At 48.5% G+C, this 257516-nt stretch overlaps 10 protein-coding genes across 20 annotated transcripts; 4 read left to right on the top strand and 6 right to left on the bottom strand.

Annotated features, from left to right (window-relative positions):
- Window positions 1–18096: 18096 nt before the first annotated feature.
- ISCA2 (iron-sulfur cluster assembly 2) lies at window positions 18097–19912 on the bottom strand. The gene is made up of 4 exons (XM_038138123.1): window positions 19812–19912; window positions 19478–19646; window positions 19223–19338; window positions 18097–19018 (listed from the first exon to the last, which is right to left on the bottom strand). Exons 1-4 carry the CDS (start codon window positions 19895–19897, stop codon window positions 18844–18846), a joined length of 546 nt encoding a protein of 181 aa, XP_037994051.1. The 5' UTR covers window positions 19898–19912; the 3' UTR covers window positions 18097–18843.
- A 4211-nt stretch (window positions 19913–24123) lies between these two features.
- On the top strand, window positions 24124–26265 carry NPC2 (NPC intracellular cholesterol transporter 2). Its single transcript, XM_038138124.1, has 4 exons — window positions 24124–24284; window positions 24371–24478; window positions 24667–24839; window positions 25460–26265. Exons 1-4 carry the CDS (start codon window positions 24206–24208, stop codon window positions 25544–25546), a joined length of 447 nt encoding a protein of 148 aa, XP_037994052.1. The 5' UTR covers window positions 24124–24205; the 3' UTR covers window positions 25547–26265.
- Window positions 26266–26880: 615 nt separating this feature from the next.
- Window positions 26881–99382, bottom strand: LTBP2 (latent transforming growth factor beta binding protein 2). Of its 3 annotated transcripts, XM_038138120.1 has the most exons (35): window positions 98616–99382; window positions 90565–90635; window positions 84686–84929; window positions 65980–66161; window positions 64376–64546; window positions 62615–62815; window positions 62009–62277; window positions 60394–60496; window positions 51798–51872; window positions 47888–48010; window positions 47261–47425; window positions 46262–46492; window positions 45697–45719; window positions 43959–43998; window positions 43467–43550; window positions 42349–42474; window positions 42030–42158; window positions 41510–41629; window positions 40428–40547; window positions 40097–40219; window positions 39773–39898; window positions 37274–37396; window positions 36845–36970; window positions 36625–36747; window positions 36263–36394; window positions 35189–35314; window positions 34296–34439; window positions 33830–34021; window positions 33627–33707; window positions 32911–33039; window positions 32534–32674; window positions 32112–32279; window positions 31346–31609; window positions 30961–31110; window positions 26881–27766 (listed from the first exon to the last, which is right to left on the bottom strand). In XM_038138120.1, the coding sequence occupies exons 1-35, from the start codon at window positions 99068–99070 to the stop codon at window positions 27600–27602; spliced, it is 5247 nt and encodes a 1748-aa protein (XP_037994048.1). In that variant the 5' UTR covers window positions 99071–99382; the 3' UTR covers window positions 26881–27599. The 3 variants fall into 3 exon arrangements, with proteins under 3 accessions (XP_037994048.1, XP_037994050.1, XP_037994049.1); XM_038138122.1 differs by lacking the exon at window positions 84686–84929 and having other exon boundaries at window positions 98616–98747; XM_038138121.1 differs by lacking the exons at window positions 84686–84929; window positions 90565–90635.
- A 21138-nt stretch (window positions 99383–120520) lies between these two features.
- Window positions 120521–143487, bottom strand: AREL1 (apoptosis resistant E3 ubiquitin protein ligase 1). Of its 3 annotated transcripts, none has more exons than XM_038138617.1 (20): window positions 143387–143487; window positions 138281–138542; window positions 137068–137127; window positions 136219–136415; window positions 134330–134567; window positions 133195–133364; window positions 132936–133116; window positions 131987–132234; window positions 130191–130268; window positions 129542–129683; window positions 129014–129135; window positions 127205–127280; window positions 126670–126779; window positions 125985–126164; window positions 125712–125837; window positions 125388–125517; window positions 125253–125311; window positions 124973–125062; window positions 123832–124007; window positions 120521–123650 (listed from the first exon to the last, which is right to left on the bottom strand). In XM_038138617.1, exons 2-20 carry the CDS (start codon window positions 138369–138371, stop codon window positions 123548–123550), a joined length of 2577 nt encoding a protein of 858 aa, XP_037994545.1. In that variant the 5' UTR covers window positions 138372–138542; window positions 143387–143487; the 3' UTR covers window positions 120521–123547. The 3 variants fall into 3 exon arrangements, with proteins under 3 accessions (XP_037994545.1, XP_037994544.1, XP_037994546.1); XM_038138616.1 differs by having other exon boundaries at window positions 136189–136415; XM_038138618.1 differs by lacking the exon at window positions 137068–137127 and having other exon boundaries at window positions 136189–136415.
- Window positions 143481–148493, top strand: FCF1 (FCF1 rRNA-processing protein). The gene is made up of 8 exons (XM_038138621.1): window positions 143481–143538; window positions 143625–143692; window positions 143852–143923; window positions 144185–144333; window positions 144717–144789; window positions 145116–145203; window positions 145656–145750; window positions 147868–148493. Exons 1-8 carry the CDS (start codon window positions 143536–143538, stop codon window positions 147914–147916), a joined length of 597 nt encoding a protein of 198 aa, XP_037994549.1. The 5' UTR covers window positions 143481–143535; the 3' UTR covers window positions 147917–148493.
- A 2488-nt stretch (window positions 148494–150981) lies between these two features.
- On the top strand, window positions 150982–187420 carry YLPM1 (YLP motif containing 1). 4 transcript variants are annotated; one of them, XM_038137907.1, is made up of 21 exons: window positions 150982–152044; window positions 157144–157380; window positions 158282–158476; window positions 159644–160386; window positions 162536–164851; window positions 167221–167326; window positions 169658–170138; window positions 171289–171381; window positions 171751–171925; window positions 172084–172229; window positions 172578–172765; window positions 173400–173462; window positions 173763–173882; window positions 174175–174351; window positions 174565–174648; window positions 174877–174960; window positions 176438–176524; window positions 179496–179547; window positions 184347–184477; window positions 185897–186076; window positions 186447–187420. In XM_038137907.1, exons 1-20 carry the CDS (start codon window positions 151016–151018, stop codon window positions 186041–186043), a joined length of 6654 nt encoding a protein of 2217 aa, XP_037993835.1. In that variant the 5' UTR covers window positions 150982–151015; the 3' UTR covers window positions 186044–186076; window positions 186447–187420. The 4 variants fall into 4 exon arrangements, 3 of the variants coding, with proteins under 3 accessions (XP_037993835.1, XP_037993836.1, XP_037993837.1); XM_038137908.1 differs by having other exon boundaries at window positions 150984–152044; window positions 169895–170138; XM_038137909.1 differs by having other exon boundaries at window positions 150984–152044; window positions 169895–170138; window positions 172611–172765.
- A 12876-nt stretch (window positions 187421–200296) lies between these two features.
- Window positions 200297–209364, bottom strand: PROX2 (prospero homeobox 2). Its single transcript, XM_038139276.1, has 5 exons — window positions 208684–209364; window positions 205116–206699; window positions 204490–204597; window positions 203852–204046; window positions 200297–203752 (listed from the first exon to the last, which is right to left on the bottom strand). The coding sequence occupies exons 1-5, from the start codon at window positions 209362–209364 to the stop codon at window positions 203567–203569; spliced, it is 2754 nt and encodes a 917-aa protein (XP_037995204.1). The 3' UTR covers window positions 200297–203566.
- Window positions 209365–210954: 1590 nt separating this feature from the next.
- Window positions 210955–227269, top strand: DLST (dihydrolipoamide S-succinyltransferase). The gene is made up of 15 exons (XM_038138305.1): window positions 210955–211066; window positions 215498–215531; window positions 216711–216759; window positions 217819–217874; window positions 218223–218297; window positions 218685–218740; window positions 219432–219543; window positions 220067–220222; window positions 220503–220588; window positions 221234–221331; window positions 223194–223324; window positions 223881–223954; window positions 224812–224895; window positions 225428–225595; window positions 226057–227269. Exons 1-15 carry the CDS (start codon window positions 210998–211000, stop codon window positions 226189–226191), a joined length of 1383 nt encoding a protein of 460 aa, XP_037994233.1. The 5' UTR covers window positions 210955–210997; the 3' UTR covers window positions 226192–227269.
- A 2098-nt stretch (window positions 227270–229367) lies between these two features.
- Window positions 229368–238418, bottom strand: RPS6KL1 (ribosomal protein S6 kinase like 1). 2 transcript variants are annotated; one of them, XM_038138303.1, is made up of 10 exons: window positions 237013–238418; window positions 236594–236718; window positions 235666–235758; window positions 234819–234866; window positions 233958–234165; window positions 231712–232620; window positions 230794–230883; window positions 230557–230639; window positions 230177–230272; window positions 229368–230050 (listed from the first exon to the last, which is right to left on the bottom strand). In XM_038138303.1, exons 1-10 carry the CDS (start codon window positions 237647–237649, stop codon window positions 229940–229942), a joined length of 2400 nt encoding a protein of 799 aa, XP_037994231.1. In that variant the 5' UTR covers window positions 237650–238418; the 3' UTR covers window positions 229368–229939. The 2 variants fall into 2 exon arrangements, with proteins under 2 accessions (XP_037994231.1, XP_037994232.1); XM_038138304.1 differs by having other exon boundaries at window positions 233958–234090; window positions 237013–238413.
- PGF (placental growth factor) lies at window positions 236593–248611 on the bottom strand. 3 transcript variants are annotated; one of them, XM_038138308.1, is made up of 7 exons: window positions 248316–248527; window positions 248128–248167; window positions 247293–247489; window positions 245797–245873; window positions 244096–244125; window positions 243943–244005; window positions 236593–236718 (listed from the first exon to the last, which is right to left on the bottom strand). In XM_038138308.1, exons 1-7 carry the CDS (start codon window positions 248379–248381, stop codon window positions 236715–236717), a joined length of 477 nt encoding a protein of 158 aa, XP_037994236.1. In that variant the 5' UTR covers window positions 248382–248527; the 3' UTR covers window positions 236593–236714. The 3 variants fall into 3 exon arrangements, with proteins under 3 accessions (XP_037994236.1, XP_037994234.1, XP_037994235.1); XM_038138306.1 differs by lacking the exon at window positions 236593–236718 and adding an exon at window positions 238538–243051 and having other exon boundaries at window positions 248316–248611; XM_038138307.1 differs by lacking the exon at window positions 236593–236718 and adding an exon at window positions 238538–243230 and having other exon boundaries at window positions 248316–248515.
- Between the last annotated feature and the right edge of the window lie 8905 nt (window positions 248612–257516).

Consider the following 257516-nt stretch of genomic DNA (forward strand, 5'->3'; position numbering starts at 1 on the left):
AGTTCTTGACATGCCATTTTCCCTGATGATGAAGACACTCTTACGCTGTGTCCTCAATTCTTTCAGAGGAGGATGCCCTGCCAGAAGCATCAAGGGGCCATCACACACACAGCACTGCCAGGCTGGCAAAGAGGAGGTCACCTGCACATGCATTATTTAAAGCAGAGCTCAGACCGACTTCTCCCTAGAGTGCTCTTGAGCTGGGCTGCTCTAAAATGCAATTGTTTGAAATGTCACGTCAGAAGGACCTTTACCAGCAACTGCTGAAAAAGAGATGTTTTGGAAGGATGCATGTGTTTTAGATCTTTTTAGGGGTTGGTGTCGCAGGGGAATGGGCTGTTTCCATCACTTTGTGTCTGTTTTCTCTGGTCAAGGCAGTTCATAGCTGTTTGATTACTTTTCATAACGAATATGGGGTTTCTGTCTGAAACTAAGTCAGTGCACAGGATGTAAAGTGCTCTTCCACGAGGGAAACTAGCCTAAGGTTTCAAGGTAGTGAATTGCTCTCTTGTGTACATGGGTGGTTTTGCTTTAAAAATGTGTCACAAAGTAATGGGGACAACAAAAAAAAAAAAAAAGAAAAAAAAAGAAAGAGAGGAAAAAAGTGATGAAGTCTATTTGTGATTCAAACAGCCACATCCAAATATTAAAGACAGATTTTAGCACTTGTATCCTCCTTTTAGAAAATCCTTCATCCCTGTGAGGTGCTTTAGAGAAGTGCCCAGAGGTATTAAAAGATTGGGGATGATGCACGACCCTGGCTCTGAATGAGCACCTTTCGCTGAAGTTTCATCACAGAAAATCAGGAGCTACCTATTCCCTAAAATTAGATTTTCTGCAGCCTGTTTTTTTCATCCAGGCAGTGTCTGCAGCATTGGGTGGGACACAGTAAAAGCTCAGCTCTGCTGTTGGGGGGCAGGGGATGAGCTGGAGCTGTCCTCTTTAATGGGAAAGGAAACCAAATGAATCCTGTTCAGATTCAAAGCCTACCATCAGAGGAAGGCTGAGAGGTCAGTGGAGAACTGCTCTACATAGCCACATTTGTTGTATTAATCCCCCTGTTGCTCAGTCAGAAGATTCAAGAGCAAATCCACTTTGCAACTAACATGTAAATAGAGAAAACATTTTAGAAAATGGTGAGAATCAGTACCATCATGGCGGAAGTCTGCATCACCCAGCTTCGTTTTTCTCAGAAGCAAGGCTACCTTTCCAGGGTGATCTCCTGGTACTTGTTCTCATGGTCCTTGAAAGCAACAGATACTAAATAGGGGTTTCACTGATGGGGCTGACTCAAACTCAATGTTGAGCATGACACTGGACATACTCGTCTGGGGCAGAGTTCCTACCCCCTTATTTCAGAGAGCAAAGATGGCAGGTTTTTTTCCCAAAACCTTTCCTACAATCTCAGTTGGAAAGGAAAGACTCCTTGTTTCACTCAAAGTCAGAAATTCAGAAGATTAGAGAAAAAAATGGTCAATTGCTATTTTTATCAGTTAGATAGAGATCAACTTTCTCTGCCTTGAATGAGCTTCTCTTTCTTCTCTTGCTAATGCAGAAGCTTGCAGAACAGTTTCCCAATTAACTGGGTATGGTATGCATGTTAACTGCTGAACTGCATTAAATTATTATTACTTTGTGTTGTCATTATTGGAAGGTTGGGGTAAAATTTAGCTGTCATCTCATGAAGCTGAGGCTTGATTTCTACTTCCCCAGTGCTTTGGCTGCTCATCTTTGCAGGCAACTGCATGGACTGGGTGAAGCAGCACAGTCTGATGGCTTGGGAAGAGCAGCATGACTACGGGGAACTGTTTCCCTTATTCCATTTGAACATCCTTTTTCTGCTGCTGATGTGGAGGTCTGTCTGTAAAGGTGCTTGCCATAGGAACTACTGTTGCAGGGGATTTCCAGCGTTTCCAGCCCCCTGCAACCTCCATTTTCACTCTGTTAGGAAGTACAGAGCTCACCAGCAAAAGCTGAGGCTGGTGCCTTCTCCCCCCTCCCCAAGAGAGGGACTTTGGTTACTGTTTGAATTATTTGGGTCCAGCAAGGTTCTGTGAGGGATCCATAAGACTGCACAGAAGACTAGCACCCTGATCCCATAAGGGCCAGAGGAGCTGGGGACCAGAGCCCCGGACTGGCCACTGGGATAGGGGAGCACTGGCTGGGGAAGTGGGTGCAGTAATGCAGAGGACTTGGGGGAACAGGGAGGTGCCAGACAAATGTAATAGTGAGGTGCAAGATGAAGGGAAGCAAAACCTGACCAGAGCTGCTCTGAGCACCTAAGGACCATCAAGGAGCACCCAAGTCCAGGCAGTGGCTGACAGTGCTGTCCCTGACCCTGTCTTTAGCCTCACTGCTGCAGAGCCCAGCTTCTGGGTACCCCTCCTGTGGAGCTTGCTCAGCCTGCACAGGAGTGCCAAAGAAAGGAGGCCTTACTCCCACCCAGATAGTGCCTTGAAATGCAGGGACAGCTACAGGGGAAATGGCAGGAGTCTGCAGTCATTGCCACATTGAGTAAAGTGATGTTAGGCCTGCCCCTCAGTGTGACTGCATGCAGGATGATGCAGGGAGGACTCTTCTGTGATAATTCCATCTGTCTTGTTTTTATCTCTCTTTTGCTACTTTGCCCAGTCTTCTCCTACAAGACCTCTTTCTCTGACTCATCTCCCTTTTCTTCTTACTGCAGAACTCCTGCGTCCCTTCTCCTGCCTTCTGCTTGGTCCCTTTTGTTTCCCTCCTTTTCTGGCACTTCCCTTTTCTCTGTGCCCCCACCCCTGTCTGGAGTTTCCAGATGCCCACACATCAATGCTACATGTGACAAGGCCAGCTTTTCCAATCCTCCTTCACACCTAACCACACTATTGCTGACTTCCAAGAGGCAAGAAAGAAAAGGTAGATTGTTGCCCTCCTGGGAATGGAGAAATGCTTGAGTTGGGTGACCCAGGCAGTGGATACTGTTGGAAAGGGTTCAGCACTGATCCAGGATGGGAAAGCTGCCTCATTACCATAGACTTTTGCTGTCTCCGTTGGTCTGGCCTCCATGGTCTCAGCTGAGTGCTCATGAGAGGTGATCCTCAGGCTCTGGGGCTGAGCACAGGCATCCTCTTGGAGATGGATGGGTCTCCTCTGGGCAGATCTTTAATGACAGTTTTGCTGGCCTTGAAGATAGACTGATGTTTGACAGAGAACCTGTTATCTCTCCTTTACAAGTGCCAAGCAGAGTGCCCACAGCCTGCAGTGCCCATTCTCCAGGCCAAAGGGAGAGACACCATGCTGTGGCCACATGCTGGGGGGATTCCTGGAAATCACCTGAGTGAGCAACAAGCTTCAAAGGAGCTGCCTGCCAGCCTGCCCCCACAACACCCCACCCCAGGCCCCTTTCTGGGTCACACGACCCAGGAGAACATGTGTTTTGGGATGTTTATAGCTGATCCTGTGCAGGCTGCTCTGGTTGAAGTGCCTGCCAAGGCAGGGCCCCTTCACTGCCAGCACACTGCTGACAGTACAAGTTCCCACAGCTGGCCCTGCCAGCCCCCTCACTCACACTTATTGGAAAAAAATAATTGGATGGATTGAAGTGCAGCACCGTTTTACTTCACAGATAAGAAATTTCATATCTGCCCTGATTAAGGGCTAGGAGATATGAGCTTGCTCCAGAGCCAGCAGCAGAGGCAATTTCATTCCACTTCTGCTGACAGAGAAAGAAGTTTGAGGGGCTAAGCACTGCTGCAATTTGCTGCATTAATGTCACCACAGGAGGGACCTGCCTGCTCCCAGTGGGCCTGAGGATGCTGAGGAGCTCAGGGATGCTGAGGAGCTCAGCCAGGAAGGCATCATGCCAGCTGTCTGTCATCTGGCAGTGAATACAGCATGAGGGCTTGGGGCAGTGTGAGATGCTCATCCTGCTGCTCAGCACCTGGAGGGCAGAGGGTTCCCAGGCCCTTGCTGCCTATGCTGGTGGTACCTGGTACCTCATTGCCTCTGCTCTTTCATCATAAGTGCAAAACACCTAGACTGGTAAAGAAAATCAAAGTCAGGCTGAAGCCATCATAACACATGGGTGTGTTTAAGCTTGGTGTCAGCCTGTGTCAGATGTGTAGCACTTTTGTGATGTCTTTCACACCTCAGCATGACAGAATGTCTTTACTGGATGTATTCTCTCGGAACTGCAGTCCCTGCTGCTTTCTGGCTGTCTTGCTGCCACAGAGCATGTGAAATGGGCTGTGTCACAGCACAGTGAGCTCTGCACATGGGCCAGAACACAAATCATGTTACGGCAGGGGCACACGTGCTTGAGCATCTCTGTCCTCAGCAGTGGTCCGAGGTACGCAGCAAGTCCATGTACTCACCAAGGTAGGCTGGATGTCCTTCATGACCCAGAGAGGCCAGCTGGCCAGGACCAAATTGGTCTCAGTAGTCCCGGCATCCAACAGGGCAAAGCTCAAGCTGAGAAAATTTGGGCAGCTCTCCAACTCTGCAACCAAAGCTGGAGTAGGTGAGTGTGTAGGTATGAACAGCAGGCATGAAGAGAAGGACCTTTGCCTGTACTTAGAGTGAAACCAGTGAAGTTATTAATTGCCATCAGCATGATGAGCCAGAGCAGGAGCTACACTGAGCTGGGCAAAGTGGCATCTGAGATTGAGGCAGCAAAGACAGGAGGAGATATAGATGACAGCAGGTGTGAAGTTGCTCCTCGAACACAGGGTCCTCTGAGTGGGGACAGAGGAGGAGGAGACATGTGGAGTACTGAGGACCAGGCCACTTGTTTCCTGATAGCACAAACACTTGTCATGCAGACAGTGCTGTCAGTCTTCACAACATCATTCCTAAGGTCATGCAGTTTGACACCCCTCCTTTGAGGCCAGTGTCTACAGGCATATTTCTGTGAGCTGTAAATAAAATTTTTCACAGATTTTAATATTGTTTATATATTAAAAAAAAAATCTAGCCTGTCACAGTGTAAACTGGACTATGCAACTAGGAAACATTGGCACTGTTGCATCCTGCATTTGGGGCAGTCCTTATAAAGGAAATAGGAGTGGTTTGGCTAAGGTGGCATGTCCTTGGGATCCAGGAACATCCAAAATGCTCCCAACACCAGGCAGCAAAGAGCAGCAGGTTCACATGGTGCTGTTTTAGACCTCAAAATATGCCAGTCCCTAGCTGATCCACAAAATGGAAGAGATCAAGCACCCTTCATATACTGAGAGGCTTTTGGGGAGTGGAGTGCTCTGTCACAAAACCCTGCACAACGCATAGGGCAGAGACAAAACAGGGACAGAGAGTGGTGTGATAAATGTACTCCTGCTGTCAGCCAGGGCCAGGCACTGGTATTCACAGGTGGAAACCAGGAAGGTTTCAACTCTCTTACAAAACTGATGTTGAATTTTTAAATCAATAACTTCACCTTCTAAAATGTTCCAGAAGAACCTGTAACGATTTTTAATCTATTCTAAATGTCAGAACAACTGAATTCTCTTCTGAAAAGCCTGCAGAGAGTGGTGCTGGGAGCCAGGTGGGCAGGGAGTGCAGCTCCATCTGTCTGCTCTGGACCACACAGCTGCCACAGGGGCCGCCTCGTACCTATCCATGGTCCTTGGCTGCTGCAAGGAGCCTTGGCCCCGGCTGCAGGCAGGAAACAGCTTTATTTCTTGAGCTATTTTGTATTAAAGCAGGAATATATACAGAAAAGACCTGTGCCCCGAGACAAAACTTTATCACCATCTGTTGCTGCTATGTATGGCCTAATTTGAAGGAATCAGGCTCCAGGGAATGTTTTCAGCCCCCCAGAGGGGAAGGATGTTAACCCTAAAACCTACTTTGTCTTAAGGTAAATGTCTCTGGCAGCTGTCAGGGCTGAGAGGTCCTCAGGGCTCTGGTCTGGGAGTGCTAGTGTCAAGCCTGTTGCAGTGACACAAGGCATTCTCAGGAGTGAGCTGCTTCAGTGGAGATGCTTTCAGCAGTCATCTGGTTTCTCTAGGGATTTGCAGGCAGCTCAAGTCACAACTGCTGCTTGCTTTTTTCTCTCTTACCTTTGCAGATGTATTTTCCTCACACTTCCTCCAGCAAACCTCTCTTTCCCTCCTCCAGGCTGCAGGAGAGGAAGTAGTGAAGACAGGAAAATGCTGAATTCATGGAAATAGGTCAGAGACTCTCAGGTCTCACGGTGTGCCAGAACAGGTTATAATGACAGGCAAGCTTTAAGCTATGCAAGCCATGAAATGAGGCAGAGGGTTCTGCCTGCCACCAGCTTTTGTCACCCTCCCAACTCAAGGACATATGTTGTAAATGTCTGTTTTATTGAGCTCAAAACAAGCCCCAGACAGCCCAGCCCTGTCTGGCATGGGCAATTGTGAAATCCCCTCCCAGACCTGTGCCCTTAGCCTCTCTAACCTGCTGAGGCCTGGGGTGGGAATTGGTGAGAGGTGTGTAGGCGGTCAAAGCTGTACCGCAGCCGGTGCCCGGCCCAGAGGTGCTGTGTGAGAGCAGAGGTCTCAGAGTGAAGTGGTACACTGTGTTGTAAATGGTAATCTCCTCTTGACATCTAATCTTGCTGCTGAAAAGCACATAAATCTCTCAATAGGCTGCACAGGACACAGCATTCAGTGTCTGTGCCTGCTCCCCTCTCTCCAATCTATAAATCTTGCATTCAAGCTCTCCAAGAGTCCCCTTGATTATGAACATGATTATGCCAGAAACCTCTGTGTTTCCTTCCCCATGCTGCATGAACAATTGAAGGATCATCCTAGCTTATTTATAGTTCCTTTCCCCACTATCATATGCTAAAAATAATCAGGACCCCAGATTTCACCCCGGCAGCAGAGCTGCAGCTTGAGCCAGAGGCAGGAGCAGGCACATCACCCTGTGAGTACCTGTGCCATGCCTCCTACTGCTGGCAGAGGAGTGCTGGTGGGAGTTGGGTCAGGGGGAAACCGTTAGGCAGCCTCATGGAGCTGCCCTGGGCACAAACGGGACCTGCCCAAATTGTGTCGAGCAGCTCTGCTCCTTGTGCAGCTCTCTGGCATTTGCCCAGCACTGCTGTGCCTCAGATGCCTGGGCTGTGCCCAGGAACATGTGAATTGTGCTTGGCACATACAAAGCTTGCCTCAAAATGCAGTTTTCGGGATGCCCAAATTTTCAGACACATTTGTGGCAAGATTTATCTGAAAATGTATGGAATATTTTTTTTCCTGAAAATGTCAAAACATTATGTTTGGACATTTAACAAATGAAGTAGCTTGGCTTTCTTTCAACATGACAGTTCTATTTCAAAACTAACCTACCTTTTAATCTTTTTTTAAGCTAAATAATATGAAATATTTGGGGTTCAAATTGACATTTTAATTTTATTTTTTGCAAGTACCCCCTCAAGTTTTCCATTTGGTTTGAATGGACAGGTGTCCCACTTCCTCCTATCTGTGTATGGAGGAACAGGGATGGGTTAGCAGAGTATGAAATTTAGTCTCCTCATGGAGTCAAGAGTGCAGGGAGCTTACCCAGGATGCTCCTTCTCTTTGTGCTGGAGCACTGTCTTGAATACCTGTATTCCCCACCCCCTTCTCCCTCCCCGAGGTTTTGCTCTACTGCCCTGTTGCCCATCCTGGAAATAAAAATGCTGCTGTCAAGGCTGCCTGTGCCTCTCCACTCTCCACCCTCCCTGTCTCCCTCCAAAGTGTTTTCCATTAAAGCTAAAGATTAATTTCTGACCTCACTGATTGACAGTGTGCCAAGGGGGAAAAATGGTGCAGGCTGAGGAGTGAAAGACATGGAGGCTATGGAAGAAGACAAAAAAATCAGGGGTGGCATCAGTTCCGTATCAGTAGCTTTCTAGCAGGGCAGGGTGTGTGTGGGGATGGCTCTGGGGTGCATGCAGTCCCCCAAAACCTGCCCTGCAGAGCCCTGGGACCTGCACATTCCCATCAGATTCTTGTCCCTGGCCTGGCTGGGGGTGAACTAGGGCAGCCTGGGTGTTGCTACCTTCATCAGAAGCATCAGGATGGTCCTGTTCTCCCAGCCTTCAGCTGGCCCAGGACAGGAAGAAACCCTCATTTCCTTCCATTGACTTCCCCGCACAGCTGCCACCACCGATGCTATGGAAACCCGTGAGGATGCAAGCAGGGGAAAGCTGCCTGGCTGGGAGGCTCCCGCAGTGGGAAGGGGTCCTGCAGGAGGCTTGATGTGGCGAGGCTGGGTGCTTCTGCTGGGGTGAGCCCAGGGCCAAGCCCCTGCAAGAAGGCAGAGAATGAGCACTGGCTCAGCCTCCCCATCCCACTGACACCCTGGAGGGGTTGAGGTGCTAGTTATTGCCTACAGAGGATTCTGTGCTTTTCCTCTCTGTGTTTCTGCATCAGTCATGACAGAAGCTTGCAGCAGAAAAGCAGCTCCCTCACCAGCTGGGAACTGTTGCCAGATTTCAGCTTCACCAGCCTTTCTTCCTCTGTCAATATACAGAGGTTTTCTTATGTGTAGCTCAAAGGCTCTTCTGTTTGACTTTCTTGTGAGGACTATCAAAATGCTCACAGAATTTTTTTCTTTCTCATTTTTTAATGTTAAGCAGCTTTTAAGAGGGGTCTCAGCGCAGGCGAGAGGCTCTCATCAGGCACAGGTTCTGCCTTCCCCTTTGAGCAGCAGAAAGACAGCAGAGAGAGAATGCCTCTTAATTAGTGAGCCAGCGCCTCCCTCTCTTTCTCTCCCTGTCCAAGCCCCAGCAAAAGGCCATGAACATCCATCTGGGGCACCAAAATCAGCTTCTGATGACAGTGCCCTTGGTTAGACACATATGCGTCCTGGCGGCCCTGTGAAACTCTGAGGAAAACATGTAACAACTTTCTGTGTCAAAGACCCAAAACCAGCTTTATCTAGCCTAGGCATGTTCTCAGTTCTTTCCTTTTAGTATCTCTTAGCTGTTAATGCAGACTCCTGCTGATACTCTTATCTCAGCATTACAGATCATGAGGTGACAGGAGCAAAGGTCATGTTGGCAAAGTTAAGACAAGCTATCTGTGTAGGCAGTCTCTGAATAGCGTGGCCTGTACTGGGATCATCAGCCAAAACCATATCAGAGAGGCACACGCATAGGAATTATTAGGTTTTTAAGGATGTCCAGGTTATTTCTCCTCCTTCCCTTCCCCTAGTGTAAATTCAAGCAGAGAAAATCCTTTGCAGTGCTGCTGGCTCTGCCAGCAATGCACACGTGAAGATGTCTGGGACTCAGCTACCCAGCTCTACAGTGACCCCACTAATAAAATGTACTCTTGTGAAGCCTGCTGTCCCAAGGAGCAGGCCTGCCTGCACAGAATTGAGCTGGAGAGAGAAAGCAGGTGTTTAGATCAGACCTGAGAGACTTTAGTAAGGTAGCAGCTGAATCACCATGCTGCCTGAGGCAGTGAAGAAGTGTGAGCAAACCCAAGGGACAGACAAATGCTGTCTGCAGCCCTTGTTGAGGAATGGTGCAGTGCCCCTCACACCAGTTTGTGAGAAGAGGGAGGCAGAAAGAGAGCTGTTCCCTGGCACCCAGCATCCCTTTTTTATGTAAAAAGGTGGGTGTTGTTTTCAGTCGTTCCCGAATCCTGACTTTGATGTGACAACTTGTGCAGGAAGGTACAAAAGAAAGCAGGGAGATCTGGAAAATGCTTCTTGCCTGAGCTGAGGTTTAGTTCGACTCCTATAATTAACGACTGCGGCTCTCCTAAGAAAGATCCCAGCTGCTTTCCTCTGCAGCTTGCTCTATAAATTTTTCTCTCACGCAACTGACACGCACCAAAACTCATTCCTGTGAGGAAGGGAACAAGCACGTATAAATCAAATGTATCTGAAAAACATGAACGAGAGGGGACAAAAGGAGCACAGACTCCAAAAGAAGTTACATTAATCAGCTTCCCTGGGAGGATGCGATCAGGTCCCTCTGGGCAAGAGGTAGCTTGCAGGCTCGTGTGTAACAAGCCCTTCACATCTGATCAGTAAGTGAGCAGCTCAGGCAGTAAGTGAGACCTCTCTGTGCCCAGGATTGAACATGCTGTGCAAAGTGTGCCCTCCTTTCATCTTGGGATAAACAACAGCTTTCAATAAGCTGTTCTGCTGAACTACTTGGTGTTCGGAGCACCTCCAGGGGAGCTAGGACCTCCTTGTCCATCTCCAAGGCACAGTCTTCATGAAGTCTCCCAAACTGAGTAGTCTCATCTGCCCTGTAAAATTATCTCATCCAGCACAGATCAAAAGGACATCAACCCGCAAAGCCCAGGATACTGCAGAACTAGGCATTCTCAAGCAGCAGAAGTCTGTTCCTCAAATCCTTACAACAGGAGCCTTTACTGCTTTTGAGAACTAGCCCTTGCTCCTAAGCATATAAAACAATCACCGAGGCTCTGTGCACCCTTGCTTTTCAGATCTGCTGCCTTTTCTCCAGGCCAGTGGGGCCCAGTTCTTGAACAGCAGGCAGCATTCCAGTCCTTTGGCAGGTTTTCACCTCTGAGACTTTGGCAGTTTCAGTTTGCTGATGGTCCTTCTGCACAGACTGTTGCCATTCAAAGTTCAGCCAACACGGAGAAGAGCAGGTAAGTGACTTCATGGATCTGGCACCTCCAAAAGTTGTATCTTGGGGTGACAGGTGCCCAGCAGGCACAGGCACACGCTCTCCTCAGGCCTTTCATTCCCTTGGTCCACCTGGCTACTCTTTGTTCCTCCATCCCCTTCATTTTTGTCTACTTGAACTATACACCAACCCTTCACCAGTTCTTGCCTTCTCAGAGTCTCACGGGTCTTACCAGGTTCTTTTGCCTCTTACAACACCTGGACAGCTCTAAGTGCCCTCCCACTTTCTGAGAGGTTCATCCACCCACCAAACTGTGTTTCCATAGCAGAGCTGGGGGAGGCTCAGCATATACCTCCTGTTGCCTTCGACCCCTAAGCAACTCTCTGGGCTATTCCCCCTTCTCCCAAACCATCCTGTTTTGCCTTTGCTCTCTCACAATCCTTTGAGCTCTGATTTGCAGACACAATTTTCTTTCATGCAATGCAGCTCTGCCCTGTGAATCGGCTCTTCACTGATACATTTTTGCTTAGCTTGAAGAGGATTAAGTAAATTCTTTCACCATGGCAGTCCTATTTCTGCCTGTGCCTGTTATCAGGGAACATAGGACAGTGGCAGCAGGGGGAAGCATTTTATTAAGAGGCCGAGGTATCTGCCACACAGTCCTACTGCTTTCCTGCTCCCCACTAAGCTTTTGCAGACATTGGTAGATAAAGTTCTGCTAACAATAGCATTGCCCCATTACTTCTGCCTTTGTCACCAAAGGCAGCTACTGACTTTTTTTCCCCAAATGCTTTAGCTCTTCCCTCTAAAGTAATATTTAATGTGAATCTTCCATGATTGAAGTTTGCGGCAATCATGCATGGACAGGCAGGGAGGTGAAGGGAAACCTGCCACGCAGCCTCCCCAACCTGCTCACCTGGACACAGCACAGGATGCCAAGGAGAAGCTGAACAGGGGGCCCTGCCACTCCCTCAGTCAGTGCCTGCTTGAGAGGAGGGGAAGCACCTAAAGCCACTCTGGCTGTGTGGCTCTGAGCCACAGCTGCAGGGCTAGGACTGAGCCAGCATGGAAACCTCCTGCAGGTCCTAGCCCACAGCACAAATTCACCAGCCCTCAGCAGCGCTCAGCAGGAAGAGGAGGCTGTATCCACTCTCAGGCTGTTGCACAGCAGGTTAGCTCCCCACGGCAGACAGAGGGCAGCCACTGCTTTGCAGAGAGAGCATGTACAGCAAAACTTTCTCTGTACCCTCTACCTTGGCACCTCATGGGGCCAAGCCAGCCTGGTCCAGCACCAGCAGCACATCCTCCAGCAAGCTTCTGTCCATGCAAACCACACAGAGTTTATTCCAGTGCTCAGCACCTAAGGAGGTCCCCACAGCTTAGAGAACATTCTCAGTGCTTTCAAGCAATAAGTCCCAGCCAAACACTGGCAATGTGTCCAGGCAGTAATCTTTCCAGGGTGAAATCCTGCAAGGTCAGCAATGTAGAAGACTCACTGGTCTTTGTTCTTCCCTTGATCAAACAACACAAACCCAGGCTGACTGTGACAGTTCTTTGTCATGTATGATCTGCTACAGCAAGGAAAACCGTGCCTGAGCAGCACCTGCCTTACTTGGCTGACCTGTTGTGAAGATCACCTCTGTCTCCATGCTGACTTCTGAATGGACAGAACTTTATTATCCTCTGCTTCAGCATGTAGTAAAGACTAGTGGGGCAGATGTAGAAGGAGAGCTCTGCCACATCCTCTCCCCAGATAACTATTGCATCAGGCTAGAACTGTGCAAGACACAAGCTTTTTCCCTCAGTAACCAAGATTAGACCATGAATAAAAGGAATTAGCTAAAGGTCAAGCCAGCTAGAACAAGAATAATGAAAGCGGGTTTAAGGAACAGCTGTGTGCAATTGCTCAAAGTACAGCAGATTTTGTCCTTTTCCTGACTCAGTGTCTGGGGGAGGCAGAAATTTTAGCAGTGGCCAAAAGCACTTCTGGGTGGTGGACTGTTAAATGCATCATAAGCATATACCTGTTTCCTCTGCCCTGTATCCCCTGAGTCACACACAAAACAGATAAGCATTGCCTTTCATCCCTAATTCTCTTGACGGGTGCTGCCTCCTGCACAGTCAAAGCTGTGCCCCTTGCAAGAACATCCCTCACTCCCGAGGTTAATGTGATGTGCCCTGGTGCCTCCAGTCACCGCAGACAAAAGCTTCTTCTCCTTGGAGTCTTAGACCCTGTAATTAACCCTTGGCCCTTTGGACCGAAAGAAGCTGGGACACTTTGACCTTTGGAACTTGTTGGAAAGTTCAATTAACTTCAAGGGCCTTTGCTAGGAACATTAGTTGAGGAAACAAAGAATTCAGAGAAGTGCTGGAACATTGTCATCAAATTGTTCTGAATGTATCTATTTTTAGAGGGTGAAGAAGAGAAGGAACTGAAGAGAATACCTTGGAGCCTCGGTGCATGGCATGGTGGCAGTAGTTATAGGCCTCTCTCAGCCCCAAGCCTGAGTCAGAGGAGGAAAGGGGGTGGTGATAATGGTGTTGGTAGCATCTTTCTTTATTTTTAATTTATTTTTTAAGAGATGAAGCTCCATTTTCACCACCCCACCCCCATGGTCAGAAAATGAGACCCACAGATAGAGCTGAAGATAATGGCAGGTTGCCATGGAAATGTGCATTTAGTCTCACTGTTTCCATGGCAACTGAAAGACATACCATTCTGTTCCTCTGAAGGATGCCAAAGGTAAATGAGCACTGATTAAAACAGGGGCACAAACTTGGGTTCTAATCAACAACAAAGACTAGGACCATAAACTCTTATTGCTCAAGCAGGAGATATTAAAAGCCATACAAATTCTGGGAAGGCCAGTGGCAGGAAGCACTGCACATAAACTGCTCCCCACGGGCTGCGGAATCACAGCCTTGGTGTAATGGACCATCTCACTGTCATGAACAGCTTCAGCTGACTCACACAGTATTTCTGTCCACAGCTGGATACTAAACCAACCCAAAGTTCATGATCTACTGAGCTGCTTCCTGGGCAGGTATCTGCACAGATCAAAGCCAGTTGCAGCCTAATCCTGGAAACCATGCAGAGCAAATACATTCCTTAGAACCCAGCAGGATCTGAACTGCACCATCAATCCTCTACCTAGCCCCTAATGGCATTTGGTTCAAGGATTCATCCTCTTAAAAAAAAAAAAAAAAAAAAAAAAGAAAAAGAAAAAAAGAAAAAAAAAGTTAAAAATAAAAAGAAGAAAAAGAAGATAAAGAAAAGGGAAAAAAAAGGGAAAAAAAAGAAGGAAAAAAGCCAATAAAAAGCTTCCCAAATAGAAGTTTGATACAATACAGGTGGCTACAGTTTATTCTTGCCAATGATCTGTGCCCTTGAACTGTGGTTCTTTATCCAGGCTGCTGACAGCTTTATCAAACACACCATTACACAAGGCAATCCCTTCCTCTACTGCCAGTCTCTCTGGCAGCTATGGCCCATTGCAGAGAAGCATGGTCAGAGTTTTGGCTGGTGTGCATGAAAACAGGCAAAGAAAAGGGAGTATCAAAACACTGCACATGCTGTCATGCTCTCTGCTAATGAACTTGATGGTGGTGTTTGCTTGTGGAGACAATGTTTGGTTCAGCCCTTAAGCATGTGTTGTAGCAGCTCACCAGGAAATACAGCACACTTGCTCTGGATTTTTGTTTGAACTCCCAAGAGCAGCCCCATGAAAAGGGACCAGGGGTTCTGGTTGATGGCAAGCTGAACATGAACCAGCAGTGCCCTGGCAGCCAGGAGAGCCAGCATTGTCTTGAGGTGCATCAGGCACAGCATCACCAGCCAGGCAAGGGAGGGGATTGTCCTGCTCTGCTCTGCACTGGGGCAGCCTCACCTCGAGTGCTGGGGGCAGTTTTGGGTGCCACAATATAAGAAGGATACAAAGCTATTAGACAGAGTCCAAAGGAGGGCAGTGAAGACGGTGAGGGCCTTGAGAGGAAGCTGTATGAAGAGTGGCTGAGGTCACTTGGTCACTGTTCAGCCTGGAGGAGACTTCAGGGAGACATCACTGCAGTTACAACTTCCTTGTGAGGAGAAGTGGTAGACACTGATCTCCTTTGTGGTGATCAGTGATAGGACCCTAGGAAATGGCATGAAGTTGTGTTAGGGGAGGTTTAGGTTAGATATTAGGAAGAGATTCTTCATTCAGAGGGTGACTGAGACTGGATTAGGCTCCGTGGGAAAATGATTACAGGACCAAGCCTGTCAGAGTTCAAGAAGCATTTGGACAATGCTCCCCGGTACATGTGACTCTTGAGGCTATCCTGTGTGAGGCCAGGAGTAGGACTCAGTGATCCTTGTGGGTCCCTTCCAACTCAGGACATCCTAAAATACAATAAACTCCACTGACCAGTCCCAGCTTACGGTGTGAACAGTGGAACTGTTCACAGTGTAAAAACTCAATTTTAAAAACTCTGATTTTTACTTGCAGCTGCCACCAGATGTTTGAAATGTTTGTAAGGTTGAAGGCAGTCTTAGTACAAAGCATGTGCCTTCCCAGCGTGGGAAACAGACAAGAGAAGCCTTCTTCCATGCATTTCTGCCTTCCCATTACTGCCTCCTCCACTGTTCAACGATTCCTCCCCCAGGTGCTGGATTCAGACATGCCCTTAGAGTGGCAAGAAATGACACTACTGTGTGGGAGAAGAAGTCCCAGTGGGTGTCACCCAGAGGGTACTGGTTCCACAACCTTAGCTGTCTTCCTGACTCACCCAACAGCTCTATACAGATGTATAATGACACAAGAGAAAGGTCTGACATTAGTGCAATTTTACATGTGGGTGAGATGGACTGCTATTCCCCTAATATTCACCTTAGGTTGGCCACTGGTCCTATTGTAGCTACTCACCTCAGAATGCTCTTTGTAGTAAATGATACCACACAGGGGCCCACCAACACAAGCATAACACTCATGCATACCTCTAAACCACAAAAAAAGGGGAAAACAAAGATCTCCTATTTCGCTACCACTGCCTGGCTAAAGGCCTTGAAGTGGGACCTTCAGTTAAGACAGATAGCTAGATACTGAATATGAAGAATGGAGCCAGTGACAGGCTGAGGATGTGCTGGTCATCTACCAACAAGTCTAGACAGAGCTCCCAGAAGTTCTCACCAAAGGGAGAATTTCTAGTCCTTCTTCTACCTTCTTGTCAGTGACACTGATGATTGTGCCCTTTTCCCTTAAAGTTTCATCTTAAGGTTTCCATAAATATCTTTCTTGATCGCTCACTCCTTGTCAGGTGGGTGAACTGAGAGAATCCTCCTTCTTTATGTGGGAGCAGAGATTTTCCACTGCGGTTTCTCATTTGGCATGAAGTGAAGGCAGCACCTCCAGCTCCTTCAGCTTCTTCTCAGTGGCTCAGTACAAGGGCTCCCAACTATTCCCACACTGCAGACCTCCTGCAGACATGCCTTGGCAGCCCCTCATTGTCCAGGCTACGTCAAATTCCCTGTCTAATCTTCTGTGTCCTCCTGGCACCACAAGTCTTGCCCCACAGGCTACAGTGTGGTGCCATCTTTGTCACCTATTCAGCGCACAAAACTTGACAGGTTAGGCTTTTTCAGTAGGAACCAAGACCTAGCATTTCTGCCTACACAGCCAAAATGCACCGAGATCACCTTTGTACCCCTCTGTCAACAAGAGCCCCTTTGCTGACATCCTAATATTGACAGAAGTTCTGATGTACTGACAGACTTCTAAAGAGCCAGGACAACTCTGGAGGTGACAGACAGCCCTTTGCACCCATTCCCTAATGGGAACTGGAAAACCAGTAGCTTTCGCCAATAGGTCACACCTTCTCCCAAGAAGCAGGTCTAGGAAGCCAAGAGCAACATGGAGTATGGGCTGGAATCTCTCCAGCTCCTAGCAGTTGCTCTGATCTAAAAACCACACTGCAGCAATACCAGCCTGCCTCCAAAACAGGCAGCTGCAAAGAAACTTTAGCTCTTGCTTAAGTCCTGCATGGAGCAAATCCAACCTCACCGCAGAACGCCTGTGTATGTCCAGCGCAGTGAGTCCCAAGGAGAAAGGGGTCCACCTAGTGCAGTCAGAGCAGTACTGCCAGAACCGCGGGCACAGCACACATGCGAGCTGCACGGCAACGCTGCAAGTGACACGGGTGGGCACCAAAGCCTTGTCTCTGCACAGTCCCTTGGAGCGAGAGGCACACCCTCTGCAAGGGGCAGCACCCCACGTGGACACACTTGCTCCATCCACTGCAACGGCACAGAGCAAGGGTAGGCAAGTGGAACCTGCCTAGGCTGAACAGACACGGCACATTTACATTCAGCAAGAACAGCAATCCAAGATGAAGCCTGCATGTTTACAGAGGCTGAAGGCTGGCTTCAGTCCAGGGAAGAAAAGCCTTGGTAGCTGCTGGCTTGCTACCTCTCCAGCACTACTGCTACAATTTTATTTCCCATAAAAGATCTCAAAAGAGACTTGACCTAGGTCAGTCTGTGTGAAATGGATCAAGAATGGATCTTCCTGGTTCAGAAAGCAACTCCTCTGGCCTACTTATAGCTATCCCCGCAGAAAGAAATTGAGTTTATCTAATGCATTCTACCTACACAAGCTTTAAGGTCTTACACTTTTCAAAGGCAGTTCTGGCTGACACCACCTTCAAGATCTGGGAGCATAAAGATAGGGTTAAAACACCCTGAAGGGGTTTAGACAAATCTTTCAACCACATTCTTTTAATCCCTTTTACAAAATGTGACAGCTCTCTGATACCAACTAGGATAACTAGGCAGATGTTGCTGGCTACAGGAAATGGAAAGGGCTAAACTGAAAGAGCCACTGCTCCACATCCTGCATCCCCATGTGACAAAGTCAGAGCAGGTCATATATGATCTCCTGTAACATCTGCTGATGAAACTGAAACTAGCTGGCTATCAGCTCTGAGCACTAGAAATAAATAGGCAAAACAGTGCTGAACACAGGCACTACTAAGTAGTTTTAAAAGGCTTTTGGGAAGCCTAACAAAAAATGCCTGTGGCATGGTCTAGAAAAGCTCATCGTTTGCCATAGGCAGTTCCCTTGAGACCAAAGTCATGCAGTGCTCCCACACTCACGTGAAAGACTCAAGTCTTAAACAATTTGGTTATGATCAGATAAAACACAAAAGAGGGAATAAAAATAGCTCCCCATCTCTCCTTTCATCCAGAAGCAGGTGAATCACTGACTTAAAAGACATCTAGTGGCAGATAAAAAACTATAGAAAATTACTAATTGAAATTATGTTATTCTGGAAACTTCTAGACTTCGCATTCCAAGGAGTCTTAGAAAGGAGTGGAGTTCCAGTCTTTCATCAAACCATGAATGTTAGACAGAGACTAAATGATAAACCAAGGTATGGAAAAGCTTCCCAGACAACTGTAAGCCAAAAGGACTTGTGTAGCCTTAGGCAGTACTCCTGCTCTCCTCTATCACCTCAACCTCCATTCCTGCTGGCAAGAGCAGGCAGCAACCATACTGTGAAACCTGAGAGTCTGTATGACCTAAAATTCCAAGTCAGGCTTAAACAGCTGTGTACTTTATTTATATAAGAGTTTTCTTCTTTTTATATATGAAAGACATGAGATATTAATTCTTCTGACCTCAATTTTTTTTGTTTCATTTACTCTGAACAAGTAAAAACCATCATCCCAGGAACTTACAGCAAAGCTACCATAGTTTCCTGGGACCAAGAGAATTCTGTTCAGCAAGAAAAAAGAAAAGTATCTGGAAAAGCCCACTGTAAGCTGGGCAGTGGAGAGTCAGCAGTACATCTGAGAAAGACTCCAAGTCCCATTTGCTTGGAATAGGCAACAGTAAGGAATAAGCAACACTAGCCTGAAAGAACTCAGATTCTACCCACATGTAAATGCACAAGCAATACCAATCAACCTCACAGACTTTTTTTAGTAAGACCTTTCAATAAACATACACACATATAAATACAGCCTTCTCTTGCAGAGACAGTTAAGTAGTTCCACAATCAGGACAGGGCAGTCCAGTCAGCACCACCTGGCGAGTGGCTCACAAGGCACTGAAGATGCTCCTGTGTGCATGCTCATGGTTACTTCATCATTTCTGAAGGGAAGGCCAGTAAGTCTTGGAGACAGGTTCAGTGCAAACACACACACAGCTGCAGTATTGTGTAACAGCTGTGTCACAGGGTAAGGGAGATGAGAGGGAGCAGCAGGGAACGAACAAACATAAACTCTTTGGAGACTGCCAGAAGTGTCTGCAAACAGTGTCCATCCATGGCAAGTCCAGTCAGAATTTGACAGAGAAGGAAGTCCCACATGAGCAGCCCTTCTCTGCCTGGGGGTTGCTCACCACCTGGAAGGAGCTACGGATCAGCTCTTGGCTGAAATCCACCATGGATCCTTTCACAAAGGCCAGGCTGTCCACATCCACAACCACACGGGCACCACCTTGTTCAAACACCCTGCAAAAAAAAAAAAAAAAAAAAGCAGCATATTTAACCACTAACTGTGCCAAAACCCCTACAGAGAGGCACAACCTCAGCATGCTCCTTATCTCACAGGCTTCTTCCCTTCAATGCAAGATACTATCATCTCACACATACCCCTCCTGCCATTTTTGCCAAGAACAGTAACACCTGACCACCAAAATGTCCCTTCGTCCTTGCCTGTCATCAGGATTGATAACTGTGTCCAAGGAAAACTTGTACTGGAAGCCAGAGCAGCCACCTCCTTCAACCTGCAGCCTGAGAAACTCTGATCCTTCTGCAATCTCCAGCAGCCTCTGCAAATAAGTAAAAGGAAGAGGATTAAAAGGCCTGCTGAACAAACTAGTGAACACTCAAACGTCTCCTCTGCGGGACGGCAGGGCAGGCAGGGTGGAAACCCTCCCAGAGACACCAGACTCCTCCCGGAGTCCCCACCTTCACGCAGCTCTCGCTGAGGAAGATCTGTCCCTCGCTGGGGCCGCTCTCCGTCGGGCCCGGCTCGGAGAAGGACGAGGCCCAGCGCAGCAGGGAGCCAGCTGGGCGGGCAGGGCCGGCCGGAGGCCTCGGCAGCGCTCGGCCTGGGCACGGTGAAGCGGAGCAGCGGCTGCCTCGGGAAGAAGGGAGAGAAAGGGGGCGCCTCAGAGGGGTCCGCGCCGCCGGAGCGGGCGGCGGGCCCGGCCCCTACAGCCACCACCCCCTGCCGCGCAGCGGGGACCTTCCGAGCCCCCGAGGGAGGGTCCAAGGGGCCGAACGCCCCAGGGAACGGTACCTCGTCCGGCCGCCCAGCGCCGACATCCACCGCCACCGCAGCGCCGCCGGCGCCGCCATGCCCGCCCAGCCCCGCCCCGCCGCCATGGCGGAAGTGCGGCCGCGGCGGGCGGGAGCGGCCGCGCCCTCGGGGGGCGGCACCGGGGCGGCCGTGGCCGTGGCGCTGGCCTGTGGCGGGCAGTGCTCGGCCTCAGCTTCGAGGAACGCGCTACAGGCGCTCAAAGGCACGAAGCTGCTGTTCGCTCCTGGGGGTGTTTGCAGCCATGGAGCAGTGAAGAGTAATAAAATAAGCAGCCAGCGCTGTCCGTCCGCGCATGCTTGTCCCGGGATTAGCCGTAAGGTTATCCTGAGCAGAACCCAGAGAAAGATCCAGGTGCAGCCGCAGGGGAGTTGGATACGCTGAAGAGCAAACACGGGGGGTTTTAGGGTTTCTCCCTGATTCCGGCTTTTCTGCTTTGTTCTCCTTTATCAGGTGGAGGCCAGTCTTCCCTAGCTCGCTTGGCCCGGCGCTGCCGGCTGTGCTCAGCCTCACGCCCGCACTGTCCCTCGCTTCCCACCGCAGCCCCCGCCCCGGAGCGCCCACCCGACTGCAGCCCGGCCCCTGCGGCCCCGGGGCACGCTGCCCTCCCACGCTGGCTTAAGCTCCTCCTGATCGTTTGCCGTGTGATAGTGGCCTGGCCGGTCGATCACGGAGCGCTTGCGGTTAAAGAGTCTTTATCTCTTTGTTCCTCATGTGCTTCTGGGGGAGGAATCCTGTTCCTCAGCCCTAGCCAGGCCTGTGGAGAGTCATACAGTGACTGTGTGAAACACTGGTGGAAGAAAACCTGTCATTCCAGCAGGAGAGGTGATTTACCATCAGGGGACTTCAGGACCTTGTCACAGTTTGCTTTCTCACCATCCTGCTCCAAGTAGGATTCTTCTGTAACCACGGGCTTTTGCTTTTTGTTCCACCCTGAGCATGTAAATAAAGACTGGTTTGAGCTGTTTAATTTTGCCTACTCTTGGGTTAGCTCTAATAATGCTAGGATAAAGCCAGGAAAGTACCACAGGCAAGGTCCCAGCAGGAGTGGTACTAATGCAGGCACTTGCAACAGTTGAAGAATCCTCATCAGGAATACTGGAACACTGAATGTTTAAATAAAAACATATTGGGATGTTTCTCGGTTATTATCAGTGTGGCATCCCAAATGCTGACAACTTTGGAGGAGGGAATGAAAACCTCCTGGGAAAAAAGACATGGAGTGATCATGCCTGATTTCTTTCCATATTGCATTTGCTTTCTTTCTCACTCCTGTAGGGTGTATTAGATTGATCTTGCTGCATTTCTCCATGTTGTGGCTGTATTCACTGTGAACACCTTTTGGTGAATGGATGTAGCTCCAAAAACCAGACACTTACTTTTAGAGTTGCCTTCATTTTTTCTGTGTTAAAGTGACAGAAGGGTGTTAAGTGACAGAAGGGGGGCAAGCAGCTTCAAGGGTCTTTGGGACATTGCTGAAATGATTACTGCAGACTGAAAGAATGAGGAAAAGGCCAACTAGCATCACTCACAGTTAATATAATTAATAATCTGCTGTGCTGAGGAGAGACTCATTCTGGGGACAACTTTTTGGTGTGACAAGGGGAGGTGGGGGTAACTAAGGAGAACAGCTATTCCTTTGCATCTCTTATCACTGGCCATTTTTTCCTTCAGTCAGCTGTGTGGTACCAGGATAGTCGCTTGCTTTTTTTCATGGAGTTACCATCTAGTTTTTCTTCCTTCTTGAGTTCTGATTTTGTTGGTCATCTTGTTTCTGATAAGTAGACATAATCTGGTTTTAAGTTTGTGTTTTGATTTTCTGTTCTTATTCTGGTTTGTGGTGTCTTAGTTTGGGGAGTTCCTTTAGCTCTCTTTAAGCACACTGTATTGAAGATATTTATTTGAGAGTTGAATTTTCTAGCTATTTTGCTCATTTCTCTCTGCAATATGATGTGAAAATCATCTTGTATCTATTTTGAAGGGAAATGAAACTTGTTTCAGTGCTTCAGAAACTGGTGATAATAAAACCTCTGGCGTGGTGCTGAATGCAAGAGTGGATGTGATGAATTTAAATGTGAATTCTGACGATCTCTAGCAAAAGGAGCATGTTCTGGCTGAAAGAACAGTTAAATTGATTAGTCTCTGTATGTGGATTTTCTTGAGAACCTGCCTGCTGTATTCACTGACACTGTAGAGCCTGCAAACACATCTGTTTACTGAGCTGCAAGTGCTGTGCTGTTGGAGGGATTTGGATTAATCAGGTGTAGATGGCTGATGAAGTGGAACTTCAGGCTTTTTCCTCGTGTAATAGAGTTGGTTGAACTACAAAAATTAACAAGTCCAGTGTCAGTCTTGCTGGAGATAATTTGTCTGCTAGCTTTCTTAGCCTTTCCCACTGGTGTTTCTGCACTGCAGCATCAGCCCCCTGTAATGTTGGTAATCTGAAAGGGCCTCCATCCACAAAATAAGGAGATCAGCCTGAAGTTGATTTGAATCTTTCTTAAGCAATTTTTGGCTCCAAGGAAACCTGGAGGCTTATGCCTGTTATCACATGTCACAGGGGGCCTGTGCCTAAAAGCAAGGTCTGTTTGGCCCAAGATGGTTATGCTGCCTTGGGGAATATAAGCTTTAGTAATGTTATTGCAAAACTGACACCGTAGTAATGTATGATATCAGCTAAAAACCTTGGGCAGAAGGTTTCTGCTTCTTTCTTCTGTAAAGGCCTTGGCTGTAGATTTAGAGACTTACACTTATTAGGCTTTTTACTACTCCAGTTTGGGGTGTGGGGAGGGAAACCTTTTCTGTGAAAATGTTAATTTTGATCCTAGATGCAATGATTTTTAGTTCAAAGCCTTTGAAATATGTGTTGACTTGTATGTACAGTCGCTGCCATTGTGTAAAAGCATCTGTGAAGCAAAGATATGTGATGAGTTGTTTCACAGGGAGGCATCCTGACTTTATGGCCTGTGGAATTTGCTCCCAAGCAAATTCCAAGCACTGCTTATCCTGTGAATGTGTGATGGCACTTTATGGTGTTGCTCTGACTCGACTGCAGTTCTGTTACCAGCAGTCAGATAGGCAGCTTTGTTTATCATCTGTAAGACTTGAAGGATATGGATAAGGGAAGCCTTTTGAAGGGCATGCTTTCCATGCACAAGGAAAAGCCTTTATCTGGGTCGGTTATAAAGTGTAGTGTTCAATACATAGCTTAGTCTCAGCAGGGTTTTTTTGAGAGTGGTGTTTTTTTGTGTGTGTGTGGGGGGGGGGGGGGTTTTTTTTTTTTTTTTTTTTTTTTTGGGGTGTTTTTGGTTTTTTTTTTTTTTTTTTTTTTTTTTTGTTTTGTTTTGTTTTTAATAGGGCTTTGGTAAGTATCCTGCTATGCATGTATGTGGATACTGAATGCTTAGTTGAAGTCTGAAAAAAAACCATAGAAAAGCCCCACACTCCTTTCTGATGTGACACCCTTTGCAGAGGGCCTGAGCAAAGTGTGGGGTGCCGCCTGTGAGTCACTTGGCTGTGCAGCTGCAGCTGAGCAGGCACCTCACTGGGACAGAGGTTTGAAGTGGGGACGCTGTGTCAGCTCTGCCACGTTCCTACCAGATCAGCACTCACGTGTCTCTCTACTGTGTTCTAACATGATCCCAGAAGGGCTAAAATTTGCTACCACGTGAAATTGGTGTAAAGTTGTAAGCTTCAGCTTGGGTCAAATGCTTTTTGAAGCATCATCTGGTTTGCCTTGGCATCCACAGCACAAAGCTGGGAGTCTCTAGCAATTCACGAGTTTGAGAAACAGAACGGGCGTGTGTGCTCTGTGAAAGGCGGCAGACACGCCAGGTACTCAGCAGATGTAACTCTTGGCACTCATGTTCCGCCAACAGCTTTCAACATGCAGAACACGAGGTATGGGATATGCACGAACAAGGCCACGGACGAGAATACTACAGCAGCTCTGCGGGGGTTATGTTTTATCCCCTTTCAGTGGGGGCAGCAGAAGAGCTTCCCTCTCCATGGCACTGCCTGTCCTCCGGCTGCTGCCTTTGACACTGACATGTCCCGGGAGTGGGCATGTCCAGCGCCAGCGCTTTTGGAGAGGGTGTCAGTCTGTCTGCCCAAGGGCTGTAGTTCCAGCGCACCACCACCACTCCGGGGCGGTCCTGTCGCCGCCTGTCACGACGGCGCTCCCACCGCCCTTTTCCCGGCTGCAGCCTTGCTCTCGGCCACGGGGGCGGGCGGTTCCTCCCCCCGCCCCCGCCGGAGTTCGCGGCGGCTCCGGCCCGACCCCGCGGGCGGGGCCGCCCCAGCTGACCGGCGGGCGGGGCGCCGCGCTCATGTGACACCGCGGAGCCGCCGCTGCCGCCGCCGTGCCCGCCGCCGCCATGGTGCCCTCCCCGCTCGCCCTGCTCCTGGCGCTGAGCGCCACCGCCCTGGCCGAGCCCCTCCGCTTCGTTGACTGCGGTGAGTGGCTCCGGCCCGCGGCCGCGGCGCAGCGGGAGGAGAGCAGCAGGCGGAGGCGGCCCGGTAATCCCGACTCTTCCTTGCAGGTTCCATAGACGGCAGCATCCAGGAGGTGAACGTGAGCCCCTGCCCCACTCAGCCCTGCCTGCTCCACAAGGGGACATCCTACAGCATCAACGTCACCTTCGCCAGCAGTAAGGAGCACATTCCCAGCGGGAGTGGGCAGGGGCAGGTGTTCCCCTGTGTCCCGCTGCTGGGAGGGGAGAAGGGCGGCTGGAGAAGGATCTGGCTGGGAGGAAGAGTGTCCCTTAGTTGTGATCTTGCAGCCTCTGGGGTGTGTGAAGGGCACGTGTGGTATATGTGTGTTCTCCGTGTTTTGCAGAGATCGAGAGCCAGGGCAGTAAAGCAAGGGTGTATGGGGAGATGCTGCACGTGGACATACCCTTCCCTATTCCTGAGCCTGATGGATGCAAGTCTGGGATCCAGTGCCCCATTCAGAAGGGCCATTCCTACAGCTACCTGAATAAGCTGCCTGTGAAGAGCGAGTACCCCAGTGTAAGTATGCAGGCAGCTGGACAGCTTCTCAGCTACTGCCTGTCCTGAAGTAGTCTCACCACCTTTCTTTAAGGGAAGACACCTTGTTCTGATGAGACAGAGTAGACTCCATAGACAGTCTGGTCTTCTTTTTCCTGTATGACTCTAGTTTCAAGTTCCCACTTTGGGACAGGCCCAGCAAAGGAAGCAGCCTAGCTCCAGCTGCTGAGAAGCGGCTTCAGCTGCTCCAGTATCTTGCTGCGCCGTGCTTCCCACCAGAGCCTGCTGCATGCAGCTGAATGCTCGCAGACTGGGCGTGCTTGACTCTTGGAGTGCTGTTCAGCTAGGGATGCTGCAGGGTGTTTCCACTCTACTTTTGCAGGGAGTGGGAATTTGAGTGCAGTGTGTGGAGGTCTCCTGTGTCATGTAACTGGGCGCTCTCCATCCTCAGATGGTGCTCCAGGAATCAGTGCATGAGCGTGGCCCACCTTCTGCACACAAGGGCAAGGCCCCAGCTCTGTCCTCTTTGTGCAGAGCTCCCAGGACCTCCTTGTTCCACACAAGTGATAACTTTTCTCCCGATGCCCTTGCCTTAAGATTTCCTGAATGTTCTTATTTCCCTCTACTTCTCTCTCTTTCAGATTAAACTGATTGTGAAGTGGGAGCTGGTAGATGACCAGGATCAGATGTTGTTCTGCTGGAAGATACCAGTGCAGATTACCAGCTGAGGAGCTCTGCCATTAGTAGGGTTTTGGGAGAGAAAAACCAGAAACAATACAGGCCAAATTCTTTTATATAATAAACATTTCTTATTGCTTCCTTCAGAGCTCTGCAGCCTCCGAGCAGCCAGCACTGTGTTCCTTGCAAGATCAGTCCCTGGCAGAGTGCTCTTACTGTGTTTAGGTGACACCCCTGGGGTGTTCTCCTAGCAGCTCAAAAGGCAGCAGTGTCTGCTGCAGGAGTGACTGAGCATCATCCTCCAGCCGCTCTGCGGAGGCACTTAATCTGTTAGACATGGAACTGTCTGTCCTCTCAAAGGAATTTCTCAGTGATGAACCTGGCTATTGTCTGAGCTGCTACCTGATAACCCTTCAGTGCCTCTTCTAGAATGCCGGCTGCATCCACCCTCCTGTGTTTCTCCTGCTCTGTTGTGATCGGGATGCCCCTGGGACCTGCATTTGCTATCCATGCAGTGAAGCAGAGGGAAGGAGAGGAGTCTTTCCCTGAGCTGACAGCCTGCTATGTCCTGGGCTTCTGCTCAAGCCAGCAGGACTCCAGCTGGGAAAACTTCCGTTTTGTGGATGCAAAGCCAAATGGTGTTCAATGTCTCTGCAGGGATGATTCTTTCTCTAACCAATGGTTTGCACTACTACTAACTTGGAGCTGCTGTGAGCTCCTGAATCTCTTTTTATAACTTTCCTTTTAATAAAGCCTAGACAAAATCTGCTTGTGTTGTATTCTGTGAGTGAAGAGAATCAGGAGGAAAAGCAGAGTGGCCCAGGCACCCAGAGTTGCTGGGATTCAGCTGGTCTTACTTCTTAGCTGAAGGCATGGATAGAGGTGGTATGCTGGCCTAAGTGTGGGTCACCTGGAAGCAGCCAAACATCTCTGTTGTCAGTATCCAGCTGGCAATGTCTGGCTGTGCTCCTGCCTTGCTAGTCCTACGCTGGCTTGAAATTGTGCAAAGGCTCCCTGAAGAGGTGGTGGCACAGAACACAGCCTTGCTTGCTGCAGCATAGGTAAAGGTCTTCATACTGAGGGGCTGGGAAAACAACTGTCAGACCTGCCAGAGAGCCCTTACCAACTGCAGTAACCTATACTTTGTCACGTGGGAACTGCAGCTCCCTTGTGTGAAAACAAGGCAGGGTGTGAACAGCTACAACTTCCGTGCTGTCTGCAGGGACTGGAGTTGGCTCCTGCCACTGGTGCTGGGTTGGGGATTTGGCCTGGCAAAGCTCCCTACTCTGGTTTGAGAGCAGGAGGAGGCCATGTGCCAGAGGGGGCTAAGAACTGGCTTAGAAGTAGGATGGCTGTGCCCTTGGCAGAGGCAAGACAAGCACAGTTCTGACAAGCCCCAGTGTCTTGAGCCACAGGGGCCCAAAATAAATGTTTTATTTAACAACATGAGAGAAGTTTCCAGCAGACTCAGTTAAAAAAAATAACCACCAACAACTTTACAGAAAGGAAGCTGGACCTGCTCCCCCTCCCCCTGCCCAGCTAGCATGGGCCACAAAGCACAGGGCTAAAGGCCACAGGGAGAGCTGGCCCTGGGGCCCCTCAGGCCTTTTTCCCATGCCCCAAGGTTAGGCAGCAGCTCTAGAGAGCTGGGGTGGAACCCCCATCTTAAGCTCTGGCCTGCGGGCTGGACGCTTCCCAAGGAGTGAGGCCAGCACCCGCAGTGTGGGTAAGGCTTGTCACTAGGTCAGTGCAGCAGTGGCAGGGAGATGAACCCCCTTTCTTGGCAGGGTGAGGGGGACAGGCAGGGGCTGTGTGGCAAGGGAAGGTGTCCTGTGAGCCTCCATGACACAGGGACACGTGACAGGTGCTGAGGGCTGGGGTGGGCTCTGCTGCAGGAAGAGCAGGGGCTGGCAGGGCCAAGAGGGGTGCAGAGGCTGGGAGCTCAGCTCTGACCTATAGAGAGAGGTGGTGGGGAAGCTGTGCACTTCAAAGGCGAAGGAACAAAGAGCCTCGAAGCACCCACAGCCGTGGGAGGCCTTTCTCTGTGCTCCCAGGTCCCAGAGCCACGCGCAGGGGAGCACCCTCACTCCTGCTCTCCTAGCGCTACGCAGCTGCTGGGTTCTGGGCTGTCTGGGGCACACAGTGGTGTGACCGTGCCAGGGCCACGTAGCCTGGCAAGCACTGGCAGCGGTAGGAGCCCTCTGTGTTCTCGCAGGTGCCTCCTCGGCACAGGGGCTCAGGGTTGCCCACTTCCTCACACTCGTTGATATCTGCAAGGAGAAGGATTGGGCTGAGCTGGTGGCACAGTGAGTAGTCCCAGCCCACACCCACAGCCTTGTGTCCCTGCCATTCCCCCTGGCCCTCCCACACAGGTTCTGCCTGCCCCGTCCCACAGCCACTACCTTCAGGATCTCGACCAGCCTCCCATGCCCTCAGCGTATCTGCAGAGTGTCTGTAGTATCCAAGGGTGACATTCCCAGTGTCCTTCAGCACAGTACTGAACCCTGCCCCATGTACACTAGACGAGAACCCCTCCAAGCTCTGCAGTTGGTGACAGTCCCTGGTTAGCAGCTTTTGGCTAACAAGTTATAATAGCTTAAGATCTGGGGGAAAAGCTACTTCTAGCCTTGGAAAATGCCCTTTTCTGATCCAACAAGGTCAACCAGGCAAATGATGGTGGCCCTGAGAGGCCGGTTATCACCTCCAGGACCAAAACACAGAGGGACTTCGTGCTGCACAAACAACAGCTTATTTTATTAACCTGCAAACTGTGCCAAAGGGCTCAGTTGGCCAGTTTGTCAGGCTGCAGCGTGCATGTGAGCCCTACAGCAGCTGTCCTACTGTGACAGGTCTGCTCTGCTACATGTACTCACCCAGACACTCTGCCTGAGATACACCCACTTGTGATGAGGCCATGAGCAGGACACAGCACCCATGTAGAACCCCAGAACTGTTGTTTGCACCCACAGGTGCAAACAGAGCCCAAATCCTCACCTACCAAGGAAGGCCCAACCCCTCTCACCACAAACTCCAGACTCAACCCCCATTGATCAGCAGGGAGTGGGGAGCGGGTTCAGCTGGCCACCCAAGGGAGAAAGAAGACCCCAGCAGTAGCCAATGGATCCTGGGAGGACCAAAGTGCTCTGCCACCCCAGGGACCTTGGATTATCTCTAGCATAGGTGGAGGGGGCCATCTGACAAAGAAAGAGTAGTGCAACTTAGGGAGGGATGCTGGAAGCAGAATTTTAAGGGTGGTAAGAGAAAGCACAGCAGTCACAGGAGGAAGTTGGAGAGGGGAAACATGAGAAGAGAGAGCTTGAGGAACAAGGTAGTCTTCACACACAGCATAACAATTGTTGAACTGACACTGTGGACTCACAGTAAACCTCAGGATCAGACATTGCCATGAACAGGATGGCTTGTTGAGAAGCCCAAAGAGAAGTCAGGCACATCAAGGGAGGGACTTGTGCTTTGCAGCCTCAGAAACAAGGGAGAGTAAAGGCTGAAAGAGCAGACAGGCTGGTCTGGCCACCAAATTGAGAGGAGAAATGAAACAAGGACACTTTAGCCCAGACAGACCCAAAAGCCAGAAGAAACAGCATAGTGTTGCTAGCAGTCTGTACCAAGTCCTGGAGTTTGCTCACTTGGGCAGGGGTGGGGACATACAGCCCACCTTATGGGGCATGGGTTAGCTGTTGCCATATGGAATTGAGAGGGGAAGTGCTGCAGCAGCTGCAGGAATATTCTAAAGGCCTGAAGTCAGCAAGGTAAAAACATGGTGATGACTAAGAACCAAACTGGAGAACTGAAAGGAAAAAAAACAGGTTACAGTGTAAAATGTAGTCAGTAGCTAGTTAGTTCAGGATAGAAAAGGCAACAAGCAAAGGCTCCACAAATATGTTAGCAGGAAACAATGGGGAATGTCGGTCTATTTCTTATCAACAGAGAAAACAAAAGTCAGTTGAGCTGGCTGGAGCAGCTAACACGGGTTTTGTTCCAGCCATCATAAAAACACTCATGGTGATCAGACAGGGCACAGACCATGTTTGAAGTGTTTAAACAAGGGTGCAGGAGCACAGGGAGGGAAAGGTCACACTGTGATGGAGAGGTTCAACAATCAGATATAAAGCAGTTACATCCATAAAGGTTTGTGGCAACGCAAATTCATGTGCTTAATGCTGCCTGCAGTCCCTGAAATGTTGACAGTTCTCTCTGAGATGGGAGCATAAAGAAGGCCTCAGAAAAGCAACAAAAGATAAATCTCATAACCATCTTCAAAAACAGAGAAGGGAAAATCCAGAATTACAGTCTGCTCACCCCTAAGCAGTTCAGGTTGGTGAATGATTAGGTCATAACCCTCTAAAGAATAACAAGATCATTAAATAGCTGGTGCAGATCAGTTAAGGCCTGATTACGTTAAGCCAATCTGGTTCTCTTCCCTGACCTGATAGCTGGCCTGTCAGATAAGGGAGAAGTGGTGGATATGATGTGCCTTGGCCATGGTGAGGATTTCAACACACTCTCACATGACACACTCTAACAGATTGAGAAAATACCCTCTAGATTAAACTGTGGCAATTGCACAATGGACCACACAGCTGCACTCCACAGACAATTAGCAATACCTGGCTGTTACAACAAAAACCCTTTTAAGCACAGGCTGCAGTGGTCTGTCCTTACCCCTACTCCATGCAAATGCTGTCATTAAGGAAGACAAAGGAAGAATCCCCATGCCTATAAAATATACACGTGTGACGCCAGACTGCAAGCACTTTGCAGACTTACTCTGATAGAATAGTGGTCCAAATTCAACCAGACAAAATTGACTGAAGGCAAATGCAAAGCATCATGGCCAATGAAAGGAAAACAGTGCACAAATGCAGAAGAGGGAGTAACATCTCAGGCTGCCATTTTGCACAGCTGCATTTGGGGTGATATATACCCTGGGTTCTGTATGAAGAAGCTGCACCATTGTTTTGTACAGTAAGGATGCCCTGAGTTGGAGCAAGTGCCGTGCCTAAGGAAAAAGAGAGTGTCTTCATCTGCTCTGTTGAGTGCCTGAGGTCTCAGCTGGCTTGGAGCTGAGTGACATGTGAAAATGATGGAGACACGGCATAGGGATTTAGAGGAAATGCAGAGAGTAGATTTAGAAACCATGTCTCATAGGGCAGGGTGGAAAGTGAGGAATTTCACCAGGACAGTGGCAAATGTAGAGGACATTATTCACAGTAACAATGGCTTGTGATGTACAAGAGTGGTATGAGAAGACAGGAGACATCAGCCGCTCTCGGTGATGCCCCGAGCTGCTCTTACCTAGCTGCCAGCAGAAAGTGGCCGGCGGAACGTCCACGCGGGCCCTCCCAGCCGCACGGGAAGGAATCGTAAGAGCGGGACTGCTCCCGCTGCCGTCCCGGCTGGCACCGGCAGGGAGCAGCCGCGGCCAGGGGACGCGGGTCTCACTCACCCACGCAGGCCATGCGGGTCATGTCCAGCTGGAAGCCGTCGAAGCAGTCGCAGGTGTATCCCTCCGGGACGCGCACGCAGCGCCCGTTCTCGCAGCCGTTGAGGATCCCGCACTCCTCCGCCTGCAGCCCCTCGAAGCCCTCATAGAGACCTGGAGGGCGGCAAGGTGGGGTCAGAGCAGGGTGAGCCTCAGCCCAGTCACAAAAGGAATATCGGGCATGCAGCGAGACAGTGACTGAGCAGGACTGACTCAGGACTGACTCAGAACAGCCAGGAGCAGAGCTTGCTCCAAGCCTGGAGCAGCCCAGCCAGGGTGGGAATGACGAGGCAGTCCCCACGGACACAGTCTGGGTGGGGAGGCACTGCTCTGTGTCTCCAATACTCACCAGTTTGGCCGGGCAGGTAGCGGGGTGGAGACCGCACTGGGCCATGGTGGAGAGGGCTGCCATGAAACTCACTGCTGGGTACCCTCCGAGGGAAACCGGCGTCGGGGTTTCCGTACTCAGACTCCAGGTAGTTGTAGTAGGGGCTGGGAAGGCCATAGTGGGGGTCTTCCAAGCCCGGTCCGTACTCATACCTAGGTCTTTCTCGGAGCTCAGCCCCTCTCTCACTGTCTTCACTGGCCCCATTACACAGGAAAGCAAAATCAGCTGCAGGATGTGAGGAAAAGGAAGGGTCAGTGCAGCCTGGCTCAAGATCTACTATATAGCCAGAGGGTGTGCATCCACACTAGGTCAGCTGAGCCAGGCCTGCATTCAGTACCCTCCAAAGCTGCAGCTCTGTAGTTTTTTGATTGCCAAGAAGACTAGCTCCTGTCTGGGCCCAGCAGGTTCTTGAGCAGCAAGAACCCCAATTCCCAGGGTGCTCCCATCCCCAGCTACTGCTGCCTCCTAACGTGTGCAGAAGCAGTGGGATGCACAGGGTAACTCTCCCCTCAAATACCTTGGACTTGCTGCAAACCAATTTCAGATACATTTTACCCACTGGTGCAGCTCAGTCCTGGAGAAGTGTTACCTACTCCAGGACTAGTGGGGTTACCTACTCCTTGGGCTCGCTCTAGCAGGGCAGAGATCTTATGCATGACATGAGAAGTGGCAGCCCAGCCCATTCCCACCTCTGCTGGGAGATGCTTGCCCATGCCACCCAACTTACCAGAGGACCTGTGGGGACAAAGTGCACAGTTCTGGCCCCAGGCTTCGCCGAGCCGGCAGCAGCACTCCGTGTACGTGGTCTGCTGGCCATGCAGCAGGTCTTGGCAGATGTAGTCAGCAACGGTCTGCCAGCAGACGTCCAGGTGGATTTCATACTCCTCCAAGGCATCTGCGACACAAGCAAAGGATGCCATGGAAATCATCCAGAAGAATGCCTGTCCATCTTGTCCCAAGAGAGATGACCATGTGCCCCAGCTCCTGCCCCCTCCCTGCCCTGGCTGCACCCTGTGCTGGTGCTGACACACCTCAGCCAGACACCAGCTCCCCACCCACTGCTCCCTCCTGCAGGACCCAGCCATGGGGCAGGATGAGTGGGGCAAAGGTGTGCTGCAGTGCAGCAAAGGTGTGCAGCATCAGGCTCACCTGCCCTGCTGGAGAAATTCACACACCGGTTGCCAGTGGCATCCAGCACGAGAGGGAGGCTGCAGAAGCAGTGGTAGGAGCCTTCTGTGTTCAGACACTCGCCATTGATGCAGTACACTTCATTCTGACACTCATCCTGATCTGCCCACACACAAGGACATGGCAATGTTTCAGGGTGGCAGACATGAGCAACGTGACCTTTTCCCTGCCCAAACGGGGACCTCATGGCCCTGAGGCCCTCCTCTCTTGTTCCCCAGGAGGGTCCCAGGAAGCCTGTTGCCTAGACCTGGCCCAGCAGGGACAAGTCTGGGTGTAGCAGCACAGCTGTCCGCCCATGTGCAGTATGGGTCGCCCACTGCTCTTTGAGGCCATCTTACCAACACACTCAAGCCTGCTGGAGTCATAGAAGTATCCTGTACGGCAGAAGCACTTGTAGCCCGGCACCGTGTTCAAACACTGTCCATTGCGGCAGAACTCAGAGCCAAATATCTCACACTCGTCCATGTCTGAAAGAGGGATAGAGAGAGGGCAAGTGTCTCAGGAAGCAGAGCCATGGAAGCAAAGCGTGCTGGGTGCTATACCTGCAGAAAGCTGTCACAGCACCTTGCCTGATTTGTTGATAGGACCCTGAGTGAGCCTCCGACCTCTCCTACAGGCCCCATGCTTGGGAGGAGAGGGAGAAGCACCCCCAGGCAGAGCAGGAGGAGGGATGGTGTGAGCAGGACACTCACAAACAGGAAATTCATGTGTATCTTAAGCACACAACCCCCATGGAGGTAAAGTGCCAAAGACTGAGCGAGCTAGCCACTGGGAGATCTTCCAGTAACTGGAAGAGCTGTGTCTTAATGCACCCCATCCCCGGTTCATAATGGGAGACTTGCACCAAGAAAGAATCACTGTCAGCAACAAGGCAGGACTGGAGGCAGGGACACTTCCAGCTCAACAATACTGGCTGTCTGAGATTTCTCTGGAATGGGGGAAACAGCCATGATAGGCCTGGGGAGATAGTTTGGTCAATGCATTTTCATGCAGGGTTTTACATACTGCTCTCCCTCTTTCCCCTGGAAGAAATGAAAGAAAATGGTGCTAGTACCTGTGAAAGAGACTTTTCCTGAGAGCAGATCTTCCTGGGGAATATAGCCCTTCCCAAGAGGGCAGATCTCTTGGTACTCCACTGACCAAGATACAGATGCCAAGAGGAAATGGAAAGAAAAGAAGCAGCTCGTTAGTGCAATCAAGGTGGAGTTGGCAGGCAGAGCACTGGCTCTGGCTGGTGTGGTGGGGTCACAGTCCTACCTGTGCCTGGGATGGGGCAGGGGTAAGTCTCACAGTTGTCACCCCAGGCTGCCCCCACTGTACAGCAGCACTCCTCCTTGGTGATGTTCTTGGCCAGGACGCTGTCACACAGGCGGACGTCACTGATGTGGTAGTAACACTGCTTGCGCTCTGCGCTGTCAGAGAGGTGGGCTGCACGTGTGTCGGAGCCCTCTAAAAGACAGCAGAGCAGGGACGGGATGGGGTCCTTGGCACCCCAACGCAGCATCCCATACCTAGGAGGTCCCAGAGCACACCCCTCACCAGCAGTGTGGCCTTGCCAGATCCTCACTTTCAGGTTTCTGAGCTCTCCCCAGACTAAAACTTGCCCATTATCTGTGGAGGCTTGTACAGCCCTGTCAGCTCCTCATCTTTATCTCACCCCTGCCAGGGCTACCACGCTCCTGCTCTAGCTGCCACCCATGCTCTATCAGAGTTGCCTACTCACCCACGGCAGCTCGTGGCTTGCACTGCCCTGCCTCTGTGTCGTACTCCTCGTGGTCACTGGGGCAGAGGCACAGGAAGGATCCCTCCACATTCTCACAAAGCGCAGTTCCACACACGGCGACCATCAGCTCACACTCATTCACATCTGCAAAGCAAAGAGCAGCAGTGGGCAGCAGGAGCCCTGCCTCTGCATGGGCAGCCTGTGCATGGTCTGCAGCAGGAAGCTACCCTGCACTAGGGAGACGAAAGCTGCTAGGGACGAGCTGAGAACTACATTCACACTGTGGCTCAACAGAAGTCTGGCAGGAGCCTCATGCCCTGCTCTTAGAGGATCCAGAACCTGAACTCCACCTTGTAGAAATCCAGTGGGTTGCTGGATCACAGAATCATCTAGGTTTGGAGGACTCCAGTGCAACCCCCTATTCAGTTACAGGATCCCACCAGGCTGCTCAGAGCTTTTTCTTCTTGGGTCTTTAAAATCTCCGAGGATGGCAGCTGAACAAGCATCACAGGCAACTGTTCCGCTGCCTGCCTGTCTTCACAATGAAAACTTTCTTCCTTATAATACACCCTGCCTGTTCTCTACAGGCACCCATTAAAGTACCTTTCTAGCACCTTCTGTGCCTCCATCCCCCAAGGACCTCCTTTCCACCTGGACAGAAAAGGGCTCCATGTTCACTGTTAAACACTCACTTTTTCAGAGCCTGGTCCTTTGCAATCCCAAAGATCTGCTATGATCATGGAAGGGGTTTTGACTCCATAAGCTGCCCTGTCCATGTGTGTGATTCTCAGTGCGTGAGAGCGGTCCCTGTCTGTGGTCTGGGAGCCATCACACAGCAGGGACGCCAGCCTGACATCTGCCAATAGCTCTCCTTTACTGACTGGCAGACTCACCAACGCAGTAGTGCCCGGAAGGTGAGCTCTCATAGCCACGGTCACAGAGGCAGCGGAAGGAGCCATCCGAGTTCTCGCAGAAGCCGTGGCTCCCGCACAGCGTCTCATTGGCACATTCATCAATGTCTGCAGCAAAGCCAAAAACAAGAATTGTCCTAGTCCCCACTTCTCCCAATGGACACCCCTACTCAGGCTCTTCAGCTCTGATCCCAAGATCTGGCACTGGGACAGGCATTTCCTTGATGTGAGGGACTGGGTCTGGCTGCTCCAGTTACTCACCTATGAGTGTGCATGTTAAGAGAAGCTTCTTAAAACACTGAGAGCCACAAAGAAGCCATGTGAATAGAGGAATAGGGGCAGGGCGGGAATGGGAAATTGATGGGAAGTATGGGAGGTGACTGGAAGGAGTGGCTGAGGGTAGCAGTTTCCTGCAGAGGTGTAAAGGGACACAGAGCCTAAAAGCTCCAGCTGCTGCATGGAAGCTTTCTTGAAGCAGTCAGAACAGCCTGAGGTTCCCAAGGCCAGGAGCAGCTCCACGTGCTAAGGCTGAGTCTTAGTGCAGCTCAGAGCCCAGTGGCTGGCAGCAGCTCCTCCCTGCTGCAACCTTTCCTGAGCTGGGGGGAGCCTCAAAAATTGCAAAAACCCCTTGGCTCTTTCCTCTTTGCTCGAGCCTGGGCTTCAAACCCAGACTCACTAGTCTAGCATGCTCTGGTACCAGCAGCCTTTCCACTCACCCAGGCCTGCCAGGCAGGTGACTGGCAGTGGCCCCAGAAAGCACAGCTTACAGGGAGCTGTGGTCCAGCCCCATTCCAAGCCTGGAATGGCTGTAACCTGCCCAGGACTCTCCCCAAGCGGAAAGCAGCACAATGCAGTGTCTGTTCCAGATGCCAGGAAGAGAGAAGTCTAGACACAAGCAGGCAGCACAGCCAAGAAAACAAATTCTCAGCATTATCTGCCTCTCCACCAGCCACACATTTCCTCCTCCTCCTTCTCCCCACGCCTCTGGCAGAGATGTCCCACAACCACCCTGTTCCTGCCAGGGTGAGGGACAGGGAGACCCAGGGCTGTACTCACCAATGCAATCACCCAAGGGGGTCCAGTGGAAGCCAGGCTGGCAGCCCATGATACAACGGTAGGAGCCCAGGCTGTTCTGGCACCGCCATGTGCCACAGATGGCATCCCCATATTCTTTACACTCATCTACATCTGCAGGGAAGGACAGCAAGGGGATGAGGATGGTCAGATGGGCACCCTGTTTGTTCAATGCGGCACCTGGGTCCGCTTCAGCTGGCCAGAGGCCTTGAACCAGTGCTAGTTCTCCTTACAAGTCACCAGCAACTTTGAGTGCTGGGAGCAGAACTGCCCTCCCCCCTGCACTGGCGTCATTTGTCCCCTCACATTCTGGGAGGCTGATCTCCCCAGCAATGATCTCTCACCCACGCAATCATCAGTCTCCTGGGAGTGTTTGAATCCATTTTCACACAGACATCGGTAGGAGCCTTCCGTGTTCAGACACTGGCCTTGTGAGCACAGGGACTTGTCTGCACATTCATCCACATCTGTGAAATCAAGACAAAAACATCAGCCTGGATCTCACAGCAGGGCAGGAAGCAGAGGGCAGGACCTAAGATATGTTCCCGCCATCCTTCAACTCACCTTGGCAGCTGACTCCACCAGCCACATTTGAGAAGCCAGGAGCACAAATGCAGAAGTAGGATCCTTGACTGTTGAGACATTCGCCATTGGGACTACAGATCTCACTGTTCAGGCACTCATTCACATCTGCAGAGGGAGCAGAATCAGGACCATGCACCCAGCCCTGGGGTACATTCTTCACCAAAGCCACATGGATTCCCTGTTCCCAGTCTCTTACAGGCAGCCCTCAAAGGGCTCCTGGCCCTTTGTTTCCCCATCATGGAAACAGAGATCTTCCCAGTCCATGGTGAGCCCAAATTTGACTATAGCCTTAGGGATGTGCCGTGTATGGTGGCATCACTTGCCATGGCACCAGCATCCTCCCTGCTGAGAAAGAAGGGGGATCCAGTACGTCCTGGACCCAGAGGGCTGCATGGATGGGGTTCATACCTGCGCATACGGTGCCATTGATGAGCTCAAAGCCAGTCTGGCAGCGGCACTCATAGGAGCCCGGTGTGTTTCTGCACTCTCCCCCCAGGCACTGGACAGCAGGGTCCTCACACTCGTCCAGATCTGCCAAAAGGAAGGGCACAGCACAGAGTGAGGCCCCGGCTCTTGCCACCACTGGAGAAGATCCCCATCCACAGAAGCATCACCCAGCTGTTGGCCTGCAAAGTGGGTTTGAGCTGTCCTCCCAGACCATCCCAAGAGAAGAGGGTAGAGACTTCCTGTTACCAGGGTGTGCAGATTCAGCCCAGACTTTTCACTCCCTTCCATCACAGGGACCAGCAAAACACTATCCCAGCACCATGTCAGTGGTGTCCCTGTCCCAGTGACAGGACCAAAGGCAAGGGACACAAACTGAAATACAGGAGGTCCTGCCTGAACACTCTTTCTGTGACAGTGGCAGAACACTGGCCTAGGCTGCCCAAAGACATTGGGGAGTCTCCCTTCTTGGAGATACTGAAAAACTATCTGGATGTAGTCCTGGGCAGACAACTGTTGGTGGCTCTGCTTGAGCAGTTGTGCCACTTGAGAATGTTGATGAGATGAACTCCAGAGGTCCCCTCCAGCATTAGACATTCAGTGATTCTGTGAGCACAGGGATACTGCTAACCCATGTCTGTCTCCAGCAGAACTCTGCTCTGCATACAACCACCACCAAGAGGCCAATGCAGAGTCACAGTTGTTGACAAATCCTGCCTTCAGCCAACTGCGCAAGAGCAAACATCAGTAGAGCAACACAGCACCAGCCCTGCCTTCCGAGGCTCTGCTTTCTCACTTGCCAGACTTGTCTATAATGTCCTTCTCATGGAAGAGCTGACCAGGGGCCTACAACAACCTTTACCCAACTGCAGAGCTCTCCACAAACCCTCTCTCACCCAACTCTCCCAGGCCTTGGCCAGAATCTGCTGTCACTCTGAGGATTTTGCTCACAGCAGAGGAGAGAGGGATACCTTCCCTGACACAGAGGGCTGCAAGATGCCAACAGACTGCCTGCAGCCCTTGCGGTAGGGGCAAGCACGGGAGAACACTGCACTAACAGGAGGTAAAGCCCTGAGACTGGCAGCTCCTGAAGGTAGGGAGGAACTCTTTCTTCTTTGCAGAGCACTGAGCATGCCACAGGTACAAAGAGCATTGCTCCCTACCACCTCAGGGTAGGATTCCCAGCTTTTCAGTCTCAAAGGGTTGCAAGAAGCAGTATTATTGAATCCTTCTGGAGAGGAACCAAAATCTAGTTTATTTACAAAAAAACTATCACAAAACCCTTATCATGTTTCAAATATGAAACCTAAATCCACAGACAAGGCCACCAGCCAAGGCAGGGAGGAACATACCATCCTGCCATCAGGTCAGTGTGACCCAAACAATATCAAACCCTGATAAGATGCCCTCATGAAATGGCTGGGGCAAGGTGGCTGAGATGGGGCAGCTCATGTGGAGTCTTGGGAAAAGGGGAGGGCAGATGTAAAGCATCAAACCACGGCTCTTCCATCACACCCAAAAATCAAATGCAAAATAAGTTCATTTCACACTGGCTTTCTCAGACATCAAAACAGAGGAGAATTAAGGGAGGAAAACTTCCCTCTCCTCCCCTCCTGGAGGCCCCCATACAGGGGGATCCTTCTGAGAGTCACATCAAAGGCAAGATCTTACATTTGCCAGCTACGTGCAGGCTGCAGGGCTCTGCAGTGCTCCAGAGATAAATTCTCAGCACGTGGCCATTCTTTAAACAAATACCTTTGCCAGCTCTGCCCTTTCCCTTCCCTTGCTCCAAACAGGGAATTTGCATCAAGCCATCTCAAGCCCAGGATATCCCCCCATGGTCAGCCATCGGAGATGGAGTTTTCCTGCTTGTGCTGGGGCAGTTGAGCTGTAGAGCTGGGACTGAGCACTCTCATGTCTCAGCACCGCAACCAACACAAATCAGTGCTGCTGTTAAGTCTCTGCCAGCATACCTGGCACAGCAGAGACCTTGTTCTAAGCTTTCCCTTTTAAACATGTCCAAGTTATGTTAGGGGCTGGAGAAATATTATGAAACCTGGATGCTCACAGTCTCTCCATGGGCTCTGGACCCAAGGTTTCTCCTTCTGTTGAAGGCCTACATTTGATATATATGCACACAGTTCTGAACTAAAAGACACACAAATCTGCCAATGTTTCCAGGCCTCCTGTACTCCTCTGGCTTTTGTCAGCATCTTCTAGATCGTCATTGGTTCATGAGTCCTTCCCCCACCCCTTTCCTGTGTGAGCAAAATCACCTTCCTGCTGCTCCAAGCGACATCTGCTCGCAGACTTCCAGGCTCTCTGCTGAACAGGAAGCTAAAGAGCTGGAAAAGGATCCTGAGACTAAAGAAGCCCTCCTGCCCCACCAGTAACCCAGCTATGGCAATGTCTCTTCCCTCATTTCCTCCAGCACCCCCTCCTCTGTTCCTGGGGAAGGAATACCTTCACACATGCTGCCATCTCTGGAGACAGCATAGCCGGCGTCACAAGACATGCAGGAATAGGAGCCCTCAGTATTGAGGCAGAGTCCGGAGGGACAGGGAGCCCGAGCTGTGCATTCATCAATGTCTGCATAAACACATGAGGGAGAGTGGGATAAGAGGAAAAAATGCAGAGCAACCATGACCAAGGCCACATGTGCTGGGGGAACTAGGCAGCGTGATGGCCAGGAGTCAGGCAGAGCCAAGTGCTTAGGGAGAGCCTAAGGAGCCCTCTGGACTGAGTGTGTGACACTTCAGAGTGTCTTGACACATGGCTCCTTAGTACCTTGGCAGCTCTTCCCATCAGGTGCCACCTCGTAGCCCCGGTAGCAGGAGCAGCGGAAGGAGCCATCCAGGTTGACACACTGTCCATGAGCGCAAGTCCCCTCCACGACACACTCATCCACATCTGTGTGATACAGCAGAAGGTGACATGGCATGGGAGGGTGCTCAGGGCAGTCCCTCCACACAAGCTGCAAGTGCAATATGCTCCGGCCAAACAGGCTGGCTGACTGTAGGAGAAGGATGCTGCCTGTGCCTCTGCTCCTTTTGAGGCTTACAGGGAGCGCTGCCGTGGGGGGCAAGGGTGCTGCCCAGAGGCAGCCCAAATTTCTCACCAATACATCTTCCGTTCCTGGGCCGGTAGCCAGCCCCACAGCTGACACACTTGTAGGATCCTAGTGTATTGACACATCTCCCACTGGGGCAAGAGCTGGGATCCACGCACTCGTTGACATCTGCCAAGAAACACAGTTCTTTCAGCCTCCCAAAGGCAAACAGTGCAGCAGTCTCCAATGTGTCCTCTCCAGCTGGATCCTCAGAGTTTCCCTCTGGGGCACAGTGACACCCAATAGGAGTTGAGATGAGTTTGCTGGGGCTTAGACAAAATCTCTTATGGCCCCACCTATCCCTCAGGATCCTACACCCACATCTGAAGGCTGACATAAGTCAACAGCTAAACTCACTGCTGCAGGGTGTTGCCAAGGCCAGGAATGTGCATGGGCAGAGAAAGGGATCAGAGAACATCTGTGCAGGGCCGTCTCATCAGGGCGTTTCATAACTATGATTAGGATGCAACCTCCAGCTCAGTTGTCCTTAAGGCAAGTGCATTCTGGAGGCTGTGTGGGGGGAAGCAGCATTCTGTGCATGCCCTGTTTCCTGTACTGCCTCCTAAAATAGCCTCCACTTTGTGACAGAGATGAGTTGCTGAGAAAGGGGAGTCTTTGATCCAGCACAAGATACGCTGACAAGGGTGAAAGCTTTGAAGGGCCTGGGTCTTGCCATGTGAATGGGATGCAGTGGGGATGGGTGGCCTGAGTCTCTGCAGCCTGCTCTCCCTGCAGTCCATCTGCCAGCATGACAATATTGTGACAAAGCCAAGATGGCATGAAAATATATAGGCATGTCCTTCCATAATGGGAAGCTGGAATGGGCCGGTCATTGGGGAACTCCATGGAGAGATGGGAGAGAATCTTGGGAGAACTCCATTCCCTCTGCCCATCTGCCCAGGAAAGCCTGTTCCTCCTGCAGTCAAAGGAGAGGACAGGCAGTCCCTGGGGAGGGCACAGGGCAGAAGACAAATGTGGGGGTGTCCTACCTCCCTTACAGGAGGAGACACAGAGTGATGAGAAAAGGAAGTGTTCAGCCATGTACAGAGTAGGTTGGAAGGGCAGGGGTTGGTGGGAGCAGCAAGCTTTACCTTCACACTGTCCTCTGGGGTCCATGGCAAAGCCCTCCTTGCACTGGCAGTGGTAGGAGCCAGGTGTGTTGATGCACTGCTGTCCTCGGCAGATAGAAGGCTGCTCACATTCATCTCGGTCTGGCAACACACAGGGAGACAGTCCTGAGTCTTCCTCCACTACTGTCAGGAAGGCTGGGTGCAGGAGAGGACCTGCTTCCCCTGCAGCTGGCTCTACCCAAGGGATCTGTGCTGGGGCTGTCCTCTATCCCCCACCTGCCCTGGCATCCTCCTAGTCATGAAGCAGTGATCAGGGCTGGCATCACAGACTCCTGCCTGGATCATCATGGGCAAGGTCCTATCCCCGAGCAAGCAGGAGAGAGTGATTGCCATGGATCAAGCTGTCTATGGCAGGCCTGTGGGAAGGGAGGATGTGCAGGTGTGTATGTGTGTGTGGGCACATTCATGAGAGAGCGTGAGGCTGAGAGAACAAAGAGGCCCTGGAGAGATGGCAGCCCTGTGTCAGGTGAGCACTACTTACCCTCACAGCTTTGCTTGCCTGCCGAAACAGCCAGGGTGTACCCAGAGTAGCAGAGGCAGAAATAGGAGCCCACACTATTGATGCAGCGACCTTTTCCAGCACAAGGGTCTTTCAGACACTCATCTTCATCTATGACCAGGCAGGGAAAGAAGACCAGCAGTCACCACCTTCTGCTTGCAGCCCCTGCCAGCCCCACAGTGCAGCAGTGGGAAGGGCCTCAGCAGAGCTGCCAGAAGACCTTCCCCCAATGGCCAGAAGGACTGAATGGGCTGTTGAGGCCCAGAAGGCAGAGCAGTCAAACCATCAACTGCCAACCTACCAATGCAGTGGAGGCGGCTGGGGTCCAAGGTGTAACCAGGGTGGCACAAGCAGCTATATCCCTGTGGGGTCAGAACACAAGCACCAGCTCCACAGGAAAGGGGTGAGGAGGCACAGCCACTGACACCTGCAAAGAGAGCGCATAGGGTTGGGAGCAGCACCAGAAGAGTGCATGGAATCTAGTATCTGCTTTGTGTCCCCAGCACCATACCAGGAGGCTGCTTTTCCCCTTCTTGGAGAGTGACGCTTAGCCTGCACCCACGGGGCAGGAGGGAGGACACAGCAGATCCTGCCACCTCCTGGAGCTCCTGTGGCCTGAGCTGGCATGCCCCAGTGCCGTATATTGCTCACCTGCACTGCAGCCCTATGCCTTAAACTAGACCTGGCAGCAGAGCCTGACACCTGTGATGGCGTTCCTTTTGGGGTGACAGCAGGGTTCCCCGCCTCGCACCACCCTGCTAAACCGAGCACAGGCAGCAGTGAAGGGGCAGCGAGGCACCACACACCCCTGGGCATAAAGCCAGCCGGGGGGGTGAGTGGGCAGCCCGACCCCAAACAAAAGGCTATTGAGGAAGACGCATTCCTCAGCAAGGTGCCTCTGCCAGCCCTGCTCCCCAAGGTGCTCCAGCCCCCGGCGCAGGGCAGGGACCACACTCCCAGACACTTAAGCAACCCTGGAACAACAGTACCCTTGTTTCCGGCGCAGTAAACAAGCCGCCCCGGGAGCCACATGCCTGCCCCCGCGCCCCCCCGGCCCGATGAGTCAGCTCACGCCACGGGAGGGCCGCGGGGCCGCAGCCGCCGGAGCGGGTGCGCGATTCCCTTCGCTCGGCAGCCGCTGCTGCCCCGGGCAAGGACTCAGAGATACGAGCGCTTTGCTCCCCATACAGCTTCGCTCTTGAGACTCCCCACGGCCGGCCAGGTTTCCCTGGCTGGCAGCAGCTGGGACAAGAGTGGTAGGTCAGGAACTTTTCTTTGGGAAGTCAAGGGCCGCTTTTGGGCAGATAAACAGACTGGTTAAGGGAGAGAGCCCCTGGGCAGAACTTAGGACATGATTTTGCTGTAGTCCCAGGCAAAGAGAGGCAGGAAAATCCCCATGACCGGTTGACATACACCCACCTGCTGGCACCTGTGTTGGAGCAGCAGCAGCCCAGGTGGTAGTGGGGCCAGGCTGGTGAGGACCATGCCAGAAGTCCTCTTCCTCTGTTGTGGAAGAAGAAGAGAGTAAGTCAAGCTACCTGATCCCAGGCAGAGATGCTAACCCAAGATTTACCTGTGTTAGCTGTCCTGGCAACCACAGCACCAAAAGAGAACATAAGAAGAAGCTGCAACTTCTATCATCTTACTATTTAACACAGCCTCCTTCACCTTGCTGGATATTCATCACCTCCCCACATTCCAGTAGCCCCATATCAGCCACCCAGTGTGATGGGATCCTTTGTGCTGCCCACAGCCAGCCCAGCCAGGAGCCTGTCCTGCCCAGTGCTGGGGGCTGCCATGCAGAGAAGGGTGGCCCTCGGGGCATGGCCTGAGCTCCCGTCCCCCCACTTTCCTCACTGCCCCATTCTCTTCCCCACACGTGCCTTGCCCTCGCACCAGCCTGGCACTCACCTCTGCGCATGGCAGGCTTTGCAGTGGCATCAGCAGTTCCCTGAGGGACAGAAACATAGGATTCTTGTGCATGGAACTGGGATGCAGTACCCCTGTGACATTTTCCCACCCACCTCCTGGCTCCTCTTTCTCCCCAAGATCGCCATCCTAGGAGGAGAAGCTGCCCCAGCTGGGTGCATTTGGCAGGGCTGCTCTGTCCTGAGCATGTCATCCTGGGCAAAACACAGCTTCAGGCCATGCCCCGAGGGCCACCCACAGAGGGCCTGTGGCAGCACCCCGTGCAGGTGAGACCAGGGCACTGCTACCAGGCAGGCACCTCCTCAAGGTGGCCAGGAAGGCCATCCAGGCACAGTAAATATTGCCACTGTCACCAGCAGCTCTGGAGGGCTGAGGACAGCTGCTGCTCTGACCTGCATCAACAGTGCTCCCTTACCAGAAGGGTGTTTTGTGGTAGAAGCTCTTTCTCAGCATCCCCTCCAGGCAAACCTACAGCTGCCAAAGGAAATGCTGGAGCACAATCTGAGTCCCAAGTTCCTGCTCCGTGGAGCTTTCCACAATGGATGAAGAAAACAGGCAACTGAACAAATAAGTTCCAGACTTCATATTGGAAGTTTTGGTTCAAATTTCTGCCCTGTCCTGAGATTTCTCACATGTACTTGAGCCAAGTTACTTAATGTTTGTGAAGCAGTGACAATGGCAGTGCTGTCCCTTCCCTCAGAGGTGCTGCATATGTCTGAGGGATGAGCTGATATAGCAAGAGGGCGCAGAGAGATATGCTCAGGAGAGATATGGCCAAACCTCTACTGACAGCATGGATCAAGAGGCACACATTTTTCAAGTGAGACTCAAATAAAGTCACACAGTCCTAGGAGAGCCTAGCAGAAAATCAGTCCCCAGGCTGCTTCCATCCGACAGGGTGAATTCACACAGCCAGTGTTGGAGACTCCTGCCCTGACTGTTCCAGTGGTGTTTCTGCTGCACCCACCTCAACACAGGGAGAGCTGGCTGTGAGCTGAGCTTGAGCAGGACACTGGGCTCCATGAAAGAAGCATGCCTAAAGCTGACTACAGCAGTTACTTTTATCCTGCTGCCCATCAGCCCTACAGCCAGGCCAGTCTGACAGTGAGTGCCCACACCTCAGCTGTGTAAGTACAGCTGACATTAACTGAAGTTAGTGAAAGCAGAGCAAACTTGAATATACAGCATAGACGAGAATTTCAAACCAAAATTCTCCTTGATGTCCTTTTATAGTGGGATAGATCCTTGCTGTAATTCACCTGTTTGCTCTTTAGGACTGAGTTCATCAGGATAATCCCTCCCATCCAGAGCTTCAGTCCCTGTGAGATGCAGTGTAGACACGGCTGGAGCCACAACTCACATACCCGCTTGGCTAAACAGTAAAAGAATGTAAGCAGGAATAGAATCATAGGATGTTTTGGGTTGGGAGGGACCTTAAACATCATCTAGTTCCACCCCCCTGCCAGGGGCAGGGATCCCTTCTACTAGACCAGGTTGCTCAGAGCCCCATCCAATTTGGTCTTGAAAACTTCCTAGGCTGGGGCATCCACAACTTCTCTGGGCAATCTGTTCCAGTGTGTCACCACCCTCATAGTAAAGACCTTCTTCCTAATATCTAATCTAAATCTCCACTCTTTCAATTAATTTGTATGACATCCCCCTTCCAGCCCATCCAGCTACCACGGATGTATTGAGCTATAGCAAGACAAACCTTACTCACCTGCACAGCAGGAGAAATTTCACCTGGAAAAGGAAAGAGTGCATGATGAGTAGAGAGAAGACAGATAGGCATCTTCCTCAAACCCTGACTGCCTTAACTTCACCCCACCTCTAAGACACTGCCATTCAGTCCCTCACATTTGTCTGCAAGAGCTTGTTCCCAAAGCCAACACACCTGGACTCCTGGCACTGGGCAGACCCCAGGAACAACTGCTCCAGCAAATACTGGTACAAGCAGTTGGTCACACTGCCCTCCAGCTGGGCTGGACAGAAGCCCAAGGACTGGAGTCCTAGGCTTGCCACGCAAGCCTGAGGTCCTGGTGGAGGCAGCCTAGCCAGTCAGCACCAACTGCAAAGATGCAGTTGCAGGAGCCTGAAACACTCAACCTTCTTTCCAAAGACTTGAAGACCTAGTGCCTCATGCCTCAGGAACACTACAGTCATACAGATGTAGGGAGCCCTTCGCAGCCAGAGGTCCATCCATGGTATATGACAGGACCTGAGAAGTTTTCTACCCTTGCTAGGGGCCCAGATGGAGCAGCTTTAAGCAGTAGACCCCACACTACCCTGTCTTGCTGAGGTGCCAGGGTAGAGGAATGCCTCCAGGATGCTGCCACGCATGCTGTCCTGCAGTTGCTGTCTCCTCGCTGTCCAGTCCAAAGTCCAGTTGCTGTTCTCCCCTTGCTCTTCTAAGCTGAGGGGCAGCTCTTCTGTCTCTGCTTTCCTCATTGACAGTCGGATATCAGAGCTGGAGTAGGTGTAGCCATGTCCTGCTGGGCAAATTTCCTTGAAGGCCTCTGTGAAGGAAAATCAAATCAAAACTTTATAAAGCAGCGGTTGGAGGCTGGTGGAGGGATCATACCCAGACATGACAGCGGGACAGTGGAATAAAGGAGTGAAGAGGGGCAGGCATGTATGTGAGTGCAGGTGCCAGTTTCTCCAATTCTGTAATTTTCTGTAATTTCTAAGGGTTAAATTCTTAAAGAAATACATCTCAATCTGGATGCTTCAAGCAGGAGGAGTGCACTCACAGAGCAGAGTGGATTTCTCACAGGCATTCTCAGAACCCCAAAATGAAATCCCTTCCCATGGTCAGTACTGCTAGAAAGAGGTCATGCCACAGGAAGGTCCAAGCTGAGCAAGGGAGCAGCTGGAGTACCTCAGCACTGAGCACTCCGCACAGCACTCAAGATACTGTGCACAAACCACCTGAACATTTTTCTGGCCCCTGAGGATTTTTGTGCTTTCCCTTCCACCCAATCCCATGCCGAGATACTCAAACTCATCCTCACCTGTCTTTCTTCCCAGCAAAAGATGTAGGACAGAAAAGGGCTGTTGAATAAAGCCAGGCACACACATGGCTGTGTTCTCCCTCTGGTACAGGGTGGCTTCCCATCAGGGACTTCTCCATCTTCCCAGTATTATCCAGGTCTGCTTCCTAGGTTCTGTACCCATCTCCCAGGACAGCATTTGCACTGCTCAGCTCTGGGTCCTGCAGCTGTCTGTGTTCAGGCAAACCCAAACCCCAGTCTAACCAGAACAAAGCTGAAGCAGGCACATCTCACCTGAGCCAGGCATGGGGCACTCCTCGCAGTTCTCGCCCCAGCCCTTGCCGACGCGGCTGCAGCAGCAGATCTGCTGGGTGATGCGGTGCGACAGGGGGAAGGTGCACACGCCTCCGGCTGCCGAGCGGTAGCACAGCCCCTGCTCCATCGACACCGCTTTGTCCGCTGAAACACAACAGCCGCGTCAGCGCCGGAGGTGCCCCGAGCTCTCCAAAGAGAGAATGGGGGACACTCAGCTCCTCTCCTTGGTTCTTTCTCTGCTTGTGCCTCCCAGCCTGTCCGAGGGCTGCCCTGTCTTCTCTCCAGAACACCCCCTGGCCATCAACCATTGGGCCTTTACCCCAACGGTGTCGTCCCCAAAAAATCCAGCTCATGTGGGAGTTCTCTCATCCCGGGGGCTGTGTCCTCTGCTGCCACACCACGTGCACATTCCCTTCAGCCTCTTCAGGGACCATGCAATGTCCATGGAGAATGATAATGCATGATTGGGACCCTTCTGCACACAAGTGCAGAACAACCCAACTCAGGTACCCTCAAAGGAGATGTGAAGCACGCTGTGGCTTCCCCTCAGCCATGGGGTCCTGATCAGGTCCCTCCCCTGACTGAGGGTTTCCCTGGAGCACTTACAGATGCAATGGCTACGGGATGGGTCTAGCATGCTTCCAGGCTTGCAGGTACAGCGGAAGCTGCCACGGGTGTTCATACACTCGGCATCTTTGCAGAGGCCCTGCATCAAGCACTCATTGATATCTGTGGAGAGAAGAGGACCTTGTGAGATGTGAAGAAGCTGAGGGTGAACTAAACTCTCTACACAGTGCCTCCCATTCAGGTGCTGTGAACCAAAGGGGTCTCAGCTGTGCTGGTGTCCGAGGCAGCTGCTACACCAAGCAGCACAGTGGGGACCTCTGTGGTGACAGTAGTCCCACATCTGCAGAGCTTGCTTGCTGCAGCTGCAGGATGGCTTGTGGATGACTGCTCTGCTTTCTGGTCCTTGTGGAAAACAGATGTGGCCCCTACAGTGAGCCACTCTGTCAGGATCACTATTATCATGGCTGTTTGCAAGCCAGGAATGGTGAGTCCTGTCCTTTCTCCTGATTCCTGGTACTGCTTCCGTAGAGCTATCATCCACAGAGGATCCTTGTTGAGCGACTCAGTGCCAGCATGCAGGGAGGGCATTGACAGATCCCCTCCAGAGGCAGAGGGGTGGTGGGCTGGGCTGTGGCTCACTGTGTTTTCTTCTAAGATTAGGGTAAGTGGGTGTGAAGTCATCACATTCAAGCCCTGCCTCAAGTTCTGCCTCTGCCCCTGACTCAGCACTCATCAGACACAGTCTTTGGGAAGGAAGCTGGGTTTTTCCTAGGGAAATACCATGGGGGTCATCCATTTGGCCTGCAATAAAGGCTTTCCTACAGCACCATGTAGGAATGTAGAAGGTAAGCCAGAGAAGACAGGGATTGGCAAAAAGTGCATTAAGGGGAGCTGAGGGCAGTTTTCAGATGGAGAGTAAGGAGGAAGGTGTCCTCATGGAATAATATAGCCTTCTTTCCTCACTGAAGAGCTTGGCCCAGAAAAGTCAGAATGCTGATGAAATGTGCTGTGTCAGGAGGCACAAGCAGTGCAGGAAGAGCTGGATGAGACACAGAGCAGCAGGACTGGGAGCAAACTCAGCACCACCCTGAGACAAACCACAGGAACATATACTGCAAGCTAAGAGGTCAAAGCCATCAGTGAGAGGGTTCAGGGCCCACTGAACCCTCAGCTCTGAGCTGCCAAGACCAAGAAATGCCACCATGATGCTAGGCCAAAGTCACAGGGCAGTCCCAGTGCCAGTGTACATGGCCCAGGTGAGACCTCAAGTGCCCTCAGAGCACCCAGTGATGCTCTAGGGACTGATGGGGTCAAAGACTCAGGAACAGCTTTCCCAGCACTGCCTTATTCCTCAGAGCCAAAGCACTACTGCTGGGTGGAGGAGGCTGTCTTGTGAGACACACAGCCAGCAATGGCAGCTGAAGTTCACACTCAATGACCTAGAGGTCCTCTCTAGTCCTGTGCTCTAAAACTCCTCCAGTCATCCCACCAGCTGCTCCGTACACAGTTGAGGCATACAAGGGCCATGAAGGCCAGGCCAGAAGTTAAGTCAATCAGGGGTACCAACGCTACAGGGATCTGCAGAAGGACCAGGAGGAGTAGGATTTGGCTGCACAATGTAGAGTTTCCTGCTCTGTACCAAGCAGAGGACTGAGTTCATGAGAACAACAAGTGACCAACTCCAAATATGCTGGGAACCCCACTCAGAAAAGACATTAGAGCTCTCTGGAGGAGCCTTGTGGCTCATCCCTCTCACTCCACAGCATGGTCAGAGTGTTATATCATTCTGACAGACCAACTGGACAAAGTGTTTGACTCCATATGAACAAAGGGATTGAAGGGATTAGAATAATGAGAGCACAAAACAAACAAGCACCAAAGGCTAGGCTTTATAGCCTTAATTTAAAACAAGGCCACATCCAGGCCTCATCCCAACTCCCTCTATTCTGCTGTGAGCCACAGTGGAAGTCCCCACTGGGAGTAAAAGCAGGCAGGTAAGCTCAGAGCTACACACACCTACCCCCTGCAGCATGCCAGGGCTAGGGCTAGCCCACAAGAAGAGGCCTCAGGGACCACAAACTGAGATCCATGTGCTGCCTCAGCTGCTTTTCCCACCCCACACAAGCCTGCCAGTGCTCCTCAGAAACAGCCAGCCTGAGTCAGGCAGCCTGTGGGGGAAAGGTGCAGGCTGGTTTACCCCAGTGCTTGGTCAGGAGGCACAGAGAGCAGAAAGGACTCAGGTCAGCAACAGACACCACATACACGTATGGTCTCCTAGGACTTACGGACACCGAGGTGCCAGAGTGTGTCATGTGCAGTGACTGCTCTGCATGCACACCTCCCTGTCCCTGAGCCTCCAAGACCTCTTCCAGTGCCATCCTTCCTGCTAGTCCCAGCAGCACTGGGAGGATTCCTGGCTGTGTCTGACAGGCACTCTCAGCTCAGACTCTCTGCAGCCTTGTTCTGCTCAATAGGATGCAGTAAGGAAAGGAAACCCATTTTCAAAGAAAGGTGACCCATTTCTTCCTCTGCTGGAAGGCACTAGAGAAAACCCTTTCTGTCCATACTGAACAGAGGAAAGTGGGCTTCTGCCAGGGTCCTCCTCCAGCCACAGTTCTTTAACAATATTCCACAAAGCCAGGTAGTCTCCCCTCCTACCTGGGTTGGCAAAAGAAGACCCCATGTAGCCTCTCCTACATCTGTCCACCAAATTGCTCACTCTGGGCCCTAAAGTGAGGTGCTAAGGCTTCCTGACACACATTCTGCTGCAACAGTAGAGATAGGAATAGCACCCTGAAGCAGTAGTGTCTGAAGAACAGAACTTATCCAGTCCAGGTTACAAAGGAGTATCCAGAGGCACAAATCTCTGTTTCATGTTTTTTCCTGTGCAAAAACATCTTCCCGGCCAAATCCACACTGTCATCTCATCTCCCTCTGCTCCTCCCTGATCCATAGGGGACAGAAATCCAGAGCAGGCACTGCAGATCTCTGCTTTCTGACATGAGTCCCTCCAGCTGCTTTGTTCCTCCAACTTGTATTTGATGTCTCTGGGTAGCTCCTCATAATCACAGCACTGTCTGTGGCCACATAAGGGATGAGATCTGAGCACCAAGCTGAATAGTTGTTGTGTTGTTAAAAGTTCTCCCTCAGGACAATGTGGGGAGGTTGAATCATTAATTAAGTAAGCATGATGGAAAGTCCCAGCTAAAAGAGATGAGTCATTGGACTACCAGCCCTGGGTTTTCTCCCTGCTGCATCTGTGAAATGACACCTCTCAGCTTATTGGGGATCACAAGAAGGGAACAATAAAATTCCTCTTTAGTCAGAGGACAGAAAAACACAGTGTAGGTCCAAGAAATGCCAAATAAACATGAACCAGAGAGAAAAGGGGAGAGATTGGTGCCTTCCTCAAATGGAACTGAGGTACCATAGAAGTGAGAAATGGATTGATCCTGGCAGCATGGGGCAGGCAGGGGAGCCTAGCAGCATGAACAAGTGACACAGTCAGAACAGAAGGCATCACTTTTATGGCACTCCCCACTTGTAAATGTTCAAATTGGCATGCTCCTCCTTGTAAATGAACAAATGAACAAGCTGATAACCTTCACAAACATTTTTAGGAAACAGAATTTCTGTTGCTTCAGACCATGGAAGGAGTGTTTTTACACTCACATTAACAGAGCATAAACACAGGTCCTCACTGGGTCAGTAGGACTCAACAGGGGAGTTTCCTTGTACTGGCCCAACTATGTGCTCACTGTGTTTGTCTGCAGAGTCACACAGTCCTTGTTACCTTTCTTTCATTCTTGATGAGAACATGGAGATTTTTAGAAGTCACATTCTTTGCAAAGCTATACCAGGGATTTTGATACATGTATTTTGTGCAGATAATTTCAGCTCTAACAGTGAATTTGAGAAGTAGAGAGACAAAAGAAAGCAGCATCCTTACCTTGGCAGTGGCTCTGGTTCAGCCTTTTGTATCCCTGGGGACATTCCACCTGTCCATTCTCAATCACAGGGTGTGCTGGGAAAAAAAGCAAACAGGGTGGGACACTGGCAGTAGAGCCAGCAACCAGTGCCCTCCCTTCTCTGCCTTCCTTCAGAGGGGAAAGGGTCCCTGGGCCTGCCTTGGATGGGCTTCTGATGACTCTCAGGGCAGAGGGAAAGGTAAGAGCAGCCATATTATTCATGCAATGTCTTCTGCTTCTTGGCAAATGCCAAACTGGTGACCCAGAGGTGCTGCCTGTGCCTCATATCTACCACTGTGTCACTTTGTCTCCTTCTAGGTCAGTTTGGATAGCCAGGTGGCACATGACAAGGGAGATCAGAGTAAAAGAAATGGCTGAGGTCCTTGACAAGCTGCTGAAATAAAAACTCAGGCCCTGTTTATTACATTTCTTTTTGTACTGATGTGATTTCCTGTCTCAATCCCTCTCATCAAAGAAAAATTCAGATTTCTGCTTTAAATAGTTTTGTGGGTTTCAAAATGTTCTGTAATACGCACAATTAAACCTCTCCAAATTTTTAAAGGCAAGTAAAATGTGGCCCATAAATTCCTAGGAAGTCAAATTTAGGCACTGAATTTTGGAGCAAGGAAAAGGGAATCTGAATGAATGGGTTGGAAAGTGAGTAAGAATGGGGTGGGGTAGAAAGAAGGGTACTTTGCCTAAGGTTGGGATTTTCCCAGGGTGGGGTTTCTTTTAAATTTTCTGGATCTTTTGCTTGGGAACAAGGAGTGCATGCAACAGCTAAGTGACTGCCCAGCCATATTCCAACCACTCTTAATTTCTCCTGCCTGGCATCAGTAGCTTACTCCTTGGTGTCATACGTAGAAAGCCCTCCGTGGCAATAGTCATAACAAGGGTCTGGCAGATTCCTTACACATTGCAGCTTCAAGAACCAGGGACAAATTGAGACCATCCTTACAGCAGGAGATGCTTGGCAAGAGCCTGCAAAGTTTAAGACCACAAAGAAAGCCTGCAAAGTTTAAGAACACATTCTGGGGACAGAGAGCAGGCATGTCCATAACTCTTTGTCCGGAACACTTGAACTCTATAAAGCAATTTAAAGCCATTCTAGGACAGTTATTCTAAGGCAAAAGTTAGAGACCAGGCTCCTAAGATAAAGGTGCTTAGGAAATAAAAGACAGGAGAACACATCATTACCAGCCTGTACCAGGAAGGAGAACAGAAAACCTGGTTTTCTCAGGTATGTTAAATTAAGCTACAAGGTTTTCCATGTGTACATTGATCCTCAGCAGCTGAGTGAATGACAAAGACAAAAAAAATCTTTCTATCTTCTACAGTTTAGTCATGAATTGTAGGCAGCAGGTGCTAACAAATATCTGGATGTTAGGGACAAGGGAGCTTCTGGTGATACTGGGAATCCCAGGGTACCTTTCCAACCTTCTGGGAAGGTAAAAAATCTCTGGCTTATGGGCTCCAGGCTCAGTACCCCAGTGGGATTTCAGGTCCTCCCACACCATAGCTTGTGGGCTCGGGGCTGCCGACAGGCATTAACTGTGCTTGGAAGCATCTGTCAACCTCAACACAATGTGATAACAGGCACTCAAATGAAGCACCATTGTTATGTGCAAGCCCTCTGAGCAGAAGCCAAGCTGCTGGAGATCAAACAGTGATGACGTGTCAGAACCATGCTCCCCCTCTGAAAAGTCTGCAGAGAAACAGATTCTGCAGCATCCCTCCAACAGATGCTGCTGGGGAGAGGGCAAGGCAGAAAATGCCAGTGGTGGGCAGATGAGTTGCAGGTCTGTGCCACCTTAGCACTTACCAAACTCCAGTTTGGAGAAACCTCTCTACTTCAGCAAATCACTTGTGAAGCTATGGACAAACATCTTAACTGTGCAAAGAAACCCATGTTCCCTGGAAAGAATAATTGTAATGTAATGTGAGCAGATCTCTCTGTACCAAGAGGGGAACCAAGAGAGTTTTGAAGTACTAGATGGAGGCTGCCAGGATCTGTCCACAAGGGAAGACAGCGTGTGGCTGCAGGAGGATGTAAGCTGTTAACTCTCAGGTTTGTGCTTGGTTTCTTGAGTAGAGGACTATTTCCTTCCACACACTCAGATGTGGCCGAACAACAACAGAGAGGGCCAAAACCTCCTGAAAAAAAACAGCCTAGGACACCTAGGTTTCCTGCAAAGGGGATCAGCAAACAACCTTCTCTCATGCAGCTGTTGGGAGGCTATTCCTCTGGAACCCACCAAAAGGAAGAAGCTAATCTGATGATCAGAGAGGGCAGAAATCTGTTGCATCCAGAGCTGAAGAGGCCCCAGTCTCCTGTGTCTGTCTACACTCCCTCCAAGAAGGGTTCTCCCAGAGTCTGAGGCTAGGGATGGAGCAGCTGAGTTGCATCTGTCAGGCAGACAGATTTCAGGCTTGCTGAGGGCAGGGAGCCCTGGTTCCTGATTCAAGAGTGTGATTTCAGAACCTTGCCTCCTGGGCATTTTAGCCCTGAGGACACTGTGCCAAACCAATGTGGTCACCAGGTAGCTGCACATTAGGAGTCCCTCTTGGCTCTCCTCATTGCTTCCTCTATCTCTCTGCAAGCTCTGCAGGCACCAGGCATCCCTGTCAGAGCTGGGCTCCTACAAAGGAGCATGCATGCAATAAGCTCACAGGCTCAGAAAGGAGGTGAGTGTGAAGCAGCCACAGCCCAGGACTCCCACCAGCATCTTTGTCCAAAGCTAGAAAAATACTCAAGTAGATCATAATATGAAAGGAAATGAATATACAGAAATTGGACAGAGGGATTTTGTCACCTAGCAGGATAATCTTTCAGTAATTAGGCTAATTTTTCATAACTTCCTAGGAGAAGAGATTTTACCCAACAGTCCTGCTCCCCAAGCACTGTCTGGAGAAGCTCAGGGTGGTGGTGAAGTGGAAGACTTCTCCTAGTGGTGGTAGGCACAAGGGTGTGAAGTGAGACAATGTTTGTTGGATGAGATATTACATTACATTAGTCCATACAATACCACTCTGTTAAAAGGGAAAGAAGCAAGCCTGTGGTCAGATGAGAAGTGAGGAAATGCCCATTTCCTGAAAGCTAGCCCATTTATTTTGACTCTTTCCATCTACCATACTAAAGACATCAACTCACTGAGAAACTCTGAGGGTCACTGTGGTGCCTCTGCTAGTCCTGGGAGGTGAAAGGAGCCGGGATGAATGGTCTCATGACACCTGGAGAAATGGGGGCTGGTGGACTCAGTCAAGCCTCAGCCTGGTTTAGTGTGAAGTAGAGATCTGCCTCCACTGCACAAAGGACACGAGCTGCTGAGCTCACTGGCAGAAGAGCAGAGCAGTTTGGGCCCTGCAGCAGCCTCCGGAGATGTATTGAGGTGCCACAGCAAGAAGTAGGCTGTGGCTATGGGGATCAGCTGAGTTCTAAGGCAGAATGGACACGAGGGAAAGAGACAAATCCTTCTGCCCAGTCTGTCCAGGTCTGTCCATGACTGCTCTGTGGATGGCCTGTTGTAAGGAGGCTCCAGCAAGACTTTTTCCAATACCCCAACAAGAGTTATGATAGTAGTGGTGGGGAGGGCATGCAACACTGCTACATGTGCGAGACAGAACTAAGTCCTCTGGCTCTACTCATGATCAGTAAAGATCTTGAAGGTGCAAAAGATGCTTGAAGGAAAAATACTCTGATAATTCCTTTTTTCCATTTACTGTTTCAACAGAAAGAGCCTCATTCTGCTCCTAAGGTGGCTACCAATGCCAAGAAGATACCTTGTACCTAAAAACCCCTAGTTTTGTAACACTGTGCTGCTGCATGCTGCCACAACAATGCTGTACGTGAATGATCAGCACAATAAGCAGAACAAAGCACTCCTGAAAATGCTGTGCTTTCCCAGGTTAAGCATTGCTTTCTGTGGTACTGGCACGACCTTGCAGAGGTTTCAGCTTCTTTCCCCTCCTCCAGCCTTTCTTTACTGTTCTGCACAGACTCCCTGTGGCACATGGTAACAGTGGCCTCTGTAGCCTCCTTCCCATATATCCAGGGATTTTTTTTCCTGTATCCTACCCCATCTGTTCCCAAGAGCAGAGCAGGGGGTTGATTTTCAAGGGGCTTCCTGTGGCTGTTTCAGTGCCTGCAGGCACAGCGCAGGGGAGCTGAGGCGTGCAGAGCCACTTGGCGTTCCTGAGGATGGCGGCTCCACGGGTGAGCTGCCACCCCTCTCACAGTGGGAGGTCTGTTAGGGGAGTGCTGCGGATGCCAAGCCAGACATTACAAGATCCAACTTTCCAGTGAAATTCAGACTTTTCTCTAGGACAAAAAACTTGAAAAAACACGTGGAGTGGGAATAAAAACAAAACAATAGCCTTCAAAGACTTGTTTCTTAATGTAGTTAAAACCCATAGGAGGAGAGAAAGCAGTCCAGGAAGATCTGCAGTGAGAACAGTGAGTGGGTGCACAGCCCAGCCCAGCCCATGCTCAGTCTGACGATAGCTGGAAATAAGGAACAGGGGGCACTGAAAAATCAGGACCAAGAAAATGCAAGCTTACTCCTGCACCCAGAAAGTCTGTCATTTGCACAGAGGGGTGGGACTTGTAGCTTCTGGCAGTACTGCAGATGATGTCCACTGATATGGGTGTTTTCCTGGAATGCTGGTGGTTCCAGAGGTGTGTGGTCTCATGGACAGGGAGGAGGTTGAAGAGCAGGGCTGTGATCCCCTCTGGACAGAACTCTCTGCTACCGGTTTCCTTTATCCCCATGTGCCTGAGAAGGGCCAAGGCTTTGGGAAAATCAGTATCCAAATCCACACCTGCCACAGGGTATGTGTCGACCTGTAGCTCCAGTCTCATTGGGTTTAATTTCTACAGACCCTCTCTTAATATTGTTCCAACACGTTCTTTCAACAAACCACTGTATCCCCCAAAATAACACATGGTCTGGCAGGTAAGCAGGAGTAGCTCTGCCCAGCAGTGTACCTGCTACTAGCCCCACATCCTGAGCTTGCCACAGGACAGGACACTGCTTCAGTGCAGGTTCCTCACCAGCACTGCTCAACTACCGTGCCTGTTCCTGAGCTCCCTGTCAGCCACATCCTAGTGTTTCTACTTCAGCTGCTTCATCAGCCTCTAATTCTCTTTTCCTACTATCAGTCTTCTCCAGGTTTTACTTTCCAGCTCCTGTTTGCCCCTACTCTTCTGTTCTAGCCTTTCAGTGTGTGCTCCATTTCTCCAAGTACTAAAGACCCAGGAGGGTCACTGAATGTCTCCACCTGATTTATCCTATCTTGCAACACAACACATTTCATCCACCAAATTCTGGCCAGAGCTGAAGGACTGCAGCTGCATGGCAGCATGCAGGTGTCCTGCCACCCTCCAGGGCACTGTCTCTGGCTCAACTCTTTCTTTTATTGACCAGGCAGCAACCAGCCTTTGCTCCAACAGCTCATGGAGCGAGCCCTTGGCTCTCTCCCTTCTCCCAGGACTGTTTCTGACATGTCACGGGGGTCCTGTCTTTAGTTCTCACTTCCATGAGCTCCCAGGAACTTCTGCTAAAGCCTGCTGGAACACCCATCTCTGCACCCACCTGTCTGAAGACATTTAACAATGTACAGCCCCCCAGCAGAAAACTACACAGCCTGAGCATGGCCTAAGGAAATATCTAAGACTAAAGTAACACTCACTACAGAGACTCCTGGCTAGGTCAACCCTTAATTTTGAATTCAGCTTTTAACATGGTCTCATTAGGACGCAGACAAAGCATTTGAGTGCCTTGGCTTTTCTGGTGCTGAGCAAAACATAAAAAATAGCAAGGCTTGGTCATGGTAAGTTTGCTCGGACAGATGCCTGCCTCCTATTCATCTTCTCTGATGTCTTTCCGCACACAAACACGTACCAAACATGAAAGCTGCAGACGATGGAGACATCCGGACGTATCCAGACTCTACTAACAATCAGTGTCTCGGGCAGACAGTCAATCCAAACAAGTTCCCCATTTGTCTAGCTCTTGCCTGGCTGCACTTCTGTACGTTTGTAAGTGTTTACACTGAACTAGCTTCTGCCATTTCTGTCTCTCGTTGCTGGAATTAAATTCCCAATGCTGTCAAGTCTGCTTTGGTGCATGCTTCCCTGGGACACATGAGAGCAAGGAGCTGTCTCTGAAGATCACAATGCTAAGAAGAAAGTTGGAAACATTCACTGGACATATTATCTCTGTGCACGAGACACAGATCACTGAACTACAGCCCAGTGACTTTGAGTGAGCACAATACAGGCCAGCAGGACCAGAAGGCAGAAGGAATGTGAGTGTGGGATGTGGACTATAGGCAGGAAGTACACGAAACAATGCATCCACACTGGCATGGAACTGGAAACCCTGGCAGACAAGGCACAAGGCAATGACAGGTCACAGTGCTTGGCAGCTCTGTTAAAGAAGTAAGGTCACTGAGAAAGATCTGTTTTGCTGACTCCATTCTGGAGTCAGCTATCTTGTGTATGAAGATAACATGCCAGGAAAGGCATGCCATCTACCTGGGCTTCTCACTCCACAATCCTGGGCTCTCTTAAGCTGCCTCCATCATGTCTGCCTTACAGCTCCTTACACCAGAGGTGGCCAAAGCAGGAAGATACTTGTGTATCATTGAACAGGGTGAAAATGGCTCCTTCAACTAGCCTGAATTCCTGCCAAAATCACAAGAGCCATTAAGTCTCCAAGGAGGAATTTTATCACCCAAAGCCAGAGGGAATTTCTTGTGGCACAAATACAAAAGACTCGCATGAATACATTTTTAATATCTCCCTGGAATTAGCCTGAAAACAAAGCCGGACAAGCATCTGTCCACGCAGTGAAGACCAGCAGTGACAACTGCTCCTGGGACACAGAGCATGCATTGAGCTGTGAGTTGTGGAGCCTGCTGGCAGCTAGGAGTCATGTCTTAAATTTGGTTGCCTGACTGCAAGGAGCACATGGGGGTATTTTGTGTCTGTTTTCACATCTTAGAAGGCTGTAATTAGACACATTTTGAAGCTCTAAGTCCAGCAGATCAAATCATGCCTGCAGCTCTGGCTGCATTCTCTGCAATCACCGTGCATCCTGGCATGGAGAAGGAGAAAGGAGGTGCAGAGGTTTTGCAGCAGTCTGCAGCCCAGCTGAAGTATTAAGCAGCCCCCCTGCTTTCTAATGGAGGGGTGACAGGAAGACGGGTGAGAAACAGGGAGACGGGTGAGAAACATCCCACTGCTGTGGGATGGGGAAGAGAAAGCCATGACTGGGGTTGTGAAGGTCGGGGACAAAGAAGAGGGGCTGAGGCCTGTGTGGGGCATTTCCTTGTTTGTACTGAACCTGCAGACCCCGGGGTCACCCCCACACCACAAATGCCCAAGACTTTTTTGGGGCTGGCACATGGGTGAGGGCAGGCAAGAAGTAGTATGGCCAAGGCCACAGCACAGCCATGCAGCTTGGGAAGATGACAGCAATCAGAGCTCCTAAGATCTGAACTGGGTTCCAGGATGCTGACAACCTCGTCTGTGATTGCAAGGAATTTGGCTCCAGTCAGCCCTACCCCTGGCTGAGTAGGAATTGAATTGAGGGAGGATAATGAGACACAAATTCAGCTCTTGGGAATGTGTGTGTAAGTGAGCAGGAAAAACTCCGAGCAGACCTAGAAGTCACCAACACCACACTTGCTTGCAAAACCTGCTACCTTGGATCCCTACACTGTATTTCAGGAGTCCAAAGTCTCCTGAACCATGGGGTCTGTTTTCTTTAGTTCTTTGATCCAGTGAAAGGATGTGATTGAGCAGATAGGCAGGGAAGAGGTGAGCAGCTCCCTGCACATTCCACTAGGTGAGTGCACCTTGCCCTGCTCCACACCCAGTCAGCACTGGATGCTGGAGTCATTGTGCCCACGGGACTGCCTCCTCTCCAGCCAGGAGTCCTCCTGTATGGCTTCTCCACCACAACACAAGATGTGACCATGGTGCAAGGGGCCATGCTCATCATGAAGCACTCTGAGCAGAGCAGATGAGGAATCCCCATCTCCTGCTAGATCAGTCTGTCCAGCTCCCAAGTGCAACAGAAACAGAGCTGGACGCCCATGCCCCTGGAACGGACCCCGGGTGTGCTCCTGCCAATTGTTTGATGTAGTGTTATTTCCAGAGCCCCTGCCAAACCCGTGTTGGGCCCAGAGCAAGCCCGTAACTCTATAGGGCCAAGTCTGCAGCCTCCTTCTCCAACCTAGAACTGCACCTCCTAAAACCATGGCTGCTTTTTTTCCTGTTTCTCCCTGTGAATGGGGCTAGCATGGTGGGAACTGTTGGCCACATGAGCCTGGGCCCAGCACCCAACCCAGAGCACTGTTCCCTGGTGGGCTGGGGCAGCAGCTGGCATGACCCTGCACTTACCTGGGATGTGCTGCTCATCCCCAAGGACCTTGGGCCAAGGAGAGCCATGTATCAAGACACGCAGCTCTGCTCCCTGCCTCAGCTACACAAAACAGCCATTTTTCTTTGCTCAGCAAGGGTGCAGGCTGTCCCTCACGCTGTCCCACCTCCTGGCCAGCAGCAGTACTCACCTGGCCGGGGGGGACAGGCCAGGCACTGGTCCATGCCCCAAAAAAGGCCCACACTGCCGCAGCAATCCTCCAGCTTGGTTAGCCCTGGCAGGGGGTTGGTGCACTGTGGAGAGAGGAGCAGATCAGCCTTCTGTGGGATGCAGAGGAAACGTGTGCCCAGCTGGTAGAACAGCAGCAGAGCCAGCACAGGGAACAGCTATCTGGGGTCAGAGGCTGGCATGGCCCTCTTGACACAGCTGCCCGCTGGGACACAGTGGGACCGGGGATGTGGATTAACATAGTAAAATGCTGTGCAGACAGAACCTCCCTTGATTGCACCCTGCAGAGGGGAAGGGGCCATCAAACAGCAGAGATGGACCAGAGATGATATCACCTGGCAAAGCCCCAGAATCAGCCCCTTGCCTGGCTGATTAGCCTGTGAAATGGGTGCACCACTCCAGCCCGGCAGGGAGCTTGTCAGGCACTTTCCTCCGCTGAATGAGTTTCTCTTTCCCCCCACTCTCGGCAAGGCCCTCTGGCTTACAGGCTTCCCCATCAGAGCGGAGCCGCTGGGGCGCAGGCTGGAGCTGGCGCCCGTCCAGGCACGCGTGGCCGCCTGCCCAGCACTCGCATACCGATCGGCTGGGCTGCGGCGGGGCGGGAGAGGCAGGCACTCCCCGCCGAACTCCTCACCCTCTCCCAGGCACGGCATCACCCCAGCTGGGTGAGGTGTGAGCATAGCAAGAGTACCCCCTGCCGCCCCTACAGCCTCTGCAGGCATCCATAAGCATCTCCGTGCGTCATCATCTAAGGTCGCAGCACTGCCATCTCCCCACAGAGAAGCAGGGCTTTTCCAGCCCAGGTTCTGATCTCCTCTATTTTTGCACTAGAGAATGGCTAAGAATATTTCCTCCTAGAAACTACTTGGATGGGAGTGGCTGAAGGATGGGATAGGAACTGGGAGCAGCCCCCCCAAAAAGGCTGGGGAGCAGAGGGGACGGGGCTGAGTCCCAGACTGCCAGGCTGGGGGTCTCTCTGAGCGTGAACTGCTCTGGGGGAGCTCACAGGTGTTCCTGTGGGTGCCAAAAACCTCCAATGCTTTTCCAGTGACGCAAGAGAAACATATGGGGAAAGACAAAATAAGAAATTACGATGACTGTGGGACAGGGGTGAGAAAGTCCCTCACGTGCATTTGCTTCCCAAGCCCCAGTCGAGCTCTCCAGGAAGGCATGGTTCCATGGAAATCAGACTTCCATTTATCGTCTGAGAGGGAAAGGAATTTTCCTATGTTTTATACGTTTCCTACAATAATCGCAGATTGTGGCTGTAAATGTTGCTATAAATAGGGCACCCTTTTAAAACCAGACTGTGTGTGAAAGCCATCAAGTCTGGGCTGTGCTGCCCCAGGGCACAGCCTGGTCAGGGCAAGGCAGTGAGGTCTCTCTGTTGGATCAAAGCAAGGAAATTTTTTCTTCCCAAGTAGTAACACATTGCTGCCTGTGCCCATGGCACCTGCATGATGCCCATGCTGATGCTGAACAGCTTCACAGAATAAAGCTACCCCCTATACCCTGAAAGCCAACGCTACCCTACCCCAGAACAAGAAATACACCAACACTTGAAGATGACCTCTTACCTGCCCATGGAGAGCCTCCCGAAAGCACCTCCCCAGCAGCCCTGGGGCTCTCTGCTGTTGCTGTCTGCTCTCAGTGGCAATGCTGTTCCCATTCCCATGGGGATAGGTGTACCAGGGCACAGCAGCCAGCTGAGGCACCAGGACTGCCTCCACACTGTTTTCCTCCGACGCCTCTGCATCACCCCGCACCCTGGCCACCTGGTGAATTTGCACAATGGCTTCTGGAGGGTGGTTGATGTGGACGTTCACCAGAGAAGGGTTTAGGGAAGCTGGAAGATGAGTTTACACCACATTTGTGACAATCTGGCAACAAATTGCCACCCAAAGAGTATCATCATGAACAAAGTCAAATGGGAGGAGTGGTAGACTAAGCCCACCAGGAAATCTAGAGGAAGACTGCATCTAAGAGAAAATATTTCTCTGGCCTAAAAAGAGGACAAACCTACCAAAATCTCCACAAGAAACTAGGGAAACCTCCTGTCTAACAACCTGGCCTGAAACAGCAAGCATAAGGAGGTAGTGGCTTCCTCAGGCCTGTTAGAAAAGATCTGAGGAGCACACAAGTAGGAGTAAAATGTGGAGTCTGGAGCCATTGGCCATGCTCACCAAGCTGGTTGGACAAGGGCAGAGTATATGTGGAGTGCCTCATGGAGCTGCCAGCTGGGGTCTTTGGGCCTCTTCCTCCTTGCTTCTTTTCCAAAGAGGGAGCTGGCAGGTGGCAAAACTTTCCTGTGGAGTTGGAGGGGCACCAGCATTCATCCCGGCCCACGCAGCGCCCTCCATTCAGGCAGGGGATCTGACAGAAGTCTGCAAGGCAAAGAGAGGTCTGCTTAGAGGAGAAACTGAAACACTGGCTCTAGCCAAGGGCAGCTGGGGGACGCCAGGCAGCTGCACCTGGACAGCACTAACCCCATGATGTCCCAAGGACCAGGTCCAGAACTGGGATGGGGTCAGCACTTGTAGCCGGGAGGCAGGCTCAGGTCCCTGCTGGGCAACACCGTCTTCTCCAAGCTCTGCTCACAACTGGAGTCATGGCTTGAAGAAGATGAACCCTCCCTTGGGCTCTGGGGCCACAGCCAGGCTGGGGCACCCATGTCCTGGGTGGCTGCCACGGTGGTGTTGCTGACACAGCAGGATCTCTTGGAGTGGGTTGGGAGCCATGGCAGCCATATGTAGCCAAGTCTGCCCAATTTCTTCACTTCTGCATCGCCCCCTCCCCACTTGGCAGGGTTTTACTCGTAGCCCAGAAGGGAACTCAGCAGGATGGGAGAGGCAGATAGAACAGGCAGAGAGCCACATCCTCAGAGCCTGTCTCACATCCAGCCCTGGCCCTGCCAGCAGTCCATGTGGGAGAAGTGCGGAGTGGGACAAAATAATCAGCACCAATTCATCTGCACAGGCTCAGAAAAAGCATCCACAGATGAAACCAAAGTCATGTCCTTTCTGACCTCATCATGCTTGGAGCAACCCAGAGCAGTTCTCAATGTGAACTAAACTCAAGCAACACATGGGATTCCTTGACAGATTATCCTGACTCATTTCAGTATGAGATGAGACAATGCTGCTCCACATTCCTGGATGGCTTGTCAGGTTAATTCCATGGGTTGAACACCCATCCTGTTTCAAGCTCATTTGCTCAAGCCCAGCACCCAGTTTGAGGGGAGGAAACACATTTTTGAGCTGGGACCTAGGCAGAAATTTCTGTGAAAATCTTCCATCAGTGTCTACAAGAGCAAGACTTTTCATTCTCTCAGTAGAAGAATTTGAGTGATATAGAGGCACTCAAAGGACAAGTCCCAACAAGTCCAGCATGTTTCTCCCACCAGCTCACCCCAAGACAATGTGACCAACCCACAGCTGGATATCCCAGTGACTTGATGAGCAATCCCAGTGGCTCTGAAAGGTGAGCAGTGGTTTCAGCAAGCCCTGTTTATAAGAACAGTTTGCAACCTGCAGCCAGCTCTCCTGGCTGCCATGTGAGTGAAAGGAGAGAACAGGAGGAAATTAGGTGATGAAAGTCAGCCCCAAGACTGGATGCCAACTAAAGCAGTGAGCTGGCTCTGAGAAGAAGGAGGTGGTGAGGCTTGGCTGCAGGCCTGACTCAAACACATACATCCCCTCTACCCAGGGTGAGATGGAAACAGGATCTGCTTGCCCAGGAAAGAGAGCAATGAGGCAAAGTCTCTCTTCCTCCCCCAGAGAGTAAGCCCCAAAGACCCCAGAAGACATCTTCCAAGGCACTGAGAGCAGCCATCGCTTCCCCTCCCTACAGCAGCCCAAGCCCTTAGTCTGCAGAGTCAGGAAAAGCAGGAAGAGTAGAGTGGGGAGACAGGCTAGAAAGTAGGTGGAGGACATGGGGGTGCTTACAGATGCGAAAGCCAGATTTGGGATCGTGGTCATGCCCCCCTTGGCTATAGAGAGTGGTGGTGTCTCCTTTCTCGCAGCTGTTGTAGCAGCGCCCACTCTGGCATGTCTGTTTGCAGATGGTGGGTGTGAAGACAATTTTTATCTTCCTAATCTTCTCTGTCAGGTTGGCCCCTATGAAAGAAAAAGAGTGCTAAGTGGAAACAGCATCTCCAGGCCAAGGGAGCTGTTATTTGCAGCTCAAGCTGCTATTTGCAGCTCAAGCTCCAAAGCATTCCCAGTGCAAAGAGGGGTTTATGTCCCTCCCCAAGGTGGTGGAGTCCCATCCCTGGAGGTGTTTAAAAAAAGACTGGATGTGGCACTAAGTGCCATGGCCTAGCTGACAAAGTGGTGTTACATCGTTGATTTGACTTGATGATCTTCAAGATCTTTTCCAACCTAGCAGACTCTGCAGTTCTGTGATTCTGTCTCTCCTTGCCCCTGCTCACTCCAGCCTGTTTTCTGCTCCAGCATCTATAAGAGTTGGTCAACACATGAACAATGGCAAGCAGCATGTTCTGCCCATTTGGAGTGGCATAATGATGTGAAGGGACACACATGCACTAACTTCATCATAAAGGGAGTTTTTCCACTTTAAGCAATATTCTTTCTCCAGCCACATCAGTAGTCAGAAGACTGGCTGCTCTTAAACCACTGGAAGTCTTCCCACATAAACACACTGTCATTCAGAAGAGAGAGCATCAGGTCTTAAGAAAACCATTGTCACCCTACAAGTGTCTCCTGACCTCCTGCAGCTAGAAGTGTTCCTCTTCTAGTCCCTCATCATCCTCCCATATCATGGGAAACCACACTCAGAGCTCTTTGGGACTTGTGGAAAATGGTCAACAGACAGAACTGTTGTATAACCAGCTGGCTTGACACCAGAGCCTTCCATCCCACCCCAATGGGACAGTCTTGTGCTGCTCTTGCTGTACTCACCCTGCTCCCTGTTTCAATCCCCACTTTCAGATTTCATCTTCAGCCAGGTTCATGGCCCTACTCATAGGGGCTGAGGTGCCACATGGTGCCTCCTTGGGGAATCACGGCTTCAGGAGGGAACCAAGCTGCAGAAGACAACTGGCATCTGTCCTAGCTGGGAAAGCATTGAGCTCAGCATCTGCATGTCCCAGCAGCCAGGTCTAATCCCTGCTCATGTCAGAAGGCATCAAGGCAGCAGCCAAAGGGAAGAAATAGATGCTGGTTGCACAATCTGACCTTGAGAGCTGCTCAGACTGAGGAGTAAGCTGGAAGACACCATTCCTACAGACTGAGGCAATTCCCCTTTGGGGCAGTGTGCTGGGGTGATGTTCAACATCTCTGAGATGCAGTTGTCATATCCCCTGGCTCCTGTCTCAAGCCATCAGCATTTTGCTTCCCTGATGTGTCCTCCTTCAGTAGGGCCCCTTTCTTTAAGCCCAGCAATGCCCATGCTGACCTTCCCTTTTCATTCCACGTAGCAGCACAGTGCTGGGAATCCACGGTTTCTTGGGGATCCCCAGTTAAAGTGTTGTCCTTTCCCATGACCCTAACAAGAAGCCCCAAAAGAGTGACAGCCTTACAAACCTTACCTTTTGCAGACAAGGTGTGCTCCTGGGAAACAGCGTGTGGGCCAGACCTGCTCTGCTCATGTCCATTCCCGTTGGGGAGTGCATTAGAGGTGAGCTGGCCATTGCTGGCTGGGTAGCGCCGGACAGTCCTTGATGAGCCTGTGTGCTGAGGGGAGACAGGAGAGCCAATTCTGCTCTGAATCCTGTGGAAGAGAAAAAATGGACCAATATGCCTCATAAGTGACTGCACTAACCCACAGTGCCTGTCCACCAATGTACCTTGCAGCAACCTTCACTGCCAAACTGCCTGAGCGGTCACCTGGACACAGAGACTCATCTACCTGTGCAGGATCCCACTCCTCCCCTACTTTCAGCCATCACCATAGCACACTGTTTCCCTCTAGGAACCATGCCCCATATCCTGAGCCTGGCAGGACACGGTATTCACCAAGACACCCTCTCTGTACCATCACATCAGGCTGTCCTTCCACAGGGATGCTTCGGCTGCCTAGAAGAACCTCTACCTGCCCATCACACTCAAGGTCTGCTCCTTGACCATAGCAAACATAGGCAGCTCCAAATACACTTGTTTTTATGGTGGAAGTTTTCTCAGGACCTGCCATCCCAGCCCCAAACAAGCACTAAAAACAGTTAAGATAGTCAGAGAAGAGGCCAGACCAAGCAAATACACAGAACTTGGCCCATGAGAGTCACAAACAAGAGAGAATGACCAAGAACTCAAGTCTGTAAGGGCAGTAACAACTTTCTGCACTAACTGCATTTATGGCTTTTGGTACTCTTGGGGGACTAAGCACAGAGAAGCCATCCAGCTCTCAAGATCACATCTCATACACACTCTTTTATAAAGCCATATAGACCACAAGGCAGAGCTCTCTGTGTTAAAGATCTTGATCTACTGCACTTGCTCCCATTTCCTTTTACTGACTGCAGCACTAAGCCTCCAAGAGGGTACGCTGCTTTCCAACAAAAGTATCTCACTCTCACCTGCACTACCTGCAAGGATAAAGGCTTGGTACAGCCAATGGCCAAAATAAGTTGGCTGTCCACATGCTCCTTGGGTTTCTTTGAAAGTCCCAGCCTTGGATGCCTCTGTAACTGAACTTCAGTACTGACAACTCTTCTGCATACCTTGTCCAACACCTCCATCTCTGATGAAGTGGCTGAGGCAAAGAGTGGCACTTCCCACTGAAATGCCCAGAGAGGTCTATCCCATTCTGTGGTTTTTACTATCTTCCCTGTCACAGTCAGCACAGGAGATGTGTTACAGTGTCTACAGGGAAGGCAAATTTCTAAACCAAGGACTGGGTGATTCAATGAGAACTGGCTGACAGCAGCTCTGCCTTGCAGACATTCCTTGGATAGCTTGGAATAACAATAAGATCTGGGGAGATGGAAAGGCAGCTCATGCTGTTCTGGTATTCAAGCCGGTCAAGAACAACACACAAGGTAACTGTCAGCCAGCAAGCCCGAAATCAGCCCTGAACAATGGAAAAGATGACACACAGGTCAATTAACTGAAAACTAAACAAAAGCGACGTCGAGTCAAGGAGGTCTGTGAAGAACCACTCTTGTCAAAGGAGTCCATTTTCATAATTTGACAGAATTAGACACATGCACACTAACCATCTGAGTGCCTATGCTATTTCAATAAAAAAATAAACAGGCAGTACGATGTCAATCAGGCACATGCAAAATTAATAATAAACTGGCTGTGAAACAGAGCACAAGAAGTAGTTGTCACTGGGGAGGGAATTAGATGGGTTCCAGGGTGATCAGTATGAGGCCTGGCATGATTCAAGAATTTCATCTGGAAATAAATATTTTTATTTCTAAATAAACATACAATCGACATTGATAATGTGTGCTGCTGACACAAAAATTTGCAATGTGGTGTATTGTGATGAGAACAGAGCAATCACACAGAGTAGTTTGGATCTCTGTGGAGGGTAAATACATCCAAGCAACATGGGATTTTAATAGAGCCAAATGCAGGATTACACTTCTAGGAAGAAGGAATGCAGGCAGCAGCTGCAGATAGTTGGAGATGATCCTGGAAAACAGCAATTCAGAAAAGATTTCAGGGCTAATGACAAGCAATTAAATATGAACTGTCAGTTCAATGCCCTGACATTAGGACATTGAAACACTGCAGGAACAGGGAGGTATTTTTGCCTCCCTACACGTCCTCATCACAGGAGGGTGTATACACGCTATAATATCATCCTAGCTGTGATGTAAAATATGTCACATGTTCTAAGGGATGTCAAAAATACGGAGAGAATACAGGAAAAATATGACAGAAATAATTGGGGGACTGGTGAAAATGCCTTTATGTAGGAAACCTAAAGTATTCAATCTCTTCAATTTAGGATAAAGAAGAGGTGCTCTGATTAGAGGGCACAGGTTTCTGCACAGGAACAAAATACCAGGTGTAAAGAGCTAACAACATCTGCAAACTGAAGCCAAATGATTCTTTACTAGAAAGCATGCCTACATGCAGCAGTATAGCTGTCTTCTTTCTGCAAAAACCTCAGAGATGGATTCCCAAACTCCCGATACAGCTCTGCAGGAGAGGAGAGTATACTGACAAAAGTATTTCTTGTCTTGTTAAAATCAAGATCTAAATTGAGATGAGGACAGCAAATAATGCTTGTTTTTCAATAATCAGCAAGGCTAGCCAGAATAATTACAGAGAAGTGAACCTTATTTCAGTTCTGCCTCAGTCCCTTTCAGAAGCTCCTCTGAGATTCTGCAGAGTACCACCTACTCCAGATGGCCACGGCAGCCAGGCATGACCTGCCCACACATTTCTGAGCTACTAATTCAGCCCTGCAGCCAGAAAATGAACTTGTGATGCCTGTTATGTACTGCTTTGTCACCTGGTGTGCTACTGCTAGTTTTGTTAGTGGCAAGGGAAAAGCCATATGGAACTCTAGGGAGGCTAGGGAGGAGCTACCAAACCTTGGAAGGTCAGGCACATTTGTTCTCTGATCTCTAGTAAGAGATCCCAAGCACGGCCCTATGGGTGAACATGGCTGGGATTCCAAGGTCTTTTACTGCAGAGATGGAAGCACACTGAGGAAAAGAAGTGTATTCCTCCAAACACCCGTGACTGTCTTAGCGCTGGGCCTGAGATCTGAAGAGTCACTGGGTGAAGGTGATGGGTAGCATAACACAGGGAAATATCAACTCTTCTGCTTGAAAATCCTCACATCATGTCTACCCTTGAGAAAAGGGAGCATGCTGTGTGCAAGTAGCAGAGCTTGGCTGGGCTCTACGCACTGCCTGCCTGAAGGAACTTCACCCTTTGTCTTTAGGAACATCTCTTGTCATTCCCAGGATTACCAAATTTTGTAACAAAACCCACAAAACCCCATAACAACAACATGTGAAACATTTTAAATAAAATAATCATTAGCATTTCAGATCCAAAGAAAGAGGGATTACATGACCTTACTACAAGGGGCAGTGCCAACTTCACAAAGGAAAAACAGAGTAGGAACATTACTCTATGGTTTGCAACATTTGAGGAAAAGTCATCCTACTGAGATTCCATTGGCAAAGCATTCCAGTGTGAGTTGAAGCAGGGAGGAGGTGTGGGGGGGTCAGATTTGCTTTGAATTAATTTGTTTATTTGGTTCTATTCTAGGCGGATGAGCACTGGGATTTGTGGACTGAGTTGAGTAATACCATTCAAGCCTGGGCTACAGAAGTCAATGGCAAAAGGCATCTTTCCATCTCAATTTGTCATGCTGAGCAGCTGGCTCATGGTCAGGGAAAACAAAACAGAGATTTTTCTCTCCAAACCTTCAGAGCCAGTCCATGCTGGGCAGACAGGCTTGAAGTGTCTCAGGAAATACACCTGAGCTCACCACAGCAGTACAGATCTGATCAGAAGCCATTAGCAATCCTTATCCATTCGATGGATCTTAATAAACATGGGGCCAGAGCTTGGCCAGTTCCCAGGGATCTGCACTGCCACAGGTTCTCTCAATGGCGTGGCTGTCCTAGGAGGAAGAGTGAGGATGGGAAACAGATGGCGTAGCTCCAAATCAGCAGTGTGGAGCTTGTGTTACCCTGCTCCATGCCTCCACCTGCTTGAGAAGAGGCAATGAAGAGGCAGAGGAGTTTGACACTTCAAGCACTATGTTCCAGTCACTTAAAGTCCTAGGGCCTCATATTCATTCAGTCTTACAGCCTCCCTCAAAATGGTATCACCCACTTCCACTCCTTCAGCCAGGCACATGGCCAGCACACATCTCTGCAAAGAGGCAGCGGTCTCTTCTTTTACAGACAACTGCCTGCTCTTCATCCATCAGAGCTGCTGACAACTTTCTCTGTGTCAGGCACAGCCTGTAGGGCAAAATCAGCAGGCAGACTCCTAGGACACCTCTCCTTCTGGGCTGTCCTGTAGCACCCACCTCTGGATCTCACAGTGGCAGTGGTCCAGGACAGAACATGGGCCAAGGAGGGAAGGCAGAGGGAGCAGAGTTCTCCTTCCAGGAACATGGGTGTGAGCGATCCTGCTGATTTCTACCAGCTGAAAGGTCCAGCTGAGAGCTGAGAGACCTCAGTCACCTTCACATGGAAATACCTATAGGTATTGGGTGCTTATCAAAATTAAGAGATTTGGGATGGGAGGGAGCTGTGCAGACAGACTGACCCACATCTGCAACAGTTTGAAACTATCCAACAAGTGCTTTTAGCTGCCCTATTCTGAGGTGCAGGTCAATGACCTGGATTCTCTGTAAGCCTTAGGACACAAGAGAACTAAGGGAGGTCTGGTCCCCTACATTCTAGTGCTACATATCCCTGCAGGACCTAAATAACACTTGTATTTCATTCAGCAAGTGATCCCACACATCGCCACAGCTCTTTTGCGTGTAAACATTTTGTTTTCAATGAATTTTGGTACCACTTGCACTCTATTCTATATTTACTTTAGTCTCAGCAGGGTAGAGAAGGTACAAAAATATGGTATGTTATGGATATCGTGGCTCTCCTGCCAGTGCCAGATGAACCTACAAGGTGCCCGTTCTCTGCACAGAGCAGGTGAGTGATCTCCTGTCACTCCACTGAGGACTGAGCTGGCAGACTCCCAGAAACTGCACAGATGGATAGGAGGATCTCTGTTTTCTGAATCAACCACAGGGTTTTTTAAAGCCTGCAATTTCAAGATTAGATATGCAGTCACAATAACCAAGTCTAAATCACTGAGACTGAGGTATGCAGAAAACAACACTATTTTCCTAACTCACTGTATATAGAAAGCATTTTCAAATCTCTGATCACTTCTGATGACCATAGTTCTCTGGGTAAGCAAAAGCCAGAGGGAGTACAGGTGGGCAAACTGTTCTCTTAGTGACTTAACACCAGGCATCCTCCTTGGAGCTGGAGGCAAAGGTGGCAAACTCTTCAAAGCACTTCCCTCTCCCCAGCAGCAACACCTCAGTCTTTCCTGGATTTAGCTTCTATCGGCTGCTCTTCATCCAACTGTTGACTTTGGCCAGAGTGCTAGTGAGCTGGGAAACGGTGGGGTTTTTTTCTATTTGTGTAAAAGAAATGCAGAGCCAAGTACCACAAGAGTATTACTGATTTTTCATCCAGCCTGCCTCACCCTCTCCCCAGCCAAAGCCTGACAGACCACAGCAGGGTGGATGGCTTGAGGCACTGTGGAGAGAGTGACTCCTGGGCAGTGTGGTCAGCAGGGAGGGGCACTAACCCCAGACAATGAAAGGGCTGGAGAGATGACGATTGGAAATTTACTTTTCCAGCTGGAAACAAATCTTCTGATGTTCATGCTAAAGATCAGGGAGAGATGACAGAGACTGTTGAGACCTAAGGAGCAATTCTCAGAAGGGCAACAATAGCACTGGCCAAAACAAATCTGAAGATAAGCAGGTCTCAGAGAAGAAACTATCTTCCCAGGGTCCAGAAAACTCCATCTCAGGGCCCAACAAGCTCCATCTCTCCAAATATAACCAGCTTGCTGCTTGGGATGCAGTTGCTGTCTCCAAATAGCCAGAAAGGACACGTGCTGCCCACAGGGCTGGGAGCAGAGTCCCATGGAGGGCAGCCACTGCAGCACTGGTAAGTCCACCCCAGCTACTCCAGACTGCAGCCTGCATGTGCATCTCCAAGATGAGTGGGCTCAGCCAGGACAGGGACTGAGTCATGCTCAGTCCCTGATAACCTGCCAGGGCAACAGGCAGGTTCTCCCCTGGATTTAAAATGCTGAACAATATACTTGGTGTCTGTCTCGTCCATCTGCCTGTCCCTCTGGCAAGATGCCCTCCCTGCTTGGGGCCACAGGGACCAAAATCAGTGATTCACTTCCCCCTTTGTAATGCTCAGCAGTTGCTGATTTTCCACTAAAGCACAACAGAAGAATGGGCAGCCTTAACACCAGCATCTGTGTCTATGGGGGAAAGAGAAGCAGCCAGCCTTGGAAGGCAGTAAATTGACTGCAAACCAGAAACTTCCCCTTTCTTGGATTCCAAATAAGTTCCTCAGCAGGCAGCAAGGATTCATGGCTCAGTCGGCAGGCCCCGGCACAGGAGCACAGGAGAGGCATTGCGTAGAGACCACTCAAGTTTATTATCAATTAGCTCACAAACATGCTGACGAGGAAGACAGCTCTGTTAAGACTCTGGGAGGAGGGGAAAAACCACACCATACAAGGTACCTGACTTCAAGTCCACCCACATTATGTCCATAATAATGGCTCAGTTTATTATCTCCAAGGGCAGCAGAAATACCACTGAAACCTGCCTGCTGTCTCTCCTGCTGGTGTCTTCAGCCCTGGTACCTCCCATTCAAATGAGGGAAGTCTGAAGCCCATGCTCCCCAGCATTTGATGGAAGGTAAGGGAAGTTCTCCTGCACAGGAGAAGCAGCTGCCAGCCTCCCACAGGCATAAGACCTTCTTGGGAGAGCCAAGCAGAATCTATGTACCATGAAGGCCACAAGAATGACCGCTCGGTGCCTTTGTGCCAAATCCACAGACACCTACAGTCAGATGCCAAGATGGGACAAAAGACACAGGCACCCTGACCATCACAGGGGCATCAAGGTGCAAGTCATCCAAATCTTTCTTCCCCTTCAAGACCTCTAGAGCTGTTGTTGGCAGAGTGTCACTGATGACACCCTTTGCCTTTGAGTGGGAGGGCACAAACAGCACTCACAAAGTGGGGCTGCAGGGCCAGGAACATGTGTTAGGCTCCCTGATGCACATTATACTCTGTCACTGGCACATGCCAAGAGTCATGTCAGTCCAGCACCCAGGTGCCAGCCCTATCCCTTACCACAGCGACTAAGAAGCTCTCACAAGAGCCCACATGGCTCTTATTTTGAGCTCTAACCTGCGCCATGTTGTAGTGGTAACTCCAGCTGCCTGCTCCACTTGACATATGTGCCAGTGGCTGGCCAAGATTTCTCTGAATCTTTCACTACAAACTGTAGCAACAGATGTGCAAGTCCATGGGACAGCAGAGTCACCAGCTGTCTGCTTCATGCCACTAAGCTCACACCCCACCACCACCACCCCGGCATCTTCCTTCTTCTGGCCCCCAAAGCAGTGCCAGTGCTGCAGAGCCATCCTAGCTGGCTCCCAGCCTGCCATGTACTGTGTGAGAACTGAGAGGGAGAGGGCTGTGAACTCTAATTTTATCTGTTCAGGAGTTGCCAGACACCACATACGTAACTGAACCCCTCTAAGCTCACAGACAACTAACAAGTTCTTTTTAACCAGTCTCTTGGGATCCAATTTTCTCCTTAGCCAAAGTGGCTGCTCACATGCCTCCACACAGCTCTCTGCTGACATTAAATGCCCTTCCCTTGCCACATGTGCCACACATGCCACCTGCCACTCTGCTGAATGCTCTTCTTTGCTCTCATGTATTAGGCAGCGAGCAACTGACTCCCTGGAAGAAGTCCAACTCTCCCAAGCATGGGAACAGCACCTGCCTGGCCCAGCAAGGCTGGAGAAACATTCCCTGCTCAAGGACATGGCATCAGGTGGTCACCAGGAGCTGCAGATTGTGCTCATGGTTGGATCCATCAGACCATAGTGCTGACCCATAAAATGGCCAGAATCATGATTTCCAAATGCCAGATGTGATAAAGAGCTGTCTGCAATCTGCTTGTCTCCAGAGCTGAAGTGCAGGCCAAAGCCAAAAATAAAAATGCAGCCTGCAACTGTTCTGAGCTCCAAGTGGAGCCAACAGAGGAACCATGCCAGGTTACTTGATTACAAATGCCACATTTGGGCCATACCTTGAGCACTCCATAGACTAAAACAGGGATTTATACAGTGAGGGAGACCAGGCAAGCTACCACCTCTCTGGCAGAACTGCCCAGGCTGGCCTGTGGTGCTCAGCTGCACACTCCTTTGGGCTGGAACAATGAGAAAGCTGCCTCAGTTGGTTCCCCTGCTGCATGGAGGGGCTGGTGCGGAGCAGCACAATCAACAGGCACAGCACTGCTGCCAAACACAGTCACACAGGCAGTCTCACACCTTAGCGATTAGAGACACATCCAGAAGCATCCTAACAGCTGCCATCACATGCAGGTCTCCATCAGTGTCACCATCCTACTGCAGACATCACGCCACGGCCGCAGCCTGTGCACCATCACAAACTCCGGCATAAGCTGCTGCCATAGTCACAGCTGGGCTCTCAGTCATGCAATGTGACCACCCCACCGAGGTTTCAACCCCCCACCAGGCACAGCAACGCCTCCTCTGCCCCTCTGCTACTCCCCAGTACCCCAGTACAGGGTCCTACCTGGCAGGGAAGGATCTGTATTTATGGCAGCGACATACAACAGGAGAGGACAACATATCAACCTGTGCTTGTGCACACAAGCACACAGACCTCCATCTCAAAGGGCCCTCTGTTTCCACAAGACACAACAGCTGCGAGCTGAGGGCCTGGCTGCCATCTAATGAAACCTGCTGCATAGACATTAGCCAGAGGAAAGCTCAGCATTGGCTGCGGGGAGGTCACTCATCTTCCCCATAACACAGTGAGAAAACAAGCACATTTGAGTTTCATTTCCATCTTGTTGACTAGCAACACCCACTCTCTTCGCTAGGCTGCCAGCTTCAAAGCCCTGAAAAAACACTTTAGCCTATTCATCCTCGCACCCACATGCACCCTGGGAGTGGGGGGAGCCAGCTGCCTGCCCACTGCTCTGCACAGGACAGGGAGAGGGCTGGAAAAGCCTCTCTCATCCCAGGCATGTGAGTGGGGTGAGGAGTTAGTGGCTGAACACACACACGCAGCGTGAGAGCAACAACGTGAAGAGATGTATGTAGCGCTCTCATCTGAAGAAGTGAAGGCTTTTCATCTACAGCAGGTGGTCTCCCACTCATCCTGGGAACACTGGAGATCTAAGACATATTTTAAGCTAAAATCATGGTTAAACACCCCACAGGATGTGCTGGCCTTTGGATCTATTACCTCAGTTTGTTAGGTCTTCTCACATTGCTCCATTCCCAGCCACACACAGGATTCCTGCACCTGCAGCACTCAATCCATGAGAGCTGAGTTGGGATGTCACCTTTGCTATCCACTCTTGAAGTCTCATCCCTGCCGAGGATCAGGGAATGAGCATCCTGGTGATTTTTAGTCTGTACTGCTCTGCACTGGCTCCATCCCTCCAGGTGCTCACTAGCCAAATGGCTGGTGGGTGTCTGGGAACCAGGAACACTCCTGGCCATGTAAGCATGATGCCTGATGGCAAAGCCAGTGACTTCAGGAGTACCATGACCATGAATCTGCTCCACACCTCTCTCATGTAGCACTCAGTACCCACACCAAGGACTATAAGGGAGGAAAAGGTTTCCCAGACTCCTCATTGAGAAGGGATGTGGAGCCCTGCACCTGCTTTGGCAGTGTCTGGACTCCAGTTCTGCAACAGCAGAGCTCCAAAGTCACGCAGAAGGCAAAGCTCCAGTGTCATTATCAACCTGTCATTACATCCCTGGAATAGTTTGGCACATTGCTTTTTAGAAAGGCATACCATTGAAAAATTACCATGGCTAGCCTGCCAAGGCTACAGGCAACCTAATACACTCTGCCCCATCCTGATAGCCTCAGCCTCTAAGTATGTTCCTCATCCTCCAAGGCCAACACTTGGCTCAGTTTTGCAGATGTGGGTCTGTTAACCATTCCACTCAACTCCCTCCCTCCCTCCTTCCAAATTCTTTCCAATTTGTCAAGATCTTTTCTGGCAATAAAGAATACCTTGACTCAGAGCAGGACCCCAGGGTGTACAGGGAAAAAAACTCATCTGACTTGGGTCCTAAGCACTGTCAGTCCCTGGTATGCACCACATGTATTACCCTCCATTGACTAATTTGCTTTTCACTTCTACCCTGAAAAATCTTAGCCTCTCCTTCCAGATTTCTTCCTTGCATAGAGGATATTTTTTCCTTCAAAAGTAACAGATAAGATTTTTCCAGCCTGAATATTTTCTAAATTCCTGCCTAGATGTTTAGTTTCTGCCTAAATGAGAGCCTTCACACAGGTGGAAAAAAAAATGAGGTGGTGTGGAGAGGAAGGTACTGATCCCACCAAGCACCAAGAACTCAGGGCAGCATTTCTCAGGATGCTTCTGAAGAAAGGAAAAGAGAACAAGTAGATTTTATATGGAGACTTTTAGATCTTCATTTCAACCACTTCTTGTATGAAATCAACTTCAATTAATCCCTTGTTTCCTGCTAGCACTGGTGATTTATGTGAAACATTCGCAACTAAAGAAAGTAGCTTTTGATTTTAGTGAAGTACCAGTTTAAGCCAAAAAAGGCAACACATAGTCAGGTATGAGAAACTGCAGCAATCCACAGGCACAAGGGAGCTGAAAGCAAGATAGATGGCAATCCAAATTCAGGCATTAGGGAAACTCTTCCCAGCATTTGATCATATGGCCTTAGTGCTCTTCTAACAACTTTCTTTTTTATACAACTGCTATATAAATTGTATTGTCATAAATGTCCCAAATGATATATGTATAGTATATAAAATAGGCTATAAACTGGATTTTCTCTACTACCTTACCTACCACATGTACAATGTATTTGCTCTGCACCCTGCTCTCTCGCATGGAATCTCAGACTGAGGTGACAGTAGCAGCACTCCTCTTTCAGATAGAAGGAAAAGTGCATTTGAACTGCCTAAAGGCTGCGTTAAGCTACAGGAATGACTCCCGAGGAGGTGCAGCAAAACCAGGTCTAATGTAAAGACCATATTTGGAGTTTTGAAAAGGGGCCTGAAAGCCAGCTATTCTCCTGCTGCTCTGAAGGGTATGCAACCCCCCAGAAAGTAAATACATAAAGCATATAAACCAGAAGGGTGCTGACAGCTTTAAAACACTAGAAAATAAAGCAACTGAATTTGGTGCCAGACTAGAGAAGGTATATAATGTAACCTAAAAATAGGAGTTTTTTATATAGGAAAAATGGCATTTACACTCCTCTTGAGTAGCTTGAGTTTTTCCTTTAGGCTTCTCATCCAGCTTGCCAAGGACTTTTGACTATATCAAAGCAGGAAAGGGGCCTAGATCTGGAGCTTATGGAGATCTCATTGTCCTGAGTGACATATTTTCCTTTTCACATATTCTCACCCGGAGTGGCACTGGCTTTTTAGTTTCAATTTTTTAACTATGTCTCAGATATCTACTCAAAGTTGGCTTTGGATCAAGGAATGTAAATGTTTGGCCACCTTGTAAAAACCATACTGCCAAAGGGAAACACCTTAGAAAGCTGCAGTTAGGGCTTATCTGCACTGAGAAAATATGCCATTCAAGTTACAAGCATAGACACTGTAGGGGCACAAGGCTGGCACCAGTTTTCTACCCCAGGAATTCAACATCATGTTCTATGGATCTCCTGGGTTGGTCCCATACCAAATGAAGTGGGAAAGCTGCCACAGCCTATGCCACAGGAATGCACTTAAACAGGGGGATGCTTCTCATCAAGGGCTGTCTTTTTTTTTTCTCTGATATTTGGATACTAATAAATTGTAACACTCATAAATGTGGACTAAGTGACAGTCATAAGTGAGCAGAAAAGCAAAAATGCATTCAATAAGTATGTAGCTAGTATAGACTGTTGTGATGTCATAGCTTGCCCCAGTTATCCCGGTCCTTCCTCAGGTGCCAATCACCTCTCCTTTCCCCCCACCCTGACACCTGCTGAGTGCTGTCTGTCAGTCCTGGCATTCCAGGAGGGCGTCGAGTGATTGGCAGAGTTCAAAAGATGCCTTCCACCCCTGGGGGCCATTGGCGCATGCAGGCGTCCCTTTCACCTGAGACCTGCCTGCCCTGTACCTGCTTGGTGGGTTTCCTCTCCGTCCCCTCCCCTTCATCCCCAGGTAAAAGGGCGAGCAGACCACGCGGTTGGGAGTTCTGTTAGAGCTGTTGCTAGATTCAAGGGCCAGAATAAAATCTCTGGATTGAAACCCTCTATCAGAGCCGACTCCTTCCTTCACCATCACCTTAAAGCACCTCTGTCAGTAAGAGCAGACCCTCTGCCAGAGGAAGACTCCATCCCGCCGCTACCAGGGGCTCTGGCATGCCTGGGCTTGTCCTCACTTGCCCTGCCACAACATCCAGCTAGCCAATAGTGTCTCTGAGGTAAGACACCTCACTTGCCGCTGTTTGGTTCAGACGCAGGGCCAGGCAAGCCAAGGCACGTCCCATCTGTAATATTGGTAATCTATTCCAATAATAGACCTCCTCCTAGTGCTAGACGTATGGTGGACAAACAGTCCTGGACACTCATCAGCAACCCAAGTAAGGCAGTAAGCAAGTTCCCTTTTTTCTGATGAACATGGAAAGTTCAAAGCTGGCAAGACAGGAGGCTCCAGATCCTGCTTTAACAATTAAGACAAATCTGCCTCTGTTTGGAGCAGCATCTTTAAAAAGCAAGTGACCTTGCAGTGAACTTTTTGTTGTCTGCTAGTCCTCAATGACAACAAGCTCATCAAGCTGATTTTGCCAAGCCACAGTTTTCAATGTCGTGTTTTAAGTGGCGACCCCAGGGCAGACAGCTTTGTATCCATACATGGGCTCCACTCCCCTTTGCAAAGGATCATGCTTGACATTTGACTACCACCAGGACAGGATTTTCAAATGAAAGAGAACAATTTTCAAATGGGGGGAAATACACTTTCTCCATCCAGCAACCTCTGCCACACACCCAAGATCTGCTTGCTCCCTGCTGTTCTAATCCTTTGCTTCCAGGAGAGAGAACAGAGATTTTGGCAGAGACTGCCTGCTGGCACGAGGTTCCCAGTGTTCCCAGGCCAGGAGCACTTGCCCCAGCTCCTCAAGGGCTGCATATAGCACTTCCTCTCATCAGGAAGGGAGGAGATGTCTCCTCCAGGGTGCTGCAGAGGAGAGTCTGAGATCAGAAATCAGTGGGCCAGGCATGTTGCAACTCAGCCTTCTTCCTTTTCCATCCTGAAAACACCAGGCAACTCCCAGCAACTGCCTTGCCTAAACAGAACCCTCTCAGAGGAAGCTCCCTGCCCTCAAGAGCTTAACTGCATTAAGCTGTATGCACAGTGTCTCAGCACCTTACACCACAGCTATGTCCTTTTCCCTTGCCTGCATTACTGGGGGAATGTTTTGCAGGTCCCAGACATCTCTGCTTCTCATCCCAGAGGAAGGATGCCTTGCTTTGCAAGCAGCCATCACCCAGCACATACCTCCCACCCAGGCAGCACAGCTCCCTTGCATACATGCTGGCTACAGATTTATGCACAACACTCCTGGCAGAAGGGACCTGCTCAGGTGGCGGCAACAGGACCCTCCACACACACTGCCCAGAGTCAAAGGCATCTGGTCAGCCATCCTGAGGGTAAGGGGCAAGGGAACAAACCCTTTCCACTCCTTGCTAAATAAACATGAATTCTGCTGATACTCCAGCCTTAGGAAAACAAAGCTGTTTCCATTTAGCTCGGCTTCTGGGCTGAGGTGCAACTCCACCCGCACAATCATCCATCAGGGCTTTGCTTCTCCAGGCAGAGATTCAGGCTGAGATCAAGAAGAGGGAGGATTTGCAGCTAGTCCATGCTGGGAGGGCCTCTAACAGCCCCAGGATTTTGCTCTCCAGAGTACTTGCTGTTCCACCCAGCACAGAATGGGGGCCTCTCAGCTTCTGCAGCAGCTAACAAGTCTCCACAGGCTCTCTCGGACACCTGACTGAGCCACAGACTGCTGAAGGGACTTGGGAAGTGGTACTCATTGCTTAGCCTGTATTTCCAGGGATGACAATTGGAGTATCACCAGCTCTGGTGTCAGCAAGTAGACCCAGAGCTGGCCTTCTCCTGGCCTTGTCCTTCCCTGGCAAGAGTTGAGCTCAAGTAAGACTGAATACATCTTCTTCTTTAGTCCCAGGAAGAAGAGAGAATGCACATCACAGAGGCAAGCCCAGGATGGAGTGGCTCTTACCCCGTACCTCTCCAAACAGAAACACTGATGGCTACATGTAACTCCGCAGCTCTGATGCCTGCGCTCAGCACAACATTTCAGCTGACCTTCACATCCACATCTTTCCAAGACTGCCAGCACACCCAGAAAAGGATCTATGACAGCTACAGTGGGAATGCCCACAGGTCCATTCACTAGCCCTCACAACTGACCGGTGAAAATGCCAACCAACCAGTACAACCAGTTGCATATGACTGGTACAGCCCTGTTGCTCAAGGAGCTGCCAGTTCTCACCAAGGGTGAGGAGGTCCCCTGAGGGTAGAGGACTGACAGTAACATCTTCTGCTGTCCCAGCTGCGCTTCCTGGGCTCTCCTGGCAGGGAAGCCACAGAAGGTTAATGTGGCTCTGGAGGGCATGAAGCAGAACCAGAAGCATGTACATACCAGAAGCAGAACCATGAAAACAGGCAGCTATCTGGTCACGCTCTTCACCAACACTTTATGGGCTCCTACAGACTCCCAAAGATTTCCTACATCCAGACCACGTTACTCCCCACAATGAAGGTGCAGTCATGGTGAGCAGCAAGTCCAGCTAGATGAGGACAAGAAATAATCTTAAAGCAGTCCCATCACTCAGGTAAGTGGGGAATATTTTGGTCCAGGCAGTTCCTAACTAATTCATCTGGCTGCTTTCTTAACTCTCTCTCTTAAGACTCCCTTCAGAACACGTTGAAACCAAAAGCAACCCAATTACTTCTTAGAGACCAGGTCTCTGTGGAGGATTCATGGGTTTTGTTGTATGTTTATAGGGAATCTAATATAGTACTGTTCTAGTGCATGGCTTCAGAGCTTCTAATAGTTAGCTCTGCACAAACAAACACAAGCAAAGGCAATACAGATGCAAATTTAAAAAAAAAAGAGAATGCAAATTCACTCATATGAGGATTGATTTCCTGTCTTGGAACAGCAAGACAAGGCTTAGATGTCTATAAGCTCCTACTCATGTGCAACTCTTGCTTGTAAGCAATGCAAATGTACAGGGAGGCTGGGGACTGGGTATTTGTCCTGGGACTCAGAGTCTTCTCACAACACTGACCTAGAATCACCAGTTTCCTCCATCCACTGAACCATTCAAGAACTTCTTCTACCTCTTCCTTACTGACAAATCAGACAAATAAGCCAGCTCCTGTGAAATCATGCCAGGCTGACTAGAAAAAGTCAGTGTCCACCAGCACAGCCCACCCTCATCTGGGAGCAGATCATGGACCTGACAAGCCAAGCTGCTCCTCTCACACTTGACAGTGAACTGAACTCCAGTGAATGCAACTCTGAGTTTGCAGTGCCTAAAAACCAACCCTCATACTTGCAAACATGAACAACCACTACCTAGCTCTTTTAAGACAAACTTCTTGCTTTTGTTTCTACAGCCCAACTGTATGAAGAAAGCTTCATGCAAAAGCACAGAAAGTACTTCAGTGGAAAGAGATGATATTGTCACTGCAAGTTCAGACAAGTCTAAGAGTGTGGTTTCATGAGACAAATAACCAACCTAGAGAAGTGACTTCCCTACCCCTCCTTTCCTCCCCTTCACTGCCAGATTTGCAATTCTGTCCAATTCTTCTGGTCTCATGATCTTCCAATAAGCCAATTTAGTCCACTGAAGTGGCAGAAAATTATCTTTGACTTTGCTGTGTTCATTTTTCTGCTGGTTTACTGAACTGAGCCAACTCACCCAGAGACCAAGTGGGGACCAACAAGTGAAGCAATGGGAGGGCATGGCCAAGACCATGCCTCTGGCTGCAGATGCTTACTCTTACAGGCTCTGCAGCTAGCCCAGAAGTTGGAATGATGAAAGGGACACTCAAAAACTTTGGAGAAATAACTCTTCTAACAGCAACAAGACTTTTAAGTTATGCAGTACCACACCATGTTATAAGTTCCACAGACCACAGAAAAAATCCAAGCGATTGAATTGTACAGAAGAACATTCAGGGGCTGAAGAGAGGCATTTCAATGCAGACCAGTGCCAGGGTGCAGGCAGCCCTCCACCTGCCTGCAAAGCAGGGCTGGTAAACATTGCCTGGGCAGCACAGCACTCGGAGGGGTGGTGACAACTCCCTCTTGGAGAGACACATAGCAGCTTCAGCAAATCCTTCAGGACATCTCCAGAAGGCAGTCAGTGGTGGACATGTCCAAGTGTCCTACCTGTGGCCATTGCAAAGGACGATAGTCAAATTCTCTTGCTGAAGCATGGGATAAAAGTGACATCCTATGGCCTTCATGGGCAGAGAAGGAGGAACAGCACAGCACGGTCCTCAATGGAGTCCCATTTCCTTGGGATAGTGCCAGAGGATTTAAGGTACGTCAGGCAGCTGGGCATTCAGCAATCCCAGCTCAGCGATCACTAGTTGCTATGTCTGACTGATTGGGCAAGAATGCTCTGCCAGTGCCTGCACAGCCCTCCGTCCTCTGTGCGGAGCCTGAGGTCATGTTCCTTACAGGGAAAGCCTTCAACAGGTGCTGTATCTCCAAGGACACTGCTCTCCCTCCCCTCCAGTCCCTCCGCACAGAGTGGTAGCATAGAGGGGTAGGAGGAGGTCTTCACTGCAGAGAAACTCATCAGCAATGCCCAGGATTACAGACACGTGAGAGGGCTGTATGCTCACTTGGGCAGCAAGTCTCTCTTAGAGCAGCAATGACAGGGGCTTGGCCACTTCTCCCGGCCAGCATCACCTCTGCCTTTCCTGAATTTGGTTTCTATCAGATAGTCTTTGATTTGGGCACCAAGATATGTCAGCTTCAGTGAACTACTTGGTGCCAGTAAAATCTTTGCCAGTCATTTGAGCCTCTCCAAAATTGTTGACAGCCAAGGGTCTAGAATTGTCTCCAGCCCATGCATTGCCTCTGCTTCAAAAGAGACAGAAAGGCAGTAGCTACTGTAGGGGCAAGGGGCACGTTGGAAACAACCTGCAGGAAAATAGAAAAACAAAAGCCAAATTGCCCTCTCCTCAGACAGCTCCATGTTATGTTGACAGAGAAAGCCAAAAGTTCAGAGAAGCAAAGGAGAAACTGAAGTTACCTCCTGGTTAAGCACCTGTAATTTGCTTCAATGTCTTACTGACTGTGAATGAGGAGCTCCTGCTGGAAGCCATGAGAAAATGCTCTGCTTTAGTGGCTACCAACAAAACCAGTCTTTCTGGCCCAGCAATTGAGAGAACAGCTCCAAGAAACACAGGGGCCTTTAGGGGTGATGCAGTCTAACACTTTGCTCCCATGTTCATGGACTCTTACAGAGAAGTGCAGATGGTCTAGAAAACCCCAGACAAATAATATGTATGGGTTGTTGTACAGCAGCAGGCACTCAATGCTCTCAATGCTCCATCCCCAAAAAGCTGCTGGCACAGTAGCAGTGCTTATTAGAGAAAGACACCTCTTTCATCTTTACTGCCTCATTCAGTAAAAACAGCTCCAGCTCCAGCAGGATGTCACAAAACACAAAGTTTTGTGAAGCAGTGGTAGCTCAGGTACAGGAGCATCTCAGCATTGATCTGAGGCAGGTGCACTGAAGTGCTAGGTCCTTCCTCTCTGAAAAGACCAGATGATGCCACAGTTGTCATCCTGAGCTTAACACACCCCTCACAGTCCCCCCTGCATGGATCTCTGAGCTCCAACAGCTCCACCTTTGCTCCTGTACCCAATATGCAGGCAACTGCCTGGGTACCAAAATGACCCAAACCAAAACAAAATTACTCAGAAATATAGAACAAATGGCTCAATAATTGCTAGAGTCTGCCAGGAGACATCTGTGAGTGTCATCATTTTGCTAATACCAGCACTTGCAAGCACATCTCAGATGTATGTACTCTTCTGTGGGTACTACCTGGATATATTGCTCTAAACATATCCTCTTGGGAAAGAGATTTACCCACCACTCCTCTGTCCACCCTGCTGCTACCATGAAGGCCATTCACCAACAGGACAAGCGCAAACTGATGACCTTCACAGTTCTCCTTCCTCATGGGATCATCATTAGCCCATCTCATTCCTGTGTATGCCAGGGGACTGTGACAAAGTGCTAGAAACAAACTGAGTCCCTCGGAGGGACAGCAGGACCTGACCCCCTTATGTCAGCTACCACAGCCTATGGGGGAGTTTTCATCAAGAGCCAAGTTGCCTAGTCTCATGAAGCAGAGACTGTGGCCCAGCCGACCAAGGTGTTATTTGCCTGAGGGATCGGCCGAGCATCATGCCAGGACCCAGGTTTGACTTACACAGCTGGGACGTGCCGTGGGATGGGCGCCTGAGCCCCTTGCGGGGAGGCATCCCGCCCTATTGTGCTGGTCCTCCTCCGGAGGGAGCTTGTGGGGGGCTGGAAGGCAGCAGCGGCACCAGGCGGGTGGTACTCCTGCTCAGGAACAACTTCTTCACACCGGAAGCCCTGGAAGCCTGAGCGACAGGTACAGACCTGGGGGCGGCTGCAGGAGCCCTTGTTCTGGCATGGCGGGTCGCAGACAGCTGAGGAGACACAGAAAGGCAGTTAGTGGACACAGGACTTCAGCCCCATGGTGGTGACACCCAGCTGGGGCAGCACAACTGGGACAGTCCCATCTCATCTTTATAGGCAGGGGACCTTCACAGTCTTGGTGTTACAACTGCTGTCAGCCCCTAACACAAGGTCACCTCTATACTCTGCACCGGTCTCTGCAGAGCTCTTCTCCTGCAAGGCTCATTTCAGAAAGTTCAGAAATGAGCAGCATGGCCTGCAGAGAGCACATGGCTGCCAGCATTGCCCAGAGTGCTCTGGACAGGAATAGGTCCTAATTCACAAAGCAACAGATTGCTTGTTACCTTTAGTCTGTTTTGGGGTCTGATTTGCACAGTGCCCCCGACCTGTCCCCTTTAGTGCTTTCCAGCTTTCCTTTCACAGCTGATTTTGGAGTCACTCAAATTCCTCCACTGTTACAGGGACTTACAGTTCATTAACCTTATGCCTAAATCAACCTCTGAGCCTGTGTGTTCCTAATTACAGCACATCAGCTTCAGTTTGTGCCCCGGGAGGAAAGTGCTATTAATTATACACAGGACCCTAACACTTCCCAAGTCAACAGATGCCAAATTGGGTTTATGACCCAGGCAGTGGCAGCCAGGAATCCACAGATTGCTCCAGTAGGACTGGGCTCATTGTTCTGAGCAAGGGTAATTGAAAAGGCACTGGAAAACAGTGTTGTCCTTCAAAGAAAGAAGGTGCCAGCTGGTCAAAGGGGAATCAAACCTTGGACAATACAAGGTGGACACTAACCTCAGGCCACACAGAAGCCCTGTGAATGGGTTTCAACCCATGAAGCCACTGCTTCTGCTGAAGTCCCCTCTCCCAGGACTACCCCAGGGAGACTGCAGGGGCATCTCACCACCTTTACACACGGCTACAGGGCTTTCATGAGCATGTCGCAGCCTTTCTGGCTGTGCTCTCCACTCCTGTGAGATACAAGCATGCCTTTGAGAAACACTGCTTCTGGACAACAAACATACAGACAGCTCGTTCCTCATGTGCCATCCACACATCATCCTGCCGTCATCAAGTGAGAAAAGTCCTTATGCAGACACTTGAATTCCTTTCACAGCAGCATAGCCCCCACAAGCCTTCCTTCATCCCAAAACTAGCCTGCCATCAGCTTTTCCTAACTAGATCAAGGATATGCTCACAGGAATGCTTCATGTGACATTTATTACCATGTTAACACTCAGGAAGAGAGAGAGATCTCAAGGAAAAGGAGACCCCAAGTCACGTAAGGCTGTATAGGTTAAAGCCAGAGGTTTTGATGAAATCTCTCAGTAAAATAAATCAGCCAACACTGCAGTCTCTGGAACAGGGACAAGGTCCTAGTCAGGCAGGAATTAAGCGTCTCTGGGAAGTCTGGCACTCCAGAAGTTGATGTAATTTATAATACAAAACTCAGCTGTGATTTAAATAGGCTGCCAGTCCCTACTGTTATCTCCCAATAAATGCCTGTTTTTTAACAAAGGCCACCAGCCCAGGAAGCCTGCCATTGAAAACAACCACTTCACATGCTGAAATACTGCAGAGCCACGATGCTGGGACCTGGACCCACAGCAGTTCTCACAACCTCTCCCACCAACAGAGTCACCTTAGACTGTACTCTTCAGCGGGAAAGTGGTGATAAGTGACCAGGCACTCTGAAAAGCCCCTAAGGCAGTCTACCTAAAGAAGAGGAAGAAGGGAATGGGCTTAGTCTTCTGGTCTCTTCAAGCAGGATGAATGGGGAGCTGCCCTAGCTGAAATATTTTAGCTCTAGGATTAATCCCCTTCCTAGTTGCCTTTACAGACTCGGGGAGAAGTTGAAAGAGCTTTAAAATTTGCTGATTTTCACTCAGTTCAGCTATGCAATATAAGGAGAGCAGATCGGTCAGTGGCAGCACTGCCAGTGACAAGTGTGTGAAATCACTAGCCCCCAAACCATAACATTAGTTGAAGAAACAAGATGGTTAAAATGCATATATAAATTTGAAATCTTTCTCTTTGCTTTTTGTTTTCTGACCCCAGGGGCTACTCTGAGTTGTTGCTCCCCAGCTTGAGGTACTATAAACAGTTTATGATAAGATGACAGGCATTCATTTCTTCTCACTGGAGTCTCATGCAATCACCTGTTCCAGGAGCTGGGGATTAGGGGAAACAAAATAGTCATCTCAAAACTCTTAATAAAAGAATAAGACTTGGAGCACTGCTGAAGTATCACTAATAGAAAATGGAGTCTATTCAAGAACATCTAGCAGGGCCCTCACAGATCAAGTCTAGTCTTTAGTGCATGAGGTAAGTCCTCCCAGCAAGGTCACACAGCAGGGATGACTGTGGACCATGACTCTGACCACCCAGGCAGGCCTGTCAGAGGGAAATGCCACCAAGTTGAACCTTGCTTTGCTTTGCAGGCACACCTGGCCCAGGGTTGAGCAATGACATGCAAGGTAACATTTGATTACTGAGTCCCTGAAGCTCTGCTCATGCTCTTCATCTAGGAGAGTGATGTAGATCTTCACTGTAAGCAGCTCCTGTGCAGTTCCATTTAAAATGCAGGGGGACCTGTCCATCAGCTAGGGCCTCCATAGGAAAACTGAGGTGCTGAAGGACTTGTACCACTGGGGTTATTTAGTCCACTTTCTCATGGAAAAGTTATGTACGTAAACTCAGTTCTAACTTAAAGCTCTGACTGTGGGAGCACACCCAGAAGGGATGGACAGTTTACCACAAGTGAGATCTGTGCAGAGTGACAGGGAGGTAGATCAACAGCAATGCAGGAATAACAGAGAGGAAACAGAACTTCAGTGAAGAACAACCTGGGTTAAAAAAACCCTATAGCCACCGTTCAGAAGAAAGACAAATGATGAGGCATGTGAATGTCATTTTGCAGATGTGGAAAAGCCCTAGGGATGCTAATGGGACTGTCTGAAGTCATGCTGTGAGGCCACAGCAGAGCCAGAGACTCAGCCTGGAATCCCTGCACCTTTATTCACCATCTTAACTGCAAGACCATCTGTATAAAATTGGAAAGTGCGTTAGTTTATTTAGTCCTTCCTGACACACTGTTTAAAAATGTTTCTTTTAAACTTTAAAATATTCATGTCAGGAAAAAAGCTCATGCTGTATTCCCAGCCCAAAACTGGGTACTATCTCTGGAAGCAGCAAAGAACCATCATGAATAATGCTGATGAAAGCGAAGGCTGATAAACTAACACAGGGAGGCTGAGCATGATGAGCTAACGGGCAGCAGCTAAATTACTGACAGGTGTGCACTGCAGCCACTGCAGCCCCCAAAATGTGGGCAGTGCAAGGAGGCATCTGGCTGCTTGTGTATAGAGGTTTCTTCTCCACCAAACGAAGAACATAATGGCCAGAGTCTCACTCCAGAACAAAGTTAAACAGGCAGGAGGTTGAACCCTTCAGGCCTACATTCAGATGCAGCTCACTACCCCTAATGGCCCCTTCTGCAAGAAGACCTCTGGAGCCTCACCACATGCAGCCCCTGTATGCAGCTCAATGGGATGACCTGGCAGCGTGTGGGCAGAGATCAAGCCCTCAAATAGGCAAGGTCTTCCTCCTAAACACCCTCAGTTCATTTCCACTTTCCCAGGAGATGTTGTTGCTCCAGTGAAAGATATTTCTCTTTTTATCTTCCCAGTCACATACTGTCTGAAAATTCCACAAGTCCTCACTGCAACTTTGGTCCTCAAATCTGAAACATACAGAGAGACACTTCCCTAAGACTGGAGTTAAGTCATATGCAGGGATATCGAAAGAATAAAGTGGCTGCAAAAGCATGGGTGAAGGAAGAAACCACCACCCTTGGTAGGTGAGAGGAAGTAAATTATGGCAACAATTTGACATATTGTTGTCTCCCGTACCCAGGCTCAAATCCTTGAAAACCAAGTATCTGTCCAACACCTGAATACCAATTCTTACATGTTTCATCACTCTTAAGAGGTTCTCTCTGGCTGCATTTCTACCCCACTGACTTCCTTGATATGCCACATATCAACGACCATGGGAACAGACATTAAACAGCATTACAGTGCAGAAACTTAATGGGGATGGGCTGTCCAGCTTGCCTTGGCAGCTTTATAAACAGCTGTATGTCTCCAGCAGCTTGAACTCCAGCAGAAAAGCTCAGGGAGGGAGGTAGCTGGGAATTAAATTATGTTTACACATCGCCAGTCTCCACCGAAATCCTGGCTGAGCTTTACCATCCCCGGTCAGGGGGACACTGTCAGGCCTGATCATGTTGACACTGTCCTTTTAATGAATCCTTGGGAACAAGGGCTCAGCACCTGAGCAATCACCAGGCAGCCTGCGTGGCTGCAAGCCCAGATCTGCTGCTCCTACCAAAATCCCTAATGAGAGAAAGATGCTGCCACGGCTGGCCCGCGCTGTGTTTACAGACACTGTCTGGCAGCACAGCACGCTCTCTACCGTTTGGCTTCTGTCGGCATGGGGGAGAGGGAGAAGGGAGGTGAGTCAGCCCTTGGCCCCCTTCTCCCAAACAGCGATTGCTAATGCAATTACCCCAGCACGGCCAAAGCGCCGTGAGATCCCGCGGCAAACAAAGCCGAGCCTCCTTCCCTGCTTAACATCTGGGCAGCTGCTGCCACTCAAGTGAAGGCAGATGCTCTCGCCCACTCTGGGCTGGGGTTCCCGCCCGGCCCGCTGCCTGTGCTCCTGCCCCTCAGCTGCCCGGGCGCCACACGCAGCCCGCAGCTCCCCAGGACCAGCAGGTGCACGGGGCCAGCAGCAGGCCCGGGGAAGGCCCACAGAGGAGCTGCGTGGTGCAGCCCTGCTGTTCAGGGACAGGGATCACAGCAGGGGTTAGTCAGAGCTGCGGAGCTCTTGAGGATGGAGAGGACAGTTCGCTTGTCTCTGGTGTTCATTGCACTGGGGCCTACCCAAACATCTTCTCTTCCCATGCTGTGTCAGAGAGCCCACAATGACCACAGCCCACAGGGCCATAACCAGGGCTGCCTGGATGAGCAGAACACTTCATACTTCCTCTGTGGGTAGGCAAGAGGGTTCTGGCCAGGCAGTTTTGCACTGCAGGAGCACCCTGCACCTCAATGCCATTTTAGGCACCCCACGGTCCAGCCCCACACATCCCAACCCTTGTGCCAAATCCATTAATTGCTTTTGTTAATAGCACTCAGATAATTTGCAGCCCTGATTCCCCACTCAGCATCAGCAATGCTCACCCACATGAGCACAGCCCCAGTGTGACAGTTCCCAACTGCTGGGACTCTCACAGACCCGTCTTTGCTCCAAGCAGGACGAGTGAGAGCCCAAGGCTCAAAACTCACATATAAATTTGCCCCTGCAATGCCCTGCCCCAACAAGATCCTGCCACGGATAGACATTAATAACAATAATGAAGTAAAACCATAATTACTCTACTCAAACTTTGCTGGCAGAAAAGAAGAGCTGACCTATAGCCTGGCAGTCCCACAGTGAGGATTTGGCACTGCCTCCACAGACCCCATGATTTATCTCCTGCCCTGGCACAGTGTATGGGGAGTGTGTGGGGTCACAGACGTATTCAAGCACTTTTTAGAGGTGCATCCTGAGACTTGCACTGGCTGAGACTGTCATACTCACGTTTGATGCAGTGGTTTGTGCCTGGAGCTGTGGTCCATCCTGGGCAACACTGTCTGCCACAGACATTTGGCCTAAGCAGAGAGACAAAGCAGTGTGGTTAGGAGAGGGGGAAGCTGAGGTCTTGCTGCAGCCATCACCTCTGAGTCACCCACAAAATTATTTCCTGCAGCATCTGATATTTCCTTCCAGATGGACCAGCAGCTGAGATCAAAACCAATGTGACAAGGGCTGAGTTGTTTAAGTGTTTGGAAAAGAAACCCCCAAGGATTGTGAATGCCGCAGTGTGAGCGATCCCTGAGAGAGGAGCTCCCTTTTGAACTGGCATTATGTTGGATTCCTGGCACAGCACTCAGAGGAACCATTTTCCTCCTGAGAGCAATTGGAGGCCAGCAGCCAAAGATCATTAAAGATCTCATGGTTCTTCATGGTATTGGGGTGTAAATTTGGCCTGATTTCAACTTTGGGCATAGTACTTTGCCTCTGCCAATGTCCTGAGCTACTGCAGCTGAAGACAACATTTCATTCTCCACCTAACTGCTGCTGCCTGTTGCTGTTCCTTGCCCAGCCCTGCCCTGGCAGGGATGGCACATCAGAAGCCACACTCTGGGACGCTCCCCAGCTTGCTCTCCCTTTGCAAGCACTCCAGTCCTGCCTTTGTGATCTGTCTCTAGTGCAGTGACCCAGGACGCTGAGGACTGTCTGGTGCTATGAAATTTGTGTCTACCTGATGTGCACAGAGCTACACTAATTCCAAGATGCTGAAATAATTTCCATGAGTGTTGAATCCAGGATTTAGCTGCAGTTACTTTTAGACTGCCCTTACACAAATGACATCCTCCCCACCTCTCCTTTCTTATGTGTTTTCAGGTAGGGATGACTGTCAACATACAGCTATCATAGACAGTGCTGGGCATCTAAGGGGTGCTCTGCGATGCCCAAGCAGGCAGTTAATGCTGCTTCCTCTGGTCATGTCATATTTTAGTGTCTATAATGAGAAGGAATAATGAGTTCCAGGGTGCTCTCCAAGAGTATTAATGATCATGGAGGGATGATTTTAGAAATAGGTAACCTTTGCATGTCAAGGTAGATGAGAAAGAACAGTTGTCAAAAGATAGAAACTTAGAAATAGCCAGAAAGCTCTGGAAGTCCTCTGGAAAAGAAGTGGAGAGTATGGTTTATTTCTAATGCTGGACAAGGCAGTCAGAGGTGCTGACAGAATTTACAGGAACTACAGAAACATGCACATTTGTCTTCTGGGTTGACTTTAACATGAACACAGCAGGGTCAGAGGAAGATCCTGCTCTAAACTGGCATACTCCTGACTCCTGCATCCACATGGCCTGAGATGAGACTCCAGAAGTGCCAGGGCTCAAGCTGTGGGGCTCAGGTTTTAGGAGAGCCAAGGACAGTTGGTGGCAGATATGCCAAGGATTGTTCTGGTGTTCACAAATGAAGCTGCCTGCAGAGGTACAATTGCTCCATGTGGGAAAGGGAAGTAGTCTGAGAAGACACATCATTTAAACGTGTTACCTAGTCCTTCAGGATCAATGTTTTATTAATCTGGGCAGATTTTTATAGGGAGAAAGCACTTAAATTCCCTTGGTGTAACTTACTGCAAGCAGAACAAGCCAAAGTAATTCTAGCACCAGTCATATCTACTCTGGCTGGGCAAAACCACCAATTTCCAGCATTTTGTCTGTAAACTCAAAGAGATGTGAGTCTCTTCCTTAAGACATCCTCAGAAAGCATCCATTTAAAAAAAAAAAAAAAAAACAAAAACAAAAAACAAACACCTTCCTTTATTTACTGCATAAGAGCTCACAAGGCCTTAAACACTTTCAAGGTGTCCTGATCAGTAAAAATAGAAAACTATTGAGCTGGAGCAGGTCTTTAGATAATTAAGGTCCTGAGACGGACTCTACTCCAAGCAGCAAAATAAGCACCTTTGCTTAGACTGTCACAGCTCCCATTCTTCCTTTGGCACAGGTGAAACACACCTCAGAAGTCATATTCAGTCTCTTCAGTGAGCAAAGCCCTTGCCCTTTCCCACCTCAACTTATTCAGAAAATCATGTTTCTTGTGGGCAAAATAGCTACCTTCTCCAGAGAAGCTGTTTTGGCCTTGAATCATACTATTAGTTCTTTGTGGTATTAATGTTTAAATTTTATCTACATCTCTCACAGGCATGCTGGAAGGAGCATGTTGCTAGCTGCTCTCAATGCCAACACCAAGCCAGAAGTCATGGGAAAAAAGATATGAGGCTAGAATAGACAGGGGCCCAAGCCTGGGCAGACAAGACCACTCCTGAAGTCATGAAACCCCTGTTGGGTTCAGCACAAATCTTTCCTTAACGGAGCCACTCTGTGTCACCAGCAAACCCAGACATGAGTTGCCAGCCCCAGGTGAAGGGGTTGGTGTTGATGCCAGCACCAAGCAGGGCAATGCTCCTGGAGGGAGGATAACCTGGCAGGGGCAGAAGGAATACCTGGATGGGAATGTTCCTTCCTACCACAAGGTCCTGGATGAGAGAATGGGAAGAGATGGAGGCAGGGAGGACCTCCTAGACTGGAAATGAGCAGTTGGAAGGAACAACATGTAGGTAGTGCTGGAGGGCAGAGAAGAACTATTCCCACAACTATTTCCTGATGAAAGCCCAGTGAGCAGGACCTCACAGAGCATGAGGCACAGCTAAGTAAGACTATCAACTGCAAGGAAATAGCCATGGGAGCTTTGTTGCATGGGACCCATTCCTGAGCACTTCTGGTTCTACTTCAAGTATTTTGTTGTCATTTACCTGGTTTGAACACCATGGGGTTTGTACTGCCTTGAAAAGAATTTAGAATGAATCCCATGAAATTTAAGGAGTATGGCACGTTTACAACATTGTGGGATGGTGCTTGAGAGAGAGTGGTGGCTTCCACATCCATTTGTCCTGCTGCACATGACACCACAAACACTTTAGGCAAAGATGTGGCTCAAGCATGAGGCCCCTGTGGGGCATGTCCAGCCCTCAGCCTCTCCATCCAGTGCTGCTTCTGGAGAACAAACAAGTGGCAGGGTCCCTCCAGGTCTAGTGTCACCACAATGGGGGTGACTCCTGAGGAGCTACCTGCAGACACTGAGCAGCCTCTGATCACCCCTCATCGCACAGGGAACAAGGACTTCCAAGGCATCGGGCAGAACTGCCCAGCAAGAGGAGCTGCTGGGTGCCGTGACACACCGAGCCCCTGGCAGACCTAACAGTGACATAAGCCAGAGCCATGACCAGAACTTTGAAGCATTGAGCAGCTGCCTGAGCAGGTTTTCTCCTGCTTACCCACTCCTTGGAACACGAAGCACAACAGAAAGGAAATGGGAGCATGACTCACACCCTCATCCAGGACAGCTTGGGCTGCAGGGGGACCAGAGGATGAATGGGCATGTGGAGGGGCCAGCAGCTCTCCCAGCTGGAAAGAAACCCAACAGTCAAAGCAGAAGGGAGGACATGTCCTCACGTGGGTCTTGCAGACTGAAGTCCCGCTGAACCTCATACTAGGTCACGTTCCATGGGATGCCCTCATCCCAGCCCTAACACTGATGCCCGAACAAGCCTTCAGCAAATGATCATCTTTCCTATCTCTATCTCCTTACCAGTGGAAGATGTCAATAATGTATTTGCCTTCCTAAGGGTCAGGTCATCTAGCACATATCCTGTGAAATGAAACATTGCTGAGAACATTCAAAGGCACTGAGACTTGATTGCTTGTAACACTGTGCTGCTACAGGGCTCATGGGCCACTTAGCACCATCCAAAATAGTTCTCAGCCCAGCTCAGACCAAAGCAGACAGAGATCATTTCCAGTAGCCAATTCCCCTTTTTTGAAGAGAAAGAGCATTGAATAGCTCAGACAGCTAAATAGCCACAGTACCAGAGAAAATCCTAAGGCACAACTCAGTACTTTTGTGGGAAAATGCAGAGTGGGGCACTGGATCCACATCTCAGCCTCTGCCTCAAGTACCAGGTACACTCTGAGGTCTCCAAAGAGCACAGGCAGCAGCAAGCAACTGCAAACCAAGGTTCTTCTTCATTCTGTGGCTAGCATGCACCATCCATTCCCAGGTATAATCCCTGGCATGTTGAGCTTGGGTACAGGAGCTCCCAGGCACTATTCACCCACCTGCTCCTCTTCTGGGATAGACAGCTCCTTGAAACTCCCCACAGAGCTGAAGCCAGGGCCACGAAGCCTCCCTGCGCCCAGAAGAACCATTCATAGCCCTGACTGGATGCACTGGCACAACCTTGGACTTGAGCAGAGGAGCTGCTGCAAGCCACTCTTTCATCCCCTCCTTTGCTGCGGCAGCCAGAGGCCACCAACAGGATTGGACTCAGGCTGTACCTGCGGAGGTACCCAGGATGAGAACAGCCTGCAAGATCTTGCAGTGTTATCTTAAATAAGACCAAGCAACCATAACAGGCACCAGGGGGAAGGAAAACAAGAAAACAGTAGTAAGATCATGGCTTTTACAGCAATGATCACATGCTGTTTCTGAAGCATTCAGTAGAACCCTTTTTTTCCACCACTTATTTTAATAGCAATCTATGCATCATCTTTCAGCTTCACACAGAACTCTGTGCTGCCAGATATGCTGATTCCATTCAGACCATGTACAGCATCCTCACAGGAGGCCAGAGGGACCATTAGATCATCAGGTCTGCCTTTCTACTGCAGGAAAGTGAACTTCATCCAAATGCGTATGAAATATTTGCAGTCAGACCCAGTGAAGAACATTAGCAAAAGGCTGTTGGCATCGATGAGTCACTGAAAACCCTCTGCCAAGTCCACACCAGCATTTAACTGCCTCCACTCCTGAGCAATCCTATAAACACATTGCAGCAAGAACCTATATTGCTGTCTACAACAGCAATTAAACATGGACTGAGGTGTAGAAAGCCCACAAAGAAAATGGGAGGGAGAAAGAATGAGTCTGAGACTCTCTGCCTGCTACCTGGGAAGCTTCACATGTCCCTTGAAACTGTCCAGGCAGGTACCAGAAGTAGAGGCTTCCACAGGTTACTCTCTCATTACCCACCTTCCTCATCACTGTGACCCACCCTCCCAGCCACGGGGCAGAAGAACAAAAGGGGACATATCCCAAGGGACACTGATGTAGAGGTAAATGCCCACCGTGTCCTCGCAGCAGGACTGGCCAGCCCAAATTAGGGATGCATCCAGCACACAAGTACAGTCATAGCTGGCATGTGTCACTGCTACCCTACCCCATAACACTCAAGAGGAAAATCCTTCCAGTCAGGGGAGCTGGAGAAACAGGGGTGTTAAGCTGAGCAGAGCAAAGCAGTGATGCTTTCAGGGCTCGATTGTTTTCTTCCGTCAGTGTCAGAAGTCAGTAATTTTCTGTGATGTTTGCTAGGATATCAAAAGTCACCTCACAGTGAGTCTTCTGGGAAAAATACTGAAACCCAGCTCTTGCAAGTCTTGAAGTCGGATGCATTCAAGAAATTGTTTGTACAAGTCACACCTCCAAAAAGGTCAGACATGAGCAGGATGGCATCCAAAAAGTCCCCAGGAAAGAAACTCAATCTTGCGTATGCAGCTATCAGACAAGGTGAGAAAATAATTATCTAGAAAAACATAGAGTGCAAATAAATGGGTTTTTTTTCAACCACAGAACTCCACAGGGCCCCTGAAGGTACCAGCAGAGAACTCTTACTGGGGAGTCTGGAAAGGCAACACATGCAGGAGTTGCAATTTTTAGCCAAAATAATTGTATAAATAAATATTACCAGGGTTTAGTGTGCCTGCAAAGTTACCTGAGTAAGGGAAAATGAAGGTTGTCATACCAGAGACTAGCAAGAGTTCAGTGTAAATAGCAGAGCAGAAAATATCCTACCTGGCAAAAAAAATGAAACATCATGAACTGAAGTTTTTTAGGGGCCCTGAGTTTCCTGGATGAAAATGTGTCTGGTGCAGCAAGGGGTGTAAGAAGATGGATGAGGTGGACAGAGGCTCCCAGAATGGCTGGAGGCAGCAGCAGTTAGCTTTCCATGAGGAGCAGCACCATGTGGTTACTCATGGACAGTTATTTCAGCTAGGCTTTCTCTTAACCTCTGAAGACAGTAAGTTATAGAGAAGCTTCAAAAGTGACGCTTTGGACTCCAGAACAGACAGAAAGCCATTACAGACACTTTGCAGAACTGAACTTCTTGGGGATTGCAGAAAGCTCTGTATCCCCAGCCTTGATCTTCCAATGCAGAGCAGAGGCAGAAAGTGCAGCAGAGCCTGCATGAGAAACACAGCACTAGGACACAGCTCTTCCTTACTTTGAGCTTGGAGGCAGTGGCACTCTCAGATATAAATAATAACAGGTAAACTGCGTAAGTGCTGGACCAACCATCCCTGTTTACACCCTGGATTAAGGGATGAAAGCTACTTGCAAAAAGGTTCAGTGCTCTTCCAAGCACAGTGTGAACCTTGGAGCTGCCCTCATGCTCCTGACAGCAGCACAGGCCAGCTGTTGTCACCAGAGGCAGCTGCAGTCTGAAAACAAACATGCTAGGTATCAGATGACTCAAATTCAACCAAACTGCTACATGATCCCAAAGCAACACTGACAACATTCCAACTGCAGAAAGGGTAAAATCTTTTTGAGCCCAAAAATGTTCAAATCTGACTGAGCAGGACTGAATCTTCCCAAGACTCCCTCTCTGGGTGGCTGACAAGCCAAGATAATGAGCTGGGTAAGCTCAGAACCTATATGCCTAGCTGCTAGTGATACTTTATGTGTCAAACATAATAGCAGTAGAGTAAACTTGGTGCTTCTGTGGATCTGTTGAAGGAAGCACATAGAGTGGCACAGAAAACATTTGTGTCTCTAAACTTTACAAGGAGATGAGTATGGGAGAGAGAAAACCCAGAGACAGACCTTTTGTGTTCTACTGAAGCTCCCCACCAGATGTTAGAAAAAGACATGTTTGCCCATGTCAGAGGGCTGTAAACCCAGAGCCTGCCCCCACAATCCCCCTAGCAAGGCTCACACGAGAGCAGACACACACAGTGCCACATGGGTTGGTCAAACTCCTGCGGGATGGTTTTGGCAGCCCTGTCCAAGTGGCAAAGCAGCTAATCTCGAAGGGCATCAGCCACGGGGGAGCAGCGAGGGAGGTGCCCAGGAAGGGGCCCTGGGCTGAAGAGTCCATGAGCCCGGCACAGCCGGCCCGCTCGCAGGCTCCCCTCACGATCGAGCAGCTGGCCTCGCCATACGATATCCCCTCCACCTCCACAGGGCCGTAGCCAGAGACTGGAGCTGGAAGCAGCCCTGCCAGGCAAGTCATAGGAAGCCTCCTTCGGCCGAGCCAACTCAAGCCATGGGAAGCTGCGGCGTGGAGTGCTTACAAGGGGCCCATTATGGGAGGAAGGAGCCAGGAGGCCAGGTACCTGCAGCAAGAGCGGCAGCAGACAGACTCCGTCCCGCAGAGCCAAGCAAGCCCCTCCAGCTTCTCCACAACCTAAATCATATTTCACCCCCCTCGGGAGTCCCCCACCCTGCATGCCTCTCAGGACGGCCGTGGGCAGCTCCAGAGGGCAGCTGGGACACTGCCCGCTGCCGCGCAGCTGTCTGCCAGCCGAGGCCCCGATCTGCCACAATGGCACTACATCCGAACGCGCCTGAACCACGCGCCCCTCAGGACTGGCAGACGGCGGCCAGGCGGCCCACGCACACTCGGGTAACACGCCACGCCTGCGAGCACACCGACACACACGCACCCACGAGCGGCTGCGAGCGGCGCGGCCGCAAGTGCGGGACAGACGCGCCCCACGACAGCGAGCATCGAGTGGGCTCCCACGCCGCTCCGGACGCGGTCGCGGGAGAGCACCGCCCCGCCATCCCGCGGGGGACGTGGCAGCGCCGGGAGCGCCCGTGGGATAGAAAAGGGGATGCAGCACGGGGCTTGGGATGGGACCCTGACCCTCCGCCCGGGGCTCCCCCGCGCCGGGACCACCGGGGCTCACGCTACACACCCCCGGCAGGATCCCCCCGGCCGCAGCACTTACCCCGCCATCCTCCCTCTGCCGCTTGGCTCCTTCGCCCGGGGCACCGCTCGCGCTTTCAGCCCGCTGCCCTGCCGCTGGCGGGAGGAGTCCTGCCTGTTCCTCTGCCCCACGCCGGGACCGAGCCCGGCATCTCCCGCTTGGCCCCGGGACGTGGGCAGCCCGCGGTCGGGACGCTGCCTCCGGCCGTCGGCACCGCTCGGGCTCCCCGCGGCGGCCGCGGAGCTGCGATCCACGTGGAGGGCTGCGGGGAGGGGCCGTGACGGTGGAGGGGACCGGGACGCTGGGGACAGGCCGTTCGCCGTGCCCGCCGCCCCCAGGGCAGCTCCGCGGCTTCGTAGCCGCGCCGCTCCCCCGGCCCCCGGGTCCAGCCTAGCCGCCGAGTCCGGCCGGCAGCGGGCGAAGCCCAGGAGGACGGCGAAGGTGAGCGGGAGGAGGCTGGCGGCGGCGCCCTGCATGGTGTCAGCCGGCGGCGAGGGGAGACGGGCGGTGCGGAGCGCTCAGAGCCCGGCCGGCATCCCCCGGCGGGCGCGGGGCAGCGGGGACCGCCGGCTCTCCGCCCCCGCTCACCGCCCCATCCCGTTCCGGGACTCCGACGGGACCTGCCGCCCACCGGGGCCGGGGGCGCAGAGAGCAGTGCTGAGGCAGGGGAGAGGGCTGCCGGGCGGCCCCCGCAGGAGGAGGAAGAGGAGAAGGGCGGCCGGCCCCGCTCTCCTGGCTGCCAACGAGATCCCGCGCTCCGCAGGCAGCTCCAAGCACCTTCGCGCCTGCCTCTGGCACTGGCAGCGCCTGGAGGGGATGGAGGGTTTTATTTTTGGAAACCTCCCCCTTTGTGTCTTTTTGATGCTGACATCCCCCCTCTCCAGAGGACACGGCTCGGCCCCCCTTCTTAGGAGAGGAGACATTCCAGCAACACCCACTTTGGCAAAGGGAAACAAACTACAACAGAGAAGCCTTAACCCCTGCCTGGCCAGGGAGACCCGGCCGCCGCCGGCCCGGCAGTCGGCGCGCAGCCCCCGCAGCCTGCCCCGCCGCCTGGCCCGCAGCGACCCGCCGGGCCCCGCCGCAGCTGGGAACGCTCAGGAAAGGTGGAGCGACCCCGGCTTCGAGAGCACGGAGCAGAAGACACAGATGCCGGAAGAATACATCGCTGCCCCTCAGCATCTGGGGACTTCTGGAGCTGCATGAGCACCGCTAGCCCTCTCTCTGTTCTGGATCGCATCTGCCGGGAGAAAGGCACGGCAATGGGAAGAGCCTTGTTGGCTATCCCATGCTGGCTCCAGAGCTCTCAGCCCCATTCAGGGTTGTATAATCTTCCTTGTACAAGTTCAGGCTAGAAAAGGACCCACCTATAAGCTCCAGGTCCTTCAACCTGAGAGATCTTTCAGGAGACATATTCCAGGAGCTTAGAGTAGTGGCCGTCCTTCCCCCTGTCTGCCTCTGCTTGAGTACCAAGGAGGAGGGAGGACTTAAAATGACTGCTTTGCTTTATATGCACTGAGAAAGACTGAGAGAAGAGACCAAGAAGAGTAGGAGGAGGGAGAACAGGGACACAAATCCCCTTTCAGCCACACACATCAGCTTAACCTCATGCTCTGCCACATCTCTACAGATCTTTGCTGCTCTTGGCCATCTTGGGCAAGAAGCAAATCCTCCCACTGGAGTGTGGACACTGTCCTTTATTTGAGGTGGGCTCATTCCAACCCACAGAAGCATTGGTTACCTTAGTGGGTGACTAAAGGCCTCTTGCTGCATCTCTACATGCAAAGAGATATATTAGGGCACTGCAAATGCTCACAGAAGGAGATACACTAGATTATGTGCCTGCAGTGGGTCCTGTGGTAACCCTGAGTGCAGCAGCTGGATGCCTGCAGGAGAACACAAGGAACTCTGTGTGTGCACAGAGCGATCCTTCGGGGGCACCTTTACATCTTCCAGCAGCTTGCAGGGTAGGGGCTCCTTCAGCCAGCTGCTGCAGCTCAGCCACTGGGTTTAAAAGGCAAATTGTCATATCAGTCCATTATTTTATCTGATTTCTTTTGTCCCTTTTGATCTGTAGGGTGACTACAACATAGGACTACTGGCTTCTCTTCTGTGCCCACTGCTCCCCCAGCCCATTACAACCCCATTCCTCTGATGCTCCTCTCCCTTCAGCCTCCTACTACAGGTGCTGCTTTCCCTGGTCCTCTCGAAGCTGTCTGCTCTCCAACAGCTTTGTGGCAGAGGGGTCTGTCCAGCTCACCCAGTTCTATCTCTCCAGCCTCCAGCAGTTGTGCTCCTAAAGCCTCTCCTATTTGAAACCAGTGATTCCACCTCCCTTCTTTTCATTGCCCCTCGACTTTACACTTTCTCAGACCACAGCCACCTCCTTCTTGGGATAGGAGCACTGCTGCCTATCCTCCAACATGCAGAGGAGCTGGGAAAGGAGCAAAAGCACAGGGAATTAATCCCCCTGAAAGCATCTTGGATCTGGAGTGGAACAGGACCTCAGCTCATTCCTTCTAGTTGGGGATGGCAAGTGAGGGAGATGGGAGGTAACTTCACAGGTGAGCAAGTGTGACCAGAGTAATGGGCAGAGTGGGTTCAGGCTTTACCTTGGTGCTGGCAGCTGAAGGGCAGGCAGAAATTTCAGACGGTGCTTTGGCACTTCCTGGGATGCAATCAAGTTACCTCTCTGTCCTATCAGGGCAGAGACAGTCACTTGGGCAGGGGTTTGCATGGCAGTGGATGTCATAAGAAATGCCCACTAACAGCCGTGGCTAGTTTCTTTGTTCTGAGGAAGAAGAATGTCCTTTCCATCCTCACCTAATTACTTTCTTATGCAGCAGTGGAAAGAATGCTTGTGCCTAAACCTGACATGAGAAAATTATCAATGCCATAAACAAAGTCATAAACAAAGCAGCAAAGAGCCAGGGTAGTGCTCAAAGCCAGAACAGGAGACCCCAGAACAGGGGGCACAAGTGGATTCCTCCTTCCCAGAGGTGTTGGATCACCCCAGAGAAGAAGACAACTTCAGCATCCCCAGGGGACAACATGTGCACAGCAGCCTGCACTTGGGGCACCGATGGTAGTGGGGCTCCAGGAGCTTGTGCCTCCCTAATGGTGCTGAGCAATGAGATGTGCAAAGAGAGCCATCAGTGGCCCCCTGGCACCTCTTGCAGCCACCCCTGGCTGCAGTGGAGCCTGGCCCAGGGAGCTGGCATCGGTTCTCAAATCAGCTTAGCTCCGTGTTTACAGTAACCCCCTGGAGCTGGACACTGAGCTCCTTGCTGCCTCACACAGGCAAACACTCCTCAGCTTTTCAGGCATGTGCTGATGCCATTTGATCCCACAGGAGTGCTGCAGCAGAACAGCGGACAGCTGAGGGCAGTGGCCCCCAATCCCCCCACCCGAGGGCTGTCTGGCACAAGGAGCTGAGGGCACAGTGGTTACGTGCAGGTGCTCCATGGTTCATATTTGGCTACTCCCAAAACCAAACCATTAGAAAAGGGGAAAGACAAGGGAGTGTGGGGAGTCCTAGTGCAGGTTGGGCTTCAGCATGCGGCACAGTGGGGGCTCAGCAGTCAAACATGAAATACCTCATTGCTCAGGAACTCACACAGGCAGAGTGTGGATGGTTGAGCTGCTTGCTTCTGAGGTCAAGCCCGCGCTTGGGAAGAGAAATCAGCAGCAGAGTGAGGATGGGGCAATAAGCCAGCAAGCAGGGTTTGATAGCCCAGCCCCCACCAGCAGAGAGCACAGGGCACCTCTGGGGACACGACCTTCAGGCAGGCAGTTCAAAGTGCTTTTTGCTGCCTTCACTTCCCTTAATTCACCATATGACCTTCTAGGTAACATAAATGGCTCCAGGAGAGAGTCTATGGGCAGACACAGTTGCAGCACCTCTACAAGGCCATGCTTTCTAGGTCCAGGGCACTGAGCTGAATGAGGCAGACCTGGCAGCCAGTTGAGAAAGCAAGAGGCTCATCAGACCCTGCAGAGAAGAGGAGCAAGTGTGGCCTGTATTGATGACGCTTCTCACCTGCTCTGTCTATGGCAGGCAGAGTGGAGTGCTTGGGCGGCTGAGGATCAAAGCCACAGGGCCAGAGGCAGAGGGGTCAAAGTGGGCTGTGACCTGGAGGGACAAGCATAAGTCACATCATCTTGAGCCCTCTCAAAGGATGGGGAGAAGGGACTCTTCAAGACTGTGCTGATGGGGGCCCCTCTGTGCTAGGCCCCCTCACACCTTCCTTACCCCACCCATTGGGTCCACACCAGTTCTGCACAATTCCCTTGGGGTGCTGACACCTGGGAGCCATGCTTCCAGGGCCAGTTGGCCCCCAGATGTGGCTCCTGGCACTGTATCCCTTCGATTAATTAGCCCCTTTTCTTCCTCTTCAGAAGGGTTCACAGCCCACATGTGCTTCTTCCTCTGCTGAGAGCATACCCATAACACACAGCAGATGGGACACATTCCATGGATTCAGAAGCTGCCTGCAGCTCCCGCAGAGGAAGAAGGAGTGCTCCCATTGCTCAGGGCTCAAGGGAAGCAGGGGAAGGTTGGCGAGGCTCACTGGCTTAAAAATTGGGGTGTGAAGCCAGCCTTGTAGAGGAAGAGCTCACAGCTTCTCTGTAAAGAGCCATCTCACACCAGGAGAGAGAGCATGGCAGCTGTGGAGAGCTGGATCGAGAAACTATTTCAAGGGAGCAATACAGAGACATCTCTGGAGAGGATCTCTGTAACCATGGGCATCAGAGAGGCAGGAAAAGAAGCTTCTGAATTTGCAAACACAGCCAGCAAATCCTCCATGGACAGCATTTCCACCCAGTGCCTTTGCCATGAGATACACACAGCTCAGCACACCCATATTTATGGGCACCCAGGGAAGTAGACATTCCCACCCAACAGACAAGCCACTACAGCTAGACACACAGCCTGGCCCTTCAGCCACCTCCACACACTCATGGTGCATCCCTCAGAGCCTTGGGGACATCTTGGCTTCTCCCTGGGAGGAGGCCACCAGCAGGCAGCTGAGAGCTGTGTAAGCAGTGGTTGTTCAGAAAACACAAGAGAAATTGTCCAGTTCCTAGTCTAACGCCAAGACTTGCTGGTTTTATTGTTCCTTCTGCTTTCATTTAACCAGGGCAGTCTCTGAGATGGAGGCAACTGGTGTCCTACAACTGGATTTGCTGCTCAGGCTGTTGTCTAAGCATATGTCCATGCATTACCAGGGCTGAGACCACATGCTGAGAAAGAGGTTACAAGAGAAGACAAAGACATGCCACTAGGAAAAAGAAACCTAGAGAGAATGATCAGGTGGCAAAACCCAAGGGATGGGAGTGCAGAGTGAGACAGAGGGCAGATTGCTGTGGGCTACTGCTGTAGAAAGGCCCTGGCTGGGCTGGCTGCAGAGCACAGCTGGTTCCCTGTTTATCCATCACACTATGTAGAGCCCATTTGGCAACTCCTCAGGAGAAAAAAAAGAATGCTCAGTTCGAATGTGACTCATGCAGAGCTACAGCAGCTCAAGGGAGTCTATTCATTTATAATTAATGAAGTCCTGTTTCAAATGATCTTACTGTGATCTTCCCTCTTCCCAAGAGGCTGATCTGGCCTCTCTGCTTCTTCAATACCTGTGGCTGGAACTGCATATGGCAGTGAAAAGGGCCTGAAAATCAGGAAAGCCTGATCATGCCCTAAGAGCACAGAGGCTGCCCTGACCAGGAAATCCATTCCATCACATGTTCCCTGTGGAACAAGCTTGCTCAGGACATCAGCCGGATGGGGAACTTCAGCTGCTCCACTCATTTGTCAGCTGTCCTCAGTAAGGAAGGAAAGGGAAAGGGGAGAAGGAAGCGGAGCATCTTGCCATTTTTATGGGTTGTGACCAAAGAAGAGGGAGGTCAGGGCACTGCAGAAAACAGTGGAAAGGGCCCTGACAGTCAATTACCATAACCTTCTCTTCCCCTTTTCACTGGGGTCTCAATGCCAGGAGACTATTCCTGTGGCAGCTGTTGAACATCAGCATGTCAAAGACTGGAAGGGAACAGGGAAGCAGGAACTGCAGCTTGAGGGTATGCAGGGAGCCTGAGGTGCTCTCCGAAGTGAGAAGTCCCCCTTCCTGGTGTCTGGTACAACTTCACAGGCAGCACTTCTGAATGAAACCACAACCTGTAGAAAATATAAGAGATGCAAACCAGCTGATCCAGCAGTGAGGACAGAAGAAACCAGGCAATACCAGACTATGATGAAGAAGCACTTCCTGAGAAATTGCTCCCATGCCAAATTTCTTAACAACAAAGAGATCAGAAAAAAACCAAACCTGAATCAAACTTCAAATTCTACAGAGTGTTTGTGATTAAAGTACTTTCATTCCTACTTCTGATTCCAAAGCAATCTTCCTAAAAAGCAATTAGTTTCCTTCAGGTTGCTGTTCTTTCCTTAAGAACCTCGTTGTGGATGCCCAAGACATGGGGAACTTGGACTTTAAGTTCTTCAGCTTTGCATAACAGAGTAAAACTGATGATGGTAGATCCTGAAATAAGAATGATTGGTGGGGGTGATGTTATATGTGCATATTAGTTTGATTACTCTGCCATCCTGAGATTGTGGGCTCACATCCATCACAGGATTTTAGGTGCTTTATTACCAGTTTGGGCACTGCAATCACTGTGTAATGATCTCAGCTCATTACAATGCAGTGATTTCAAGGGGATGTTTAATAGCTTATTAATAAGTGAATCTTAGGGAACTGAAAAAAGTGGCAATTATTAGGTGGCATGTGTTAGATCTTAAATAGTCATCATGCAGGAGACTAATGCATTGACACTTTACAGTCCCATTGGGTAATTATTGGGATTAGGCTGAGTACCCAATTTCCCAGCTATGACTTCATAGGCTGGGAATCCAGCACTCTGGTGACATCACAGCTCCACAGGTCTCCCTCACTAGTTGCCATGCTGGCTACTGTCAGGTGATGACTACATATAGGTGTGGCACACAGCCTTAAGAAAGGACCCCCACTCTTACAGGAAATAAGAATAATGATGAATGGGAGTCTAACAAAGAAATAAATGCAGGTCAGCTGCAGAGAAGATGAGCAAAGCCCCCTTTCTTACCACATCACATCAGGTCATAATCTTCTGAGAAACGCAAGGAGCTTGAGATGGGGAACATTCACTTCCCACCCAGACAGGGGCCATGCCAGGCACAGAAGTCCATAACATGATTAAAGAGATGGCATTCGTGATTCTCCTGCCTCTCCCAGAGGAGTTTGGAGCTAAAGACAAAAGCAGGGACAGTGTTCTCTGATGATGATGATTACCTCTGTGCTCAGCTCTGGCCTGCATTTTCAGGCTATGCCTCTGCCTTCCCACCCTCTCCCCTTTCCCCATTTCAGCCCATCTGAGCAGGCAAGGAAGACTTGTACAGCTCAAGCCCAAAGCAGTGCCAACTGCACAGGGGCCACCTGCTTTCTCTCAAGGCTGGCAAGCCCTGACAGCAGAGGTGGCAGCTGAGGAAGGCAGCTGGCACCGTTGACATGGGAGAGACCCTTTCCTACCTCCCTCCCAGAGCCAGGCCCTCTGCATCCCTGAGCCAAGGGAAGCTCCTGGAGAGTGGCAGGATTGAAGGAGCTCCTGATATTTCTGGGGAACATCCCTGCATCAACAGCATCAGGTCAAAACTGCCTGCTTTGAGGCTGTGCAAGCTGGGCTGCCCTATGGGCAGCTCCTGCTGCAGAGGATCAGGAGGAAGGCAGGCAGGGCTACAGAGTAGGAAAGTTCTTCCCCAGCCAGGATTGCGATCTGGGAGCAGATGAAAATGAAGCAACAGCACTAGCTAGCCTTATGCCCACTGTAAGGGACATTGGGACGCTGAATGCTCCTGGCTGGGAACAGAGCATGGCCAGGCCCACCTCAGGTGGCAGGAAAAGTGCTGTCTCTGGGGATCCCTTTCAATGCAACTTTGGTTTCTTGTTCCACGAGGAGATAGGACCCATATGGCCTCATATGGCCTGAGTTACCCCGACCTTGCTGCCCACTTTTAGCAAAGGCAGCTGCTACTGTGGCAGGTTGTTTTCAGTCAGGCTCTCCTTCCTTGCAGGTTTGGCTGGATCTGTGGGGGCTGTGCAGGGTATGAACATCACTGACCAAAGCTGCAGGCTACACAAATCACCAAGAGGTAACAGTGGAGCTAAAATCCCATGTGAGAGCAAGTCTGGGGACAGGGGAGTAGAATAATAGGCTATGAGCACAGACCTCGGGTCTGAGTTCGCAGGCATCATGCGTAACTGAGTGGTGTGGTATCAGCTTGTGCCCTGCCTCATCCCCACCATCCACAAGCTTCCTGTCAGCCTGCACCTAGGGCTGGCTGTCCTTCCCACACCACAGAACTGGTGCCCCTCTTTGGTAGCCCACTGCTGCCACCAGTCCTTCCACTGGGACTGTGCTTCTCCCCAGCACAGCTTTCAGAAACCAGATCCAGGCCCAGCAAGACACCTTTCCCAGCCCAGAAGGAACGCCTGCTTTTCAGGACAAAATTCCATGTGAAGTGTGACCCAAGGAAGCAGCTGCCCCATTTATTTCAGTTCCCATGGCAATGCCAGCAGGGAGGGGTTCTGACCTGCAGTTCCTCCCAGACCACAGAGCTCCTGGGGATGTCAAGAGAAATCACAGAGGCTGGTGGCCAGCTCTAGCCCTGTGCCTCCTCCCCAGGACAGATCCAACCAAGGCCAATGCACCCCAGGGATGCCTCTGTGTTATCCATACAAGCAGGTCAGCCTCTTCAGTGACAGCTCCAGTGCTGCTAAGCAGAGCCTAGGGGCTGAAGGATATCCTGGCTTGTCCCTTTCTTCCCTCACAGTCTGACTCTGAGTTGATGTGAACTACAGCTGACCTACAGCTCTCTGCCTCACCTGTCCCTGCCCTAGTATCCATATCCTATATGGCATCAGCCCCTTGGCTGCTGCTCAGTTCAAGCCTCCAGCTGGCTTTAGAGCCACTGCTAGAAACATTATAGCACACCTGTTCTTCAGATGAGGGTTTACAGCCAAGACTAGCACATCTGGATTGTAAAATAGACATTTGGAAGTTTATCAACATGTTTCCAAACAGTCTGAGTATGGCAGAAACTCTGTCTGGTCGCTTTGGTGGAGGAAGCAGCTGGGCTACGAGGATGGTTTGGTGCCCTTCTCACGCCTCATGCAGGTTGGGCTGAGCCTCTCCTCCCTCCCACCTTCCTCTAGAAACTGAACTGCCCCTTCCTGACACTAGTGGTCCAGGAAGCTGTGTCAGCAAGGCTCTAGGAAGGAAAGAGGGAAGTGAAATCCAGTGCCCTTCCCACCCCTGAACCCGCTGACACAGCTACACAAAGCCTAGACTTCAGCCAAATGTCTCCCAGAAACTCCAGTGCTCGGAAAATTGATTGTGAATCTGCACCATATGGCTTGGGAGGGGGTAACTGACTCCACCAGCTTGGTCCTGTGCAAAGCTCAGCTGCCAACAGGCTCCAGGGCTTTTGCTCTCAGCAAAATCCTGATCAGCAGCAACACCAAGCTGCCACTAATGGGTTTGTCAGCACCAAGCAGATCTAAAGGAGGAATGGGCCCCACTGCCCTGAGTGTTTCATGAGCACAGCCCCTCTCATCGTATTTGTTTCTCAGATGTGCAGCACTCACACTGGTGCTAACAACAGACCTCCCACGTAAGTGTTCAGTAACATACTCTACAGATTTTGGTCTCTTTCCAGTCATCCCACACCAACAGAAACACAGCCGATACTTTGGGGTGTGAGTGGCAGAGGCAAGAGACACACACAACCTCCAAAGCTGATAGGGCAGGAGGTAGCTCTAGCCCCAGCATGCAGCAGAGCTTTGGTAATGTGGTGGTTGTTTCCCACAAGATCTTCAGATGGTCAGGGCCAAAGTTAATCAGCAACTGATTAACAGTTCTCTCATCTCCTTCCATTTTGACAGTCCACTGCAGGTGAAGGCAACATTCCTGTCCTGCAGCACTGACTAGCACTCTATGCTCCCATCACTCCTGAAAGAGAAACCACTCTGCTAACACAGTGGCTGAGCATTGTTGGAGACAACTGAGCCATTTGGAGACTGGGGCAAACATAGATTCTTCTAGCAGCTCCACCCCAGTGAATATCTTCCCTTCCAAACTCACATGCTCTCAGTAATACTGAACTACCTCTTTAGGATCACTAATTCAAAGTGGTTCCAAATTCAAGAGGATTTAATGGAGGAGCCTGGGGATAGATAAAGGTGTGAAGGTCAGGGGTAACCCCAAACCTTCAAACAGTGTACCTGTAGTGATGAAGATACAAATACAATTCTATGGTGCTTTGCACTCAGTCAATTTCTATGTCTTTATTTGTTTGTTTTAAAAACTGGGGGGGGTGGGGGGGGAAATGGAAAAGAGATCACCCCACGCACCCACTCTGTGTTTGCCCATATACCTTGCTAGGCCCTCTGGTGCTAGAGTGAGCCACGTTGCATAGAACAAAGGGCAGGAGAAAACACCTGAATTCGTGTGAGAGCTGTACACAGGTCACTGCTTAGGAAGAAGCACCATATTTAGCTGCTCCTACCACTGAGCACATATAACAGTGTCTGAAGTCCATGCCAGGACCCAGTTCTGCTGCTGGATACTTCTTCCATGGGACTTGAGAACATACAAAGTTGCTAGAAGGAATTCAGGTTAAGAGGCACTGCAAGACATAACAGAGAAGAACAAGTTGGAAAATAAGAGAATGGGATTCAAAATATCATTTGGATCTTGCCAAGCAAAATTCCCTTTTGCTTCTGCATGTGTCAGTGGGCCCATCTGCCCAGACCATTCCAGATGGTGTATTTTTACTGAGAGAGGAGGCAGCAGAACTTACATTTCTCATTAAATTGAGCTGGTCACCTCTAAGCTTACAGGTCAATGGGTGTGTTGTCTCTTCCTCCCCCCTGGTCTATAAATCTGACCCCCACCCCAGGCCCTCCCTCCCTGAGGCAGGCAGGTCCTGCTCATGACAGCCAGTGCTTTGTTTAGCAGCTGAGCCAACACTTCTTCCCAAGGGAGAACATAACCCTGTGGAGGCAAAGGTCAAGTGTGCTCTTCCCAGAGCTGAGGATTTGCCTTAGCCACTTAATCCAGCCTGAGATCTCAGAGTCAACACAGAGCTTCTCTCAAGCCTGGGAACACTTTGTGGGCAGAGAAAGGCACGCACCTGAGGCACAGGTGTAAGTGCAAACATCTGTCCTTTACCACAAGCCTTCAGGGCACCAGCAAGGAGGCAGCTAGGAAAACAAACCCCCACCAGATACTTCATCACTATTTTGTGAAATAACCCTGCCCTCACCAGTTCAGGCCCAATGCCAAAGACAGCCAGGTGGTGCCTAACTTCCACAGCTGCTTTACAGCCCTGCCTCCCACTGGGAGGCATGGAACCAAGGCAGTTTTACCAGTGGGACCCAGCTGTGATGGCTTCCAAAAGTGCTCTGCTGGGCCCTGGAGTGCTCCTGCCCTGCAGGTCTCACCACAGCCCTGCAAGGACTGGCATAGGCAAGGGAGAGGTGAAGGACTCCATCACTCTGGTTTCACAGTGGAGGTAAGGAGAAAAAAAATCCTACTGTCCTTGCCTCAGCCATCTATGAACCTCTCAGCCACAGCCGAGCAAGCAGGTTGTCCTGGCAGTGGAGATCATTCCCTGGTGCTCTCCCACACACTCACAGACTGGTTGAGTTGGAATGTGAGCTCTGGAGAAGGGCCCAGTCCCCTGTTCAGGCCAGGATGCTGGCATCACACTGGATTCAGTTTTTGAACCCCTCTAAGGACGGAGGCTCCACAAGCCCCCTGGGCAACTTGCTCCAGCATTGTTAACTCTTTTCTGACCTCTAACACAGGTGGCCATCCACCAGCTTTGCTGTAATGGGTTTGGTCACCATCAGAGGAGGTGGAGGTGCCCCTCTTGGGGATGTGACTCTGCAGACCCACACATGCTTTTAGCTGCACTTCCTGACTCCAGTCCCAAGGGGCTCCCTCAAGCCCCAGGCTGGTCAAGAGGCTAAGTCTGGAGCGTCATTCTCTCTGACCACGCAAACACAGTGATGGCAGATCCAGCCCTTGCTGTTTCCCTGGTTTCTTGCTTTCTGTTCAAGACAACTGAAGAAGCAGGGGTGGGGAGCAGGGGACATCACTTGGGAGGAAGACTTTCTTCTTTCAGAGTTGATTGCCTCTAAGATTTAGGAGGATTAACTCTTCAGTCCCTCCATAAACACCAGACTACCCTACGGCCACCCTCCCTTGCAGCCAGCACAGATCCACAAGCCTGTTTCACAGGTCTGTGCCATTTTACCTCCTGCTGTTTTCTGGTTCTCATTATCTCTGCAGAGCTAATGACACTTAAGACATTTTATCTCCCTGGAGGCTTTCTCTGGAACTTTAAGTCTGACTTATGCAACATGTCCTGATGTCCTGTTCACCCAAGCTCACCTCTGGCTTGTTAACACCCTGGCTGGCCAAGGACCCTTCCCTGCCTGCCAGCAGATCTGAACCAGGATGAACCTCTGCACTCACCGGAGCTAAAGCTTTGGCAACTTTCTCCTCCTACCCCTTCTCCTCTAATTCATCGATGGTCATTTATCACAGCAGCCTCTTCCCACAGGGGTCCCATGTCCACAGAACCCAGATCTGCCCCTGCAACTGCCAAGGAAACCCCAGGGGCAGGCACTGAACAAGGGTAAACCCAATTAGCAGTTGTCAGGTAACACTTCCAATGACCTTAGAGTGGTTATTAACCCCAACTGCTGGGAGGGCATCACCAGCTTAGCATCCCTTCCCAGACCATAGGATTTCTCTGGTGGGGAACACAGCCTCTTCCCAGATTTGTGACTTCTGCTCTTGTTAGAAACCAGTTCAGAAACACAAGAGTTTGGGAACCAAACAGCTCTTAACACTTATCACTGCCTGCCCCCAGAGAGAAGCCTAATTCCAAACTACAGTTACAACACATGTATATCTGTTTGCAACACCTCATTGGAGGAATTAAAAGTGACGATGATCCTGTACTTGGGACATGATGACAACTGCTTTATCCAGCCAAACAAGACTCAGGCCAAGGCTGGTCCAGCCTACTAAATGGTGCTAGAGCTTCAGCCTGGGCATGGTACCAAACACTACAGTGGAGCCCCTCTACACGGCCCCTGGACATCTTTGTACTTGCAGGCCTGGAGACCTTTCCAAGATTTTCTCCATTATCCTGCTATTTCTTTTCGGTCTGTTTCTTGCTCCTTGTCCACACTGCCTGCACAAGCTATTTTGCAGGAAGAAGGGTCATCTCTCATGAGCTGTCTGTGTTGTACTAATGTGAGGTGGGGTGAACATTCTCTGCAGAGCAAACCTTCCTCTTCTGGGTTGTACTTGGATGCATCGACATCACTGCTGTTGTGGGAAGGGTGAGTTCTCTGTCCAAGCCAACCACTGCCATCATACAGAGAGGAAGGTGACAGTGCTATATCCTGGATGCCCCACACATTCCCCTCCAAGACTTTTGCAGTGCTCACATCCAGTCAGGCCCACCAGGGAGGCAGATTGAACGAGGGCAGCTGGACAGGAGCCCTGCAAAACCAACCAAGTCTCCACATACCGGCCACTGAATTTGCATCTGAAGCCATTAACAAATGAGGTGAAGGAAAAGTCTGGAACAGTGACCAAGCTTGGGTCTGAGTCCTGACTCCAGAGCAGCTGGCGCAGTCTGGCAGGCAATACACAACTCAGCTGTCCTCAACACCCTTGCTGAGCTGGAACTTCCTCCACTGTTCCCACAGGCCAAGCGTCCTATTTCCCATCCTTGAACTCCTGCAGTCCCCACAACTGCAGATAGAGAAAGGACCCTCTGCCCCTCTGCCCCACTCCCAAAGCAGATGTTATGCATCCAGGGTACAAGAGAGGGTAGTCGAGACTAGCTGCTCAAAGTGGTTTACAGTGATTCACCACAGCTGAACACCCTCAGCCCCAAATCATAAACCCTGAGGCCCTAAGAAGACATCACCTAGAGCACATCAGATCTTCTCATGCTGTAAGCTTCCCTCATAACATGGCTGCCCCTTCCCCCTCTGCTTGCAGAGCTAGGGCAGGCTTTCTTCCAACTGGATGCCATCCAGAGCCTCTACTGCAGTCCAGAGAAGGGAGCAGGAGGTGCTCCAAGGGGGTGGGAGAAGGGACACAGAGACCACGGCTCAGGGGGTTAAGATGGCATTGCAAGAACCCAGTAACTGTGGGTGGTGGGGTGAGAGGTATCATAAGGTCAGACTTTTCTATTGCTAAAGCTTCAGAGATTTCTCTTTCCATCTGCCTTCCTACCATCTGCTGAGGCGACTGCAAGGGAGAGGTTTGCAAGGGTCACTCTTGGGCCAAAGCAGATGGAAAGGACCTGCTGTGAGTGTTTTACTAGACATGGGCCAGACAGCTGCAGTATGCCCCCCAGCCCTGCTGACAGCTCACTGGATCACCCAGTGCACAGAGTACCACGGTGAAGGAGCTGGCTCACAACTGCGCACACTGCCCTGGAGCTTGCTTGCGATGACAAAGGGTCTGCAGCTGTATGAAGCAGTGAATTAACAAGCTGTTTAAGTCCTTCATTGGAGGGCTGAAGAAACAGATGGTGCCAGGAGCTGGTCTCTCTCCCTCCTGGGGACCATCCTTCAGGTCAGAGATGTTTTTTCTTGGTGCTCTCTGAGGGGAAAAACCAGCAGAACCTTTGCTACCCAGAGCTCCAGGGCCTTCTCCTCCCCCTGAGCCTTTGAACCCTTTCCAAATTTCTCAACTCTGCAGGCTTCCAGACCTCGCCTTCTGCAGACCTAATTAACTCTCTTGTTCATTTATGGTCTTTTGTCACTAAAGCAAGTAATTGGTGCACACAAGCAGCAGATCCTCGTGTGCTCACATGGACTTGACTGCTCCCTTTGGTCTGCTGGGGAAGCCCTCTCCAGCTCATCAAGGGTGTTTGCAGTCCCTCTCTGTGGCCAGCCACTTCAGGATCATCTATGGAGAGCGTGCTGCCTCCATTTCCAGCAAGCTCTCTCAGTACTTTTGCAATCAGAAGACACGGATTGTCTCAGGACATGACACCTTTGAACTCAAGCAAGTCTGGACCATGGACCACACCTTCCCCTTCACCCTTGCTAGCACCAAGAAACCCCTTGGGGTTTCTCATCATGTGCTGTTTGCTTGGTGCTCATGCACAAACACTCACTCAGAAGCCTTCAGTTCAGTGGGATGGTGCAGACAGCCGGCCTGGCAGGGATGCTGCTGCCACAGAGGTTTCTCTCTGCATTGGTGCTCACTCAAGTTTGCATACAGTCAGATGTGTGTGAGAACATGACCCCACTGCTCTTTTACCAGCACCACCACCCTGTGTGCTCCCTCTTACCCCTGGCACCACAAGGATGGAGAACAGCAGAGAGAGGCAGGGCTCTTTCACAGGGGGATAGCTGGGCAAGATTATCCCAGGGCTCCTGGACCAGACAGCTCTTCAGCCTTTGGAAACCTCCCTTGCCTTTGTTCCTTGGCCCTGTATGGTGGGGGAAGGGATCCCAATGAACATGTTTGTGCTGTTTTTCTTAATAGGGTGTTGTGTAACACAGAGGGAAGTGACTACACCGGGGACCCCAGCTGAGAACAGAGACTTTAATCCTGCTGCCCAGGAAAAGCTTGGAAAAAATACCTACATCTGTTCTGTTGCATTAGGCTCATGGCTCAGAGGCTGACAGCTGACCCTGGCTGCTCATGATGCCAAGGTACAGCCCCTACCAAACAGTGCCAGGGTAAATTACCATGACTGATTAGAAAGGCAAAAGGCAGAGAAAACTGGGGAGAGTGCTCTCCCAGGGCAGATGGGAGAAGGCCAAGCCAGAGTTCATCAGGGTACTTCATCTTCTCCACTGCCATATTGGCAAACAGAGTGGATGGAGCAATAGTAGAAGAGAAAAAGGCAGAGGATGAGATGCAGGGAGAGGCATGAAGGTGAGGAGGCAGAGAAAAACTACAGCTGCATCCACCTCTCCATGGGGCTCACCAAGGATGAGCTTCAGGAGACAACCCTCCTTCTCCTCAAACCTGTGCTAGGCTGAGACCACAGAGGACAAAAGGTACCCTTTTATCTACAAGCAGGCTTCACAGCTCAAGAAGGGCATGGGGCAGGTGTTGGCCTCATGGAGCAGTGCACACTCCCTGCCATGAATTTGCCAGCTCCAGGACATGTAAGAGCACAGGTGTGGGGCTCCCTGATGCAGTGCCACAACACAGCTCTCTTCCAGGCTCAGGCTTTGTCATCACCCCACACCCATACAACAATTCAGAGAGTGAAAAGGAAATAAGGTATCCAGCAAACAGAACAACAGTACTGAAATTTGACTAACAGCAGACTCCTAGACACTCTGGAAACATGTCAAAGACTTCTCACCATATTTGGTGATACATCCACTGGAAACATGGTAAGTGCTGCACTGGGACCACAGGGCAGGAGGAAGAGCCAGTTCTCCATGTAGTCCCTCTTAGAGACACAGCGGGATGCTGAGGGTGGCCCTCCCCTAGATGGGAGGGGGTTTTCTGGAAAGACATTAACACCCAGTTTTGTGAAGGATATGCCTGCTCCTTACTCCCATATTAAATTGACTCAAGCCAAATTAGCACAATATATATCACAGGATTAAAGCAGATTCTACCTTCTTCTTCCTGCCTAGGGCCACCAGCTACCAAATACTCCTCCTGGTCAGCATCCAGCACAGGACAGTGGACAGCTTCAAGAAAAGCAGAAAAATACCTCCTTTCTAAATTCTGTCTGTCAGAGACAGGCTTTGGCCCTGAAGCAGGAATGTTTATTTGCTTTAAATCTTATTTAGCCATGGATGTTTTCATTATCCACATGCATGTCACACTCTTTTATCTGCCCTTAGGAGGATAGGCATGAAAGCTCATGCTTTGCTCAGTCCATGTGTGGAGCAGACAGTTTTGATTAGCCACGTGCTTTTTGCCTTTCAATCCCTGCTGGCTGTCACTTTGACCTTGTTCAACAAAACAAAGGCATGAGAAGCAGTGTGCTTCCTTCAGTCTCTTATAAACTTCAACACCACAACCTCATATCAAACTCTGTTCCTCTCCCCATCTCCATGGGCTACCTGTTCATGCAATCCTAAACCTCCAGCACTAAACTGAGCACTTAAGAATTAGGCATCATGCTTAGAAATGCAGTTAGAAGGTCCAGGTACCTTCTGACCCAGAAGCATTTCTGCACTAGAATCCAAAGATGCCTCTTGAGTCCAGCATCACCAGTGCCATGACTCTTTAGCACCTTCCAAGCCTCTGCTGTTGTTGACCGGCCTGGTGCCTTTCCCTCTGCTCCTTGCCCTGCTGGGGAGCTGCCCTGTCAAGGTCAGAGCTTCAGGCCTGGATGAGCTCCACAGCATCAGGTGGATTACTCCTCAGTAATGTCTTTGTTACACAGCTCCTCTGACTTCGCCACTTCAAACTTGAAATGAAGCTCAGCCCTGCCCAGGAGGAGGAACCACGGGGGATGAGGCACAGCAGAGCCAACTCCTAGAAAGACATTCTTAGAGCACTTTCCAAAGGCACTGCCAACAGGCTACTGACACCACTAACTGCTAAGTGTAAGGTTAGCTGGCCCAAGCCACCTCTACTCAAAAACAACCTGATGCAAAGAGTATTCAAGGAAGGCACCGGCCTGTGCGGGGGCCACTTCAGGACAGTTGTCCCCCGAGGGTGGTAACAGGGTCCTTTTTCCCTCCTGTCCCTGGAGCTACTGCACTGTTCCAGTCACTTACTGCAACTCATCCAAACTCACGTCAGCTTCCACTCTCCCAGGTTCTCTGGAAAGGCTAGAGGTGCCTTCAGTTAATTTTAAAAAGTCCATTATGCTATAATGAGTCCCAAAAAGAGAGTATCAGCTCTTTCTGTGCACCAGCTCAATTCTGCTTTCCTGGTCCACACATTAAAACTCCCTCTCTCCCCACATACTGATGACTAACTTGTGTCTCAAAGCCTGAGGGAGCACATCTAATCTGGTTAGTGTTACTGCTGTTGTTTATTCATATTAAGCCCATTACTCTTACTAAGCTATTTGGGCTGAGTCTCCTGAGAGAATGCTGCAGGTTAATACTACATAGATAAATCCAACTTCCTTTCACGCATTTTAAATGTGTTGCCTGTTGGAAAACAAAAGGGCAAGGGGGATGGTGCAACAGGGACATGTGCAGAACCAGCAGATGCTTTCTAGATGCTCACTTCTCACACACTCCAGTTTGGGGATTAGGAGCAGAGCAAGAGACTCTGCCAGCCAACTTGTTTGCTAGATTAAGAGGTCTGCTGAACAACAAAGAAAAAAAAAAAAAGATCAAACCAAAACAGCAAACCCAGACAACCGCGAGTCAAACTGCAGGGTTTCAAGAGAGCTGAAGTTGGCCACTGCTAAAGGGAGATAGCGGTCCCCCTCTGGTGGCCGAGCAGCCGCAGTCAGGGTGTGACGGCACGGCAGAGCTCCGCCGGGCGATGTCCCTGCCCCGAGAGAGGCAGCCGAGCATCCCAGGGCCCGCAGCATGGCTCGGCCAGGAAAGCTGCCGGGCAGCAAGGCTTCAGAGCACGGAGCAGAGTCAGGGAGCGCGGCACAGGCACACCAGGATGTCATGGAAAACCCGAAAAGATTCATCAGAAGAACAGCCAGCAGCTGCCCAGTCCCTCCACCCTGACAGCCCTGTCTGCAACTTAGCCCTCGGTTTTTAATAGCAATACTGTGTAGCACTAGGAGCTCCCATCTTGAAACAGGGCCCCATTGTGCACGGAGCTGTGCAACATCTGGACACAGAGTCCATAGGCTCTTTAGGATGGGGAATAAGATGGAGAGAAAGAACAGAAGTTGACAGGAAATGAGTGAGTAGAAGGAAATAAGACAGCACTGGTCAGCACAGAAGACAGCAGTCAGTGAGATGCTCTCAATGGGTGAGCACAAAGGAAACCATTCAGTGTCTTAGTAGAAGATACCAGGGCAACATTTTTGGCCTGTAAGTTTTAGTTTCAACAATGTAGACAATTTTCACCAGTGTATTGAATGTTGATCCAAATACAAAAGGGCCTAGGAGAGAGAAGGCTGAATACCCCTGCTGACTGCTCTAGTCACAGACAAGAGGCTGCCAATTTTCCTTAAGTGGTGGTCTGAGTCTTTTGCACACCAGCAATAAAGTCCTCTGCAAATCTGAGCTAGCTTCTATTCAGCAAGCCACTTCTTCAGACAAACCTGAAACCCCCACAGCTACTTTCATCCTTCTCCAAGAGGACGGCAGGGAATTTTATATCCTTGCATTTCTTCACCCACTGCTGTAAAAGCAGCACTGTCTTATCTCAAGGCAACCTCACACTTCAGCTACTGAAGCACAAGAAAACCCCAAACAGCTGTTCCTTCTGGTAAGAGATGAGATTTCTAAAATTACTCAGAAAATTGCATGGGTTTACAGGCCTTCAGTATTATGTTATCAGAAATTCCTAAAATAAGGGGCTGGTGTGGGCCAACATACTCCCAGCTTAGCAGAAAATTGCCTCGAGGGTGAGAATTTGGTTTTGGCCATGCAGAGTCACCCCCCCCTCCCACCCCCAAAACCACCTAAACTCACTCTGGCCTTCACATGCCTCAGAGAAAACTCTGGAACAATCTTAGGCAATTCCAGTTTCTCCATCCCAGTTACCCATACATTGCAAGAGCTCCACTTCCTTTGCCTGTATTCATTGCAGCTTTATACCAAGGTGGAGAGATTTGGCTCTCAGCCTCACTCCCCACTTCCAACCCCTGTGCAACTGCCCACGCCTCAACACACTTTGCAGCACTCCATTCCTGCAGAAGGGTGGCTGGAAACGACGCATCGGGAATTTTGGGTGAACTTCAGCTACAGCTGTTTTGTTTTACTGCAAAGAAGTTACAGCAAATTATGTCTAAAAATGAACACGTTCATGCAGTAACACCTCCTCTCCTACAATCAAGTTTCATGCTCTGGAAAGCAGAGATTAGTGTCTCTCACACATTCAATGAGAAAACCAAAGCGTTTCAGAGGAAGATTCTAAATCTTACATTCTGCATGGTACAGCTGATGCCAAGACAGGCTGAGGTTCTGATCAGCTTAGCTGTTTTCCATAGTGCTTCCCTTTTAGAGGTCCTCTAATCAAACATTGAAACTCCTTCTGTGCTCATGTGCCAGGTCAGTCAGACACAAGATGGTAGCAGAACAGCTCAAACCACACAAAATGTAGTAATTCACTATGGGAACCAGGAATTACAGCTTGGTTCAACTGACCAACTCAGCCATTACACTATGAAAGAACAGATCTTATCCAAATCAAGCACCATTTCCCCATTTTCTTATTTAGGTATCTGAAGAAATTAATTCTTTGTAGTTCCACAACTGAAGCAAAGAAAGTTGAACAGAGGAACTGAATGTACAAAAATCCGTTTTTCCACATCATGATACGCCTCAGGGCAAGTGGCTGTGTATGGACTCAAGGATCCAAAGCTATCAACACTTTGCTATTGCTGAATATACAAGCTGGGGCATGTAGGATTCCAGCATGAAGTGCACGGGCATGATTTCTCTGAGGCCCAACCCCATGCCAAGTGCCAGGATAAATGGAGGCTGTGGAGTCAGCAACAGGGCACTGTCACCACTCCAAGAAATCACAAGAAACTGGAGATCAGGATGGACAATGTGAGCAGCCAGATGATATCATGCATCCTGAAAAGAGAAGCTGAAACTTTAGAACTTACTTCATGCTGAAGTATCCAGCATGCTGAGCTCTCTTCTTCACACCCAAACAGCCACTTTCTGAAAACTCCAGGCTCAACTTGGCCCCCTTCTTATGAACTGTACTGGTCAAGGCATGTAAAGGCATGACCACATGGCTTGCTGTCTATCAGTTTGCAGGCACAGTCACTCACCTTTTAACACCCTGGCTCCAACTCCAGCAGCTCTACTCAAAACCTCTGCAATTTTCAGGGGACACTGGAACTTCAGTTTCTCTATGCATAATGTCACAGTGCTTTATGAACCCTCCCTCATCTGAGTGCAGCATTAGACAATTCTGTTGCCACAGGAGCTTTTAAGTAATACCATGACCCAACACGGTGTCAGAGGCAATCCCTAAGGATGGCATGCACCACTCTCTCTTCTTTAGCCAGTGCTTATGGCCTGAAAGCCAGAATCAGCACTAGACGCTGGTTTCACGTGTGAGAACATCCACCTAATTACGTGGTGGAACACACACAGCCAGCCAATGCTCTGCTGGCTGAGGACAGGCTAAATCTTGTACAGCCCAGGAAATAGTGTTTCATCATTTTACAGGCAGAAATGCTAATAGACACAAAATTATCTTGCAGAATCATCTCAAATTTTAAAGTTATGATTTTAATCCTTAAGGTGTAAAGGACTCAAAAGCCCCCTCTTCTCCTGGCTTCACCTAATCTTGACAGTACTGTGAAGCACAAGCTCTTCAAGTACCTGAAGCTCAGAGTCAGGTAATATACAATGAGACGAAAAAGTGATTGCACCAACTGCATCATTAATTTTCATAAAAGAGTCCTTAAAATTCTTTCTAGCATTACTAGCTGCTTCACAGCATTTTCCAGCCTACCTGCAGCAGTCTGCAGAGGCCTCACAGTAGTCTGCAAGCCCCAGCCCAGAGTCCTGCCTCTTCCCAAAAGCTCACAGATCCTGGCTTCAGTCAGTCATCCCAAAAGGCTGCAGGTGGAGAACCATACCCTCCCCCCTGCACCAGACTTCTGCTAGACATCTGAAGACCTGGAGAGGCCCCTTGCCCACAGACAGCACCAGTTTGATTCCCTCTGTAAAGCCCAGAAAGAATGCTGAGCTGAGAAGACATCATTTTTAAAATATTTTATTTATTATACAAACTATTTACAAAATCAGCTACTACAACCACAGGCTTCCAAATTTTGGCTGAACTCTGCCAGAAATTCACCAGAGGGAAGTAGGATTTGACCTGTATCATGGACAGCTCCTGGTTTCTATAAACATGCAATATGGCCTGCAGGTGCAGGCTGAAGCCAGGCCCCCTGCACCTCAAAGCAGCTTCAGGAAACACAGAACCTGTCTAAGATGGTATCAGGATCCTAATGATTTCCACAAAACAGCCTCTATTAAGTGGCAATAAATAAGGAGTAAAAAAGGGAAGCAATGAGCCTCTGCCAGAAGTAACATACAGTATAAGTGACCAAAGCACATCCCCACTGCCAGCACTAAGGGCAGCATTAAAAGTGACTGTACTGGGAAAGGGAGTAAAGCTAGAGATAAGTTTAGAAATACTGTGGTGGAACTCAGGAACATGGGGCAGCCCAGGGGCCTGTGCACACAGAGGGGATGGGTTTATTTGACTAAGAATACCCATCCCAGTTCTGACTGCACTCGTGTTAAGAAGGAAGTCCTTGGCATCGTCACAGCTGCTGGGAAGTGCTGGGTGCCAGCTGCAATGAAATGAGAAGCATTTAGGAGCTCTTTCCAGTAGAAGTCCACTCAGTGGTCAGCATCCCCAGAATAAAAAAAGGCCAGCTCAAGAGAAGAAGGGATACCTGAGGGAGATGTCACTGTCAGAGCTGGCCCATAGCTACAGGACTGAAAACATCCTCAACGAGGTGAGGCTACAATATGGGAAAAACACCAAGCCATGCCTCCCAACAAATTTGAGTTAAACTGAGCACCACCACCTCCTCTCGGTCCCCTGGGAAAGCACTGAAGTGGTGGCATGGTGAACACAGGAGCTGTAACTCTACTGACCATGGAAGCCACCTGCAGTATAAAGAAAATGGTACCAATACTCTCCAGCCAAAGAAGGTCAGAACCTTGCAGGATGCAGCCTGCACTAAAAAAGGGAGAACAGCCACTACTAATGTGATCTGTCAGAGCACAACAGTGGCAACTATCAAGCTGGCAGCCTCGCAGCACCTTGGTGCCAGTGAGGGAATGAATTCACAAGGCAAAGAAATCCCCCTGAGTAGTCTCAGTGTTCAGCTGACTGCTTTTTGGCACCAAAATGGCTTTTTTTTCTGTACAGAAGTAACACACTCAGCCCAAGAATGACTAAGGTGCTTCCTTAAAAACATTTTATAGATGTAGAATAGTTTCCACAAATTCCCAGTCAATTCAACTAAGCTTTATTTGAAAAGCACACAGAGTTAACTTAAAATATCCATACTGTGCTCAAGTCTGACCGGATCAGCCTGAGGACAGCAGAAGGGGACTGAAGAGGATGATGTGACATTTTATCCAATACAGTGTTCTAAAATTAACTCAGAGATGCCAGTCTGAGAATCCATTCTGGAAGACATCCAGCAATTCCATAATCCAGTGAAAGCTTACATTGCAGGTAGTAGCAATGCATTTCTCCCACTATGACCCCTGCATGCTTTTGACTTATTTGTAGACTGTAGAAAGCAAAGATCTTGAATTTTCCTTCACTGAAGAACTCATCAAGGTTCCCAGATTCCCCTTCCCTTTACTTCCCTGGGAAGGGCTGAATGGATTGCCAACTACAACAGACCCCAGTCATAAGCTTACTTCTCATTCTGGTCTATTCACTCCTTTCCCGAGAAGCCACAATGGTGGGTGCAAGCTGTTGAGTGACCACTTAAGTGAAATTCTAGTTAACATTTTGTGCTGGAAAGCTAACAGCACTGAATGGAACGTGTGGAAAGGAAAAATGAAGAAAGATGGTAAGAAGGTTGGAAGGGCAGAAATCTAGCTGCTCTCCAGGCACCAGCAACTCCCTGGACACTCTGCCTGAAATGCAGTAGAAAAAGAGAAGCCTCAGGCTGCTGCATGATAGAGGTAGAAGCCAAGATCCTGTGGGATGCTGGGGTGGAGGTACCATGTTCTGCCCAGTACCATCATCCCAACAACAAATGCAAGCACAGTGCACAATGTAGCTGCTTATTGACCTGTCAACATACATACCCTGAAGGTGAATGTGGGATAGGCATTGGTGCTCAGCATTAAGGGATCACACTCATGCCCGTACTCTCTCTCCTGAGGAAGGGAAAAGAAGGCAAGGGCATGGAATAGCTTCCTGTGCAACATCAACTGTCAGAAACATTCAATGGAGGAGAAACTCCTCTTCCAGTTAGTTTGCAGAAGCTAATTGCCAGCCACTGCTGGAGAAGGGCGCTTCTGCTGCCAGACCCTGGCGGAGGTAGTACAGGATCGCTGTCAGGGCCAGCACTTGTGCTCCAAATAGATTGTTTTCCTCTTTGGGTTACTCCCTCCAGTGGATACTGGCCTTTTTTCTCTGTGGCACAGGCAACAACAGCATCCAGAGCAAGATGGAGAAGGAGAACCAGAAACCCTTCTGGGTCAGGTGCTGAAAGGATGGACAACTCTATTCCCCTCACGAATCATAGTGAGATATCAGGGAGCATCACTGGGGGAGTTGAGCCAGGGTAAAGGAAGCTACTACAACTTCCTATGAGCCAAGGCTTCCAGCAGAGCTCCATGCTGGTCTTCCCTCTTCCTCTAGAGAGCTACAGTAAAGGCAGCTCAGCAGATCTCCTGCACCTCAGTGTAACTTCTGCTTATGAACTTCATCTTCTCACAGAAGGATGGGTATACAGGGTGCATGGAAATCAAGTGCAATATCTCCTTGACAAATGCACCAGTCTTTTTGCTTTTTCACATTGAACCAAAGGGAGAACAAGGAAAAGGGAAAAAAATGAGCTCTTGATGACATATTTGGGATACAGAAAGGCCACATGACATCTTCTGGATGACAAATTCCTTTACATGGAGTCTTTGCTTTGCCTCACTGCCCAAGTAAAAGGAAGGAGAACAAGCAGAGGATTGAACTTGCGTCTTGCCACAAAGAGCTGAGAGGCTAAATGGTCCCCTGGGAAGGGGAAATCACAGCATGCCAAATCCCTCACAACCCTCGCTGATAGCTAGCTGCAGCATCTTGTGCACTTCTTCATAGGAGTCATAAGTAGGGAGGCACAGCTGGTTAAAACTGTAAAAAAAAAAAAGAAAAATTCCATTCAAACTAGGTCTGAGAGGAAACCACCCCCATTAGCTGCCTTTAGATAGACTGACACAAGCATCACACACGTTACACTGTTTGCCCACCACAACTGGCGGGTGCCATTCCCAAAAGCACAAGGAAGAAAGTCCTACCACCCCAGGATACTTGCCAAGTGTGGGCTGTCGGTAAAGTACTGTGAGTTGGAGCTGCAATGATCTGGAAAGATGGACACAGTGCAGCAAACCCTCCTGGGGGCAGCTGGGAGGAACCAGTAGTGAACTGCAAAAGCCTGGCCAGCTCTTCCTGTGTGAAACTGGAAACCACAGTCCAAAACCACCTCATTACCTGTTACAAACCAGCAAAGGTAAAGACAGGTCAGCCCAGGAAATCAAGGAAGCGCATCAGCAACTTACAAGAATACCAGTCAATTGCAGTCACAAGCAAGTGTTCTATTAACAGTTAGACTTGATTTGTTTCACCAGGGTGACACATAGAGGCAAGTATTACATAGTTCCTAATCAGTTAAGAGGTGTCCCACACTACTATCTCCCTCCAATCCTTTCCCTTAAAGCAGAAAGGCTTCTTCTGCTTCTGCTCTCCCCACAGAGATTTTATTTTTAGAATTACCTGCATAGGCAATGAGCTAGGTTTACAATGCAGAAAGCGCACTTCCTTCTCACACTATGTTAATTTTTTAGTTTTTCACATCATCTGGTACTTCTGCAGGCAAGTGGAACCATCCCAGTGTTTATAGATTGAAAATACAAGTTTCTATCTGTTTTCGTCTGGGGTGTTTTGGCAGCTTCCATTATTTTTCGAAACAAAGCTGCTACTATTCCCATACCCCTCCCACTGGGAAATGCAGAGAGGGATGAGAACCATTAGAGGGTACAAATTTAGGCTACTACATCAGTAGTACCACAGCACTGAACTCCAAACACTACATGTGGGCCGCAAACATGTTTTTCAAGCATCTCTTAGAGATAAGTATATCACCATGAACATCTTTCTTAGCAGTAATTCCCACCAACTCCTCCTGACTCCCTGCTGAACTGTTCTTAATTAGAGCTGTGGATTTTTTTAAAGAGACCACTGCTGACAATTTTTACATGCTGGTATCTGATTAAGCATCAGCTCTAGTCAGTCAGAAGGGATCTCTCTACGGGGAAACATTATATCCTAATGTGTACAGTCCTACCTGACCCCTGGATTTTTCAGTTTGTCCTTCTGAAAAACTAAATTCCAACCAATTCTGCTGTATTGGGAATAACTGGTTTCAAGAAGCAGGAAGCAGAAACCCTTTCATTTACCTTCTCACGGAAGTGCCAAGATCCTCCTACCACTACAGCATGGGCCTTGAAGTCACAGACACTGATATCTCCAGTACCACACATAAGCAGCTGAAAGGCAAGAGACGGCAGTCAGAAAGTCAGGAGCCCAGGAAACAAGGCAACAGCTACTGTGCAAATTGCAGATATTTAAAGTCCTCAGACAAGAAACATTTTAGCTTTTTCCCAGATCCAGAAAGCACTCAATTTGTCAGACAGGAGGGGAAGTAAACGTAGAGCTGCTTAGGGAGGCAGCAATTACCTCAAGCTCATTCTCATCAAAAATAGCCAGGAGGTTCTCAGGAACTAACTCATTAAGACCTGGAAGAGAAGAGCAGTATGTGGTATGCCCTGGGACATAAAGGCAGAGAGGAGCAGGGAGCAGGCAGCATGTTACCTTTCAGGAAGTGATCCACCTCCTCTCTAACCTGATTCGCCAGCCTGTACTGGGCAAGCAGATTTAGGTACAAGATTTTGTTTTCATTGGTCACTGGTACTTGAGCCCCTCCTGCCACTAGTTCTACCACCTGAAAACAGAACACTTGACATGAGTGTGACCGGTAGCATCCCTCAAACCTGAACTCCCATCCACAAAAAAACCAAGAAAGGAGTTACTTCCCAGAGCAAGCTCAATTTTCTGGGGCATATCAGAGTTCTCAGTCCCCACTGCTGCAGGTAGTAGAGGTTAAACCTTCCCACTTTCAGGAATTGCTTCCCTCACCTTCTCCAGCTGTCCTGTTTTACTATACTTCTCTTCAGCAAAGACCAGATCCATCTCACTCACATCATTGTTCAGTATGAAGCACACTTTGGATTTATAGAATTCTGGGTCATCTGTTTCAAAATACTGTGTGAAAGAATAAGAAAGCAGGGATATAGAAGGAAGGACAAAAAAACCCTTACACTGTTATCCAGAATTCTGGGTGTGCTACTACACCAACATTCAACTTCTCCCCAAGCCAACAAAGGCTTCAGACAGGGCTGGGCACTTTACCTTGTAATGCATACGAAGTCCTATGATCTGAGCCAGGAAGGAGCGAGTGAAGCGAGCTCGAACGAGTTGTTTGTAAGCCCCTCCCAGAGATGACTCATAAAGACACTTCCCCACCAGGCGGCCCGCAAACTCATAGACTTTGAGTCGTAAATACGTGGGACGCCCTGGGTTTGGATGCACCTGCAAAGAAGCAGCCAAATGAAATATCCAGCTACCAGACTGACTAGCACAAATAGCAAATATGGGACCATTTCAACTCGCTACATCTCTCAAGCTGGCCAAGGAGCTTTAGCGTAATCTCCTCAAAGCCAAGCAATAGAAATAAAATGCCTAAGCCTGTGTAGGAAGAACATGACATGTTTCACATGCATGGGAAAGAAGCTGTATGAGAGCAGAAATGGATTCTGAAATATTCAGACCCAACAAAACCTCTAAACACTTTGATGTCACCTCCTCTTGCCCAAAAATCCAGCCTTTCCCAGTGACTTGCCACCCTTTACTGCTCATCTAGCCAGTTCTTTGACACTTCAGTGCGTTAAGATCTTTAAGCAAAGCTTTGAGAAAGGCACTGGAAGTGACTATGAAGGCAATCTAAAGAGTAAGGTAGCACACCACTTAACTGCAGCGCTGTTTAACCATCAATGGTAACATTTCTGTGCATTCAGCATAGGAACTACAGACTCACCAAGGCCTGGTTGTTATCACTAAAGCGGGTAAACAGTTGATTGGTGGTATCAAATAATGCCTTACAAATGAGCTCAAACCACTCTCTGCGTGGACCTCCCCAGTCCAGAGCTACAAAATAAAACAAGTTTGGTCATCCAAACTGGGTCATCAGTTCAAGAGTTTCATGCATGCTGCTCAGTATTACCCAACACAAGAGTTCATCACAATGAACAGCTCTGTAGCAACGTGGCAGTAAGCAGGGACTGCAAAACTATAGGTTCTTCTCCCAAACCTACTCCTAGTTGGTTTTTTCGTTTGTTTGGGGTTTTTTTTTAGGGCTAGAGGGGCAGGATTTACATAAGGCTTCTGATCCCCATGTGAAGTAGCTCTAGAATAGCACCAGCAGAGTAATTCACTAACATCTGTGAGAAAATCAAAGGGCTGAAGAGCCACAAAAGAACAGACATACTACAAGAAACCAGATTTTCAGACTAAAACTACTCCGCCATCATTCCTTCTGCTTCCTCTGCATTTCTATTCACAGGAAAACTCACCTTCTTCATCCTGAAAAATCACTTCAAAGTTTTTGCTCCAGTCAGAAACAGAAAAATTTCGTGTTGCTTTAAATGACTGGAAAACAGAAGAAGAAAATAGCAACAACCATTACTGCTTGGCACCCCATACCCAATATGCAGTCCTGTACATGTGAATGGGCAAACACAAAACCCCAGTAGCCTAGCACTTGCAAGTATAAAAGTAAAAATTAGAAACGCCTAAAGCCTAATTCTCATCTGACAAAGCCACAGAAGCAAGTTCCTCATTTTCTGTTATGAGACATTACCCACATAAAACACAGCTCATCTTAAAACCAGTGTGAGGTCTTAGCACAGAAATATCACTCTCAAGGCTGCAGTAAAGTATTGTTTGAAGTATTAAAATGCCTGTGGGAAGGAGCAATTTCTGAAAAGCACTTTCAGCCCACGAATTAGATTTAAAATAGGAATGTTTCAAAGAGCACTACAAAATAGCTTGAAGAGAATTACTGAGTTCATACTTACAGCAAGTCACGATGCAAAAAAGTAATAAAATACCCCAAGTGTCTAAAATTTCCAGTGCCCTGATTCTGGACTCCAATTAAAGAAAATTTAAAAAGCTACATGGTAGTCTTCAGTCATACAGGTAGTTTTGGCTTAGTTTATCCTCAAACAGGTTGGAGCATCATGCTACTCACACCTCTGGACTAAGCACATTCACTGTGCCTATCAACCTTGGTCACTAGAGCTTATATTTATTTTTATTATCATCATCATCATTATTATGGCACTTGATTTATTTTGTCTTACTAGACTGTAACAATGCTCAAGACAGTGCAGAAATTTCCAAAATAACAGGAAAAAGTAGTCATGGAAATATTGTTTAGAAATGAAGTAATTTTGTCCAAGCTATTAACTGAAACATAATCTCATAAACACTGCAAGCTGGTACATGCAGAAAATATTCTGAAACACACATTTACTGAGTATAAATCAAGGGAAATCCCAGCCACTCCTGTTTTTCTCAGAAATGTTCTTTCCATCTTTGCAACATTAATGTTGTGAGACACAGAGGGGAACAATAAGTCAGGATAACTGCCTTTCCAGCATACGAAGTATTCAGAATGTCCCTTAAGAACTGCACTATATGAATGACTAAGTTCTATTTTGGAAACACAACAGTTCAGGTCAGACATGGTGAAGATTTTATTAAGGGACTCTACAGAATATTTCACCATCACTGTGAACCTCTACTAGTAGCCTGTTGATGCAAGAGTTTCATTGCATGCAGCTCAGGAACATCTGACTTGACAGCTTATCTTGCTGAATGGCTCTGTGCCACAAAAACAGTAGATAAAGATTCAGGAGCTTTATGTTCTGCTCCCACATCTAGTCCAGGTAGACAGCCTCTCTCCAGGCCTCGAGTTCCAATGTAAGGTAGGGACAGAGTAGCATCAGTAGATGTCCTGCTTTTGCATGCTATGAATCCTTTTACAGAATCACTCAAGTTGAAAAAAACCTCTAAGATCATCAATTCTAACCTTTGACTGGTCCCTACATTGTCAAATAGATCATGGCACTAAGTGCTACACGCAGGCATTTCTTGAACACTTCCAAGGATGGTGACTTCACAACCTCCCTGAGCAGTCCTTTCCTACGTTTAACAACTCCTTCTAAAGCTGCCTGCTGGCATTTGCCTTGAAACAGAGGGACCAGCCATTTTCAGCACAGCTGCCCTAGCACATTCCAGTCTGGACTTCTTTAGGCACTGGCCAGAATAAGAAGGATGCAGGAAGCACTGGGCTAAGGTAAAACGACTCATTCACTCACCGACTCCAGCAGGCAGTGGCGGCTGACCTTCAGCGTGACCTTCGAATGAGGCCTTTTCATGTGCACCTGACGCAGCTCTCGCTGAAAGAAGTTCACTTTGTCTTGGAAGGTTTCAGAGCCTCCTGAGAAGAGTGACAATTTGGGTGAGGCCTGAGATGTCAACACCTCAAACATCTACAGAGCATTCCTAAGATTAACTGCACAGATCGGCTTTACAGCCCAAAAGTGCATTTACCACGGCAAGGTTTAGAGACAGCACCCTCAAGGTAGTTTTGCAATTAATCTTGCTGGTATTCATACTCACAGGTGCACTTTCAAAGAGCCTGACAGAGAAGCCAAGCTGAAAAGGAACAGCTGCTGCGATGAAGTACATTCACTGGAAGCACCAATAGGAACAGAGCATGATACTCCAAGAACCAGAGTTCTCATCAGAAGCCATTCAGTGCCAGCAATCTTTATTCCCCAGGGAAACCAGTAGACCCAAGTGCTAACTTCCTGACTACTGTACCCACCTCACTGTCCCTTTACCTATGTTTTTATGCAGAGAGCGAATGAAAGTGGCTGCCAAGATGTTCCTCTCCTTGCAGCTGAGTTCCACAGGGGGTTGGATTCCATCATCCACCACCAGTGTCAGTAATTTGTGCACAGGATCAGGACCAAGGTATGAAAACTAGCAGCAAAAAGATGCAAGAAAGGGTAAACCCATCATGCAGAATGCACAGTATGTTCAGCAGACACAGCAACACCACCTGTGCTTTTAAGACTTTCTCTGCTCCCCGACCTGTATGCAGTTAACAGGAAAACTATTTCAAGCATCCAGACTCCATTTAGGAAGCTGCTTTAAACTTCACACACAATTCTGAGGGCTTCAATGGACACAATCACAGCATTTTAGGAAGGTTACGAGGAAAATAACCAAGAAAAATGCAAAGGAATCAAGATTTTTGCCTAGCATTGGGCCAAAAGGCAGGAAAGAATGATAACACTGGCACCTAGTCACAAATATTAGCAAAACTTATGCTCTAAGAGAGAACTGCAGAGTTGAAATTTATGCCACACAATGTTGTTCTGTGGGTGGAAGCCCTTCTCTTCAAAAGGAAAAAACCGACTGTGATTCACAAAGATGACAAGCTAACAACATGGAGGTGCAGTGACAGGTACAAGGAAAGAGGCTCACCTTTGTGCCAGGGCACACTCTAAAGGTGAAAAGGCGCCATGGAATGATCTTCAGGTAAAATTCTTTCACTGAGAATTGCTGAGTAACCACAAGGAAAAAAAAAAAAGTTAAATGCCACACATCTGTTAACGGCTCTCCCTGAAACACATGAGGCAGAGGACAGATCTATTAGGCTAGACCTCCCTGCAACCCCAGGAACAGGTTTCTGCAGCATTTGGCACAATACTTGAGAAAAGCTTTACAGCTCCACAGAAGCGTAAGCAACTTGTCAGTAAGACTTCACTGCGTGCATCTATGAAGCATGTGGGATGCCAGCACGACACAGATTTTACAGCAGTAAGCTATTGTGCTCAGCACAACGTCACCAGGCTAATTGGAAAGTAATCCTAAGAACACTTGAGAAGCTGAATTCAGGACAAGATTGTAATGCACTGACAAAAAGGTCTTACCAAAAGTCACACCAATGGACTACTCCTACCGCTCCCCAGTTTTCATGATCATTTTAAACATCTTTTAAAAAGCACTTGCAATTTCTAAATCCATGTGATTTGCAGAACTTTATTCTCAGTGTATTTCTGCTGGAACAACTGACTAACTGCACAACTCCTGTCTTCTGGAGAGCAAGTTAAGATTAATTTTAGCATCTTTAGACAAAAGAAAACCATTTCCTGCACAAACCTTTCCTAGCTGCAATGACTGGAAAAATTGACAATCAGCATTTGTCCACAAGCAAGCCAAATATGAGCAGCAACTCTTTAAAATAGCAGCATGGTAACAGTTTTCTGCTGTTTCTATTTCTATACATAGAGACATCCAGGGATACAATTATTCAAGCCTAAGAATCACATGAACAACTTTGGCACCTAAAGGGAGCTTCTAGCAGCACCCACTTCTGGTGATCTACTTTACCAGGTAATGCAATGGAAAAGAGTATGGAAGTTCAAAACAATAGACCAAGGATGAAAGGATGCTGAGCTCACAAGCACATAGCACTCAAATCAGTTCTTAGAGCCATGTGCAGCACAGATATAGAAATCTCTAGCAGCTCCCTCCATCCTGCAACTGTTTCACAGCCCTCTTTCTCCCTTTGGCAAGAAAGCAATTCCTGGATTAGTCTTTCACTTTAGTATTTATCACTGCATTTTTCAGAATACATTTGAAGAGATAGATGAACAAAATGAATTTAAATGCATTATTAGATTTAGAGGAATTTTCTTTTTAGTTTCTGAATGCTTTTAGGCAATAATAATAGAAAATAGTTACTGTTAACATATTCTTATTATAAGAGAACCCTCAGTTTCTCCTGTTCCTTCTACTTCAGAATTTACTCTTTGTTCTCTGACCATTTTTCCCTTTTTCTTTTCAACAAAACATTCCAGAAACAGGACAAAGACATAAAATCTGAGAAGGTGAGATTCTCTTAAGTTGAAATTTATAGGCATCAGAAACTGAGAACAGGAATTTCAGGTTTGACTTGAGAAGAGCAAAGGCAAACAGAGTATCTATTGAACAATCAGCAAGAAAATTTCCAGTAGGATTTGGATCAGACCAAGAAAGATCCTAAAATCTAAAAACACAATCCTAAAACTTCAAGTTCTAAAACACACTCCAAAAACTTCCAAGGCTCATTTTAACATTATTCTCAGTCACAAGCTCTGTGTATGCCATAAGCAAACTTTTTTTTAACCACATCTGAGGCATCTGAATCTGGAGCTAAGATATAGAGTACAAGGAAGCTCTTCAGTTTCAGCATGCTTTAAACACGCACTCAAGTGTGGCAACTTTCTGGTAGCTACCTTAGGTGACACATAGCAGTACACTTTCTTAGGCTTCTTCACTTTCTCGGGGGTCTGGCTGTCAGAAGGAGAATCTTCATCTTCATCCTCAATTGCAGTAGAAGGACGGCGCTGGGAGGAGCTCAGGTGCACTGGTGGAAGTTGCCACTGAGTGTTGGTGTAACTAGGAGCATCGTAAAGGTAAGCTTCAAAATAAATACTGACACCTGAGGTGGACACATTGCGTTCTACAATGTTCTTTTCATTCTCTGAGGGAAATAGATATGAAAGAGTTGTGTAAATCCTAGTGGAGACAAGAATGAAAAAGAATGCACAGGCCACCACCAAATCAGCGACTTTGATTTTAAAGAAAAGGTTATACATGCAAAGGAAAACCTGGTCAAGTGAAAGTTTGATAAAGAGAACCCAGAAGTGGGATGAAAAGATGTCAAGATGGCCGTTTGTCTGTTAGTGACTAGTTGAAGAAAAAAGGCACAGGGAGCCTCCCTTTCAGAGCACCAGCTTGAAGGTACAGCCACTTGACAGCCACACTGAAGTCTGGCTGACCCCTGAAGAAACCAGGAATTATAGCATTGTAAAAAAAAAACCAAAACACATAGGTTACATGCAGCGTTCTTCCTCCACATAACTTAACATACAATACATGACTGGCTCAGATGCCAACTAATAGCAAGCACTCAAAATTGCCTAATTTCAGAGGTAAACCTCCTGAAATAGGGGAAAAACACTTGGTTTTATCTGCTGATGGATCAGAGAGCATCAGGTCCCAGAGACCCCCCTGTTAGAAGCAAATTCATTTACCTTAGTATTTTTAAATGAATAGGCTTTCCTTTAGCAAGTAAGCATGGCCAGCCTGCAGGGAAGCCACAAATATCTCTGCTACATGAGTATGCAAAGCACATTGCAAGAGGACACCTGGAGAAGGAATACTGATTAGGTCTTGACTCACCGCTTAGAACAATGATGTCAAAATCACCATTGCTTATGGGCTGGTTCTGGTAGGAGATGCAGGCATGGAAACACCCCCTCGAGTGCAAGGTGAGTCGGAAGAACACCTCACAAGTCTGCCGATTGGACACCACAGACTTCTCAAACACCACATCAGAGCTCTCTTCTTCTTGAGGTCCCAGCTAAACAGAAAACAAATTAATGAAAGGAGCTCTTCAGCTCGCCTCAAGTCAAGCAGCAAGGGGTGAAGTTGCACTCACCTCATGGATGGAGAGGCTGTAATTGTGCTCATCTATCAAGGACACAGAATTGCTGGTGGGATTGTCATACTCATCTCTGGGAGCTATCTGCAGAGTGTGCTGCTGCCCACAGGTCAGCACCAGAGTGGAGAAATGGCAGACAATTTTGGTTTTGGAGGGAACCACCATTCCTGAAGCAGACAACATAATTTAGAGTCAAATAAATTCCAAGGTGAAGCTGCAAAAAGTAAAAGAAAAGCAACTAGGGGCACAATATTATTGAAAATTGATCAAATCTAAACACATTTTATGCCCTTACATTAAAAAAGCAAAGCATCTGAGCAGTGAAGTATATGGTGTAGTGCACAGCGTGTGCCTTGGATCAGAGACTTAATAAAGCAAACTAAGTTACTAGTCCTCTAAAAAATGCTTTTCCACCATTCTAATTTTCTGCTCAGGAACTTGCTCCCACTGTACATACAAAATATAAGCTAGGTGACACCTAAGAAAACATGTAAATGTAGCTTACCAAACAAAATTTATTTGGGTTAAACCTAAGCTGCTTCTTTCTGAAGGGATATTTTAGCAAGCTTTGTATCTATTCGCAAAGCAATGAATAGAGGTCCTTTCAATGACATGTATATGTAACATTAAAGAAGCCAAGTGGGGTTATAAAACAGAAGTAGAAGAAAACAAATTTTAAATGGATAAAAAGGAAATGTTTTTAAGTGTGTAATCAAAGGTATCAACTGCTCCAGAAGCTTACAAGAACAGAGTAGGGTATTCAGAAAAAGAAGAGGCAAATTATGACAGCATCTCCAACTCAGATACAAATAACTCAATACTTTCACAAAAGGCACTCTCTGACTACTAGGTGGATTATGAAGAAGTTACTACAAAATGGAGAACATGACAGACATGGATAGGGATTTTAAGTAGCACTAATGACTTATTCTGTAAAGCAGTTTCTGTTTTGTTTGGTACTGGCAGTCACAAGTATGTTTTACATGCTGGGATCCACACATGGCAGGAGGAAAATAGTGAAGGGTAACCTGTCGCCTGTCACCTACCTGTTTTAGCTGGAAACACATTTACCTAAGGGCCTCCAATACCTCCAAATCTACTTTGAATCATTACAGGGCCACTTAGATCTTACCTGGCTGAAAAACCTTGTAGTAGGGGCTGTAGGCCACGTTCAAGCCACCGAGTTTTACAGTGATTTCATATCTCCCAGCCCTGCGCACAGTGAAAGCCACTTTGACCACATTGGAATTGGGCTCTTGAAGAACTTCCTGGGTTACAGGAATATCAATTGCTAACTCCACATGGCAGATGTGAACTCGCAGCCCCACAGGCCGGTGAGCAGGGAAGGGTTGTCCATTTTTATAGAATAACTGCATGGCAAACAGAGAAGTCCAGGTCAGCAAAAACATACAGCGCACAGAGGAAAAGAAAACAAGTTGCTGTAGGAAAGGGCAAGTACCTCAGCTTAGAAAAGGAAAAATAATTAATAGACAGCTCTGTCACACAGACTGTGTTCTCCAAAATGAACAAGGACAAGTGGGCATTGAACAGCCCCATTCTCTTTTGTGCCGGGGTTCACATGCATGCCCTGAAAAGAACATGCCTCTAGGCATTTCCCATCTGCACTTGTAGTGCAATATTAGAGCAGAAATCATGAGAACCCACTAGCAAAAGGAAAAAAGTAAAGTCATACCCTTTCAGAGAAACAAGTAGATCTTGTTCATTTGTACAGCTAAGCTCTGAAAAAACTCTTACCAATTTGTTACAGAAAACAGTGTGATGAAGATACTGATCTAAGGAGCTGACCCAGTCTTTACTGCTAAGAAGCATCATCATGAAAACAACATGTTAGATAAAATCACAGGCAGCTCAATCACCAATGTGATCTCCTTGACAATTTCAGAAGGTGACATACCTCGACCACTAGTTCCTTACAAGGAAAGAATTACACCTTGGAACTCTGTATGCATGGCTCTTCAAGAGCCAGCAGCTTGCTGGCCAGAGCCTGCCTACCATTTGCAAGCAGCCTGCAGTCAGGAAAAAGTTACTATTAGTCCCTGTTTCTAAGTAAGGGAGGGTGTGGGGCCTGAAGTGGTTTGCATCTTGACTGACATGAGGAGAAACTAGTGTATGCAAAGCTACTGTTGATGAATAAAGGGCCAAGAAAATGGCACACAAGCATGAAGTGGAAAGGCACATGGCTGGAGCTCATAAGTGTCAGCAAGGTGAAGGAAATAAATTTAAATAATAGGAACAGAACAAGTCCCTTTGCCCCCAGCTTTTTTCACTGCCTGCACCCTGGAGTTAGACCTTCCCAAAAGGGATGGGTATGGCAACGTAGCTGAACCTTTCTTCTTATTTTGATACCCTCCTGGATGGGAAGGTGGGATAGAAAGATAGGCACATTAACCCAGCAAAACCTTTCAAGCTGCTCAAACTTTCCACACATAGCTCCAAACTCTCTGTGTTCACTCAGCTTACTTCCCCTAGACTTGACCTTTTGGGATTAGATGGAAACAAGAGTCCAGGCTTTTCCAGGTCTGATAGAATAACTATCCATTTTGCAGTTAATGGGGAGCGGCCATGAAGCTTTACAGCTCTTGGGTTGGTAAAATGCCCACACCCTCAACTTCAGCTGCACAACCAAAAGATAGCACCACGTTTGTTGAAAGCAAGGCTCAGCCACTCACTTCCCAGTAAAGGAAGCAGCAGTCAGGACAAACCTGATCTCCTCTGGCTCTTCAGAGGATTTTGAAGAGAGGGAAGATTAGACTTTAAGAAGTGCAAACCTCAAGTATACACTTACAGAGTTTTGCAACACTGTAGTAGAGCAGAAGGCATAAAAACATAGCTTGCCAGTTACTTAATCCTCAATTACATGTGCCTTAGCCCCAACAACAACAACAAAAAAAACCATTTGAAGAGCCCACCCCTAACTCAGACCTCTGTTCCTGCCCACAAAGCTGCATGGAAACAAAAATATTGCCTTACATGCACTCGGAAGGCCATGCTATGGCCCACCTCATAGGGGTCCTTCCAATCCCAGGAGATCTTGCAGGACCGGGGATCCAGGTAGTTGCCTCGCACGTAGTCATAAATAGTTCGCTCCCCTCGGCGCTCCCGGTCCTCATGCTGAAGGAAGCTGACTATACGTGCGGCAAGCTCAAAGAGGAACTTAATGGTGAAGAAGAAAGCTACAACAGATACTGTGATCCCACCTGCAGCAGGGAGAGAACAAAGGGTGGTTGCAGAAGCCAAGGTGGCTGAGTCAGGCTCTAAAATCCCCTCTGCATCAGCCAAAGATGCCTTTCTGTTAATAGTATTCTACTCAAATGCAAATTAGGTGTTTAAGGCAGATGCTATTGTGTGAACATTTATGATTTATGTTATGATACAAGTAAGGTTAGAAAATATTAAGTCTCTTAAAACTCTGCAAATGACTGCAAACAAAGGAAATAGTTAAAGGTGGTAGAGAGTCTCAGATAAGGCTTGCAGACATCCCAACAGAGACATGGAATTCCCTTCAAGTTGCGAGCTAGAACTACAGAGATTCCTTTAAGGGAAACAGATAAGCAGACAACTTCTGCACATCACATTATGGCTGGATTAAGAAGCATCACAGAGGCAACAATCCTCCACTAGCTCTCAAAAGTAAGGGGATGGCTTAGGAATTAGGCCAATCAGGACTTTTGGATCAAGAAGAATGGTCGAGAGGCAAGTCTGCCAGGTGGAAGGCACAGTGTGGGGCGACAGTAACTTCATGTTTGTTAGGTAAACTCTAAACTAAAATTAAATCAAAGGTTTTCAAGAAACCCTTCTAAAGCCTATGGAGAGGTCATCAAATACAGTGGCAGCCTTTCCTTCACTTACCAATAATGTAAAACATCAGGTCCCTTCGGTGAGACACACAGCCGAGGATCACAGCTGCATCTAGAACACAAAATAGGCCAAGTCCAGTCCAGTGACTTCCTCACACACACTGGCCTAAATTTAATCTATGGTTCCTCAGAGAAAAAAAGCCTATTGATCACTTGTCTTCCTCTCCAAGGACATCCCTAAAGCAGTATTTCATAAGATTGAAATATGTGAACAGCACAACATGCCACAATTAACAGTTCTACCTCCATCACAGATTCCCATTCATATTCAGGGTTCTATAAAAAGGACAACATATCATCCTTCTGAAAACAGTGAGAGCAGGCTCTGGGTAAGGCTCTGCAGGAAGGAGGTATTTTTTGCAGGATCGCCAACTCCAACAACAATGGCCAAAGCCACTCATCCATACTGTCACATCTACTTGCAAGCCATGAAGTTATCTTCTACTCTGATACGAAAGCATACATTACAGAGTCACCACCAAAATGGACGGAAGCTGAACCTTAGCCAGCAACCTTGGAAGAAAAAGCTATGCAATAAAAGAGTTGCAGACAAGACCATCCTCTTCTGTTCAGAACAAACAAAATCCTTCTAGGGCAGCAGTGAATCTATTTTTGCCCCGCAAGGCTACTACAGAACTTAAGAATGCAACTGGAAAAGAGTCCCCTTCTCATTTCTGTGAAGTGGAGCCTCTCTGCTGAAACTCTCACTGATCAACACAAAAGCTAAAACCTTCTGTTTGTACACCATTAAGTTCACAGCAATTTTAAGAGACACCAATCTAGACTCAAGTTTTCACCGAGGGGACTGCTAAACAAACATGTAGTAAAAATACCACACCCAGAACAACATGCTGTGGGGTTGATAAGACATAGCTGACAGATGGAACAAGAGCAGCGGCAAGCAACGCGTGTGACAATTAGACAAAGGATTGGCATACAGCAATGTATACAACATAGCTCACCATGTCACCATTCAGTTAGTGAGAAGCTACATTGTGCGTTCAAGCTGCCTTATTTTTTTAAACAAACACAAAAGGGGAGTTATTCATCAGTCATCTCAACAGCAGCAATAACAGACATCAGCATGCAGAAAGCTTAAACAAGGTATTTCCCCCCAACAATAGCCACGATTTTCTAGCCCAGCAAATCCCCTTTGCTGGCCTCGGCACATAGTCCAACCCTCCAACCAAAGAGCAATCACATACCTTTACATAAGTGCCCATGTTCTAAAAGCCAAAAAGAGGGTACCCATTCTTCAGCATCCTTCCGCTTTGTGCCCAGAACTGGGACAGACATCAGCAAGAAGAGGCCATAGAGAAGATTATCACAGAAAGAGTAACTTGTGGAACTTGCATCACAGAATCACTGCTGTAAAATAAGGGCTTGAACACAGCAGTTTCTTCCTCTTTGTGGAAAAAGGGTTGCCCTGCAGTGCTGCTTCCTTTAGCCTGCAGTTTGCTAGCTTTCCTGGAAAAGCAAAAAAAGGAGAGAGAAACGTTAGATGTCTACATAGTGGATAAATCTAGCAAGCAGAAACACATGAGAGGTGCAAGATGCAAGAGCATCACTAGACATCAAATCCATGAGAGGTGCTATAAAAGTACCACTGTTGATGAGGTGCGAAGCTTCACCATATTCTCAACCTCTATCTGTCACAATCTCATTTCATTACATGACCCTCCTGAAACTAGCACATTCAAGATGGAACAAAACACATCCTTGCCTCCACAGGTTTCATTGAGATGGAAGCAAGAACTGATAGCCTAGGAGGAATAAAGAGAGATTGTTTCAGCAGCCAAGGATCAGCTTAGAAGAGCTAAAGCCCTGATAGAACTAAACCTTGCCAAGGATATCAAGGGCGCCATGAACCTTTCTATAGGTACATTAGTGATAAAGAAAGACTAGGGAAAACGTGTGCCCTCTCCAGAAGGAAAAGGAGACCTGGTTACCCAGGACAATGAGAAGGCTGAGGTACTCAACAACTTCTCCCCCTCAGTCTTCACCGGCAACTGCTCCAGCTGCACCAGCGAAATCACAGAAGACAAATGCAGGGACTGAGAGAATGAAGAACTGCCCACTGTACTAGAAGATCAGAGGGATTTTTTACAAGGGCATGTAGTGACAGGACAAAGGGAAGGACTTCACACTGAAAGGGGGTAGGTTTAGATTAGATATAAGGAAGAAATTCTTCAATATGAGTAGTGAAGAACCAGATCAGGCTGCCCAGAGACGTTGTAGCCGCCTCATCCTTGGAAGTGCTCACGGCCAAGTTGCATGGGGCTTTGAACAACCTGGTCTAGTGGAAGGAATCCCTGCCCATGTCAGGAGAGTTGGAATCAAATTATCTTTAAGGTCTCCTCCAAGCCAAACTATTCTATAATCAGGTAGTTCTTCAAGTCTTCATACCCAACAAAATGCTATATACTATTCTCAAACTGATTTTGCCCATATTTAAAGGGCTATTTGTAGTCAAGCCTCAAAAGAAAAGAAAAGAACATTTCTCAGAATTCTTGAACCACAAAACAAACTAGATTTTGGGTTTGGTACTGCTGGTTTAGGTATTCAGGAAATTGAGATCCTTATAAGGGATTTCAGCTTCAGCAGCACTATCCACTAAATTACAGTTTACTGTCAGGATTGAGATAAAAAAAATTAAAATTTAACAGCAAGGATTGACGCAGCCCACAAAAACCAGGACACATGCCAGAAGAAACACAGAGCCTACACAATCAGTATCTGCTCATTCAGAGCACAGACTACCTAAAGAAGTGAGAATGGAAAAAACAGAGCCAGGCTAACCAAGGCAGCTGTCTGTTAAGATAGTCACCTCTTCTGGGGATGTGATGTGCTCCTCCTGCCTGCCATGCCACCACCTCAGCTGTCACTTCTTCCTTAGTCCCCTCTCCTCTGCCTTCCTCTTCAGATGGCTGTTATTTCCCTCCATGCCAATAGTCATACACATCTGGCTGCCTTTACACACTTCTACTAACCCTTCTAATGCACATGAAAACCAACCAGTAAACCTGTGCAGAGCTTTTTCCTTGCACTGCAGAAACAGCCAGATTTTCACATCTTTTCCTCACCCACTTCTCAAGGAAAGTCCCACCCACTCATCTATTTTCCTCCTTCCTCTACTTTTCCTCACTGCAAGAGTGTTGCAGTCCCCGGAGCATAAATTCTCATTCTCCTTCTAGGTAAAGCATCAGCTTTCTAAACTCATACATTTCTGTGTGTTAAGGACCACAGACCTAGCAAGTTCCTTGGTATTTTAGTTATTTCACAGTACTGCTACAAATGACTGGATGAAACTCTGCTCCACCTTGGCCTGTCTGTGGAAGGCGTGCGAGTGCTCCCCACACAGCTGGGGAATTTCACAGAAACTTATCAATATTAGGAATCTCCAAGATCTCCCTCCAGCATCTTCCAGAACCAGTCTCTTCACACCACAAAAAACTCACACAGCTGCCTCTGTGGGTTCATCTACTCAAGCTATTTCTGCTTCACTCCACAGCTCCTTCCCTTCTGTGAGGCACACCACAGGTCACATAGCCTCTCTCTCCAGCATAGAAAGATCCATCATTTAAACTTCACAGTTTTTTAAGTCTATTGGAACCTGAATCTTTTGATCTGCTTTGCAGAATTTTTGAACTTGCTGGACATATCAGTTATCTCAGTTATGTTAATTAATCAGCACAGCAACTCGTCATTTTATTATCCCTACATGATGTGGTAAACAAGACACCAACTCGGGTGGTCACCAGAGATGAAGTGGCTGTTATACAATCACCTTCCTTCTAGCTTACTCACTGCCAGCAGCTTTGAGGGTGCTCTTGCAGCTGGAACACATTGAGGTAAAGAACCTAGTTGCAAGTAGGTGGTATCCAAGATACGCTGCCACTCACGTAACAGAATGCTGATGTGAATTAAAACGGTATCTGTGCTAAGAACTGCTGCATAAAAATCTGGGAAATAAATTCTGAAAAGTGGGAATAGAAGGTGCCATCATAGCTAGACTGGAAAAAAGGTGCTGAATTATCCAACAGGTCTTAGTAATCTTGATCCAAGGACAGAGCAAGCGATGGTCTCCTGCCACCTGCAGGGAAAATGGCGATTTGAAAGCTTCACCTTCGCTTGACTCAAGGAGAGGTACTGGCATAATCAGGGTAGACAGCATGGAATCATAAAACAGACTGCATTAGTGCCATTGCTTCCTCAAGTCAGCAAGGAAAGGAAGTTCACTAATGGGAATACATTTAGTTTGTATTACTGCCACTGTTGAAGCCAGAGGAACACAGCTGCAGAAGGAAGCACAAATGTAACACACACAAAAGGAACTGTGACATAGTAATGGCACATTCATGTGGCTACAGCCACAAAACCAGCTAGGGGCATGATATACTGAACAGATGTACTGAGCTCCTAGGAAATCTGCTCTGCCTCTTGATTTTATTTGGTGCACTGATAAATTGCCATTCTTCTCTTAACAACAAACCTTTAATTTTGTTTCAAAGCCTTTTTGCAGGTTAATACTACCTCATCCAATCAAGATAAGAGAACCACTTATCTCTGTGCAGAACCTCTCTCAATCCATGTGCACAAATGTCTACCACAAATGGCATGTCTGTCTCATGCCATGCACAGACAACTATTCTCTAGTGAAAGAGACAGTATTTTCCTACACTAAGTAAAGCAGGCACAAACCAGCAAACAGGAATGCCCATGAGAACCTAACTTTAAAATACATTCACAGAAAACTGAAAAGTCAGCACAAAAAGCACTAAGCAGGATCCAGTATCAGCTGTCAAGGACAAAAGCTGCATCAATGGTCAGTGTCTACACAAAACAGTCATTCTCTTATTAGGGATGGAATTTGTCATGTGCATTTACATACAAGCTATATAAAACAGTGGCAAGAGGAAACAAACAAACAAACAAACAAAACAGAGACTTCTGTCAACCACTTAAGTCTAAGGCCTTTTCACTGCAAATGAACCACCACCAGCGCTGTCAGCTCTTCCTGTCCTCCTCAAACACAGCAAGCCAGCCAGATGGCAACTTTCAGGCCAGTCTCGTCCTGACACCAAATCTGCTTCCTGAGCCAGGACAAAATTCAGCCACTCGCCATGCTGCACATCAGTAGGGAAAGCAGATCACCCCCTTCCTCCTCAATAATTTCTCTTCCCAAACCACTGAGGGTCACTTGAACAGAATCATGTGAGCTCTACTACCTGCATTTCCTCAACCAACAGTTAAGCTAGGCATGATCACTCAGGTAGAAAGCTCAGCTGTGATTTTCCTAATAAACACAGTTTTTCTTTCAGTCTCATTTTCTTTCTCATTATCAGAGCACCAGTCACAGTTCTACAGAGGTCACCACTCCTGAGAGAAAAAAAAAATCCTGAGTGATTCCTCATTGGCTGCTTTTTCTGACCAGCACACCAGATAAAACCGATTGTATTGGAAGATACCAACAGCTACAAGATCTCACTAATCCCAGAAGCTTTCATGAGAAAGGCCTTTCTTTCTCCCTTCCCTCCACAGGGCACAAGAAACCAAGTGCCTCGGACCAGTCCGAGAACTTGGAGAACATTTCCATTCGTGTGCAGAAAAGACTTTGCAGACTACACCATTATGGCTGCATAAAGTACAGCTAAAATTATGCTCATTCGCTAAGACTCCTGATCACAAATATAGGTAAGATCTAAAGATAATGTCAACCCACTGCTTTTCATTAAGAAGTTCATGAGCTAGAACGTGACAACACCACTACTACATTAACTCTTAAAAAATCCAAACCAGTCCAGCAATCTCGAGTGAGTGGGTTGAAGAGCTCCGTAACATCCCGGCTCTGCTAAACTGAGAGCAAGAGGGGGAGGAGGGCGATTGGTGTGCCGCGGTTCCCCCTCCAGCCCGCAGCAGCGGTGGGCTCGGCGGGGCCAGCAATCCCCACGGCCCTTCCACAGGCGCCAGCTCGCCCCCTCCCACCGCCGTGCCCCCGACAGACAGCCCGCAGCGCCGCGCACACGCCGAGCCCAAGCCGAAGCGAAGAGCCGGAGGCCGCCGGGCAGGCAGAGCCGGCCCTTCCCGCTCGCCGGGAGCCCCGGCCCCGCCGCGTCCCTCCCGGAGCCATCCCGCGCCGGCTGCGCCGCGGCTGTACCAGGCCGACCGCGGGTGCTCCGGGCCGGCAGCGGGGCCGTCACCCCGGGGGCCGCCCGTCGCGGCGGGGCTGCGGCTGCAGCTCCCTCGCCCCGGGAGCCCGTTCCCCCCCCGGGAGCCGAGGCGGCGGGGAGGAAACGCGCTACCGCGGTTACCGTGGTCTCCGACGACAGCCGCAAGCCCGCCGCGGCCGCCCCGCGCCGCCGCTGCCCGGCGCTGGCAGCCGGAGGTGACGCGCTCCCGGGGCGGGGCGCAGTGACGCGCGGGGACGCGCAGCGGCGGCGGCGGCACCCGCGGGGCCAGCATGGTGAGCCGCGAGCGGGCCGGGCTGCGGGGGTGAGCTGGGATCGGATCTCCTTAGCTCATCGTGGCTGTGTGTCCGTGTCCTTGCAGGGGAAGCAGAAGAAGGCGCGGAAGTACGCGGTGATGAAGCGCATGATCAGCCTCCGGGATGAGCGCCTGTGAGTGTGGCTGCGGCTGGGCCCGGGCCCGCGCGGGGCCCGGCAGCGTCCCTCGTGTCCCGCTCGGGAGGCGCGGGAGGAGGTCCCGGCCCAGGTCTCTCCGCCGCCGGTAGCTCTTCCTTATCGCTGTAGCCCAGTAATGCCTGTGTTTCTTTGCAGTAAAGAGAAGGATCGCGCAAAAGCCCCTGTGAAGAAGAAGGAGGACCCGAGTGCCATCAAGGAGCGGGAGGTGTAAGTGCTGCCGAGGCACTGGGGAGGGAGAGAAGGAAGGAGGGAGGGCTGGCCACGCTGCAGGCTGGAACTGAAGGTGTTTCTGAGCAGTACTGTCAGAAGAAGAAGCAGTGCCCCAAACCGAAGAATTGTGCTTGGGAGGCAGCAGGAGGCCTGATGGGTTTTTCTGCTCATTACCCTTATTTCATTCTGTGCAAGTTGTAGGATTGGACGTGATGTTAAATGCAATTAACTGATTTGAATTCTTTGTCTTCCTGGCAGCCCCCAACACCCCTCTTGCTTGTTCTTCCAATATAATACACAGCTGGGCCCCCCTTACCACATCCTGGTTGACACTAACTTCATCAACTTCTCCATCAAGGCCAAACTGGACCTGGTGCAGTCGATGATGGACTGTCTCTATGCCAAATGTGAGTTTCTGCTCCACTCACAGCTTCTTCAGACCACACGGTGCCAGTGTGCTGGTAATGTGCTTTGTCAGCCTCATGCCACTGCCTGAGGATAACAGAATTATTGCAAAAAGAGTATGTGCTATAATCATGGTTTAAGGTAACCCGGGCAATGTCTCTGGTTTCAGTCAAGTAACAGTTTTAAAATGCTAATCTCAGCAAAAGTAGAGTACTAATAACTTCAAAATCTAAAATTACCCTGTCATGGTTAAAGCAACATTATCAGTTGTCATTGTAAGTAACACATTATAGAGTTCCATGATGTTTCTGGGGCATGTGGGCAGTATGTAGGGGTCTGGGAATAAATACTGCTTTGTTTTAATGCAGCTTTTTTTTGCATTTAGGTATTCCATGTATCACAGATTGTGTAATGGGTGAAATAGAGAAGTTAGGTCAGAAGTACCGTGTGGCATTAAGGTAGGTGCAGGCTGTTCTTCTCTGTTTCTAGAACTTAATACTTTGATATAAATAAATGAAAAAACACTTGCTATGACTGGTGCTCCTGCACTAGAGGGTGGTTAGGTTGTTGCAGGGTCCTGAACTTGGTACTAAGAAATACTTAAACTATAATAACTAGGCAAATTGCAGGTCGTTTCAGTTGACCTTTGTCTACCATTTTCTCCATCCCTTGTTTTGAGAACAATGTTCTAGATATCATAGAAAGGGGTGTTCTTGTTCCTCCGTGCTGTGTTACTGTACTCTCTGGTCTGATTGCTGTGGTGCTGCTTTTTATCTCCCCACAGAATTGCCAAGGACCCTCGGTTTGAACGCTTGCCATGTATGCACAAAGGAACCTACGCCGATGACTGCTTGGTGCAGAGGGTCACTCAGGTATTCCCCTTCTGATGTTTTCTCTACAGTGCTAACATACTAAAAATTCCTGAACCCTCCTGATTACTGACTGACTTAAATTCCCCTCAGAGTAACTTTAAAATCTCACCAAGGGGCATTTCCACTTCTAACACAGCTTTATTTGGTGTAAGGTATTTTCTTCCCTGAGTATTCTTGTTGCATAGGACAGCATCAAGAAGCACTTAGGATGGGACAGTTGTCAGCTCGAAAGGCTGGACAGAGTTTCAGAGATTTTTTGAGTCTATTTTGATGGGTAGAAGGATGTTATTAGTCTGCTGTGAAATGCTGTACAAGTCCTGGTAATGCCTTGCTAAGGACTTTCAGCCTCCTTGTGTTCAGTGAACTCACTGAATTAGGAGCGTTTGGTCAGCCATGACTCCTATCTAGGGTTCACTGGTGTTGAATCTGACTTGCCTTCTGGTTTTTTGCAGCACAAATGTTACATTGTGGCCACAGTGGATAAAGAGCTCAAGCGGAGAATACGAAAAATCCCCGGAGTGCCCATAATGTATATTTCCAGGCACAGGTAAGGGCCCCCTGACAGGAAGGAATCCGGCCCAGTGCAATCCTTGTCTGACAGGGACTCTGTCACCATGTGCTTCTCTTCCTCATTGTCTGTGGTGCAGGCTGAAGTAAAGGGCCTGGTGTTTACAAGGAAGTTGAAGTACAGCTACTGCTGGGAAGAGACTGGTCACAGACCCGTTTTTATTGCAGTCTACATGTTCACTTGTCTTTTCCTGAAGAAGTGGTTTCCTTAAAGCCAGTGTTTCTATAAATCAGTTTTGCTTACCAGCAGCAGCAGGACTGCCAGGCAAATGCATTCTAGAGGTTCTTGAAGAAAAGAGCCATTCTTCTTCCATATTCTGTTTGGTAGCTTTGTGTACCCTCAGCTAAGAGACTGAATTTGCTTCTTAACTAAAAACCAAACCAACTCAGAAGGATACTAGTGCAGCATGTTGGAAATTAGGAGCTTGATTGCTATAGATATATAAAGTTTTAACTGATCTATAATTAGAATGTGGCTCAAAAGATTTTTGTCTCAAAACACCTTTTCTCCTTATTCACTGTGGCCATGAACTTTTGGAAAAGGCTGCCAAGGGTGGTGATGGAGTCACCATCCCGGGGGTGTTCAAGAAATAACTGTACATGGCACTTGGTGCCATGGTCTAATTCTCAAGGTGATATTCAGTCAAAGGCTGGACTCAGTGATCTTCGAGGTTTTTTCCAATCTAAATGATTCTGTGAATTATAAGTTAAATGTCTAAAACTTTATTTTCTCTGGTGATCTACTCTTAAATCCTAAATCAGATCTTACAAAACTGCAGGTTTTTTCTTTCTCTGGAGATGGTGAGTTTTTGAGATGTCTGATTGCTGAGTTTAAGGTGAAGAATAACAGCAACCTTATGAAGACTTTTTACTTTCAGAAGTAGTATTTTTCTTCCTGGGGATCTGAGCTGCAGATAGAAATGCAACAATTGACTGTTCAGTTTCCCTGTAAGCCTGTTGCTGCATGGGTGTCACAAATGAATGCTTTAGTCCACTTGAAGAATCGCTGTCAAAGGTACACTAGCAAAAGCAGCTTTTAATATAAGATTGTAGCAGTGTGACTTTAACAGAGTTTAATGGCAAGGTTCATTCTGTTACTACATGGATGAAACAGGCAAAGGAAAATTGACTTAAAATCACTTTAGAATGTTGTGCATAGAGACCAGAAGTGCAAAGGACGACTCTCCCATTGAGTCACAAGGTTCAGTAAGGATTGCTTTGCTTTCCAAACTCCTGATGGAGTCCAGGTGCAGCTGCATCCAATCTTAGTCCCAGACTTGGTCAACAGTCTCTGTCCTAATTACATTTTGGAAGCACTTAATCATTGACTAATTTAACATTTATAAAGTGATTCAATAAGGTTTACTACAATTATAACAGTGACTTAATTATATTTTCAGGAAGCAATATTCATACTCAGTAAAAAGTATTTCAGCCAATTCACATGCATGCACACTGACATAGACGTATACGTAAGTGTATAAAGGTAGCAGTTAAAAATTCCTCTCAGCTTTAGTGAAACACGTGGAATGTCTGCATTTCTCAACAGGCAAGGCTTGAGTGATGGTCCTTTAACCATCTCAGCCTTGAAACCAAGAGGCTTTCTGCTCAGAGAGAGGTGCTGGTGCAGCCCATGGCAGTCCAGGAAAGCTCTAAGGGCCTCACTTAAGACCACTGCTTATAGGGTCACAAGATGATTGCTGTTAATCAGGCATAAATTTTACGTCTTGGCCATAATCCAAATTGGTAACTACTAGAGTTTCCAAAACTCTGGTAACATTGCTACCATTCCACTCAGGCCATGACTTAGATAGGATTATCAGAGGATGATTGGCATTCTCATCCTTCGCCATAGACCAGCAACAGGAGTTCCCAGTACAGTCAGTGCTGCTCTCACCTTGGTCATGGAAGGCTTCCTGGTATGCTCAAGGGATGCTTCGCCACTTAACTCATTACACAAAGGCCAAGGCCTAACAGGAATCCCTGAGATGGTAGTGCAGCCCTGAGGAGGAAGAAAGAGGGGGTAGATGCACCACCACAGTGGGGAGGGGAGCAATGTGGAGTAGGTTGTCTTCATCAGTTTTCCTTCTTTCTCAGGTACAATATTGAGAGGATGCCAGATGATTATGGAGCTCCCCGATTCTAACCTGTCCAGTCAAGCCATCAATGCCCGGACTGTGAGCCAGGATAAGGGTCCTTCTGCTTCTACCCTCCTCCTTTCTTCTTTTGTTGGAACTCTGCTCATAGGACTGTGGATAACACCAAACTGACTTCTTGACCTTGTTTTTCTAAGAAAAAGCTATCTTGAAGAGTCTGGTTTTAGTCATCTGTCCTCTGCCTTGGTCTGATTACCTACAGCTGGAAGAAGCATGTGGGAAACAGAGGGCAGCAGGACTAAGAATGTGCCTAGCTCTGCATCGGGACCATTGGAAAACATAATTTCAGCATTCTGAATGAAATATTAATGATGCGACTCTTACTGAGAATGAAACCACAAGAGATTTTAAAAGTTTCTTACTGCTGCACCTGGACTATACCTGGGACAGGTATTCCTTTGGGAAGCTACCTCACACCTGTTCAGTCCAATCAGAATCTGCATTCTGCAGACAAGACATCAGATCTGCACCAGTTGGTGGCTTTCTCTGGAAAAACAGTCTAGATTTTAATTCAGAACTGATAGGCTTTTATTCAACTGCACAGTGAATGAAGTTTGTTTAAGTGTCCTCTCAGACTGCTCTTTTCTGTTCTTGGCTAGCTGGCAGCCCAGTCCTTTTGCTTACATTTAGAGTGATGCAGGGCAGGATTGGGTTGGGACAAGTCTTTTGCTCCTGTTTGTTTGGATCCTATGCACCTCATAGCCTTATCACTTTTGTTATGTATCCAGGGACAAGAAGGAAAGTGTCTAATGGGCAAAGGTATTAATGTGGGCTGGGAGCACAGTCGTTGTGGAGGAATAAGAACAATGGTTGCAGATAAAGAGTCTTCCAGAGACCTGCAGAATTTGCTGCAGGGAAGGAAGAAGTGGTCAGGGAGGGAGGGAAAAGAAATTAAACCACATGAAGAAATGTAGGGGGAAAAGTATTTCAAAGCCATAACTTGGCATTCTCATATCTCCTCCATTGTTCCTTCATTTTTAGCAAAATAATTTCTCTTGCAATCTCTGCTGTGTGATGAGAAGAGGGTCACCAGGAACCAACATGCCAAAGCACACTTCCTGACCAAAATGCTGGATCTGTAGTACAGGAGAAGACTGAAAAATTATATTCTTGGTAAAATTAAGAAAATTTCCAAACCTTAAGAGCTTTATCCTGTAGTCCCTTACACTGGTTTGGCTGCAGAGGTGGCCACAAAGGCCAACAGCATCCTTGCCTGTATCAGAAATAGTTTGGCCAGCAGGACTAGGGAAGCGATCCTCCCCCTGTGCTTGGTGCTGGTGAGGCTGCACCTTGAGTCCTGTGTTCAGTTCTGGGTCCCTCGTTACGAGACAGGACACTGAGGTGCTGGAGCATGTCCAGAGAAGGGCAGTGGAGCTGGGGAAGGGCCTGGAGCACAAGTCTGATGAGAAGCAACTGAGGGAGCGGGCGTTTAGTCTGGAGAAAAGAAGGCTCAGGGGAGACCTTATCGCTCCCTACAGCTACCAAAAAGGAAGGTATAGCCAGGGGGGCGTCAGTCTCTTCTCCCAGATAACAGGTGACAGGATGAGAAGAAACGGCCTCGAGTTGTGAGGCATGAGGTGAACTTAACAGGGTTGCTTTTTTGGTAAGATTGGGTAAAGCCAGTGTATCTTGTCTGGTGGGAGTCAACTGTACTGCAACCCAAACTAGATTTGAATATTGAAAAAACATCTGTCAAGTTATTTGGAAGTTACATTTTGGCTTCCGCAATGTGGGCTGGAAAGCAATTGCCCTGAAAGTGTTTAGGTACACATACTCCCTCATAAGGGAAGTAACAAGTCTCTTGACAATATTGAGTAACCACAACGAACAGCAACAATAGTAGGAGAGACCTGCCTGCAGGAAATAACTGTTAGTAAACTGATCACAAGAGAACTCATGTAGAGTGAATAGATCAGGAGGATAAATTAAATGTTGTTTGCAACAGGAATTCCCTAGAATGGAAGGACAGGGTTTCAAAAGCTAAGTGAGTAAACTGGCCCATAGAACTCAGGTATATAAATGCTAAGTACAGTATAATGAACAGTAGATGCTAAAAATACAAATGCTCTCTGAAAGTCATATTCACTGCAAGAGAAATCTAAACAGACCATCCTATATAGAAAAGGATCAATAATTGCCTCTAAATGAAAAGGGATACTAAAGAATAAAAAAGGCAATTCTATAAGTATTAAATTAGGATAGTTTTCTTAAAGATTTGCATCTCAGTTGAATTTAGTCAAATATTTTCTTCAGGTTCATCCACCTCCTCTGTGGATTTCCTGAAATTTAGCAACAAATGAACATGAAGTCTAGCTTTTCCACCAGAGAGGATAAAGCTTCTTCTCTACCTAACAATGTGACTTTCTTGATATTTCTCCTGACTGAAAAGTCTTAGGACCTTTCCTCCACACCACACCTGCCTTTCTCACTGGCCAGGGATCCGTGATGCAACAGGCATGAACTAGAGATTGAAGATGACAGAAATCGCTCAGGCTTCCTGTGCGTGTAGAGGAGAGGGAGCGGAGGCTCCGCCGTGTGCTGTCCTGCCGGCCCGCAGCCGCCGGCCCTCAGTGCCCCGCTGCCACAATTCACACACACACGCGCGCCTGTGCCCTGCCACAGGAGTGCAGCGCTTGCACAAGTCATTGCTAACTGCACGCGGAACATGTTTGTACCCGGGCTGGAGCATTTCTATCGTGCTTCAGCGCGGGTAACCGGGGGCACCGACGCCGCCGCCCCAGGGACACCACGGCCCTCGGGAGCGCCGGGCCCGCTATGCACAGCCTAGCTTGCGGAGGGCCTGGCGGCACCCTACACATAACGGAAGCCCCGGCGGCGGGCCCGCAGCGGCTCCCGTGTGCCGCCAGCCCCCGTGCCGTGTCCTGCCCCGGCGAGGGGCCGCGGTGTGTCGCTCCGGGCCCGCCGCCGGCCCCGGCCCCGCGCTGCTGTCCGCTAGGCGGCGCTGCCACGCGCCGGGCGGGGCGCTCTGGCGCGGCTCTCACGCTCGACTGCCCGGCGGGGGCGGGGCCTCCCGCGCAGGCGCCGCGCGCCGCCCGCCGCCGCGGCCTGTGTCCGCTCCGCGCTCCGCCATGTACCCGGCCTGGGGCTTGTACGGGGCGGCCGGGCACTACCCGCCGCCCCCGACCTCCATCCCGCCCCCGCCGCTGCCCATCCCTCCCCCCAGCGTGCCGCCTCCCGCCGTTCCGCCGATGCCGCTTCCCAGCTACCCGCCGCCGGGGCCCGCGCCCCCCGCCGCCGCGCCGCCGCCCGCCGGTTCCTCGGGGTTCCTGAGCCTGCAGGAGCAGCACCTGGCCCAGCTACAGCAGCTCCAGCAGATGCACCAGAAGCAGCTGCAGTCCGTGCTCTTGGGTCCCCCGCCGCCGCCGGGCCCGCCCCCGCCGGGGCTGCCGCCGCCGCCGCTGCCCGGCTCCTTCACCGACTGGCAGCAGCAGCCGCCGGTGCCGCCGGTGCCGCCGCCGGTTCGCGGCTATCAGAAGCAGTACGCCCACCGTGAGCCGCCGCCTCGCAAGCCGCCCCCCGCGGCCCGGGACCGCGATGGGCAGGAGCCGCCGGGCGGGCACGGCGACTGGGGCGAGCCGGTGCCCGCCGAGCCGGTGCCCATGGACATGGAGCTGTCGTCGCCGCCGCAGTCTCCGCAGCCCGGCGCCCAGCCCTACCTGCCCCCCGCCCAGCCCTACCTGCCGCCGCCCCAGACAGAGCCTTACCTGCCTCCCGCCCAGCCGCCCCCGGCGCAGTCCCCGCCGCTCCAGCCCTACCTGCCCCGGGCGCAGCCCTCCCAGCCGCCCCCCTCCTTCTCCGAGCCCCCGCCCTCCTACCTGGAGCCCCCTACGGCCACCGCCTCCCAGCCCTACCTGCCGCCTCCTGCCCAGGGCTACATGGCGCACCCCCAGCCCTACCTGCTCTCCTCCCAGGCCTCTCCTTCCCAGCCCGCCCTGGCCCCCTCCATCCCTCCCCCGGTCAAGCCATCGCAGGCTCATTTCCCCCCGCCCCAGACGGCCTTGCCCCCGCCCGCCGCTGCCCAGCCGGAGGTCGCGCAAGGTGCCGCCAAGGAGGGCGGTGGCACGGAGCAGCCGGACCCCTCCACCATGACTCCCCAGGTAAGGCCGCCCGGCTGGCATCGGTGGCGATGAGCCGCTGGGTACTGGCTGTTGCGAAGGTGCCCGAGTAAGGGCAGTTAATAAACACACCATATTTGCATCGTTTTGGAAGGATTTGGACGCAGTCCGTGGAAGTGTGGCAATGGCACAGCTCAACCTTCATAAAGGCTGATTTATCTAGTCGTGTTGGTAGGGATGTAACAAATTGTCATTTCTCGAGAAAAATTGTTTAGGGAAAAATGTAAATCCTGGCTGTCTTTAATATTCTTGAGCGTGCTTTGGTGTCTGGAGAATGTATTCCAAAGTACAGCACGTGGGTGACCCGCCCCTAACCTCTGCGGGCTTTGTTTGGCCAGTTGTGAGATGCAGAAGTCTATTTCCTTGTTGCACGTTGCAGGATGTCACTTGCTTTTAAGGGGTTGAGTTGCAGTTGTGTGCCTGATCAGTGTAGAACTGTGACTACTTCAGTCTTCTCACACACGGTTAACGCTGCAGAAATGTTTCTGTTGCAGTACGTACTTGCCCTCTACTTAGACTTAATCCACATTTTGTGCTACACGTGCTTGATCTTCCAGTATAAAATTGCATGGGGCATTGGAGGGAAATGTTCTGAAATTGAAGTGAAAAATGTTACAGCTATGTGATTTTTATGTGTACACTATGGCCAAAATGCTGCAAATTGTTTGTGTACTTCACTTCGAAGCTAAATGAGAGCAGTTCCAGTGAACTTGCTGGGACCATTCATCAGCATGGTCAGGGACAGTCCAGGCTTGAGGTTCAGCATGCACAGCAAGGCACGTGTGTTGAGGCCCTCAGCTGTGTACATGGGTCAGGCAGATTCACCGAGGCTCTTGCATGGGTTTAGAGTTATCTTATTGGCATCCACCTGCAAGAACAAAATTGAACTGCATACTTTGAAATTTCTTTATTTAAATCTTTTTTTTTTTTTTTGGTAAATTGATCTTAGGGTTCTGATTTTAAGCTAGGTTTGCAAAAATCCTATTGTGTCATATTGAAGTCACTGACACTTTAAATTTACTGATTGCTGGGACATGCCGTTTTTACATTTGTACCATATAACTAATTACTGCCTGGCAAAGTAGTGCTTTCAGTTCGTTTCACTTAATTTTGTGAAGGTTTTGGACAGTACTAATTGATCTTTTACAGTGATAACAACAAGACTTATTTTTTTTAATGACAAAACCAAAACCTCAAAAAGTCATGTCTAGTGAGTGGTGTTAAGTTGGTATTGAGTCAGCTTGTTGACTTCTTTCAATGATAAAATATTGATAAAATATCTCCAGAAGAGTTGCAAATAATGCTTTATTGTGGTGTGCACATGAAAGCAGCAGAATACTGCTGAAGTTTACATTGTCTGGTTTATGAGTGTTTGTATAAACAGCTTCTATCTTGAGTAGTTTGTTTGCTCTTGTTCACAGTTCAGTGTTAATTCAAAAGGAAATGTGGTGTTTTCCTGGTCATATCTTTGTTATAACAGATTGATACGATTTTGGTATCTTAGGCTGTAAAATGAGACAGGATTTGGAGTAACAAGTTTTTACACTCTAAGGAATAGGAAAAGCTAAGTGTAGTGATGGTTTCATGCCTTTTAGTAATCTGAAAAGCCAAGTGAAGAAACAGTGTAATTTGTCATTTGTAGTATCCTACGAAGCCGTTGTTTAAACTGGCAATTGGAAGCAATTATTTCTGTTTCTCATCCCACAGTAACAGTAGCTGCAGACAAATATATCAGTGTTTTTCTCTTAACTCAGAAGATATTACACAACTTGCCGTGAGTTGGTGTTTTATTATTTTCCTTTCCAGTCTAAGATACTGTTCTTTGCCTTGACAGTATTGTGAGTTTAGTGTAGTTTCTTCCATGGGTATATAGTTGGATTAAATTGCTGGATTCTTGTCAAATCCAGTTAAAATAACTGTGGTATTTCCTTAATGTTCCATCTGATACTTGGGTAATGTGTGCTGCTATTTGTTTACCTTAACACAGACTGGGTAAGGTTGGAAGCGACCTCAGGGAGTCATCTGGTTCAACCTCCTTACTCAAGGAGGTTCATCCCAGAGCACCTGGCACAGGGTTGTGTATTCCAAACAGTTCTTGAATATCTTCAGTGAGAGAGACTCCAAAGTCTCTCTGGGCAATCTGTTATAGTGCTCAGTCCCCTGCATGGTAAAAAAGTTATTTCTCATATTTGGGTGGAACTTCCTCTACATCAGTTTCTGCCCATTGCCCCCTTCCTTGTTCCTTGGCATCACCAAGAAGAGCCTGGATCCTTCCTCTTGGCACCCTCCCTTCAGATACTTTGAGTATTGACGAGGTCCCCTCTCAGCTGTCTTCTCATTTCTCGAGTCCCAGCTCCCTCAGCCTGTTCTTATTAGAGAGAGATGCTCCACTCCCTTGGCATCTTCATTGTCCTCCACTGGACCTGTTTTAGGAGCTCCAAGTCTCTCTTGTACTGAGGAGCCTGGAACTGGACACAACACTCCAGGTGTGGCCTCACCAGGGCTGAGTAGAAGGGCAGGATCACCTCCCTCAACCTGCTGGCAATACTCTTCCTACTCCAAGGATGCATGGGTACATCTGTACCCATAAATATGCATTTATCTACATCTATTAAAGCTAGTTCAGCTTTAGCACCTCACCATTTAGCAAGCTGGTGCACTCTTTAAACAGCCCCTTTGTTTTACAGAGGGTGCTAAACCATTATTTTGCAGTTTTCACCTGGAAAGGACATAGTGTCCTCCAAAATAGGTATTAAGTTATGGCCTAGGGTCACCTATATTAGCTTCGGAGTGGTCTTTTGGTGTGGACTTCACATTAACGTGTTTGGTAGTGTGTCCTGTGGCCAGGAGCTGATAGTGCTGGTTCAGCGTTCCTGTAAAATGCAACAGGCCTAGTCTCTGGGGCAGGAAAAGATCTGTGTTGATGCTCATGTTTTCCTTGGGCTAAAGGATTATGATTGGACTTGAAAAATGACAAGTCCAGTTGGATGACAAGTCATTGTGAGGAGGCGAGTACTCAATAACTGAATTCTTCATTATAAAAAATTTTCTACACTAGCACTTCTCTTTTGTTACGACTAAGCTGTAAAGTTCTACTTTCTGCTTTTCTTATACTTTGCAGATAGCACAGTAATAGATGTCACTGACTGATCTGCTGAAAATAATAGGTAATTCTATTACCATAGCTCTGGAAAGCCCGTGTCATATTATGAGTTGTAGCCCTCTGTCTGGTTGGTGGAATGAGAAGGAAACAAGATGGATCTGTGGAGACAACAATTTTCTGGCAGTATAACGTGTGCTCACCCATCATATGGCAAATCACCTTATAGGGAGTGTCTTTTAGATGGATAATTGAATCAGGTTTTGTATAGCTGGGAAAGTGTGCTGCTCCCTTGAGTTGCACTTATTTCAGCATGTTGTTGAAGCTTTCTGACAGTCTGTGCTGCAGTGTGAATGCCTATCTTCCACCCAAAGTTATGGAACTCTTCTGAGATATATTCTTCTTAAAAAGATTCATGGCAGGAATAATTGCATGATCAATTTAAAGTCTGTGAAGCATAGTGTCTCATTTCATTTACCTCATTTCTAAGTTACAGAAGTATTTTTTTTTTAAAACACAGCTTCATATTTGTGTTTCCTACCAAGAGAAAACATAATTTCTGATCTGAGCATGAGGTAGGTTTCTAGCAGGAAGTTAATTTTCTAAACCTGGTTAAGATTTGGCAGATTCACTTTTGAGAAATCTCATCAGACAGCACTTACTGCTTTGATGTTGTTTGATGTTGTCACACTTTTATTTTAAAGTGCCTGCATCTTTTAGATTCTTTCCTGTTCCTGACTGGGCTTTATATAGGTGTTTTTTCTTAACTGTGCATGCTTGGATAGAAAGGGTAAACAGAAGGTATGAAGGATGGAGATCAGTCACAGATTCTCAGAGGTAATGGAATTGAGAGCACAAGAATGGTTGGGCTAGGTAAGACCAAAAATTAGAGTATTTTATCATTCTGTCTTTGATAGTAACTAAAAGCAGATGTTAAGAGAACAACTTAAAAATCAAGGGTATAGCAATACTTTCCTAGGATACAGGAGCTGCCTTAGCTGCAAATGGCGTATTTATTTTCAAAACATGTAGATCTTTCTGAGCTATGTCTTGAATCCACAAAATTTTAGCCCTTGGAGATGTGTCTAGTAGGGACTCTGGTGGCACAAGACCATGTCAGGGGAAGAGTAGCCTCCCACAGATGTCTTGCTATTAATTTGATGCCTGATATTTCTCATACTGGAAGAGATACAGAGCTGTTAGTTCTTATTCAGGCCTCTTTAAGATACTGCTACTTAAGTGTTGAGATACTTGATCTCTAGTCTTTTGTTCTTTATGGAAGTGGCAGCTTGCTTCTTGAAGCTTCTGTCATCTGCCTTGAGTACTCTTAATTCTACCCTGAAATATTTAAAACTGAAAGCTTATTATTTCCTAAATGGATCATTTTTTGAGGTTCAACCATATCTGCTTCCCTCTTCAGCTGTTGAATGAATCAGGATTAATGAGAATTCAGATTATATATAATCTTCACTGTATACTGGTTCTGATTCTTTTAGTTTCCATAGCTTTGTTCAAACATCTTCACCACAATTTCTTAACTGCCATTTTCAGTCTACTTGATGTTTGTGTTCTCTGTTCATCCTCTTCATCTCTTCTGTACATTTCCTTCTTTTTCTCTTTACTGTAGTTCTTAGTTATAAAAAGCTCTAAAGCCAATAAACATGGTACTTATAGGATGTCTGTAGTAATTTTGCTTATTACTGCCTGTGCTCCCGATTTTTGTTAGTATTGTTTGCTATAGTTACAGAATAATAAGCTTGTTGGGGTAAAAAGTAAATTCTGTTGTGGGTTCTGTGCATCACATAATGGTGTATGAATTTTGATTTAATCTTCTGACATCCATTGTAATACTGTTGCTGAAGAAGTGAGTTTTTCCTCAAAACAGTTTTTAAAACTTTTCCACAGTATGATTCTAGTGACTATCATTATTGATTTTCTATTGTTTTTCTTGTGAAACTTAGAAAATCTCCATCTATTACAGGAACAGCAGCAATACTGGTACCAGCAGCACCTGCTTAGCCTGCAGCAAAGGGCAAAAGCCCATGCTCAGGGACAGCAGCAGATGAAAAGTCCAATAGTGAAGGATGAGCAGAGAGCAAAGTCTGAAGAAGAGAAAATGAGTGCTTCAACTCAGCAGTCTGAACCTCCTCCTCTTAATGAATCCCTGCCTCCAGCATCCAAAGAAGACGAGTCTTCTCTTACATCCACTGAAACTCAGGTAGGCTTTGTAAAGTGATGCCACTCCATTTGTGTCCTAGACGAGCCAAAACCCCAGGAACATTAATGCCATCGAATTCTTTTGTATACTTTGTAACAATCACAGAATGTTGTGAAGCAGTCTTAAAAAAATTTGCTAAAGCTGCACCAATTAGAAAATACACTTCTTGTATGTAAAATCACATATTCACCCACACGTGCACCATGCAAGTCTGAGCTGACTCCCTGCACCATTCACAGTGTTGTCTGTGAGAACACCTCATGATATCAAAGTGCAAAACCAGGCAGGTACTCAGTGGTTGAGGAATGCTATATTTAAGACACTATTTCTTAATTTCTGTCTGGCACTTCGTGAAGTCTGACTCCCCTTCTCTGTGTTAGAGCTAGTCTGAAAGCCAGGAATTTTGCACAGAGGTTTTTTCATCAGCCTGCTCAGTAACAGTTACTGTATAATAGAGAGAGGTCATGATTGATGTTTGAGCAGTATGTGCTCCACTTTAACTTACAGCATGAAGGTTCCTACGAAGTGGCAGAAATAATGTGCTTGGAGTTACTTTACCTCATCATGAAAAACCAGTTTCTCATTACATTTGCTGTGAGCGACAGATAACAGATTTTCATTAATCTCTTTCCTGTAGGTAGTTTCTTTATGTATGAATAACTTGATTGCCATCAGCCTAAGCTTTAGATAAGACTGTTCACATTAAGAAAATATGTGTTCACATTCAGAAAAGGTGGGATAAAAATCAGCCTTCCAGAAGCTGTGCGTGGCTGGAACACTGAAATAGAGTGATAAAGTCAGGAGCAGTGAGAAAGCTCCTGTAAAATGTGTAGTGACCAAGTGTATTTTTTTCTGACAGAAGCAACTTTCCTTTGTTTATAGTATTTACCTTTTTCTGTAGCTCAATATTGAACCTCCTGATGACCCTGAGGAGGATTTGAGATTGCAGCAATTGCAAGCAGCAGCAGCTCAGTGGCAGCAGCACCCCCATCAGCGAGTTGGGTTCCAGTATCAGAGAATAATGCAGAAGCACGCTCAGCTGCAACAGATAGTACAGCAGTATCAACAGATCATGCAGCAGCCTCCACACTTAGAGGTGAGACACTAAGGAGGTGGTGTTTGATATACATCCTGGGTGATCCAGCACTCATAGTCTTCTGAAAAATACATAGTTGAATAATTTGTAATGGTTGGCTCATTTGTCTAGCTACTTTTTCTGCTTGGGTAGAAGTTTATATCCATTTTCCCTACTGTCACTCAACTTCAGAATGAAAAAAAGCATTGACAGATGGTGATTAAGCTTCAGTAGGATGAGAAATACAATATTTTACACTTTTTGTAAGGTATTTTTGGATGTACCTAGTTCATACAGGAGCAAAGCTGAAACAATATTGAATTTGCTCAGCTTTGAATGTTTTGCCACTGGAGAAACAATTCAGAAAGGTCAGGTAAACAGATGATTGTACAAAATAATTTGGAAGCTGCTCTTTTTTACAAAACTAAATACATACAATGATGAATGTAGATGCCAAAAATAGACAGTAAATGTTATTTTAAAAATTAGTATCTCACATGATTTTTAACTCAAGTAATCAGTTGAAACCAGTATTGTATCCTTAAAGCTTTTAAGTAGAAGTTGATTATTGTATTAGAGAGTTGAGTGAACTCTTACTGGGTTGGTTCTGTTTGTACATTAAGCATTTCTTTGTAGGTTGGGCTGTCTGCGTTTGGTTTTGTTTTTTTTTTTAATTTATTTGGATAAACCTTAAAAATCTCTGGCAAAATCAAGCCTGATATCCTTGCATAATGAAAGACAGAACTTGAAAAAGCTTCATCTGTGCAAATAAGATCTAGCAAAGTCTTAAAGAAAACTAATTGCAGGCTCCTGAGGCAATTCTGAGCAGGTTAATGGCAAAAATTGAAATCTTGAGAAATAGTCACATAATGTATATATGTGAAGATTGATTTGAGCTTTAGCCATTGCTAGGATGCAGTAATAATACAGTTTATACAGATTATTGGTTTCTTCAGCTGTCCTGTTGAAGTCTTTTATACATAGATATATAGTCATAAAATATATAAATTTTCACAATGTCTTTAGATATCACGGTTAGTGTTTGCTTTTGTTTTGGTGTAGTTCTTCCTCAGGCTTGTGGCCAAGTCATCAGAAATTGTGATATTACAAATGATACGGAAATACATGACTCTGAGAGTAACTGTCTATCTAAGGTATTTTGAACTTATTCTTGTCATCTCATTGCAGACAATGTCAGTGGACATGCAGCTGAGACATTATGAGGCACAGCAAAAACAGTTCCAGCAGCTTCATAAAGATTGGGAGCGATCCATGAACCAGCAGTGGCAGCATCAGCTTCAAACCTATCCTCACAAAGACCAGCTCCAAGAGTATGAGAAACAGTGGAAAGCATGGGATGAACAGATGAAAGTTACTCAGTCACATCTGCAGGAAAAAGTGACCTCACTCCAAAATCTGAAGAATCAGTATCCTGCAAATGTTTCGCTGCCACCTCCATTTATTCCATATTCTCAAACTGGTCCAGGTGGCATTCCTATTATGCCTCCAACTTTACCTTCAACTACACCTCCACTGGTTCCCCCGCCTCTCTCTTCTGTTTCTCAGTTATCCAATTCCTCTGTCCCTTCAGGATCCAGTTCTCAAAGCAGTCAAGCTACTGAAACACCAAGGCCAGCTCTCCTTCCCACCCCTGGTACCTATGCATCAAAAATAGCTAGTTCAACTAGCTATTCACCTTACCATTCTCAAGTAGGTTCATCCTTTGGCTCATCTGACCACGGAAAATCTCAAGGTCATCTTAATAAACAAACTGTAAATATTTCATCTGATCAACAGTGTGGGGAACTGAAAGGCACTTCTGCAGTGTCTTCATCACACGCGCCTGTTGTGCAGGATAAACCACTGAGGTCAGGTGGATTGCTTCCAGATCCTCCCAGATCAGCACGTTTTGAAGGCCCTAGAGGCCCTAGGTAAGAATGTTTTTGTTGATTTGTACATATTCCAGGCTACAAGATCTTCAGTGATTCATTAAGAAATGAAATATACATCTTTTTCTCAAATATTTTTGAGGTTGTGTGAAGTGTGTATTCAGTGGAGATTTTGTTTTTAATGTATGTACACCGTGCTCTCTGTATTTACATTTTTAAAGCAAGGAAACATAGATGTCTTTCACCTGAGTATAATCTAGTGTAGTTTGCTTTTTTTTTTTGGTTAAGTGCTTGAGGATGCTGCCCCTTTTCATTCACAAAGACACAATGCTCCTTCTTTGAAAATAGGAAAGCTGTTGTAAATATTTTATATGTCTTTGCTGATTTTATACCCGCTATATAATTTAATCCAAGATCTTGGTTTTTGAATGTTTTTCTTTAATACATGATACCAGGGTGCAAAAACGGCATCTGCTCATTAGTTCACAATGGGTTGGTGTGATGTCTGCTGAATCAAAGGGCAGTGGTGTTCTGCTCAATTGTTTCTATCCTTGTGTACTCTGCTAGACTTTACAGTAATATCTTCATGCTTATTTCTCTTCTCTTTGCTTCCTAAGTGATCAATCATGAATAATAATTTGTGAATTGCTAGCAACGTACATGAGTTTTATATAAATGAATCATTCTACCTCCTCGTAGTTTTTAAAAAGTGTTTCTGTTCTGGAGAACAGAAAAATCTGGAGATTTTTTGGATGTACAGTTCTGAACAGACTGTTTCACGACTTGCTGGTGCATGTATTTTATGTGTGTTGGTTTAGAGCTCAGTGATATGCAATGATAGGCACAGGTTGTCTTTTTGGGCTGTCAGCAGACATTTCTGGTTCATGTCCAGCTTCTCATCCACCAGTAATCCCAAGTCCTTCTTGGCTGGGCTGCTCTCGATCCCATCATCGCCTAGCTTGTACTGAGACCAGGGGCTGCCCTGATATGAATGCAAGACCTTGTACTTAGCCACATGAGGTTCCTATGGGCCTACTTCTCAAACTTTTGTAGGCACCTCTGGATGGCATCCTGTCCATCAGGCATGTCACCCACGCCACTCAGCTTGGTGTCCTCTGCAAACTTGCTGAAGGTTCACTCACTGCCACTTTCTATGTCATTGATGAAGATAAAAAACAGTGCCCAGTCACCTGAGGGACACCATTTGTCACTGATCTCTGTCTGGACATTGAGCCATTGTCCCCTATCCTCTAGATGTGACCATCATGCCAGTTCCTCATCCACCAAATAGTCCCATCCATCAAATCTATTGCTCTCCAATTTAGAAAGAAGGATGTTTTGGGGGTGCATGTCAAAGGCCTTAAAAAAGCCCAGACAGATGACGTCCATAGCCCTTCCTTTATCCATTAGTCACTCCATCATAGAAGGCCACTGGGTTGGTCAGGCAGAACTTGCCCTTGAAGCTGTGCTGGTTGTCTCCAATGACATTTCTGTCCTCCACGTGCCTTAGCATAGCTTCTGGGATGATCTTCCCAGGCACAGAGATGAGACTGACAGGTCAGTTTCCAGGGTCCTTCTTTCTACCCTCTTTTAAAATAGGTGCAGTGTTTTCCTTCTCCCAGTCACCAGGTACTTCACTGTCTGTCACCATTTTCCAGATATCATGGAGAGTGGCTTTGCAAGTATGGTAGCAAATTCCCTGAGTATTCTGGGATGTATCTCATCAGGTCCCATGTATCCCAGGTTCTTCAGGTCATTGTGAACCTGATATTCTCTTATCGTGGGAGTGACTTTGCGCCCCTAGTCCCTGTTTTGCAGTCCATCCACTCAGGAGGCATAGGGTTGTCAATGAAGACTAAGGCAAAAAAGTTGTTGAGTATCTGAGTCTTTTCCTCATGCATTTTTACCAGTTTGCCAGTTGTGTTTGTCCAAGGGGTACACTTTCTTTGACCTTTCTTTTCTGGCTGACATACCTATGGAAACCCTTCTTGGAACTCTTTGCATCCCTTGCAAAGTTCAGCTTCAGCCATGCTTTGGCCTTCCTGACTCATCCAGTGATGTACAACTGTGAATCTCAGACACATAAGCAACTTGACTTTAGACATGAGTTCTCTATTTTGTGTGAGATTAATCTTTAGGACTTTAATATGATATGTTCATTTGAAGAAAATTTCTGTTGTGTCATCTGTAGATTTGACGGACCTCGAGGAAGAGGATATGACAAATTTGAAGCCTCAAGACAGAGAGGACCTCGTTTTGACTCCCAGCGCTCAGAAGGATACAGGTCACGTTTTGACCGACAGAATACAGATGGACAGTCTTCAAGTAGATGGGGCTCTATCCCACGAGGACCAGCAGGACAATTTTATACAACAAATGCATCACATGGACACGGTTCCCGACCTAGTGGTCCACGGTGGATGGGGCCCAGGCCTCATTTGGGACAGCAGCAGCAGCAGCAGCAGACACAGGTAGACTCACAGTCAGAAAGCAAAGAACCTTTTACAGACACAGCTGGTGATCAGCAGTCTGCAAGCAGAACTGAGTCTACGCCCGACACACAGAGTGCAGGTCCCATTGAGCCGAATGAGGACCTGACAGATGCTCAACAGGAGCCATCCAAACCTGAAGTCAAAGAACCTAGTTCAGACCCTCCTAAAAAGTGGACGTGGAGTTCGCATGATCCCAACCAGCAAGTAGAAGAGTCCAAGGCATCCACCCCACCTATTCAGAACCAGAATACTGTACCCCCTGCAACAGGAAATCAGGATTTGGATTCACCAGATGGCCAGTTGACTGCTTCAGATAGCACCCAGGGCCTACCTGGACCGGAAGGCAGAGGAAAAGGGCCATTCATGCATGAAGATAGAGGAAAGGGACCAGGAAGCAGAGGAAGGGGCCGTGGCAGAGGACAGGGGGATGGCCGCGGCTGGGGAATGGGCCGTGGCCGGGGAATGGGAAGGATGGATGGTGGCCGGGGAATGGGAAGGATGGACGGTGGCTGGGGAATGGGCAGGATGGATGATGGCCACGGCCGGGGAATGGGCAGGATGGACGATGGCCGTGGTAGAGGATATGTATACAGAGGCAGAGGGCAGGCTAGGCAGGCATCTATCCGTGGCAGGGGAGTGTTCAGGAGAGCAGGCAGCAGGGAGAGGATGCCAGATAGACGGTCAGGCAGCAGGGAGAGGATGCCAGATGGACAGTCAGGCAGCCGAGAGAGGGGGCTGGGTGGACGGTCAGATAGCCATGAGAGGGTATTCTCTAACCGAGACAGAGAGCTACCTGGACGGACAGGCAGCTGGGACAGGGGACGGGCAGGAAGCCGGGAGAGAGGTCCAGTCAGACGGGCCTCTAGCCGGGAGAGAGAGCCCATGCGGCGGGCAGGTAGCCGAGAGAGGGAGCCCATGCGGCGGGCAGGTAGCCGGGAGAGGCTCCCCGTCAGGCGGGCAGGTAGCCGGGAGAGGCTCCCCGTCAGGCGGGCAGGTAGCCGGGAGAGGGACCTGGTCAGGCGGGCAGGTAGCCGGGAGAGGTGTCCCATCAGGAGGGGAGATAGCCATGAGAGGGAAGCAGGAAGATCTGAAACAGGCAATATGGGTAAACCCATTCATCTAGGAGATGACCCTGATAAATTACCTCCGTACCATCGAGATGAAACATTCAGGGGTTCTTGGGGTCGTGAAGATGATACAATGCAGGAGGAATTTCCTTTAGATAGTCAAGATGACCCGTCTTTGGAGCACGAGCAACTGGATGAGTGGGAAAGAGAACAATACTGGAGAGATCACAACTCTGATTATCAGGATGATTCTGTACATGCATATGACAGAGATGACAGGTTGCAATCCCACCATTCACTGCCTCCATTGTCTCCCCTACCACCACTACCTCCTTTATCATCTGATCACGACAGACGAGATTCGTGGTGGGATGACTGGAAAAGGCCAAGAGAAAGGGAACTAGAGAGAGATCTAGATAGAACTGGAAGATCCTCAGATATTTATGATCAAGATTTAGACAAAGAATGGGATAGAGACTGGGACATGAGACCTATGGATGACAGAGAAATGGGGAATCGTGACCTGGATATCCCCCCTCTACCACCATTACCACCCCTTCCACCTCTGGACAGGTATCGTGAAGATAGGTGGAGGGACGATAGGAACAGAGATCATTATGACAGAGATCTCCGAGACAGAGGGGAGCTTAGGATTCGAGAATATCCGGAGAGATATGACACCTGGCAGGAGAAGCAAGACTACCTTCCTGAAAGGACTGACTGGGAGAGGGAACGGTTGTCAGATAGGTGGTATCCAGATGATAGAGAGAGACTGCGGTCTTTGGATGACCACTCAGATTCATCCCTTCCTCCCCCTTCACATTCCTCTGATATGCTGGGAGCGGATTCAAACCTGGACTCTGACCAGTCCTTGGGAGGAGTGATGGTCCTAAGCCAAAGACAGCATGAGATAATTCTGAAGGCTGCCCAGGAGCTCAAAATGCTTCGGTGAGTTGCCTGGTTCTGTGATTTTGAATAGGAATCCCATTCTGTTGGATCCATTTGAATCAACACAGTAATGGCTTCGTTTCTTTTACCTGCAGCATGATAGTAGGAGCGCATGTGGAACAAGTTATTTGGAGTACTTTTACCACAGTTTTTGTAGATGGACTTTTTTTCTTAAATAGATGATTGTCCCTTTCCCTGTGAATGTGGTGCTCCATGTATGTTACTTTCCAGGAAGAGATCTGTCCCATCCTCTGACCAATCTTTTGGTTAGCCTCAAATAAATTTGTGGATAATTGCTTTTCAATATTTTTGGTGGTATCAGATGAGCTTAGTGATAATTGCTTTTTTAGTACTTACCCCTCAAGACCTACATTAATGTGGTTTAAGACCTATTTTTTTTGATATTGCTCACTTTTAAGTTAAAAACATAGGTGGGTTTTTGTTCATTCGTTTGGTTTTTTACAGACCTTCCTCATTTGAAACCCAGTATTGTCAGTGAACAATTTTGTCAAATTCGGTTGATCTTAAATTCTCGGAATCAGCATAAAAGGAGTGATGTAACAATTAGGAAGATATGAATGCAAGGGTTCATCAAGACTGCATTTTTAGAAAGCAGCTGCTAGACTTCCTAAGGCTTTAATAAGTGTTTATTATGAAATCAGTAATAGGAGAGATGGGGCTGTATGAGGCTTTCAACAACCTAATCTAGTGAAAGGAGGGCTGGAACTAGATGATTTTTGAGGTCCCTTCCAAGCCAATCCATTTCATGATAGAGATGTTTTGCACTTTTCTTCAGGCTGTTTTGTTTTCAGGTTTGTAAGATTGCTGAGCACCTGTCCTATACATAAGGTCTTAGATGCATGCCAAAATGCAAGAAAAATATTTTTTTAAAAAGGAATAACTTTTTTTTTAGAAGAACTTAAATTCTGAATAATTTAATAATTTACTGCAATTAGATTAATTCAGTGGTGTTATTAACTGTGAAATCTGTGTTATAAAGTAGTATTTGCTGAAAGTTTGGAGTAACATTATTTTCAGCTTCCTGACCTTCCCGTTGCCTCAGTTGCCCAGCATGTGTTTTGCTGTTTATTTTGACTAGCTGCAAGCCAGTCACTTAGGCTAAGGACCATAGTTTGGGAATCACTACGAGAGAAATTTATTAGGGCTTAAATAATTTAAACATAGTCACTAAAATGTTTTACGTAAAAAGTAGTTACATATGCATCTTTCAAAGCCAGTAAAAAGGGGAAATATAAACATAATACTGATTTTTAATAGAATAGGAGGGTAATCTTCAAATTAGTTACACTGGTACTTCTCATTAGGTTTTTATAGGCAGATGATATAAGTCTGAACAGTAGGAACAACTTTATGGAGATTACTTATTAATTTTGCATGGGGGTTTTTTGAGCCAAGAGCTATACCAGTAGTGTGGTACATAAATATTTTCATCCCCAAAACTAAAGCCTTCATCTGGCTTTGCTTTTATTGTGTGTAAAACAGCATGGTCTCGGCTGCAGACTGTTCTGTATTTGTGATCTAGTGTCGTCCTCAGTTTACTCTTTTGTATTTACAAAACGCTGAGGATTCTTTTCTTTGAGCCAAGTTCCCCTTCTGCTGAACACTGAACAGGTACATTACTGGTTAGGGTGATTTCTGTTGCGTATTGTTACAGAGGGATCCCATTCCTAGTTGTCATTTAGAAACTGCTTCAATACACAGAGTTATTAGCAATTGAAAAACCTAGATTAAAAAATGCTAACAAAAACTGAAGGGAAAGGAAATCATATTCACTATAAGTTTGTAATTCAGTGATTGTAGTACTCACAGCAGAACCCGGTCTCTGCTCTGTAGACTATGTATTGGTTGTATATTAAATAGCATTTTGATATATAAACCAAAGAAGCAAAGGTTAGACTCACTGTTTGGTTTTTTTATATATTGGGATCTCTTGTGCTTTGTTGGCCTCAATCCTGTTACCATGTGGACCAGAGCAAGCAACTGAGAGCACTTAGATACGCATTTCCAAGGGGTTTCTTGCTTGCAGAAGGTGTTGACAGAAGCAAAAAATCCAGCTTTTCTATTTACTGTTAAAAGGGAATGGTTCTGGCAAAGCACAAAAGCATAACTACATGTCTCAGGAAACTTGTGATCAAAAAGCATGCAGCTAATATGCTAAATGCCTCCATGGTTGTGTGGTGTGAAACAGGGATTTCCGAATCACAGCATTGCCCGTGTAAAGCCTGCTGTGTCCTTTTCTTCTTTTGGCTTTGTCTCTGATGCTAGTGTAATATGTGTTCTCACCATGATTTCTTCAATTTTTCATTTAAGCTATAGGCTGATAACACTTTTTTATGATGCATGTGCAGGGAGCAAAAAGAACAGTTACAGAAGTTGAAGGAGTTCAAACCTGACATTTCCACCCAAGACTCTCCAAGGTCACAGAACACAAGCTCAAGGCCAGGTGCCTTTCAGGTAAATTCATCTTACACTGAGAACATGTTGGTAGTAATTACTATTTATGTATGTTGAACCAGTTCTACACGTTGATGGTCAAATTTCTCTGTGGAATGTGTCCCCAGTAATCCTTACAACCTTAGCTATCTTCTGTTGAGGCAAAACAACTTCTTAGTTTCTTTAAATTTTCCAAAGCATTTTCTACTCAGTCAGTCTGTTGCAGTAGACCTCTCATTAGGGGTGGAAATGAGACAAGACGCAGACTCTCATTTAACAATGTGAAAAGGGTCCCAGTTTATTCTTCTTCACAGCTTAGCCATCCTGACTCCGACTGTAGCAAACTCCTGCTGTTGGCTTCTCTGACAGACTCACTGCTGGCTATTTCCTGCTGGAATAGGACTGCAAGTATTTCCTTGCTGCCTCTGACTGCAGGCTTTTACGTAGCTCAGCTATGACTGCAGGCTCTAACTCTATCAGACCCACACTGACCTCGCAGCAGATCTTTCGCAGCAGCAACTCTCTTCCTTGTTTTGTTCTTCGTTGGGTCTCTCTGGATCATTCCTTCTTCTTCAGGGCTCCTCTGCCTCCTCAAGGTTCACTTCCTCAAGGCTCTCCCTGACTGGCCAACCCATCCCTTCTATCATACTTATCTTTATTAGTCAGAGCCCATTAAGGGCAAGGCTGTTCTTCTTTGGTAATTAGTTCAACTGTGACTTATCGGGGCAAGGTCACTTGTAATCCCTTCTTCTACACCTACAAGTCCACCATGTCTTCTGAGTATGACCCATCAGGGATGGTTGCACATAAAACAGTCTAGATTGCTGTGCGATAATGTGCAAAAAGAGGTGAGCTCTCCCAAAACAGGGATGTAAGGTTCACAAGAAGACCCTCGTTTTCCTTAAGTTCTTTCAATTTGCACTGCTTTTCCTACTTCAGGAGCTATCTCCTCTTTGAAGTTGGAAAAATTTGATGATACATTCATCAGAAATTGAGATACTTCAATGTAGCATGGGCATTAGCCTTCTGTTTGCTGTTTGTATTGGGAATTTTTATTACCTTCTAGAATATCATGAAGTGCATGGAAACACATGTTTGTGTACCTCCATCCCGTTGTGATGCAACTACTCCTCTACTGCTTAATTTCCTGTGCAGTTCTGGGAACTCTTCTCAGATGCTTATATTTGGGATTTTTGATAATTCAGAAATCAACTGAACTTCTGCAGTCATGCTAACTCAGATTTATAAATCCTTTCCAGAATGAGTAAACAGTTTCATTAAATGTGTATTGGAGGGAGATATCTGAGTTGATGCACCGTCTTTGTTCTTCATCGCATCTTAACCCCAAAGTTACTCGCACCAATAAATTTAGCCATAAGGTCTTTTGGGTCTGACATTTAGCCAGACCAACCTTTTTTTGTCCCTTCGTCCAGAGAAGTGTTAAGCAATGATTGAGGCACTGCAAGTTGGTTTTTTTTGCTTAGGTGACCTCTTCCTTGTTTACAGTGTCTGTAAAGTAAAATAACAGATCTGGTTTGCTACCAAGAACTGCAGGTATGTTGATGCCTTTAGGAAGTTACTTTACTCTGTTTGGATATTTTGGATCTCAGTCTACTTCACTCGTCTGCTTAGAGGTTTTCAAACAACTTTTGTCTTCCTTGGAATTCCTGCCTCCAGATATTTCTGCTGTGACTTTGAGTTGTTATTACAGAGCTCAGCTTTCTATCTACAGCCATCCTACAATTCTTGTTGTATGTTGCTGATAAGGCTGCCTGTAACTTGGCATCTGCTCTGATGCTGGAAAGTCTTGTAATGTGTGGGGTTTCTTGTGGTTGTTTGGTTCATGACAGATTTGGTTTGGTTTGGTTTTCAACTAGGCAAGACCTTCCGATTTCTTATGTTCTTTTGATATTGATTTTATTAAGGTTTTTCCAGGTATTTCTGCTCTCTGAATTTTTCCAGTGGTTTCCACAAAGAAACTGGCCTTACCAATCCTTTTGCATCTCACCAAGCTGCCCTACTTTCAGATTTTCAGCCTTCACACAGACAGCAGGAATCTTTGCAGACAGCAGGAGTCTTTGGAAATAAACAGTAGACACTTTTGAACTGAGATAGGCCTACTGGAGCTAAAATTGGTAAGGTTATTTTGAAGAAAATCAGTAGTGTTTAAGCCTTCACATAGTGAGCAAACACAAAATAAAATCAGTTTTTAAAAATAGTCCTCCTACCTGTAGCACCTTGATGGAGGTACTAGAAAATGTGTATGAATTGACTACCAATTGCCATTGCACGTACTGAGGAGGAGAGAAGGTTAGTTTACAGATCTACATTAAAAGTGCTTTCTGCATCTAGGTCTCTTCTCAGCTATCTTCAGAGGCAACAGTAGAAGCCCAAGCTATTAAACCTTCTCCTGCTGTTATTATAAAGCCTCCCGTGTTGTTCAGACAGTCCACCCCTGTGACAAGACCAAGTGCCCCAATGGCAAGGCCTACTACACCTATGACAAGGCCACACGCTCCAGTTTCTACTCCAACTACAACCCCAAGTCATGGTCAGTCTTTAAAACCATCACCTTCTGCTGTGGAACAGGAACGCTGGGATGAGGACTCTTTCCATGGACTGTGGGACACCAATGAGGATAAAGGTGCCAATATGGAGTACGAGTTGTGTAAGCAGGAGTCCATGATGCCTCCACCTGTCTCCTCGCCTGTGAAAGTTCCTGCCGTCCACACCTCCATTCCATCAGCTGTACCAGTGTCCCTTTCTCCCGTTATTCCAGCCGTTCCTAAAGCACCCATCATTCAGCAAACGGTGGATTATGGCCACGGGCGAGGTGGGTATTGCAGTGCATTTGATGTGTATCAAAGAGCTAATTAGTCCTCCTGACTGTTTTTTCTTTAAAGGAGTGTGCCATGCAAAGTGTGGCAGTTGACGTGTAGGCTTGTGTGCGTTAATGATGTAATGCCAATCAGTGTAGTTATAAGGAGTCTCTAACCAGTTACGACTCTGAGTTTAGTGTTTTTCTTGATGCTTTTAGAAAGAGCTATTTCGTGTTGGTGAACAGCATATATTCCATGGTTACTGTTCCATGAATGGTGTATAGCCATGAGTGCTTCTAATAAATACAAAATGATGTGCTCTATTTGGGTTGATAGTATTTCTTCCCCTTAATCCCTTTGTAGGCGAGTATGGCAATAACTAGGCTAGAAGGTACTTCGGATGGTTAGAGTTCTTAGGTGTGACTTAGTGATTTAAAACACAATGTGGCTGTTTGCATTATTTATATACTGCATAATGGGTGTGAGGTACCCTCTAGCCAGAGGGGGAGACAGAGTCTGGTTCTGAAGGCCATGCACCCTATACAGTTGTTTAACACATAAGTAAGTGAGGGCTCTGCTTTTTACTATTGAGCTTACCAAAGCTAAAATTCAACACTAGTTTGTAATAGAATTGATCTCCTTCCTTTAACAGGAGTGAAATCATGTCATAAGGAAGTTTTCAAATTGTGTGTTGTCATTTAAAGACTTTTTTCTCTCTCTAAAGTACCATAACAAGACTGGAAGCCATATCTGTTCCATTAAGTAGATGTTTTACTAAAAGCTGTTTGAAAAAATGTCATTGTTGTGAGACTTTCAGTTACTATTCTTGACAGTACAGTAACTCTGTGAGTTATTAAAACTTACCAAGCATTTTAATGTTTATAATTTGCTGACACTGCATGCTACCTGAACTCACCTGAAAAGGCAGAAGTCCCATTGTTAAGATGGAGTGGTTTGCATACACACACACAGACCCACTTCATCCTTTAAAAACCACGGTGCTGTTTATTTATGTAAAGCTCTTTTTGCATTATCCATTAACAGAAGTTATGGTAGTTTGTTCTTGTCACTTTTAATGCCTTTGACTGTTTACTTTTCATGAAGAGGACAGAAAATACAAGACGTGTTATAAAACCTTAGGATTTTTTGTTTATTTTCAACCAGATATAACCACGAGTAAAGTGGAACAGATTCCATATGGGGAGAGGGTAACCCTTCGTCCAGAACCTCTACCAGACAGGCAAACATTTCAAAAAGGTAGGAGGTGCTTGGCTAGCTTTCAAAGAGTTAGTTAGCTCTTAAGAAAAGTTGTAAGATGCTAAAAGCTTGTTCAAACTAAATAACTCTTGTTTAAGCTACAACCACTTTATTTTCATCAGAGATCCATAAGAATAACAGTTTATATTTTCAAGAGGAGTACTGCAGTCAATAACCTAGCTGCTTTAAAAATTCAGTTTTGTAGCTGTAAGTAGGACTGCACGGTATGGTTGTCTGTTGTACAGTTTGGAAAAGAGTGTCTGATAAAGGGAATCCTAGCTCACATATCATATACTTTTCTTGCACTCTTTCCTGTTGCCTTCACTTTCCAAAACAGTAGTTTGGATTTCTATGGGTTTCTCCCTTCAGAGCATCCAGGTCGCTACAACAGAGAAAGAGATCGTGAGCCTTATTTTGAGCGTCAGGGGAATTCCAACACAGATCATCGGGATTTCAAGAGAGAGCGGGAATTGCACAGAGACCGAGGTTCTGTGGACTACGAACGAGAGAGGTTTGAAAAGGAGCGGCATCCCCGGGATGATAGGTACGTCATTTTGGAGCACTATGGAAATCAATACAGTTGAGGCTGCATTGTGGTTCAGGCTGTCTATTTTGCCTGTGAGGTACATGTTCCTTTCACTCTGGAATCCACAGTGGAAATTCACAAAAATACACAAAATACACGAAATACTTTTTTGGCAGGGTTCTTCCTACCACACCTTCAAGAACTCAGTCTTACCGTGACAAGAAAGACCATCCATCCTCCAGGCGAGGTGGTTTTGAAAGACCACCATATGAACGAAAGACAGATCGTCCAGCATATGATCATGGGCCTTCCATGTTTGGAGGTAGAGTTTCTCTATCTTAAAGTCTTGCTGGAATATTTTGAAAAATAATGGACTTGCAGAGGTGAAGATTAATTGGTAGAAGATTGATTTGCAGTATTTGTTTGTTCAAAATATATAATTCAGGAAAATCTCTTTAGATGGTGGCATTTAGTTTTTGTTTCTCAGTGGTGTTGAGATCATGAATGAAACAGTTATATACTCTGCTAAAAACTGTCTTTGATTGCTATAGGTTTAAGATTAGAAATTTTAATTATTTATGCAGACATATCTGTGAATTTTACTTAAAATAATGAAGGTCTGTTTAAATCAGCTCAGAACATCTTAATTTTTTTATTTTACTGAACTAAGAAAATTCTTCTGTCCAAACACTGGAATTTGAAGGTGATCGTAGAAATTACCCTGAGGAAAGGATTCCTATTTCTGCTCCATCAATGCCTCGTCAGCCACCACCTGCTCCACGAGTAGAAAGGAAACCAGAATCTAAAAATGTAGATGATATTTTAAAGCCACCAGGACGAGATAGCAGGCCAGAGAGGGTGAGTGTACATTCTGAAAGCAACAATTGGTTTGAACAATGTCTATATTCAGATAAAATGCTGGTGGATGTAGTATGTTGGGAATAAGTGTCCATTTGAGGAAGCTCTGGAAATTAGCTTGGTTCCTTTGCAAATGCCTGGAGTGTTGTAGCATAGCTATTAGGAGCCCACAGGAGGGGTAAACTTCATTGCAATGCTCAAAGCAAATTAATGTGTAATATTAAGGTGCTTTGGCCTCTTCTGAGGTCTTCACTTTGGTTTTTTGATGTATCAAGTATTTTGATGTATTGTCTTTACCCAGAGATTTGGCAATGCACCATATTATATAAGAAAGAACACAACTTAGGCTATAAAACATTTAGTTAAGTTTCATTCAGTTGAATGAAAGAAGTTAGTGAAACTGAACCAGATCTATAGCATGCATCCTAAACTGCTGAGATGATAAACATCAAAAACTCTGAATTATGTGGAACTACTACCATTTCTCACAACCTGGTTTCTAAAACAGTGAGTGCTTGAGGATATGCAAAAGTGTGAGCCTACAGCACATAATTCTCCAGAAGAAAATATTTGCAAAAGAGAGTCTGTTAAATGTAGTACAGTATCATATCTTCTTACATGATCTTTGTTTCAGATTGTGATCATCATGAGAGGGTTACCTGGCAGTGGAAAGACGCATGTAGCAAAACTCATCAGGGTATGTAAACAGGCACTCACTGTGTAGTGCCGCTTGTCTTATACGTGTTCTTCCTCTACTGTTTGCTTTCTGTTTGCATAGAGTTCAAGTCTGTTGTTACTTCATGTTCCATGTCTTCATGTGCTATGTGAATCTCCACCAGTATTAGCAAGTAGGAGGGATACTGCTCTCTTCTTTTTACTATTGAGCAGGGAACTGCTGTTGACCAAAAGTATTTTGAAGATTTTGAAGTATTTTGAAGTGTAGCAGAATGGAATTTTTACAGCAAAAGTATATGCTTTCTTTTTGCTTTCTTCCCAGGATAAGGAAGTAGAATGTGGAGGACCTGCACCAAGAGTACTCAGCCTGGATGACTACTTTATCACTGAAGTAGAGAAAGAGGAGAGAGACCCAGATACAGGGAAAAAAGTTAAGAAGAAGGTAATCTTAATTCTCTTGCTTTTCTTGACAAAGAAACAAGGCATCCTGTAAAAACAGTGGCAATCAGAATTCCAGTCTGTGGGTTGGGAAGAGTGCAGAGGTCTCTGGACTGTTTTTCAAAACAAGCCAATATAACTTAGGGTTATATTAGGGTGGTATGAGCAAATTCTTAAAAACTGACCTGAAAGGTGTTTTTCCCACACCAGTGTACTTTGTGGTCATGCCATTCAGGTGTTGAATATTAGCCATTTTATAGATGTCCTCTTTCTTAATGCTTTTGTCCTTGGTAAAGGTGATGGAGTACGAATATGAAGCTGATATGGAGGAGACCTATCGTACCAGCATGTTTAAAACTTTCAAAAAGACCTTGGATGACGGCTTCTTTCCTTTCATTATCCTTGATGCTATCAATGATAGAGTGCGACATTTTGAACAGTTTTGGAGTGCTGCAAAAACAAAGGGCTTTGAGGTAATGGAGCCTAAATAGCATTTGAACTTGCTGACAGCCATATGCTGATGTTTCTTAACTTTCAATGGAAGGTGTCTCCCACATTCAGGAAAAATGCTGTGGTTTAGTTACAAATTTAATTTTCTTAAAGTGTACAACTGCAGAGTGTATCACAAGGTAGAAAAAGAGCTCTAAAAATTGGTTTACAATATTTAATAGACTTTTTCTTTCTAGGTGTACTTAGCTGAAATGAGTGCAGATAACCAGACATGTTCCAAGAGGAATATTCATGGGCGCAAGCTAAAGGATATCAGCAGGGTAACTATATACATCTGGAGTCATATTGTGCTTTTGGGCCTGCTGTTGTTTGAGAACTATAGACTGCATAATGCTTACACTTTTCCTCTAAGAAATACTGGTAGTTATTTCATGGGATTGATTAAAATTAGTGAAGTACAGATACATGATGTTAGCAATCAGAAACCAAATTTTCCAATGAATCTGTTAGATTTTTAGAGGTGCTTCCTTTTGTGTGTGTTTTGTTAGATGTCTGATCACTGGGAGGCAGCACCACGCCACATGATGCGCCTGGACATTCGTTCTCTGTTGCAGGATGCTGCCATCGAAGAGGTGAGAATCTCTGTGCTTGTTAAAACTGCAGATTAGGTCAATGTGACTATACTGAAAATATGAGGCAGATAAAGATGTGATCACAGCAAGGCAATTACAAGCAAGGCACTTCAGAAAGCCAGAATCACTGTGTCAGGAAAGTGTGCTTTGTTATTCTTATGAATTACCCCAAACATGAATGTACATTTTTACCTTTTATCACCTTTTTGAAGCTCAGACTTAGGCATCTTTGAGCAAGAGTTGAAGTCACTTTGCTCTTAGCAACTGTTGAATACCAATTAGGGAGATTAAAGAGAAACTTTGCACTCTTAGATGAAGCTCAGCACTTTTTACAGGTTACTGAATTATTTAGATCACATTTTGAGAAAGTAGTTGGAGAAAGTAAGATAAGGAAATAAAGAAATTTGAACTCAGTCCTTGTTTTGAGAAATACAGATGTTTAGCAGAGAATGAAGAAATAAATAACATGTAGCAGAAGGCTATAATTGCCTTTTCACTTCATTTGCAGTTTGCCGTGACATGCATCTTTGGTGTGTCAGCTTACTGTATTGTTGCATTCTTCTTTGGCAGTTGTGCCAGGAGCTGTGGGCATAAATTAGTGTGTTAATTGTGTGGTCTTTGTCAATGAACCATATCTTGTTGCTCTCAGAACAGCTCTTGACACAGCCATAGAAACGGGTGAACTGCTGAACTAGACAGAGGGTCTCTGCAGTTTGTCACAATGCTAGCAAGTTATTATTACATCTCCAAATTCTTTGTACTGGAAAATGTAATCTTTAAGAGGACAGCAAAAGGTTCCACTCTAAAGTAGGTTCAGAGAACGACAGACTGGGGTTTACAAGGTTTTGCAAATTATGTAAAGGACTGTACAGACTTCGGGAGTTTTATGTATTCCAGAGTATATGCATGGGTCCCCACTACAGCTGTGGAGCCAGAAAGTATTGCCTTAGATTAGCAGAGTTAGATGTTATGTCTTGATTCTTCTATTTTGTTATGCTGAGCTCCGTGGTTACTATTATTCTTTCCTGTGATTAAAAAAAACGTAAAACATAAAGGCTTAGTAGAGATGTTCTATTCAGAGACATCCATTCCAGGTATATATAAATGGCAAGTTTAAGAACTTTTTCTGAGATTGCAAGTTTTGAAATGTGATTGTGTGGGAAGCAAGAGAAGTATCTTGCTGTTACAGATAGTGGTAACACAAGGAATGCATGTGAGGGAAGGGAATGAACAATTTTTGCTTTTCTCCTGAAAATCTTTGTAAAGAATACTCTTTGTCACTCTGTTGCTAGAAGAGAACATGCTTCTTACGAAAGCCAGAATGGACGCAGGATTCATATATATTGCATCATCATACTTTCAAAGATGAATCCTTTCTTTTCTGTTTGAATTTGGACACCTCTACTTACTCTCTTAAAAAGAAAATAATTAAAAGCCAGACAGTGCCTTGTAAGTCTGTGCATGTGCTTTGGAACAGGTGGAGATGGAGGATTTTGATGCAAATATTGAAGACCAGAAAGAAGAAGCAAAGAAGGACACAGCAGAGGAAGAAGAAAGTGAACTGGTAGGAGACACATCAGCCATCCCTAACAAATTGTTCATTAATATGTCTGAGAGAGAATCTCAGTCTTACAAATGCCAACCCATTGCCGTTCTTAGCAGTGCAATCTTAACACACATGTTTCTAGCAGTTTTTTACTTAAACATTTCTAGGAGAACGTTAATGATAAATCGTACTATTTCTTCCTAATTTATTTTTAATACGTGAGTATGTGCTACAAACAGTATTGTCTGCAGAGCATGGTAACATGCCTCGTAGAGACATTTTAAATTGCAGTACATAATAGTGCTGTCTTCCAGATAACCTAAGAGTTACACAAAGTGGAGGGATGGGAACAATGGGCAAAGATTAATTTAGATTATTTCCTCTCACGTGTCTAAAGAACTCTCCTCAGCTGTCACAGTATGTGATAACAGTTATGAAGACTGGTTTTTCTGCCACGGTTGACTGACTTTGTTTGTCAGGTGGTATTTACAAGGTGAGGCATTAGGTCTCTTGGATAAATAAAGGTTACAAAATTGCCCTGAGGGCTGGCTTTTTTAGGTATGTATTTAAAAGGCTATGAAAGGCTTCCTGCTGTAACTTCTTGGTATGTGTTGGAGCTGCAACTGGTCCGTGCTTGATGAGTTGAATGTCTCAAATCTTGGTGCCCACAACCAAGCAGTTAAAGTTCAATAAACAGGAAGTAACCAAAAATGTCTGAGTTGAGCAAAGTGTTTTTCCTTGATGGAAATTTACCATTCATCAGGAGTGGCAGGGCAGAAAGCAGTTGAAATCAGAATTTTAAAAAGCTTAGGAAAAGTGGATTCTAATAAACATCTGTTTTTTTCAACATGACTGATTTATTCTCTTTCCTAAATTATTCTTTGGTGCAGAATATGAGACTGCATAAAGTGTGGTTAGAACATTTCAAAGATGCATCCATGTTTACAAGAATATGGCTGCTAGTCCCATTTCCATGAGCTATAGTTAAAAGAGAAAGTTGTTTTAAGCTTTTGAGACATCTGTGCATAAATCTGTGTGTGTGTGTGTTTATGGGTTCTGGGGAGTGTCCTCATGTACAGCACTTACAACAATAGGCCTTTTCTTTGAGACAAAGAGTAAGCAAAAAGTAATCTGCATATAAGAATGTGTTCTATTCAGATTCACAAGATATGAAAAAGAGCATTATCTGCTGTGGGTAATCGCTTGAATTCAGTCAGATGGCTAATCTCAGAGAATTATGTCAGACAGAAAGTGGAACAGGACACTGTATTCGGTATCTCTTGCCCTTTTGAGAGCATTTGATAAGGGTTATGCAATTCATTTTGCTGCATTTAATCCTGTGAGAAAAGGGAGGTCTGAAGCTCCTGCCATCTGGCAGATATCTTTGAAATATCCAACTGTCTTGTACCAAAGGATAAAGTCTGAATCTTTGCTTATCCTATTTGAGGACCAGGATATTGTATAGATTCAGCACACAATAGGCCATTTCACACCATCAAAGTCACTCTTCTTGCTATTATCAACTCCCATAGGATTGTTTGTAGCATTCAGACAATTCCTGTTTTTCTGTGCTTGATGGTATGAATTATTGATACATTTAACTTAGTGTTCTCACCAGTGTATCCCACATCACTTTGTTTATTGCAGGCTTTTAGCTGTGGTGTAAACTTTCTGAGCAAGCTTTAAAGTGCGACTTGGTTTAAATGTATAAACATATGTATATACATGAAGTTTATTTATTTTTTACAAGGAAATATTGCAGCACAAGCTGTTTTGGTTTGCATTAATTACAGATCTGATTAAAACCAAGAAAATCCAGAGATCTGATAACCTCAAGTCACTGATCCATGCTTGATAGAAAAAGGTCATTCAAGGATTTTTTAAGAGCAGTGCTGAATATAATCAAATGCAGTGTGGCTCTCTGGAATTTACTGGAATACACGAATTTAGTAACACATAGTATTAACAAGTACTCATATATTTTTACCACAGTGGAAGAAACCTATAAATAAAGCAGGAAAGAAGTTAGTGTAATAAAGCTGGTTTGTGGATTGTTTGTTTTCTTCTTGAAATCTTCTAGAGTAGTTCTTTTCCCTCTCTATTAAAAAACATTCTAAAAAATAATTAAATTCTCTCGGAGGGCTTCCATTCACTACCTTGAGCTTTTTTATGTGGTTGCAGAGGAGCATAAGTACTTTTATACCAAAACTGAACAGCTGAAATGAGGGTTACTTAGTAACAATTTACTTGTCAAAGAATATAAAAAGAAAATATAACAAGAGGCTAACTAAAATAAATACCTTTTTGCCTAATTTATTTTCATTATGCTCATTTACAAAGAATAGGCTGGCTAAAGATCATTACACATGGTGACATTATTTGTAGGGCAAAATTGTTTTATAAGAATCATTGCGCTAAGAGTACCATTTTAAAATGAAAAGTAACACTTAAATCCTAGTGACTCAGCAGATACACTCATTTAAACAAAAAAAACTGTTTAATTGAGGATTAACCACTCATGCATTAATTTAGTATGTCCCTTCAAAAGGATTAAATGAAAATTGTGTGTACTAAATCTGAGAATGTGTTCATAAAAACTTACGGTATCTTTTTCGTTTGTGTTTGTAAAGCTTTGAATATTCTTTATGCCTGAAAGTTGTGTTGCAGTGACTTTGCCACCTGGAATAATACAATACAGTAACTGCACACTTTTGTGTGTGTTTGCTGTCTGGCAGACTCATTCTGGAGTTCTGTGTTTGCAGAGGGCAGCACTCTTGTAATGATTTGCAAGGGCTACTGAAATCACTGAATGGGAAGTGGATGCAGAAGTTCTGAAATACCGAGTAATTGGTCTCCATCTGATAATGAGAACTGTGCCTTACAAAAAGAAATACCTTAAACTCCCGTTGTAATGCTGTTTCCAGTTCAAAAGTGATATGCATGTGTGTCTCTCTCTAATCCTCCGAGCTTCTTTCTGTGTATGATTTAGGGTTACATTCCGAAAAGCAAATGGGAGATGGACACTTCTGAGGCAAAGCTAGGTGGGTATTTATTTTTTCATGTTTCTTATAGTTGGTATCTAATGATGTTTGCAGACTTGCATTTTTGGTTTTACTGTGCCTCCTTGCAAAGACAAATAAACGCGTTGATTTCGTACATGTGTCTGAAACTGCAAAAGCGTCTATACAGAACAGGAATTTATCTAATGCCAGAGGCAGGAGACTTTACTACGTTCTAATCATCACTGTTTTATATACTCATTAATTGTTGTTCCATCTGTTCAAAGAAAGTACTTTGTCTTCAAATTTAAAAAAAACAGTATATTCTTCATCTTGCTGTGTTTATTATTTTTATATAAGCAAAGAGTCAACTCACATCGCACTGTACTCTTTTTCATATTGCATACTTTTTTTCTTAAGTGTCATCAGTAACTTCTTGCATTCTTGGAGACATGCCTCATAGCTGAACTGTATTGAAGATGCTTCTCACTTTTCAAAATTGACATCTGTGAGGACAAAGTAGTAGCATGCTTTGAAATTGGTTCTGAATGATTCGGTGTCTGTGTATCTTTTCAACATCTCAGGCATTGAAAAGTTTAAAGTTCATTATGCTTTGCAGTTCCAGGAGAGCAATAGAATTCTTCTTAGTAATATGTAAAATGGACTTTCCAGGAGCAGAAGGGCACAATTTTTGCTGTGCTTTTTTGTTCTCATGAGATCTGATATTAGTATTCTGTCAAAGTCAAAATCAACTTTCAGGCAGAAATGCATGCACCATGGCTGTGGTGAAAGGAGTATTCATGGGAAGGGGGTTTCTGGTCATTGTGATCAGTTTTGTTTGGGTTATTTTTTACTGAACAGTAAAAGTTCTAAATGAAGGTTTTATCTAGGCAGTCTGCTCAGAACTGCTATTTTTGTATCATGTCCATGAGAAGTCACAAATAGCTAAATGGCACACAGCATTTCTTCACATTTTGAGGTTTGCTTCTTCATGTGTGGTACGGCCCTGTGCATCATAACTTTCCAATAACCAAAATCACAACTGCACAATGGAAATAGCGTTAGGAGGTCTGGTTTACATAAAGCAGCCTTCCACCTTTTGCTGTTAAGGGCTTAGCTACACCATCTCTTCTCCTGCTGTGCTCTCTTTTAAGTCATAGAAATAGTTGTGGGTTATATCGATGGTGTGGCTCCTGCAGTACAAGCAGAGGCACCTTGTACTCAATGATTTTGGCATATCAAACAGCTAGGCAGTTAGACAATTAAGCTAGGATTGCTCTGCATTTTTGTTATAAGCAATGATTTATTTAATAATGTAAAATTATTTCTGAAGTTCATGCTAAGAACTGTGTTACGTTTCCTTCCATAATGAAAACTCCATCATGTAAAAAACATATTTTTGTATGGTCTCCACTTAAATGTAAAATGGGGAACAAGCAGCAGAGTCACTTTCATGCTGAAGTAGGTTACTTGCAAGGCTGTTGAAATAATCCTTTAACAGACAAACTTCATTAACAAACTGGATGTTAGCATGCTGCAAGACACAGATCCAGGTGCTGAGAAGGGCTTTCTATTTAATCTGTATTCACAATTTTAGTTTTATAACTACCCTCTAGATTCAGTTTCATATATATGTAGGTCTACAGATTAAAAGTAAATTCTGAGAGAACTTTGGTTTTAAAAAAGCCAGGCATTCCTATGTAAAGAATGCAGTTTCTTTGGAAAATTACTCTGTCAGGGCAGTCAACATTTAGCTTAAGGTGTACATTAGAAGCGCTTGCAGTCTTTGAGTAAGAACTACTATATTTAGTTCACAATAAGGCTTCATTGTAGATGATCAATTATAATTATTTCTGGAAAGGCATGTAAACTGTGGGGTGTGCATTAGTTACTCCAAAACTGAGTTATTTCCTGGGAGCTGGCCTGCCCATTAGGTTTATTGTGTTAGTCCCAGAAGGCACACATTTGCAGAATGACATAAGTGCAGACTCCAAAAATGATGGTCTGAGTCTTGTTTTGCTTTTTTCATTTTATTTCTGAGTAGATATTGTTTACAGGAGAGCACAGTAAGATCTTGCTGATTGTAATAAACCTCAGAAAATGTCCGTAAAGTTTGAATTCTGACTGCAAACACTGACTTGTGACAATCGCCAAACATATGATCCAGAGCTCTCGCTTTAGCACAGATTTACTTTATTCTTACATTCCTCTTGAGTATGTGTGTGATTTATCCTTTCCTTATGTGCTGTGCACAGCCACAATTTAATTCTGAAAGTCTATTCATTGGTCTTCTCAGTGCATAGTGCACAAAGGTTCTTATATTGAAATTTAAAGTAATGGACTCTAATTTTTAAAATTTGACTGTAGTGTTTAGTGCAATGTTCTGTTTCATGGTGTGGCTTTGGGGCAAGTTCTGCAAACTTTCAGGAATGGAGAAATGAGCTCTGGTGTACCTGAAACTTTGATACCATTGTGAAGTTTGCTCTAGAATACAAATGGAATTCTACATAAAACTTTGTGGCTTTTGCATAAGAAGGGCAAAATTTAACTGATTGATTTATTTAGGTTTTGAAGGAGCTAATTAAATTAGTTGCTTTCAGATGTTACTTTAAAAATTCTAAAGGTGAGTTTTTAAGTTTTGTGGGTTTTCCGAAATGCTTCTGCTTTATTGTTTTTAAACATGAAATGATAAATGATGTTCAGTAGTTTAACACTAAATATTATCAGCCATAAATAATCACAAGCACCAGTGTTACAAAATGACACCTTGTCTCATTTTCAGAAAAGAATATTCTGAAATAATCCTTTGTGGCAGGTTTTTGACATTTGTGTAGTGTCTGCTGTATGACACATGTACCTTGAACTGCAATATTATGGATGGAAGCAGACCTCTCTGGAAAAGCAATCCAGCTTCAAACATGGAAGGACATAACTTTTTAAAATAAATCCTGTGTAGCAGTTACAAAAAGGGACAGAGGGGAGCTGCGTATTCAGAACAGCTTCTGAGCTCTCTACTGACGTTTGGGCATTACACATTTCTTGGCAATGTTTTCAGTTCTTTGGTGTGCAGCAGGGAGTGGGAGACTTAATTTATTTCACATCAGTAATGAGGTGAGCTTGCATCACAGCTTCCTTCCAACCGGAATACATGTCTGCCGACAGGTACTTGCCAGCAGAGAGCTCCTCCATTTTCACTTCTTCGTGTTCCTAAATGCTCCTCAATGAGTTTGTTGATCTCCTTTTCAATGTTATTTTTTTCTGGAAAATGCTTAATGCCACAAATGATCTACACTGATTGAATGTAGCTGGAGTAACAGAGGAACATTGTATAAATCAATTTTGTCTTCTAGAGGGAGTGTCGCCTTTCTGTGGAGATTGAGCATCAAATTTGGCAGATTTAACTTAGAGCAAAAGAAGAACCTTAACTAAATAATGTAATAGATACAAATATTTGGAACATTTTTCTTAAATGTTGGCTATTTTAAGAAGCAGGGGGATTATAACGTTTTATTAGAAGAATTTCTGTATCTGTTCCAGGGAAATGGGGCAGAGATGGAGTCTTTAAAAGGTTTTGAGGTGTATGAGGGAGAAATAACTTAATTAGTTTATGGACTTCAAATTATATTAGCATGTCTACAGTACCATTGCCTCACATTATTCCCATTGTTACTCTTCTCTCTCCCATATTAAGTAAAAAAACTCATCTCTGAACTGAGTTTCTTTAAGTACATAACTTTGAACATCATCTTCTGCTATCCAGAAAATAATGCTGCCTTGTATTTGGTCTATTTCTGAGGTCTTATGTGGGTGAATTTAATTACAACAGTGACTTCTGGAACAGTATTTCTAACATCACTGGTAATGGTTTAATGAATGTAATTGCCAAGTTTAGTGTTCCTTCTACACATACTTGAATTGTTGGCTTATAAACTGGTAGTTTACATCGACACAAGTAACAGAATTTCCTTTGACTTACAGAGCTGGTTTTCCTTTTCATGCTTTGTTGTTCATAATCTTACAATGAATGTTTCATCTCCTTTCCAAAGACAGTTTGCCACATAATTTCAAGAAGGTGTTATTTTCTTTACTGAGAATAAGTGTCTAAAGTGGAACAAAATTTTAGAACCTAGGAACGGAATTGTTTCTCCTCATGTATCTGTTCAATAAGGAAAAGAAGAAAATGAGGACTGTTGGACAAATGTACTGTTCAAATATTCATGACTGACCTCTTACACCACAAAAGAAAAGATTCTGAGATATTTTTCTCCCAGTCCTGGAAGACTTTTTAAGTGGTTTGTCTTATGGGGAGAGAAAAAGAAAGGGGAGGATCAGGCTTTCCAAGGAGCATTTTGTTTAACAGAAACAGTATCTCAAAAACTTGTCTTTGATGCATTAAGTTATATAATTGCCACTAGTTCCCTGAAACTGCATGTATGCCATGTTTGACACAGTATTGATCCCCAAATTTGGGAAAAATGCTACAGCTTTAGTGATATGTTCAAATACAGAAAGATGGATCTGTGCTTCCTAGCTATTGTTGGCTGTATTGGACCTGTAAGGGCAGACTCTGTGTAGATTCGGAAGAACAAACTTTTCTCCCTCATCTAGAAAACAACACTGAGTGTTATTGCCACACAGTTAACGTGAAAGATCAATAAAACTTGAAAACTGTGTTGAGTCTTCTTTAGTTTATTTCAACTCTCATCATTACACCTGTCAAGACAAGCTGGATGTACAAATTCTGCTGCTTGTTCTTTTGAAAACTTTTCCACTCGTCTTGTTTGTGCAAATAATAGAAAAAATAATCTCCCTTAACGCTGAGGCTCTGTGTTTGTTCTCAGACAAGCTGGACGGTTTGAGGACTGGCACTAAAAGAAAACGTGACTGGGAAGCAATTGCCAGCAGAATAGAAGATTATCTGCAGCTTCCAGATGACTATGATACACGTGCTTCTGAACCTGGAAAGAAAAGGGTAAACAATTTTGAAATGACTTACTGTCTGTATATAACCTTTTAATGGTCTCTGTGAAAGAGAGCTTATATCAGGTCATTCAATGTCTGTGAATATGGGAATTTCATTGACTCCCTTTTCATTTTGCTGTTCCATTAAATTCTGTAAGAAGTTATGCCTGCAAGTAGGGTCTTCCAGAGGTAAACATATTAGTTATAACACAGCTAGGAATTGTAGATAATACAGGTTAACTATGCGTGACATGGTCTGGATACCAAGTGCTGCCTGTTTAAATTCTGTTGTGAAAAAAGGGGCAAAATCATAGAGGGAGATGAAAGATGTAATAAAAAGAGATAATGCTTTTTTTTGTCTTTCTGCAAAATAGAAAGACCAGCTTTTGCCACTAGCAGTAATTTGAATTAACTGTCAGTGTTTGGGTATTGTTTTGCTCTGTAATGTCAAATAGAAAACTGATTATACTGGATAGTGTGTCTGAGAGAAATGGTGGTATTTAAGGCACTGGCAGAGGAGATGATGGTAGAGGAAAACTGACATTGCGTATCAGTAGAAATGTCAGGGGAAATCCAGGTAGACTGAGGATAGGGAGGAAAATTGATAAGGCTACGTTCCCCAGTAACACACAGGCCTGAGACCAATCAGTATGCAGAGAAGAGCTCTTTCACTTACTGTTTTTTATTGTCCTGCATTGGTGTGTTTCAGCTGAGTTTCCAGCCTGGAGCATTTCTTCATTGCATCTCTCTCACCCTCCTTTCTGTTGCTCTCCCTCCCATCAGTGTCTTGTTTTGGGAGTGTCACTGTGTGTGTTAAACAGGATAAATTAAAGGGATCCGTGTTACCACAAAGAGGTGCAGTGCAGATAAGGAGATGTAAAGATGGGGAAATAACATATGTATGAAAAAGTGACTTAGTGTAAAGAAATAGTGGAAAAATTTAAATAGAAATATATCATGAAGATATAGAAGAAAACTGTCCTTCATTCATTTTTTCATTGCTGACTTGCTCTTTAACACTGTCTTTCTGTAGTTTTGTAGTCATCTTCTAGGTGTTTCCATTGTGCAATTGAAAGACAGATTTCCCAGAAAAGTAAAACAGTAAATGAGTCTTGGATAATTCTTCCTACAGAAAGTGTTGCTTTGAACAGAGAAATAATTGTAGTAGTCACACTTCAACTCTCAGAACTATAGCACTGAAATGGAAAAAGCTTATCATCCATACCTTTCATCTACTCCATAGAGCACCTAGTCTATTCAATTAAAAATAATTTCCCTCTTTACCTATCAGAAAAAAAAAATAATACTTACCTGTTCTAAAGAAAATGAGTAGAAATTAGTATTCTTGTATTCTTACTTGCAGTGGTAAGCCTAGACTCATATAGGGATTTCTTGGAAGAGTATTGTACTGATAGGATGTTCTCCATAGGTGCGATGGGCAGATCTAGAAGAAAAAAAAGATGCTGACAGGAAGAGGGCCATTGGTTTTGTTGTTGGGCAAACTGACTGGGAGAAGATAACAGATGAAAGTGGTCACCTTGCCGAGAGAGCCCTCAACCGCACCAAGTATATATGAAAAAGTGGTTAAGTGGATTTTTGTGCCTTTAAGGTAAATGTTCATCTTCCGTTGTTCCATCAATGTTTATAGCCTTGATGTTTTTCAAGAGTTGAAGTTGCAGTTCACCCCATTGTTAGAGTTCTCCCAGACGAGGTTATTTGATTTGGAACTGTGTGTAGTAGGTGTCAGCTGTGCCTTTGTCACCATGCACCCTACTGTAGAGCACCTGACAATAAAAGGGGAAGGATTATCAGCTCTCAGATCTCCCAGCCTTATTACAGGAAGCTTGTGGTTCCTTTTAGAGTAGTTTAGCTGTGTGCCTGCTAGTCCTGTTGAGTTCAGATGTTGTTTATTATATCTTAATTCTAACCATTTTAATTGCTGGTTTACGTGACATAACAAACTTTTCCTTTCTTTACAGGCCATTTGCTCTGCAGAGAAGTGAACCAAGGTGTCATGAGCATCTTGCATGGGTCATGTCACTCCCACCTTCACAGTTTTTCTTTGTTACTTTAGTTTCAGCAATTTTCTTGAGATACTGGCAGATAACCAGTGCCCTCAAAAAACTCATTGAATCCCACTACTCCTAAGTGAGAGAGAAAGTTTACTTTTTAATATTTTTGGAGGGGAGGGAGGGGGAGGGTCAGTAGTTTTAGCTGCTCTTCGTGGGATAAAGTGGAAGGATTAGACAGATGTTACCTCCACTGTACCATCACAGAATGTTTATCACATTTGCTCTGTGGATGTTCTCGTTTTATACTGTATGTACCTTGTAGCTTATTGTATTAGAAAGCAGAACAATAAATTTCACTATAAACTCAGTGTTCTTGGTGGACCATGTAGTATGGTTTTTGTTTCACATTTTGAATGTGGTCTGTGTTCACATGTTAGTGCTCAGAACCATCCTTACCTGGAAGACATACTGTGCTCATATTCTGGAATGTGTCCTGTCTTCTAGGTTTTTCACCTGCTCTTCTTCTCATAGACAGATCCATTAAGACCCCAGGTCTTGCTGGCCTTTAGGAGTTCATGTTCCTGGGAAGCAGGAATATCATTATGTTTGGATCCTAGTTTCTCAATTATGTCAAATTTTCATTACTATGTGAGTATGAATTCTGTTGGGTGGTTCTATAATGTTCAAGGTAGCAGTGTATGAAAAACTTGTCTTTAATCCTCAATATGAAAACAGGTACTACAGAGTTTTCTGAGGGACAGCCTAGAGAATTAGTTTTGGCCTTATTATGTCTTTTATTCAACACTAATCCCTGTCAGGGTATTTAATTCCATTCATAAGTCTACTGAGTCATAGAGATGCTTCATTAAGAGAAGTGACAAAGACCAGAAGTTATACCCTTCTTTTCCTTTGATAAATGTGTTAAGCTTGATTAAAAAAAAGGATGAGTGAATAACAGTCCACACTACTAAAAGTGGTACAGATTCTTCATGAATGCTGGGATATCACTTCTGCAGAGCATCGGGTTTGCTGATGAAAACTTTCTGTTGTCCTCACAGGTTTCAAAGCAAATGCTTTGCATTTACGATGTCGTAACCAGGAAAGAGGTTTAAATTTGAAAATAATTGCTGTTTTAATGGTGAATTGAATTTTTCTCCTGGTCTTTCTGAGGAAAGAAAATGAAGTCCTGAATTTTCCTTTTCTGTTGAGTGATTACATTGTGCTTTGCATCTAGGATGGTAATCAGCTCGTTCTGGTGTGGTGGTAGTTCAGGTTGTTAAAGGAGAGCATGGTTGTAATAGATGGGTTTGTTTGCCCTTCTAATGGTTTGGTTTATTGGCTGCTTCTCAGCCTTTTCTGTGGTGCATGATTAGAAGTTCTTCATTAAACAAGGAGAATAGCTGAACTTGTATTATGCCCCAAATATGTTTATACAAGAAAACTGAGCTCCCTGAATGCAGAATTTTTAAAATAGAAGGTATTAAATGCACATTTTCTGCCTACACTTAATTTATATAGCATATATGCTTCTCAAAATATTGCTGAGTAAGTACTCTTTGAATTGTGACAGAGAATTGTTGACAAAAGGAAACTAATAGTTAACAAGAAATGAGTACTGTGTATTGCAGTGGAAATCAGGTGAGCTTCACTTTGGAGAAGTTACTCTCAGGTATGTGTAAAATGGGTTTCAGTCTATACTCAATTTTTCATAACAAAACTGGAGTTCTTGTGGCACACCATAGGTTGATGCTGCTTCTTGGCTCTTAACTGATAGTGATTTTGTCTGTATTTTTGGTAATACAACCGTACCAGATCCTTTTCTAACATTTTTCTTTCCAGACTAAAGAATACTTCTGGAGCCTTCAAATGGATAGTGTCTGTCAGAAGTTATAATATTGTTTACTGGTTTTACAAATTTTGAAATTATTTCAGCAGATAATACTGAGAGATTATGTCATGCTGTTTATTCTGTGGTGCATGTAGAACTAAGAAAAATGAGCAGAGAATATGCATAAAATTATACTTTACTCTGATGAGAAAGGACTGAAAATATCAGTCTTGAAGTTTAAAGCAAAATTCAGTTATGAAACATACCATTGTAGACTGTTGTCAGACTGTTTGACCAGAAAAGGCTGAAGGGTTGTTTTCCTGAAGTTCATTTGGTTTCACCTTCTTTAGTACAGAAATATCAGTATATCCATAATCTTTGCCATTTGTTTCAGTTGGTTTGAATGCTTAGCAGATCACTCTTCAACTTCTTGATGGGAAGTGGCTCTGAAAGAAAATAACTTATGCCAGAACTACAACCTGTAGCAGATTCTACATACTCCAGACATTCAGTGACTGAAGAAATCATGCAAAAAGGAAAAATTCATCATTGCTGCTGGCAGAACTGAGAATAGCTAGCTAGTCCCTTGCTTGGCTCCTAACCAGAGGTTGGTGATTAGTGATTTTGTTTTCGTCTGGAAAGTCCTTAAGTACGTTGTCTTGATCCTGATTTAGCTCTTACTCTTACACTCATTGAAATTGTCAGTAGAACCTTTCACAGCACTGAGCAGAATGAATACCAACTTTCATTGATAACTAAATAGGAAGACATGCATCTAGCACTCTCATGTAATGATCCATCTTTGACCACGTATGCAGCTGTGCTAAGTGGAGCTGTTTCTGTGCATCACATTGAAAAATTCAGCTCTGAAAAAAACATCAGCTGCTGCAGAATGGAGTTGTTGCCTTCTCAACAAAGTTGACTGTTAAAACAGTATTTTCTTTGAATTATAGTTTCTTATGACACTTCAGGTTTTTTTTTCAAGTCAGTTTGCTTTTTTAATATTGAAGCAACCTGTCTCAAGAGAGAAGTACATGTGGTTTTTGTAAGGGAATGTGCAGCATGCTGTGCTATATGGATAGAGCACAGCTGTCGTCTTCAGTCACCTTGTGTTTTACTGTAGGATTGCTCATTAAGTGTGGTGGTCAGACTGTGGTAAGAAAGAGTGAAATAATAGCTGAGAGTATTAGGTCAGTTCTAGAAATCTGGTTTTCTGTTTCCTCCAATGTTTACATCAACAAAGGTAAATAACTTACCTTGCATTATTAGTTCCCAGTCTTTCAAAGGGAAGAATTGGTATTGGTACAAGTTAGTTTTACTTTTCACACATCAAGTTGGGTTTGGCATTTTTTGGACTTGGCTTCAGTCATTTTTGTTAACCCTGTCCATTAGTTTTTCCTTAGAGTACATCACTGCTCTTTTCTCTTTGTGAGGCGTTTTAACTATTTTCAGAAGCCTTTTAATCTCTGAGCAACCATTTAGGTAACCATGGGGATACTGAGAGGATTTCAGTAGAATTTTATCTGAAAGGGTTGAATTGGAAAAGTAGAGTTGTGACGTTACACTGAATCATATATTAACCTATCCCTAAAAAGGCCACATCTAACGCGGTTGAATATTTTAAAATTATCATAGAACTGTAAGTTGCAAGTCACATTAGAAAGTGTGATCCCTACAGAAGTATAGTCTGTAAGTAGTGTGCTTTTAACTGAGAGAACATGACCTCACCAGCCAAAATCACTTTTTCCCAGTTTGAGATTTCAACATCATTGGAACACTTCGGGAATCCTTTTGAAAGGAATGAAGTAATTCTGCCTGTGGGACACCTTGCTGTCATCTAAACAAATTTATTATTACCAGAAGAAAAAATATTTTGTTCATTTATATAAATGCTGCTGTCATGGCGAATCATTTTTGGTACCCTTAGGACACAATTTCCCTTAGCAGGCTGTGCCATCTCATGTTGCTGCCACCGACACGCTACTGGACAGACCTTGGGATTTGAAGAAATATGGTTGAGCTGGGTTTGGAAGCAAGATGTGCTTTTTTGTTATGAAGTTTGTGCTGTCTCTGGCAGCATGCAGCTAGGTAGCTGTGAGCTGACTGAACTGAAGGCCTGGAACTCTCCTGGGAGTGTTTAATTCAGCATTCAGGGACTGGAAAGGAGAAGCAGTGCTGCGTTTTCTTTGCTTATGGAATGTTCGCATGGCGTACGTCCTCAGGAAGCTAAATAATGATGGATACGTGGTTCCTTTCTGTTATGTCTCCACTGTTTAGTGGTTCCCAGATTACTTCTGGAAAATGAGTTCTAAATTCTGATCTTGGGTCCACTGCCAATTTGTGATCGAACTGCAGCAGGACAACTTGCATACTATGAAGTAAAATATTTGAGGAGCAGAGCTGGCCATCTCAGTTGAGATCTGTACATTTGGAGCATCAGCTGTTCTTAAACTGTGGTTATACTTAGTTTTCTTGTCATAATAGAAATGAGAAGAGAAACAACAAAAGTTTCAAAGAATTTAAAATACGAATGGCACATTTCTGGTTTTGAGCCTCCAGGGTAATCATCTTTGTTCTCTTGTAAAACTTAAATCAAAGTTGTTTTCTCTTCTGCTCATCTATTTCTACATGCATGAGTCAGAATCCTTCAACAAACTAAAGGACTGTTTGCTCCAAGAAACACTTACAATTTCTGTTCAAGATTAATCACTTCTTCATGATGAAACTACTTCGTTTTATTCTTACCTCTGGAGTGTTCCAGCAACTGCGATTTCTCTTCCAAATTTGCATGGTACTGAATCTGCAGCCTGGAGCCGTACGTCTTCCTCTTGCACGTAGATTGGAAAATTAGTAACGACAATATTCCATTCAAGTGATTTATCACCTTCTAGCTGATTAATACTCTTTGGAAGAAGAGTGTATTTTTATTCACAATTTTGCTTAAATCAGGTAAGCTGAAGTACTGTTACCAAACAAAGGCACAGCAAGTTACTGCAAATGGAGAGGCAAAAGTGTTTTGAAGTTGCTTGTATTTTGTATTCTGTGTTAGGTTTCTAGACAGGAGGCTCTAGTCTCTTTGAATTGTAGGACTTCGTATTTCAGTATGCAAAACCAAAGATGTAAAGTTGTCTTGGTGCAAATGTCACGGTTTCATTTTTTCCTAAGATTTTTCTACCTCATGGAACTCTCAGATTGAATTTTTGGGGGAGGGGAGACCTCTCCCTACAGCTTGTGCTCTGGGGTGTCAATCAAGTGTTTCTCAATACTGTGTTTCAGTATTGAGAAATCAATACTGTTGATTCCAATCAAGTGTTTCTCCATACTGTTCCCCTTGTACATGTGTACAGGGACAACTTTTGTTTCCATAAGGTCAATATATGCCTGTATGAATGGGTGTTCAGCTTTACATAAGAAATTCCTCCTGCTATGCTTTAGGGGGGCATCTGAGATCAGTATATTCCTATATGAAGTTACTCTTTGAACAGTTAGTACTCTTAGGAGTACGTGAAGACTGCAAGGTTGTCATCACCAATTCCTGTGATGTTGCTGTCTTTGGAAAGAAATTATAACTGCAGTGGTCCTTGGGGGGAAAAAACCAAACCCAAAGAAGGAAAAGGAGTTCAGGTACTTTTACTCTAATTATCAGAGCTGGAATCTTGTGTGAGTAGAATGTGCTAGCAGCTCCACTGTCTGAGATGGCTGATTTAGCTACTGGCTGCATATATGTTTATGAAGGAGAATCTTAAATTAATCCCTGTCATTTTTTGCCTGCAGGTCAAGAGTATAGTTGAGCAAGCTGATTTAGAAAGCAGTTTGTCTGGAGGAAGTTTTTTAAGGGTGACATGTAAACCGAAACATTACCAAAGGAAAGAAAAAAGTCTTCCAAATCTTAAATGTTTTATGTTTAAATCTTGTAGGATGTTAATTCTCTGGGATTAGCACAGGAAGGGAACAGAGTGGCAAGTCTTCCTGGTGTCAGAGTGTAATAGCCTTTAACTGCAGAAAATCTAAATATTTCTATTGAAAATTACTTCGGTGGTGACATACACTGTATGTGGATGACAAGATATCTTAGACAGCAGTTCAGGTTTTTTTCCTGTTTTGGTAAGTTTGATGCAGATAGTAATAAAAGTTTTATTTGACTGCTGTTACTGACCCAGGTACAAGCCGTTGTATATATGTGGCTTCTGGTTTTTTGAGACGACTGTATTACTGTTTGAAGGACAGAAAACCTTGCTGACAAACACCTACATTGTTTCAATGTATTAATCTGTGGATGCTCAAAACTCTTGTGCAAGTGATGAGTCTTTGCTGCTATGCTTTGAGGTCCAATTTCCATTGAACTACAGTTGCCAAGTTCTTTTCTTTGAAGGCATGGACAGATCAACTAGTTTGGTACCAGATTTCCTCAGTTAGTCACACAGAAATCAAGATTTTTCAGGTAAAGAAACCAGATGGCACTGAAGCATTGAATTCATGTTAGGATTAAATTGGGGGAAAAATGTGATATTGATTACACAGTAATTTGTTTTTTGTGGTTTCATATTGCCTGATACAGTTATAAACCAGTAACTTCCACTTCATGAAGGAAAGTGGCCACTTTTCTATGAAAAAAAAAATCGGTGATTAACATTGTGGTGTTGTGTAGAGTGTCACTTGCAGGTCACAGTCAAGATTTTGTGCTCCATTGAACCTGCAGACTGTATAAGCATGGAACAAGATCTTTCTTCAGCTTTAATGAGAGGCATCAAAATTAAATTGGTCATATATATTCTCCTAAAAACCTTTACAACTGCTGACTTCTAATGGAAAATGGGTTTTACCTTGCTGATATCTGCTTTTGGAGTGTTAAGTCTTTAAATATATTATAGTAAGAAATAATGCTTCTGAAGCCTTCCAGAGTTTCTTATTGCATCTTTTGTGTGGTTTGGTTTTTGGGGTTTTTTTTTCTTCTTGGAGTGAAGAAAAATAAGGATAAATATCCAAGCCAAAACACTAAGGATACTTCTTGTAGAAGAACCTGCTAACTTTAGTCTGCTAAGAAGGCTCAGAACTTCAGCTGGATCCAGAGGCACTATGGAGATCTGTTATAATGGAACAAACTTGCAGCTGAAATGCCAACTGTTCAAGGAGGTTTCCACAATGTGCAGTATGATTGCTGCACAGTTTGCAGGAGGTACTTTATAGTTAGGGAGGAATGTGAATATTCTTTTCCAAGAAGTTTGCAATCTACATGTTGCTTTATTAAGGATATAACTATTCGTATCTCTCTTCCCTTCTCTCAATAGTCAGGGAAAGTCTGCTGTAAGGCTGAAGGGATGGCCCTGAAGTTAACTTGGGCATAAACAGCCTCATTTTTACTCCAAAGCCTACCTGTTGTAGTCTCGTTGCAGTGTATATGGTTCAGATGTAGCTTGAGAAGAATCTTCAGGTGCCTTTTAAGCAATTCTTTCACTGATCTTTTGGATGAGACACTAAATTGGTGAGTATGCTGCTTTGCTAGCAGTATGCTAACAGTGCCTGCAAGTTATGTTCCGTTTGAAGGCAGACTTGGAGCAAAACAAAAATCTAACTCAAAAGCTAGATTTACCTCAGTAAAACCAGAAATGGTTGTTTAACTTTGGTTCAGTTTTGGGGAACTTTTAAGACTTGTGACCTTCAGTGATAAGTATTTCTTCATCACCCTCCTTATCAGTTGTATCCAGTGCTGGCTTGTAGAAGGTTGTCTGAGTCCTACAGACTTCCATCCTTCTCTTGTTCCTTGGCTAGACTTAGCAATGTGCTATGTTGAAGGAAAGGACTTTCTAGAAGTTAAAGCTGGCAGGATTTATGTTTTTCTTATGGAAAAATGCTGGCCGTATCATGTCATATTGCACTCTGCTTGGATAGGTTTTTTCCATTATACATACAAGTAATTTCATTTGAAAAGCTACAGTTGTCCAGAGAATTTCTCTCTCAAAGGCTATTCTTTACTATATCCTCTGATGCAGCAGCAGCCATTACAGAGTTTTGGAGACAAGTTCCTCAGCAGTGTCTGTTATCGCTGAACAATCTCATACAGATTGTCTTTCTCAAGGAATATTGCAACATTTCTCTCTTCATTCAGACACTTCTTAGCATATGAAGTTTTTGGTGTTAAGTTCTGTGAACAGAAAATGCAGGTGCTGTGTTTGTGTGCATGGGCAGTTGTTTACCATTGCTAGTGAAACAAAACTTCCTATTCATGCTACCGGCAAGTCTGCTTGAGATGACTGCGTTCTTGCAGGAGTGTGGTACATTGGTGTTTCTTTTCTGGACTGTTGTGACATTTCCTTTTATCTTAACTTGTCCTTGGCTATATGCATCAAGATGAGGAACATCTTTTTTCAACAGTGGAAGCTACTTGCTAGCCTTGAGATACAGGAGAGACAAATAAAGGACTTCTGTCTGGTGATAATTAACTTACTTCGGCATAATTTTTTTAATGCATTTTCTAGCATAGGTCATGAACAAATGTGTGATGTACCTCGTGTATATTATATAAAACATAAATATGTCATGATGAAATTGGTTTCCTTTGCATTCAGTTCTCCAGCTGGATTAGTCCTATCCAACAGAGAATTAAGACCTGTATGTGGCCTTCAGAGCCTTCTGCACTGCTATTTTTCAAGTTTCAGACTTTGCTGTAATTTCTTTTTTGTTAGTGTTGGTGTCAAGTTGCATACACCTGGCAAGTAGAGTTCAGTGTAGCTGAATGTACACATGGAGCCTATATGTAGTAGAGACATTACTAACTTTCTGCAATATATAAGTGCTTTTTTTTACTAGTTTCACTGTTCCAAACCTTTGATACACAAGCAATAATGGAAATAATGACTTTTAAATCATTAACATTATTAAAATATTTTACAAATATGCATATGGTTGGCATATTCCCTGGGAAATAGAGTATAATTGGCAGCAAAATCAAGACCGGGCAATATTCTAGGGAATTTTGGAAAGTGTAAAAGGGTAGGAATACATTGGGAAAAAAATAAGAATTGGAGTTCAGCATTCAGTGTCAGACTCCTCTTTTTTTGCTGATTTTTCTAACTGTGATAATAGATGAAGGATTTGAAAATAGGATAAAATGTAAAATACCACTCTTTCAATTAGGCACCACATTTTTTTGACTTACACTGTTGCCAACCGGTATTTTTTTTTGTTTGGCTGTGTTTCTTTGCTGATGCCGTTGTCGCAGAATTTGGTTTATTTTACGAGCAGTTTAGCTTTTGGAATCCTCTGGCAGTCCCTGACATATTGCCCTTGAACCCTGTGCACGCGGGGATTCCGTCCTGCGCCCAGGATGCATCTGAGCCAAGCTCTGAGCAGGTAATCTGGAGCAGATAAGCCCTGTTACCTGAGCAAGAGTGGCACAAAGATGCATGTCTTCAGGGATGCTTCTCAGAAACCACCTTGTAACTCCTCATAGACTAATTAAGTTGATTTTTATCTAGGGGGTTATCCTAATGAGTCCGTCCTCTTCCGTTTTGCATTTGGGGGAATGCTACATCTTGGTGTGGGATGGTGGATGAATGTCTTGTCATTTGGAGCTGTGTATGATGTGGATTCATGTGCTGAGGCACGCCGAATGTCTGAAGCCGTGCTACGGTCAAGTGTATTGATAACATAACTGTGTGCTCAGCCTTAGCAGTGCGGAAATGACTTGTCATGGCAGGACCCTTTCCCAGTGCTACAGTTGTGTTTAAATATCTTATGGGGAAAAACAGACATTGGAGAGGTATCTGCATAAAACCTTCCTCCCTGTTAATTCTCAATGCTCCTTTATTTGTACCAGGATTTAGAGCTATCATATGTAGATCTTTCCCATGTAGGACTGGATTTTTTGGATAGCCATATTTACCTTGTCATTACTCCATTACTTCTACAGATTTCTGTTTTACACCTGCCTGATATCTGAATTACATCTACAGTAGTTGCATCTCCCTCTCTCCCAGATTTCTTAGTTATTATTTTGTAAGTCTGAGAATCCTTTCTCAGCTTCAGCTTTCAGTGTGCTAGAGATGTTTTGGGTGTGGACTTGTAATTCTATGATTTATTTCCAGTGGAAAAAGTCACTGAATGCTTGCAAACATATGACCATTCAATAATAGACTGAATAAAGACAATCAACTGGCACAAAAGGCTTATAGGAGCAGCTTTGAGAAATGGTGAGCTGAGTTTTGGGAACTGCGGAAGCAGCAAGACCCTTGGATCATGACTATGTCTCAGGGATGGTGCAAGGCACAGTAAACTTTTCTGAAAAGGCCTTCGGGGCACTACATACTGCTTTCAGGTGATGTCAGTGCAGTGCTCCCCAGGAACACCTCCCACACTGGTTCCAGCGTCATTTACAGTAAGAAGCTGGTCTGCAAAGGACTGCTACTGCCACTGTTTTCCAGAGAACAGCCTCTGCAGAAAAAACAGTTGGATGGCCCTGAGGTTGATGGTTGGCTGTGGCTGGCATAACAGGCCACACAGTAATATTGAGAGAGGTAAGATCTTGTGGTGATGACTGTGGTAACTGACTGAGGCCTTCATACTCGTTATTTGTCAAGTTAGAGTATTCCCACATAAATATTGGCCTGTGATTCATGACAGAGTGAAGAAGTGAAGAGTTAAACTTGCTTTTCATTGCCAATAAATCTGGAGGCAAATCATCACAGATGGTGGAGTGTTGTTTGGAGTATATCAATACCACTAGTTACCGGGGAATGGGATAGTCGTTGGTGTTGCTGAGGGTGTAAAGGAAAGAAATTGCTTTTTTTTTGGCTTGAAAAACCCAAAGCAGTTTTACAGCAGCTCAGGAGAAAGACAATTCTGTAGTTTTGTCTTAGCTACACAAGAGTTCACACAACAACAATTTGTTCTGCACCAAACAGATGCTCTGTGCCGCTGCAATCTTCTCCACTGTAGCTTGTCAAGAAACACCATTCCAAAGGTAATTCCTCCTAGCATGAGGTGGCCCTTTCTAAAAAATGCCGTGCAGTCATCTTTATGAGTAAGCCCAGGATGTGCAAGGATTTTGTTTCCCTGGTCAGTATGACTATTCAAATGCATAAAACGTTGCTGGCAGCATTCTGGTTACATTGCAGTTTGGAAGATGCTTACACGAGCAAATCACAGTGTAAATGGACGTGTCTCCAGCTACGTGCCAACATATAGGTGAGTATAGTATTGTCACTTCTGTACATTTCAATAAATAATCAAAGCTCCGTGAAATTTTTGAAGCAGAATGTTTCTCACCAGATCACATACTCCCACCTTGGCCTGCTCTGTTACAACTTCATTACAGCCAAGAACCTGTGCCATGAATGCTGTCACTGATGAGACTGTTACCGGTTCCCATCACTTCCTGATGCTTCCAGTTCCTGTAAAATTGCCCTGGTCTTTTGGATAACATTGCTTATTAAAAGTTTAGTCAGAAGTGGAGGTGATTGCTGTGAAGCTCAAGGGTTAGATAGCTGCAGAATAAGTGGTTTGTTTGAAGTCATAGAAAAAAAATTGTTTGTTTGAAGTCACAGAGCAGTGGAGCTCTGACAGCAGCGGTGACTCCAGGTGCTGCACTGGAGCTTGTGCTTTCCCAAGAGGTTATTTGAAGAGCATTGCCAAGTAAAAAGCACCTGGTGTTCTGTGCTCAGAAGGAAATGCCATTGTATGGGCACAGCCTTCCTCAAAAGAAACAACTAACTGAAAAATCTGGACTCACAGCTGCATCCTGGGACGTTGGGAAACATGAACAGGTGATAGTTCTGCTTTATAATGATTGTGCAAGAGGGACGAGCACTCTGGGTTTGAAAAACACCATTTTACAGCGTTACCTTTTTGTAACTGTAGTTACTATCCCAAAAGTGTTTTATCTAAAACCAGCCTTTGTAATTGTTTTTATTTCACCACAGGTTGCACTGCCAGTCATAGGGACTCAGTACATGCAGAGATGTACCAGACTGGCCTCACTTTTCCCTCGACCATGAATTCTTGGTAGCTTTTATTGTTCTCCTTATGGTTACTTTTTCTTAAAAACCTGGAAACTAGGCATAAAAAACAATTACTTGAGCTGTTGTATATTCTGTGTTTGCTCTCTGAGAACCAAATGCGCAGAGGTTTTCTATTGAGATGTATAGATATATTTTTATAGTACATGTTAGGTATTTGGCTTATTTTTTTAAATGATAAAAGTTATTTTTTATAATTTCTTTGTGTAAAGCTATGGATGACACAAATGTGCTTTGGGAACTCCAGTAAAATATCTCCTTGAAGTGTCATGTTTTTTTCCTCTGTTTGCAGTTTTCACATACTCACCTTTTTACTTCACCACTTAGTTTTAGCTGCTTATTTTCTGTGATTGCAGTAAGATAAAAATATTGATGCTGTTTGGTACAGACTGGCACATTTAAAAATGATCCTTTTAAATCTAGTAAAACAACTAGTGAGAAAGCAATAAGCACCAGGAGGGAAGCTGCCACTTCACACTAGTTGGACTTTATGCTGTGTCATTAAGAGTTGCTTAGTAAGTAATCTGTAGTGCTTGTTTTATTGGATTAGCAGAAACAAGAACAGTGTTTAACCCTTGTACATAAAGTGAAAATTACCCTATAGACTTTTAATCAAAAGCCTAGTGCCAGATATCATGACTAAGTTTGGAAAGCCTGTAGAAATACTGCAGAAGATGATGATAGGTGGAATTGCTTGCTGTAAAAATGCTTAAAAGCCATCTAAAAATGAGAAAATCAGAATTTTTCCCAAATTTTAGGTCTCTCTAATGTTTGTTACCAGAAAAAAGGAAAATGTTGATCATGGGACTTCACCTGCCACTCAGCAGCCTGTACAGTTAGATAAGAAGGAATTAGTATATGAATATGAATTCTGTCCTCAAAAGTGTTGAGTGCTGACTTAAATCTGCTTTTCCTTAGGATCTGTGCACAGCTCTCCCTGGTTTTACTTGAGTAGCCATTCTCAATCCTTCTCTATCAGGCCTGCTTTTAAAAGTTGATTTATTGGTTTGGTGTATGTGTATGCATGGACATGTGTGCTTTTTCTCTAGCAGCCTGTCGTCTTCTCCCACCTCAGCCACCCCCCCTCCAAGACAAGCATCAGCCTGTGGGGTTTGGGTGGTGGAGACAGCTTCCAGCAGAGGCTGACTGTACTCTCACTCCCTTGTGTACCCTTGATCAGAGTATCTCCCTCAAAAGCCCCTGGGTTACACGATGGCCTCCCTATCATGGTGTGCCCTTTGTCTGGGCAAAGCTCCCAGTCTCCCTTCTCCAGTGTGCTTATCTCTGCACCTGAGCTTTTGTGCTTGCACCTGAGCTGCTACAGCAGGCTGATGAGCCAGGGCAGCTATGGCTGTGTGGCTCCTTTCCCACTGGCAAAACAGGGCTTTCATTGAGGAAGTCAAGGGAGAGCAGCTCGCCTGGCTGCTGCTCTGCTATGGCACCTGGCAGAGCCCCAGTTCACGTGTCCTGGTCCGTGGTTCAACTAATGTATTATTTCTTGGTGTGCAAAAGGAAAAAGCTTTTGCTATCAGCTAGGCATACCAGTCAGTCCTGAGTGACCCACAGCCTGTTTTATTCTCAAGACTGCTCTCCACAGTCTCTGTGTGCATCTCTTCACCTTCTCCCCAGGTGGTGCTGGGTCTGCAGCACAGGGCAGCTCTGCGCACAAGAGGCAGAGGAAGGGCTGTCTTCTCCAGAGAAAAGTCAAATCTCTCAAATGTGGTAATTGTACTAAAGCCTGGATTCATCTGTCCTGCCAATGCTTATAATGGAACAGCAAATACTGAGTTTTCATGAACATGGGCCACTGGCTCACCAAGGGATACTTACGTGGAGAGCTGCCCTGATGTCAAATAAGCATCTGAGATGTGTATTTGAGGGAAGGACCCTTTCACAAACATTCTTTGAGCTGGGGCCTTCTAGGGCTGGTTCAGTCACTGTAGACAGGTGCCAGGCATTAAATAGAAGAAAAGAAAACCCAGATAATGTTTTATTGTCAATTTCCCCCAAGCTATTTTGGCATACAGGGCAAGCATTCAGTAGGAACTTACTTCAAGCTCTAATTAGCTACACATGAGTAATGAGGGCTCTTATGGTAAGTATTAACATAGAGGAGTACATAAGGGCTCTCAGGCCCTTGCCAGCTGAGTCAGTGTGGTCACACCTCCCTCTTTCAGCAGTTGCAGCCTGGTGGCAGGAATCAGTGATTTAAAATATTTAGCAGCCTTTGCTGCTGGATAGCTGTGTGCACTCAGTGTGCTGTTGTGGATGGGCTGGGAATGCAATTGGAAATGTAAAAGGATAGCCCCGAGGAATTGTTCCCAGAGGAGATAGTTATGAGTGCCTGTGGGCTTTTTGCATATACCACAGAAATTTGGATAGAGGGAAGGAAAGGATTTTTTTTTTTTATTTAAAGATGAAACTCAGCAGTAGTGACTGTACTACCTAAATTGCTTCCTTGGCTAATTAGTGGGAAATGGTGAAGCAAAAGCCCAGCCAAGCCTGGGAGTCATGACCATAGTCTCTGTGTGGGCAGCAGCTCTCCCTTCTCCCCTCCAAGCAGACTCAATTTTTCAGTGGGGCTCTCTCTGTGGTGGACACCCATTAGGCTTTGTTTGAAAACTAGCTTCTGTGTCTTGGGTACAGCTGGAATGTAAGTGACATTACACCCTGCACAGCACAGGTAGTGGAATCTTCATTTCATAGAGGCATAGAGTATGCTGAGTTGGAAAGGACTCAGCAAGATCATCAACATTCAACTACCCTCTCTGCACAGGACACCCCAAGAGTTACACCATGTGTCTGAGAGCACTGTTCAAATAATTCTTGAACTCTGTCAAGCTTGGGGCTGTAAGCACTTCCCTGGAGCATCTGTGTCAGTTTCCAGCCACCCCCTGGGTGAAACACCTTTTCCTGATATCTAACCTAAACTAAATGTCTTCATTAATGGGTGCTTGAGGGAAAGACCCTTTCACAAACATTCCCTCCTTACTTAGAGATACTTAAAACCCCTCTGACATGGCCCTGAGCAGCCATCTTTCAGTGGCCCTGCTGGAGCAGGGGGTTTGACAAGATGACCTCCAGACATCTCCTACAGCCTCAGCCACTGCATGACTGGGATTTGGGGCACTGTCTTGTCCTTGGTCCCCCACCTGCTGTTTTACTGACACTCATGGACTTGCATGGACCACAGGAAACAAGAAAGTGCTCCCCCCACCAGGAACTCTGTGTGAAAAGGCTTTGTTTCAGCAGGATGCTCCAGTAAACCTGTACCTTATGTTCCCTAATTACTCAGCTACAGACAGATGAATTTGCTGGCCCTTCCCTGAGCCAGCCCAACATTTCCCTTTCCAGCACCTTTGCATTTGCCTATCCAAAGCATTACTTAAGCTCTGAGGTCTTTATTTCCTGCAGGAATGACCCATTCATGGTAGCACCAGCAGCATTTATCCGGTGTTGTACATTTGAGTGCAGCACCCTTAAGCTTTGGGCAATGTCTCTGTGTGCCTCCAGGCCCCCGTTCCTGACCCTGACAAGCTGCACTTCAGAGCAGACTAACCATGAGGCACTGGGGTGAGGGGGCAGGTTTAAAGGAACTGGTTGGTGTTGGTTGGTGGAGCCTGCTTGACCCCACAGAGATGCTGGCAGAAGGACTGCCCTTTTTCTGCAGTGTTATTTTTCCCAATAAAAAGCAAGAAATTTCTAGGATAACTCTTTAGAGCAGATGTTATCAAATAGGTCTACGGGGATGTAAAGGGGTAACTTAAACAATGTGTTTATTTAAGAAGGAATCATGTAAATTTGGTGTTGGGGTTGTAAAATATACAAACTTGGAGAAATAAACATACAAAAAGAAGCAGGAAATCTGGGTGGCCACACTTGTAATGCGGGGAGCCGTTGTCAAACTGCCCCTATTTCGGAGCTCCCCATTATGTCCTGATGTTTCCACTTCTTTACTCCTGTAGATGCATTGCCTGTGGATCACCCCATGCCCTTGTCTGATGCTGGAGCTGTGATTCTCCTCTCAAGAGTCACTTGCTGCAATCTAGTACCAGTTGACACCTTACTGCACACCCAAAGTTACCTTGGCCTTTTCCCAGTCTTCTCCCTGAGGGTTTTATGTGAGTATGCTGTTGCTCACTGCCCTCCCAGTGCCCTTGTGCCATGCCTCTGTCAGGACTCCCTCCTCTTCACAGCCTTTTCCTCTCCACTGCCACCTCTGTCAGGATTAGAGAGCCCTTAACACAAAACACTTCACCGTGCTTCATCAGGTAGAAAAGTGGTCACTAAGTCTTGGCCACAGGGTAAAGAAACCTCCTTGAGTTTACAACCCTTACAGCAATGAGGTTGTAGATGTCAAGGCCCAGCTCTTCCCCAGCTTGTGCTAAACCCACAGGGACTGATGGATCTCAAATAACATTCTCCTCTTTCACCAAGGGCAGAGTACAGAGATGCTTGGGGCGATTTTGCCAGCAGGAGCACGGTGTGAGGGAACATGCATGGATGTTTAACGTGGAGCTGTCCTCCCAGGTGATGAGCTGATGGAGACTCTGGAGTGCCAAGCAGAGCTGGCTGTGCTCCCTGCTCTCCACCAGCATCCCAGAGAACACTGCTGGCAGCACACAGCTGCACGGGGGGGTCTTGTCTAACAGCATAGGGGAGGTGGAGGAGAGTGTTATTCTTGTTGGCTGCAACAAACATAGTTTTTACATATCCCAGACAGGAACAACTATCCCCATGGAGTGCTTGAAGCTCTGGAATTCACCAGCTGTTTTCTTTGGACACTGGTGTGTTGTATCTGGACAGAAACAGAGTCATGCTTTTGGACTCTACATCCGCTAGTCTGCTGTGCCAAGGAAACTTTGCCCACTACTAGGACCTCTTCCTGTTTTATAAACAGCAAGGCTGTTTGCCCTGGTTTGTGACCCTCTGGAAGAGAGAACGAAGGCAGCTCAGTCAGGGTCATAGGGACAGCTGGGGCAGGGCAACTTCTCAGGCTCCAACCTGACGGCTTCATCTCTGTACCTCCCTTCTGGCGGTCCTCACCAGTTCTGAGCAGCAGAATACAAGGCACGACAAAAAATCCCAACACATGAGGGAAGTGATAGGCCTCACCTAAGGAGCTGTCTTACAGAGAGCACGTGGCTCTCAGAGAGAGAATACCCGAAATAACAAGTGCTGAACAGAGTGCCCATGAGGTGCACATGGTGGCTGCACACACAGCCCAAGGCTGCTTTCACAGAGACTCAGCTGTGGAGCAGTTCCTGGGAGCAGCCAGCAGCTTTGAACCCTTCTGGGATGTCACTGTCCAGTTTGGAAATGATTTTGTAAATGGGTTTCTTCCAGGAGGGGTCGGCATCCTTGCCTGCCCTGACAGCGCTGAAGAACTCCTGCAGCGTCAGGCTGGCCACCTCCAGGAACCGCCCTGGCACCTGCAGCAAGACAGGCATCAGGCAGTGACACCAGCATGTCATGGTTCCTCCTTACCCCCACAAACGCCACCACCCCCTTCCCCCGATCCTCCTTCTCACCTCGAAGTCATTGCCCTTGTTGTAGTGCATGTTGAGGGCACGGAAGAGCTCTGAATCCCGGGAGACCTGGAGAGTGCAAGCATCCACAACACCCTCCAGCAGGGCCTGCCGGGCAAACTTCTCCACCTGGATGTAGTAAAACTCACGGAAGTTGCTGAACCACTTGATGAGCTGGGAGGTGATGCAGCGGCTGAACTGGTGGGGGGAGAGCCAGAGGATGGTGTTAGGCCAGCTGGGATCCTCCCTACCCACGAGCCCCTGCAAACCCAGCCAGGCGCTGCTGGACTGGCCAAACCCAGCCCTGCCCCAGGCTGGGGCAATGGCATCAGCGTGTCCCGGGTGTTTCCACACTGAGATTCAGATGCCAGCTGCCCTGCAGTGAGAAGGCACATTCATGGGGTGCTGTAATCTGAATAATCGAGTGCACAGAGTGAAGAGCTGACAGCCCACGTCTGCCACCACCCTGTGCACTGCTCCTGGGCAGCCCCTGCTGAAATGGGTGCTGTCCCTCGTCTGCTGCCAGCAAGGCAGGGGGACACAAGAGCAGCCCTGTCCTCATGGTTCCCCAGCGAGGCAGGCTAGGTGCCACACCACACGGGAGCCCCGCCCAGCACCAGTTCTGGCTGCTGCTCTTTTACCTGCACATCAAGGAAGTAGGTCTTCAGCAGAGTGGAGCTGGGGTAGCGGGTGAAGAAAAACATCAGCTTGGCCTTCTTCAGGTGCCCGGGGGTGAGCGTCTCCTGCATCTGCCTCGGGGTCAAGGAAAGCCTACACATAGCAAACCCCGAGCTCGGCATGTCCCTGAGCACCCCCCCTGACACATGCATGCCCAGTGCCCACGATGGCCCCTCATGGCCTGTCAGGGGGGCAGAGGGGGTTCATCCTTGGCTGGACAGCCACTGTTTCTTCCCTTGAGAGTTTCTGAGGGAGCTAATGCTCCCCACAGCACTTCACAGTCTTGTGAGAACCACAATTTCTATGAGACTCCTGTTCATGGTTTAGGGTGACAGGATCCCCAGTACGGCCCAAGAGGAGGCTTGGTAGCTCCTGGCTTATACCCAGCTACGCTACAGCATCTGGCCAACCCTGAGGAGTGGCAGTGCCCTCCATGGCTTAGGACTCCTTTCCTGCCCACACCTGTTTAGCCCCTATGGAGGAGCAGGGACCTTGGCCTTGGAGACCAGCAGGGGCAGTGCCAAGCTGTGGCTCCAGAGGACAAGGGGAGCACATTCCCCAGGGACCTCTAGCTGCCCCCAAAGGATATATAGGTAGAGGCAAAGGGCACTCCATCATTTGCAGCTGGCAGCTCACCGTGGCCATCCCTGCCACCCGGCAGCAGTGCCGGGCTCTCCATGCTGGCAGGGCTCAAGGACAGGGGATGGTGCTGCTGCTGTCTCACAATCGATGACCTCAATTTAACAGTTCCCCAGGGCAGCCTGAGGGGCTCTGGACAACCCTTCTCCAGAGTAGATGGGCTCTCACGAGAGTCGCTGCCCCAGAGGCTGTGCTGGCCGTAGCCCAACAGCTGGCTCAGCAGCTGGCTGTGCTGGACAGGGGTGGCTGAGCCCAGTGAATAACCCATGCTGGGTACTCGAGAGGATTTTCTGACCCCCTTTGAGTTGAAGGAGGCAGTATAAGAGCCCAGGTTCTTCCCCAAAGCTCCTGGCAGGACCTCAGCCTGGGGTGAGCCCAGGGAGCCTGGTGCATTCACAGGAGATGGATTAGCAAATGGCTTTCTGCATTTCCCAACAGCAGAATACTCTCTCCTGGCATCTGGCCCCAGCATCGGAAGGCTGTGGTGCTGCTTCTGGATGAGGCTGTCTGCCTTTGGCCAGACAGTCTTCAGGACAGAGTCCACTACCTGGGATGTCACCACAGACAGCTCATGCTTCAGTGCCTGTGAGAGTACCCTCACTGCCGAGGGCAGGCCACCTGTGTCACCTCTGTCCTCAGCCTCCTCCAGCCCACACACCTCCAGGATGCCCCTCCTGAGAGGCACTTTGCGTGGGTTGCTGGTGGAAGCGGCACTGTCCTTGTTCACTCTGTCTTTGGGCTTTCCAGGCAGTGGTTGCACTTCCTCAGAATCTTCCTGTGTTTGGGCAGCATCCTCAGAGTCACAGACTCGGTAGAACTTCTCCTGAAGCCACCTCAACTGCTGCTCTAAAAAGCAGAGCTGCTCTTTCAGCTGCTGGCAGCCCTTGGCATGGGAGCTGCCCCCTGTGTGAGCCACTCTTCCAGCTGCCCCCATGCCCTGCTGGGGCACCCTTGGCTTCCTCTTGCTCTCCTGGGACATCTCACCACCCCTTTCCCTCTCGTGCCTAAAAGCTGCCTCCAGGCTCGTGTCAGACGCCTGCGGGGTTGGTGGGAGGCTCATGCCCTGGATGATGCTCTCCACCCTGGCCCGCTTGGCTCGTAAGTGCTGGTCACAGAGCTGCTCCCGTGGGTGCTGGTTGGAGAGCTGGTCCCCATCACCAGCACAGGGCACGGGAGCTGGGGCACAGGTCCTGGGGAAAGCCAGGGCTTGTGCTTCTTCTCCAGGACATGCACCACACTTGTAGTCATGAGGCAGGGCCCCTGCCTGAGAGGAAGGGAAAAGAATGGTGGGATCCAGGTTCCTGCCAACCAGTGTGTGGCTGAGGAGCTGTGGTATCAGGGATGCACTGGGGGAAGGCAAGAGAGAGTCAGTCTGGAAACAGGGCTCCAATTTCAGCCCCTGGCCATGCCCTGAAGTGGCACAGTCTCTGTCCTGCTCAAAGCCAGTCCTGCTGTCCATCGTATCTTCTTCCTGCCTGGACGGACTGGCAGGCTTCCCAGATGTTTGATGTTTCAGCCTGCTAGTGCTGTGGAACTGGAGAAAGAGCAAGAAACAGGACGTCATACAGCAGTTTTCCAAGCACAGGCCAGAGATTTTTTCTCACAGATTTCCATGGCATCCCTCCTCCCCTGCAAAAACTATTTCACCAGGGAATGACCCAGGCAGAAACCTCCAGGCACTGCAAAACCTGTGAGCAGACTGTCAGATGTCACACAGCAGCAATGCCCTGGGCACCACCCCACCACCCACTCACCAGCTGGGCATTCATTGTGCCCAGAGCACATTTCACCTGCTTTGGGCCCGGCAGTGCCTGGCAGCACAAACTTGCCACATCACCAGCTGCATCTGCACCAGAGGCATCTGGGGAAACTGCCCTCTGGGCTTGTGGACTCCCTGCTATGAGGGCAGGGAGCACCAGGCAGAGCCCTCTGCCGTGTACACCTGGCAAAGGGTGGGTTTGGGTGCTCCTGGGTGTTGGCAGAGCACAGAGGAGCAGCTGCATCCCTGGTGAAGGTATTCATGGCACACATTGCCTAGGCCAGGGGTGCTGGCCCCAACACCTGCCAGCAGAGCCCCCAGGGCACGGGGATGGGTGGTAGCACCTGGGGGCTGGGCCGGCACGAACAGGCTGGTGGAGGAAGGCACAGAGAGGGTAAAAGTGCAATGTGACCTGCTGTGAGCAGGATACATCGAGATGTTCAGGCTAACACAACATGGGGTTCCTGAGTGCTTGGCAAAACACTGAATAAAAGAAATGAGGATGAGGATTATCAGGGAAGAGAAAAAATACTGAGCCAGCAGCCCCAGGCTTAAAATCCTCATGCTGGCTCCAAGCAGGGATTCACCCCCTCCTCTCATTCCCCGCCTGCCCAGCTTTGCAAAAGAAGTGTAAAACATTGTATCCTGGGTGATTACACAGTAACCATCCCTGTGGGAGGCTTCTTCCTTACCCACGTTAATGAGCAGCGGCTTTGCGCCACTAAATTAGGACAGCTCTTGTCTTTTCCGGACACCTTTAAAGTCTGAGATTCTTTTGCTGTTCCCAGAAATACCTGACCATTTTCAACACCATCAATCTCCTGTCCCTGTAACTGCTCCACGACAAGTCCTGCAGGCAGTGTAGAAAATGGGTTTCTTCTCAGGGGTTTTTAGCAGGTTGCCTTTGTTCAAACACCCTGAGTTCCAGGCAGGTGCTTGGGAGAGCTCTTTTGCAGAGCCACAGTCTTGACTAAGCAAGTATTTTCTGGGTTACCTGACACCACATGTCGATCTATGCTGTCTCCCCATCCGTCCTGACCATTGGGGTTTCATTTTCCTGAGAGTCTGTTGTAGGGTCTTTCAAACTGCTCTGTTTGTCCACAGCCAGCACCAGGCTGGGGTGCCAGCAGCTTTAACATCCTGCCTTGCCCTTGTGTCACAAGCTTCACCATCGCCTGCAGCTGCCTCTCAGCCTGCCCTCTGCGCCCAGCGCAGCCACACAGCAAACACATTGCAGTCACACATTCCATCCAACCTTAATCCTTTCCTCAATGGGGTAACCTGTAACCTCACTTGTTTTTCTACAGAAACACCTTCTTTTGACACTTGCTCACAATTTCTCTCATCTGCTGTGCTCAACAGCAAGGTCAGGAGCTTGCCTGTCCCCTGGGCTGAGGCTTCCCAGCCCCCTGGAACCTAGGTGATACACCCCTTTTGAGCAGATCAACTCAGAGCTGGCAGGGTGCCCTCCACCTGCTTAAGGTTTCCAGCACCTCCGTATTTCTTCTGGAGATTTGGAGGGACGGAGCAGAGCCTCCCATCCCAGGCCATGGCAGTCCACTGTGGGTGGCCCTGGCTCCCCTCACAGCATCTCCGGCTCCGCAGGACCAGAAGGTGCTGCCCTAAGCAAACTCCTCCTACTGATGCAGCTTTCCCCACGAAGTTGGCAGGTGCGTGCTTTGGTTCCCACTCTTACTGGCGGCTTCCACTAGTGCCACCCTCCAGAACACAAAAAAAAAGCAGCCGAGACTCCTCCTACCTGAGGAAAAAGACGGGAAAGAAACGAAGATGCTCCGAAGACGAGGGCAGTGTGCCTTCTCCAAAACTGAAGCCACCCCTCGTGGGCTCCCTGGGTGCTCCTCGGTGGGACAGCCGTGCCCGGAGCAGCGCGCTGTCCCTCCAGACGGCAATTCCCCCCGGAGCCTTTCCCGGCTGCCGCATGGCTCTGTGCGGTGGCAGCGGTGCCCGAGCCGAGCCGCGGGCAGCCCCGGGAGCGCGGGGAGCCCGGGCAGCCCCGGGAGCGCGGTGCCGGTGGCAGCCCCGGGAGCGCGGTGCCGGTGGGCAGCCCCGGGAGCCCGGGCAGCCCCGGGAGCGCGGTGCCGGTGGCAGCCCCGGGAGCGCGGTGCCGGTGGCAGCCCCGGGAGCGCGGGGTGCCGCAGACGCAGCGCCGGCGCGTCCTCCCGCCGCGCTCAGGGCCTTTAAAGAGGGAGTGGGGAGGCTGGAGGCAGCCAACCAGCTGGGAACGACTTCTGAATATGCAGATGCACACCCAGGAGGTCAGGTCCAACACCAGCGTCCGGCCACCTTCCCTGCTGTCCCCCACACTCGTAGCCCCTGGAGCCAGGCAGGCAGGGGCTGTCAGGTGCCGAGTTGCTGCCTGCCCAGGTGGGCAGAGGCCCAGAGGAGCAATTTTCGCCTGGAATTTGGCCGGAAGCCCCATTCAGGACCCAGGATAGTGAAATGTTGGTGAGACGATGCAAAAACACCAGGCTGACAAGCCGTGCCACAGGCAAGGAAGGAGCTGGCCCAGATCCCACCAGCTACCCCATCTTCCATGGAAAGTGGCCAGGCATTTCCCACATCCCACACCGTGGGGGCACGGAGGCAATTTGGCTTCCTGGAGGTCTGCAGCGTAGGACATGGCCAAGAAATGAGACAACGCAGGAAAAGCAGCCACACAGAGTCCCTTGCTTGTGGCAGGGTGCTTTACAGACAGCACCAGCAGAGCTGGCATCACTCCCAGCTGAGCACATCCTGACCCCAGCCCCAGGACAAACCCACCTGCCCCAGCAGCACACGTCCTTGTCAGACAGTTCTCCTCACACAGGAGCTGTGGGTGGGTGGGGAAAGCCTAGCCATGCATGCCACTCCTGGGGCTTCATCTGCTTTGCTTCCACACACTAACCGATCCTGTCACTAACAGCACTGTGTGCCAACCGAGCATGGCAATGCCTAGTGTATTCACTGGGTAGGCGGGAGGCTGTGGTTAAAGGCAGTGGACATCAAGTAGTCAATATTGTTCAAGGATATTTGCCTCCAAAAGACAGATCACAGAGAAATCCCTGGCAGAGAGCCTTTCTGCCTCGGTTACCTTTTATTAAAGCAGTCAGCTCATCCTCAAAGCCTCAGAGACTATCCCCTGTTGATTTTTATTCAACGTCTTTCCTTTGAAAATGATCTCATATTTTGAAGCTTGCAGTTAACCATTCATATATTATTAAGCAGTGGCTAAATTAAGCATATGTGCATAACCCAGACTTGGCCCCTTGAGAGATGCCTGGCTGTCAGACAGCCCTTTGTAACTATCCCAGGCTGATTCTCAGAATCTGTAAATAGGTTCCTTGGGTTTTCTGCCACCTGTGGTTCCCTGCCTGGAAGCGGGCAGAAGACAGAAGCTAGCGGGGGAATTCTCAAATGTTTTCGACATACAGAGCGCACCTGAGGAACAGGGCTTACTTGTGAACTCATTTTCCTGTTTGCCACGGTGAGATGGCCTCACTGTCCATTTCCAACCATGCAGCATGCCGCTGGGTGATGCTTGCGGCAGTGCCATCCACACCGGCTCAGCGCCATGGTTTGCCGCGGTGAGCAGGGAAACACGGGCACAGCTGCCCTGCGGCAGCCCGGAGCCGCCAAAGAGCAGCGTCACGAAACGGCGCTCTTCGTAATGCATAGGCTTACTCATTACACATCTACACATACTATTACATATAACAACATCTATATGTACAGATACGTGTTTATACAAGCAAATGTAATACACAGATATTTTATATGTATGTGATCTATAAGTAATAGTATTTAATAGCACATATATTATATGGGATGTGTTGATAGCTGTATTATTACATATATGGTAACACACAGCAATATTCTGAGCAGACCCCCGTCCCGCCCGGCCCTGCCCCACAAGCCCCCCGGGCCCCGCGGCCCGGCCCCGCCCGCCATGGTCCCGCCCCGGCCGCTCCCCCGTTCCGGGCCGCTTGGCCCGGCCCCCCGCGCTTCCGCCTCGCGCCGGGCCTGGTTCCGGTGTCCGCCCTGCGGCCCCTCCCGCTGCCGCCGCCGCCGCCGCGATGGTGCCGCTCTGGCGGTCCCGCTGCCTCGGCCGCGCGCTGGGCCGCTCGCTGCGCGCCCTCCGACAGGTACGGCCCGCGGGCACCGGCCGCGGGGAGCGGGGCGGCGAGGGAGGGCGGCGGCTGGGCGGGCGAGGTCGGCGGCGCCAAGGGCACCGGGACGCGTCCCCTGCCGCCCGGCGCACGGCACCGCCGCCCCGGGGACGCGGCAGGGCCGGGCACAGGAAGGGGCGGCGAGGCCGTCCCCCGGCGGGGGCCGCGGCGAGCGCGGCGCTGCCCCTTCCCGGCGGGTGCCGCTGCCCCGCTGTCAGGCCCGGCCCCGCGGGAAGGGCGGCGGCGCTCGGCACCGGGCAGAGCTGACCGGCGGCAAGGGCTCCCGAACGCCGCCGCCCCTCCGGGCTCCGCCGTCCCCGCCTGTCAGTGGCTGGAGCACTCGGGGCCCTCGGTGTTGGCAGCCGCCGGCCTGCGCTGGCAGAGACCTCCCCGGCCGGGGTGCGCCCGGTGCAGGGTCGGCAGCAAACCGGTTTGCGGTTTGTTGTTTAAATTCTGTGCTCGGTTTTCAGGGCAGTCATTGAACCGCTGCAAAGGGTGGTAACCTCTGCTGGCTGCAGCGAGGGCTGACAGAGTCCAGTAGCTACTTAATGCTGGGGCTGCCCTTGGCCGGCTGGGTCCCGTGTCCTGCTGCACACATCTTCCATTTAAACAGCAAACATGCACAGCTTCATGTGCGCACAGTTTCATGTGCGTGCCTACGGGATGAGAAAGATCACTTCTCTGTTAGTGACCAGCTGGAGCCCTCGAGCATGAGACTTGAGCGTGATTTTAGACATCCTGCAAATGTAGGCAAGCAAGTGTTGACAACCAATTGTAATGACACGACACCTTTGTGTTGTAAATGCGTGTGTATACATGTAAAACTGCCTTAAGAACAACTTACAAGTAACTGTGTAGTTACAGTTTGAAATGCAGAGGCATATTCTTTATAATCCAGTTTAAACAAGTTTATTAAAGGGGCAGTTTAGCAATATTTAACCTTTGTCAGCTCTCAGTGGTGCTGTGTAATTATAAAGAACAGGAAGAACAGATGGAGTATTCAAACCTTTTACAAAACTAGTCTGAAAATCAGGAGGTTTTAGGCTGAATGCTAGTTAACCTGTTAGATGTACTGGAAGAGTTATAGTAGTAGTTTGATTTCCATTTGAACAGCGATATGGGAAGTAAATTTTGGTTATGATGTAATACAGGTTTTTTGGAGAAAGAAATTCCAGAACTTGGCAAACCTCTGATGGCAGAAGTGAGAACAGTATGCATGTACAAAAGTCAGAAGTGGAGGATTGAATGGGAGGAGTGGAGTCAGTGAGGGTGAGGAAAGGTTGACTGGGTTTTGACTGTCTGTAAAAGAAGAAGAGGTCCTGAATTCATATCAAGTAGAACCCATGAATGTGCATCAATAGTCTGTAGCACATAAGAGTCAGGGCAGGGGCAGGCAGACGTTGAAGGCTACATGAAAAAGTCCAGAGAAGAGCTAGGCTGGAAGAGATAGGTTTGATCAGAAGCTGTGTAAAATACTTTGGGAATCAGATCCTTCTGTTTATCTGGGCAGGAGTTCGTAAAGAACTTTTCCTTCCCTGTTTGATCCTCCCCTCATGCTGGAGGAGTTCTGAGCCTGTTGTCCTAGTAACAGTATCCACCACTCAGCATTGTTATCTCCATCCCATCTGGGCATCTGCCCTCCCGTGCTGTATACCATTGTTCTGATACCCATGAAAGCCGTGCAGCGGGGTTTTCGCGTGTAGCAGGGGTTTGTGCTCATCCCTGTCGAAGCAGCAGCTGCTTTGCTCTCGAGAAGCCATGGCTGGAGAACCAGTTGCTGCTTTGCCTGTTGTTGGAGCTGCACCGCACTGGCCTTCTGGTTTGCCCCTGTTGAAATGAGCTGCACTGTCAAGTTCATCAGATTCCTTGCCTGAACTGGTCCCTTGCTGTTGGTATTCAGGCTGTTGCTTTAGCTGATGTAGCCCATCCTTTATTTCAGTGTGTAGTGACCTGCTGGAAGGTGATGGCTCCTTGAAAGGTGTGGCCTGGACCGTGCATGCCAGGGTCACTTTGGCGTAATAACAGTTATAAAAACAATTCTGAGAAGTCATGTGAAACTAGAGGGAAATATTAATCACTTGGTACATGAGTCACTGGCTAATTAGACCAAGACTTCTTTCCCCAAGTGAACGCTGTCTTTTTAAACTGACCCGAAGTGCTAATGCCATGTAGCAAAACTGAAATGTTTCCATTCTCACTGAAAAAGCGCCAATAGAAGGCAGAGGGAAAATTTAGCCAAGTGATCCAGCAAGAGGTGCAATCAGAACAATTCCTTCAGGGAAAAAAGGGAACAGGAAGCAGCCCTGTCCAGTGTCTCCCGAAACTGCATGTTCATCTGAGGTGCTGTGGTTAAGAGACAGACACACAGCAGTTCTGCAGAATGTAAGCCAGAGAAATCGCAGTATCCTTTATTAGTGACTTCCTCCTCACATTGAACTCTTCCCCTAATTTCTTAACCTTAAAGGCAAAAGGTAGAGTGATACCATTTTTTCCCTTAATTTTGCTGCAGTTGTAGAACACAGACTTGACACCACTGGTGGAAGAGAGCTGCAGATGTTTTCTCACAGCGATTTATTTTAGGATAGACCTTCTAAACTTTCCTTTTTGTTGTAACTCCACAGTAAACTGGTCCCGAGCAAATAAAATTGTCTGGTTTTGCATCAGTCTGAGGCTGTTCCTTTCTTAACAATTTATTGTCTGGCATGCCAGGAATGCCTTTAATCACTTTTTTTAATAAAGCACTCAGGGAAACATTAATGGGTAGAGAGGAACTCAGGTTGCTTGATACTCAATTTGTGGTTGACTCCGTGCTATCTGGGACACTACAGAAAGTGGGGAAAATATAATCAATACAGAGTGCTGAGGGTTGTGGTGCTCTAGAGAGCTGACCCAGTGGAGTTAAGTTGGAGTTTGTCTTGCTGATCCTGGCTTAGAGCCGGCTCTACACAAACGAGACCTGAATTAGCAGGGTGAGTGCGGCACCAAGATTAGGCATTCTAGCGTTCAAGATGACTCTACAAAGTCTGCACAAAGTCCTGCTTCCCTTTCCCAGCCTGACTTGGGACAGGGGCTCCAGCAGGCCCTGCCAGAAGCTGGTTTTGCAGGACTGTTGGTTCAGGATCGTTGATCCCTGCAGTGAAGTGGCAAGCAGGGTGGCTGCATGGTGTTGTGCTGGAGCTCAGCAGTAAGTCAGACTGGCTGCCTGCATCCCTGGCACAGCTAATTATAACCCTGTTGAATTGCCCATTGATCACTGAGTTGTCTCTGTGTTAATATCCAACAAGTCAAATCCATTTATAAGCTTGGATAATTAAACCACCAAGGGCTTGATTCCAGGCCTGTTAGTAGTTTTGATACAAAGTGTTCATTGAATCTTTTTTTGTATGCTGCAAGCACTCAGTCCTGTAGATGGTGTGCCAAGCTTAAGTATATTGTTGGTCCTTGGTATCTGTTGTCTTGCCCATACAGCTCCCTAAATTATATTGATCTTTAAGGTCAGTCATATCCCATCCTGCTTGCTTTGCTGAAGTTGAAATCAGGGCTTGTATGCAAACTTCAGATGCTGAAAGTGTGAAGGAAATCTTTTACCTTAGCAGCTGAATAAGGGTTCTTTAAGCTCTCGGGTTGCTGTCATTCTAAGCCAGTCAAGTGAATTTCCATCATGGCTACATGCTATTTTCCAATTGCTTTTAAAGAGTTCTTATCTTCTCCAATCCAGCAGGTTTGATGTGAGAGAAATATGTAATAACAGTAGGGGGAAGTAATTGGAATATTTTGAAATGTGTTCTACTTTTGAGCGCTGTTTTGCTGAGCTAGGAGTGCAGTCAATGAAGGTATGAAGTGAAAGGTATGAAGGTACAGGTATGAAGTGAAATATCAAAGAATGTGGAATTCCTGACTAACTGACAGCAGTAGAAATTTTGCTACTGAGAGGAATTCTGGTCTTCTGGAGTTCAAAGGCTCCATAGCTTTAGAAAAAAATTTTAAAACCCCTAGATGCTGCATTCATGACTGTAGGAGTAAACATCATGGGATGTTTTATCATCATATCCAGTGGCTACCCTTTACCTTCTCATTCATAGAAAATTCTATTGGAATTTGTTCCTTCTGTTCCTTCTTAAAGAGGAAAGTGTGCATGAGAAGGTCAAAACTTCTGGATCCAGAACTGGAAAATGCAAGCACCAAATTTAACATCACTGCATCATAAAGCACCCTGGGAGGAGACAAAGGATAAAGAAGGGCATAGTGTTCTCCTGCTCTAGCACACTGTGGGAAAGTGGCATGCCTGCAGACTGGAGCATGGGAATGGTGGCTCCTGTGTCTGATTCAGATCTAGGGAAAAACTAAAGTCCTTCTAGGATGGGTTTGTCTTCTTGCAATACTGATATGTCCTTTTCTCTCTGACAGGGGAACTGTACTCTGGCAAGATGCCCTCTGTCTGGTGAGTCTTACACTTCTATTTCATTTCAGGCTACCTAGAAAGAACAGAGCTGATGATGGAGGTTGGCAGTAGGTCTGATTGGGGTTTGTTTCTGTCGGTCATGTAGTGAAGAAGCAGTGGAACGAGCTAAGTTTCATGGGAGTGCCTCCCTTGCCTGATGACCATGCTGCCTGATCCATTTGGTTCTGGTGAAGATTTCACAGCAGCAGCAGCACCGTGTATTTCAGGCATTGCAGTGCTCAAAGCACATGCTGTTGCAGAGCCCTAGCTCTCTAATAAACTCCTTTGAAAATGATGGATGAATATTAAGTGACATGTCAGATCTAGTGTGCCTGTGAGCTCCGCTGATCCTCAAACTGTTTTTCCTTAGAGCTCTGTTTTTTCTAGCTGTACTGTAGAAATTGTGCTGCTTTTTTAAAAAATCAAGTGGGGAAATGGTTCTTCCCTCTGGCATTGTGTAATTGAGATAATTATGTTCTCCAGTTACTATGCTGACTCTCTTTAAGATCAGTCTGGAAATCTGCCCAGTGCCCTGTAAGTGACAAAGGACAGGAGTCCAGTTCATAATAAAAAATGCAGTGTCAGGGCAAATGAGCAGTGTGGGAAGGGGACAGTGGGGCATGTGAAACTGGGAAGCTGTGCAAGTATTTCCCTATTGTGAGTTTTGGAAAATAATTTTCTCTGGACAGGGAGTGGGCAGAGAAGAGGGATGATGGTGGCTCAATACTCTGCCCTACACCCTCTTTTCAGTCCTTTTTTTCCTCCTTAGCTGTCTCTGTGTCTGTGAGGCTTTCTGGGGTGCCTCTTACAGGGCTGATACCTTGCTCCATACTTTGTATGGGTGTGGATAACTCAGCAGTTCTGGAGGTGGTTCCTCATAGCTCTTTCCTGGTTTTGCTCTGAACATTTGTTTGCCCTTTTCAAAGTTACCCTTGTTAGCTTTGTTGTCAAGCTATAACTGTTTTCCCCATCCCTATAAATCTAGATGAAGACAAAACCACTGTTCTCGGCAAGCTCTGGGCAGGTTTGATGGCACTGAGGTGTCTCTGCATGGATATATTCCCCATTTGGCCCCAAACTTCTTTCGGGGTGGGCAACAGTGTCCTCTGCTTTCTTTTATCTGATGAGGATACTTGAGGGTTGGACAGCTGGATAATACAACTCCTCTCTCATTCACAGGTGTGTCTGGGAGCCAAGGACTGGCTTATACAAACAGCAGGAAGCTTATGTGAGTATCCACAGGAAAACTGTCATGTGGGGAGACTGGGGCTGCTCAAGCCATGATAAGATTTGAGGTCTGATGAACAGAATATGGTTGGCTGTCATGAAATCCTTGTGCACATTGTAGGAGTATGGAGATAGCCCTAAAAAAAAAAATCTAGGTTTTGCAGGCTGGGAACTGAAAACAAGCTTTGTCTGCAACCAGATATTGAGACAGGAAAGGGACAGAATGAGGAAACCAGCGATAAATGGATTTCTACTCTTTGATTATCTGACTAGAGGTGTTGTTTGCTCTATGATGGTCTCCTGGTAGATTTTCTGCTGGGAGAAGTGGGGTCATTCACAGAGCTATTGTTCGTATGTCAGGGTTTGCACTAATGAGGTGGTCTTATAAAAATGTATTTGGGGAAATAACTGTAAGAGTAGATGCATAAAAGCCTGAAATACTTTGAAATCCTTTGTCTGTACAAAGTAGCCTGTGCTAGAGGAAATGCTAAAGCACGTTTCTTTCAGTTTTCCAAATGTGATGTTAGTAGATATAAAAATCATCCTTTGGAATGCTTGGGATTGCCAGCTCCCTGTGAAGAAACATAGTGGAGGGAAATAGCTGGTTTTTGGATGCGTTGCCATAGGCAATTTATGGTACTTTTCTTTTTTTTTGGAGCAATCTAACAACTTCTGTAGAGATGACAGTCCTAATCTGGAGGTAAAAAAATTGTTGCTGTGCTGGTCTTGGGCATTGTGTGGGCTGGCCAGGTCACCCTTTAAATAATCAATATTTAAACTGTGAGGGTTCTGTTGGGTTGTCTGTCTAGATGGAAATTCCATACATTTCAGTTCCCACTGAGTTTCTGAGAGCACTAATGATGGTAGGATGCAATGCTTCCTTTCTGACTGGATTGTTGCAGCTTGAACAGTAAATAGGAGTCCTTTGGAACAAATGCATCAGAACAGCCGAGCGGCCTTTCACATCAGTTAAGCAAGTGTAAATTCTGTACTTGAGCTTGGTGCTGGCAGCCTGCAGAGGAATGTTCCTCTGTGTTCATACTCTTCTCTCTTTCTGCAGAGTGAATAGCTCCAGTGTCTTCACTGTCCGCTACTTCAGAACCACTGCGGTACATAGTAAGTAAAAAGGCAGGAGCCAGCCTGATGCTTCTTTTGCTACCTCTTGCTGTCCTGCCAACAGCTACCTTCCATCCTTGGTCAAGGCTTACTGCTGTCCTGCCTGCATGGATGACTCAGGGTTTATATCTCAAGGGCCATAAAGATTTTGCCTGGCATTCCTGTCATAATGTGCCTTTCAGTCAAATATGAATTTCTCTGGTGTTTAAATGTTGATCAGTGTTGAAGCAAGGAGATGGACAGCAATTGATGGCCTACCCTGTTTAGCAGAGTTGTGATGACAAGAAGGAAGCAATACCATCAATTTTTAGCTCTGAAAGCAGTCAAGTCTGTTTGTCTCTCTCACAGGGGATGACGTGGTTACGGTGAACACACCAGCCTTTGCAGAGTCAGTCACAGAAGGAGATGTCAGGTGGGAGAAAGGTAAGCAATTTCTTCCCTGAAATTCTCATTGCTGTTATTGCTGTGTTGGACACCTTGAGGATGCATTACAGTTCACTGGCTGACATCCTGCTCTGTGCCTTTCAGTCTGACAAACAAGGCATTTAATTGCGGCTCTCCTAAGGGGTTAAGAATTGCAGTTACTGCCTCATCACCTCTCTGTCAGGGGTAGTGTTGGATGAAGGGAGATGTCTAAGCTGGAATCAGACTCTTAACTGTGCAGTAGATTGCTTGAGTTGTCTTTTCTTTAGAAATTGTGGAGAAGTGGGATGAAGAAGTTATGGATTAGTGTGGGAAACTGCTGTGGGTAGAGAGGGGAGGCCGGAGCACACCTCCCTCCTCACAGTGGTTTTCATATCTGTCATTCAGCTGTTGGAGACACAGTGGCGGAAGATGAAGTGGTGTGTGAGATTGAAACAGACAAGGTAGGAGTTTCTGGACCAAAACTTTTTCTAGTTCTGTAGCAGGTACCCTGTGTGGCTTCTCTCCTGCTAAGAGCTCCTAGAGCCTGCAGGGCCCTGACTGTGTCTCCTGCTCTCTTCATGGAGAAAAGCTTTTCTCATCTAGTATGAAAACTTGCTATGCCTTAAGTGAGAATTCTTGATAACCCTTACTCATCCATTTAATTAATTATCACTGGTGGTGTTGTTTATTGGAGCTGTAATTTTACTCCTCTTCCAATTTGAGTGCTTTGAGTTTTGAAACCTGTTTGTGTTAAACAAAGGAGAAATCTGCAAGCCATAGGTTGTCTTCGGATCGTTTTAAATTCGGGCTTTAAGTTTATCCAGCCCTGAAAGGACTGTTAAGCCTTGAAGTTCTTGCTGAATTCTCTGCTGAGTTCTGTTTTCAGCTTTGCTGTCAGGAAGGTGCTGGCAGTGGGTCAGTTCTTGACTGTACCCTGGAGATCAGGCTATACATTACAGTGCCAGCATCTCCAAAGCTTCTAACTATTGGCACAAAATCCCAGTGGAGGGTGTGAAAACTGGTGCAAATAGTGTGAGACATAGCTTCTGTGCCAAATTACAATGTGTATCTGCACATATTGGCATCTTCTCTTGGGCGCTTGTTCTCCAACTGATGTTTGGGAGAATTTCACTGATCTTCTTTTTTTTTCAGACATCAGTGCAAGTTCCAGCCCCAGCAGCTGGTGTGATTGAAGCCCTTCTGGTACCTGATGGTGGCAAAGTGGAAGGGGGGACACCTCTATTCAAACTCAGGAAAACTGGAGGTAAGTCAGGCATGCATAACTTGCATAGGCCTTTGTGTTTCCATCAGTTTTTTCCTGAAGATTTAAGCGTTTAGAATGAAATGCTTTTTAGCATTCAGCAAAGGAATTAGAGGGATCCTGAGAGAGGTTAAATAATTCCCCCATCTGCCTTTGTAACGGGAAGAAAATACTCCTATTCCATTGTCCATTAGAAAAGCATAATTTTAGTCCTTCTGAGGGGGATCTTCTCTTTTGTTCCCTCTGGAGGTGACTGAGCTCCTAGCCATAACTAGTTGAAAATTCCCCTAACTTCCTTCTGTGCCCTCTTCTCTGTAGTATCCAGCCTCTTCCAAGAAGAGGTCAAGGGTGATGATGACTAAAACACCTTCACAAAGGCTTTCTCTTGTGGTGACTTCTATCAGCTCTCATGCTGAGAACATAAAGGCACTCTGCCAGAGGTTTTACTTTTGCTAGGTTGGTTGGACTCACAGATCTCTGCCAGTGGAAGCTGGTGCCCTTACCGTGGTTCTTCCTTGTTTTTCAGCTGCTCCTGCCAAGGCTAAACCAGCAGCAGCCCCTCCTCCTCCTGCAGCTCCTGAACCTGTAGCTGCACCTGCTCCTCCCCCTGCTGCAGCACCAATTCCCACTACAATGCCACCAGTGCCGCCTGTGTCAACTCAGCCCATCGACAGCAAACCAGGTGAGGCAGCAGCCATTTGTTCCTGTTCTGGAGTCTCTCTGCTTTGGGGGAGACTGTATCAGGTTAAAGACATCAAACAGAGGCATTTATGGTGAAGGCCCCCCGCAGTATTGCCCTGCGTGCCCCAGACTGGATTGCTCAGCTATGCCTGGAACCTTCCCAGCCTAATTCAGGGCTGCTTCCATACTGTGTTGCTTAAGCAAGGAGGTCCAGTATGCTTTCTACTTCAGGGCTTTTTCTACCTGGCTTCTGGTTTTGACTGATGTGTTTTTTCCCTCAGTGTCTGCTGTGAAGCCGGCTGCAGCCCCTGCGGCAGCCCCTCCTGGGGAGGCAGTGCCCACCAAAGGTGCCAGATCAGAGCATAGGGTAAGCTCTGGGAGCAGGGACCTTGCCAGCACTTCTGTTGCCAGGTGATAATCTGTTCTGGCTTGAGCTTGCCGGATGTGTTCATATCCACCTGTACACACCCAGCTCAGTAGAGCTGTGACAGGTGGGAAAACTCTCTACATGAGGGAACCACTTACAAGTGGTGTGGAGAATGGTCCAGGCTCTATCTGGCACGGGTCTTTTCTAGGCAAAAGTCTTGTCTTGAGCTGACTCAGGACAGAAGGACTCTGTGTGATCTGCTTGGTTTGTCCACAAGCCCTCAGCAAAGGGTTGAGGCTGCTGAAACTGCCTTGTGCATTCTTAAGAGAGCATGGTTGAGCAACCTGCTTTCTTAGCAGTCTTGCTCTTCTGACGGAAAGCTGTGCATGCTTGGAGGTCTTGAGAAATGCAAAGGTCAGAAGTAGCTATACTGTGATGCATTTCAGCATCATGCTTTTCAACTGTGGATTGAGCTGAGCAGTGAAATAAACTCCTCAGCCCATTCTGCTGCTGACCTAAAGTGAAAACCTTGGCCCTAGGCATCTAGTCAATCAAATGGCAAGAGGAGGGCCTTTTGGGTTTCTTGTGCATTTTGCCCTTGGACGAGCATTAGGCAGCTTCTGCTTATACCTTCTTAATTTGCAGGTGAAAATGAATAGGATGCGTCAGCGTATTGCTCAGCGGCTGAAAGAGGCTCAGAATACTTGTGCCATGCTGACCACTTTCAATGAGATTGATATGAGGTGAGGAGTAAACCTCTTTTTTCCCTTTATGAGTAGAAACAGAATAAGGCAGTGATCTTTAAATAGCAGTCAAAACCTTGCAGGTTTTCTTTGGAGAGACTGGCAGCATGTCTTTTGGGCCCTCTTTCTTAGGTATGTGCTATAGTCTGCGCAGCTTCTTCAGGACCACGTTGGTGTTGTGGTATGAGGGGGTACATAGCTTCCTAATGGCCTGTCGTTCCTTAGGAGTTGCCTGCCACTTGTAATAGGGGTAGTCTCTGGTTCCTCTTCTGTGGGCTTTTTGTTTTGGAAGACTGGTAAGTGTTGAGCAGATCAGAAGGGGCTAGTATCACTTGCATATAGCGGCTGTTAGAAGACAGCAAGACGTAGCATCTGCTTTCTGCCACTCCACCAGGTTACTGCTTTTGGAGGTGTTTAACTTGCAGTGAGTTGGTTCTCCAGGGCTCATCAGCCTTTCAGGTGAGCATTGCTTAGGCCTAAGGCCTTTGCTGTCAGATGGTACAGCTTTCTAGAGACAGACCAGCACCCTTCCCCTCAAGCAGGTGGGAGGCTCCTGACTCAAGTGCTTGCATGGACTGAACACACTAATGTCTTTGGAGGGTGGGCAGCTTATGTTACAGTGCATTAAGGGGAAATTGTGCCCAAATCAAATTGCCTTGTGAAATCCTATGCTACTCCTTAAGACAAAACATGTAAATATTTGGGTCTCAGAACAATAAGGCTGGCAAAATAGTCTTGATTGGAGGGAAGTGCTGCAGCTTTATCTCGTCTCAGAGGCTCATTGAGGTGTCGCTTTACGCCAGCCTGGGGCTCTCGTTGCATCTGGTAATGTGGTTTGGATTGATTACTGTGAAGTTGATTTGTGAAGACGTGTGCTGGGGCCTCCTGCTTCCCACGGGGGTCAGTGTCTGAAAGGAGGAGGCCTTAATGAGGCAGTTCCATAGCAAGTCGTATCCTCATTGCTGCAGCCCTTGTGTCTTGGGAGGCACTAATGTCTTTGGGCAGTAATCCTAACTCTAAACAAGGTTAGACACAGGAAAACAAACACTCTAAACCATGGAAAATCCTGCTCCTTGGTGAAACTGTCTCTTCAAAGACTGAAGGTCTCTGAAGGGGGAAGGGATGAACCATGCAATTCCACAGCATCTGATGTTAGGCTAGAATAGGCAGAGCTTGTAGCCACAGCTTGGTTGATGTTTTGTTAATGGCCTCAATTTTGATTAATAGAAACAGTGGGAAAACGTGATTTGTCTGGTCAAGAGCTGTGGGTGGACTGGCACCCACTACCATTCCTCCTGGGAAAAATTCCTTTCATATTCACTCAATTCCCAAAGCCAGAGAGTTGGGTACAAAAAGTGGTGTTGTGCTGTCTGGTGATGAATTTGCAGAGTAATTGAGGTCTTTTCCTTTGATCACTTTGGTTTTATTTCCTGCATGTTTACTGCTTTTGCCACATCCTGGTTTTTCACCCTTCTGTGTCAGTCCAGCCACACCTGCATTTGCTGTCTGTGGTGCCACACTGCTGGTATGAGCACTGTTGTCTCCAGAGGATAGGTGGCAACATCAGGCCTAAGCAGGAAATACACCATGCCCCATCTTGCTTCTGTCCTTGGCAGTGTGGGCCTTGCAGGTTTACCCTGGCTGTGGAGCTCGTGGTCCAGGACCAGTTTCTGTTTGATCCTTTGGCAGGAACCTTAGAGCCATGTTTATATCACATGGGAAGGCTTTTCCAGCAGACTGGAGGTTTCCCATTTGGTGGTGCAGATTCACATCCTTGGGGCTGGCACTGAAATCTGTTACAGAGAGAGGGGATGGTGTTTTCTTGGACTCCCGGTTTACCAGCATTCTCGTGTGTTTCACAGCAACATCCGGGAGATGAGAGCTGTCCACAAGGATACCTTTCTGAAAAAGCACAACTTGAAGCTAGGTTTCATGTCAGCTTTTGTGAAAGCTGCAGCCTTTGCTCTGCAGGACCAGCCTGTTGTGAATGCAGGTGAGTGGTGACCCTTGCTAGTGACTTGCATGTCTAGGGAGCGTGGCAGAATGGGGGAAAGCCAATGGCCAAGTCCATGGCAGTAGTAGCTTGGAGAAGCAAGTCAAATGCCCAGAAAAAATGGGGACAGTCCTGCATGCTGCTGCTGATTTTGCTAAAGCCACTTACATAGGTAGTAGACAGCTTACCGAGAGGGACTCAGGTAGGAAGGGGTGACCAGGAATGGGGCTGGGGCCGTGCATATGCAGCCTGCAGAGGGCAGAGCCTGCTGGCTGGTGTACAGGTGACTGCTGTAGGCACAGTGCAGTTCCTGGGCATGTCAAAGGTGCATGCAGAAGAACAGAATAACCAAGGGGAGAATAACTGAGGAGGACTGAGCAGTGTGGACTGTTTTCTTTCCATCTGTCCTGGTGCCTCTCCCACAGGTACAGCAAGGAATCATTCTTCTCTGGAGTTATGTTTAAGCTAGACGTGAGCAAGTTGCTATGATTTTTTAGCCTGTCAAACCCTTGATCTTAGGTTCTGCAGATGTAACACAAGTTATTTCTCTTTCTAGTGATTGATGACACGACCAAAGAGATTGTGTACAGGGACTACGTGGACATCAGTGTTGCTGTAGCAACTCCCCGGGTGGGTACCTTGGATGTTTTGTCCATGCTTCCCGCAGCCTTTCCTATGGGATGATCGTATACTTTGAGCCAGCCCAGCTTTGTGCTCTGCTGCAGCAGAAATTAACTGATAAGACTGATTCTATAAATGAGACACCTACTGCATTATGGACTGCTGAGATAGGTTTTGAGAGAAGGTGGAGGACCAAGAATATTCTATCACTATATTCATCTTAATAAGAGATCTGGTAATAGGGTCAATATAGATCTCAGTTGTTGATGAGTAGGGCCAGCTTAGGGAAACCCTTTCTTGTCATGAATCCATGACATAGGCAGTAAAAGCTTTGAACATTCTGTCCTCTGGCTAATTTTGCTGTGCTGTTCCACAGAGATGTTTCTGTCCAGGGAGAGTATGGGATGGAGTTACAGATGATGAATTAGTGAATTATCTTCTTGATTAGATGGTTCTGCTATGAAGCAGAGGTTTGACAAGGACTGAAGTTCTGTCACTGTCTTCTCTCAAAGTCTAGGGGAGGCCCAGCAAAAAGAGGTGAGAGAAAGAGGTGCCAGCTGAAATCTCCCAGTGCCTCACCTGAGAATTTATCAATGTGGAGCTGGCTCCAGACAGACCTGGTTGATTTTGTGAGATAGGCTAGCAGAGGCAAAGATGATGGCTCAGTTTAAGTGTCAGCCTTTGATGTGTGTCATGCCAGGTTTCCTGTCAGGCTACCAGGGTGTGAGGCAGCTCTGCCAACCAGCTGCTGTGGGCTGAGGGGGAGGCAGGAGCTCTCTGGGGCTGTGTCCAGATTCCTGCCACATGACAGCTATCTGTGTGTTGCTGCGCTGAACTTGCTATTCATGGACTTTGCTTCTCCCCAGGGTCTGGTGGTCCCTGTGGTTAGGAATGTAGAAAACATGAACTTTGCTGACATAGAGCGTGCTATCTACGAGTTGGGGGAGAAGGTAAGGAAAGTTTTCTGAAGAGGGTTGGGAGGAATGGAAAGAATTGGAAATGCTGGATCGGCATATATTGATTTGGTCTTTGTGTCGTCATCTCTGACCTCTAACACACTGAGCTGTGCTGTGGGGAGTGATCCAGTTACATGTCTGGCTGTGCCTTTGCCTTCTAGGACAGCTCTACTTGTTGCCCATCCAGAAGAGTGCACGCAGTCTGTGCATTAGTGACATGGTGTATCTTCACCTTTGTCTTTAGAGGCCGAGGCTGAACTGCCTTGGGGTAGAAGTCCCTGTGTCAGTCTCCTGCAAAAGCAGGAGTTGGAAGCAAAGGCGAGAGAATCCTTCCCCAAAGCCTCTAGACGTTCACTCTAAAGACAGGACGCATTTTCGGGCAATTTGTGCTGGTTTTCAGCTGAACAAATCGATGAGCAAAGCTCTTGCAGTCAGTATTTACTCCTGGAGAGGGTGGATGTCCAAACTCTCATTCTTTTCTCTCTGTTGTCTGGGTGGCTTTCTGAGACCTTTTTTTTACTTCTAGGCACGGAAGAATGAACTGGCCATTGAAGACATGGATGGCGGCACTTTCACAATCAGCAATGGTGGGGTTTTTGGGTCACTCTTTGGAACACCTATCATTAACCCACCCCAGTCTGCCATCTTAGGCATGCATGCCATCTTTGACAGGCCTGTGGCTGTGGGAGGCAAGGTAGGTGGACCTGCACAGGAGGTTTTAGGGAACAAAGGACAGGGCTCAGCAAATTGAGGACCTTTTTCTAAGGGGTTGGTGTCACTTCTGAAACACTTCAGTGTGAAGAAGGAGCAGAGACTAATGGATATAGGGCATCTTTGCTGGTCCTCGTACTTGCTTGAGCTGTGCAGGGGACTTTGTCCTATCTGAGTGGACAAACTGGTTATAATCTGCTTAGGTGTGGGAAGGAGGAAGTCGTAGCCTTTGTGATAGGGAACAGTTCCAAGAAGGGCCCTTATCTTGTATGTGGCATGGACCCAGCCTGGGCGGGTGGGTAGATAATTTTGCTAGGCAGGACACATCCAGGAGGTCCTGAATGCAGGATTCGGGGTGGGAAAAAGCCAGGTCTTCCCTGAATTCACGGGAGGGGACCATGCAGGCAGGAGCACTGAGCTCACTGATCCCCTGTCCCCGCTCAGATCGAGGTGCGGCCGATGATGTACGTGGCGCTGACCTACGATCACCGGCTCATCGACGGCAGAGAGGCCGTGACCTTCCTGCGCAAGATCAAGGCAGCGGTGGAGGACCCCCGCGTGCTGCTGCTCGACCTGTAGGGCAGCCACACCCCCACACAACCCACCCAGGACAGGGCCGCAGCACCAGCAGGGACGATGCAGGGCATTCAGGAACTGGCAGGGGTCATTCCAGTCTTTCTCCCTCCGCTGTGATTGGAGCTGTCCCAGAGGGAATTACAGGGATAGCTCCTACCTCCTTTCCTATTTTGTTTAATGAAGGTTTGGCATCTCACAAGAACTTGCCATGCGGTGGGCCAGCCACTGAATGGCACTGCCTTTCCAGAGCCATCTGTGTGGCATCCTCTCCCTCACAGCACCAAACTCTCACCTCTAGCTTGTCCTATACCACTGGAAACTGCTTGCTGCTGCTGTGCTAGGGTACCCTTCCCTGCCCTTCTGTGGCAGGTTCAGCTTTACTGCCTAGCACTGAGGTTCCTGGGAGGGAGAGGAGAGGAAAGGCTTACTGTCCTGTCCATGTTTTGCTTGAAAATATTTCGCACTCATCTGCCTTGCAAGGGTGGTCTGACCCCGAGACCTCTTGCAGGAAAAGTTTCGGTCAGAGCAGGGCTTGAGGTAGGTGTCATGCTTCTGGCAGTGCCCTAGTTACACTCCCTCCACAGACAGTAACACGGGGTGGCAGCTCCCCTATTTTCCCTTGGCAATTGTCTTTCACCAGCCCTGTCACTGTGGCGTGAATGTTCTTGTTGGGGTGGGCAGAGCCCGTGACCTCTGTGGAGGTAGCACTGTTCCTGGGGACAGCCCTTTCACCATTACATACCCGACGCGGGGGTGAGAAGCAGCCCCCAGCAGCTCTCCTTGACGCACGGCTCACTGGCGGTGGGGTGACTGCTGGCTTCCTGCGTGGGGCTTGGCCTGCTCCCAGCCGACACACAGCTGGGGGGCCAGGCCTGTCACTGTCATGTATAGCCCAGCCCACGGGTGCTGGTTTTGGGGGGAGGGGGGCAGTTCTTAATCTGATAGCGCACACATGAATTGAGGGGTGAGGGGGTTGCTAGTGCCTGCAGAGTCTATTACTCTTACCCCCTACACAGAACTTGTAACAAAAATATTTAACACGGCGGATTTTAAATGAAATAAAACTGTGCAACGACTGCAAGGTGGGGTGTGTTTGAGTGGGCGAGGACTCTGCCATCAGCAGCATCCCGGGTGTAGTGCAAGAGTCCTGTTATCTGGTGGTGAGAGAAAGGAGGCAACGGGAGCTGAGCCCAGCACTGGTGGTACTAAATTGAGTCTTCTCTACCTGTGAACACTGCTGGCCTCAAACTCTCTGCCAAAGAATTTACTCTTCCCAGCAAAGAGGAGGTTTTAAGGGCTGGAAATCATCCTTTTTTAGCAACAGAACTGTTACACAGGGTGAGGAATTCCCAATGTTAGCTAAAGGGCATGATGGCCAAGAGGGAGACCTGGGACAGGCTCAAAAAGTTTTTCAGAAGTTGAATTTTTACTGGTGCAATGGGCGAGTTGTAATTGATACAAGTGTGGAAAGGCTTTTGCAGAGGGAAAAAGGAAGCAAGAAGAAGGAACAGTGGAAGCTGTCTGTGGTGCTGGGTGTTTCCTTAACAAGCTGTCCTCATCGGGACAACACAAAATCATTCCTGGATCGTGGTAGGGTATTCCCAGCTCTGACATCAACTTCAGAGATGGTTTACCCTTCCCAGCTGCCCTGTTAGAGGGCAGCCCCTTCTAACAGAAAATGATTGCACTCACAGCTGTCTAGCGGATGAAAGGGAGGGCAGTTCCTGGTAATGGTGCCTTCATTTTCCTGGCAGCTATGGACAAAAAGAGTGCAGAGTCAGCTTTTTTGCCTGGCCCTGGCTAAGGTAGGTTAGGGGAAGAGGGAAAAGCCCTGCCTTGTTCTGGGAAGAGTAGAGAGTCTAATTCTTGCACAAATAAGTTGAGTGAAAGAGAAGGTTTTGATTGAAAAATGCTGCTTGCACTCAGCCTCTGTGCGGGTTTAGGATACAGAGGGTCCACCTTGACTTTGTACATGAGCCTGGGGAAGCCTTTATTCTGTCTGGAGCTGCAATAAATGAGGCCTTTGGACCAATCAGGAAGGGAATATACAGTCAAACTCTTAAAATCATGCAAACTGCTTTGTTTATTCTGCCCTGTCAAGGCTTGCTGTAAGAGAGTAGTGCTTGAAACTTCCTTTTGACTCTCTTGGGTGAACCCATGGCACTGAGTTGCAAGATGCCATGCTGTGGCTTTGGACAAAGGGTGCTTCCTCCTGAACTTCCCCTCAGTCACAGGACTAGGAGGCTGGTGGGCAGGGGTGCAAGACTGCAGCTAGAGGGTTCAGCCACTGCGGGCTGCCATGGAGAGGAAAAGCCCCAGGCTCAGCTGCTCCTGCTTCCTTCTGTGGCGTTAGTGATGAGCTCCCTTCTCAGTCCTCCAGTTTCTGCCCAGCAGTCGAGGTGTCCGTACCTTGGCTGGTGTAGATGAGTTTCTCCAGAGCTCTGCTTCCCTCTGGTGGACGAGCACTCCTGCTGCTGCCTGGGAGGGTGTCTCTACTGCTGCGGGCAAACAGAAGCTGGAGCCAGCTAGCCACAGACGTGTCGCTGGTACCAGTCATTCCTTACTATGGGAGAGCAGTGTGAGTGGGTGCTGGGAGAGGAGGGCCAGAGCTGCACCACTGCCACTGTGAGCTCATCCTTCAGCCTGTGGAGAGCCTTTTACTTGCACCACTGAGTAGAGCAGCCTCCACCTTGGGCTGTCAGCAGATACATGTGTTTGCTTTTTCTTTAATCCAGAACCTATGTACACTTGGCCTCCTTCCCTCTGTGCTGGCTGTCAGAGTTCACCCCTTTAAACCCTCACTGGGTGGTCCACCAGGGATGGCAGTGCTCAAAGCACTGTTGGCAGGGCTGCTGTCCTGCCAAGTGAAAGGAGCACCCAGGCGTGGAAGGCTGGAGCCACAACACCTAACAATGACAAAAGGCTGGAAGAGAACCCAGGCATTTCTCCCACATCTGAGATGCAGCCGTACAGCTGTGCAGACCTGAGAGGCTGTGAGGCCAGCAGCAGCACAAGGACAGAAGGCCAGGCACTCACTGCCACCTTCTGGGGTTTGGCTGGGTGTGACAGCAACCCAGGGCGCCCAGGCAGGTTTCAGAAACAGATTTGGGGCTCCCTGTCACTCATCAGTCTTGGCCTACACCTGGCTGATGCAGCTCAGAAACAAAAGGACACTTCTCTAAGTGATATTGAGTAGTTTATTTTTTTTCAGAGGGCCAGGGGGAGAAGAGCAGAGGGCTCCTTGTGTCACCCCTGCAGCAGGGATGACCCACACACACACACATGCAGTCAGGGAGGGGCAGAGACCACAGGCTTGGGCTCCAGCCAGCAGGGCCCGGAGGGGCTGCATTTGAAAGCCACAAAACAGAGCGGGGGGGGGGGGGGGTCACTGTGGTAGCAGCAGAGATAAAAAACACAGGGAGGGAGTTCCAGGGCAGGGTGCTGAGCTGAGGAAGAGCTGCCCCAAGAAGGGGAACACCACCACTTCCTGGAGGTGGGCACCCAGGTTCCTTTTCCCCCCAGAGAGGACCTGGAGAAGACAGGCCCAGCCTGACGCCTCCTCTTTGGAGATGGCAACGAACAGAAGCAGAGACAGAAGGACATGTAAGGCTGCAGAACCTCATGTGTGCCCCATCTCAGGGCAGCCCTTGAGGCAAGCCTTCCCCAGGAGGCAGTGCTGCCAGTGCCACCTGCAGTCACAAGTGCCAGGGAAGCAGCCCAGGGCTCAGCTCCCAGGGGAAGGACAGCCTGCCTAGCCCACCAGCTTGTTCCACGGGACCGTGCTGAAGAAGGAGTGAGACTTCAGCTTTGTTATGCCACCTCCTCCAGAGCCCAAGCGCCGTTTTGGGTTGTACTGCAGAAGCTGCAGAGAAAAGCAATGGGACAGGAGGATGGGGAGATGGGGACACTGGAGATGGTACCCAGCCTGGACCCTGCCTTTCCCCAACCTCTAGTGCCATTCTCCCTCCCATCCACGCAAGCCCCTCACCTCAGTGAGCAGCGATGTAGCAGCCAGGCTGAGGCCCTCTGGCAGGTGCAGCTGGGTGTGAGGCTGGATCCCTGATGGGTGGTTTTGGGAGAGTGGCTGCAGGAGGCAGAGGGTGATGGTAAGCAGAGGCAGCAAGGAGGGTTAGAGCACGCTGGTTTTTTTTTCATTGCCACATAACCCCAGCCCAACACAGCAGCTTTAAAAGCCAGGGCCCTTAACACCCAGAGACCATGCACAGGCACTGGGAATCACATGTCTAAAGGACCCTGGCCAAGAACTGAGGTGCCAGCAGGGCAAGGCACCCTCCCAGCCCTACACAGCAGGCAGCCCTTGAGCCTCCTCCTCCCCTGTCCTCCTTGCACAGCTCCTCAGCCTCTTACCACTCCTGTCAGCAACTCGTACAAGAGAGAGCCAAAGCTCCAGCAGTCAGCTGCTTCAGTGGGCTCCATGATCCCTCCCACTTCTGCAGAAAGAGACAGAGAGGGGTTAGAGCTGGAGGCAGGGAGCACCAGTGACCACACTGTGCTGGGCACATCTCACTGCCTGCAGAAGTCCCTTCTTTTCCAATTGGAGCCACTGTGCAGAGAGCTGGAGAAGCCAGGGGACACATCCCTTACCTGGAGCACTGTACAGCTCTTCCCGTGCCTGGCTGCAGTACTGGGGCTCCACCTCTGTCCACTGGCCAAAGAAGGTGAGACGGACATGACCTGCAGAGCAGCACCAGAGTCAAAAGCAGGAAGGTTAGGAAAGACTAGGGACTTTGGTCATAGCATGAGGCCAAGCCACATCCCTGCCACTGGGAGCAGCCGGGGCACTGGGCCCCTGTCATGCCCTGAACACAGAGGAACTGAGCATCCCCTGGCACCACACTCCCCTCGGCTGGCCTCCCAGTGCTTGCCTGAGGTGCCCAACAGGTGAGAGTGCTTAGGCAGGCTCCAAGCTCACAGATCTCAGTGCAGGCTGTGGTGAGGAAACAAGTAAGTTTTAAAGGGGGGCAGAGGGTTAGCTTTCTCCTTGCAAAACTCTCTGCAATTTTCTTTTCTTAAGCAATTTGTAGCTCTCCAATTTGTCCCAGGTGTTGCCAGGTGAGCAGGGACTTGCACTCACAGCAAGACATCCCTCACGGCTCAGAGGGATGGGACAGCTCCAGAACATCCCCAGCAGGCAGTTCCTATAAGCAGGGGAAAACTAACCCACTAGTCCCACTAACCTCAGACACGGTTCAGCTGGCCTCAGCTTCCCCAGGCTGGGATTTCCCAGGCAGCCACCCCCACACGGGAGTAGGGGCAATGCATTTCTGTGGCTATGGCCCTTGACTCTCCTGCTGCAGAGCCATCTCTTTTAATAATTACTTGGAAAACCTAAGTGAGATCACACTTCCAATTTCAGAAATACCAAACCTTCCCAGACTCCCACCCTCCTCCAAAGCAAACACAAGAAAAGTCCACATCTTCTGGAAATGGGGCAAACAGCAGTCTCCCAGCTGGGAGATCAATTTCCTCCTCCTTAGGGCAGCAGCATGGGGCATTACCTACCAGCTGTATCCAGCAGCAGGTTCCTGGGGTTGAGGTCTCGGCACAATATCCCCTGTTGGTGAAGTCCCTCTAAGGCCAGGAGGATTTCTGCTGCCCACAGCTGTACCTGCTCTTCCTTTACAGCCCACGCTCTCTGATTGTGTCCATGGGAGGCCAAAGCCCTGCATTGTCCTGATGGTGGCTTTTTGCTGAGCCAGCCACAGGCCAGGCTTGCTCCCCAAGGGGGCTCCCCCACAGCTGGGTCAGGCACACTGGGTTTGCCAGAGCTGGACAGGGCAACTCCTGCAGGAAGCTGCCTCTCACCCAGGGTCAGGAGGGGCTGAGCCTGGGAGGCCTCAGACACTTTCTGAGTTGGCAGTCGCCCTGCCCCTGGCTGGTCCCCTCTCACAGTCTTTGGTACAGGGACAAGCCTCTGGGGCAGCCTGGGGCCTTGTTGGGAGGCTGTTCTCTCAGATATGCAGCCTGTGCCACTGGTTAGATCATTCCATGGGTAGACAACCAGGCCCTGGCTGGCAAGGTGGTCATGGCATTTGGCTGATGCTGCTGGAAAATGGTCCACAACACCAGACACAGCCTGTGTCACACTCAGATCCTGTCCTCCAGGTGCAGCCCCACTGCCACCAGCAGGAGCCAGGAGAAGCTGGCAGTGCTTCCCTGAGCCAGAGTCTGTGGGGCCAGGGAACTGCTCCTGAGGGAGTGAGGCATCAGTGTTTCCCAATACTTGATAGTTCACAGAGCCTGGGAGGCCACTGCCTGTCCAAACAGGATGTCTGGATACTTGGCTGCCACCCTGGGAGCTTCCCACACCATCCTCTGTGCCATGGTCCTGGAGGGCTTGAATGGTGTTTGAATTGGCACAGTCCTGCTGGACACAGTACTTGGAGCGGAGGTGAGACCACAGCGTCCCCCCTGGAAAGCAGGAAGGAGAACAAGTGATGAGGCAGAAATTATCCCTGGTTCCCGCACTGTTGACATGGCCCATTCGGGCCCAGGCCAATGCCCACGCGATGGGGTTGTGATGGAGCATCATTAATGTCCCCAGCAGCAAAGCTCAAGTCCATGCAGAATGCACCCCCGCCCTACAAGCACACCCTGCCCAATGCCACACCTTCCCTAGGACCTGGCACACCTAAGTCCCATTCCCTCCTCCTTTAGCAGCCCTCTCCCCATTCTGCACAGTCTCTTTGATCCCACCTCTGCCACTACCATCTCACAGCCAAGCCACATATTCACAAATGCTCCTGACCCCACTGCCATCCCCACTTTGCCCTGAAAGCCTTTCCTTCCTGTGTGACAGAAATGCCAGAGAGCTCCCACAGCATGGCATGAGGCCATGGGTCAGCAAGGAGCCAGAGCAGCAAACCCTGGAGCCCACAGCATGCTGCCAGGGCTTCCCAGCCTCACTACATCATCTGTAGCAATGCACAAGGAGTTGAGCCTGGTCTCCATGTCAGCCTCTATTTGTCATTCCTGGACTCGAGCTGCTGTTCCCTACACATCCATTCAACCAGCAGAGTAAATAAGCTCCATGGGACAAGCCTCCACCTTGTCATACTTCTTCACCAGGATCTGGGACAACCTCAAGTATGCCTCCTTGGTGTACCCAAACCCCAGTATGCTCACTGCCCCTTACGCCCTAATTTTTGGTATGATCTCAAAATCCAGTGTGACCTTTTCTAACAAAAAAAAAACAAAAAAAAAAACAAAAAAAAAAAAAGTTTTTTAAAGGTCTTGTCAAAAGATGGTTTTGTTCTACAACATTCAGATGAACTACCTCACTTCATTTTCCTTCTCCATCATCTTCCTGTTATGGTCAGACAATGCCAGTAAAATGAAGAGGTTTTTCTTTCAAAGATGCAGAAACACATCAACTTCATTACCTAAAGGCACGACTGCTCCCTCCCATGAGGTGCAGTGGCTCATCTCTCTAAAGACTGAGGCCGGTTTCCATATAACACACCCACACACACCACTTCTTTCTCCTTGTAGGTCTCCATAGGCCCATTTCTAGGTTACATCCCCAGCCAGTTCTTACCAACCTCTGCAATTCACAGCTGAACTCCTCTGTTCACTAAGTCTCCAAGCCCTGGTACCCACCACCCTTCTATGAAGAACACAGCTTACATTATCACTATAAAAAACAGTCCCAAAACAGGAGGAGAAACATACTTTGGGCTTTAAGGAAAGGACAGTTTGGAATAAACCAGGACGCTTCACAGATGGAAGGCAAGGCTGTCCTCACTCACCCTGCACGTGCTCCAGATGGAGGAAGATGGAGTCCTCACTCACATAGTAGCACAACAGCTTGACCATGAAGGGGACCCCATGAGGGATGATGGTCTGTCGCTCACGGGTCTCAACGTGGGATTTGGGGAGGCTCTGAGGAGGTACAGGCGGGTGGGTGGTACAGCACGGTAGGGACTTGGACTCTGTGCAACCTAGCACCTGGCAGGGCTGGAGGCCAGGCAGAAGGGAGTGTGCCTTCTGCCAAGCCCCATGGCTGCTCCCAGGTCACCCGTGATGGAGCTCCCCCCTCTACACAAACTTGTGGCTCATACAGCTCTGTCAGTCCCCAGCAGCCAGCTGTGACAAGGCAGCGCTCTGCAAAGCTCTGCCAAGGTAGGGCACTCCCCATCTGCACCGTGGCACCCAGAGGGCACAGCTGCTACAGAGCACTGACTCTGCAACCACCCTGCTCCCTTCAGGCAGGAACCTGCCATCCCAACCCTTTCTCCTCCTCCCCTGGAAATGATGCTTCTCCCTCTCATGCCAGATCCTCCTTGTCCAGTTAATGAAGTACTCGTTCATTCCAAAGACATTGAAAAGACTCGTACTGAGCACACCTCACACCTGTTTCAGGGGTTGACTCAGTTTGACACAGGCTTGAAGTGTTAAAAGTCAGAGAAATGGATGACCAAGGAGAACCACTTCCCTTCTGATCACAGAGGATGGCTGAGGCAGCCAAAAGAAGATTTTTGAACCATGAATTTCATCCAGCCTATGAGAGCTGCTATTTGTTATCCTCTCACCTGCCCCAGCCATCAGCTTAGGCAAGGTGGCCCCAGCCTGAGAGGGAGAAACAGGCAGATGAAACTGGAAACACCCACCTTGAGTATAAAGGTCTCACCAGTGGCTGGATCCTGGACAATTTGCACCTGGGACAGTATACACAGAACTGGTCAGAAGGGGTGACCCAACACACAGCTTATGGGAATGACCCAAAGGTCTCAACTCTGGAACTGAAACAAACTCCCACCCAACTGGAAGAGTGTTGTGAGGCTCAGACCCCTACTTTTGAAAGGCAAAACACAGGGTATTGGCAAGGAGATAGCCATGCAGCCAAGAAGCAGGAAATTAATTAAACCAAGAGTTGGCTCCCATACCAGTTTTACTTCCTTCACACCAAAGGGTTTCACAGTGCTCTTTTTGGGCCCAAACCTGGGCCTCGGCAGGACAGGGGGATCACATCAGTCCTGACAAACTGAGATGTGTGCACAGCAGTGGAGAGCAATGTGCCATGATGTGTGGATACAGTAAGCCTGGCATCTTCACTCCAAGATCATGAACTTCTAATTAGTTTATTCATCCAGACAGTTCAGCTTTTGCTGAAGCCCAGATTATCTACAGGAGTCCACTATTGTGGCACCTGAGCATCAAACACAATTCCATATATGGGAAAGAATGAGGTGCATAAACCTCCCTGTAAATATCTTGGGAAGTCTGGTAAGCAAAAGTAATGGGAACATTAATAGATTTCCCAATCAATGCCTTAAGGGATCTTGAGTCCTCTCCTATGAATTTTTCTGGGTGGGAATGGTGTGGATGGATACCCCAACATCGCTTGATGGATGTGCTGAGGGCTGGCACCCCCATTCCAGCTGCTAGGACCCTCCAGCTTATGCTCCCTTTGGTCCAGCCCCAGCCTCACCTCCCATCTCCAGGTCAAGTCATTACCTTATCAATCACTCCCACAACCTTACACCGTCTCAGGTTCTCCACTGCTGAGCTCAGTGTCCTGATCGGCCGGAAGCGCAGGCTGCTGTAGCCCTGCAAGGTGGTGAGAGAAGAGGATGTAGGACCTAGAAATGCTGATGTTCATTGCAGTGGGTGAAAAAAGCCCCTGCATTTTCCAGAGGAGGCAGCAATACTGCCCAGCTGGTCAACATGCAAAGAAAACACTCCAATGGCCATGATTCATTTCTAACATCAGCTGGACCATTTTCTTGGCCAACCCCTGGATTTCTATATTTTCTAGGGAAAGCTTGCACTTGCAGCAGAGGTAAAAATCACACCAAAATTTGAAGCTAGACCTGGACTGTTTCAACATTAAGGGGATCTACGTGGAAGGTAGTTGTCTTTCTCCCTGCATTTTTCCCACTAGGCTCTGACCTTGCCCTGCCTCACTCCCCTCTCCCTTCTTTAACCACCTTCTTCCCACAATGGAGAAAGCAGCCATTGTCTTTGGTTTCCATACAGATGGAAACGATGACAAATGGGAAGAGGACATTTTAAACATTTGACAGGGTGGTTCCCTGCAGGCTTCAGTCTCCACAAAAATGTCCATACCCACTATGGTGGCAGCAAGCTAAGCATACACACTTTGGATGGCGGGGTCCTGGATGCACTCTGGGCAGCCTGGGCCCACCTTGGCTCCTTGATCCCAGCAGGGTGAAGAGCTGCCAGCTCCCTTGCAGCCACTGGCAGGCCAGGACACTCGGCAGCAGTGTGCCTGCCGTTTTCTCTACACCATCTTAGCGTGGGTCCGGCAGAGGCAGACAAGGAGGACCCCTGGGGCTGCTTTACCTGCGTGTGCACACCCCCGCCCCCGTTCCCAGCGTCACCGCTGCCCTCGCACCCGCGCGGCCGCACGCCAGCCCCTCACCGTGGCAGCGGTGTTGCCACCCCCCGCCGCCCGCTGCAGGTGGCAATTGAAGATTTCCTCGGCGCGCCGCAGGTACTGGGTGATCTTGCGCTTCACGGCTTCCCGACGCTCCTTGTTGGGGTCAACTGCGGTCGGTGCAAAGGGAGGCTGTGAGGGGCCTGCCTCGGCCCGAAGGACTGGCCACGGTCCCCAGCGGGATGCCGCAGCCCTCTCGCCCTTCTCCCGGTAGGGATGCGCTCCCTGGACAGATGCCCCAGTGCCCTCAACACACTCCCTAGCGGGATTTTCCCGTCCCCTTGTCATTGTTCCTGCAGGGATACCTTGGCCCCTCACGGGACTCCCGATACGAATGCCCCGGTCCCCCGGCCGGTGTCCCCGGAGGGACGCCCCGGTCCGCTGCCCCGGGAGGCCGCACACACCCTGCACGCCGCGGAGCAGCACGTCCACGCCGTTCTGGTAGTGGTTGAAGGCCTCCTCGTAGTCCTCGCTGACGTCCCGCTCCAGCGCCAGCCGCAGCTGCCGCGCCGCCTCCACCAGGTAGTCCCGGCGCCCGCCGCCCTCGGGCCCCGCCGGGCCCACGCGGCCGCGCAGCTGCCCCAGGTAGACGCGGGCCTGCGCCAGCGCCCGGGAGCAGGGCTCGGCCTCCGCCCGGCTCATGGCCCCGCGCCGCCGCCCTGCGCCGCCGGGACACCGCCAGCGGGGCTGCGCCGTCAGCCGGGGAGCGACGCGCGGCCCGGCCCCTCCGCCTGCCCGCACGGGCCCCCCGGCCCCGCGGTGCCGCGCCCGGGCAGCGCCGCCGCCAGCATCCCCCGGCGCCGCCGGGCGGAGCGGCAGGGGCGCGGCAGGGGCGGGCGGTGCTGATTGGCCGCGGATGAGATCATCATCGCCATCGCCATCGCCATCATCATCATCATCACCATCACCATGCTCATCATCGCCCCCCGCGGGATCTGTGGCCGGCTTCCCCCGCCGGGGTCCCGCCCCCGCCCAAGGCAGGCGCTCCATCTCTCCGTTAACGCGCGGTGAGCGCCGTAGCTCCACTTTCCTTATTATCATCCTTATTCACCATTAATTGCCCTTAATTAACCAAGCTCCCGTTCATTAACTTGTGCTTTTGCAGCCGTGTTTCCTGCCTCCCATAACACGTAATTAGCTGTGGTCTAATTAGCCTTTGTCGCTGCCATCTGCCCGACAGGTGCACCCATCCAGCAGCTCCCCGCTGCCACAGCTGCAATGGTGGGTGCCTTGCCATTTCATCATGGCCAGCCCAGGGTACCCCTGGCTCTTCCCGATTTCCTCTTTCAAGTGGGTGCTGTTGGGCCAGACACTGAGCTCTCAGCCAGCCCTTCTATGAGCTCTTGCAGACTCATTGGGTTTTACCAACTTATTCCAAGTGTACAGCACAGGAAACATCCGCAAAAGAGCATTAAGGTGCACCAAAGTGACAGCATAATCGAGATCCCAGCTGGTAGTTAACAAATGCTTTGTATGTGGATAATATCAGAAACATGTATTCCTGCCCTCCTGGCCTGGCTTTTTCTTGGAAGGCCAGGAGGCCTTGCAGGGCCTGCTAGATCACAGCGGTTCTTAGTGAAGGAGATTTGCTGAACCAGGAGTGCTCAAGGGGTTACTACCAACTGGCCAGCTGGTTTGCTGTGTCTGTGGGATGGTTGGTCCCAGATTAAATAACTGGCATGGCAGAGGACCTGCAAAGGGAGAAGGGCTGGAATGAAAGTTAAGGGATACTCTTGGAAAAACTGTGCTAAGATTGTTTGGGTAGAGGGAGCCCCCTGCATCTTTGTCCATCCCTTGCTAACCTATTGCATGTCCCACTACAACAGCAAACCACCCTAAGATGGTGGTTTTCATTCTGCCAGGAGCTGGCCCTGTGCTGTGCCATCACAGCCACACCAGCCTGGTCAGTCACTGTGTCCAGGCCCCGCTGGCCCTGCTACTTGCTGCGGGACTGGCAGAGGGGGCACCTGTTTGTGGCTGATCTGTGGTTACTTCAGACCCTGCACACACTTGCAGGGGATCTCCCTGGGCTCAGGTGCCCTGGGCAGCTCCTTTGCACAGCCCAGCCTGTTAACAACAGCACAGCTCAGCTCAGCATCCCAGCACTGTCTCTCTTACAAAGATCATTTCTTTGGGAATATGAAAGTATTAACTGTGCCTCAGAGGGCAGGTCTAGGAGGATGTACAGCCATCTGCTTTGTAAGACAACTCACTGCCCAACCACAATCAGTGTGCTTGGTTCTTTGGTTTTTCCTCCAAATACTTCCAGGCTCCTTTTCTAACCTCTGCCTAACAGAGACCAATTTTGTCTGCCCAGCCTATTTATACCTCACAGTGTCGGTGATCTTTTAATTCCTACCAGAGACTGGAGGCTCCTCCTTGAAGTGAAAAGTCTGAGCAGACAAGAAGTGAAGGAGAGCCAGGGATGAGAGCAGGGGTGCTGCTGGCACAACTCACCTGCCTGGCTTCAGCAGATCTGTGTGGGCCTGGAGAGGGCAGAGCACAGGAAAACCACAAAAGTGGTTTGTAGAGTGGTTTGGATATCGAGGTGATGGTGGCAGGGAGATGTGTGAAGAGGAGTTGCCAGGAGAGTACAAAACTCGGTTAAGTTCTTCATTGAACACCTCTGAAGTGGCCAGAAGAGAGTAGGCTGAAGGCATCAGCAGGAAGTGCCTCAAGGATGCTCCTGTGAGGAAAAGCCTTGCACGGGAAGAAGACTTGTACCAGCCCTGAGGTACAACTGCCTTTACCTGTGGGCTTCCAGGTTTGCATGTCAGTGCTGGACAGAGTACCTTAAATTCGAGGGATTACTTTTAGATTAACCTGTTGAAGAGCTTGTGGTCCTTGTTGGGAAGTGGGAACTGCCAAAGCAGAACCAGCACAGACAAATAGCAGGGAGAGGACTGAGAGCTGCCTTTTTTTCACATACTAAGACTGACACATGAGAGCTGGCAAATGCTTAAAATACTGAAAACATCATTGGCTTCAACAGGCAGGATTATGCCAAATTCTGTGAGGGTGCAAAAGACTTGTAAGTCACAGTCAAGAAGTTAGGACCTCAGTGTCTCCTTATTTGCATGCAGACACATGGGAGACCTGCACGGGCATGGCTGGGAGACGCTGCTGGGTGGCAGTGCTCTGGTGACAGCCTGTGCTCAGGGAGACCAGAGGTAACCAGTGAAGCTTTAACATCAGGGCTTCATCAGCTGCAATGCTACATCTCTGGGCCAATCCCCACATCACCTTTACAGTTACTTCCCAAAAAATGTAAATTTTTTTCCTGGCGCATAAGGCTGCTTTATGTTTTGTCTTCCTGTAACTATCCTCCTAAACCATCTTACTGCAGCTCCTAGAGCCTTATTAAACAAACCTTTGCCCTGTGAGGCTGGAAGACACGGGGAGCCCAGGGACGCTGATAACCCAGTGGTGTGTTGTTCCTGGGCTCTGTGGGACAGCTGCAAGGGGTACACAGGCAGGGAAAGGATGAGGGATTTGGGAGCACTGAGGCTGGAACACGTTTTCTGCCTGTCCGTGGTGGATGCTGCTGTCTTTGGGGCTGGGGTCTGTCAGGGTCCCTGTACAAGGGCACCAGGGTCCCCCTACAGCCCTGCACTGTAGTGCCTGGGGGACATGGGGTTCTGTAGATGTAGCTGACCTTGTCAGAGTGCTCACACATCTGCTGTGGCCAAGGAGGGCTGCCAGGAGCTAGTGGTATAAAAAAGCTACAGCTGGGAGCACACAGAGGAGGAATGGCCAGTCAGCGGTTGGTCCCCTTGAGAGGAAACACGGGCACTGGACACAGGCCCTGAAGCCAGGAGCCCCTGTCTCCCCCTCAGAGCAGCAGTCCCCCACCCTGATCCTCATACTTCCATTGGGTGTGATGTCCTGCTGGCAGTCCCTGCCACCCTGGAATGAGGAGGGTCTTAGGATTCTCCCCTCTGGCAGGGATAGGGAAAGGAGCTAGCATTTCCCTGGGCACGTGATGCCAGCAGCAATCACAGGAACTTCATGAGCTAGGGCTCATTAGGTTCCTGTTACCTCCACAGAGCTGGAGGGAGGCCTGACAGCTGGAGCTGCAGCTCCTCTTGTGTAAGTGATGTTTCCCCTTTCTCCTGCCCCAACTGTTCTGCTCATCATGGCTGCAGTGGGACAGCCACATCCCTCCCAGCACCCACATTCTTGCTATCCAACACCCCATGCCATGGGAGGAGCAGGGGATAAGGCCACACACAGCACCCAGGTGAAGGAGGGAGAGAAGCAACAGAGGGGTTTGTGCAAGGCAGGTGCCTGGCCCTGCCACATCTGATGGGCAGAGCTGCCTGGACTATCTCAGTGCCAGGCAGTGGCCAAAGAGGTGACACCAGACACCAGGAACTGTTTGGAAAAGCCACTGTGTGTTAGTGTGTTTGAATTTGTTTTAATCCTAATCATGAGTCTTGATAAACTTATTTTTATTAATTAACATACTTGATTTATGTAACTTCCTTTTTTAAACATGTAATACTACCAGGGTATTAAAGACAAAACAGAAACCATCACATACATCCTCAAGTGCTGCACTTGGTTCTCCTTGGCCTCAGAGCCAAACCAGCCAGGCAGAAATGACACACAGTGATAGGGAAACCTGTGTGGACCAGGCCAGCACATGGTCCACACAGACTTTGAGTGATATGGGAAGGGGAACAGCGAGTTCGCCTCATCTATGAGGTAGTGAAGGAGGAACTTCATGGGTTATTTTTGAGGCAAAGGCCATGTAGGCTGTGCTCCAGAATACTGTGCATGCCTGGAAATGGGATCCAAAAGGGATCCAGCAAGCTCCTGAACGATATGCCCAGCTGCGCAATTACAACTCACACAGTCCATGCCTGCTACATGGTGGCACTATGCAGGCTCACATTAGCTCAACACCCACCTCCAGCTCTCCCTGGCAGGGATCTGCCCTGTCCCCATGTCCTTGTGTCAGCCCAGGCAACACCAGCATTATGGCTTAGAGAGTAACCCCCATCCCCAGCAGCCCTGTCAGATGTGGGAAGGAGCCACCTTGGACCCCAGTTCTTGCTATGTTAGGCTCCACCCTTGTTCCCCAGAGCAGGATAAACCACAGGTTCCATCATTTAAGGGTGACCTTGAAACCTTTGTAGATCTTGCCCTCCAGTCTCTTGTTTAAAGCTTTCAAGAATGGCCCTTGATTTTTTTTTAACCCAGTGTGAGGAGTGCCCCACAAATATGCAAGTGCCAACTCACTCCTGGTGTTTCCAGCTACGTGCACTGCTCCAGAATATGGCCTGCACAGATCAGCATGGCATGCATTTGGCAGACAGCCCCAGACCCCCTGCAGCAGGGGTGGAAATGGAGACAGAGAGAGCCTCAGGAGAACTGCTTAAAGCATGGAAAAACAGGGCCTGTGGCTTCCCCCTAGACCTGGGCAGAGGTCTGGCTGAGTGGGGAAAGCAGGAAACAGGAGTCCCCACAGCCACTTCAGTGAGGGCCACCAGCTCCTTATACCCCAAGGGTATTCCCAGTAAGGAAAGGAGGCCTTGGGCAGTCTTGTTCCCATGTCAGGCAAATGACCCTTGGTGGGGTATTTCCTGAGTGGGCAGCCTGCCCCCCAGTGCCCTAAACTTTGCATCAGCCCTGCCAGGGAGGACAGGACGCTGAGCCAGACATTTGGACTAGGGAGAGAACAGGATGGGGATGGTGAATAGGAAGAGGTACCAGTCCCACACTGTGGTGTGGAGGGGAAGGGCAGCTCACCCAAGGGTCGCCCAGTATCCAACTGAACTCCAGCACATGGATAGCACCCAGCCCAGGGAGCAACCTGCCTGTCTCCAGCATCACACCAAGGGCAGCCAGTCCCTTGGTGCTGCAGGATTGGTGATGGGCACAAACCCTGGGTCACTGCCCTATTCTAGCCTGAGTGGGTGCCCATGGGGAAGTTCCCTGCCTTGTTGGAAAGCAGACAGGAGCTGCCAGCTCCCATGCCTGACCAGCTTTTATTGAGCAGGGCAAATCTGAGATGCAGCTGTGAATACATGAGGAGCCCAGTTCCCTTCAGTTCCCAAGCAGAACAGCTTCCCAGGCAAGATCCCTGGCACCTGCCTGGGCTGCCCTGTGCCAAAACTGGGACGGATGCAGCTCTACAGCCTTGCCTGCCCCAGGTTTCCTTCCTCCCCAGCTGCAGAGTGCTGGCAGGACAGAGAAGTGTTGCAGGTACAGCCCTGTGAGCCATCTCCACTCACTGCCACATCATGCTGTCCTCCCCAGCCAGTTCCAGCAGCACATGCACCAGCTTGGTTCCTCATTGCCCCTAGAATGTCCTCAAACACCAACACACTGCTTGAGCTCCTCATCTTCAGCCCCAGACTTGGTCACGGGTCCTTTTTTCTTGCTGCCAGTGGGGCAGATGGGGCAAGGCAGTCCTTGGTGCCAGGCTGTGTTCCCACCTGGGCCAACCAAGAGTAACAGTCAGCTCTTCCATGCTGGAGTCCTGCTCCCCGCTGCAGCTTGGAGGGACATGACTCCACAAGTCCCCCGTGCTGGGGACAAAGGCAGCTGGCTCAAGCCCAGGTGGTGGGAGCGAGGCTGGGGGCAGGGCAGAGGCTACCTGCGCGGTGTGCCACATCTGCAAAGAGAGCACGGCACGGGCTGAGCACTGCCAGCACGGCAGGCTCACCTGCTCTGCCCTGGGTCCCCTTCTTTGTGCCTGGCCCCCACGACACAGAACTGCAGGGGTAGGGCCTGCAGGCAGCCTCTTCGTGGGGAGCAGTGAAGGTGGTGAGGCTGGCACTGGCTGAGCCACCAACAGCAGCCTTCAGACAAAAGGGGGAAATGCTAGAGCAAACTGCTAGCTACCGATGTCATACCTCAGAAGTGCCCACAATGAGTCCAGCCTGTGCTGTTACAGCAAGGAGTTTGATAAAGTGAGATAAAGGATGGAAAGAGTAGAGTAACCCAAACAACAATCAGTCAAGGACAGCAGTAAGGACACAACTGACAGCAAGATGAGGCTGAAATTGGAAATTCGTGGATCCATGAGACTCAGCATGGTCTGTGATGGCAACAGAGTCAAACACCACCAAGTCACCCAGCCCATCCATCCCCATTCTGCCCAGCTTTGAGCTGCCGAGCCTGGAGACAACCAGGTACCTTTCGAGTTTTCGGTAGAAGGCCTGTTTCCCCACAGCCACTGTCCCCTCCTGCTTACTTCTGTGTCTGCTCTGCACAAACCCTTCACTGCCCACAGTGTCAGTAAAGATCTAAATGCTTTATGAAGACACTCATCCCAAGAAAATAAACCCAGAAGACACCACCCACACCTGCCCCTGCTCACTTACAGTTCACAGTCTTTCCGTCCCTTCTTGTCTTGTCTTCTCTTACCTCGGCCCTTGGACCTCCTCCTTCAGAAAGAAAGTACCACAAGAAGGGCTGATGTGTGGGAGATGAGACCCACAATCCCAGCCAGTAACGATGCCCCTGGTGTCACTTACCTTCCCAACCTCATCAGGTCCTGCCGGGGCCTGCAGATTGGGAAAAATGACAGAGAGAAGTGGTTATTGGGTTGTGCTGCATGTTGAGCTGCAGGAGCTGGTCCTGTGACATGCCCCAGTGCGCAGCACAATCTACCTGTCATCATTCATGTTTAAAACAGACACAACCTCTCTTCTCTTGACCTTATCAAGCCCTCAGTCAGGAACAAATTGCAGCAGGCAGAGACAAGGCAGAGACAGCAAAGGGGCTGGATGCCTTGGGTAACTACCCTGCGGATGTGACATTTTGCCAGGGAGGCTGGGGAGGGCAAGTTCAGTCTTAGCTGCTCTCAGTGACAGCTTTCACATTTCATAGTGAAACAAGGTGCAGCATCCTGAGTAACAAACATGGGGGATTCGCCACAGAGTCCCGGTAGCGGGTTCTCAGGCATGACCTACCTCCCCCATGGGGGTCACAGCCAGGACATCTGCCACGCCTACACTAACTACAAAAGGGAGTGATGTACAGGTGTGGAAAGCAGATTAGGAAGAAGCAAAAAACTACTGCAGAAGCCAGCTTGCACAAGCGCTCATAGGAGATCCCCTGGAAGTTACCCTAGGCAGGAAAACCACAAAAGGCTTAGGAAATTCCCTACAAGGGAAATAGCTGGAAGCAGAGAAGGAGGCAAGTAACACATCTGCTTCTTCCCACTCTCCCTTCTGCATCTACTGACAGACATTCCAGATAGAGACTGTGTGGAGCTGGGTCCACTCCAGTACAGCTGCTCATAAAACTGCAGGGGAATACCAATCTGGGAATCCTCAGGATTTTCTTCCAGGAAAGGATCATGTCTAATGGCTGCCCAGCAGGACATTCATCCCCCAGTTTTCACAATACTAAATCACCATTGGATCGTGATGAAGAGTGATTACCAGGACCCCCATGCAGGCGATGCTGGAGTCTCTATGGCAAGGACCAGCTGCAGGCAGCACCGGAGCTGCTCCCACAGCACTGCACTCCTCAGGCAGAGGCCCCATCCTGCCCAGGCTTTCACCACTTTTGGGACACAGTGAGCACCCCAAGGGGTTGATCAGGTGCCAGGAGTCTGTGGCAGGCAGGTGCTGCGCATCCATTCCAGGCCAACACTGCATATCCAGGCCAGGCTGGCACTGCATCTTTTAGACTTTCATTTGTTGGCTTGGATGTAAACCTCTGCTGTACCCCCAGGTCTGTATGGGGTAGCCTCCCTTAAATGGTGGCCCAAGACTCAGCAGCTGAGCTTTCTCCTTGGGCCACAGTCACATTCAGGCATGCCAAGCCATGGAGCTCCCCACTGAGCCACCACCCTGGACATGCTATCACACACCAAACTGCTGCCACAGAGCCACCAGCCTTGCTCCATTACCCACAGGCAGATCCTCTGGCTAAAGAAGCGTATGCCAGGCCTGCCAAGGCAGCTGCAGGGATGGGGAGCACAGCCCTGCAGACGGTGCATGGTGCCTGACCTGTCTTCACAATGGCACGCACCCTGTCATCTGCGGGGAGCGGGTGCAGAGACGAGGTGCAGCCTGCAGCTGGACAAGGGCCAGAAGCACCAGCAAACCCTAGCGCAAAGACAGCAAGAGGGGGTGCCAGCACAGCCAGGGTGCCCACAGGGTGCCCCCGTTCCACACACAGGGTGAGCTGGCAGGCTTGCTCTTGCTGGAACCCAGAGTCCCTACCTGCACTCGCACTGCTTGTGCTCGGTGAACGCCATCTCCACATAGGGTGCCTCCCCGTTTGGTTTTATCTTCAGGAGCTGAAAGAAGAGCAAAGGTTACTTCTCAGGCAGTGGCAGGAGGGGGCTGGAAAGACTCCTGCGCCACTGCCTTGCCACCCCAGGCTCTTGGGAAGATGCATGTCAAACCTGTTCCTAGGGACCTACAACAACAGAGTCCACCTCCACACGTAGGCAGCACTGGCCAGGCCCAGCTGCCCTGGCAGCTTGGGAGGATCTGTTAGTGCCACCCCTTGTCTTCAGGGCTTTAATTTAAGTCCCGTGGTCTTGGGATTTCCCAGCCTTAGAAAAGATTTTTCAGTTTCTGCCTTTCTGCAGAATTTTCACATATTTGATCCCTTTGCACACCTCCTTTCTCTGACAGAAATATCCCCCCAGTCATGTTTTTCAGGCCAATCCCATTGCTGCTGCCTCCTCCCGGACCCCTTTCCTACAGCACTGAGCTGGAATCAACTGGAGTCAATACCACAGTGCCTCCCCAGAGGCACAGAGTTACAGGATTCGCACTGTCACTTGTCACAGCCCAGCGTGAAGTTCAGGTTGGACATCCAAGGGCCTTACAGGATACATTCATCATTGGTGTGATCCACACTAGTCCCTGCAGAAGAGTTTGGCATTTCTACTCAGTACACAGCAGCAGGAGCCCTCCCATAGAGGGAGACCTGTGCTTGGGGAGCTGCCTCCTGTTCACACCAGGCTTTGATCCACCTCAGCCAAGAGCTTTTTGCCATCCTGCCTTCCAACGCACTTTCAACCTCAGAGAGACCAAAATCACTGGTGGTTTATTGCAGGCATTCCCTAGTCCATCATCCACGGCAAAGCAGAGCATTTCCCTGGTCCCTGCAGCATCACCAGGTTGATCTCTGGCAACTCAGTGCAGGGGCTGCAGTGTGAGGACAGCTGCTGCCTGGTACATGGGGAAGAGCTGAATGGCCCAGGATCTCACAGCTCACACCATAGCTCAGTGGTGACTGAAAGCACGGTTGGCTCAACCCATCATGCTCACCGTGTCCCAGTGGGAGGCATTCATGACAGCACCACCCCAAGCATCACCTGATAGAGGAGAGCCTCACTCCTCCCTTCGATTCAAGGGCAGTACCTACTTTGTCCCAGCAGGCAGCCACGGCTAACTGGAACTACCCCCAGCCCCACCACAGGACAGGAAAGGTCTGGAAAAATAACAGCAATGTGCGAGACAGACCACACAGAGAGAAGCCAGTACCACCAGGGGCGACACCTGACCTCAGGGCCAAGCCCAAAGAGCAGGCAGAGGGACCCTACTGGCTTGGCATGCATTTGAGCCGTTGTAAGTCCTCTCCCTTGCTAGCCACACTGCTACAATGTCTAGAGGATGCAAAGCTGCAAATTCACCTTCCCGGCCTCGGTGAGCAGCCCTCCAGCTCTCCGGCACGGCCCCGGCCCCGCAGCAGCAGCACATACCTGCATGGTGACCGTGCTTGTCTCCACGGGGACGCAGCGGAGACCCTCGTCCCCACAACAGCCTCCACAGCGCTGCAGGGAGACGCAGGAAGGTCTGAAGATGTACTCCACCTCGTTGGGAAATTCGGTAATGACGTCCACCAGCTGCTCCAGAGGCCGGCAGAAACTACGATTCCAGATCTCCCGAAAGGTAAGGACTGCAAGAGACAGGGACAGGGACTATAAGGAGGCGCCCAAATAGGCAGAGCCCAGCCGGACCGCTGCCGGGGCAGGTGCAGCAGCCGCCGGGGGGTCCTGCAGCCATCACGGAGCACAGGGAAGCAAAGGACCACTTTGTGCTCCCAGTAAGTCCGCCTGTGCACATCACCGTGCGGGGGCTCACACGGCCGCCCCGACAGGCTCTTTCTCCCTCTATCCGCCAGCTCCGTCTCCTGCCCAGGCACTCTGCTCATCCCCGAGCTCCGCCGCGAAGGGGCTCCCCCGCACCTCGCCCGGCCGGACAGCCGTCCCCTGGGGCTTTCCAGCAGGGAGAGCTGAAGCGGAGCGCTCCCACCCAGCGCCCCGCACGCCGGCACCGGAGGGGCAGCAGCCTAGGGACCGGGCTGCGCTCCGCTCCGGCCCGCGACGGTACCCGGTGCCCGAGGATGCCTGGGGGCATCAGGTTGCTCTAAGCCGCGGCACAGCTCCCGGCTACATCCCCGGTTGTCACCGCGGGACTCCAGAGGTAACACAGCCCCGGGTAGTACCCAACGCGCCCCGGCCTTGCGCGAAGCCTTCCCTGGGCTGCTGCCCCCTCCCAGCCGGGGCACCGGGCGGCCGCTCACTACCAACTCACCGGGAGACTCCGTGCTGGCGGTCCCCCGCTCCTCCGGGGCCTGCAGGGAAGGAAAGGCGAGCTCTGGAGGGGCAGCACGGGGTGAGCCGCTGCCGCCCCCCGCCCAGCGCCGGGAGGTGTCCCGGCATTCGCGGCCGCTCCGGGCAGACGCACCCTGCTCCGACCCCCTCCCGCCCCACGGCTCTCACCGGGGCGGGCGGTGCCCCCAGCGTCCCGGCCACCAGCAACCGCAGGAAGGCGCCGAGCAGCCGCATCGCCGCTCCCGCCGCCCCTGTGCAGACTCGCTGCCGCCACTAGCGCCCGGCCGCCCCCGGCATGCCGCCCCGATGCCGGGCCACCGGCCCCGCCGTGCCGCCTCCGCCGCCGCCGGGCCATGGGAGCGCGCCCCGCTCCGCCGCCGTATTTCACCGCCACCGCCCCGCCGCTGCCCCGCCCCGGCCCCGCCGCGGGGCGGGAGCAGGTGCCCGGCCCCGGCGGCCGCGGGGACGGCCGGTGCTCCGGGACGCGGCGGAGCCCCCTCCTTCAGCGCCCCCGCACCGCCTCCGGCCAATACTCCATCGGGCTGCCCGGCGCTTCCATTCACCGTCCCGTACCCGGTGAATCCCCGGCCGGCGGGAACCACCGGGGCTGTGTTGGGCTTCTTGGCTTGCTGTTTTCGCTGCCCCATGCCCATCCACCCGTTGTGTGCCCACCTGGCTCCTGCCCCCATACAACAGCCCTTTTCCCACTCATCCTCTTCATTTCCCTACTGATGCCCTGTTCCCACTCAGACTTCCCGAGCCTGTCCACCCATCCCCTTCCCCTCAAGCTGCTCTGTGCCTGTCCACCTATCCCCTTCCCCCTCAAGATGCCCTGTGCCTGTTCCATCAGCCCCTGCCATTGGACTCCTGCCAAAGGGTTTCCAGCCCCCCCAGCCTTAGGGACAGCATCCTCATTCTGGTCTACAGCTCGGAATGGGCACAGCAGGTCTTGGGTCAAACCCTGCTGCCAACCCAAAGGAGCTCTGTTGGCCTTTTCTGTTCTATTTTTAAGCCCCAGAGGCCAGGAAAGCTGGAACTATGGGAGGTGTGATGAGATGCCAACAGGCAACATGATCCCCCATGGGCTGCAGGTCCTAGGGAAATAACGAGCTCTGTGTCTGTGCCAGGATTCACGTCCTCCTGGGAGAGTGGGGAGGCTGCTTCAGGGCTTCCCTACCCAACACCATGTGAGGTCTGTCCCTGCAGCATGAGGATGCCAGTGATTGGCTCCCAGCCCTGTGGGATCTGTCCCCAGGGGATACAGGACATGCCAGCTGCCTGTCCTCAGCCCCGTTGGGCTATGCAAGTGGCAGTGACTCAGGCACCAGCAGGAGCTGGGCTCAGTCAGGAGCTTCTAGGCATTGGTACCACTGAGTGTGTGACAAAGCTGCTGGAGCAAGGCCTGGCAAATGAGCATGGAGATGCTGCAGAGATAAGCACACAGAATTCCCAGCCCCACCGCGGGGAGGGTGTGCTGCAGTTCATCATTCGGCAGCACAGCACCAACTCAGCAGCTGTCAGGGCTGCTGTGGCAGCGTTCAGTGCCTGTTCGTACTCCTTCTCCTGGCTGGGCAGCAAAGAGCAGGTAACATCCTTAATGTGATGACTGGAGCATGCCTGTGGTCTCCCTCTGCCACCCTACAGACCCTCTTGCGTCAAGGAGACCTCCTTTCCCACTTCCCCTGGGATGGTTGTGAGATGGGGTGAAGAGAGCTTTTCGTCCCACCCGAGAGCAGAGGCCGCCCTGAGCAGCAGCTGCTGCCAACTCACTGGACAGACAGAATCCTGTTATTGCAAAGACCGTGACCACACGGGGCCTCATGCCTGTCCTTGCAGGAAGGTCCCTTGGGGCCACCTCTCAGACACAAGGCCAGCTTCTGGCGCTGGAGCAAAGGGCTCTCCCCCAGGAGCTGTGTGGCTGGGGAGACCAGCCCTTAATTGCCGAGTGCAGTCCTGTTCCTGGTCTGAAGCTATTTCCTCAGAGGCCTTGGGCAGAGTTTACATTCCTGGGATGAGCATCCACTTTCTAGGCAGTGTGGAACAGAGACAGGAGAAGAGGAATAATATTTGGACACCGTTAACCTGTGATCAGCAACATCCTCCTGCATATGGAAGAAACATCAAGCTGGCTGGGGTCACAGTTGCGTGCTTTCCCCTCTGCCATGCTCCTCCCCAGGGGGCCAAATGTGCCCTTCCCCAGCTGCAGGATAGGGCTGGAGGTCGATGCTATAAATGCACCAGCATGTCCCTCGCGCCACCTCCCACTCGGCTCTGGGGAGCAGAGTTACGCACTTTGGGAGCGAGGGACAGAGGAAGCTCAAGGAACCAGCCAGGGACATAAGGCAAATAGAGACATTTCCTTAAAGAGCAAAGGCCTCCCCTGCAGTGAGCCCCACGCCGTGGCTGCTGACTGAGAGCATCACCTTCAATATGCCACTGCCTGCCTGTGCCACCTCCCTGTCCTGCTCACAGAGCTGAGGAAGAAGGTGGCTGGGGGATTGTGGGGTGTCCTTGCTGTGGGTGAGCCCTGGCTGTCAGGTGGGGAAGGCCAGCTTTGGCACCCAGCTGCAAGCATGCCATGGCACAGCCCTGCCAGGGCACAGGGTCACCTCCATGCCTCCTACACCTTCAAGGGGAGGGAGGAGGGGCAAGAGCAGGGGCCCTGGCTGCCCATGAGCACTGAAGGAGCCCAGAGCAAGCAGCTGCTCTTCCCTGCAAAACCCCACCCTGCTCATTGCAGGCAAGGTCCCTCTTAAGTAATCTTTTCCAGAAAACAGCCCCATGTCAGGATCAGAGTTCTCTCATGGGCATCTTATACCCTGCAAAAGCTCACCTTTGGCATCTCACATGAAAAGAACCCAATAAAAACTTGTCCCGGCATCATTCTTAAACTGACTGCAGCCAGGACCTCCTGTGTCACCCCTGAAGCCCTCGGAGAACACCTCTGAAATCCTCAGGGCATTATTTTTGTTCTGCTGTTTAGGACACATAACTCAGTCTCATCAAAGCTACAGGCTTCTACCAAGGGAAGGACCAGTCCATCCACGATCCAGTGCCCAGCACAGTCATCCTCTTGTGTTTGACCCCAGCAGGCAAGAATCCCACCAGCAGCTCCCTATATCCTGCATTGTGACGGGACTCCTGAGGTCAAAGCAGCATGAGGGTGTAGGGCACTGGGCTCCTCACACCTGCTCCTCATCCCAGAGCCCCGAGGTCTCACCCTCGCTGTCTCATTTGATTGCTTTCTCTGCTTCTGTGATCTCTTCTTAGAGAGTCTCCTAAGCTCCACTACTAGTGAGCCAGTCCATGCTAGCACTGAGATAAACCAGGTCAATCATCTGCAGTTTGTATCTCCACAGTGAGAATGAGGATGGAATGGTCGGGCTGGGGCATCCCCAGCTCCAGCCTCTTGGCACAGGTAACCCAGGCCTCTCTCTCAGGAGACTGCTGCCGACTTCTGAGAAATGCAGGGATCTCCAATGCCCTTGCAGGCAAACAGAGCTGCACCAATGACCCCTGAACAGTCGGGGCTGCTCCTCAAGGAAACGGCTTGCAAACAACCTGCCTGGGCACCTGGGCCCTGAAGGCCTGCTCAGAGCTGTGCCACAGCAGCTCCCACTCTGAGATGCCCTCGGCAGCACACCCCCTGTCCCTGGCGGCTCGCTGCGCTGGCGTCAGTGCCTCTCCCAGCCCAGGTGCGCAGGGGGATGTGTTTGCTGAGGGGGAGGCTGACAATAGGGGGAAATGGGCTGGGCCGTGCACCCCAATGGTGGCGGCTCACAGCCCCGGCCGCTGCGGCCCGCGGCAGGCGGAAGCGTCCGGCCTTAGTCAGCCCCGGCTGCACGTGGCAGGAACTCTGCTGTTTGTTTTGGTTCCTGAGGAGGGGAGCTCAGCCTCCCTGGGGACCCACAACCAAACCTGCAGGCACCTGACAGTCCAGCCCCATGCCTGGGGACATCAGGGTCTGTTCCCCGGGGGTCACGGGCACTGCGGGCTGGCCTAGGTCAGACATGAGTTTTGGAGGGGCACGGGATGAGCACCAGGACTGCCTGAGAGCACTCCAGGCAGAGAACCCAGGCGAGGGGAATCCTTGGCAAGCCTGGGTACTGCTTTCAGACACTAATCCCTTGTGGGGGCAGGGATGATGCTACCAAGAAGGATGTCCCTGAGACTGCCAGACCCAAGCCCTGGATTGGGTGTGTGCAGCCCTCATCCATCCAGTGCTCCAGGAACAGATCAACGTTGGCAGACCTAGTGCCACTCAGCTTAGTGCTCAGTGGCCAGTGGCTGGGCAGCCCCACGCTGCGGGGACTGGCCAGGCCAGAGGTGTTTGCAGAAAAGCACAGGCCTGGAGCAGGGTGAGGCACTGGAGAGCCTCACCACAGCCCCAAGCATACGTGGACACCTACAGGTAAGCGCTCAGTCAGCAGCCCCGCCAGTGAGCGCAGTCACCGTGCCAGAACAACAGCCCCATGCACACCAAGTGCCTGAGAGAGCAGAGCAGGAAGCAGAGACACAGCCATCCCAGCACAGCTCACCCTGCTCTGTCCATGTTCCTCTCCTGAAGCCCTGGGTGGGAGCTGCAGCTTCAAGCCCCAGAAAGCCTGCAGGAATTTCTCTCCAGCAGCTGTAGAGTGCTGTGCTTGGGAAAAACAAGGCTGAGAGCAGGACGGACTGGTGCAGCAGTGTGCATGACCTTCTGCCACCGGCAGAGACAGAACACCCTGGGCCCGCACCGGCTGGAGGCACAGGGTATGGAAACCGTGGGAGGGGTGAGATTCTCCCAGCAGGAGCAGAGCAGCCCTCTCCTCAGGAAAGAGACAGAGGTTACTTTTCCACCAGAGAACCAAGCATATTCTGCACATTTATCATGTTTCATCTACCCTGGGGAAAGGGCAGTGAGCACTGAACAGAGAGGAGAGGCACACAGCACAAACCGGCTGCTGCTCTGCTGCTGCCGCCCCTGCTCTCCAGCTTTCCCAGCCCAGCCGGGCGGTGGGCAGGGGCTGCCAGGCACTTTTCTCCCCTGCCAAACTGGAACCCGATCCACACCCAGCCCAGAGCTTCTGGCCGCTTATCATGTGGATGCAGTTCTCCTGCTTTTAGTTGTCATAATATTGACACAAAGCAAAATAATAGTGATGGCGAGACTCAGCCTGGCTCTGGAAGGCAAACAGGCAAGGAGACGGGGAGTAGCAGACTCCGCTATTGTGTGGGACAGGGCAGCAGCCAGGGCTGCTTCCAAGCTCTGCTCCTCAGCATCACTCCTGCTGATAAGAGGGGGATGTGGGATGCGGGCGGAGGGCGGAATATGAGCTCCACAGCACACCCTCCCTGCTGAGAAGAGTGAACGTGTGTATCGGCAGGGCTCCATCCCAGAGGCTTTCCTAGAATGTGGGTGGAGGAGTGGCTCATCTCTCCCTTTCCCTGAAACCTGGCAGCCGCTGAATAGCTGCCATCACCCGCAGCAGACAATGAGCAGAGCGAGCCCAGGGCCAGCTGCAGCGCCGGGAGCGCGTGAGCAGAGGAACTGTGGGGAGCTGGCTGGTGACCAGGAAGCAGCCCAGACTGTTGGTGTCACGGACCCCTTGGTGACCACAAAGCGTCCGGGCTGCACTTTGTCTCACTCCAAGGGCCTGGCTTCCTGCAGCCGCACCAGGTTTGCTCCGGGGCTTCTCTGAAGCCAGCCCGGAGGGATGAGCCCCCAGCAGCACCTCCTCTGTGGCCCAGGCAGCGTGCCATGCTCAAAGTGGTGGCAGGGCCACAGCCAACACCTGCATGGTGCTACTGAGTTTTCTGAGCACTTGTGCCTTGGGTGGCAGTGAAAAAAGCCGATGCCTTTTCAGGGTGTGAAGGTCCAGGACGCTAATAGCAATGCTGAGGACAACAGCTCCCACCCAGCTCTGTAGCATGCTCCCTCATCCCTTGCTGGAGCTTGTTTTCCTACATGACATGCAGTGACTTCCCACACTTCCCTCACCTCTTCCTGACCAGCCTGGCCTTTGAACCAGCTGCTCCAGCTGCCTGTATCACGAGGGGAGACCTGGGCTACTGCCATAGATGAATGAGCCGACGAGTGAGGCTCCACATCCAGGGCAGGCGTTTACACGCCAGCTTCCCATGCCTCTCCCAGGGGCTGGGAAGAGCAAGAGGCAGCCCAGCCTGTGCTGCTTCCACAACAAGCCCTAGAAAAACCATCATGCTTCCCAGCCTTGGTCTCTATTTTTAAGGCTCCTAAAAGGAGGGGGGTGCAAATTACAAACTTGCTGGCAGGAGAGATGGTCCCTGAGCTGGATTCAGAACCGCCTACTCATTTTCCATAGGGATTGTGGACTCCATTGGTACCGCAAGGGTCTGGCTATGGGCTTGGCCTGCCTGTGTGTGACATGAGGATGAGACAGCAGCCATTTTCCAGGCAGAGACAAGCGCACGTACACGCAGGCAGCCAAACCAGGAGCTGCACCAAATCCTTTGCTAACCTGAGGTACTGAATCCATCCTGTCATTCCCCTTAGCAATCCCTGCCTGTTTCCCCTTGGCCACCCAGGCAGCTATGGCAGCCAGGCTTTCCTGAGGATGGCCCGTTTAGAGACAGCTGTCATCAGCGAAGACCAGCAGAACACGTGCCCTGGTACCTGCAGCTTCAGACGTGAATTTCAAGCATGCCAAAACTGCTGATGACTCAGACAACGCGTGCTGTGCCTGAAAAGCCACAGAGCTCAGCTTTCCAGCTACTCACGTACCTGCATTTGATCAGCAGCTGTTTGTTTGGGCTTTTTGTCTTCTTTCCCTGGAAGCTTGAGTTTTAAACATGCATTCCACACTCAGTTCAGCTCACCATTTTTTTTCCCCTTCACTTACTAACTTACCTCCATTCTCCCCTGTAGCACACAGAAAACACCGGTTTGGCCTCCCTTCAGCAGATTCATTCCTGCCTCTATGTGACTGCAAAAGCTTTGGTCTTGACTTGTTTTTGTCTCAGGCCTTTGAGCACAGGTTTTCTAAAGAGCAATCATGTCACACCAAAGATACCTTAGTGCATCCTTCCCCTTAGACTGTGCTTTGTGTTCTCCCCACACCCATGCACTGTGACCTCCTTAATTCAGTCACTTGTGCTCAGCAAGTGGCTTAGGCACCCAGTAGCAATGCTGCTTCTTCCCATGTCACCCACCCAGCCTTCACAGTCCATGCTGAGCTGACAGCCTGCCCTGCTGCTCCTGCTGGGCCCTGGCTCAGCTGGCTCTCCTCTGCTGGCTCCTTTTCTTTGCCTCTGCTGAGCATGAGCAGCTCACTTTGCTTACCCAACTCTTGCAGATGAGTCCAATTACTAGAGTTCAGCAAACTGATTCCCCTCCCTGGCATTTTATCCAGCCCACTTATCCACTGAGAGTTTCTAATCCAAACAGCCTCCCAGCACACGATGTTCCAGTGCTCCCAGGCTCTACGCAGCCTCTGTCCTGCCTTGTCCTCCCTCACATGAGCACTGGGGGAATGACATTCAGCCCCCAGGGATGCAGAATTCCCTGGGCAGAGGAAGGCAGTGTCTCCAGCAGTCAGCCCTGATGGTACAGGGCAGGATGCCATCCTGGCTAGGCTGGCAGCACTCCAAGGCGGTGAGACAGTTTTCAGCTCCTCTGCAGACCCATAAAACGTGCTGCCATGCTCGGCTGGCCAGGTCATTCCCTGCTCAGCTCCTTTGTGCACAGAACCAGCACTGTCTGCAGCTGTGTCAGCCTCCTCACTTGCTTGTGCACCAGCTGGGAAGCTGCAGCCACCCAGGGTACACCCAGGAAGGGAAGGAGGGTGGGCTGTGCAGGACACAGCTCCCTGTGGCTGTGGCAACAGAGGGGGTCCTGCTCCATAACACCCATCAGCTGTGGAGCAGCAGGTGAGACTCCTTCCAGCTGCACAGGGCTGCACCTCCCCGCCCCCCATCGCTTCTGCACAGTGCCACAGCCTGCAAAGCAGTGGCCTTTTAGCAGAGTACACCAGGGCACCAACATGCATCTTCCCTTCCCCACTTGCCCCACACTCTCTGTGCTGTCTTTGCTGCCCGTCCTCCTCCTCAATGCCTCCTTTTCAGTCCTGCTAGGCAGTCCTTGTCTAACTCATTGGGTCCTGACAGCAGCAGCTGGCTAGTGACAGTTGGATGTCTCATGGCCATGGTCCCTGGGAGCAGCCTGAGGTTTGCTTCACAGCTCTCCAGAGAGCCCCAGGCTTTGGCTCAGCTCAGCTAGGCAGAGCTAACGGCTCCCGAAATCCCCATTCAGAGGCTTTCATTCATGAAACACAGGGCAGCAGACCAAGAGCAGGACTCTGTCCCTCAAGGGACACCAGACTGCCAGCTGCCTAAACTGGCTGTGCCAGCAGTGCCCAGCAGAAAGTGCTACAGGGAAAAGATCAGAAACAGCACAAACGGGAAAAGCTTGCAGCCCGGCAAAGCGCTGGGAAAAAACTGTCCTGCGATAGTTACTGGGACCAAAGCAGGGAATGTAAACAGCCCAGCATCCACAAGGAGGTCATAACCTCAGAGCCCGGTTTCCCTTCCTCTTCTCCATCCTGCCTAATCTCCAAGAGCTGCTCTGTTTACTAGCAAGATAAGTAAACAAACAAAGGAAAGCTCCAACGCAGTGATTTTTATTTTTCTGGCCAATCCACAGGTCCCAGTCCCTGGGTGCACACGTGGGAGCTGTTTCTGCCCACCAAGGCAGCTGGCACGCAGCACTGCAGGAGCAGCAGCAGGCAGCCGATGGGCACAGGCAGAGGGGCTCTGCAGAGGGGCAAAGGGGGAATGGGGTTTCCTTGCACAAATGCAGAGCTGGGCAGACCTTGCTCCAGGGAGCCTCTGATTTACAGACTGTGGAAGAAAATACACACCTAAATCTGGGGAGAAGGAGGAGACAAGGCAGTGGGGAACCAGGACAGGTCCAGCTGGGACAGTGGGGCCCAGCACAGTGGAGCCAATAGCTGGGCAAACCCTGTCACCCTCCACTGACTTTCTCCAGGGGCAAAGGATGGCACAAGCTCATAATGGAGTGAAACTCTGACTTCTGCCCAGGACTGCAGCACCCACCAAGCACATCCAGTCAAACTCAGATGCGAGGCCTTTTGCCAGGCATGGAGGAATACAGCGAGCTTCCTTCCCCAGGCTGCTGGGCTCTCTGACTTCCAGGGACACAGGGGCACTTGAGGAAGCAGGAGGAAAAGAGAGGCATGGAAGGACTCACAGTCCCCTGCAGGCTTTGGGTGACAAATCACCTGCATTAAGTCCTCAGAGCCAGCACAGCAGCCGCTGGTATTTTGCTGGGGACCCAAGAGTCCCTGGACAGGAATTGGCAGTAGGGCGAGTCCTGAGCTAACCAGAGGAACG

This window comes from Motacilla alba, chromosome 5 (genome assembly GCF_015832195.1).
Source record: "Motacilla alba alba isolate MOTALB_02 chromosome 5, Motacilla_alba_V1.0_pri, whole genome shotgun sequence".
NCBI lineage: Eukaryota > Metazoa > Chordata > Aves > Passeriformes > Motacillidae > Motacilla > Motacilla alba.

Excerpts from the sequence above, each read along its gene's own strand:
- ISCA2 (XM_038138123.1), bottom strand. The coding sequence starts at position 19,897 with ATGGCGGCGGGGCGGGGCTGGGCGGGCATGGCGGCGCCGGCGGCGCTG. Across the intron at positions 19,647-19,811 it reads GCGCTGGGCGGCCGGACGAG|CCGCTGCTCCGCTTCACCGT; the intron begins GTACCGTTCCCT and ends TTCCCGAGGCAG. Across the intron at positions 19,339-19,477 it reads TCAGCGAGAGCTGCGTGAAG|AGGCTGCTGGAGATTGCAGA; the intron begins GTGGGGACTCCG and ends ACTTATTTGCAG.
- YLPM1 (XM_038137907.1), top strand. The coding sequence starts at position 151,016 with ATGTACCCGGCCTGGGGCTTGTACGGGGCGGCCGGGCACTACCCGCCG. Across the intron at positions 170,139-171,288 it reads GGATTATGGCCACGGGCGAG|ATATAACCACGAGTAAAGTG; the intron begins GTGGGTATTGCA and ends ATTTTCAACCAG. Across the intron at positions 184,478-185,896 it reads CTGAACCTGGAAAGAAAAGG|GTGCGATGGGCAGATCTAGA; the intron begins GTAAACAATTTT and ends TGTTCTCCATAG.
- PGF (XM_038138306.1), bottom strand. The coding sequence starts at position 248,381 with ATGCGGCTGCTCGGCGCCTTCCTGCGGTTGCTGGTGGCCGGGACGCTG. Across the intron at positions 248,168-248,315 it reads TGGGGGCACCGCCCGCCCCG|GCCCCGGAGGAGCGGGGGAC; the intron begins GTGAGAGCCGTG and ends CCTTCCCTGCAG. Across the intron at positions 244,006-244,095 it reads GACCTGATGAGGTTGGGAAG|GAGGAGGTCCAAGGGCCGAG; the intron begins GTAAGTGACACC and ends TTCTTTCTGAAG.
- PROX2 (XM_038139276.1), bottom strand. The coding sequence starts at position 209,364 with ATGGGGCTTCCGGCCAAATTCCAGGCGAAAATTGCTCCTCTGGGCCTC. Across the intron at positions 206,700-208,683 it reads TTTCCCGTCTTTTTCCTCAG|TTCCACAGCACTAGCAGGCT; the intron begins GTAGGAGGAGTC and ends CTCTTTCTCCAG. Across the intron at positions 204,598-205,115 it reads TGCCCTTTGCCTCTACCTAT|ATGCAGGAGACGCTCACCCC; the intron begins ATATCCTTTGGG and ends ACCCCGAGGCAG.
- LTBP2 (XM_038138120.1), bottom strand. The coding sequence starts at position 99,070 with ATGCAGGGCGCCGCCGCCAGCCTCCTCCCGCTCACCTTCGCCGTCCTC. Across the intron at positions 32,675-32,910 it reads CAGCAGGCTTGAGTGTGTTG|ATCAGGATGAGTGTCAGAAT; the intron begins GTAAGATGGCCT and ends GTGTGTGGGCAG. Across the intron at positions 32,280-32,533 it reads GAATTTCTCCAGCAGGGCAG|ATGCCTTGGAGGAGTATGAA; the intron begins GTGAGCCTGATG and ends CTTGTGTCGCAG.
- DLST (XM_038138305.1), top strand. The coding sequence starts at position 210,998 with ATGGTGCCGCTCTGGCGGTCCCGCTGCCTCGGCCGCGCGCTGGGCCGC. Across the intron at positions 211,067-215,497 it reads CGCTGCGCGCCCTCCGACAG|GGGAACTGTACTCTGGCAAG; the intron begins GTACGGCCCGCG and ends TCTCTCTGACAG. Across the intron at positions 223,325-223,880 it reads CCAGCCTGTTGTGAATGCAG|TGATTGATGACACGACCAAA; the intron begins GTGAGTGGTGAC and ends TTCTCTTTCTAG.
- NPC2 (XM_038138124.1), top strand. The coding sequence starts at position 24,206 with ATGGTGCCCTCCCCGCTCGCCCTGCTCCTGGCGCTGAGCGCCACCGCC. Across the intron at positions 24,285-24,370 it reads CCTCCGCTTCGTTGACTGCG|GTTCCATAGACGGCAGCATC; the intron begins GTGAGTGGCTCC and ends TCTTCCTTGCAG. Across the intron at positions 24,479-24,666 it reads CAACGTCACCTTCGCCAGCA|AGATCGAGAGCCAGGGCAGT; the intron begins GTAAGGAGCACA and ends CGTGTTTTGCAG.
- FCF1 (XM_038138621.1), top strand. Across the intron at positions 143,924-144,184 it reads GCCATCAAGGAGCGGGAGGT|CCCCCAACACCCCTCTTGCT; the intron begins GTAAGTGCTGCC and ends TCTTCCTGGCAG. Across the intron at positions 144,790-145,115 it reads AAGTACCGTGTGGCATTAAG|AATTGCCAAGGACCCTCGGT; the intron begins GTAGGTGCAGGC and ends ATCTCCCCACAG.
- RPS6KL1 (XM_038138303.1), bottom strand. The coding sequence starts at position 237,649 with ATGATAATAAGGAAAGTGGAGCTACGGCGCTCACCGCGCGTTAACGGA. Across the intron at positions 234,867-235,665 it reads TTGTGGGAGTGATTGATAAG|GTGCAAATTGTCCAGGATCC; the intron begins GTAATGACTTGA and ends ATACTGTCCCAG. Across the intron at positions 234,166-234,818 it reads GTGAGACCTTTATACTCAAG|CCCTGCCAGGTGCTAGGTTG; the intron begins GTGGGTGTTTCC and ends CCTGGCCTCCAG.
- AREL1 (XM_038138616.1), bottom strand. The coding sequence starts at position 138,371 with ATGTCTGTCCCAGTTCTGGGCACAAAGCGGAAGGATGCTGAAGAATGG. Across the intron at positions 133,365-134,329 it reads CTACAAGGTTTTTCAGCCAG|GAATGGTGGTTCCCTCCAAA; the intron begins GTAAGATCTAAG and ends TGTCTGCTTCAG. Across the intron at positions 129,136-129,541 it reads CTCTCTGCATAAAAACATAG|GAGGCTCTGAAACCTTCCAA; the intron begins GTAAAGGGACAG and ends CACTCTTCTCAG.